Here is a 276,256-nt window from a genome sequence, read left to right on the forward strand (position 1 = left end):
CTGTCACCCATATCGACCATATCTACTACAGGCAACATACATTTGTCCTCACGTTAGAAGCTTGGTGCACTGTTATAAGAGCAACTGTAGAGCCATTTAGACCCCCTAATTGAGGACACGAAGACCATCGTTTGTGTACAGTCAAAACACATGTTGTAAACGTACAAAGTCAGTAAAAAAACATTTTCACTGTAAAATAGATATTTTGTCCATCATCTTCTGAAATTAAGTTGTCAAACCAGGCAATTTACTGATTCATCTCTAAGTTTAATATTTGTTTGGATTCGATCACAGTGTATAATGTATAAACTTAGAGATGAGAACACTTCGAAAAGAGTTGTGAACATTCGAAACCCAGTTGATATAACACTAGATGTGTTCGACTTCATGCAGCGCTGCGCAGACAGATCAGCGCTGGACTTGAAGCAGTACATGTCGGTTAGAAATTTTGTCTGACTTGAACCGTAGTAATGAGTTGTGAGAGTTTGTCATAGAAATATTATGTTTATTCATAATTTTTAAAAAAAATTATTACAAATACTTACTCCTTTATTGCTATTAAAATACAAAATATTCTTAAACAAACAACAGGCACTGTATTAAGCAGCACATAACCTTTTCAAATGAACAATGTTTCTGGTTATTTTATATAAAATTCAAACATCTGTCTATCTGAATTCCACTTCGTCTGCAATAAAGAAAGCAAACATCGCGCGATCTCCTGTGACTGGTGTGGGTTCAGCAGACGACGAGAGTTTCCGGCTTGACAGCTCTATTTTCAACTGCTCCCCCGACTGCAACCGGCAAATCTCGCCGATCGGCAAATCAAGCTGCAGTTCAAGTCGAAAACACCTACTGAGTCTGGTAGGAGGTGCTTATTTTTCGCCCCTCATGTTGTCCCGCGCAACACATGTCTCCTCCCCCTGTTGTTGTGCTGCTGGATAGAGGAAGAGAGCGCAAATCCCCAAGCGAACTACACTGTTGAAGTGCAGTCAGCCGCGCTCTCATTGTAGCCTACAGTCAGTCACCTTGTGCTGCCGTTTGTATGACTGTATCTGATTCCGTTGGGTGCTGACAATAAAGCCGTTGCCAATAGAACCCGCGACTGCTGATGCGCCGAGTTTAAAGGCATATTATAACAAGATATCCCCGTGATAACGAATTTTTTGGAGATACCGGCTGTTACGCGCATCGGACTGACCAAAACAATAGGTGAGTCTTCCGACTTTCTGCAAAACTAAATGTCGGTACCAATATTCCCGAGAACTTTTAAAATTCAGCGTTTCAAACGTATTTTATTTTCCTATACCTTGATTTGTTAAACTTGGACTACATTTCACATCTACAGTGTGTTTGATTTTAACAATCACTCAATTCAACTTAAATCAGATGAATTCGCCCCGGTTGTTTTTCTTGCAATACACGTGTATGCAGATTTCTTTGGATTTATTTATGTGACCGATTAAACTTATTTCAAATATCTTAGAATGATTTGTAAGTTTTATTTCCAAAAGAGACAACTGCAATGTTGTTTTTTTTTTTAACACATTAGACTAAGCTTTTAGGTAGTTGATAACAATTTTGCAAATAGTTGTCCAAAACATACACTGAACATACAGGCTAGTTTTTTCTCTCTCTTTTAAACACCTTATATCAGTCTAGCATAAAGTTAGTCTGATCCTGCCTAATTAAATATGGTTATGTGTCAACATAACTGCCCTCTTGCAGATTCACTTTGTCGCATTGTGTAAATGAATGGATGTATTTAAAAAAAAAAAAAAATGTTTAAGCTGAAGTGTGTAATTTCTGCGCCACTAGTGTTACCAAACGGAACTGCAAAATTATTGTTTTCAAACAGGTTTCCCCAATCACTCCCCTGCTGGTCAGATAAACAGAATGGCTGTGTCTCGTTTAGAAGGCTGTGTGCTAGGTAGGATGCATCCTTTGAAGGCTGCAGTATACCGAGCGTCCTCCTTTAAACAAATCTTGTTTAAAGGAGACGGCCTTCGTAGGACAAACGGAAACGGAACGTAACATGGTTGCTATGACAGCACGCCACTCTTTAATAAGTACGAGCGCTTCCAGTGAGAAGGTAACAAAGTCCCTTTAGAAGGGAATGTATGAGATACATTTTAGGAGAGTTATAAAGATGTAAAGAAAATAGAAAATAGATTTTACAGGTGTACTTTTAGTCTAATACTTTATTTTAATTGTATATTAATATAATAATACATATTATATACTCTGCACCCATCTACTGAGGTACTTCAACTTGGGAATTAACATTACTTGCGTTTGAACATCATATTTACGGGTAAATTGGTGTTATTTTTTTTTAGACATTTCCGTTGAAGCAAAGCATTGTGGGTTGTGAGTGCCCATGAAGGATACACCTCATGCATCCTCCGAATTCCTGCGAAAGAAGGTCGCATTCAGAGGCCGCATTCGAAGTGTCCTACTTGCTTTTATGAAACGAGACAGCCTCGATGATGTTTGCAGCTGAGAAATGCGACCTCCGGAGGACGCAGCCTTCGAAATGCGACCTCCGGAGGATGCAGCCTTCGAAATGAGACACAGTCAATGTTTATTATTTTTTATATTGTGTATCTTCGTTTCCTTTCCTTGCTTCCTTTCCTCACTTCCTAGCTCCTCCCTCTTAGGAAACGAGGAAAGGATGCAAGAAAATGAAACAAGGACGGAGGAATCAAAGCAAAATGTATTAGTAAAAATAAATGTCCTACAAACTTGCACGTCACTTCAAAGCATAGTTTCTGTGCAGCTTGATTACCTCAGCGCACTTGCCGTTATGTTGTTGAAACTTTATTAATTGATATTTTCATAATAAAACCTAATAATTTAAGATGCACTGTTAATGTTTGTGATAATTATGGTTTATTTAAACCGCAAAGGTGAAACATGAATTAAAACTGTAGTGTCAGCTGTGAAGTGGGAGGAGAATTAATGTGTGTGTCAGGTGCTTAGACCAAAATTTTCCACATAGGATGCTCCTGCGCTTCCTTGCTCAAGCGTACACAGGAAGCTTCCTCTGTTCTCCGTCCTCGCCTCCTCGCGGTGCATTTAGAGAATTGAGATATCCTTCATGATCGCGGACTTTGATCGGTTTCCAGGTCATGGGCTCAAGGACGAAGGAGGGAGGAATCGAGGATGCACAATTTAAGAAATGAAAAGCACCCAGATAGGCCTTCCCCGGACTCATTTCATTGGTTGAGACAGTGTTGCTATGTTGAACTGGTTGGGATGCTCAAACAAAGCAATGTTTGATAGCGCCACAGAACACAGTGCCTTGTGGGTTTGGAACAACAAAAAATGATGACTACATTTTCATTTTTGGGTGGATTATCTCTTTAATGAAAAAACACGTGTGGCACACGAAGAGTGTGATGAGAAACGCGAAGAGTTGGCTGCCGCCATGAGTATACAAACTTGTAGCTGCTAGCCTGCTCCTCAGAGGATTGTGCTAATTTTTCAATACCCTTAAAAGAAATAACATAAAACCAACAAAGATTGCAAAAAAAAAAAAAAAAACCTAACCAACAAAGTGTGCAAGGGGTATGCAGTGCTGCTGCGTAAGTTCAATGGGAGACGCAGTTTGAGTTTTCATCGCATCTGTACTTTGTGACAGTTGCAGAACTAATATAAATAAAGTTATTTCTACATTACGGTATTGAGTTTTTCCTGTGATATTGGACCTAAATAATAAGATGTTGAGAACTATTATAAACTAAACCATCATTAAATCTAATTTACATGAGGAAAGTGTTGCGTGCCTGTTACTTAAGGTTTTTTGTTTTTTTTCCCAATTTGGAATGCCCAATTCCCAATGTGCTTTTCAGTCCTCGTTGTCGCGTAGTGATTCGCCTCAGTCCGGGTGGCGGAATTCCAGTTGCCTCTGCGTATGAGACCATCAACCCGCGCATCTTATCACGTGGCTTGTTGAGGGTGTTGCCACGGAGACATAGCGTGTGTGGAGGCTTCATGCCATCCACTGCGGCAACCACGCTCAACTCACCACGCGCCCCACCAAGAACGAACCACATTATAGCAACCACGAGGAAGTTACCCCATGTGACTCTACACTCCCTAGCAACCGGGCCAATTTGGTTGCTTAGGAGACCTGGCTGGAGTCACTCAGCACACCCGGGATTCAAACTAATGAGCTCCAGGGGTGATAGCCAGCGCCTTTACCACTGAGCTACCCAGGACCCCCCGTTACTTAATGTTAATTTACATCAAGGAATCTTTTTTCAGTCAAAGTGTGAGTAGTTCAGTGCAGTATTTTATGTTGAGTCAAAAAGTCTTTAATGTAAAAGAATAAATTGGATTGCAGTGCAGTTTCAACATGTTTTTTTTTTTTAGTTTAGCATGTTCTATGTGGTTAAAATAGGCTGAGCGCCTCATCTTTCCACTCACTGCGGCTTCAGGGACGCAGCACCGGGCGGCTCACACGGCCAGTGTAAAGACTGTAACCTGCAGACACAGTTTATGTAAAACAACCCATACAAAAGCATAGCTCTGATCCTGGCATCCTCCATCGCTGTTGTTGATTTTGTTGTTTTTGCTATTGTATCGCGCATGCAAACAACATCAGAAGAAAAAATATTACCACTACATTATGCCATCATAGGGTATTCCCTTTGTAGATGCAGATGCAAGAGGGAAAAGTCTCTTCTGGAATCTAGGCTAGTTAGTTCCTCTAAAAAAAAATCCTACCTGAAAGTCCCTCTTGGGGAGTACCAGAACTCTGTTTGAACTCTTTTTTTTTCGTGCTACTGTTCCATATGTTGCATGCAAGTTCCATATATGAATTTGAAAGCCAGATAACATGCTGAAGGCACTTGTGGCATGTGCATCTACTCTCACTTAGCACTTTATTAGGAGCACTATGATCCTAGTAAAGTTCCCGACATGGTCTTCTGCTGTTGTAGCCCACCCGTCTCAAGGTTCAACGTGTTGTGCATTCTGAGATGCTATTATACACTACAGTTGTACAGAGTGGTTATCTGAGTTACCGTAGCCTTTCTGTCAGCTTGAACCAGTCTGGCCATTCTCTGTTGACCTCTCTCATCAACAAGGCGTTTCCATCTGCAGAATTGCCGCTCACTGGATGTTTTCGTTTTTGGCACCATTCTCTAGAGACTGTTGTGAGTGAAAATCCCAGGAGACAAGCAGTTACAGAAATACTCAAACCAGCCCATCTGGCACCAACAATCATGCCATGGTTGAGATCAAATTTTTTCCCCATTCTGATGGTTGATGTGAATATTAATTGAAGCTCCTGACCTGTATATGCATGATTTTATGCATTGCACTGCTGCCACATGATTGGCAGATTAGATAATTGCATGAATAAGTAGGTGTTCAGTGCAAAGTGAACGTATATAATGCATTGTTCAAGTTGAACATGTTGCACCATTGTCATAAATCTGCTTGAGGTTGTTGTGTCCCTTTGGGAACAGCTACATCACTGGGCTGAGCTGCTCTGTGGACAAGAGAACATCGATATTGAACACCAGATGTTTGAAGAAAAGTAGAATGGTCTGATGAGTCCTGGTTCTAGTGATTGAAGTTGACAGAAGTGGATGTGGGAAGTTTATGTGGCAAACTCAACAAAGCATTGGATCTATGGCCTTGTTCCAAATGTCATCCTAAGCCCTTGTGGTCATCTTCCTAGTCCACACTTTGGCAGTGTATTGCCCCATAGACTGTCGGGTAGAAGTCTGCAGTGGAGCTCGCATCAGTGTCTGCTCTGTCATAGTGCATATCAAGGGTCCATAGCAGCTGAAAAGGGATGCTTGGGAGCACCCTTCTGAAACATAAAATGACAAGTGAGACGATCACGTGAACTTAACAGACACATGTATACGGTGGCCATCGCAAGTCCTCAAGACTGCAAGTCCACATCAAGTGCCTGTCTTGGCCTATCTTGTCAGATTTTAACAGATCAGACCAGTGTAAGCACTGTGCTGATTTGAAGATGTGTCCATTTAGGAAACATTAGGACAATCTTTTTTAAACATCTGAAACCTTTGGTGTCCATCTATTACCTGAATGGGCTGTTTCAAATGAACAAGTGTTAGGCTTAGGTACTCTTGCCCAGAACTCCAGGCCTGGTTGAAGGTGCATTCATCTGAGTTCAGAGTCCTGAAATTGCCCCCTTGTTTGGCAAACATGAGCCCTGTGGAGCAACTTTGGAGCAGTCAAGTTGAGCTGTTAATTCACCACCAGAGAATAGGATAGAGTTAGACAGCTATTCACAACTCTTTGCAAGCAATCTTCTGACCTCTTGTGGACAGTGATTAACTTCTGGACAGTCAGAAACTGTCACTGGCTGGTACAATAACGTCACATGCACATAAGTCGAGTGAAAAGGTTGATTAGAAGATGGAGTTCATTGTTAGTCGTTAAATGAAAAATTTTCTTTGCAATATAACCAATTTGAGATCTCGCAAAGTTTCACTTGTTTACTCTCCACTATTTTGTCAATGCCAGTGTAAGTGGGTAATGGTGGATCGGTTTGAGCCACAGAATCTGATGACCATACAAAGAACGACTGGTACAACACAGTGACTCTGTTTACATGCACTTGAAGGTGCTGTAAGTGATTTTTTTTATTAAATGACATGCATGGCCCTATTACCTGTCAGAAATCGTTCTGGGTCGGAGGGCAAAACACATTGGGGGAAACTCTCCTCTCCCTGTGCTCTAATACAATGGTGTACAAGTGTGTCCGTGTGTGTGCGCACATCTTTGGACTGTGGAATTTTTGAAAGAGGAGACATGGCTAATTCAATGGCTAAGGCTGGTGGAAGTTCCAGAATGGCTAAAAGCACTTACGACACCTTTAAGAAAATGTCTTATTCCAGGATATTTGCTGAGCGGCGGTCTTAAACGTCATGTAAATGAGAACTCCTTTCCTTAACTAGTTCAAGGGATTAAGAGAAAGGTTTAACACACCTAGGTCTTTGCCGGAGAACGGTGTTATGTAAACAGGGAAATTCACAGGGAAATGATGTTGCTGTGGAGAAAGCTGCTTACTGACCAAGCCCCATGTATATGGGAGTAAAGAGTTCGGCCATCAAACAATGAATTTAAAAGCAAAGACTTTCATGTCTTAAGCAGCTTTCTCACAATAAATGGCTTTCTGGTGTCCATGTGAACAAGATCATTGTTTAAGTGAACTGATGTGACTGCATTATAGACACACCATGAGTGAGACTTACAACAGCATTAATAACATATTGTTTCATAAGCGTACTTGACTAGCCTCGTTCTAAGCAGGTTCAACCCTTGTTGCACAAAGCACCGATGAATATGAATGAGAAAAAATAAGTAAAAGATCACAATAAATCCCAGTTTTAAGTAAGGTTAGGGTTTAGATTAGGGTTTAAGGTTGGGGTAGGGTTAGGTTTAGGATTAGGAATAAGGTTAACAGTGTAACTACAGATGTAATTAAATGCAGGTACTTTAAATGCAAGTACAGTACAACAACACATATGTACATAAAAAGTACATTGTATCAAATGCTTAAGTACATAGTTATTAAAGACAGCTAATATAAAGTGAGTCCAGTGCACTCTGCTGGTATTTATAGATTTCACGCACATACACACACACACTGGTTTTATAAGCTTCCGAGGTTCTCGTACCGCTTCGCATTTTCTTTCCACCATGCATTCCCAACCATTGGTATGCATGACTCTAACAAAAAACAAATACCAATAGAGTACAGTTCAATAAGAATCTAAATATTGCAAGTGTTGCCACACCTGGCTGCTTGAAAGCACACACCAGCAACGCCATAATCTCTCAACTGAGCTCCTTGCTCAACCAACACCTCAACAAAATAGATCCACAGCGCCCCCACCCCCAGTGGACTCAATTGTAACTGCAAGTTTCTGTGAGAGATTCCGAGGGAAAATACAGTATAATTCAGCTTATTAATTTCTGTAAAATGTGCAAAGGACAGTCAATTTGCGATATTTGAGTAGTGCCTTTAATAGTCGACTAGCTAGTACAGAATGAGTCCTCAATTAATCGATTACTCATGCACATCCCTAGTTTTAAAATGCAATACACTTAAACATAAAGGATCACAATGTTACTATGACCCAGATATCAATATTGTATCGCCAGGTCCCTGATAATTTCCACTCCTACTGTCTACTTGTTCCACAGCTTTAATAATTGCTTCATTTATATTTAATTTTTCTTTCACTTGTTTGGAACGTAGGTCTGCTCATAGTCTGTTTTTAGGATACATAATCTTATATGTTATCTTATACGCTCCACCCCTTAAGATCTCTTAAATGGTATAGCCTGTTCTGTCAGTAATTTTCCACTTGCTCATTGACATTCACTGTGCTCATAAGGGGGGAGGGGAAAGACTGTGCTTGTCAGTGAATCGCAGGGTAGCTGTGCTGCCGTGCAATGCATTTTCTAGGTATGTTTTCACCTTTATGTTGTGTGTGACAATTGTTGACAAATAGTTTCTTAACAGACATCTGGTCTGAGTGTACTTTAAAAGGCAAGAACAGATGCAGGCTGTGCTTTGGCACTACATTTAACTCTGAGTACACGGTTCAGTTCGCCCTTTGCTTTTAAGCTATTTTAATGAATGATGGTATAGTACAATTTCTGGATGTGCTTTACTTTTCATTAAAAAAAACAACAACAACAGGGAAATATATCGAAATAGAGTAATTTCTTCCTGTTTGTCCAGAGGTGGATATCAAATAAATAGTGCAATTATTTGAAAACATAGACTTTCCAAGGAAAATGTACCGCTTTTGAAATGCTTTGAAATATTCCCATCAAAAGAAACGCTTGATAAAAAAATGGAAAAAGGAATGGAAGGGGAAAGAGAGATTCTCATATCCTGAGTGAAAAAAATAGAGCAGAACTGGCTGAAACCGGTTGTGGCAGCACAGCTTTACTTCCTGATTGAATTGCGGCACTGTGAACAACAACAACTAAGATTTAGGTCGCTAGTTATTAGTGCTGCATGGATAATGCATTATAATTTACTTGGAATATTCATTGATTATACACATTTTTTAGAAGTGTCTAATACTCTGCCTTATTAACATAAATTATGAAGGTTAGTTTGAGAGGTTTTAGTTGGCAGAATATATTCCATAACATTTAATGAGAAAATGAACTCACAGCTGCATCCCCAATAAAATAAATGATTTTTGAATTACTGAATGTAAAATGGTAAAAAACAAGTTGCAATTATTCAGTCTGATTACCGTCTATAACAGTCTCTAGGTAATGGACGGAAGTTAATTTTATATGTATAATTTTTGGTCAGCATTCAGTAGCCTTTATTGAATACTTCGATTCATGTAGAGATTTAAAATAGCCATGGATGACTCCAGTATACCACGAGTCTCTGAAAACCTTCTAGCTGTCTGTGCTCTTGGTATTCTCCGTCAGGGCTGTAATATGAAGAAGGCACCATCTACTTAGTATTCTAAATATACTATATTTTGTATTGTCATTTCAAATAAATATTTATAAGGTAAAAAATGTACATGATTATTGTGGTATATTTGATCCAGAATGTCATGAACATAAAGCTCATCCAACAATAATTTACTCTCCGCCATGATGTTCCAACCCTTTATTTTCATTCTCCCATGAAACACGTAAGTAGATGTTAAGGAGAATGTCCATGCTTCTCCTCTCCGTACAATGAAAGTGGATGGTGATTTTTACTGCAAGCTCCAAAAAGGACCAAAAAAACAAAACAAAAAAAAACAAAACATAAAAGTATCATAAAAGTCCATAAGATTTGGGCCTTTCTTGTATTTTCCTTTCCGAAGCTTGGAAGAAAAAACAATCATTCACTTGTTGTATGTAAAGACATTCTGCCCAACATCTTTTTCTTTAATACTACATGAAAAATACATAAAGCATTGTCTGTTATTTCGATAGGGCAATGGAATTCGCCTTTTTGTTACCCTTACAATAATGGCTTCGTGAACAAATGTGGTTAGACGACACCTTCCAGTGGTTAGACAACGCCTAAAATCCCCCACACAGCATATGGTATGGTCCCATTGTTGCCACCCCTCCCCCATGCTCATTTTCTATATAGTGTGTTGCTTCATGATTGGCTCATCTGGTAGCTCAGAAACTAGTAAAAAGACTTATGAACTTAAAGGACTTATATGAAAACAGCACTGTTAGTAGTCGTGTATTGGTCGCATTGAATAAAAATCAGATTATCAACAGCATTTAGTTTAAATTTAAGAAGATACAGCTTTTCATTGTTATAATGATCAACATAATTTTGGCAAAATGGTTTTACAATACTGTACCGTTTCACTGTTTGCATTAAAAATATTTTACATAGGCCTATTTTTTATTTACTTCAGAGTCTTTTTCTGGGGCTCTCCTTTGTCAGTGGTGTGGACACCCCCTATGTGTAATCACACAGTGGTGCAGTCCTTCCTAGTCAGTAATTTTCCACTTCATCTCTTTTTCCTGAGGGGGTGCTGATTACTATTCCAGTACTAAACCAACTAGCACAGGGTTTCAACATGAAACAAGATATGTTGTTTAAAATGGGAATACTGTATATTATTACATTCTTTTGTGGGTATTCTGACTGTTTGTTTACTGTTGTTGGCCTGATTAAGCTTTGGATTGCTATACATTTTCCATTGTGCATTTGAACAGGAAAAATCCTAACATATTGTATTTGTCGCTTGGTAAAGTCCAAGCATTGTAACCTCAACCTGTGTATTTTCCTTCCATGCCTGTTAATTAACAATATTCTTTTGCTTTGCATAGTAATTTTTATAATATTCTTTACACATTTCACATTTCGTCATGTTTCACGTCACATTTTTAAAATATGTATTTTCTCATAAAATCTCAGTGAGAATCACAACTGTCATTTTATCATTTGCTCATTTGGTGTTACTCAAAATAGACAAGGATTCCATCAGCCCTCACAAATTTCAACGAATTATGAAATGCCAAGTTTGCATCAATACCTTTTGGTCTTCTACAGTGTTGATTTTTAACTAAATTCAGGACTCAGTGACAAGGATTCTTTTAGCTGGTGTGGTGTGGCATATTTTATTAGCAACATATTTTTTTAAATATATGTTAGAAGCAAAATATAGTTAACATTATTATCATCTTACGGAGTTGGAAGTGTTTTGTGGACCAAATGATGGTTTTTTTGCCACTCGTTTAGCCATAGCTTAGAGGCTATATGATGTTATGAGCTTCAAGGGCCTCATTACAGTAATTGTTGGTACCTGACTGACTTGGCGTCTTTTGCTGAAAACCCACAGCGTTCAGTGCAACATATCTTTGAAGCTCCAATTGGAACTAAGTGAGGAAATGATGCTTGCTCATCTGTGCTTTTGCTCGCTAACCTGTAAAGCCCTGTTCAAACTGCCAGCGACATTGTCGTTTGATGTCGCTAGTCCTTGCACTGTATGTCACTAGTGGGCATTCCTACTGCTGTCGCTCTAACATTATTGGTGGTCGGCACAACTGGCAGTAACTTCTGAAATTCTGATCATAGATGGCATGTACTGCTGGTAAAAATATACCATTCTAATTTGACAAGAATCAGTTCTCTTACCTCTAAAAATTTACATTCTGCACGGTAGAGTGTTTTAATATAACCTGCAGCAGTGCTCAGTACATCGTATCATCTACAGGATTACCGATCTATCAAAGTATGAATCATGCTGGCGGTGTGAATGGTGCTTAAGGGGGTGCGCACTTGATATTCTCTGCTCTACATGCACAAATTGTGGTGCCAAATTGACAGCATGATCTTTGGCACGATAGGGTAAGTTCCAGATCCATCAACTGTCCAAAATCGATCTCAAACTGGCTTAGGGCCATTGGGCCATCCTTATGATACTTACCTGAAATTTCATGTGACAACAATACAATGTTGTGGTGACTTAGAAGTTTTCTTGTTTTTACTGCATAGTTACCTGTTGCATACAAAAAACAATGAGGAGTCCTTCCTGATATCTGATGGTTCATATTGTTCCATTATTCAAGTTTTATTTTCATTTTAATGCATGGAGGCAAAAAATGGTATTTAGAAAAGCAGCATACACATAACAGTCCATAAGTTCACTGAAGTGAAGTATGTCCTTCCTGCGCCAGTTGTGGCACCAAATGGAATTGCAAAAATAATATAACAAAACTGGTAACCAAACACTCTTATCACCTCTTCTGCCCTGACACCTACATACCTGTTTGAACGAACAGGTAGTCCCGACCCAAATCCACGCCATTGGTTCATTCAATGCTGACATGTCGGGACTCAAACAAACAGTAATGTTTCGATTGCACTATATAGCCACCTGCGATTTGCTTGCAGTGGTTTCTGCATATTAAGATGGGATATGAGAAGGTACTTTAAAATAAAAAAATACCCTTTGCCGAAACAAGGCCAATTTTAAGCTGCAAATTACATCCAGAGAAACACTTGATGTATACTCCAGTCAAATTTGTGATCGAGCATACTGTATGTGCTTGTGCATTCAGAGGAGGCAATGAGATTTTGTGTTCTCCCTTTTGCAGTTTTGGTCTTGTGTAAACGTGTGCTGTTGCCAATTCATCTGGTGGTCGTTGTGACTCCAAGAGGGAGATGGAATGTCAATATCAGGATTGGACTCATCAATTGGTGCCAAATTTCTTAATCCAGAAAAACCTACCCAGTTAATTAATGAGAAACTCTAGTTGGCAGACCTGAGGTGGTACCCTTTGTTCAGAAATAATATTCCTATGTCTGTAGAAAGTCGTAGACTCAAGTACCCATCAAATCACTGATGACATAGGCTATGTGACAAGGTTCATGATCTATATCATGAGAATGATGTTTAACATCTACACCTTTTCTTTTGAGTGCAGTTTTTAGTATGCAGTTTAATCGCATGCATTTTATTTTTGAAATTTGGGGATTCTGTGCTGCCATTTTGGCTTTAGACCTGGAAACCATAATTTAAAGTTTTTTTCATTTAAAGTTTATTTTCTCTTTGTTGTTGCTTGTTGCATACTTGCCTAGCTAGGCAATTTCTTGCTAGCGGAGAGGTTCTTTTCTTGCGCATTCTGTCCTTTGAGAGCTAAGATATCAGATTTAGTTTTTCTTTGCACACTTGCTGTTTGCATGCTTGGTCCTACCACCGATTTTCAAAATCTCTTTACTACTGCAGTCTGGGGCACAGGTGTTGGTTGAAGCGAAGAATGTAGCACCATGCATTTTACAAAAGTATTTGTTGCTAGTACAGTGACATTACCACTTAGTATTTGTTTCTTAAAATCTAGAAACTGTATGTTTCATATGTAGCTTAACCTTTCTCACATGGCCCACTTTATATGTTGTACTGTTCAGTGAGCCTTATGAACTATATCCAACATTAAAAATAAGCAGAACTAATCTACAAAAATAAATTAATTAGAAAATTTCTTGAAGCGATCAGTCACCATATTTAGTAGGGGTGTAATGGTTCAAATTTCTCACGGTTCGGTTTGTATCACAGATTTAGGGTCACAGTTTCAGTACGGTTCGGTATTTGTTATGTTCAGGCAAAAAAAAAAATATTACTGCCAAATCCAAAGGAAAAATATTCTATTTGGTAACACACACTTCAAGAAATTTGTCATCACTACAAATCACCATGGTTTTTTACAACAAAAAAAATGTGTTTCTCTTATTACTAACTCAACATTTTAACTTAATACCTGCATTATTACACTACATGCATCAACATAAAGTGCATTTCATAACTCAACTCAACGTATATTTAACATTCAGAATCTGTACATCACTAAAGAAGAAATAAACTTGGTATTAAAATGAATCCGAGAATGGATGTCGTTAAGTGATTCGAGTATTTTAATTACATGCGGAAATCCCACATCTTCATCAACGGAGTAAGGGCAACATAACTTTAGCTATGAACACCCCAAGTGCTTTAGTTATTGTTTCATGTCTGTCTAGCACTGAGTGCCTGCTTAAAGACGGAAGGAAGTGTGTCTGTGTGCAGTTTCGGGCTCACCTGCGGCTCTGTGCGCACTGCGCGTTATATATCCTCAGGTGATGTCAGTGTAAATAGCTAATCAAATATCGATGTATTACCAGTATACGACACTCGCATCGAGGAATGTCTGCAAACAGTGCCTGTTTTGTAAAAGTATTTTGGAGTGTGTCCATCTACAGAGCCATAAAGGTGCATTAGCTGAGGTTACAACTGCGCAAGTCTATTTAACGCTTTATTCTTTTCGCCAAACTGTTTGATCCAAATGCGTTATTAAACTTGAGATGAACCTCGGAACAAATGCTTACCGAACTGTGGTTGGCGAACCGTAAGGTTCATTTTTATTTATTTTTTTTTTATCAAAAACCGTTAGACCCCTAATATTTAGTTTTTCCACATAATTTTAGTATGGCATGCTAATATGACATTTGATTGTTGTTGAAGCCCTAGAAAAAGTATCTTACTATAATGGAAGGCAATTTGACATAAAACTTGAGAAAAGGATTTTCCCCATATTAAAAGGAGCACTTTCCACAACAACAGCATATTTTCCTCTCATGTTTCCTCATCATACCACATTGACTTTACGCATTAAACACATGATCTGTTACACACAAACTGACTTTTTATGTCATATCATTAATTTCTGTTGGCTGAAACTACAAGAGAAGGTAAGGAAATTGAAAGCTCTTCTCTACTATCCTCGATCAATGAAAACTGGCTGGATTTTTATGCTGTTTTTTGTGCCTGACTTCCTCTACCGATACAAGTTGGAGTGTCTCCACCTCACAGTTCTTATAATGGTATGAACTGTACTCTCCAGTCATTTTCCATCATCTGCTCTGCTGTGTTGCTTGGTAGCAAGAGGGTGGAGCTACACTGCAGTGTGACTGTGCACCAGCACTAATTTCAGCTAATTTATATTGTGAGACTAACTATGCTATTTTAAAATAGTTATCAGTTTCAGTTATGTTTCAGAGGATGCCTACTTTAAAGTTAACGCTTTAAAGAGAAAAATAATACATTAATAATTTAATTTGAATTGAAAGAAAACAATCTTGCCTATCTCTTGCTGTTATATGTAATTATTAACGTAGTACTGCTCATTTTTATTGCCAAGAATATATACATGTTTGTTGAAATATCTTGGCAGCACCCCTGAAAGATCCATGGTACAATCCTAGCCCTGCCCCTCCCCCACCATCTCACTCAGTAAGCAGTGCTGCCATATAGTATGGTAACATGACATTTGATTGTAGTTGGATGTTTGGCAGGAGAGTAAGAACATTTGTATTTGTAAAGTTGCTGCAAAAACCCTATGAAGCACTTTTCACAATAACAGCATATTTCCTCTCATGCATCAACATACATCTTGAGTTACACATTAAATACGCACTAAACACAAACTGTTACATACCAACTGGCTTCTTAGTCAACATTAATTTCTGTTGGCTGGAACTACAGGAGAAGGTAAGAGAACTGTTTTCTACCATTCGCAAATTATGAAAACTGTAGAATTGCTTCCTCTGCCGATACAAGTAAGAGTGTCTCCCCCTCTCAGTTCTTGTAATGGTATGATCCATACTCCCCAGTAATTTTCCATTCTCTGCTAGCTGAGTGCTGCTTAGTAGCAAGAGGACAACACTAGTTTCAGCTAATTTGATGTTTTGAGACCAACTAAGCTATTTTTTACAATTTCTCTCTTTCAGTTCATGATTTCAGAGCCTATCTGCTTTAAAGTTAACGCTTTAAGAAAAATAATTATATAAAAAATAAATGAATTAATTCAAATTAATAGAGAACAGTCATGTTTATCACTTGCATTTATGTGTAGTATCGCTCCTTTTTCATTGCTAAGTGTATTTGTTTAAATAATTGTAGCACCCCTGAAAAATCTATGGTACTGTCTTAGTCCTGCTCCTCCCCCACTCCTCTGCCTTGTGACTCATGTGTTTGCTCTTGATTGTACATAGGCTAGTCTCGCTTGCAACTTTCTCTTCCAAGCTAAAGGTGGCCTGCATTTGAGGATAGCAGTGTAAGGTCACAGCTCTTTGTCTCTGTGTCAATTAACTTTGTACTGCTTTTTCATTGGAATCCTTCAGTGAAATGTAGTTTACTTCTAGATTATACTACTATACTATTTTGTGGCGTGCTTGCGATTTGTTAATATTAGCATAAATGTGCTTGTGTTTTTTAAATGAATTCACATTCAGCGATGTAATGTGTAAAATGTAATGTACAGAATGCAAAAACAGTGCATTGTTTTTTAGCCAGTTGATTTTTAGGGGCATAATGTGGTTCAGGGGTACTCAATCCTTTTCCCGCCAGCAGAGTTTTGTTCCAACCCTCCTTTAACACACCTTGTCGTAATTTATGACTTAAAAGGGTAATGAAATAGAGAATTAACTTTTCCTTGCTATTTAAACATATAAGAGGTATTATAAACTGTAAGTTTCAGAACTTAAAACTTCCTCCCCAATCTAAAAAGAGCATTTATAGTTGCCACCCTGCATAAACATCTAGTTTTGAAATCTCTGTGTTTGTGATGTCATGAGACATTGCTCATTTGCATTTACACACCCCACAGCATGCATCATCGTTGAAGGTGTACTAATAAGGAGAGAACGGCTCAAGTTACTCCAACACAGAGTAACACTACTGCTGCGAGGTTAGGATGTCGAGTAAGGTCATCAGACGTTGTTGTGTGCCTGGATGTAGAAACACTGCACCTCCACAATCACTGCATCGCCTTCCGAGGGATCCCAGCGTTAGGAAAAAATGGCTTAAGTTTATTTTTAACAATGTGCCTGAACGCTTCAGTGACCGATTACTTGTTTGTTCTGCACACTTTACCGTGGACTCTTTTGTGAATCACTCACAATTTGCTGCAGGCTTTTCAAAGTTTCTTTTATTGAAAGATGCAGAAGTGCCAACTATGTTGCACCCTGCAGTAATGCTGGTAAGTAAACCCTTTATTTCTTTCATTTATCAGTTTGTTTGTAATAAACAGTAAGCCGTCGTTCATTGCTAAGTAACCTCTATGTCAGCATTGGATAAACCTCTTGCTAAGTAACACCAACACTAAGCGTATCATTATTACACTGCTGCTTATCAAATCAATACATAAACGGCTAAGGAATATTTGTTTGAGTTGAATAATGCTGTTTAGATGCCACTGTACGCAATACATCATCTGACAATAGCCATGTTTCCACTATCGGGCCAAATGAGTGCATGCTAGTGCATTCCAGGTCCAGGTACATTCCCGCTGTCACTTACGATGCTTCATTGTACTACCTCGGGGCCATTACCCTTGGGCCAAACAAGGCCAACTGGGGATTGAGGCAGGGTCAGTGTCAAAGGCGGTGTTTTGCCAAGTTAGGTCAGAGGTTTCAGCACCAAGATTGCCAAACATGCTGGTTGTGTATCCAGCGCACAACGGTACAGGTTCAGGAAAATTAAAAAATTGCAGACACCGTACAGATCTGTTAAAACACACAATGGACGGGGGCCTGGGTAGCTCAGCGAGTAAAGACGCTGACTACCACCCCTGGAGTCGTGAGTTCCAATCCAGGGTGTGCTGAGTGACTCCAGCCTAGTCTCCTAAGCAACCAGATTGGCCCGGTTGCTAGGGAGGGTAGAGTCACATGGGGTTACCTCCTTGTGGTCGCTATAATGTGGTTCGCTCTCGGAGGGGCACGTGGTGAGTTGTGTGTGGATGCCGCGGAGAATAGCCTCCACATGCACTAGGTCTCCGCGTAACACACTCAACAAGCCAGGTGATAAGATGCACGGATTGACTGTCTCAGACACAGAGTCAACTGAGATTCGTCCTCCGCCACCCTGATTGAGGCAAGTCACTACGCCACCACGAGGACTTAGAGCGCGTTGGGAATTGGGCATTCCAAATTGGGGAGAAAAAGGGAAGAAAATCAACAAAAAAAAAACAAAAAAACACTATGGACAAAGCGGTGCCCAAAGATCATGGACGGTGTGCTGGGACATTGTCCCGCTGTTATTGGAGAAACCACTCTTGACATCTGGGTACAGTCGGTGAGTTGTCAACACTAACTTATCTTGCTAGCTAGGTAATGTTTACATATGATATAAACTCGATATTTTAGATAATGTGATACCTCAGCTTGAGCTTCCTTCTTGCTTGTGAAATGGGCAGGGTGTATGACGTTGGTACCAGGCGGTGTGTTAAGGCCGGATTTTAGGGCAACGTTGCGGGACTGATGGCCCGATGGTATGAATGCAGATCGATTTTGTCTTGCAGCTTTAGGTCCGAGGCTATTGGCCCCGGCTGGCCAGTTCATAGCCCTGGCGTGCACTGGCCTGATAGTGGAAAAGCGGCTAATGATAAAGTGTTGACACTAAGCTTTGAATTTGCCACAAAAGAACGCTCAATTATGTTTAACCATTGGCAAATAACACATTTTGTAACTACAAACGTGTTTATGCAGCATCTTTGGTAACACAAGTACAAATATTAATACGGTAATACTTGTACAACTAATTACAAATATAAATTTAACAAGGGGAGCAATTACCACACTGAAACAGACTGCTGTAATCTTTGTGGTTGTGCTGGTTAATTTCCTTCTGCTTCAGGATCTGACTCTGGCTCAAACATAAATGGCTGTATTTCAGCACTTGCCATCTTGAGCATCAAAACACATAACGCGTGTTATGGCGGGAGAATGGATACTTTTTTTTTTTTCAGTGCAGTGACGTTTGCCAATCATTACAAAGTCTTAATGGAGGAATATAATTTAAAAAAATTAAAATGCATTTCATGACCCCTTTAAATTAACGGGATCCTGAGGACTTTGATTAGCTGTCTCATGTGTGTTTATTAAATATGGAACAAAACATTGAATGAAGGTAGATCTCCAGTAGGATTAAGCTAACACGCTTTGGCTTTTTCTTTTAACATTGTCAATGTTTTCATTATATGACACTGACAGAAAATGAACTGTAGGCCTAATATAAAAAAAATTGCAGGGAGGTTGTCCCCATTGCACATGCTTACCTTGCATTCTTGTGTTGCTGTGGTGCCAGCAAACCTTCTTTTACTAAAGGTGGCGATAGAGTTAACTTCTATTGTTTGTGCCACTAAAAAGGGATGTGTTATTTTTCAGGTAGAACACATGACCGTAGTCAACCTCAGATGGAAAACTATCCATAAAAGAGAACAGTTTATATCAATGTTCACTATTGCGCCCCTTGTGGCAACGTGGGGAAAGCAACGCACAGTTGCTTGGTGAATTATAGTCTTGACACATTCATGTTCTTGTGTAGTATTTCTGGCCACAAGTTGATGATTTTTCCACTTTTTTTTCTTTTTTTTCCCTTTTTTTTTGTAGGCTTCAGTTACGTAATTGTTTGAAAATCAGAGGGAGTGGGTGCACGTTCCAACATTTCTCAGCGGGTGGGTGTTAATAGTCCCAGAAACTCATCTTTCTGCTGAGTTAATGGCGCTGCCAACTCTCCAACAATATCCAACATGTTTGTTATTATCTGTGGTAGTCTGTGGGATGGGGCCTTGCTTGGCCGTGACCAATGAGTTGCTTCTCACCCTGAAGAACTGACAAGTCATTGAGTGCTTTTACATGCACGTTCTTACACCGATTGTGCTTAATAAGCCGACAAAGTGTTTGTGGTCATGTAAACAGCCTAAACAGTGTTCTTTCATCAGGGTTAGGTCATAAAATGGTGTAAGCAAAAAAACGATTGACACATATAGCCTAGATTGACACAAATAGCCTAGATTTTTATACATTGCCCTGATTTCTTGTTGCACGTATACACCTTTACTGGCATTCTTACCAGTTTATCCAGTGTGTCATGTCAGTTCACATTTTGACGTCAAAGGCAGGATAACCCAATGATTTCAAGTCTCCTGTAAACACGGTTTTCTTGCGTTGTCATATTTTTTGAATAAGCTGATTTTTTATTTATCGGCGTACTGGTGTGCATGTAAATGCACTCAGTGTACTGCTGAGGTCTGCTTAAAACTTTTTTCTCTGCAAACTCAAAGCACATATCACAAAACATTACAGCAAGACCTCATTTGTAATCCATGGTGACTTTATATCCATGTGTTTTTGTGGGGTTTGTCTAAACTTACCAATAAAGTAAGAATGCAGTCTGTGTTCTGCCTTCGCTTTTCACTGAAGCCGTGCATGAACGTATAATTTACGGCGAGCCTTGGAGGGACAAACACACATCACACACTTTCACAGGACAAAGTCACTCTATGAGTTGCATCTTAATTCAGTATTTTACAATAGTTTACATTTGCGCAGTACTCCTGTTCTTATTTTGGCAAGCTTCACGTTGATTCGCTGCCAAAATGGGGTGTTGCAATGCATGACAGGGAAAGGAGAGAAATGTCAGTGGCAGTCATTTAATCTATCACCCCTGTTCCATTTCTTAATGGGTGAGATTTCAGAAACAGTAGTCTGTAGGTGTGACATCCCAATTTTGAGTGCAATACTGAGATGCCAGCTTTAAACGCACTTCATAAACTCAGCTCATATACTCAAGTGCATTACCAAGATAAAACAAAGCCAGACAACTAGAGCCGGAACAGAACTACAGGAGCAGCACGGACCTGACGTGTCATTTGAAAATCTTGTTATCCAGATGATATCGAAGCAATAAGGACACCTCTGTGTCATATCACAGATTAGGTTGAGGGATATGAAGGCTTGAATGTTTTAACACAATGTGCCCTCTGAAGTTGTGCAACCCTGAAAATGGTAAAAAAGCCCACAGATGGCATTACTGCTGGACGGAAACTTGACCTAAGGTAGACAATATTTGAATTTTTTATTCACCGCTTAATTCACATGAATGATGCAACTCCAGTTGCCTTGCTTACCAGCAGCTGAGCTGGTGGACATTTTGTGTTATTGCAGTGAAGAGCTTCAAGTATGAAATGGCAGAGTGGGGGAGGGGATCTAAAAGAGACCTTGTGTAAATCTGGCTCTCAGTTGAAGCTGCAGTGTGCACAGTTTACTTCTGTTGTGCCGTCTTTTGGTTCCAGTGAATCTAGAAAGTATTTTCAGCACCAGTGCCTGAAATGTTTTCCATTTCATGCACCTTAATGGCAATTTTGTGAGTTTTGAAAGTAACAATATTTAATTACTCTGATAAGCAAAGAAAATTATTTTTAGCATAAAATGTATCTGTTACTTTGATCCGTAGGTTATTTTTTGAATGCTTTACAAGAAACTTCCCAGTTCCAACCAAAACATGGGAGAGATCTATGATATGAAGCAAAACTAGTCTCAACTGGTTTCAACCAGTTTCTGCCAGTCGTGTCTGTGAGTTCCTGGCTGTATTCCTTTTCCAATACAGTAGCAATGGAAAATGAAAGCTGTGAAAGGAGGTTTTTAAGTTGGATTCAGATTGTACTTATTTCACCAACAACCCCATCTGTTTTTAATACTTTTCTTTTTTACTTTTGGTTGTTTTCATGGCATGGATTAGCTCCTTCTAATGTTTGTCCTCCCCTAGGAATTCAGAGAATGGTATATTCCATTGCAGAGCATTTATGTTTCTACTTTGTCCTCTTCGATGTGTCAGGATTGGGGAGGAGCTTGGCAAACCTTTGTTTCTCATGTCAGCAGTCATGTTATTTTTTACAGTTTAAGCCATCGTTGTGTTATGCAGATTTAAAAATGATTAATTAAAAATATTAATTTAATATACGCATTTGTCGAACACAACTTACAACTAGGAATGATACCATCACAAGCAGCTAATTATAAGAAGCCAACAATATTAGCAAATCCACAATATCGAATTTCCAAAGTAGACCACAATATTATGAAGATAGAGCAGAAGTATCTTTACTAGAGAGCAATGTTTAATGTACTGCTATTCTCCATAAAGTGGCTTATTCCTGGCACCAGGCCACTCCCTTTTTTTTCTTGAGGCACTTTTTTTTTTTTTTAGCAAAAGCTGTAATCCTCTAAAACTTGTCCACCCTATTTTTCCGCAGATTGTATATAACTTTGTACTGTTGGTCATTATAGCTGCAAGATTATGTACAGGTTTTTATTTTTAAAAAGGAGGCTTAAAACTCTATATGAAAAAGCAACTTAAAATGTCAAATTAGTAGTGTACATGCGTAACTGTCTGAACTGCCCGAAACATTACATCGTAAGTAGTAGCCTAATATCAAATATACAAGTAAATGGATTAGCTGACATTGACACTCGCTTCTATATGTCATGTACAATTTTATTTGAACTGTTCCATATGATCTTAGGGGATGTGAAATTTGAAGACTATCTTTGCTACTTGTTTATATAGGATAAAATATGCATGTGGGCTTTCATCCAAAGAGAGACAACCGAAGTTGTTGGATGTATGGAGAATAAAATATTTGCTTGAATAGGCTAAATTAGGCTTTTTGGAAAAGCCTGATAAAGATTTTATATTAGTCCCTCTTGACATTTTTGCATAGTCTGACCTTCTGCTATAGTTACGTCTGTGTTCACAGTATAATTAGAATTAATTTTAAATAAATAATCATGCAATTTTGTCACGCTCCTTTTATTCAAAGGAAGCTGTGCATCATCACACCCCTCTTTTTTGTAATAGTATGATCCCTACCTCTCTAATTTTTTTGCCGTTTTGACTGTGCACATTATATAGGAGTGTGGGGGAAGGGTGATTGTTCTCACTTCCATGAGTTTTACCCCCACTAAAATGTAAGGACTTCTTTCCCTTTCGCATTTTATACCAAACCCCCCCCCACTGTATAATTAAATGGAATAGCTTTGCAGTGGTCTAGACTCTAGAGTTTGCTTTGGTTTGTTTCATTGTGGAAAGGCTGTTCTGGTCACTGAGGGTCAGATGTGATTTGGTGTATTTTTCAGAATAGTTAGGACCCAGTAAAGTTACATTTTCAGTTGAAGGAGTCATCATGTGATTTAAAGGCATCCCTGCAAACATGGTAAGGTCCAAGAAACACTCCCCTCCCCCTACCATTTACTGTTTTTGTGCTCCTTGAGGTAAGGTGCCCTTACAAAAACTTTTTAACTTTCCACAAGTTTGCAGTAAATTGGTCACTTATTATTTTCACATGCAAATGAGCTTTTGATTTTCCGCAGATGTTTGCCAAAGTTTGCAGCTCTTTGCCCGTAGAGGTGAACCTCCAGCAAACCTTTGGAAACTATGGACAATTTACAAGTTTGCGGCAAATTTGCCATGAACTCTCGATTTTCGTAAGGGAGGCTAGACGTGCTTGGATTCCTTACGACTAATCGTGGGCCAAGCTTGAGAACTGCTTTATTAAAGGTTCTACATACTTTTTGTATTATTAGACCAAGAAATCTGTGTGTGTATATTTGCATTTATCGAAGGTAGCGAGCACTGACTGGAGATGTTTACAAGCTTAATGGTACTTTGCATACATGTCAGACCTGTGACTAATGGACCTCAGTACACTGACCAGTTGTTAACTTCTGTTGAGAACTGGGGCAGTTGTGACGTGAAAGATGTATTGTTCCCCTTGCAGTTCTTAGAATGTTATGGCCCAAGTTGCCAGTAATTTTCCCATTGTCTGCTCTGCTGTTACTTGGAGGGTGGAGCTGCACTGCAGTGTAACTGTGCTTCAGAACAACATTTTTGCTAGTTTGATATTTTGAGAGCAATTATTCTATTTTAGAACGGGTCTAAGTTTAAAGACCATGTAAACTTTAAAGTTAACAATTTAAGAAAAAACATATAAATTAATTACATTTTAAAGAGAGCAATCATATTTATCTCTTGCAGTTATGTGAATACACATTTTTCATTGTCAATTTATATATGCTTAGGTGTTATGTTAAAATAAATAATGATAGTGTCACCCCTACAAAAACTATGGTACAATCCTAGCTCCGCCTTTCCCCCCACCCCTCCCCCATGTGGCTCAGTTTTAGTGCTAGGCTGCTGATTGCAATTCACGCTTGCAAATTTCTCCTACAAGCAGAAGGTGGCCTGCATTTGAGGATTGCAGTGTAAGGTCACAGCTCTCTGTCTTCTGTAACTGTCTCCTTTTTAACCTTGTTTATGTCTTTTCATTAGAATCCTTCTGTAAAAGTGTGGTTTATGTGCATTGTACTACTTTAACTTTATACTGCATTTGACTAAATGTAATATTATCGATGTCGGTTGTGTGCTTGCGATTTGTTTTAGTAATTGTATGAAAGTGCTTGCGATTTTTTTATTTTTTTAATTATTTTTTTTAGCAAATTAACATGTAATATTGACTAGTTACTTAAATGTGTGCTAAAAACAGCATTTTTCAACCAGTGGAACATAATGTGGTTCGGGGATACCTCAGTACCTCATCCTCTTGGAGATTTCCCTTCCAGCTCAGTTTAGGTCCAACCCTCTTACTCACCTGCTGATAATTTACTAGTGATTGTAAAGGACTTGGTTAGCTGGCTATTGTGTTTTTCAGAGGTAGAACTTATCTGCAGATGGGAATTGGTAGGACTGAGCACTTTTTGTTACACCAAAGACGTGTCTACGCTGGAAGCGTTGTAGGTGCACGTCACCATGAATCAATCAGCTGTAGGCTGATTTTGATTGATTTGACTTCGATTTTGATCTGATTTGAGTAGATTTAGATGTTTAGATTAATTTTTGGTATTTTTTTTTTTAGTTACAATGTGCATTTGGCTTATGTATGAAAGAAAATCTCTCTGCTAATGCTGTAAATTATACAGGAAACCTTCTAGCTTAAATTACGAAAATATTTACATTACGAAAATATTCACTTTTAAAAATGATCAGCAGGGCCCAAACTATGCAGTTAAATTGCTATTTATTTAACAGAATAATCAACACTTAAACTGGAGCAAACTTTATTAGTAAAAGATTGATCTTAGGAATTTAAGAATCGATATTGAGATCGTTACAAAAAAGATTGGGATTTGAAGTCGGTATTTTTACCCAGCCCTACTAGAGACTAGAAACATCTCTAGGTTGCTTTTATGTAGTGGTCAGAATTTATTTAAATAAATAAAAAATAAAAATCTAGTTTTTTTTTTGTTTTATCGACGATACTTAAGTGCCTGACTGAAGGCATCAGGCACTTCCAGTGTAGACAGCTTTGTGTATTATAATGGGAGCAGTTGCGTATTTGTGATGCGTCACAACGTGTCACTCGTGCCCTAAAAGCTAACATGCTTTTGGCTTTTTCTGTGAACAATAACAAAGTTTTCATGTTCTGACCCTACCGGAGAATATGACTTATGTTAACATTTAGAGACATTGCCAGCATTTCATTACAGTTGCTTGAGGTTAATTGCGAGGACTGCTTGCATGGTATAAAGAGAGTACTCTTAAAAGCACTCCATTAATACTCCAGTACCAAGATGAAGTGCAACCAGAGGACCAAAGTAGGATCAGATAGCTCAGAGGAACCACAGGAGCAGCATTTACCTGACACGTAAATTGAAACCAACTTTGCATTATCCAGAAGATCGAAAACAAAAGGCCGCCTCTGTCATATCATAACAGGTTATGTTGTGCGATGAAAGGCTTGACTGATTGAAGAGAGTTTGCTTAAGTTGCACAACCTTCAGGGTTAAAGGTTGTTTATTTTAAAAGAAAAGCTAGCAACCCACAAGTAATATTACTGCTGGACAGAACATTGTCATAAGGAACCAGAGGAAGTTGGGTGTGGAGAAACATGTTACTTGCAAGTTGGAGACTAAATTAGACAACCCTGGAAACTGAGCCAGTTAGATTTATCTTTGTCTTTTCCCATTTAAATCACATTAAAGATGCAACTGTAATTGTTTGGATTGTCAGCATCCCAGCTGGTGGCCATTTTGTGTTATTGCAGTGCAGAGCTGAAAGTAGGTCTATAAAATGGCAGAGTGGAGGAGGGGCTCAAAGAGACCTTGCTGTAAAGCTCCAAGTTGTAGCTGCAGTGCGCACCATTTACTTTTGTTATGCCATGTTTGCTTCCAGTCATTGTAGGCTTTATGGTCCATTGCCTGAAATATGTTTAATATCATATACCTGCAGAGCAATTTTTGTGGATTTTGAAAATAATGTTTTATTACTCAGACAATGAGGAAGGAAACAAAAGATCAAAATTAACTTGGTAGCTTAACCTGCTAGTTAGTTTCTGATTGCTTAATAGGAGTTGCCAAGTGTGTCAAACATGAAAGATCTTTAACCCATAGCTAAACCGGTCTCAACTGGTTCCAGCCAGTTTTTGCCAGTCATGACTGCAATTAGCTGGCTGTGCAAATAATAGGATTGCAAAAAAACATTTGGTTAAGATGCATCAGAGTTTTGTTTGATATATATATTTCACCTCTTTGTTCTAATACTACTTTGGGTTTTATTTTCATTATGGATTAGCTCCTCCTAAAGAAACTTTTAAATAGGAATAATTCAAACAGCTATACAGTGCCATAATAGAGAATTTCAAAAATTGACCAGAATAGTATTAAGCTAGAGCAATGTTGTAATTGCAAAACAGTGGAGAGCAACGAGTAATAAACTATTATATTTTTCTCCCCTTTTCCCCCCAATTTGGAATGCCCAATTCCCAATGTGCTCTAAGTCCTTGTGGTGGTGTAGTGAATCGCCTCAATCCGGGTGGCAGAGGATGAATCTCAGTTGCCTCCGCATCTGAGACCGTCAATCCGCGCATCTTATCACATGGCTTGTTGAGCCTGTTACCATGGAGACGCGCGTGTGGATGCCAACGCTATTCTCTGCGGCATCCACGCACAACTCGCCACGCGTCCCACCGAGAGCGAGAACCACACATTATAGTGACCACAAGGAGGTTACCCCATGACTCTACCCTCCCTAGCAACCGGGCCAATTTGGTTGCTTAGGAGACCTGGCTGGAGACACTCCGCATGCCCTGGATTCGAACTCACGACTCCAGGGGTGGTAGTCAGCATCAATACTCGCTGGGCTACCCAGGCCATGATCTCCATAACCTTAATAACATGGCTTAGTTCTGGCACCAGGCCTCTCCATTTTTCCTGAGATCCTTTAGCAACCAATCTAATCTTATGAAACTTGTCCACCTTATGCAGTTTACACACTGATACTATGCCACTTTTTTAGAGGCAGTGTACATTTTATTTTATTCCCATGGGACCATACTTTGAAAAAAGAAGGTGCAACTCTTCTATATGAAAAATAGAACTACAACGTAGCTTCTAAGTGTTATAATTAATCATGGGTACTTTGTCATCTGTCCACCTTGTGCGATAAGCACATACATTACATGGTAGTTTCTCAGGACAAAATTAAACCTTGTAGAGGAATACAACATCAATAATGGATCTCCATTAAAGAGAACTTCTGCTCCACGTTTTTCATTTTCACATACCCAGATCTTGATTTATATGTTTGTGAGGTACAACATTGTAAGTGGGAATCACCTGGCTAATGCATCATTTTAGTGAGTGATTTAGTTGACATCTGCTCTAATAAGAACCAAGTTCACTAGTACTGAGTGAATCAAAAGTGAGTCAGATGTTAATTCAGCAACCATTCCAGCCAATTCATTGAGAGAGTCATTATAAAGATTCGACCTGAGACCAATTTATGAGTCTTTTTGACCAATGAGTTAAAAAGAACTGGCACATAGGAGCTTTTGTTCGTGAATTGGACTACACTGGTCGTTTTGCATTTTTTTGTTGTGTGGAACCAGTGAGGACAATGCAATAGAATGTGTTGTCTATTTCGGTACAGGAAACACTGCGGCTAATTGATTATGCAGGGAAAAACATGGACCTTGATCCAGAGAAAAAACACCAGCAAGCACTGTAATACTTTATGCTGTAAACTACATGGAGGATGTACTTTTTGCTATTAAATTAGTATTTGGGAAAAGCTTGAATAATATTAGTCCATCTTGCAATTTTGCAGATCCCTGTGTGGCAAAGATTGCTGTAGGACCTCACCTTACAGAACCTTTTGAATATAATAAAGCATTTTCCACCACTGAAAAGCTCTGCTTGTGGTTGATGTAGTTGATGAATTAATTCATACTACTGAAATTTTTGTTTAGAATTTGATTTAGAGCTACTCTACTAAAAATTCACACCTGGAGCTAGCATTTAGATGATTGAACCGTTGTGATTCACAAAATTCGACACTTCCCCTGTTTAAATACATTTCACATATTTCCCCCCAAAATCAACACTTGTGAAAAAAGTCTGTAGTTTCTGTCTGCTGATTACTGATCGACTGGGCGTACTGACTGGTAACGACAGAAATGAATATATGGACTTTAATTCCGTGCTGCTCTACTCCGAACTCCCTCTTGGAGCTGGCATTAAGATGATTGCAATACTGCCGTGACAAGCAAATTGAGTCCTCTGCATCGAAAACTAGTGCTGCACAGGAGTATCTGTTTTGCTTATGGTTGTCAAAGTCCAATGTGCAGAGATATATTGAATCTGTGAACACAGCAACGCACTATAAATTTAGAATTTAGGCAGCTTTTTTTATGCACCCCCCCCTGGTATTCAAAAGAAGTTGTGCATCTGTTTCACACCCCTCTTTTCATAGTAGTACGATCCTGCCTGTCTGTTTCTACTATATGAACTGAGCACATTATGCAGTAGTGGGGGAGTGTTCTCACTTCCATGAGTTTTATTTTAAGGACTTCTTTCCTTTTCTCATTTTATACTTACCGGTAATTTTTTGTGTGCGGCCTTTTTTACCCACTGCATAATTTAATGTTGTCGTTTTACAGTGATGTTTTGGAGTCTGGCATGGTATGTTTAGGCTAATTGTGGCAAGGTTCTTATTGGCTGTTCTGGTCACTGAGGACAGTTTTTACTTAAGTTTCACTCTGCTTTTGAAACATACAATAGAGAGGACGATGTGAATGTTACAACACTGTTTTCTGGTGTAGGAGTTAACATGTTTTAAAAACACCTCCGCAAACATGGTAGAGTCCAAGCCAAGTTCCCCTCCCACTTCCATTTAGGCTACTCATGTGATTCTTGCTATCAGTGCTTGCATTCTCTCACGTCTAATCATGGGCAAAGTTTGAAGCCGCTCTTAAAGATTTATCTCCTGAATTGGTAATGTGTGAACAACAAATCTTTGTGTGTATATTTGAAAATTTTCTTGGAGGAGATCTTAACAAGCTCAATGCTGTTTGGCAGACACGTTAAACTTCTGACCAGGTAGACCTTAGATGAAAACTGACCAGTAGTTCATGTCTTTTGGGAACTCGGAAAATAGACCTTTTTCACAGACTGTGATGACGTGTTTTCGCCTTATTTAGCTGCGTAAATCTAACAATCTTCTTTATATGGTCTTTTTTTTTTTTTTTTTATGTTTTTTTATTTTTTTTATTGAGTGTAAGTTTTTTTTTTTTTTTTACCCAATTTGGAATGCCAAATTCCCAGTGCGCTTTTAAGTCCTCGTGGTGGCGTAGTGATTCGCCTCAATCCGAGTGGTGGAGGATGAATCCCAGTTGCCTCCGCATCTGAGATCATCAACCCGCGCATCTTATCACGTGGCTTGTTGAGCGCGTTGCCACGGAGACATAGCGCGTGTGAAGGCTTCACGCCATCCACCGCGGCATCTGCGCTCAACTCGCCATGCGCCCCACCGAGAACGAACCACATTATAGCGACCACGAGGAGGTTACCCCATATGACTCTACCCACCCTAGCAACCGGGCCAATTTGGTTGCTTAGGAGACCTGGCTGGAGTCACTCAGCACACCCTGGGATTCAAACTAGCGAACTCCAGGGGTGGTAGCCAACGTCTTTTACCACTGAGCTACCCAGGCCCCCCGAGTGTATGTTTTTAACATTATGCTTTGTGTTATGTTACCCTAGAATTAGTTTTAAAAAATGAATTACCACAGCTGCGAGGGGGATTCTATTACAGCTGCTGAGAGAGTGACAGTAATTTGGCATCTTCTCCCAATTGACTGTCTTAATCCACCGCTCTCTTATTTTTATTTTTCGTCTGGAAAGTCATTCGTATGTAATATTGGACTTTTCTTTTGCTCTCGGAGCAAATGGGTAAGTGAAAATAATATTTGCTGTGGTCTCCCATTCACTCCCATTCACCGCTGTCCAAGTTTACCCTGCAAATGTTTACTTTCACATTCCGAAACCTGGAGTGTTAAAAAGGTCTATTGTGACATGCAAGTAGAGCTGCAACTAATGATTATTTTGATAATCGATTAATCTAACGATTATTTGAACGGTTATTCGACTATTCAGCGATTGTTGCAACGATTAATCATTAGCTCTTAACCGACTATTCAGCTTGTGCCCTGACTTAAAAGATTGTATTAAACGTGCTTACTAACAATAAAGAGAACAAAATCATCTTTTATAAATACCTTTAATTGACATTCACTGAATTAAAGGGAAAAAACTATTTTTATTAAGTTTAATTCAGTAAAGAAATTCACAGCAAAAAATACTTTTATCAAGTGTTTTTGTCTTGTTTTCCATTTAAAATAGTTTAAAAATCCTTAAAACAAGATACATTTACTTGAGAAGCAACGTATAAGATATTTAGACTTGCTTTAAGAGAATGTATATTAAATATAAGTGTATTTTGTATATAAGTGTATTTTTTTTACTTGGTTATACTTCTGCGAGTGCAGTAAAGACTAAATATACTTATATTCAAGATCTATTCTCTAAAAGCAAGTCTAAATATCTTATATGCTGCTTCTCAGGTGAATGCATCTTTATATATATATATATATATATATATATATATATATATATATATATAATATATATTTTATTGATATTTTATAATATATTCAACATTCTCAGATAACAATTTTTTTTCTGCAGTATACAGTTGAAGTCCTAATACACCTTAGCCTAATACACTTTAGCCAAATATATTTAATATATAAAGGAACCACGCTCAGTTTTTCACAATTCCTGACATTTAATCATAGCATTCCCTGTCTTAGGTCAGTTAGGATCACTATTTTAAGAATGTGAAATGTCAGAAAAATGTCAGTAGAGAGAGTTATATATTTCAGCTTTTATTTCTTTCATCACATTTCAAGTGGGTCAGAAGTTTACATATACTTTGTTGGTATTTCGTAGCATTGCCTTTAAGTTGTTTAAATTGGGTCAAATGTTTTGGGTAGCCTTCCACAAGCTTTTCACAATAAGTTGCTGGAATTTTGGCCCATTCCTCCAGACAGAACTGGTGTAACTGAGTCAGGTTTGTAGGCCTCCTTGCCCGCACACACTTTTTCAGTTCTGCCCACAAATTTTCTATCAGATTGAGGTCAGGGCTTTGTGATGGCCACTCCAATACCTTGACTTTGTTGTCCTTAAGCCATTTTGCCACAACTTTGGTGGTATGCTTGGGGTCATTGTCCATTTGGAAGACCCATTTGTGACTGAGCTTTAACTTCCTGACTGATGTCTTGAGATGTTGCTTCAATATTTCCACAATTTTCCTTCCTCATGATGCCATCTATTTTGTGAAGTGCACCTGTCCCTCCTGCAGCAAAGCACCCCCACAACATGATGCTGCCACCCCCATGCTTCACGGTTGGGATGGTGTTCTTCGGCTTGCAAGCCTCACCCTTTTTCCTCCAAACATAACGATGGTCATTATAGCCAAACAGTTCCATTTTTGTTTCATCAGACCAGAGGACATTTCTCCAAATAGTAAGATCTTTGTGCCCATGTGCACTTGAAAAATGTAGTCTGGCTTTTTTATGGCGGTTTTGGAGCAGTGGCATCTTCCTTGCTGAGCAGCCTTTCATGCTGTGTCGATATAGGACTCGTTTTACTGTGGATATAGATACTTGTCTACCTGTTTCCTCCAGCATCTTCACAAGGTCCTTTGCTGTTGTTCTGGGATTGATTCACACTTTTCGCACCAAACTACATTCATCTCTAGGGGATAGAACGCGTCTCCTTCCTGAGCGGTATGATGGCTGCGTGGTCCCATGGTGTTTATACTTGCATACTGTTGGTTGTACAGATGAACGTGGTTCCTTTCAGGCGTTTGGAAATTGCTCCCAATGATGAACCAGTTTTTTTTCTGAGCTCTTGGCTGATTTCTTTTGATTTTTCCATGATGTCAAGTAAAGAGGCACTGAGTTTGAAGGTAGGCCTTAAAATACATCCACAGGTACACCTCCAATTGACTCCAATTAGAAGCTAAATTAGGCTTGACATAATTTTCTGGAATTTTTCAAGCTGCTTAAAGGCACAGTTAACTTAGTGTATGTAAACTTGTGACCCACTGGAATAGTGATAGTCAATTAAAAGTGAAACAATCTATCTGTAAACAATTGTTGGAAAAATTACTTGTGTCATGCACAAAGTAGATATCCTAAACGACTTGCCAAAACTATAGTTTGCTAATATGAAATCTGTGGAGTGGTTAAAAAATTAGTTTTAATGACTTCAACCTAAGTGTATGTAAACTTCTGATTTCATCTGTAGTTCCTAAAGTAAATGTACATTGTTATAAAGGAGGTTTAGATATTTATATAGGAAAACAAGCCAAAACAAATCTCAAATGTATTTTGTTGCAGTGTATAATGGGGCGAAGACTACTCTCTCTCTCACCTTTTTGTTCACTTTGATCCATCTTTAACTCACAAAAAAACAAACTCTCTATTATTAATAAAGCTGCGTATTGCCAATTTTCTTCACAATAAGAAATGCACAGTGACATATATTATGATTCAATAAGTCGTGAGCCATCACATTATAATCTAGCTGCATTAAGCGTGCTCGCTCGAGGGATGAGTGTCCGCACGACAGAGTGTCTCAGCCGGGTGCAGTTTCAATCTCTCCCCCTTAGATCGGGACATTCACACAACTCATAGAAGAGGCACTGGCCACACAGAGAAATGCCAGTTTCGGAGTTTGTAGTTATTTACATGACCTAGTTCTGTATTATTTGAACATTAATAAAGCTATAACATATTAAATATAACTGCATTAAAGATGTAATGCCAGGGTGTTTCCTTTAAAGAGCTCCGGCTCCGCTTATTCCACAATGAGAGTGCTTCTGTTTTTACTTATTTTGTATTTTTGAATTATAATTCCCTCATACTTTGCGATCTACATCACCTGAAGCTTTTTGGAAAGTTTAGAGTGCATCTGGAATGTGAGCTGTGTAATTCTTCCTCTCCTCTGTCAGGCGTGAACAATTTTGTCGACAATTTTTTTTAACGTTGACTAATCGTTTCAGCCCTACATGCAAGTTAGTATCCCCCTCTCAGTTCTTACAATGGTATGGCCCGTACTCTCCAGTAATTTTCCATTGTCTGCCCTGCTGTTACTTGGTAGCAAGAGGGTGGAGCTACACTGCTGTGTGATTGTGCAACACAACTAATTTCAGCTAGTTTAATAGGTAATTTCAGCTAGTTTAATATGTTGAGGGATCTCAACATATTAATCTATTTTTGAACAGATCTCTATTTCAATTCTGTTTCAGAGCTTGGTCACTTTAAAGGTAATCCTATAAGAAAAAATGAAATCTGAAGAAATGTAATGAATCAAAATTAAAAGAGAATCATGGTTTTTCCCTTGCAGTTATGTACAGTACGGCTTATTTTTTCAATGTCAAACATATTAGTGAATTTTTTGGAATGAATTAATCGTAGCACCCCTGCAAAATCCATGGTACAGGCTTAGCTCTGCCCCTCCCCCATCTTTACTGGTTTTTACTGCTAGTCTGTTGATCACACGGAGGCTAGACACGCTTGCATATTTCTCCTCCAAGCAGAAGGTGGCCTGCATTTCAGGATAGCGGTGTAAGGTCACAGTTCTGTTTTCTCTGTTGCTGTCTCATATTTAACCTTGTTTATGTCTTTTCATTAGAATCTTTCTGTGAAAGTGTGGTTGATTTTACAAGATATACCAAATGTAATTAACTGTGATATTTTCGCAGTGGGAAAGGTTATTGCGATTTGTTTCTAGCATTAGCAGGATATTGATAGCTAAATGTATTAAATAATAAAAATAAAAAAAACACTGTGTAATGTGTTTTATTGAGAAATGCCTAGTATATGTGCTAAAACGTAATTTTTTTAAACCAACATAATGTGGTACCACGGTACTCTGGAGATTTTCCTTTTAGCCGAGTTGAAGTTCAACCCTCTAACTCACCTGCTTGTAATGTACAAGCGAGGACCTTGATTAGCTGTTTCAGGTGTGTTTGATTTAAACTTGGAACAGAGTAAAGCGCAAAGGAAAATTGTGTACCTTTGTGTTAGCGTTAATGAGCTTTAGCTTTTTTTGGTTAACAACAGGGACTAAAAATGTTTCAAGGAACGAAAATGAAAACCGAAAATGAACAAATTTTTTTGCAGAACGTAACTGAATATCAGAACAAAGTGATTTTCAATTGTTCCAAAGTGAAAACTTTATTTTGAAATGCTGGTAACTGGTTATAACCGGTTAATTTTGTTCCAATTATTTATTTCATGAAACTAAAGGCCAAAGGGTTTATCACAGTAAATCTTTGGAATTACACCACTTCATGTTGCCCCCAAAAAATGTGCTTTGATCCTGAAGGAAACTGCTGCATCACACATTTCTTTGCCTAATTGCCCATTGTGGATGTTGCATTCTCTGAATGAAGACTTGTAGTTATAAATACTACATACAGATACAAGGAAAACATTATTAGAGGTAAAAATTACACTTCTCAGTTGTTTCCAAGTCTTCACTGAATTATTGTTAGATACGGTGCATTAATACAGATTTGATGCTGCCGGGTTTAGACTCAGAAGCAGATCTGTACTACTATACTTAACCAGGGCCTGAAATTCAATTTTTTGTATATCAGAAATTGTACAAACTCGCCAAAATCTCATGGGGGGCTACTTTTCTCAATTCCTGTATAGGTCAGATGGAACCAGGGTCAGCAATCAACTTTTTCATTAAGGGGCAATATTTGATTTCCAGGGGTATTTTTTACCTTTACTAGGGCAAACATTTTTCTATTCTAACCTTATAAAATGATCCTGTCATCCTTTTATGTTAGAATTTAAACAATTAATTCAATTTGATAAATGGCATGTTTCAATAATTACAAAATTGCATGATCTGTACATTACATAATGTGTATTTTTACTGAAACAAAACTTTTGAACCGCGGTGCCAATTCTTACCGAACCGTGGGTGGCGAACCGTACAGTTTTTTTTTTTTTTTTACCGAGAACCGTTACACCCCTAATTTATACAAAATAATGGATTTTTACTAATTTCTAAAATAAATGAATATAAAATAGTTAACTGAACTGTATTCAATTATTGTCAAAATATATAGCTGCATTTACATGATTGTACCTTGTCGAATGTCAAGACTGCCTGCAAAAACCCTCCATAAACTCACCGATGCATTAACAGGATGACGTGAAGCCAGAAGCAAGATCAGATAGCTCAGTGGAATCACAGGGACAGCACGCACCTGATGTGAAGATTGAAACCATCTTTCCATTATCCAGGAGATGCCTCTGTCATATCATGTCAGGTTATGTTGTGAGAAAACAAAGCTAGAACGATTGAAAACACTTTAAATTTGTGTTGAAGTTGCACAACATTGACCACGTTTACATGCCCTTTAGAAAATGGTTTATTCCAAGGTTTTTGCAGAAAGCGGCATTCTGAAACGTCATGTAAACGAGAACACCGATTTCATCACCCCGTTTAAGGGTTTAAGAGAAAGCGGTTTACCACACCTATATATCTCTCCGAGAACGTGGCTTAGTGTGGCCATGTAAACACATAAGTGCCGTTCTAACAGGTTTTTAAGGAGAACTAGCATCATAGAATGGAGCCCGACAACAGGTCAACACAGCAGAAATAATAAAACATTTCTTGGAGTACAATGGGAAAAACACATACACTATAAACTATACTTTTACACACACTACTGTAAAATATCGATGGTCCCTCACGTTCGCTTATGCGCTAGTATGTATGTTAGAGGGAAACCCCACTATTGCAGCACAATGCACTGCATATCGCGATGGAAAGTTACTAGAATATCTAGTTATCTAGAAATAAAAGCAAAGCAACGGAGAATAAAATATTGAACTCTTCCTCAGATACCATGTTTGTGATTTACACAAGCTTTGCGGGGAAATTACGTTGCTGTGGAGAAAGCTGCTTACGGGAGTAAAGAGAAGGCAGCTTATACAGTACATGTAAACAGGAACGCCGCTTTCTCGCAATAAGCCGCTTTCTGTTGTAAATGTTAACGTAATCATTGATGATAAAGCGTGATTAAAAGCTGCCAACGCACCCTTTTCACATTTTCGGGTTTGGAATGCGGAAGTAAACTATAGTGGAGTAAACTTCTTAAGCGGTGAATGGGGAAACCACAGCAAATATTATTTTGCGCTCCCATTTGCTACTGCAACAGAAAAATTCCAGTATTAGGTTCCCGTGACTTTCAAAACGAGGAGAAAAACCGGAGATTGGATTACGGCAGTCAGCAGAAAGATGCCAAATCTATGGTCACTCCCTCTGTGGCAGTGTTGACTAGTTTTTTTAGTTTTATTTATTTTTATTAATTAATAACAAGAAGAATAGTGTTTATACTAAATAATTAAATTGAAAATATAAAAGGTTTCCATTGATTTACGCTGCGAAATAAGGTGTAATCATGCCATAGTCTGTGAAAAGGGTCCAGTTGGAAAGCAAAAGAATCAGCCTGAGCAGCAGTCGAAACTTTGACTTACTGAACCAGAGAGATTCGGACAAAAGCATGGTTCTCAAGCTGGAGACTAAATTAGACAACCTTTGAAATTGACCCTCTTCAGTTTACTTTTTTGTCTTTTCCTGTTTAATTCACATGAATGGTGCACCTGCAGTTGTTTGACTTGTCAGCAGCAGAGCTGGTGGCCATTTTGTGTTATTGCAGTGCAGCGCTGAGTATGAAATGGCAGAGTGGGGGAGGTCTTAAAGAGACCTTGCTGTAAATCTGGTTCTCTGTTGTAGCTGCTGTGTGCACAGTTTACTGCTGTTGTGCCATGTTTGGTTTCAGTCATTTTAGAAGAATTTTAAGCCCCAGTGCCTGAAAGCAAGTTTGACAATTTTGTAAATATTTTATCACAGACAATGCGCAATGTTTATATAGGACATCAAAGATCAGTTCATTTTAAAATTGGTAGCTTGATCCATTAGTTAGTTCCTGATTGCTTTACTACAAACCTCGAAGTGCTAAACTGACACCTCAGAGAGTTCTATAGGGCATAGCCCATTTTTAAACCAGCCTCAGCTGGTTCCAGCCAGTTTCTGCCAGTCATGGCTTTAATTAGTTGCACATACAATTGCATCTGAAGAGTAAAGCTTGTTTTTCCCTACAAACATTTGTTGTGTTGGAGGCTTTTAAGATGGATTTAGGTCATTTTTGGTGTACATATTTCACCAACATTTTTCAGCTTTAGTTGTCTATGGGTTTACTTTAGCTCCCAATGTTTGTTCTCCCTTGGAATTTGGAGAATTGTATATTCTATTGCTTGGCATCTCACGGGGGGCTACTTTTCTCAATTCCTGTATAGGTCATTGGAACCAGGGTCAACAATCAACTTTTTCATTAAGGGGCAATATTTGATTTCCAGGGGTATTTTTTACCTTTACTAGGGCAAACATTTTTCTATTCTAACCTTATAAAATGACACTGTCATCCTTTTATGTTAGAATTTAAACAATTAATTCAATTTGATAAATGGCATGTTTCAGTAATTACAAAATTGCATGATCTGTACATTACATAATGTGTATTTTTACTGAAACAAAACTTTTGAACCGCGGTGCCAATTCTTACCGAACCGTGGGTGGCGAACCGTACAGTTCGTTTTTTTTTTACAGAGAACCGTTACACCCCTAATTTATACAAAATAATGGATTTTTACTTATTTCTAAAATAAATGAATATAAAATAGTTAACTGAACCATACTCAATTATTGTCAAAATATATAGCTGCATTTACATGATTGTACCTTGTCGAATGTCAAGACTGCCTGCAAAAGCCCTTCATAAACTCACCGATGCATTAACAGGATGATGTGAAGCCAGAAGCAAGATCAGATAGCTCAGTGGAATCAAAGGGACAGCACGCACCTGACGTGAAGATTGAAACCATCTTTCCATTATCCAGGAGATGCCTCTGTCATACTCTGTCATGTCAGGTTATGTTGTGAGAAAACAAAGCTAGAACGATTGAAAACACTTTAAATTTGTGTTGAAGTTGCACAACATTGACCACGTTTACATGCCCTTTAGAAAATGGTTTATTCCAGGGTTTTTGCAGAAAGCAGCATTCTGAAACATCTTGTAAACGAGAACACCGATTTCATCACGCCGTTTAAGGGTTTAAGAGAAAGCGGTTTACCACACCTATATATCTCCCAGAGAACGTGGCTTAATGTGGCCATGTAAACACATAAGTGCCGTTCTAACAGGTTAAGGAGAACTAGTGTCATAGAATGGAGCCCGACAACAGGTCAACACAGCGGAAATAATTAAACATTTCTGGGAGTACAGTGGGAAAAGCACATACACTATACTTTTACATTTACACACACACTACTGTAAAATATCGATGGTCCCTCACGTTCGCTTAGGCGCTAGTATGTATGTTAGAGGGAAACCCCACTATTGCAGCACAATGCACTGCATATCGCAATGGAAAGTTACTAGAATATCTAGTTATCTAGAAATAAAAGCGAAGCAACGGAGAATAAATTATTGAAGTCTTCCTTGGATACCATGTTTGTGATTTACACAAGCTTTGCGGGGAAATTACGTTGCTGTGGAGAAAGCTGCTTACTGACCGAGACGCATGTATATGGGAGTAAAGAGAAGGCAGCTTATACAGTGCATGTAAATGGGAACGGCGCTTTCTTGCAATAAGCCGCTTTCTTGCAATACGCAATATGCCACTTTCTCGCAATATGCCGTTTTCTTGCAATAAGCCGCTTTCTGGTGTCCATGTAAACATAATCATTGATGATAAAGCATGATTAAAAGCTGCCAATGCACCCTTTTCACATTATTGGGTTTGGAATGCGGAAGTAAACTATAGTGGGGTAAACTTCTTTAGCGGTGAATGGGGAAACCACAGCAAATATTATTTTGTGCTCCCATTTGCTACCGCAACAGAAAAATTCTGTTCGGAGATTGGATTACGGCAGTCAGCAGAAAGATGCCAAATCTATGGTCAGTCCCTCTGTGGCAGTGTTGACTAGTTGTTGTTTTTTTATTAATTAATAATAAAAAGAATAGTGTTTATACTAAACAATTAAATTGAAAATATAAAAAGGTTTCTATTGATTTACGCTGCGAAATAAGGTGGAATCATGCCATAGTCTGTAAAAAGGGTCCAGTTGGAAAGCAAAAGAATCAGCCTGAGCAGCAGTCGAAACTTTGACTTACTGAACCAGAGAGATTTGGACAAAAGCATGCTACATACAAGCTGGAGACTAAATTAGACAACCTTTGAAATTGACCCTCTTCAGTTTACTATTTTTGTCTTTTCCTGTTTAATTCACATGAATGGTGCACCTGCAGTTGTTTGACTTGTCAGCAGCAGAGCTGGTGGCCATTTTGTGTTATTGCAGTGCAGCCCTGAATATGAAATGGCAGAGTGGGGGAGGTCTTAAAGAGACCTCGCTGTAAATCTGGTTCCCTTACGACTCAGTACACTTGACGTTGCGTAGTTACGCATATGGGGAGTGCCTTCATACACGACCTAGTTGAAACCTCTCTACAATAACACCAATATTCTAATATTAGCTATGGTGTTTGAGCCCCGCCTGTTTTGCCGCTATAAAAACAGGTCCACAGACACCATTTCTTCAGAATTTCTTCCTTCAAGAAAGCGATCATCTCTTGTCTAGAAGCCTTCTACCTTCGCCGTCGATATACACAAGTCAGCGGGCGGAATCTTCACGGGAAAACTTTCCGCTCCCCTGCAGTGTTCAGGCGAACATCACACCGCCTCGCCAACTGACGCTTCGCTGGTGAACGGGCCTTAGCATCCTGATTCCCCGCAGCGCATCGGCAGGGTTTGTGTATCCTTACAAAGCAATTGTATAATGTGTATTGTATACTGTGTGATATAAATATAAATATATATAAATTTATATATTTATATATCTAAAAGTGTCACATATGTGTTTGCGTCTTTTTAAAGATGTCGTTCCGTAAGTGTTCCTTGTGCGAGAGGCACATCCTGCCGTCAGATCAGCATGAGAGCTGCGTTTACTGTCTGGGCCGCACCCATGCAGAGTCTGCTTTCATGGAGACAGACTGCCCTCACTGTGAGGGCATGAATCTCAAGACGCTTCGCTCGTGAATCACCCTCATTCTGAGGGATGATTCAGCCTCAGTTGCCCTCCCACCCGCCTCTTCTGTGATACCCGAGTATTCACACGAGGAGGCACGGCGGGGCCGCGAGGTCGAGCAGGATGACTTTGAGGTGATCCTTGTGGCGGCACGCCCCGTGAGCCCCTCAGTCTCTCTGAAGCGCATGTTTTCCGATATGCTATGTGCGAGATGAGCTCCGGCCTTCTGAAAGAGCGCGCGGCCACGTCTCGTGCGGCGGTTCTGACACTGGGCATAATAATGACGATGTCATTATGTTTCTCACTGCATCAGGCGAGTGGTCAGTGGATGAGGCTGCCGCCCCTCCCCCCAGCAAGGGTAAGGAACGTGCATGCGCCACTGACAGGGAGATGCTCCGCGTCCTTACAAGGGCGGTCGAAGAGCTTCACCTTGAGTGGTCTCCCCCAGAGGAACCTGAACAGTCTCGCCTTGAATGGTTCCAGCAGTCCGAACGCCGTCAAACGGCAGCATCCCGCAAATCTGCCCCATTCTTCCTCGAAGTTCATAACGAACTATCCAAATCCTGGCGTGCAACCTTATACGGCGCACTCGTGTAGTGACGCCATCCTCTTTAATGTGGATCACGGGGAAGAAAACTGTTATTAAAGTGGCACACCTCTGCCCAGCGAGTAACAGGGCGTGGAAATCGCACTGCATACATCCTTCCAAACCGTGTCGACAAACGTCCGCACTGGCGGGAAAAGCTTACTCAGCAGCAGAACAAGCTGGTTCAGCACTCCACACAATGGCGGTGCGCCAGGTATTTCAAGCCAAGCTCCTCAGGCAAATGGACGAGCACGGCTTCGATCCAGAGATATTCAAAGAGCTCCGCACCACTACAGATTTAGCACTGCATACCACGAAATTCACTGCGCAGGCCATCGGCAAGTCCATGGTCAACCTGGCTGTTCTGGATCGACGTATATGGCTGACCCTCACAGAAATGAGTGATAAGGAAAAAGCCACTCTTTTGGATGCTCCAGTGTCTCCAGCCGGTCTCTTTGGCGGCTCTGTGAATAAGTTTGCTGAGCGTTATGTCACGATTCAGCAGCAGTCACAGACTATGAGACACTTTATGCCCAAACGGAGTATATCACAGCCGGTTCGCCCTCGCTCTGTTTCAAGCCAGCGCCCGACTAAAAGCCCCATACCTGCTGCCTCACCGGCACCTGCGTTTCAGCACGCGCAGCAAAAGCGCTCCTGACGGGAACAACCCTTTGAAGCGGAAAGCAGAGCCCGCGGTTCCCTCTGGGTCTGCTCCAAAAAAAGGCTCGATTGGAGACACAAAACACTGTTTCCCATCTCCCCACTATTGTTTGTCGGGAAAGGAGTATTGTTGTTCACAATATTGTTCAAAATGTTGTTTCTGTGTCTTGCACTCAAATAAATGCAATAAAAAATGCAATAAGTGCAAAAAAGAATACAGCATTCGTTGCAAATGCACGAGATGCTCACACATTCTCAATAAAGAGCCCCTTTTTCCTCTTCAAAGCACACACATGAGCGTCGCATCATATCATACAGTGAGCAAGCCAAATTTCCCTCTGTCCCATTACGCGGATGCGTGGCGAGCCCTAACGGGTATTTCAGAATGGGTGCAAAAACGATCGAACGTGGTTATACAATCCAATTTTGCACACCGGCCACCCTGTTTCAATGGCGTTCTGTCTTCCACAGTTTCGTCCGAAGACGCACCAGTGTTACGAGCCGAAATACAGTCTCATCGTGAAAAATGCGATAGAGATTGTGCCAAATTGTCAAGCACAAAAAGGGATTTACCGCTGTTATTTTCTTGTTCCAAAGAAAGACGGAGGGCTTCGGCCAGTCCTGGATCTGAGACATTTAAATCGCGCACTCATAAAGTGCCCATTCAAAGTGATTACTCAGAAACGGATCTTATCGCATGTACGCCGACACGATTGGTTTGCGTCGATAGATCTGAAGGATGCATACTTTCATGTCTAAATTGTACGACATCACAGGATGTTTTTGAGATTCGCGTTCGAGGGAACAGCGTATCAATTCAAAGTCCTGCCCTTTGGACTGTCTCTGGCTCCTCGCACATTCACAAAGCGCATTGATGCAGTTCTCGCCCCTCAGAGACTGAGCGGCGTACGCATCTTGAACTACCTTGACGATTGGCTATTACTGGCGCAATCAGAGGCATTGTTATGCCAGCACAGAGACTTACTGCTTCAGCCATTCTACATTGTCCATCTCAGTTCAAACAGGGGAGAACACTTCCACTGAAGCTGTTTCAGAAAGCATTGGGATTTATGGCGGTGGCAATCCATTAGGTCTCTTACACATGAGACCTCTTCAGTGCTGGCTGAAACGCCGTGTGCCACAACGTGCTTTGCGCCAAGGGCACATGCGCATCACTATATCCCGCCGCTGTATAGTTTATTATTTTGCGCTCCCATTTGCTACTGCAACAGAAAAATTCCAGTATTAGGTTCCCGTGACTTTCAAAACTAGTAAAAAAATGGAGATTGGATTACGGCAGTCAGCAGAAAGATGCCAAATCTATGGTCACTCCCTCTGTGGCAGTGTTGACTAGTGTTTATTTATTTATTTATTTATTTTGTATTAATAACAAGAAGAATAGTGTTTATGCTAAATAATTAAATTGAAAATATAAAAGGTTTCTATTGATTAACGCTGCAAAATAAGGGGGAATCATGCCATAGTCTGTGAAAAGGGTCCAGTTGGAAAGCAAAAGAATCAGCCTGAGCAGCAGTCGAAACTTTGACTTACTGAACCAGAGAGATTCGGACAAAAGCATGGTTCTCAAGCTGGAGACTATATTAGACAACCTTTGAAATTGACCCTCTTCAGTTTACTTTTTTGTCTTTTCCTGTTTAGTTAACATGAATGGTGCACCTGCAGTTGTTTGACTTGTCAGCAGCAGAGCTGGTGGCCATTTTGTGTTATTGCAGTGCAGCCCTGAATATGAAATGGCAGAGTGGGGGAGGTCTTAAAGAGACCTTGCTGTAAATCCGGTTCTCTGTTGTAGCTGCTGTGTGCACAGTTTACTGCTGTTGTGCCATGTTTGGTTTCAGTCATTTTAGAAGAATTTTAAGCCCCAGTGCCTGAAAGCAAGTTTGACAATTTTGTAAATATTTTATCACAGACAATGCGCAATGTTTATATAGGACATCAAAGATCAGTTAATTTTAAAATTGGTAGCTTGATCCACTAGTTAGTTCCTGATTGCTTTACTACAAACCTTGAAGTGCTAAACTGACACCTCAGAGATCTATAGGGCATAGCCCATTTTTAAACCAGCCTCAGCTGGTTCCAGCCAGTTTCTGCCAGTCTTGGCTTTAATTAGTTGACATACAATTGCATCTGAAGAGTAAAGCTTGTTTTTCCCTACAAACATGTGTTGTGTTGGAGGCTTTTAAGATGGATTTAGGTCATTTTTGGTGTACATATTTCACCAACAACTTTCAGCTTTAGTTGTCTATGGGTTTACTTTAGCTCCCAATGTTTGTTCTCCCTTGGAATTTGGATAATTGTATATTCTATTGCTTGGCATCTAAGTTTTTATTAGTCTTTTTCATTGTGTGTCAGGATTGGGGAGGATCTTATTTATATATTTATTGCAATTTTTTATTTTATTATAATAAAATTTACATTACACTTACATGTATTTGTTTAGCAGATGCTTTTATCAGGAAAAAAGCCCCAAAACAAAACATACAAGCAGGAATGGTACAGACACAAGCCATTAATCGTAAGGAGCCAAACATGTTAGCAGTGACTATAATGAATGGTATAGCCAAAAGCTAGAGCAGTGGAAATATAGTATAAATTTGTCCACCTCATTTTACACTTAGATGGTATGCAATTTTTTGTTTGTTTTTTTTTTTTTACCGTTTCCTTAATCCCTGCAATATTACGTGTTTGTTCCATTTTATTCTCAAGTGACCGTGCTTTGAAAATAAGGTGCGGCACATCTTCTGCGTCCAAATTTTTTTTTTCAGATTTAAACCATGGTGTTTCGGCCACTTAAGGCCAAAGTATTCTTCAGTTTTCTGCGTTCCGGATAAGATTGCGCAAAGTATGTGTGCCGCAAATTTCTTCAGCACAGTCTGCGCGGACTGTCCACGTGCGGCCAAGATTTTCTCGACATTCAGACAGTCCTCATCTGTGCTTATCATCGGCAAATTCGCCTGCCATTGACTGTACTAAGAGTATCACAAAGCAGTCAAAGTGCGCATCCAACAAATGCGTTCATATTCGCTTGTGTTCAGAAGAGTATACTTTGAAAAGCTAAGCGCTTGACCATGTGTGAGACGAGAGCATGTGAAAAAATTAAGTATACCCGAGACATCAGTGTTTAATGTAATCCAATGTTTCTGAACAGGGACTAAAAACGGTTCAAGGAACGAAAATGAAAACCGAAAACGAATGAAATTTTTAGCAGAATGTAACCGAATACCGAAACAAAGTGATTTTCAATTTTTCCGGAGTGAAAACTTTATTTTTAAATGCTGGAAACTGGTTATAACCGGATAATTTTGTTCCAATTATTTTTCATGAAACTAAAGGCCAAAGAGTTTATCACAGTACATTTTTGGAATTACACCTTGTTGCCCAAATAAATTAAACAGGCACTTTGATCCTGAAGGAAACTGCTGCATCACACTTTTCTTTCCCTTATTTCCCGTTGTGCATGTTGCATTCTCTGAATGAAGACCTGTAGAACTATGTATAAATACTACATATACACTGATCAGCCACAACATTAAAACCTAAATTGTGTAGGTCCTCCTCGTGCCACCAAAATTCTTCTCACCACAATTGTACAGAGCGGTTATCTGAGTTACCGTAGACATTGTCAGTTCGAACCAATCTGGCTATTCTCTGTTGACCTCTCTCATCAACATGGCGTTTGATCTGCCCCTCACTGGATGTTTTTTGTTTTTGGCACCATTCAGAGTAAATTCTAGAGACTGTTGTGTGTGAAAATCCTAGGAGATCAGCAGTTACAGAAATACTCAAACCAGCCCATCTGGCACCAACAATCATCCATGTGATTAGCTAATCAGCCAATCGTTTGGTAGCAGTGCATAAAATCATGCAGATATGGGTCAGGAGCTTCAGTTAATGTTCACATCAACCATCAGAATGGGGAAAAATGTGATCTCAGTGATTTGGACCTTGGCATGATTGTTTGTGCCAGATGGGCTGGTTTGAGTATTTCTGTAACTGCTGATCTCCTGGATTTTCACTCGCGGGTTGGCCGTTTTGGCGGCACGAGGGGGACCTACACAATATTAGGCAGGTGGTTTTAATGTTGTGGCTGATCCGTGTACATGCACAGTTAATCCAGATATAAGGAAAACATTATTATAGGTAAAAATTACATTGTTGTTTCCATGCCTTCACTGAATTATTGTTAGATATGATGCATTAATACAGATTTGATGCTGCCGGGTTTTGACTCAGAAGCAGATCTGTAAATAAAACTATACATAACTGTTAATGAACTGCTTGTTATGATTTCGATGCCGATAAATCCACCACACTGGAAAAAAAATTATTACTTATTTTGGTGAGGCAAGTTACTTTTTTTTGGGCTTGGTTTTGCAGACCATGTTGCTTGATTCTCTTGAGAGATCTGGCAACACTGCAATTGGTATTTCACTCACCCCTTTGTGCAGAGTACTGTCATTTTAAAAAGAACATTATTAACCGTTCTTTTATTTTGTTCTAACCAGTAACCTTTTGGAAAGGAGGCTCCGGAACTTCTTAACCGGAGCGAAAAATACAGTTTTTACTCAGAATGAACCATAATGAAAAAAATTTTGTTTTTAGAGAAATTAGAGATTATTAACAGTATAAATGACAAAGTATTACCTAAGTTTGCTTTGCTGTGGTTGCACTTTTTCTTATATATCAGTCAGCAATATTTAGTTCATGTAAACTTCTTCAGGCATGTTCCGCCCCTGCCTATAACCACCCAGATGTGTGAGGTGTTTATTAGTTAGGTTAATTTGATTTTGTTTTGTACACCATAAGAAGTGTAGATCAGCAGTTTCACAGTGTTTGTAAGTACCAAATCATGGGTACATATTGTTCTGCCTGTGCGCATGTATTTTTTCCATGTGTGGCAAAGATCGCAGGGGGATCTTTCCTTGCAAAATTCAGTATTTAGCAGGGATACATTGCTTTGCTTGTGGTTGAAGGAGCTGATTAACTGGCCCACATTGAATTCTGTAGAATTGGACAGTAACGTCTTCATAAAATTGTACACATTCCCCCAGCCTTAGTGTTTGCATTTTACTAAATATTTTGGCTTATTTGATTTTGCTTTTGGGTAAAAATGAATGCGGAAATCTCAGCTCAGTTTAAACCATTATTTCAATCCATTTTGTATATGTTCCCCCAAAAGCAATGCAGAACATGCAGAAGTGCTGATTACTGATATACTGGGCTAACTGACAAGTAACGACTGAAAATATGGACTATGATTCCGAGCTGCTACTCTGAACTTACTTTTGGAGCTTGCATTTAGATTATTGAAATTACTGTCATGACAAGCTAGTGCTACGTTGGAATTGGCGATCCTAGTCCAGCTGGTTGGCATAGCCCTTTGTTTAGATTTATACAAATTTACAGCAACACACTATAATTGGATTTTTACTATTTAGAAAGTTTTGTCACACTTCTCCATGTATTTAAAAAGAAGTTGTGCATCTTTATCTTCTCTTTTGCTCATTTTATACTTGATTTTATGTGCATTTTTTTTTATTTTTTTTTTTTTGCACTGTATAATTTAATGGAATGACTGTGCAGTGATCTTGAAGAGTTTGGCTTGGTTTGTTTTATTGGGGCATGGTCTTCCAATGGTCAGCTCAATACATTTTTTTTTTTAAATTCTGAATCTGTTGTGTTAAGAAATTAACTAGTTTTGATTTTTGGAAAAAAGGGAAGGGCTTTAACTTCATTCTCAAGAGAATGTTTTGTTTTTTTCTGCTCTTTTGTGAGTTTTATTTATAGGCACTGTAGAAAGATGACAGGAAAGGGTGATGACGAGGGGGGAAAGGAATCATGAAATTCACTAGCTTTATTCAAAGTTCCGTTGACCACATGAGCACAACGGCAAAGTAAATGTGGTCTACTAAATATTAGGCCAGACATATGTTGGAAGCCATGTAGACCATTTACACTTAAGCCCTATTCACACTGCCAGTGATGCGCAGCAACAAATAGACACGATCTCATTAATTTTGAATGAAAACAGAACGACTTCTGGCAACACGAGCGACAGCGACCGCTGGCGACAAGATGTAGTTGTGGCAAGTGACTTGAAAAAGTTGAGAAGTTTAACTTTATGCAAATGACCAGTGACATTCTGAAGCGACTGCCAATGGGAGTAAAGTCAGTGGAGCTTACACCATTGTTAATTTTATTCATGATGTGATGCTCTGAGCGCTGTTGCAGGTAATATAAAAACACTCTCCCTTGCTTCATTTTTAGAGGCAAGAGAACTGATTACTTTTCAAATTAAAATATTTTAGTTTTACCAGCAGTAGGCTACATCTCATCTGTGATCAGATTTTCAAAGATATGGCCAGTTGTGCAGACCACCAATAATGGCAGAGTGACAGCAGTAGGAACGCCTACTAGCAATATACAGTACAAGGACTTGCGACAATATCGCTGGAGGTGTGAAGATACATTTTGGGTGGTCCGATCACAAGTGGACAGTGCTAAATACAGATGTAAACTGGGTCCAATATGTTTTATGATCGGATCACAAAAATCACTTACAAAGGTAGTCAAAAATGCACGTGACCAGATTACTGATGTCTCGCCTGACTACTTTTGATGAGATACATCTTATGATGCATTCCAGACAACTCAGAACTCTGAATTTCCCCACCTCTTACTTGAAAATACTGATTGGGAATGCCTTTTGAAGTTAGACATCCAATTTGTGAAGTTGGGGTAGATCGGTCAAACCCCGACCTCAGCGTGAAGTGTCATTTGATGTAATTTTCAAGATGGCAATGAGCATAATGCGGAGCTGGGTTTTGTGAAATGTAAAAACAAAGTGTTTTTACTGGGTGGTCTGCACGAAATGTTTGAACATGCAGTATACAAGAACTGGGGCTGCATTTGCCAAAAGCAGCGCAAGCTTAAGTTGATCGTAGAGACCACTGGCGGCAAGATCTACTTAGGCTTATGATGCTTTTGGGAGAGCTGCCCTGAGCATTTTGCATTCATGGCTTTTATGTCAAGAACACATGTTCTTGAGTCATGGTGCCATCTTGTGGTGTGTACATGTGACCATGAAATGTGAGTGACTGTGAGCTACAACTGCCTTATTGGTTGTAGGTTTCTATCAGGTGTTGGTCATGCTCATCCAAGGGAACATTTGATTGAACAGAAATCTGTGTAGTGCAAGATGAGTCATCAATGTTTTTGGTCTATTTTCCCTGAAGTATATCTGGAAAAGGTTATTGTTGTCAAGTGTTAGTTACTAACATAATGATGGTTTCAAAGCAAATGGACTGACTAAAAGCCACAAAAAACTATTTCATATGGTCTTTTAAATTTGTCGTGTTTTCTCTTGTGAGCAATTTGGATTTATTTCATTTAGTAGCGGAAGACTACAGTTTTGGAAAAGGGTTTGAAAGATTCTAATGGGGATTGATGTCAGAATGTGGTGTGTGACTCATGTTGGTGAGTATGAAGGAATAGTCCAGGGAAAACAAATGTGCAATTTTTTTTACTTGTTTCATTGTTGGATTGTGCCCAAGTGTCTGGCATCATGAAAATGATGTCCATGGTTCATTTTATTCCATAGGATTGTTCAGTCTACATTGGTATATGGCTGTAGACACCCCCCCCCCCTGTTTGTTGAAATGGTACGATCTGTATCGCAGTAATTTTCCACCCTGTTTTCTCTGTGCCTGTAATGCAGCAGTGGGGGAGGGTCAGTTTGCTTATTAAGCACATGCCAGTTTATTTCTCTTTCATGCCTACCATCAATTTTCTCTTTACATTGTTTTCCACTCTTATCTAGAGGCTCATTGATGAATGTTTTGCTTTGCAACACCTTTTACAATCGCAGGTATTAGAATATTGCTGGTCTGTCAATGAGTCTGTGTAAGGTGATGTAAGATTTTAAAGTCTAATCATGAGTGAAAAGTGCCCATTTTGTTTCCGCTAACACTGTTCTGTTTGTAACGCAACAATTGTGTGGTAGCTACACCATTTTCTCTAGTTACAGCCAACACCTAACAAAGAATGTGCTCCACCTCTTCACACGAGATCCCCCCCTCCCCCTGCCGTTCTCGCTGCCTCTCTGTTTTCTCTTCAGTATGTAGTGTTTGCTTTAAGGTAGTTGGAAACCAGTCATGCTCCTGTTTTTGCGCTCGCTACAAATCAAGGCCTACTCCTGAGGACTACAACTCAAGGTTGTTTTCGAACTGAAGTCTTTACATTTACGGTTTCAGATTTAGTGCGGTTTACACTTAAGGTGGATTAGCTTCTTTTTTTTGTGGACAGGGCGATTTGAAAAATTTTATTTAATTTTTATTCTTTTTATTTTTTTCTTTTTTTTCTTTTTTCTTTTTTTTTTTTTTTTTTTTATAAATGCGTTTACAAGTTTTTTCCTGTGGTATTTGCAGACCTATTAAATTATTTTTAAACTTGCATTTAACCTCGCAGCTGATATCCAGAAGTTTGCATTTCTAGTGCGGCTGGGATCGTCTATCTTGCATTCACGACTTGAGACTGTGGAATTATCGGTTAGCGGTGTGGCCGTTCATACCAGGAAGAACCGATTACTTGTAATGTGTAAATGAGGAAGACGCATTGTCATCTTTCAGTAGTCATGACTTTTTGCTTGGAGGAACGTATAAAAATGTTATTGGTCGGCAATTACCATTTGAAATAGTTGCATATATCAACCTTCTGGCATTTCTTTTCAAGACAAAATGGGCTATTTTTAATGTTTTGCAAACAATTTTTTATTTATTTTTTGCCAAAATGTAAGACAAATGGCAAACAGTCTTGGTTTACGATATGTAGTGATAAGGGGAACTGATTGAAAAATGGGTTACCTCTGAATGTCCAAGCCTCAGGAGGAGAAGCAATGTACAGCTGGTTGTACACCAGAGCTCTGGCGACCATTTTGACTCTGTGCAACGAGCAGCAACCTCAGTGTCTATGTTTACACTCAGGGTGGGGGAGGTGCACAGTGAGGCTATGTGCGGTGATCAGCATTAGAAGCAGCAGCTTCCTAGAGACTAGCAGCCATGTTTGTAAAATGAACGTCCTTTTTGTAGACATAAAACAGCTGACGTGGAGGAATATATAGACACATTTTTTAATTTAGTTTTACGCCACATTTGTCTCTTACCTTTCGTTTATGTAAATGTAATTTATTCGGTTACGTTCCTTATGGGTTACTAATGGAATTTCAGATTGCTTACTGAGAGAAACCGTTTATGGATGCATGCAGAAAATGCATCACTGCATTCTTTTTGTGTGTGTGTGTTGTGCACCTTAGTTACCTGTCATGCATCTGACTTGACAGCACTTAAATGTTTGGGAGGGAAAATACTTAATTGAGACTGGAGACTTTACAACCCAAATAAGTAAAAACAATCTTGCCATGGTTATCATGGATACCAGGCCTTGGGGGAACGGTGGCTGTTGACTGGAAATTGAAGGTGTTGTCCAGATGGACCAAAGTTTATTTTATATATAGCATAGGAGCCACGTCATTTGCACCGGAGAACAAGAATAAAGTTGATGTGAAGCATTAGAATGAAGTTGCACGAAGGTTCAGATGCTAATTGGAAGTAAATTGCTCCACTAACTGGCTCAACTCTGACATATTGGAATACAAAATAAATAAATAAAAAAAAAATACAGAAAATACTTGTCACTTATTCTGGTTGTGTGAGAGAAAATCATGCCATTTTCTCAAATATTGAACAGTTGGCATTTGATGTGCAGGCTACAAGCTCATTCTTGCCCTGTTGTTAGGACAAATACTCTAGTAACAAGATTGATGCATTTTCAGAATTGAGCCTAATTATTGTCCTGCATTAGGCGCATGCCTTGTGTAATGAGTTTTCAATTGTGGACAAATATAAATTACAGGGTCAGGTAACTATTCTTTAAATATTAGGCATACAACAGGAAGTTCTTGAGTCTCTTAACTAGTGCTGACAATGCTGATGTTTTTGAACACCTGTCCTCTCTATTTATTTTTTTAAATGCAAATAGTTTATTATTAGTAGTATGCCTTAAGTTGTCGGAATTACAGTTTTCACAATTACATTTAAATTTAGATATATAATTGTTGTAATAGGTAAATATTTTTATCTGCTCGTATTTCTTGTCAAATCAACAAGGTGTTATCTTATTTCTTAAATACATTTTATCAGTAGTTGTCTCTCTTTGTAGACTGTAAAATTTTATTTTTGAACAGCTGGGACTTTTCACTGTTTGTGGTCATAACATCTGGCTAGAGAAATACATGGATTGTGGTCCATATACATAGAACTAGGGAAGTATGTCAGCATTACTAGATGGATTAACTCATAAATAGACAACACTTCAGAAGTTACAGCCTATTAATTAGACTGCTGTACTAAATTTAAATTAAAGAATGGTTTTAGAATTAACAATGAGGCTAATAGATAATCTAAAGCCAGATATTTAATTAATCTGAAATTTGCTTGTATTCATGTGCGAAACAGAACTGTAAATTATTTTTAAGACTGATTTTTCTATATTTCCTTTCTTAGGATCCTCAAATAGTTTCACAACAAATCCATGAACAGAAAAGTACGAGACATCGTAGAAGCCTGGTAAGACAAACTAATTTATTTATGCTTTGTGGTGATCCCCCCCCCCCAACTTAACACTGAGACAGAAATACGGGTATGCGAGCTTTTAAGCACAATAGTAGCTTGAAAATCTGCATTATATAATGCACTCTTCTTGTCGCTAGCAGATTCTGTTGTGTGCTGCTGTTATTGGCTAACAATTGCACCAATCATGTTAAATGGGGTGGACACAAAGTCTGGTCTCCCTCTTGGTATTCTGGAATCAGATGCACTGCTGACTGTTGTGGCCTTACCAACTAGCTAGTTATGGCAGTTGAACTGAAGAAGGTTACTGGTTTTTGTCAGGTTCAACTACTTTCTCAATAGGTGGTTTACGGACTTGTTATTTACAGAGGTACTTCAACTCAGGCTGATATTGTGGGTAAACAGCTCTTAAAATAGTTAAACCGTTTAGTATATTTGCTTTGGCTGAACCACCATTAAAAAAAAAATATGGCAAAATCTTAAGATGTCCACATATAATCAGCACTACGGTTATGGTTGCGTTACAGTTAAAGGAAGGTAATGTAATCGAGGTCAGGAGAAAATTCTAGAGGAGCAGGAAATGGTTGAGATGATAGAGTGACACCTTGTGGCTGTTCTTCAGTAATGACACCTTTACATGAATTTGAATAGTTTATTCAGATGTGTAGAGTACTGGACTTTCTAACTAACCAGCCTGTTTAAAGGTTGAAGAATTTAACTGTAATATTCTGAATCCGTTTGACCAACTAATACTACTGGCATTTTTCGCAGGTGAAAATGGAAGTAGCTGTACCAGACGAACCTCAGAAGAAAATCTTCCGTGCGAGGAAAACAATGAAGATGAGTGATCGTCAGCAGCTCGAAACTCTCCACAACACCTTGACAACCACTTCTTCCAGCTCCACCTCTTACTCCTCACGACCCCAGACCCCACTGGTGAACGGCACCCACACCGAGAAGGACAAAGAGAAAGTAAAGGAGAACGACTTGAATCATAAAGAGACAGACTTGATGCCACCTGCCAATGATTCATCTCAATGTTCCCCTTCTCCATCTTTGTCTTTCTCTGTCTCCCGTTCTCCCTCTCCACCCAATACACAGACTACCTCACCCTCTCCTTCACTTAAGAAGAGTCCAGAAAAGACGAGAGATGAGAAAACCAAGGATATGAAAGGAAAAAATGAGAGCAAAGATGGCGGAAAGAATGAGGACCTTATAATGGACAAGAAAGAAGTGAGTTTCTCTTCCAAGCAAGGAATTCAGGGTTTTTGGCTTCCATATAACTCTTTGAGTGAATAGTTCAAATTATTCACTTTCAGGTTGTAACCAATTAGTGTACCAATTGATGTGAAGAATGGTATTTTTGCACCAACTTGTAATAAAGCGCAGGTGAGGCAGGCATTGAGATTGAGATTGTTTTAGGAGTCTGTATTTCCTGTAGTTCAGTTGGTAGAGCATGGCACTAGCAATGCAGAGGTCATGAGTTGGATTCCCAGGGAACATACAAACTAATAAAATGTTTTCCTTGAATGCACCAAGTTTCTTTGGATAAAAGCAACTGCCATATGTATAAAATGGAGTCCAGTTGTGTTCTTTTTAATGGTTTTGTATCCAGCACATATTACAGACAGCTTCAGTCAATGCATGTCTTTAGAAATGTGTAATTTCTACACTAACAGCTAGAATATTTATTGTTTTGAGCCCAACGTGAACTAGAGAAATCTGGTGGTAAGGGTCCCATCTTTTTAAGCTAATCAAATCATTTAATCTTTTTTCCCTCATCAGACTTCAGAGCATTCCAGTTCTCCAACAACACCCTTTGAAAAAGGAGACCTTAAAAATGCAGAGATTGAGAAAGTGCCCAGTGAGGAGATGGCTGCTATGGATATGGATGACGCTCTCATGGTTACAGCCTCCATTGGTGACAGTTCAGAAGAGAAAAAGGAGAAAAGCAATAAAAGTTACTCCTCTCCTCTGTCTGCCTCTCCTTCTTCTGGGATAGAATGTGATCCCGAAGTTAAAGAGGGCTTTCTGTGCCTCAGTGAAGAGGATGAGATCCAGGCAGAGAAAGATGAAAAAGCAAGAAGTGAGGAGGAAAAGATGAATAAAAATATTACGAAAGAGGTCCAAAAAGATGACAAAGGCACTTCGGAGAACATAGGAGGTGAGAACCACAAGAGACCCAACTGTTCAATATCTAATTGCTTGACAGTCAACTGCACTATGGAATGAGAATTTACAGAGAGGCCAAATCTTGTTCACACTGGACTATTTTGTGTCACATAGTTGTAAAATGTGAGGATGCAAACACAGTATTGCTGGAGAAGAAAGTATTGATTTACAAGAAATTAAAGAGATAGACTGGCAGCTTGCGATTGACTGACTGGTTGTGCACGTTTCATTTTGAGAGAATATTGAGTTACTTTACAATCTGATTGGTTAAGCTAATTCAAATGGTGTCTCAAAATGATTGCTTGATCAATTGACAATAGTAGCAGGGTTTCAATAGTTGCAGGCGATGCCTTTAAGCCTAAACCCTTGTCCTGCCTCTGCTTAGGAGCAGACAACAGCACCCCTGCTGGTACAAAGAGATCTTTGTCAGAAGAGAAAGATGACGATGACAAAGATATCGAGGAGGAGAGAGAAGGAAAACGAGCAAGGTTGGATGGTGATGAGCTGGAGGCTCAGTTGGAGCTGAAAATTACAGCCAATGCTGGGAGCCGACATAAACTGGAGAAGGTTTGTTATCTTTCTACCTAAACCTGAATATCTACATACAGTATATATGGCATGCCTCTGGCATGAGTTTCACTGATAATGGCATGTTCCTCAATGTGTTTAAGCAAGTAGGATATGTGTTTACAGTAAATATACTACTAAATCTATCTTTTCAAAATCCAGAATGCACATCCCTACTGCATAGGACCTACCAGACACTAATTAACTTTCTTTTCCTGAACGTTTGTTTGCCATGTGAATAGCCTAGTTGCTGACATGGCGTTAAAACTAAATAAACAACAACAATACTTTCTTTTCCTATTAGATGGTGCAGCAGTTAGTAGAGGAACGGTTACGGGTGCTGCAGTTGACTGTATTTGACCGTAGCATAAAAGAACTGAAGGAGAGAGTGGAGAAGATTGACAATGCAACCAAACAACAGAATGCTATGCAGCATATTAACACACTACAGGTGAGTTTAAGCTTAAACCTTAAAAAGAGAATCGGTGTTAGTTAGAATAGTACAATAGTTAATGCTTTTGTACACAGGGTAGTCTTCTATGCAGGGTAGTCTTGGAACCCTTCCGGAATTGCCTTTTCACTGTTGTGGTAATTATGCATTTGCTGCTTGAAACTATTGAAGGGCGCTAACAATATTATTTCAGTAGATGGGAGTTGAACACAAAGCTCATTCTCGCAAGTAGCACTTTAGGTAAAAGGGGTTGTTACACGTAAACAACTGCAAAACATGCCTGGCGTAAGCTAGAGTGACTTGATGGTCAAATGTTGTGAAATGGGAGACACTTTTGCGATTTCAATGCAATTAGGGCTTAATTACACGCAAAATAACACATTAAAAAATAGACGTAATTAATCATGCCCTGGACACAACACTCTGAAAAAAACTTTAATAGGGGAGGGTGCGTCTTCACGCTACTTTTGAACTTTTGACACCTTGTCCGAAAAACACAGTTTATGACGTGAAACTGAAAACCAGTGAGACACTACAACTAGGGTGAGACACTTCATATAGACCAAGAGTTACAAACTAGAGCAGATTGAATACAGAAATGCATTATGTGCAAACGACACCCAAGTCCACATTAGACAGATTGAAAAACTCAAATGGATGACTGTGCCCTTTAGGCCAATGATCAGCTTATGTTAAATCACATGAAAATTGAATATTGACTTCTAAAGCCACTTTTTGAAATGTCTATTCAATGATTTACTCATCTACCACAATAATGTAATGCCTTTGAATTCTTTATTTCAGGTCTTTTCTCAGCAAATGTTGATATGTGATTAATTAATCATAATTGATGTTAAAATTGATTGATCGCCCTGAAACTTTTTAGAATTTCATTTCAATTTATCACCCTTTAAACACATTAAGGCCTACTCTGAGTTTAAATGCATCCAAATAGCCTAACACTCGTGTGTTAAAGTAAAATGTTCCTTGCAACCATTGTGTATTTTTTATTTTTTCAATTACATAAAATTCATTGTTTATATTCACTATTAAATGACTGGCCCTCAGCTCGGTAACACTGGAAATGTTTTTGCATTCTTTATGATGCTTATAGATTTGAGAGAGTCAAGCAGTTGATTTAATGAGCAATTCAGAGATGATTCTTGGTGAAAGATTTTTCTTGTGTAAATCCATTAGAACAGATATTGGTCAATAAATAATAAGTAATGTTGTAGCCCATGAAATAGATTTAGGTAAATGTGTCTATAAAATATATAATAAAAAAATAAATAAAGTACAGAACACAATTAATTGGAGTTCATATTACCCAATTTTTAAACTTGACTTGTAAGTTAAATTTACCATTAAAGCATATGCAAAGAAATATTAGGTGGTCTTTATCTAATATACATAACATGCTAAAATTGGGTAAACTTGGGTACTCAATAAAACAGAGTAAACTTTACTTAATAAAAGGACACAAGGCCTGAGTTGGCGAGGCGGGATGCTGAGATTGAAGAACTGAGGAGGGAGCTACATGTCAGCCAGGAGGCATATGCTGGCACAAAGGTAGCCCTGGCAGATTTAAAAGCGGCACACAAGGAACTTGTCCAGGCCCACGCAGCTCTTCTGATGCAGCTGAGAGAGGCACAGATGACAACAGATCTTTTGAAGAATCTACTCGACTCTTTACACATCCCAATGTCACAGACTGTGAGACTGGGGTCACTGTTACCCTAAGTGGGGATGAAGACAAGAACCCTGAAAACAAGAACCAAACACTGCCTTCTGTCATTTCCATGGGTCCAGCTCTGGCAACATCAATTGGAAGTTGCCAGCCCGATCTGGAGTTCTCTTCTCCCTCAGCAGAGCAGTTGGAGTTCCTAAAGCTGCTGAGTCGGGGGCGGCCAGATCGTTATGGTTGCTTGCTGTTCCATGCCATTTTACCCGGGGAGCCGAATACAGAGTGGGCATCGACCACCAACTGGAATGGTTCATGGGGCAAATTTGCATTGCCCATAAACCTAAGACGCTTCATCACAATGACCAGTGCCCAGAGGTTCCCCCAGATGACCATCAGTGACCGAAAATGGATAAGGGACAGTGTCAATGAATTCTTGTGCTCCCCAAGGAGCGCTGTTGGCAGCCGTTTGAATCATAGAATAGTATTCAGCAAGTACATTTTTTTCCATTTAATGTTCCCATTTCCCTTGTCCTTGACTCAAATACTAAAGCCAATTTTTGTTTTTGTCTTTGTTTTACCAATATCCAAGGTATAGAAAGCTAAGATGTAAAAGCTTTTGAAAGCTACTTAGAATTACGCAAACTGTTAATAATACAGTGATATATAAACACGTTAAGCATTCAAAATTCAAGTATATTTTCTCAATGTATAAAGTGTACAGTATATAGCTTTGACAAATGAGCCTAGAAACTCAATGGAGCTGAAGTCTTATGTCCCAAACTGCCCCATTCATGTTTGCCTCTACCCTGTAAATGTCACCCTTCTGCCTTTAGTGAGACTCGAGGATCTGCCTCTATTATAATTATTTTGCCTTAATTCTCCATTTTGACACTATATGTCCTTTGAATGCATATTTTAGATTGCATATATTAGTGTTAAGTGAAACATGATATATTGAATGATAAAAGATACTTCTCTCTAAAGAAACGTTAAGTAAACATGAAAATCCATCAATATCTAAATGTGCACAGTTTTTGACTAAAAGCACAAAATGGATGTTGTTTACTGAAGCCTGGTCTTGACCAATAAATGGGTGCTTACACAACTGAATGGGTATGTGGCTCATTATTACTTTCTAAACGTCAGAAACTGTTGATTTCATTTTGATTTCATGTTTGATGTGTACTCCTTACACAAAGTAAGAAAATACCACTAACACTTAAAACAGTGGTCAAACATTGAAACTGTTTGAGTCTCATACCTTTCTATGATAAATACTTTTATAAGATTAAATAAGAATGTTATGGTAATGGCGTCCAGTGAATTTAAACCAAGTTTATAGCCGGTTAAACACCAGAATCCTAACTTTGAACGATGCCACAAAAAACAAAAAAAGTATTTTCATCAATTTCATAAATGTATTTAAGTAGGGATATTTTCATTTTGTTGTTCAGGACAGCGATTTGTTTAACCAATTATGGTTCCTATTTATTGAAAAAGCCTGGCATTATCTAGCAGTTATATAATTCAAGGTTTTACTATGCCAATGGTGAATTTATGTGCTATAATTTTAATGCAACAGTTAATTAATTGCATTGATCTCCATTTACAAATCGAAATATTACTTTTAATGTGAATGGTATTAGTACTAGCCTACCTCACAACATGCTTGGTTCTAACTTAATGAAGGTGCAAAAAACAAAAACATCATTTTGTGCCCGCTGGCAGTGATTTCGCAAATGAGTCTCTTGTGACCGGTGTGTGCCAGCTTACCGTGGCAGTAAAGGCCACTCTGGTTGACTACCTGCTGTACAAGTGCCCTGCTCATAATCAAGTGCATCATACCGAAATTGGATCGTACCAGACACTTGACCTTAAAAAACTGAATGAAACTTCTGATTTATTTTTTAGGCTAAGGTTGCACGGCTAGCCAAAAAGTTTGGTGCTGCTAATCAGGCCTCGGAGAACTCAAAGAGAGCTCAACAGGTAAGAGTGTGAACCAATTCTGAAAATTTGGGAATAAAGATGGAAACCGGTCATTGGAATGGTCCTTAACCATGCATACAGTCAAATCTTTCAGTTTTTGATTGCAGACAAAATGTGTTTTTAATTTTAAATGTAAAGTTGGTTCACTTCTAAGATAAATTTGGTTTTTCTCACCTTTTTATCAGGCTCAGTCTGCCACTGCTGCTCAGGCCACCAATGCAACCAACATGACCCAGGCTTCACAGCAACGGTAAACAACAAAGGCTACCATTTTAATTAGCTATCAATGAATACTCTTGCCTCTATATTTGAATTGGCAACCCGCATCTACTTTTAATGTGAGGCACCTCTCTGCAAATTTATAAAGTGAGAGTAAATATTTGAAATGGTTTAAATATTATTTGCGCTAATTTTATTTTTATTATTTATATGAAATATTGTGAAATACTCTTTAATTTATAATGTCTAATTTGTCACACCATTCTGTTATTATCATTTCTAATGCTCCCCCACCATTCCTGTTCTTTCATAGCACTGTTAAAACTACAATGGATCCCAAACTGTCTAGTCAACCCACAGGTTCTGCTAATTCCACTGGTGAGCTTTCAAAAAGTGGTTGATAAATCTCATTGTTGATTCTAGTACTTATTCAGCTTAAAGCATTTGTGAGTTAATGGAGTAAAGTAATTTTTATTTTTATTTCCCCAGCAATCCCAGCCCAGCCTAAACCTCTGTCCACTCCGACTACACCAACCTCCTCTGCACTAGCTTCCCCCGCCCCTATTTTACAGATCATCTCCACAACAACAAGCTCTACTCCCTCATCCACTTCTCTGCCTGGCCAGTCTCAGACAGGCACTCTACTGATAAAGACTGGTCCCAATACAGGGGTCATGACTAGTACCCCAGTAACATCAGGGGGCCAGTCAGTGTCTATTCAGCCTCTTTTAATTCAGCTGCCTTTAGCAATGGCAAATGGGCAAAATGGGGCATTAGTCAATGCTGCTGGTGGTGTTGGTTTAATACCAGTGTCGTCCTTATCTACGGTTAGTAGCATCAATAAGGCAAAGACGACTACACCTGCTACCACTTTCATTATTCAAAAACCAGCAGGCACTCTTACTCCGTCTTCCTCTACACTGGTGACATCGTCAGGACCAGCAATGTCATTAGCAAGAGCAGTGTATCCAGGTGGCACAGGTACTGTTAGTTCACCCAGTACAGGGATATCTGTGACAACAGCCCGAACACCTATACAGTGTGCTGCTGTTGTGGGAGTGTCTACAGCCGCATCTTCTCCAGGAACCACAGGGCCTGCAGCAACGGGATCAGCAGCAGCTGCAGCAGGTCCACCGTCAGCCTCTGCACTGGCCTCAAAGACAGGTATGACAGTATGACTTTACCTAAATGCAAAATCAAATTTAGATTTAGTGAAAAGTGCAAGATTTAATTTCATGATGTAGTATTTTGTCGGTTCTCCTGTTCAAAGGATACATGAAAATAAATACACAAATTGTAATACCTTGTGTAGCATATTTTAATTCTCACATTGTTTTTATTTGAGGTTACATTTCATAATACATTTTATTTTATATTTTTATTATGTATTTAATAAAGTGTTTCTTTAAATTATTTGTGTAGAAATATATAAACATGTGTAATTATGATTTTCTCACAATTCTATTTTTTAACGTTACATTTCTAAATATAATTGTTTTAATAATTTACATATTTTAAGTATTTCTTAAAATAATTTGTATTTTTTATGTATATTTATAAACTGTTATCCAATTATAATTTATTTACTTCATTTTTTTAAATAGATAATCAGGCTTCAACAAGCAAAACACCTCAGGTAAGCGTATCTTGTTGTAAACAATGAGAAGTTAAATTGCTATATTATTACATTGTAAATACCTCAAATTCGATGTATTTTTGTATTTTTTATGAAAGCAGTTTATACAAAATTTTTCATTTAATCAACACATTGTCTCTCTATACAGCCTGGGCGTCCCAAAGGTTCTGTGATAGATCTAACTGAAGATGATGATGATGTTCAAGGTACAACACCACTGATTTTCATCCTTCAGTCTTCCTCTGCTTGAGCCAACATTGTGGTCAATCCAATTCTAGTTTCTCTGAATAAACCGACTTTAAATTTACCTCCAAAATGAACTTGCCTTCCTGGATAGGATTGTCTCAATCTTGTCCTGAGCTTTTCCCTTTCTTTGTCACTATTGATGTCCGTGGTTTGTTTCCTCATACCTTCTCTCTTTGTGGGTGCTGTGCAGTGACAGGAGTCCAGAAGGCCACTGTTTCCCCTCTCGGTACCCAGCGTGCACCAGGGCCACCTCCTTTAGTCAGCTCCACCCCTAATGCTGGTGAGTGACCCACTCAAGTAGTCTTTTTCTTATTTTCTTGTGTTTTCCTTTTTTGTTTATTTTTGTTCTTCCCTCTCTCTCCTCTCATTTTGTTACTTTGCTATATACCAATATTTTTTGTTTTATTTTTATCTGTTGCTGCTTAAAGGAATAGTGCACCCGCAAAAAATTGTCTCATCATTTTCTTGCCCTTACGCCACCTCAAATTTGTACGACTTTTCTTTCTTCTGTGTAACATAAATAAAGATATAACGGGTGCTGATCACGAAAAAAAAAACATTCTTGTATTACTCACCACTTTCTTGATCTGCACAAAAGAGGTCTTGTTTTAAAGCTTAGACTCTTATTTTTACAATGAATATTGCTGATCTGACCAATTCTCAAATACTGTTTTTAAATTTGCTGATAAATTAGAACTGTTCCATTAATATAAAATATAAAAAAAAAAAAAAAAAAAAAAAAAAAAATTGCGATCACAACAATCATATTTAGAACCAGTAAAAAAGATCAAATAGATCACACAGCCATATGTTATATATCTTTGGAAAGGTCTTGATTAGTAGAATACAACAAGCAAATTTGTTTCACTCAGAGACCAAACTACAACAAGTATTAACTTGTGAAATCCACATGTATGGGGGCGGGGGGGAAACGTAATTTCCATCACATTGTGGTTTATTACTTCTTGAAAAATAAACATGATGTAGAAAATGGCATATCACAACTTACAGTAGGCAATCCTGAATCAAACAAGCCAACGTTCAATGTAATATGATAAGTAGATGCTGAAATATTTCTCAAAGAGTGTCATCATGACAGCTATGGTGGCTATTGCTAATGGTGTCTCTATAACGACAGTTTTTCTGGGATCGATTCACTGAAACACGATCCTTCACATCTTAGATGCGTAAGATCATCCTCACTGGCTGACTAAAGAGTGTTAGATTCCATATTTGGAAACATCTACGTGTCCCACGTGGGTCAGTACACCCAGAGCGCACAAACATAGACTGCGCACAAGAGGGCGCTCAGTGCACATTCTTTGGAGTGATGGAATAAGGTGCCAAAGTGAGCTGAATTCTATCTTTAGGGACTTATATTTTTTTCAGATTTTTACATTCATAGTTTTCAGTTATAATGTGCAGTAAAAAAACATGAATTATTGGTTGGAGAGATCTTTGGATACTTTGATAAATAAAAGGACACAATAGCCTGCACGGTTCCATATGCTATACCTTTGGACTGTCCTATCAACAATTTTTTTTCCCTGGTAAATTTGACATGTTAGAGAACAACACCAAAATTAATTAAATGATCTTCTGTGCTTACTGTCTAAAAGGTATCATGTCAAACATGAATAATAACTGAAAAGTTTATTTCTAGTGCTCAATTTTTGTGTTTTGTCTCTAAGAGTCTCCAAGTGAGATCCTAATATATTTTCTACACATTTTGAAAGATTTTCTATACACCGATACCATGCAGTTGACCCTTTTTGATATATTTTTGGAGTTCTAAGATCTTACTTTTGGGAATGCTATTTAAGCATGGATTATCCTTTTTGGTTTAACTATTTTTTGTTGATATAATAATACACATTCAGAGCTGTACATTGAGATCTCATTAATTTCCCCTCTTGTTTCCATGTACAGGAGTTCGAACAGCACAACGCTCCTCTGTGGTGAGTGTTTTGCCATAAAAAAAAATATTACAGAGACTAGTCAAATGCCTGAACTTGACTGCTCTCTCTATGGTTTATTTTTAAAGTTAAAAGTTAAATATGGACTGTGTGCTGGTGCCATAATTCCTATTTTCTCCCTTTTTTTAGACAATACTTAAGGCATTAATTGATGTTTACTGGTGTATTATTCCTACATTCCACTTATATATTAGCCCTTAAATATGTCAGGCTATTATACTCTTTAAACTGAGATGATCCCAAGTGGCTCTTATAATAATCTTTCTTTCCTCTTTGTTCTTTCTCAGGACTCTCCCTCGCTATCCCGTCCAAATTCTTCTTCCACCTCTCTTCCTCCATTACCGCTAGCACCATCGCCACCTGCACGTCTCCCACCAGAGGCCTCCCACACCTCCCCTCCACAGCAGCCTCAACTCAAACTGGCCCGTGTTCAGAGCCAAAATGGAATTGTCCTCTCTTGGTGTGTTGCGGAAACGGACCGCAACTGTGCTGCTGTAGATACCTATCACCTGTACGCCTACCACCAGGACCACCAGGGGACAGTAGCAAGCACCGGTGCCACGTCACTGTGGAAGAAGATTGGGGAAGTGAAAGCACTACCATTACCCATGGCGTGCACTTTGACCCAGTTTGTGTCAGGGTCAACATATTATTTTGCAGTGAGGGCAAAAGATGTATACGGCCGCTTCGGGCCGTTCTGTGAACCACAGTGCACTGATGTCATTAATCCAGCATCATCCTAAACTAATTCCAAATGATGGTGGAATGGTAGAAGAGGCTGTGGCATCCTGTCAGAAAGGAAGTCTGACAGAAGATATGTAATTGTTACAAAATTGTTAACTATGCGCAGACCACTGGTTTAGTTTGTCCCTTCGTGTTGTTAGGAATTGTAGGGAATTCAAATAGGTTGTCTAATGCAAATGGAAATACAAATACTCAACAATGCAGACAGACACACATACACTATTTGTTTCAACTTTATTTTACAGTGAGGAGAGAGCTCAAACTTCAATTGTGCTTGAAATTGTATTTTCCTTGTACATAGTTAAGTATTGAACTGAACGCTCAGTTTTGTATTTCTTTTCTTTCTTTTTTTAAAGGTGACGTTTTTTGTTTTTTTTTAAATAAAACAATATTCAATACATTGCACAGGTAGGTTCCGGTCAATAGCAACAGGACGAGCAAGCAAAGGTGTTAATGGTTTTGTAATTTTTTGTCTGGTACCCAGACACTCCAAAAATGACACTCAATAAAAGTATTGATATATTTAAAAAGGTCTTTTTTTTTTTTTTTTTTATTTGACAGAACTACAGTGTGAATTCTTAAATGAAACATTTGAGCCTCTGTTATTACTGTTAATGTTTGTATGTGCAACTGTACGTACAGATTCAGGTCAGTTTAATCTCAGATGCCACATGGATACACGTTTTGTCTAAGTACGTACATTTTTGCCTATAATGTATGCCTTTATTATGTACATCCTTACCCTTACAAATAAAAATCTGTTAAGCCATAGACTATGATCAGATTTATCACTGCCTGATAAATCTAAATTGTGTTTAATTGTACAATTTCAGTCTAATGACTCAAGGATGTTAATGACCTCAGCCAGTCACAGGATTCCACCTCTTAGGTTTTCAGAAGCTGAATTTTATTAGTTAATCAGATCTTAAAGAAACTAAAAGAGAATTTCATAAAGCCTCCAATTTGACAGGTTACCTCGATATTTTGCATTTGGAATCTTCAAATTTAGTTAAGATCAGTAGGGGCTCCTGACCCCCAGATATAGATGGGGCAAATCCTTGCTATGAGCGGTATAGGTTATGCATCACTGCATTGAAGTTTTACATTATTCAACTTGTTAAACATACAAACACCTACAGAACATGTGGTGTCCTTGCATAATTTGCCTCAAAGTAGCACTTTAATGTTGATGTGGATGAGAGCTGTAAACAGAAAAATCAATGCTTTTTCATTTGAAAACATATTAGTGTGGACTGATTAGTGTGAATGTTTACTTAGAATGTTGCATTATACAATGCTGACCTGTTGTAAATTAAAATCTAAATGAAATGTTGTATTAGAATGTTACGCGTTGTAGAAGAACCATCTGTCCATTCGCAATCTATCACACTGCTGGTGCGTAATAAGACTACGTGTTACCTAGCGTTTGACACTACGTTTAGCGGCAGTGGCTGTCAGTTAGGACTTGTTGCATTTCCATATTTGACCACAGATTTCAAGTGGAAAATGGAGGGGGTGCTGTTGGGTGCTGTTGAAAATGGAGGGGGTGCTGTTGGGTTCTGGTGGTCAGAAGATTTATCTGCCCCACATGCTAGTACAAAGTGTAACGGATGTTTCGGCAACTATTATGACTAATAATTAAAAACAAAAGTATAATAAGCCTGCTTTAAATAAGTGTTAGCATTTCAACATGTTTACAGGTTAATAAATGACATTATTGACAGTTTATAGCATGGATCTACATATATAGCAGGAACTAAAAACAGTTCAAGGAACGAAAATGAAAACCAAAAAATAATGTGTTTTTTTTTTTTTTTTTTTTGCAGAACGTAACCAAAAACGGGAACAAAATCCCTTTCAGTTGTTCCGGAATGAAAATGTTTTTAAACGCTGGTTACCGGTTAATTTCATTCTGATCATTCTTTTCAAGAAACCACAGAATAAGGGGTTTATCACAGTAGATTTTTGGAATGACACTGTGACGAGGAGGAAGGCATGGCCATGAGGGTGCACGCCTGATGCTGAGTTGCCCCAATCAGTGGGAGAGAGAGATAAGGAGCAGCCGGGATGCCAGAGAGAGAGAGGCACGCAGCAGTGTTTGTGTGTGCGCGCGTTTATGTTTTGGTTATGCTGAAAAGCGCTTTTATGCTGTGTTTTGTTGAATTAAGTCTGGTTGGATTTTGCCTCACCCTTCTGAGATCATCAACCCGTGCATCTTATCACATGGCTTGTTGAGCGCGTTACCGCGGAGACATAGTGCATGTGGAGGTTTCACGCTGTTCTCCGTGGCATCCATGCAGAACTCACCATGTGCACCACCGAGAGTGAACCACATTTATAGCGACCATGTGGAGGTTACCCCATGTGACTCTACCCTCCCTAGCAACTGGGCCAATTTGGTTGCTTAGGAGACCTGGCTGGAGTCCCTTAGCATGCCCTGGATTCGAACTCGCGACTCCAGGGGTGGTAGTCAGCATCTTTACTCGCTGAGCTACCCAGGCCCCCATGTTTTTTTTTTGTTTTTTTTTTTTGTTTTGTTTTTGATGAAACATAAAAAGCAAACCTATATACACCGAATCAACTTTTAACCCCCATTATTCCCTTTCCCCCTCCCAATCCCCAACCCCCACCCTGACCCTCAACAAATATCCCTGTGTTTGAGAATACACACAATTATAATTTATATAAAAAATAATATATATATATATATATATATATATATATATATATATATATATATATATATATATATATATATATATATATATATAATCACACATATTTAAAACTACACATCTCTCTCTCTCACTTCACCTCCCCAAAAGCCTTCCAAAAATGCCAAATAGCTGCCCCATTTTTAATTAAATAAATCCAAGTTTCCCTGCCTTCTATATGACATTTCTTCAAATGCCGCCACCCTGCCCATCGCTGGATGGCACTCCAGCCAACTTCCATCCCCTAAGGATGACCTGCCTGCCGATTATAACACTGGCAAGGACCCAATTTGTTATGTATTTATCACCTATATTAATGACCACCCCATCACCTAAATAAGAGTCTAGGGCAAAAGGAAATTTGAGTGTCCAATACGTCACACGTAAAACTCGGAACCCTCAACCAAAAATCTTGGATTTAATACACCACCAAAAAACATGGGTTGTGTCCCCATCTTCTGATTGGCATCGTCAGAAGGTGGGTGTGTCTTTAAGACCAAGCCTATACAATCTAGAGGGGGTCCAATAAAATCGATGTAAAATCTTAAATTGCATAAGGCGCACCCTTGCATCTCTAGATGTAGACTTGACGTTTTTTAGAATCCTAGCCCACACTCCCTCCTCCAATACCAAGTTTAAATCTTTCTCCCATAATCTCTTGAGAGAAGTTAAAACTCTGTCCCCCAGACTCTGAATTAGCAGGGAGTAATACACTGATGCCTCATGACCTTTTCCAAAAGCAGTAATCACAACTCCCAGAGTATCTGGCGCTTTAGGGGGTGTATGCTACTCCCAAAAATAGTACAAAGCAGGTGGTGCAGCTGTAAATACCTAAAGAATTGAGACCTGGGAATCCCAAAATGTTGAACCATATTTCAAAAGGATTTCAATACTCCACTATCATATAGGTCCCCGAGCGTATTAACCTCCCTCACAATCCACTCTGTCCAGCAGAAAGGGGACTTATTAATACATAACTTTGGGTTCAGCCATATGCTTGAAGCAACATTTAAACAAATGTCAGAATTAAACACTCTGGACACTTTTGTCCATACCGCGTGCAAATGTGAGATAACAGGGTGTAACTTAACTTCTCCAATTAATTTGATAGAAAGGCTTTGCAATGGCAAAATAGGGGCAAGAACTTCCTGTTCAATACAAAACCAGGGAGGGGCTCTCTCAAGTGGAAGCGACCAATAAGCCAAATGTCTGAGACCGAATGCATAATTATAAAACAAAATCTTGGGTAGGCCTAGCCCACCATTGTCAATCGGCCTATGCAACTTACTGAAATTTAATCTGGGACGTTTACCATTCCATATGAAGGACTTCGCTATGCTATCAAATTGCTTGAAATAAGAGAGGGGGACATCTATAGGGAGAGATTGTAGCAGGTAGTTGAATTTTGGAATACAGTTCATTTTAATAACATTAACCTTCCCAATCATAGATAAATGTAATGAAGCCCACCTGCCCACATTGCTCAAAAAACCTTTTTATTAAACAGTCAAAATTAACCCTAACTAAATCACACAAATTTGATGGGAATAAAATACCCAAATACTTAATGCCCTGTTTGGGCCACTGGAAGGTGCCCAGCTGAAAAGCTGTTACCAGGCAGTATGCTGTCAGAGCCAAAGCTTCGGATTAACTCTGTATCCTGAGAATTTAGAAAAGGAATGAATAATTCTGTGGAGGCAAGGCATAGATCTAGTAGGGTCGAAGACGAATAATAAAATGTCGTCTGCGTAAAGCAAAAGCTTATGCACCACCCCTGGAAAATCATCCTCCTTTCTTATCACGGCTGCTAACGGTTCCAGGGCAAGACAGAACAATAATGGGGAAAGAGGGCAACCCTGCTGGGTGCCCCTATCCAGAGTAAAATAATCTGAAGTTAATCCATTTGTTTGTACCGCCACTAACGGGTGTCTATAAAGTAACTTAATCCATCCAATAAAAGTATTCCCGAACCCGTACATTTCCAAAATCTTAAAAAGATAATCCCATTCTACCATATCAAATGCGTTTTCGGCATCAAGTGAGATGGCAGCGACTGGAGTCTGATCATTCGCCACTGACCACATGATATTGATGAAACGCCTAATGTTATCAGAAGAGCTACGGCCCTGAATAAACCCCACCTGATCAATATGCATAAGAGATGTCATAACTTTACTTATTCGGTTAGCCAAAATTTTTGACAATATTTTAACATCTAGCTGGATCAGGGAAATTGGACAGTAACTATTACACTCGCTTGGATCTTTGTAACAACCACACCGTCTTTTTCCAGAGCAGCCTGTATTTCTCCTGAGGTTACCTGTGGGATTTTCTTTGCATCCCGAACAATTCTTCTGGCAGTTGTGGCTGAAAACTTTCTTGGTCTACCTGACCTTGGCTTGGTATCAAGAGATCCCTGAATTTTCCACTTCTTAATAAGTGATTGAACAGTACTGACTGGCATTTTCAAGGCTTTGGATATATTTTTATATCCTTTTCCATCTTTATAAAGTTCCATTACCTTGTTACGCAAGTCTTTTGACAGTTCTTTTCTGCTCCCCATGGCTCAGTATCTAGCCTACTCAGTGCATCCACGTGAGAGCTAACAAACTCATTTATTATTTATACACAGCCACTAATTGCAATTTAAAAAGCCACAGGCGTGGGAAATTAACGTTTAATTACCATTTAAACCTGTGTGTGTCACCTTGAGTGTCTGTAACAAGGCCAAACATTCAAGGGTATGTAAACTTTTGATCAGAAACATTTGGGTAATTTCTGTTCCCATTATGATTTAAAAAGGAGCCAGACAACTATGTGATAATAAATGGCTTCATATGATCACTATCCTTAAATAAAAATTTCTGCCAGGGTATGCAAACATTTGAGCACAACTGTATATATATATATATATATATACACACACACACACACACAGTGCATCCGGAAAGTATTCACAACGCTTCACTTTTTCCAGATTTTATGTTACAGCCTTATTCCAAAATGGATTAAATTCATTATTTTCCTCAAAATTCTACAAACAATACCCCATAATGACAACATGAAAGAAGTTTGTTTGAAATCTTTGCAAATTTATTAAAAATAAAAAACGAAAAAAATCACATGTACATAAGTATTCACAGCCTTTGCTCAATACTTTGTTGAAGCACCGTTGGCACCAATTACAGCCTCAAGTCTTTTTGAATATGATGCTACAAGCTTGGCACACCTATTTTTGGGCAGTTTCTCCCATTCTTCTTTGCAGGACCTCTCACGCTCCATCAGGTTGGATGGGGAGTGTCGGTGCACAGCCATTTTCAGATCTCTCCAGAGATGTTCAATCGGGCTGGGCCACTCAAGGATATTCACAGAGTTGTCCCAGAGCCACTCCTTTGTTATCTTGGCTGTGTGCTTAGGGTCGTTGTCCTGTTGGAAGATAAACCTTCGCCCCAGTCTAAGGTCCAGAGCGCTCTGGAGCAGGTTTTCATCAAGGATGTCTCTGTACATTGCTGCATTCATCTTTCCCTCGATCCTGACTAGTCTCCGAGTTCCTGCTGCTGAAAAACATCCCCACAGCATGATGCTGCCACCACCATGCTTCACTGTAGGGATGGTATTGGCCAGGTGATGAGTGGTGCCTGGTTTCCTCCAGACATGACACTTGCCATTCAGGCCAAAGAGTTCAATCTTTGTTCCATCAGACCAGAGAATTTTGTTTCTCATGGTCTGAGAGTCCTCCAGGCGGGATGTCATGTGCTTTTACTGAGGAGTGGCTTCCGTCTGGCCACTCTACCATGCAGGCCTGATTGGTGGAGTGCTGCAGAGATGGTTGTTCTTCTGGAAGGTTCTCCTCTCTCCAAAGTGAAATGCTGGAGCTCTGTCAGTGTGACCATAGGGTTCTTGGTCACCTCCCAGACTAAGGCCCTTCTCCCCCAATCACTCAGTTTGGCCGGGCGGCCAGCTCTAGGAAGAGTCCTGGTGGTTCCAAACTTCTTCAATTTACGGATGATGGAGGCCACTGTGCTCATTGGGACCTTCAATGCTGCAGACATTTTTCTGTACCTTCCCCAGATCCGTGCCTCGATACAATCCTGTCTCGGAGGTCTACAGACAATTCCTTGGACTTCATGGCTTGGTTTGTGCTCTGACATGCACTGTTAACTGTGGAACCTTATATAGACAGGTGTGTGCCTTTCCAAATCATGTCCAGTCAACTGAACTTATCACAGGTGGACTCCAATCAAGTTGTAGAAACATCTCAAGGATGATCTGTGGAAACAGGATGCACCTGAGCTCAATTTTGAGTGTCATGGCAAAGGCTGTGAATACTTATGTACATGTGATTTTTTTTTTCATTTTTCATTTTTAATAAATTTGCAAAGATTTCAAACAAACTTCTTTCACGTTGTCATTATGGGGTATTGTTTGTAGAATTTTGAGGAAAATAATGAATATAATCCATTTTGGAATAAGGCTGTAACATAACAAAATGTGGAAAAAGTGAAGAGCTGTGAATACTTTCCGGATGCACTGTGTATATATATATATATATATATATATATGTATATATATAAAAATCTATTTTAGAGTAAATCTTATGGACTGATGAAAAAAATGTTTAGTACCTACCAGATGGGTTCAAAAGTCTCCAAATATCTGTAAGACAAAGATTTTTACACATCCTGTGAAGCGTCACTGTTGCTCTAGGGGGCTTGCACACTTTTGCTTCACTATGATCAAGGAATGAGTCCATCAAAAGATTAGTCTCCTCACAATAATATATCACGAGGGGTGCCAGCGGCTTGCAACATCCCTTCAATATCTATAAAAAACCCTGATCATCAATGTTAGGTGCATAAATATTAGCCAAAATAAGACTTTGTCCCTGAATTTCAGCTAAAACAATAATGACTCTTCCTAATTTATCTTTACTCTGTTTGAGACATTTGAATTGTAGGTGTTTACTTATCAGTGTAATGACTCCCCTGCTCTTACTCGAGCCAGCACTATAAAAAAAAATGCCCACCCCATATCTTTCCAAATTTATCAGCTTCCTGCGGAGAAATGTGCATTTCTTGAAGAAACACTATATAATATTTCTTCCACTTAAGAATATAAATAATCTTCCTTCTTTTTATGGGGTGACCCAACCCATTCACATTCCACGTGGAGAGAGACAATCCACTCATATTAACATCTGACATTTTGACATATAAGAAAAAATAGATTGTGTGCCAAAGACAATATTATAAAGACCACATTCCAACATTAGTGCAACAATCAAACCCAGAACATCCCCTAGAACAAAAAAACATAAAAAAGAAAAATGTGCGCATTAACCCCGTGCACGACAGCACCAACTGGCGTCCATCACTCCAAACTCAAACAGTCCATGCACGCCTACGAAAGCCCCCGCGACAACATTGCCTTTGGATTGCTCAAGTCCGGTGTTTCTATAAACATTTTGTGATACAGAATTACACAGCAAAAGATAATCTATAAAACAAACTCCAGCCAATAAGCAGAATAAACACAAAGAGCGTGTAGCTTCATCCATATAACTGTCCTGAAGATGTGTTATTCTACAGATTCTTCAAATAGTCAAGCAAATGTTCAGTGAGCCGGTCCACTCGGCTGCAACGAGTGCAAGCAAATGACTCACTCACTCCAATGACTTTGCAAGAAATACTCCACAAAATAAACTCCAGCCGATAGGCGGCACCAGCACAAAAACATTCTTGGGTAACATAATTTAGTTGATGTGACCCTACTGTGTCCACTGATGTCCACTGCTGATAATTAACTATTATCCATAGATCAGTTTTTGTCATAATTTAAGCCTGTATGTGTCAGAGGACACTGAGGGTGTGTGTGCCGTCGTGTATATGTGTCCGTGCATGCGTGTATAGAATGATTATTAGGGATTAAGGGACATTTAATTGATTTTACAAAATTAACTAGATATTGTTCCTTTACAAGTTAAAACAGAGATCTTCTTATGTAAATGGTGTCATTGTATTTTGTGAAAAAAGCAGGATATTGCTTTTTCAACAATTTTACTGTCATGGTCAACTATGTTACACCTGATTTAAAATTATTATTATTATTATTATTTTTTATAAATAACAAGAATGCTGCTTCTGATATCCTTCAAGGTATATTTTACATCCACAAAGGTTAGAGTTTTGCATAACATCTCTTAAAAGTACCAAAATTATAAGGCAGATTTATGATACAAATGTTACTGTCAACTAGTGACCGTGTGGAAAATATCACATGAATATCTGCAAAACATATAATTCTTGAAATTATTTTTAAAAAATGACTGCACATATGGCAGAATAGACAAAAGAACCCTTAATAATGTGTGTTACTTGAAGTGTAGCATTTAATCTGTATCTGTAATGGCATGCAGTTTGTCGGTAATATAGATGACAAACTCCCTAGGGAAAACATCGTTTCCCTTATAATATCAAAAAGGTGTTTAATGCTTAAGTTTTGCAACTAGTAGATATGTTACACTGAAGAAATGTATTAACTTAAACCAATAGTTGTTTAATTGAGAAAGCCCTTTGTTTTTGTACTTTTTTGTTGACATTAAATGTACCCCCAGTTATAGAATGAGGCGATTAAACCAGGCTGGCCTGACACTGGTCTTCAATGTTACACAGCAATATATTATACATATATTTTGTACAATAATTTTTGAAATATTAGTAAAAACGAAGGAAGCTACTTTCATGTTTCTCGTATTGCTCCACGGTCTCTCTCTTTTCAAACCAAAGCAAGTTAGAATAGCTCATTGGCGCCATCTTGCGACTAAAACACGGCAACTGACTGTATAAAATTGACCTTGGAGGAATAGAGCGCAACAATTTGGTTCCAGGAGGTAAAAATCCCATTCATTTATTTTCCATACATTATTTTATTTTCAACAGTAACTGTTAAACCTTTAAAGACAGACATACCGTGAGGTTGTTTATGATGGTATATGCCTTTGTTGAAGCCATCAGTCCACGTTATTTTAACTTCATAGTTTAAAAATCATGTTTAAAAGCGGAATTCCTGGTGAACAATAAAACTTTCCATGGCCGTGCAAAAAAGAACGACTGGTCAACAAAGCACACCAAACATGTCCAGCAGCGACCGCCCACTTCCATGACGAACTGTGAATGACGCAATCGAGTCGGTCTCCCAGACATCCCCGTTTTCCAGGGACAGTCCCGGTTTTTGGTGGACTGTCCCCGACTGGAGCTGTCCCCGGAAATGTCCCCATTTTTCCCGAGTGTTCAAAACAGCCTGCATAGTGAATTATATTACATGGCAAGAAACTTAGCCCGAGTAGCAAAGCCTACTGTGTGCTGTTCATTTTGACCAACAGAGGGGGCTGCTCGCTATAGCAACTTCAATACATTCGTCTTCCTTCACTGATTACTTGGTCGGGCCAGTTTTGCCATTAAGAACTGGACCAGGCAATTGAAGATAATTATCATCATTGTTATAAACTTAAAGGTAAGGCACATACCAGCTATTTATGTTATAAAGTTATATTATGTATTTTATAACAGGTTCTGAATTCGGCGTGAGATTGTATTGAACGTTTGGCCTTCATAATGTGGGAATTCCTGCACAGAACGCACAAACTATAACATACTGGTGAAAATTAGTCAAATTAATCCCTGCAGATGAACAAATAAAATCAATAATTGTATCTTTAATCAGTGTGTGTTGTGTATATCAGCGCTATCTGCCCACCACCCCCTCTCCCTCCCTCCCGCACTAGTAATATCACACACTGACTAAAGAAAGCGCCATCTCACATATTTGCTCATTTGTTGTTTTAACATATACCCAAAATAAATTTTAAAGAAGAACATGACATTAATAACTTGGAAAAATAAATAAAAATGTATAATAAAATATCTGCAAAGAAATGTACAGTATGTCATCACAGCATAGATTACATTGTGCTTTGCAGGGAAACAAGTGACTGAAATGGAGCACCATAATGCATAAGACTTGATCAAAATAAAAGATGAGATATGCAAACAGTTAGGTAAAATAGTATAATAATAATAATTATTATTATTATTAGACCACTAAAATGATCAACTTTACCTCTGTGTTTGAATTTCATTGAGACAACGGCTACAGTATTCAACAGAGCATTATACACCACACCGTAAAAATTATTTCCATGATTTGTTAACTTTATATTATTTGCCGAATCAACATAGATTCACTAATGTGTTCAGATAAGAATTTGTGTTTTCACTGAGTAAACTAATGGCACAATGGCAATGCATTGATATAATGTAAAAAGTAAAAAAAAAAAAAAAAAAAAAAAATATATATATATATATATATATATATATATATATATATATATATATATATATATTCCACTAACTGCTATTTACTATACCTTTTTATTCAAATGATTATTTATTTTGTTTTATTATCAAATTTAATTTTAAATGAACTCCAAATTTTAAGGCAACCTGGTTACTTACTTTTAAGTTAAACCAAATTAATTTCTTACAGTGCATAGTTCAGCACATTACCATATTCACCATGGTCAAAATACATCAAATCCGATTTGTCCCCTTCTTTATAAGTAACATGAGATTTCAATGATCTATTGACCACTGAACTTGAAATGTCCCCGTTTTTCATTTCAGAAATCTGGTCACCTTATCAAACAAAATATTTGTATACACAGTATATCAGAATATTTGGCAGTAGACTTAAAATATATTGTTTATTTACTTTTAATCAACAACCTAAAATCAATAGTATTGCCATAATTTTTTATTCGATTACGTCATTCGCAATGCTTCATGGGATTATAGTTTGTGCCCCTGTGAAAGACGGTAAGTACACAGTATTGTACCTTTGTCATTTTGTATGATTTTTAAATACTTTTGTTTGTAATGCTGTGATCACCTTTGGTTCGTGGCTTAGAAACTCTTTTATGAAGGATTTTACGAAAAGCCTGCGGAAAAAATTAATGTGAAAAAATACTTGATGGGAAAAATAACCCAGACGCTGAAAAAGTGGGCGGGCACTGTTGCGCTCTATTCATACTACATATGCAGAACATAAAACCTTTGATAGGACCTTAGTTAACAAGAAGATGAAATTTGGAAGAGCATGGAACAGGTAAAAGACACAAATAGCGGAACGAGAGACAACTTAAAATAATGGAAGACATGTTTAGCTAAATATGTAAGTTACCTGGTCAATAAAACAACTCGGAGACAATACAAATACCTGACAGTTATTATGTTACCACAGTGTGTGCAGAAGTACTAAACCCATTATTAGATAATAGGCTTAGAATATTATGAAATAAATAGCCTATAGCAATAGTTAGATAAATCAACCAACAACGTGCCTCCACGTTTTAAATATCTGGGGCATTTTTTGATACTTTCTGTCAAATTTGTACCTCGACCTCTTTCTAAACAAGACCTGAAGAGCTCTAGTGATAGCGAAGAGCGAACATGCTGCTTCCACTGTTGTTAAGGACCTACATGTACTTGCAATACTGGTCACAAGGGGGCAGTAAAAGATTACCCTTTTTTTCTGTGGAAAACGCCGCGCACGTGAAAGCAAAATTCTAGCATTTTCAATATCTCTCAACAAAATTTGCATTCTCACTTTGATAATTGACAAGGGTTTCAGAGACCATGTTAAAAGGGAATTCCAAATGAAATAAGCCCCTTATAACAGTTTCTAAGTTATTTCGTATATGGATAAGAGGCAATTGCGTTATTTAGGAACACTCATATCATATATGCCCATTCAACATTAAAAAACATGTCCACATCCTATAACTACAGTAATTTGGTTACTGTGGCTGAAGTAGTTGTTACAATAAAAACCACTTGATAAGAGGTTCTAATGAACACATATATTTGTGTCTTATACACCTTCTTGATCATCATATTAACCATGGACATGTTCTACCAAGTTTGAAAACTAAGTGCCCAAATACTTTTTGTCTTAATTTTGAACAATAAATCTGTTGTTATATCATTAAAACCATTACACAGTTCAAACACAATGCTTGAAAATTGTGCTTGTGCTATATTTCTTTAAAGTAAATGTCTGTTGGTTTGATACTGTTATCTAATGCAATAACATTTATAGATTTTTAAGTGTCCAAATACAGTTTTTGGGCCACTGTATCTTTTGGGATTATCTACAAAACAACAACTGTGTGATATGGTAGCCTAAAATAATTATTTTATGAAGCAACAATTTAATGTTTTGACAGGAGAATTTGTTAGTTCAGCCAAGCTAGCACCTTCATTATGTATGAGGCTGACTGCAAAAATTGCACGTAGTCGCCAGACAGAAGGAGAATAGAAAGAGATGTCATTAATTGAATGAGCTATTTGCCTGAATGTTTACCAAAGGGACCTGTTCTCTCAAGGGGAGTGCCCATGACAGTATCGTTGCTAGTTTAAAATCGTGTAGCTTTTTAATATTAAAGCTATTTTATTGATAAATGTTAGCATTGACAAACGAAACAACATTACATTTTCCCTTACAATTTTGAGACGCCAAACACCTCACCTTGAAAGTAAATGAGACAAGGCATCTGCTGTCTGAGCCGGACAGTTCCCTTTTGACTCAATACACATGACATTGCGTCACTAACGCATATAGGGAGTGTCTTTCTACACGATCTAGTTGAAAACTTTCTACAATAATGCCAGGATTGGCTATGGTGTTTAAGCCCCGCACTTTCAGGCACGAAACTCTCTGGTATAAAAGCAGGCACGCAAACACCATTCCTCAGAATTTTCATCCTTCAAGACAGCGATTAATCTCTCATCTAGAAGCCTTCTACTACTTGCCGTCGACATACCCGAGTCAGCAGGCAGGATCTTCATAGCAACGAGAAGACTCTCCGCTCCCCTGCAGTGTTCCGGCGAACATTTACTCCGCATTGACACTTCGATGGTGAACGGGCCACTTCAGCGTTCTGATTCCCCGCAGTGCTTCAGCAAGAGTTTAGTATCATTATAAGCTATTGTGATATTGTGTTCATGTCTTTTTAAAGATGTCGTTCCATAAGTATTTCTTATGTGAGGTACACATCCTGCCATCAGATCAGCATGAGAGCTGCATTCCCTGTCTAGGAGGGCATGAGTCTCAAGACACTTTGCTCACGAATCGCCCTCGTTCTGAGGGACGATTCAGCCTCCTGCACCCTCCCACCCGCCTCTTCTGTGATTCCCGAGGGATCACACGAGGAGGCATGACGGGGCCGCGAGGTCAAGGAGGATGAATTTGAGGTAGACCTTGTGCCAGCACATGCCCCGCGAGCCCCTCAATCTCCATATACTGCATCTATGCTGATACAGTATGTGTATGACGAGCTTCAGCCCTCTGGAGGAGCGCATGGCCTCATCACATTCGGCGGTTCTGATGCTGGAGATGATGTTACATCTCGCTGCATCTGGCGAGTGGACAGTGGATGATGCTGCCGCCCCTTCCCCCAGCGAGGGCGAGGAGCGTGCACGCGCCACTGACAAGGAGATGCTTCATGTCCTTTTAAGTGTAGTCGAAGAGCTCCATCTCGAGTGGTCTCCTCCAGAGGATCCTAAGAAATCTTGCCTTGATGAATGGTTCTAGCAGTCCGGACGCCATCAAGCGACCACGTTCCACAGATCTAAGCCCTATTCAGCTTGCTCACACAGCGATTCCACTCTCCTCAATAAAGTGGACCACAGGGAAGACAAAGGTTATGCCAAACTAACACCCGGTGGAAGAGGCGGAAGCGGCACATCTCTGCCCGCCGAGTAGCAGGGCATGGAAATCACGCCCCGTTCATCCTTCCAAGCCGCGTCGACTGACGTCTGCATTGGCTGGAAAAACATACTCAGCAGCGGGCCAAATTGGTTCAGCACTCCACGCGATGGCGGTGCTCCAAGTTTTCCAAGCTAAGCTCCTCAAACAAATGGATGAGCAAGACTATGATCCAGAGACGTTCAAAGAGCTACGCACCACTACGGACTTAATGCTGCGAGCCATGAAAGTCAAGGGGAACAGCATTGTGTGCTCCTGACACACAATGCTGTTCCCCTCTTCCCCACTACTGTTTATCAGGAAAGGAATATTGTTGTTCAAAATGTTGTTCAATATGTTGTTTCTCTGTCTCACATTTAATCATGCAATAAAGATTGCAAAAAATAGTACAGCGCTAGTTGCACATGCACGAGAAGCTCACACTTTTTCAATAAAGAGCTTTCCCACTTCAAAGCCCACACATTATGCACAACTGCTTCCCAGTGGTGAGCAGCGCATTATACCATATAATGAACATACAAAGATTGCAAAAAGAGTACAGCACTCATTTAACATGCAACGGCGGACCCGTTTTCTTTGTGTTACATGGATTATTGCATTGACCTCAAAGCACCGCTTATCAAGAACAACCATAACAACAAACAATTGCGTGAGGGATTCACATCGATCTCAAACCCTCGTCACTCAGGAACAACCAACAATAACAAACAATTGCATTGAGTCATGGCATCCGCTCATATTATTGCTTCCTGCATTACATGCCACATGTTTACTATAGCTTCTTCCGTCAGCAGTGAGGTATTCACATGTGATAAATGTAAGGAATTTGTCAGGCTGACGGAGAAGTTTTCCAATCGATTGTCTCCACTCAGTGATGCACCCACTGAGAATCATTTTGAAAGAGCCTTGGTCATAGGTGATTCTATTGTAAGGAACATGGAAATAGAGACTCCAGCCACCATCGTTAAATGCATTTCGGGTGCCAGAGCATCTGACATCAGATCAAATTTACAAGTTCTGGCTAATGCTAAATGTAGATTTTCTAAAATTGTTATTCATGTCGGCACTAACGATGTCTGGCTTCGCCAGTCGGAGATCACTAGAGATAATGTTAAAGAGGTGTGTGAACTTGCAAAAACGATGTCAGACACTGTAATATGCTCTGGCCCTCTCCCTGCTCATTGTGGTGATGAGGTTTATAGTAGATTAGTGTCACTGGATGGCTGGATGTCTGAGTGGTGTCTGGAGAATATCATAGGATTTATAGACAATTGGAAGAGTTTTTGGGGTAGACCTGACCTGCTAAAGAGAGACGGACTCCATCCCTTCAGGTAAGGTGCCGCTCTCCTCTCTAGTAATTTGGCTCATAGTCTTAATAATGATAGTATCTGACTAACTGGGGCCCAGGAAGCAGACAAACTGGCTAATCCAAATGTCTGTTGGTGACAGACACTAAAAAATGCCAGATCAGTATATTTGAGCAAACTCATAGAAAATAACCACATCGATCCTAGGTGTTTATTCAGTACTGTGGCTAAATTGGTTAGAAATAAAGCCTCAACTGAACCAGATATTCCGTCGCAGCACAACAGTAATGACTTCGTGAATTTCTTTACTGATAAAACTGAAATAATCAAATTGGAAATCTGCAATCATCTGTCACAGTACCTCAGACTGTTTCACACGTGAAACTTCAGTCCTATGCTGTCATAGGTCATGAAGAGCCAAAAAAACTTATCGAAACCTCACAAGCCACAACATGTATGATAGATCCAATTCCAACTAAGCTCTTAAAAGAGGTATTCCCTGTAATCTCAGAAACTTCTTTTTTCTGATTAACACTTTTTATTGATTCTAACACATGAAACAGAAAAGCAAAACATATATGCTTTTAACCCCAATTATTATATATATATATATATATATATATATATAATAATAATCAAACTCTATTTAAACTATAAATCCCTCTCCACTGCCCCTCCACGAGAGCCTTCCTAAAAGGTAAGATATCTGCCCCACTTCATATTAATCACCCCCAGGTTGCCTAGCCTTCTATCTGACATCTCCTCAAATGCTGCCACCCTGCCCATCTCCGTGCACCACTCCCGAAATGAGGGCGCACCAGCCAACTTCCATCCCCTCAGAATGATCTGTCTACCGATCATGACACTGGCTAGGATGCAATTTCTTGTATTTATCCCCTATACTAATGACCGCCCCATCGCCTAAAATACAGAGTCTGGGGCAAAATGAAATTTGAGTGCCCAATACGATCTTAACACACCACCAAAAAACATGAGTTGTGTCCCCATCTTCTGAGTGGCATCGCCAGCAGGTGGGTGTGTCTTTAAGACCAAGCCTATACAATCTAGAAGGGGTCCAATAGAATCAGTGGAAAATCTTAAATGCATAAGGCGCACCCTTGCATCTCTAGATGCAGACATGACATTTTTTAGAATCCTAGCCCACACTCCTTCCTCCAATACCAAGTTTAAATCTTTCTCCCATAATCTCTTGAGAGAAGATAAAGCTCCATTCCCCAGACTCTGAATTAGCAGGGAGTAATATACTGATGCCTCATGGCCTTTTCCAAAATCAGTAATCACCACTTCCAGAGTATCTGCTGCTTTAGGTGGGGGGTGTATGCTACTCCCAAAAATAGAACAAAGCAGGTGGTGCAGCTGAAAATACCTAAAGAATTGAGACCTGGGAATCCCAAAATGTTGAACCAAATTTTCAAAGGATCTCAACACTCCACTATCATATAGGCCACCGAGCATATATACCTACCTCACAATCCACTCTGTCCAGCAGAAAGGGGACTTGTTAATACATAACTTTAGGTTCAGCCATATGCTCGAAGCAACATTTAAATTAATGTCAGTCTTAAACACTCTGGACACTTTTGCCCATACCGTGTTCAAATACGAGATAACGGGGTGTAATTTAACTTCTCTGGTTAGTTTGATAGAAAGGCTTTGCAATGGCGAAATAGGAGCAAGAACTTTCATGTTCAATACAAAACCAGGGAGGGGCTCTCTCAGGTGGAAGCGACCAATGAGCCAAATGTCTGAGACCGAATGCATAATAATAAAACAAAACCTTGGGTAGGCCTAGCCCACCTTTGTCAATCGGCCTATGCAATTTACTGAAATTTAATCTGGGACGTTTACCATTCCAAATGAAGGACTTCGCTATGCTATCAAATTGCTTGAAATAAAAAAGGGGGACATCTATAGGGAGAGATTGTCGCAGGTAGTTGAATTTTGGAATACAGTTCATTTCTAATAATATTAACCTTCCCAATCGTAGATAAATGTAATGAAGCCCACCTGCCCACATCACTCAAAAACCTTTTTATTAAAGGGTAAAAATGAACTCTAACTAAATCACACAAATTTGATGGGAATAAAATACCCAAATACTTAATGCCCTGTTTGGGCACTGGAAGGCGCCCGGCTGAAAAGCTGTTACCAGGCAGTACGCTGTCAGAGCCAAAGCTTCGGATTTAGACCAGTTAACTCTGTATCCTGAGAACTTAGAAAAGGAATAAAATTCCCTTCCAATTCCACGAGTTCTTATGCTTTGGATTTTTTGGTGAATGAGGCATACTGTATGATCCAGCCCCAAAGTACCACCTTAAGTGCCTCCCAAGCCACGCCCACAGAGGATACTGTGGACCAGTTGGTCTCCATAGAAATATTGATTTCAGCCTTTAACATTTGTTGGAATTCAGGATTTTGCAAAAGGGATACATTAAAGCGCCAGCTATATGATTTCCTTTTCTCCGTATGTGGCAACACCTCGAAACACACCAGGGTATGATCTGAGACTAAAATGTTTCCAATTGAGCAATCAACAACAGATGAAATGAGGGACTAAGTTATCAAAAAAAAAAAAAAAAAAAAAAAAAAAATCTATTCTAGAGTAAATCTTATGGACTGATGAAAATAATGTATAGTCCCTACCAGATGGGTTCAGAAGTCTCTAAATATCTGTAATACCAAGATTTTTACACATCCTGTGAAGCATCAATGTTGCCCCAGGGGGCTTGCACACTTTTACTTCACTATGATCAAGGACTGAGTCCATCTGTAACGTGTGAAAGGAAGTCACGAGAGCTGGATCTAGGTGCGGCGAAACAGTTCTTTAATAAAATAAACAAAGTAATGGTGAAAACACAGGAACAAAGTAAACAACCACGATGGGAGAGCACAGGAACAAAGGAAACATCCACGATGGGAACAGGTATACACAGGAGGTCAAAACACATAACAACTGACAAGGAATGAGCAAAAAACAGGGCATTAAATACACAAAGATTAATGAGTTAATGAAACACAGGTGAGGACAATTAAGGACAGCTGGCAGTGATGAGGGCTGGGAATTATGGGAAATGTAGTCCAGGAGGAACAGATGACAGGGGAGAAACACAAGACAAACAACAGTGAATGACACCATCAAAAGTCTCCTCCCAATATTATATAACGAGGGGTGCCAGCAGCTTGCAACAACCCTTCAAGATCTATAAAAAAGCCCTGATCATCAACGTTAGGTGTGTAAATATTAGCCAAAATAAGACTTTGCCCCTGAATTTCTGCTAAAACAATAATGAGTCTTCCTAATTTATCTTTAATCTGTTTGAGACATTTGAATTGTAGATGTTTACTTATCAGTGTAATGACTCCCCTGCTCTTACATGAGACAGCACTAAAGGAAACATGTCCACCCCATATCTTCCCAAAATTTTCAGCTTCCTGCAGGGAAAGATGTGTTTCTTGAAGAAACACTATATCATATTTCTTACGCTTAAGAAGAGAAATAACCTTCTTTCTTTTAATGGGGTGCCCCAACCCATTCACATTCCACATGGAGAGAGACAATCCACTCATAATAACATTTGACATTTTGACATATAAGAAAAAATAGATTGTGTGTCAAAAACTAAATTATAAAGACCACATTCCAACATTAGTGCTACAATAAAACCTCGAACTTCCCCCAGAACCAAACAAACAGAAAAAAGAAAAACATGCGCATTAACCCCGTGCACGACAGCGCCAACTGGTGTCCATCCCTCTAAACTCAAACAGTCCATGTACGTCTACGAGAGCCCCCGCGACAACTTTGCCATCAGATTGCTGAGTTTGAGTGAGGTGCAATGGGATAAAATTTGAAATTGCACAATGTGGCATCAGATTATCGCTGAAGTTGAAGCTACTTGATAGAATTCAGTGCATTCGGTCTTGCGGATATGAGTCATATAGAAGGACCTTTAAAGGGATACTTCAGAACTGCGAAAAAGAAGAGCACTGGATGAAGTGGATATTTACCTACAATCAACTGAAGATCCAACATGTGAATACATCCTGTTGTTCACAGAAATAAAGGTCTTTATTAAGTCAACACCTGCATATGCTGTTTGTGAACAACCATGAACTGCAGGTAAGACGTTTAACATTTCCAACCAAAACAGTATCAGAACACTAAAGTACCCAAACTACTTGAATTACAAAAGAATTGTGCTATTACTGTTTACTTACCAGGCAACCATGGTAACATACCATATAAGTACCATGGTACATACACACAAACATTTGTTAATCTATCACCTAATCCTACCCCAGAACAAATTTGTGTGTGAATTCTTAATGAATCTATTCTTACATAAATATTACCATTAAATTCAGTGAGACAATTTATGTTAAAATGGTTTTACTAGTGATTTACTCAATGTGGGGACAGAATGGGATCATGACCCAGGCTGACTCAAACCTGGATCTCCCATGGGTCAGTATGTCGGAGCACATGCATTGACCACAAGGCCACCACTCCAAAATGTATGGTAACTCATTCTCATTTGATGGCAGTGGTGGTGTAATGGTGGTGGAAAGTGGTGGAATGGATCAAGTATGTCACACTGACCTGAAAATACAGGTCAGGTGCTTGTTGGGGTGTGATACTAGTGCAGTTTTATAAGGCAAGGTAGTCTCAGAGTCTTGCATGCATCACTGCTCAGCTTACTGGGATGACTCCTTTTATCCTCTCTCCTGATGAGCTTTGAATGTGGATAGTTGTTGTCAATATTTCAGCCAGTTTATCCATTTGACAAGTTCACATAAGGCTCTCCCTCACACTTCCTCTTTCCTCCTCTCTCTTTTATTTCTCCGTCTCACCTCCTGTCCTGTCTGGCTCATTCAAACTGTGCCATTTCTTTCCCCATGATTTACTACTGATATAATTTACAGGGATAATCACATACACTGAATGTAGTCACATTATTTGATAGATTTATCTCCAATTAATATGTAATAATTAAGAAATATATTGTGGTGGTGGCAGTGGTGGGCCGTGCATTTAAATTCTAGGCCTTCAGTGTGATTCATGCCGTAAAGAAAACACAGTTTCACAATTAATAAGACAGCCTGTGCCTTTGGGCATTATACATTATGTCGCAGCTAACTAATAATACCAAATGACATTTTAAAAACACATCCACGCACGAAAGCCAGAACTTGAAACGACACTTAATGCTCAAGCAAGCCTAATTTTAACTGCAGTATGACTGTTTGTGAAATAAACGTCTTCCGAACAGACATTCAAAAATCATAATTTTTCATATGAATCTACCAAGGAGGTCTATAATACCTGGAAAAATCTATCTAATAATATTTGTGATTTAAATGTTGCTTGCAATAAATTTCGTTTCGTCAGGGTATACGGTTATGCTGCGTTCCATTCAAGTTGGATGTGGGATATTCATACTTGATATCTCCGACCATAAATGCATTCCATTCCCCGATATTCGGAAGATGACGTATAAGGAAACAAAACTGCAACGCTCCCGTTAGCTTAGCAGAGGTTTGACTATCATTAGAGATGTCTCCTAGCAACCCAACTGATAAACAATGCTGCAGCGCTAGCATTTGTGCTACAGGTGTACGATTATCAAAAGAGATTATAATGTTTTATACAAATAAATCAATCTGACATTAGATGCGCATTCATTTGCACTGTTGAGGGATTCTGTGGAAATTCTGAAGGCCTGAGGGGGTGGAGCTCAGACTCATGCGCTTCTTCGGGCATGTGATTTGTGAAACAGTTGTCACACTTTGCTTGTAAGCATCAAGGAATAAATTCTGACTGGATAAACTTTTCGTTTTTCTCTATTTGTTTGTAGATTAATTAAGAGTGGAAAGCGGTTAAAAATACATAGGCAAAAAGGTTATTGAAAATGAAAGGATGAAAAATATTTATTTATTTGGCATTTTAGGCCAGCAGAAAAGGCTTTACTGGCCCTGAGAATTCACAACTGGGTGGTGGGGGCATGGTCGAGCACCGGCTTGTGAATGGAGAGTGAGATCGGGAGATGAGAACGGTAAGGATCATCACCTTTCAATGATTGTCTCTAACAGCTGTTTATCATTGCAGTGAGAGTTGGAGATGGATTTAAGAGCGAGCCGGATGCCAGTGAAAAGCAAGTTTTTTTAATATAAAATATAATATATATTTTGAGTTAGATTTCGCCATCTCCTGCTTCCTCCTTACACCCTCAACTAACTTGTTACATATATATATATATATATATATAAAGTATTTCACTTTTAAATGTTTTTTGTCATCAAAATACCAGTCAATTTGTATGCCCCATTTCATCACCATTACATTTTAATAGGCTATAAAGAATAAATTAAGTAAAATTGATAGAAAATGGTTCTGAGATCATTTGTGAAATCATCAAAGTAATTTTGCCAACATGGTTCAAACTTTAGTTTGCATTGGCACCAATGTAAAGGGGTTATAAGGGAAAGGAGGAGGCGAAAACCAGCTTGACAATATAAATACAGTTTAATGATAAACTTAAACAAAAACACACAAACATAAACACATACAGGGCAGCTGCCCATAGTTCTCTCTCTCTCTCTCGAACTGCCTTCTCTGGTCACCTTTATCCCTTGCTCGCCTCATCAGGCTGATTGGGGTCCGGGCGTGCGTCATTCCGGCCTGGCCCTGCCCTTCTCCGTGCTACAGCTGACTTTATCTGCTTTTTGGAGCTTCAAATTTCTGGCCACCATCACTTGCATTGTATGGACCTACAGAGCTGAGATATTCTTCTAAAAATCTTTGTGTGTGTTCAGCAGAAGAAAGTCATACACATCTGGGATGGCATGAGAGTGAGTAAATGATGAGACAATTTCCATTTTTGGCTGAACTATTCCTTTAAGAATAGGCTATAATAATAATAATAAAAAAAAAACATTTGTTGACCACTAATTTGTATATTATAGGATGCAGTCATTCAATATTTATGGTGGGAAAATATGATTTCTTGAAAGATCAGCAGTAGATTTTTTAACAAATTAAGGCCTTCTCTATCTATTCTTTCAAAATGAACCACAGAGAGAAAGGAGTGCAACAGGCAGACAGTTTTAAGAGAGGAGTGGAAGACAGGTGCCAAGAAATGTTGGATCAAAGGAACAAGTGATAAGCAGCTCAAGCCAAGAATCTCGAGAAAGAGAGAACGAGGCCTTGAGAGGGGGATTGAGAGAGCAGATATCAGAGAAAATAAAGATTCACAGCCAGGTCAGGAACACAGAAAACTCAGACCGATGACAGATAGAGTGATAGCATGCCAATACAGAACCAGTGTCAGAGACCAGTGTTATTGGGTACTTCACTATTCCTGTAGAGGGACCCCTCTCATTCTGCTTTCTCTGCCTCACTCCTGCTCCACTGATTTCAGTCCATAAGGGAGGGGTGAGCGAGAGAGAGAGAGAGAGAGAGAGAGAGAGTGTGAGAGAGAGAGAGAGAGAGAGAGAGAGAGAGAGACAGAGAGAGAGAACAGCCTCAATGTGTGGAATTCTTGGGCAGACATCACAACGATTACACCTCTCCCTACTGTTCTGCCTCAGTCACTGTCTGTGGAAAAGGGCTATTACTTACTGCAAACAGAGGACTCCTTCAGAAGCCAAAAGAAAGGGAAAGACAGTAGGAAAAAGTGTGTGTGTGAGAGAGAGAGAGAGAGAGAAAGAACGAAAAAGAGAGGAACTGAAGCAACAACTGGACAGAAGGAACAAACTGACTCCCCTGTTAAAAAGAAAGAAAGGAAAACGGAAGGCACTGGAGTATTTGTTTTTTTCTTTCGTTTTGTTTTTTTCTTCTTTCTCATCGTGGTGCTGGGAGGCACATCATCTTTTCAGTTGTTTGCTCTCTCCATCATTTGCCTCCTGATCTATTTCTCCATCTACATGGTGTATAATTTTGTATATTTATGACAAGAGAGGAGAGAGGAGAAAGAAGGGGCAATTTTTTTTTCTCTTTCTCTCATTTGGCTATTTATGACCCCCTTCATTCCTTCACCTGTTCCTCCTTTCCATCTCTCCTCTGATCATGCCTCCCACTCCCTCCATCTCCAAAGCGTGATGCACCCTGAATGAAAGTTGAAGAGAATTCTGAAAATCACCTCCACACTTCCTTTTCTTTTCTTTTTTTTTTTTATTATTCTTTTTCTTTCTCTTTTTAAACAGTTCTTTTTGTCCTCCACCATCTACCCTTACGTATCACTCTTTTTCTTCCCTGGATGCTTTAATATTCCTCTAGGTAGGTTTAATGACTTGTTTAGTGTCTGTCCAGTCTGTGTGTGTGTATGTGTGTGTGTGTGTGTGTGTGTGTGTGTGTGTGTGTGTACTTGGGTGTTCCTTTTTTACATATACATTAAACACAATGCACACATACACACACATGCATTAAACTAATGGACAACCAGACGACTAGAATTTTAACAATTATTTCATACCACTACTCCATGCCTCTTTTTACCCATCTCAAACTCTATCCATCTTTAACTCTCGTTTATGAAGAGAAAGATATTTGTTTCCTGCCATTCTTTCTTTTCTAAGATACACAACACTCACATCTGGTCTCGGGCTGCCAGTCTGATTTAATTTCCCCACCTCATACATCTCCAATGTCCAGTGAAGGTGTCAGTGTGTTTTATTTCGTGTTGCAGACAAATTACTGTTTTGTTACAATTCTGTTCTTTTACTGAAACTGGTGAGGCTGGCGTGACTGCTTAATATTCGGATCTTGCACTGATTTTAACTTGTGGTTTGTGGTGTCATCCTACCTGCTCTGGAGCTTTGAAACACGAAAACTGAGTTGTAATCAAAAATTCAGTTTTTGCTGAAAATATTGATCAAGCTTTAAATCAGTGTACTGATTTTGTTTTAGTGTATCCACCTGCTCTCTAGCTGGAGTCCATTTGCGCTGTTATGGATCCCCCATTCGTTTCATTGAGTGTTCAATTTTCTCTCGTCGCTCTCCAGTGTTTCTCACTTTCTCCCTCATTTTGTCTGTTTTTCTAACACCTTTCAGACAGGCCATCGCCTCTTCTGCTTTCTTATCATCACTTTTATCTTTCTCTTGACTCTTGTCTTGATTTTTGGGGGTTTCCATGTTTAGATGACACACATGACCACTGTATGTGGTACCTTAAATTATTCTCCTTGAATCAAACCTTTTTTTCCATGATGTTTTAAAATATAAAACTGTATTGTTTCATAATTTGATTGTCTAGTTATTTAGTAGTGAATTCTGGATAGGTAATCTGTGGATTTCAAATATTTAATATTTTAATACATTTCTCTGAATGCAAATGTATTTGTAAATAAAGGTATGTAAATGTATTCTCTGAATGTCAAGAGTCAAACATTTGTTTTTTTTTTTTTTGTCTTAATTTACTTTGGTAAAATGCTAACATAATTTCTAAGAAAGGGATGGCTATCCATAAAGTGATGTTGTCACACAACTTAAGATGGAAGGAAATCTCAACCTCACCCTATTCCATTCATATTAATGTTTTATTTTCTATGCATCATATTCTCTTAATTTTGGTATCTCAAATTAATTTTCAGCTGTTCATTTTTGTATTTATTTTTTACTAATCCCTTTTTTACGTGTGATTTAAATGTATTTTAGACATCCCAAATTCATCCTCCTCACTTTTTCTTATAAATGGACTATGAAAAACAAACCCTTTATATGGTGAAATGGACATTTCAAAGGAAGGTGACCATCTTGTCTTATGTTTTTTAATGCTTGCACACTCCCTCTGTCTTGTGTATCACATTTTTTTAAACATTACCCAAATAATAATGATGAAATACCACAAGACGGTTACACTGGTAAGTAACACATTAACACAGTAAAAATATAACGCATAATTGTATTTGTGTACTTTTGTAAGTGTGTTACTGTATGTGTTTGTGAAACATATATCTGTCCCTTTCTTTGTTCGAAGAAGTCTATTGCACATATTATTATCAAGCAACATATCAGTCCAGCAACCCCCACTAACAAATGCTGATATTGAACACTGTGTATTAGATCAATAGAAAGTGTATTTGATCAATAGAATGGAAAATAATCCAAAAATCAGATTTCAGTCTTTGCTTACCTTTATTCAGCATTCATTTGCCAGAACCCTCACCTGTATTTGAGACACTGTTCTTTGCCTTTCCCTTTCTGTAGTGTCACGAGAAGAACCCAGCAAAGAATGTACATGGATACCTGAACCAATGAAAATTTGAGACCAGAAAATATTCAGTGCTCCATCTATCCTTGATTTTCACCTCTGGACTCTATTGTACATCAAGAAACTCTAGAGTTTGGGAACTATTAACAGAAAAAAAAATCAACATTTAGTCTAAGCAAGTAAAACGTTATCTACTTTTTGCCACCTTCTTTCGATTAGTCTGTGTTTTATAGATCACATTTTGTAGCCAATGAAGGCCTGATGTTGTCCTGGGTTGTTATAAATTTTACGTATATTTCTTTGATTTGATTTAAGAAATGAACTCTTTCTTGAGTGACTGAACACCAATCAAAAAGCTCAAGCATTTTAAAATCGTATTTGTTTTTGCTTTGCCGTGATATATTTCTGCGGTTGCTAGCCAGGCATCTTTTTTTACATTTCTTCATAGTTTTGATTATATATAAAATGGCCTGTGCTCAATAACCCAGCCTGGATTTACAGTAGAGACCAACACTTTCAACCAGAGCCTCTATCTGACAGTCATTTGTCACACCATTCTTTTTTACCCCTACCAAGTCCTCAAACTACTTCAACGGTCTGTCACTCCTCCATCCAGGGCTATGAGAGGAAGAGACAAGAACCAGCTCACATCATCATGCAGGAGTTGAGGAGAGAAAATGGGAGTTGGGCTGGCAATGTTCAAGGTAAGGGAAGAACTTTGCTTTCTTTGTTGCTTTCATTTGTATTTTTATAAATTTTTCTCATACTCTTTTATATGCACACTTAGTCAATGTGAAACCCCATTTGCAACCCATTTTACTTTGTTAATGTAACATATTTCAGAGTGATTTTTAACGTGAAAAAAAAAAAAGGATGGTGGAATTTTATCCATTGGGAATTTATTGGATCATGAAAACTGTGAGTTTTATACAAGAATGGAGACAGACATGTAAGCAGGTGTGAGAAAACAATGTCTTAATAGCTGTTTAGCAGTTGGTTAAAATGACCCAATAGCCTGCACAGCCTTGGTGATGCCAACAGAAAAGAAATGTAATTTCAGAGGAAAAGAAAGAGTATTTTGAACAATAATGAAGACAAAAAGAATAATGTGCACAGATGAATCAATCACAATAGGACCAGCAACATGCATTCAAGGAATATTTTTGGTTAAATACAAGTTAAGCTTAATCAACAGCATTTGTGGCATAATGTTGACAAAAATAACTTGACAAAAATAACAAGACTTGTCCCTCCTTTTCTTTAATAAAAGCAGAAATCGAGATTAAAGTGAGGCACTTACAATGGAAGTGAACGGTGGCAATTTTATTTTTGTGTTTAAAGGCAGAAATGTGAATCTTATAAGTTTATAAAAGCACATTCATTTCTCTGTTAAAACTTGTGTGTTATTTGAGCAGTAAAGTTGTTTAGCTCATTATTTTAAAAGCATGTTAACACGCGTACTGTTTATGCCTTGTGGCAATACTTTTAAAACAGTGAGTATTTTAACCTTTACAGATTGGCCCCATTTACTTTTATTGTAAGTGCCTCACTGTATCACTTTTTTTCCCCTTTCTTGTTAAGTAAAGGAGGGGCAAGTTTTGTGGTTATCAACATTATGCCACAAATGCTGTCGATTGACCTTAAATTGTATTGAACCTGGAATATTCCTTTAAGAAAATAGGGCTAATTTTGATTTCATTTTTGCTTTAAACACATACATACACTTCCACAATATACTTTATTTCTCACTTCTTTTATCTCCCATCACTTACTCTATGGCCTTAACAACATGTCTATTTATTTCAGGTATCTAATTTTTTGTTGCCTTAATGAATGTTTGTGAGTGATACTCAGTGCACTGCTGTCTACTTTTTGTGCAGGCATTTGTCCAAGTTGCTTTTGGTCGTGCTGCCTTCTTTCCAGTTTGAGTAATGTACCCGTGGTCTGGGCCAGACATTGTAGCTAAGTGGGTTAATGAAAGAGAGAGTACGAGAGAGAAATACTGTGAGAGAGAAGGGGAAAAAAAAGGTGAGAAAAAGAGAGAGAGGTTGAATAGCCTTTAACTCTCTCTCTTTTCTTAAGTTGGTCTTGAGATGCTCGTCTGCTGATGGATCCATTGCATAGGAAAGTCATTAGTAGTCCTGAAAATGTCCGATAACGTATCGCCCTCTTAAGATACACCGCTGCTGATTAACGTGAGGTGACAGCATTTTTTACCCACGTCATTGGGGTCGTAGCATCAGTCAATCAAACCTGACATTGATTGACGGGGACAAGAAGGATGAGGAGAGTGTGGAATGTCTTTTAGAGTGAAGCATCACTCAGAGATTCCGTTGGTGTGGTAACGGAGGCTCTGTTGGCATGGCAACGGAACATAGTTGACATTCTAGACTTACAATGATATAACTGCTACCCATAAATGGTGCAAATCTGATTTTATATAAGCCATTGTTTCGTAAATAATGACACTTACGCTGTAGACACCATCCTGTAGATGAATTGCCTTTTCGTCTTAGTCTGACAATGTAGCGCTCTACATTATGCTAGTGTGTATACCCACTGAGCAAACAACAAGCCTTTATCATCTTGAAAACTGGGGGAATTGAACTTTATATAAATATAAGTTTCCAAAAAACAAGGATGATAGTCAATAAGGGCCTCTCTGGGATGGGTGATGAAATATGTTAAGGAGATGTGCTATGTTGGTGCTCATTTGATTTGTGAGTTTTGTCATGAATGAGGGGGTGAATACAGAGAGCTATGATGTTGTTTACTTTCCAGTCAGAGAAACAGGACAGTGTGGTGTAAAGCAGAGACAATGGTGTGCACTTTACAAATGTTTCATAAAAATATGGTTATTATAAATCATTAATAAAGGACTTGTCATTCATGTAGAAGATATTAAAGGAATATTCCGGGTTCAACACAAGTTAAGCTCAATTGACAGCATTTGTGCCATAATGTTGATTCCCACAAAAAGTAATTTTATCTCGTCTGCCTTTTTCTATAAAAAAAGCAAAAATGTAAGTTACAGTGAGGCACTTACAGTGGAAATTAATGGGGCCAATTTTTTGGAGGGTTTAAATGCAAAAATGTGAAGCTTATAATTTTATAAACAGCTTACATTAATTCTTCTGTTAAAACTAATGTATTATTTGAGCTATAAAAATGTTTAAATCGTCATTTTTACAGTCGTTTTAGTGTTCGTTGAAATTACTTTGGCATGGCAATGATGTTGTAAAATTGGATATAACTTTACACAGAAAAGGTTAGTAAACAAATTTATCACACTAAAATCATGTTAACATGCATATTGTTTATGTCTTGTGGATAAACTTTTGAAACAGTGAGTATTTTAACGTTAACGGATTGGCCCCATTCACTTCCATTGTAAGTGCCTCACTGGAACCCAGATTTTTGCTTTTTATCGTTTTTTTTTTTTTTTATAAAAGGAGGGGCAAGTCAAAATATTATTTTGTGGTTATCAATATTATGCCACAAATGCTGTTGATTGAGCTTAACTTGAATTGAACCTGGAATATTCAAAATTCCGGGTTCAATACAAGTTAAGCTTAATCGATAGCTTTCGTGGAATACAATGGAAGTGAATGGGACAATTTTTGGAGGGTCAAAAGGCAGAAATGTGAAGCTTATTTTTTTATAACAGCACTTTAATTCATAAATTCTTCTGTTTGAACTCAGTGTTTTATTTAAGCTGTAAAGCTGGTTTAAATCTACTGACTACTGTTCAAGGTGGATCACAGGGTTTACTGTGTTATGTTGTCTCATCAGGGCACCGAATTAAATTATAAAATAAAATAAAAATAAATGAAAGAACAGTAGTGACAGAAATAAAAAGACCTGTCTTCACTAAAAGATACATTTGATATATGTGTTTTCAAATAGGTACAACACTTAACTACAGTAAAATGTGGAGGTAAATTCCAAAGTTCAAACTGTTTTCTGCTTACATGTATAAATATGCATTTGAGTTCTATAAAAGTGTGTGAAAGTGTTTGTGGTGGCAGGAGATATGGATTCTAGGGACACAGAGGTCAATATCCAGCACTGGTCTTTTCTCATCTGCTTTAACAGTATTGACTAACAAATTAAGAGGATTTAGTTCCAGTATGTGTGTATTTGTGTGTATGTACCAATAATGGGGCATTTAACAAGAGTTCACCTCTTTAATCAGTTCAGAAAAAGACCTTATGGCACAGGTCAGTGCAAACAGGTTCATTTTTGCTATATGAGTGCATGTGTGTATGTGTGTGTTTTGATTTCCCCCACAGTGGTGATTTACAAGTTTATCAATGCACACCTGTTGTAATTCACACTTCCATCACTATAGGAGTGATTTTTGCTCTCGTCCCACGTTCACTAAGATGGTTGAAGCTTTGCCTTAATCACAGCGCATGACTTCATTATGGACAGAGTTATAATGACTTAATGAGCTCTTGTCCAGTCATGCACAGCGTCATAAGTCTCTCAAATGAGTGATTCACATGGTTAATGTTGTAATTTCATTATGTCTTTCATTATGTCATTTAATGACATTCTGCTTCTTCGATATGGAGGATATAGCAAGGAAGTTGCAAGTAAGGGGTCTATATTGCAGACAACAGACAAAATATCATTATACCAAACACTGCAGTTCAATACCATATTTTGCTTTGCTGTTATTTTGCGTGATGTGTGAAATACTGGATATATCAGATTAGCTGTCACTTAAAAAACATTTTGTCTGCCTTTTCGAGCTGTCTGCCTTGACTGCAGAGGTGTTGAATCCTATTTCTGGATATCTGCCTTCCTCCAGAGTTTATCTGTAACTCTAATCAAACACACCTGAACCAGCTCATCATGGTCTTTATGCTCACTTGAACATTACAAGCAGGTATGTCGGAGGAGAGTTGGAACTAAACTCTGCAGGAAGGTAGATATCCAGGAGCAGGACTTGTTCTCTTTTTAAAAATGTGCATTGTTATTCTGGCTCTTGTGGTTTGTAATAAAGCAATAAGCCATGAGATTGTGCCTTACCAGTTGTAAAATCACTGTTGCACACAGACTTGAGTGGTTTATAGAGTCCAACAGTCGGGATCCGAAGTAAAAATCTAATTTATTGCATTCCACAGGCGAATTAAAGGAATATTCTGGGTTCAATACAAGTTAAGCTCAATCGACAACATTTGTGGCATAATGTTGATTCCCACAAAAAATTATTTTGACTCCTTTTCTTTAAAAAAAGCAAAAATCGAGGTTACAGTGAGGCACTTACAATGGAAGTGAATGGGGGTTTAAAGGCAGAAATGTGAAGCTTATAATTTTATAAAAGCACTTACATGAATTCTTCTGTTAAAACTCATGTATTATTTGAGCTGTAAAGTTGTTTAAATTGTAATTATTACGGTCATTTGAGGGTTTTAGGGTTTGTTGACATTACATTGTCATGGTAACAAAGTTATATTGGAAATAACTTTACACAGAAAAGGCTAGCAAATGATTTTATAAAACTAAAATCATGTTAACATGCATATTGTTTACGTCTTGTGGCTATACTTTTGAAACAGTGAGTATTTTACCGTTTATGTATTGGCCCCATTCACTTCCATTGTAAGTGCTTCACTGTAACCCAGGTTTTTGTTTTTTTAAAGAAAAGGAGGGGCAAGTAAATCAACATATGCCACAAATGCTGTCGATTGAGCTTAACTTGTATTGAACCCGGAATATTTCTTAATAATTTTTTTCGGTCTTTAAATTGTCAAATTTTCAGCACAAATGTATCACACAAGAAAATAATGGTATAAGCATGGCCGTAACCAGAACATATTGAATGTTGTTTATAAAACACCGTACAAACTAGATAGTCCAGCCTATAGCAATTGGGATAAATTACACCACAACCCCAACAACACAATAAAACAACAATAACCATACAACACTAATATAAACACCAATTACAACATCACTACTATCGTTACCATTCGTGATAGCATTCCCACCTGCTGCTCTGTCGATGATGATGCCTTGTGTCAAGTTTTATCCAAAGATGCCTTGTGCATTCCCACCTCCTACCGCCTCCACTCTGATTCCCACCTCGAAATTGATGATGACTCTTTGAACCACTTTCTTATATCCATGCTGCTCCTATTCAGAACTGTTACACAGCACAGCAAAAATTTGATTTTGAGACTGCAGCGTGCACAGGAACCTGTCGTGTATAAGGTTATGACAGGAAATAAAAATATTGTAAGGCCTGCTTTTGCTGAATATGTTTGGGGCTAGCCATTGGCTGTTGTATTCCAATAATTATGAGGTAGGTCTTTGCAAGGTTTGGGGACTATTGGGGGATGTTATTAATTGTTATTTCTAAGTTATTCTGCTTCAAGTTCTGTTTAGTTTTAAATATGCAGTTTTATGCAGGGATAAAAAATTTATTTTTGCGGAGGGGTATAATTTTTAACAGTAACAGAGACTACGTCCACATTAATCTGGATACATTTGAAAATGCATAATTTTCTCTACGTTTTGGCTTTCTGTCCAAACTGAACTTTTCGAAAATGCTCTCCAAAGTGGATAAATGTAAAAATGCTGTATTTGTGTTGTAATGTGGACTGGAAAAACAGAGATATTAGGGGGAAAAATGACGTTGTTGTTGTAATGTGATGCAGTCATGTGATCCATTCAACCCAAAACAATCAAGATTGCTGCTCATGATGTAGCAACACTGTTGTGCCTGTTATCCACTTTGATAATGTTGTTAACTGTATATGTTACTTTGTACAACCTACACATTGCATTCCTTCAACGGCAACGGGAAAATTGCATTTCAGACCGTTCATGGAATGGCGCAGTAAGGGGATTTAAGCATTTTCAGACGTTTCAGTGTGGATGAGCAACATTTGGAAAAAGTTTTCAAAATTTTTTTAATTAAACATTTTAAAATGTATCCGGATTAATGTACATGTAGTCTTATAAATCTTTGAAAACAGACCATAAGCCCGAGGTAATTAATTAATTGAATATGCATCTGTTAAAGCCACCAGTCCTTGTTATTTCAGCTTCATTTTTTAGAAATAGTGTGTAATAGCGGTATTCCTAGCGAAGATCTACAATACCCATGATCCTGAAGAGAAAAGATCTACGAATCAGAGAATCGTGGCCAAGAAAGTAAGGCAAACAAGCTCTGCAGAGATCGCCCACTTGCATGAAGTACCATGAATGACACATTCAAGTCAGTTTTCCTTCACTGTCAAACTTTTATTTGTAATATACAATATATGTGTGTATATACAATATATGTGTGTATATACAGTATATGTATATATATATATATATAAAATTGCAATACTATTTAAATATATTTTTTCTATACTTTATAATCAACAACTTCCATTGTTTTTAATTCAATTACGTCAGTGCTTCATAGGATTGTAGTTCATGCCCTCATGAAAGACGTTAAGTACACAGTCTTGTCCCTTTTGTCTTTTTGTCCGATTTTGAAATACTTTTTTGCTGTTGATAATTAATAGTATTCACCTTATTCAGCCCAGCCCCTTTTCAGCGCTTCGCTATTCCGAATTTTGTCATCTAACTTCCTGTTTGTATTGAAGCTACTGAGAAGAGTAGATCAAAATGAATTACATGTGGGAGCACTGAAAGTATTTTCACCAAGAGGTGATGGTGTGAGTCTATAGCACCCCTTTACTACGTGAAAATGCTAGCGGGGTGTTTTCTGTCATTGTACAAGTTTGTTTTCTGACACTCACGGAGGTAAATTGGACCTGGCAGATCACATTTAGACAGCTATGATACACTGCACTGTTCCATGATACTAGCGTTTAATTGTTATACCTGTAATTCTGCTGAATTTTTAATATGTTTAGTTGCCATGAAATTTCAGACAGGACAGCTCGTATTATTTTACATTAAAGTTCATGACATTAAAAGGAAAGTATATGTACTTTTTAAAATAAAATTTTCACCCAACATTTTTAAGAGGCTTAAATGTGATTAAAATAGTTGTTCATGCAACATAAAATAAAACATACGCTTTTATGTGTGTGTGTGGATAGCAGCACCCCTTCCACCGTCCGGATATAACATTAAAAAAATCTGCTCACCTGGGTAGGGTTGCACCAGTTGTGCGTACGGTCTAACTTAAGTTGGGACATAAAGTTCACACTAAGGGCTTAGTAACTACTAGTTAGTTTGTAACTAAGTCAGTGCTTAATTTGGTTGCACCATCTGTTAACGCAAGACTTAGGTAGTAGTTCGTAAGCTCTCCGTAAAGTAATGCGTAGTCGCATAATATGACGTTTGTCTGTACCCTAACCCTGATCCAATAAGCAGCCTTCAAATTTTAACACAGAAGTGTTAAAAAGGTGTGCATTTCAGATTTATCTTGTTACGGTTAAAGTTCATACCTTGTTTGCTCACATAACTGTCAGCTGTAATGAATTTGTATGTGTTGAAACGTGACACCGGGTGACGTGCCCCAATGCACCGTTAGATTGGTTTCATGCTGAAGAGCCACTAACTAAGTAGTATGTTTTTTACATAATGTTCTCTCTTATAAATGTAAATGAGTGTAAATATCAACATCATCATATATGTCTAAAGGATTGAAGTCTGTCATGCAAAACATGAGCTCAATGATGTCATTAAATCAATGTGCTTTTTTATTCCAACTGTTACTCCTGGCCGGAGTCTTCCGTAAATATTTAGTTATACATAGGGTTATGTCCTACCTAAGTTTAATGGGGGGTTGCAGTGAAGCATTTACCCATGTTTCCATTGATCATGGTAAAAATAACACGATGAGTGAATGACACAAGAAGATGGTCAGAGGTGTTGTACAGAAATACGTTTAATGACTTTGTACTGTCTCTAGGAGTTTCATGAGCACAGAGGCATATCAGTACGTCCACAGCGTGAAGATAAAATCTTGTGAATTTATGAATGAAACTTATTTTAAAATCTCCCTACTCTGCTTTCCATTGCTATGACATCCTCTGAAAACGTTAAAATGCTCACAATAACTTTTGGCAACTCTACAACCTCTAAATCCATTTCACTAGCTAATTACACTTTGACATCAACACAACAGAAAACGCTAGACCGAAACATCAAAGACAAAAAATTTCAAGATAGCTGCCCGTTAGTTTCTCTGGCACATAAGGTGAATAATGGTAAATAATAATGATAGTATGTGGCAACAGCAATATAATAAAAGACACCAATGTTTAATTAACAGTTAAAATGTGTTATTCATTATCAGAATAAAAATTTCTTCTACCAATTAATATAGCTCATTTTCCTAACTCCAGGCTTTTTGCAGTTACCAAGCAACGTAGCAAATTGCCACATTAATAAAGAATGTGCGGTCACAGGTGTGCATTTATAGTAATTTTACAGTGGCTTAAAACGTGGCTCATACAATCAGAATTTAGAGTCAGAACTATCCGTTTATTAATCTCCAATGAATTTTACTGTGGTATAAGGTGGAAAGTATTCACTTCTGATTAGCCCCTGGAATCTCTTATTGCAGAAAAATGTTTGATTGGCCATCTGTGACCTTAATATCATACCTTTGCAAGTGATATGCTTGATTTGGATTAAGTGGCCTACTCATAACTGAAATACATCTCTTGCTTATGTGGAGAATCCATTTTGTGGAATTACATGGAAATTCAAAATATTTGAAACACGATCAATGCCCTACTGAAGAATATACACTCGCACACAGATCATATATCTCAAACTACTTACAACACCCTTCGCTGTCCATTAGTGAACGCTACAGTACATTGCGTGTTACAAAGCTCTGAGGAGTGGCCGATTGAGTGATTTAGGGTGGGTTCATTGTTTCATGATTACCATGTGCTGATATTCATTTGGCCTAAACAAGGAACAGCTTGGTAATTAATTACCCATGACCAATGGGCAGGGGGGGTGAGCCAATGCTTGCGCCTGATTGGTCAAAACAGAAGCAGGCCATCACCAAGCCCTCAGGGGAGGAAGTGATCCCTCGCCCAAAAACCTGCTCATCACTCAACGTTTGTGTCTGTCAGATTGTGCACTCATTCTCATACAGATGTTGTAGATTCATCACTAAATATTTATGTTATTTTGGCATATATATGTGATGCTGTATTTCCTCTGCATATGTCTCAATTTACTGGTCAAAAAGCATTCCTTTTACAGTTTATCACATTCTTTATATTGCTATAGGTGTGTGCCTACAAATGTTTGGGATGTTGTGGGTGTGCAAGGCGAATATGTGAGCCCATCTGGATTTGCATATGTTTAGGGATTTGTATGTGAATGTATGTTAGTATGCATGTTTCAAATGCATGTGAACATACAGTAGATCTGTTCATTTGGGTGTTTTAGTTTGTAGTACTTTCCTGTATCTCAACATGGTGCTAGCAACACCAATTAGGTCTTGGGTTTGATTCCCTGGAAGGGAGCACAAAAATGGATAAAAATGTATCTTGAAAGTGTAGTATGCTGTAGTATGCATTGTAAGTAGCTTTGGATAAAAGTGTCTGCAAAATATGTTTTCTGCTGAACACAAAGTTTTTTTGGAAGAATATTTCAGCTCTGTAGGTCCATGCAATGCAAGAATTTTGAAGGTCCAAGAAAGCACATAAAGGCAGCATAAAAGTAATCCATAAGACTCCAGTGGTTAAATCCATATCTTCTGAAGTGATATGATAGGGTGAGAAACAGATCAATATTTAAGTACTTTTTACTATAAATTCTCCTCTCTATCCAGTAGGTGGCGATATGCACAAAGAATGCGAATCACCAAGAACAAAAGAAGAAACATGTGAAAGTGTAGATTTATAGTAAAAATGACTTAAATATTTAAAAGAGGCAGTTCTCAGTCAGTGTACTTTTCAAAGAATACCCTAGCCATTAGTCTAAATCTAAACGTAATTAATGCAAATTTAAAATGTGTCTCTATGTTGATCTGCATTGTGTAGGGTATGAGGTTCACAATAAACAAAATGATAATCGTATAAATGATCCCAAAAATCTAATTTTAAACTACTGAGTGTCTTTCTGTCCTCTATGCTGCCTCAGATGTGATCAGTGCAAACTGCTCTTGGCTGTTGTTAAAGCATCATTATAAGGAGAGAGGACTTCAGTAAAGGTTACAGCTCAGAGGCAGTAGTTCATAAACACTGCTTAATGAAACAGCACTCTCAATGCTGTGATAGATATACCTTTAAGGCTGGAGTGTGATATAGTATTTTGTGTTGGGAGTGTGTATTTCAGACCATATGCTTGCACAGAAGCTAAGATAGGAATGCTTGCTAACTTTGTGTGAGAAAATGAGCTGATTTTCTAAAAGAGAAATACTGAGAAATACTGTGTGTTTTAGTATGTGTGTGCTACATCTGCAGTAGAAGGAATTATCTGACGTAAAAAGCCAGGCCGCATACCTCCACTGTGTTGCACTGGATTACTCGACAACCATAATCCTTTAGTAAGCTCAAGTGTGTTCTGTATGTGTGTGTGCGCACACATGCATGGGTGTGTATTCTGTTATACGGAATGCTAGAAATCTCAGTCTTCTCTTAACGCTAAATGAAATAATGTTTTTTGTGTTTCAGAATTAAATTCATTCCGTATAACTGCATCATTGAATGTTAATTCAGTTTCTGGTTGTTATAAAAGCTTTTCCTTACACTCTGAAACAGAGCTTGTTTGAGATGGGAGGAAATCTGTGATGGGCTTTTGTACAAAAATTATTTTTAATACATAATTTATTATTTTGCCAAATAAAAATGAGATGGAGGATTGCGCCTTACATGCGTTTCCAAAAGAAATGAAAGAAGTACAGTGTATGATTAATTAAGAATACCTTCAAATCATCTATCACTCATAAACTGATTTTTTTTGTGTGTGTGTTTGGTGACATAAATATAGCAGAAAAGATTACGTATTTACTACACTGAATAAGTTAAAGCATGTACTTGAAAATATTAAGTAAATTCTACATTTGTACTCAATTTAAACATGTAAAAATGAATGCTCTAGCTTATGTTTGTTAAATCTCAAGTTCATTTTCTATTCAAAATTACCTATTAATGATCAAAAAAGTATCTGTTGATTGTTACCGTCACTGTGTTTTGTGCACCAAGTGTTGAGGTCTGCATGTGCAGCGCTGGATTTGGTTTTTATCGCCATTAAAGCAAGAGGATGTTGTCTAATAGACTACATAGCATGCATTAAGCTTCCCTGTGGAAGGCTTGTGTGTGTCACCTGGTACATGAAGTATGTTAAAAAAGCATTGAAATGCTAGAACACTTTTAAAAGCATGGCTCAATTCAGTGCTACATTGCTGTGTAGAAAGAGTCAAATTTACTTGAGATTTCTATTTAAAGCCACCAACAACTGTGTGTAGCCTTTACTTAAAAATATGGTCTGTTATATTTATTAGCAATTTCTGCATGGAAATTGTTTCCTCAGATTTTTAAGTAAACCCCACTCCAATTTTTTTTTTTTTTTTGTGTGTGCACATCATATACCCTTGCCCATGATAGCTAAGTTTAAAGACATAGTTAAACAAAAAACAAACAAATTTTCTTCCATCATTTACACACACTGTCATCTTTTGTCATCACTTTGTTCCAAACCCATTTTACTTTTTTTCTTCTGTGGTACACAAAAGGAGATGTGTGGCAGAAAGATATCCTCAGTCACCATTCACTTTCATTGTTTGTAAAAAAAGATTCAATAAACGTGAATGAAGACTGAGGCTAACTGAGGCTATTTATTTTTGTGTTCCACTGAAGCAATAAAGTCATACAGATTTGGACAGTGTTGGGTAGATTACTTTCGAAATCCAGAACTGATTACAAATTACATGAATAAAATGGTCATCAGTAACATAATATTCTAGTTGACACTTTTTAGGAAATATGATCTGATTACTTTTGGATTACTTTAATTTGTTATTGCTTTTGGTTGATTGGTAATTTAATAAAAAATGGAACCATGTAATCCATAATAATAATCAACTGTAATCTGGATACACACAATTTAAAATAAAATCTAATTAAAAGTACACAATTTTTGTAATTTGAATACATAATCCAGATAACATGTAATCCTTTACTACCCAGCACTGGATTTGTAACAGCATAAGGGCGGTGATGACGCAATTTAAATTTTTGGGTGAACTATCCCTTTAACTGTCTCAGTATTACTAGTAGGTTTTGTTTGGTTTGGTATGGTATGGATTGCAGTAATCATGTTGGTTTGGTGTTCGTTTTGATCACCAGCTGTTTGTAAGATCAATAACTCTTTCTAAATGGCATTTAAACTGACATTAACAGACTGGACCAGGCCTAGGCATCTGACCACTGTAGCCAAATTTGGGGCCCTTGGAAACCATTCTCTCATCCTAAGCCAATTGTCAATCAGGCCTTAGGCAGCACACAACTTACAGAAAATCAAGGGAGTGCGAACTATTGGAGCAGGTGGATCCATGGATTTAATACAACACCACAGGGGAATGTGCGTGTTCATGTAATGTTTTTTGTGTGGTTTAAGCTGTGGTGGTAGCCATCCACCAAATGTTTAACGACATGGGAATTCTTTATAACAGTGACAACATAGATGTTATGTGTGCATTTTACATGTGCATGAAATCTCTGCTGTAAGTCAGCACAAGCTTTTCAGACAAATATGTAAGAAGTAGTTCTGAAAGAACATTTGTGAAGCTGACACTGAGACTTTAGCTTCTTAGGAGAAAATGTGTGGGAGGTGTGTGTGTGTGTGTGTGTGTATTAAATGAGAGATGGCGGTTTTCTATGTTCACAATCGGTATAAAACAAATTTTTTGGTAGAACTTGCTTGTGAACAGGTGTTACTATGGACTAAGAGCTAAGACCACAGTTAAATGTGTCTGTATATAGCAATCTCTGTTGTGTGTGTGTGTATGTGTGTGTGTGGTGAAAGGTTCATTTGAATTGTTGCTATGGAAACCAAGTGCTGTTAAAATGAGAGGCAGAGCCAAATAGAGCATCTTACTCTCTCCTCCCTATCTTGTTCCTCTATCTCCTGTTCTCCTCAAGTCTTGTATCTCCCTACATCTATCTGGTGCTTATCCCTCCAATCTCTGTGCCTCTCTTTGCTTACCTCCTTTTAATGAACTGATTATTAGAATGCTCTCTGTTTTGCGTCACTGTCTACTTCATCCATTTAGTCCTCTTATTTACTTTCTATCTCTCTGTACACTTCTGAAAAAAGAAAAAAGCTTAAACCAGCCTGGTTTGCTGGTCTATTGGCAGGTTTTAGAGAGGTTGCAGGCACTTATCAGCTGGTCATGCTGTAAGACTAGCTTAGACCAAACAGTCAAGACCAGCTGTTTCTTCAGCAAGGTCTCTTTATGTGGTGTTCGTAGCTGTTTTGCAGTTAATCTCCACACTTTTTCCATTCCCTCCTCAACCGTTCTCTCTTTTCCTCCCACACTTTGTCCTCCTCCGTCTTTTCTCTCGTGTGCAGCAGAAGAGAGCTAATTCACAATTACCATGTGTACCTGCAATTAGCACTGACAAACCTCCAATAATTAGCCTTGTAAAAGCAGTCTTCCTTTTTTCAAGCGTGTTTGGTTTCTTCCGAAGCAGTGCCTCACTTGTGTTGTCCTTTCATCTTTTTGTCCTCCTCTTTACCCACCATGTTCTCCTCTTTCTATTTTTCTTTGTCTATTCTTTAAAGGAATAGTTCACACAAAATTTTAATCATTTACTCACCCCCATTATTTTCCTTCTGTAAAACACCAAAGGAGATCTTAGGCAGAATGTCTGAGCAGGTCTTTTCCAACAAAAAGTAATACAATGAAAGTGAATAGTGATTTTAAATGCCAAGCTCCAAAAAAGACAAAAAGGCACAGTAAAAGCATCATAAAAGCAGGTACTTGATTACTCATGAATTAAAATGCATGTTAAAATAACATGTATGACACCTACATAAATGTTATATTTAGTTTTATTCACAAACTTGGTCAAGAACGATTTCAAAATAAGATAACTTCAAGAAATTATACTTTATTTTGGGAAACAACTGAATAAACAATATGCATGAATAAAAATGGAAAACAAAAAGATTTTAAAAAACGTAAAAAACCTTTGCACTCACCCGAAGTTTACACAGAAACCAATACTGACAGCATGAGGGTAATGCACATATATAAACTCTTAGTCTACATAAAGGCCATCACATTTTTATGATTTCACGTTATTATTCAGAAAAACAAGTGGTGAAAATGCACTCTCGCTGTGTTCAGATATTTAACACACATACACACATACTAGTCTGATCAGTTTCCGAGTTCGCATCGCATTTCTTTCCACCAATAAAAGCTGATCCTCGTCTGTTGATTTACATGACTCCAACATTAACCGAATACAAATAGAGTAGAATTCAATAAAATCAAAATATTACCACAAGCATTGCCACACATTGCTTTCGAAAGCACATAGGCCACCATATCTTCTTCTCTCATCCGACCCCTCAATGACACACATCCACAACGCTCCCCAGTGGACTCAGTTGTAACTGCAAGATTTGGTGAGATATTCAGAGGGAAAACTGTATAATACAGCGCTGCTCACTAAATAATCGAGTAGCTGGTGCATGAACGAGTACTCGACTACTCCTGCACATCCCTACAAAAAAGTAGTCCAAACAACTGGTGTGCTGTATTCCAAGTCTTCTGAAGTCATACGATAGCTTTGTGTGAGGAATAGGCTGAAATGTAAATAATTATTCATTGATAATATTCTTCTCTGCCGTTGCTCTTAAATATTATTTGCAGTCATATTTTTCAACGTCACATCACAATTGGTCATGTGATGCACACGAACCAATGGCGTTTGGTGTCAAACCCGGAGCGGCACGTCCCAACGCACCATTTTTTTAATACACAAGAGCAAAAGACTTTTGAGAGCAAAAGCAAAGAGGAAGATTATCAGTGAATAAATATAAATAAAGAATACATTTGATTCGGATGATCGCACAAAGCTATAGTATGATTTGAAAAGACTTGGAATATAGCGTACCAGTTGGATGGAATATTTCTTTAGCTCTTTCTAATCACTATCCACTTTCATTGGAAAACAGCTGTTTGGACATTCTGCCAAAGTTACATAGAAGAAAATAATGCTGGGCTGGAATGACATTGGGTGAGTAAATGATGAAAAACTGTTCATTTTTGAGTGAACTGTTTCTTTAATGTGTTTCAGAAATGCTGTCATTAAGGAACCAACATACACGCACACACACAGAGACACTCATTTCACTAATGACTAACTTGTTCTACACCTCTGCTAATGAAAATGGCTGTAAATAACCACAAGGGTTCCACAAAATCATCAGAGAGAGAGAGAGAGAGAGAGTGAGAAAAGAGAAGCATGAAATTGTGAGGACTTGTTAAGAAATATTTGACAAAAGTCACAGTGTGTGTGTGTGTGTGTATCTGAGAATATGCTTCTGGCCCATAAATCAGCTTGTATCTTACTCTGTCTAATTGCTTTTAGTATTCAGTTTACACACACAGTTACTCACTCTCACTTACACTGTCACTGTTTCACAATACAGGTTTTTTGAACCCTTTGAACTAAATTTTCATGCATGAAATTTCAAGTATCAAAGTACAATATGATGAATGTGTGTGTGTGTGTGTCTGTATGGGTGGGTTTACTTATATATTTAGGGGACAAAATTGTCCTCAGAAGTTAGATAAAATGACAAGACTATTCTTTGGGACATCTGGGATATCGTTAAAGGTAAAAAGAGATGTCAATCGATTAAAATGTTTAATCAAATTAATTGCATGACATGCCAATTAATTATAAATTAATATACTCTGAGAAAGGCCATTAAATAAAGCTTATTCAAGATAAAAAATACATAATAATTCAAATAAATTTATTATATAATATAGAGGACCTATAATAAATATAACAATTCAGATATTCAAATAGAAAAATATTGCATTATTGTGGTAAAGCATAGATTAGGCTATGCAAAAAGTGGTTTAAGAAGTCAATATACTGTTTTATTCCCATATCATTGAGCAACCCTACATTCGACAGCCAGCCATGTTTTCACAGGATACATTCTTGTTTTCCGTCTGCACTTTTTTAATTATCGTCTATATACATGCGTCGGAGGCTTTAAGAGCATCCCACTGGTTATCAGCATTTTAGGACACTGTGTGAAGTTAAAGTTGTTGAAACTTTGAAAAGCGCATCTCAATGCATTCTGTTGTGTTTTGTCCAGCCGTCAAGAACACATCCTGTGTGAACAGCTCTCATTTTGTGGCTGTGCTGCTTGTGAGGTTTGTTGAGGCACGCTGACTGCCCCCTGCTGATGCGGTTCATAGTTACGTGTACTTCCAGCTTGAATTGTGCCGATCGTAGGGAAATACAAATTTTAATGATGGAATTTGTGTATAGGTCAGGGAGCATAATTTATGAGTACATTTTTTAATGTTATTTTTTTATATCGCCTAATTAATTGCACTAATTTAACATGTTCAACTGACAGCCTTTGTAGAAAGCATAAACACTTTTAAAGCAAAAACATTTCTTTTAGGATGTCTGATTAGGGTAAGTTTGTAGTAAATATACAGTAATTACCTTTATATTAAAACAATAGACGTTTAGCTAAGCGCGCATGCGTGTGTTTGTTGACTGCTGTAAATGACCCCATTTCCCAAGTCTGCCCATGTTTCTGTGATTTCTGTCCAACATATGTCAATAATGAAGAGGACAGACCCTTGAAATGAGGACACACATGCTCTTTTTAAAACTACAGGTCTCTGGTTACTTTCACTCCTGTGGTGCTACTCAACATCCACAAGCCTGATTCATTCACATACTTTCTATGAAGATTTAACGTAATGAAGTGAATTTGCTTCCCAAACTAAACTCTGTTCTCTCCTTCTCTCCCCCTTTCCCTTTCTCTGTCTGCAGGGACTGTATCTTCACTCCTCCGCCATGCTTGTCAGCCTCCACCTCTCCTCCTTCCCCTTTTCCGACCGCCGCGTCCTGTCTTTTGTCTCTGTCTCCAAACAGCCTCTCTTCCTTGCACTCCTTCTCCTGTCTCTCCTATTCTTTCCAACCTGCGAATCTCGCCGTGGAGGAGGGATCGGGACTCCCGTCGGGGGCATGAGTGGCAGCGATCGTGGCCAATCAATAATAAGTCCTCCTCATTATCCTCCACTAGGAGCCAATCCTGTGGCTCCTCCCTTGCCACCAAAGTTTGCTCAAGGCCTTAGCATTGCGGTGATCCTTGTGGGAAACTCCAGTGAGGTGTCTCTTTCTGAAGGCGTGGAGAAAGAGGACTTCCTTCATGTCCCTCTTCCTCCCAAAGTAGAGCTGGTCACAATGAACGAAACGGACCCCAAGAGCATCATAAACCGCATCTGTGCTCTAATGTCACGAAACTGGCTCCAGGGTGTGGTGTTTGGGGATGATACTGATCAGGAGGCCATCGCCCAGATATTGGACTTCATCTCGGCTCAGACACACATCCCCATCCTGGGTATCCGTGGAGGCTCTTCCATGATCATGGCAGCCAAGGTATGAAGTACAAAACACACGGGCTCTGCTCCAAACCATAGAGAGCTGGCTACCAAGAAAATGTTATCATAGGCACAAGTTGCTCCCAAAAGCTGCTCAAACTACTACTTAAACAGTACAATTTCCTAACAGAAGTAATTAACTAAGCTAAACATTTTATGAAATTTTATTGAAAATATCCTATTATGAAAGCTGAAATAAATGTGTTATCTCAGATTGTAAATAACTGCACATGTACAGTAACTCCGAGAACACTCTGCACTCAACAGATGTGCTTCTACATTTCAAGCGCAGGCAGGCTTTTTGTTGCGAAGCCACACCCATTTGAGAGTTTGACCAATCATCTTATAGAGAATCCGGCCTTCCAGGCGGGACAACGATGCATTGATTGAAAGCCCAATGTCCAATAGGCAATCAAATGCAAATCCAATGCAAATGGACCTCATGAAGCTCCAAAAGACTCCCAGAGAAACACAGCATCCAGATGGGACCCAAAAAGATGTGTTTAGAGCCTCTCGTCCAAAGAACATCGATCTTTACTCCACTGAATTCTAATTGTGCAGTCATCGGCCACAGACTCTCAATGAAGCATTACTTTTATAGCACTCTATTGGCCACGTGTCCACTGACCTCTATGCACATATTCATGTAGAAAAAAGCAGATTGAGTTACTTGAATGAACAACGCAAAAGTTGTGTGATATTTTACACTTTTATACGCTAAAATATTGAAATGCACAACGCATTCTTGCGTTCTGTCTGCACTGTTTTTAATTTTCACTGGCGTGTCTCAGATGAACACATTTGGAGATGCTCACTGGTATTCCACATCATAAACGCTGCATTTTTAGGATGATTTGTCAAGTTCAAAGTAGTGTTAACTTTGAAAATCACATCTCAATATGCATGTATTCTGCTTCGTCCACCTATTGTGCTTCCTCAGTGAGCGGTTCTCATTCTGTGGCTGCACTGCTTGTTAGGGTTGGATGAGGCGCACTGCCACCTATTGACACACCTCGTAAAAACAGATATACTTCAAGATTGAATTGCTCATAAGGTAGGAAAATCTGTACTTTCATTACGGAATTTACATACCCGTCAGTGGGCATGATTAATTGCGTTAATTTTTTAAAGCGTTATTTTTTTATGTAATTAATTGCACTAAATTAACACATTAAATTGACAGCCCGAATATATATATATATATATATATATATATATATATATATATATATATATATATATATATATTATTAGATATATAGTGAATCTTATTAGAGAATCATGTTGTAAGCTTCATATGTTGTTAGCTTTGCAATGCTAATACTAAACAAGTGCTAATGCTAAAAATGGAAATTAACCGTAAGAGTTAATCGATTCTATTGTGTGTGTATATATATATATATATATATATATATATATATATATATATATATATATATATATATATATATATATATATATAAGGGCGAATTGTGTGGTGCTCATGGGTGAACATAATCGACAGGGCTGTAATCACTATATAAATTGAGGGGGTACAATTTGGGTATTTATTACATTTTTAAATTTGGTTCCTGCCAATCTTAAATATTTGGTTAAATCATTTGTAAACAAAGTTCCTGCCTATGTAAAGCCTTTCAAATCAGTGACTTATGAGGTCCCACTTCGGATAGGATTCTGCAGTAGAAGCCAGCTGCCTATGTTGACAGTATAGAGTGAAGCAGCTCACTAGGATTTGGAACAGAGCCACTGTCTCTTTTTGTCCCTGAATTTCTTGCATTCTCTCCCTTTTACATACTCAACACACATCCATAAACACATATTGCCACATGTTTCTCTCTCTATCTCTTACTATACCTGTCCTCCAAGGTCAGAATTGTGTAGCAGGTATTAAGTCAGTGGAGGTCTGAACTGCTGGAAACAGCACAGAGCTGGATTAACGTTGTTCATGCTGTCATTAGTTACCTGCAGTGTGCTTCATTAAGATGGGTGTGTTTGAAAGAGGCAAAAGAGAGGGACAGAATATGAAAAAGAGAAAAAGAGAAAAAGAAAAGGCTTAGGAAATGTGAGGGAAAAGAGAAAAAAATAAAGGCTACGCAGATTTGTTTTTCAAAAGACAAATGTTTTTTTCTAGCCAATAAAAAACGAGGAAATAAAAAGATGAGACGGAGGGAGAAAAATGTAGAAAGAGAAGAAAATGTCAGAGGGACTTTTGTAAATGCCACACTGTAAAAAACAGAGAGTCAAGAAAATGTATTTTATCATCTTGAAGAGGAAGAAAAACAGAGAGGGATGATAATGGCAGACACTTGCAGCGTTAAATACACTGTGCAAATAAATATTACCTACACTTTTGCACAATATTCTCAAGCTTTTTGCAGCTACATACATAATAATTGCTGTCCCTAGGAGACCAATTTTTAAACAGTTTTCAAAAACTATCTACACTGTGTATTCTCTGAGTGTTTAAAGGGACAGTCACAACTGCTACATCCTGGTTTTAAATCAGTGACCCCTTCCTGAAAGAACTTTATTTTAATGGAATAGTATAGGTTCCATTATATATTGCAAGTATGACTCAGTACCATTTATGAAGATAGACACCATTCAACCAAACAGACTGATGTGTCTCTTCAAGAATCTGTCCTCTGAACAGTTTGCTGTTTTTTTTTTTTTTGTAAGTTTTTTTATGTTTTTGGTTACAGATGATCTATTGAGAACTGGATTTTCTGGGCTTTTTGGCCTTTATTTATAGGATAGTGTAGTAGAGTAGACAGAAAAGTGGGCTTTCAGCTCATACATTTTACATTTGATTAATTTAGCAGATGCTTTTATCCATAGCGACTTAAAAAACATTTCTCATCTGAAACAAGAAATTTCTCATACAAAAGTCAACAGTATCTGCAGTATCGTGCTGCCAAGTTCTCAGACTAAAGAGACAGACAAGGAAAGTTATTATTTATTTTATTTTTTTATAATTAAATTAAATAGTAAGAGTCATTAGTGTAGACTGGTTAAGTGCTCCTGAAAAAGTGCTCCAGGTGTTTTCAGCTGCTTTTGAATGTTGAGATGGTTTCAGCAGATTGTGTGAAGGTTGGAAGTTCATTCCACCTAAGAGGAACAGAAAAAGTGAACGATTGTGAAATGGACTTTGTGCCTAGTTGTGTTGGGGCCACCATTAGTCGCTCGTGCATTGTTTGCAGAGTGGGGACATTCCAGCTCAGAACTAGATTTTTAATTAATTGTCAACCTTGTTACAAGCAAGAATCATGATTGATATGAACTGAAAATGTACTGAGAACTTTTCACCAGAGACGTGGACTCACTTTCAAGTCATAATTTGAAGGAATAGACTCTTCGGTATTCAAAAATACTTCAGACCCAACTTATTGCAGTTATTTGAACTTGAGCTAATGACTCCAGTCATTTCTTTACAAAGTGTTTTTTTAGACTAGCAGTTATTTCAGAGTAGTAAAGAGACTTTTTAGGACAGCAACAAATGTGTATGGAAAAACAACAATCGTTTCAGTCTGTGGTGGCACTGAGAACAAATCATTTGCTGTCTACTTGTGCAAAGTTTCCAAGCAAATGTGCTAAATGCCAAACAATGGAAAAAGCACATTTCACATCTTTCTTGGTTTAACATTTAACAATTTAAAAACTCAAAGACAAGTTACAATATTTGTAGCCTATTTTGGATATATCATTTGTGCATAGTCATTGCTGTGGCACCATGGATATTCAAAAATGTATAATTATCTGGCATATGCTAATTTATAAATTTCTCTTAATGCATCAAGTACAGTTCAACCATGTTCAGTTGTTGGTCAGCAACAAGCCTATTGGAATTGTTTAAAAACGTCTTCAACCCTGCTGACCTGTCAGCAGGTCCAAAAGGGGTGCTATGTCTTGAAAAAGTTTAAGCTTAAAATGTTCAAGTCTCTAAATACATAAGTCAGGCATATGTGGTATCATTTGAAAGCTTAGAATCAGAAATTTCCATCGATAACCATCACTTCTGCCTTTATGTTACATAAAATAACAAAATAAGGCCTGAATACATTTGCGGTTGCAAATCAGCGCAACCTAGAGGTTCCTGAAAAAATTAGACCAACTTTTGGCAATTAGTCTCCAGTAAATGCTGAGCTTTTAAATTTGAGTGTGAAAAATTTGCAGACAGCAGCCCCAAAATGACCCAGAGCTGAAGAGGTTAATGTAACGTTAAGACAATGTTGTGGGTCCAGAGCTAGATATGCTAAATTTTGAAGTATTTTCACTACGTACTCTTTACAACTGAGAGAGATGATCAAGTGTGATATGAGCCAATCGAAAGAGACATAAGAGGAGCCTGAGAAGAGATTTTGAAGCTCATAATACTAGAACGGATTAGAAATTTCTCAAGACTTGGGCCTCAATCTATCCAAAGTCTGCCAGATATATTTATAAATGGAAGAAATTGTTCATTGTTGCTGCTCTTCATTGGAGTGGACATCCCACAACAATTAGTGTAATTACACATCATGGAATCTTCAAACAGGTTTCAAAGAGGCTTGGGTGTCAGCATAGTATCTGCAGGCCTTTCTTTCAATTGATAAGTGCCCTTGATCTGGGTTTCTGAGGCTACCATAATAGAAGCACTTGACAATAGTTATATTCATGGAAGGTTACTGCAGGGAAAACCATTTCTTTGAAAACACATATTTGCTCAAGATCACTTGAATGTTTCACAGCAACAACATTCTACAAACAAATGACAAAAGTTCAACTTATTGGTGATTGTATACAGTTTTTTTTTTTTTTTTTTTTTTGTGAAAATGAAAAAAAGGCTTTGTGATGGATCTGCCTGAATATCAGCAAATCACAACAAAAAGTCTGTAGCCACAAAAAAAGGGGCAAAGTGAGGGTGTATCATGACTTCAGTGCTTTGGCAAGTAAACATGATCTCAAACATCATCACTGGTGAGAAGCAAAAAAAAAAAAAAACATCAGCAAAATGCAGTTCAGTTCACATCATATCATTTGTGAGGAGAAAAAATATATATATATTTCAAATAACATAAGATTGCTCTGGCCTCTTACTCCCTCAGAGGCCAAATCACAGCAAAATCAGGTCTAGACACTTCAAGTCAATAACAAACTAACTCACTAGACAAGACACACTGAATTTAAAGGAGGTGGCCAGCACCATATACATACAGAAGGGGAAATTAACAAACACAGTATTACACAAACACTGAAAACACATGTCTTGGAAACAACATTATATAAATTAACCAAAATTAGAGCCATGGATATAATGGTTAACGTAAACAACATTCTGCTATACTAAATCACATTTACTCGAGATTCCAACTTCCCCAATGTTCCCTCCAGAAATTCACAGTTGGTCTATTCCATCTACCCTTACAATTTCCTATAAAAACAATTCCATTTCCTGTTTGAAACTCTTAACTGCTGGACCAGTCTATCCAAATATAATGAAATAACCACAGCAGGTAACAAATATTTTAAATCAAGATATAACAGATTTTGAGCCTTTCCTATATTTATTTCAGTAAATATTGTGTTAATCAGGTTTTATAAACCTCTTAGTCTAAAGGAATTTTAACTGGTTTTAATATTGTCTTCCTTTAAGCCAGATAACTAAGCCCATGCACTGACTCAGTATAATGGCAAATAAAGATGGTAAACCAAACCAATGGTGTAGTGTCCTTTCATGCATTGACAAGTCCAGAAGTAAAAGTATAGAACCTATGTGCGGCCTAAATCATGTCCGTCACTGGAGCCCTGGATTATGTACAGGAGTGGTGCGGACATGTACCTCTTGTTGGAGTAGGCTAAACTGATGATGCATGGAATTCCATTGGGCTTCCTTGGCTGTCTCGTGCCTGCTGCATCTCAATGTCTGTCCGGAACATATCCCTGTGCTCCTGGAGAAAAGCATCATTAGGAAGGTTTCCCAATTCTATCTTGGTACCCTCCTCTCCTCCTGTGGCTTCTCCTGTAGCTCTTCCTATAGCTAATTTAGCTTGCCCAGTCTGAACTGCAGTAAGGAACTACAGTAAGGGTGGAAAAAGGTCAAAGAGAGAGAGAGAGGGAGAGAAAAAACTACCACTCATTACTGCCCCCTAGTGGCAATCCCACCGCTGCCACTAGTTGTGATAGGGACCGGAGCGGTCACAAGGAGAATCACACCAGAGAGAAGGAATGGCGTTCCAAAAAGATCTTTAATCCAGGTGTAAATAAATAAGTGTTTAAAAGCTAACATAAAACCAAGGTTACATAAAAAAAAGTCTAAATCTAGACTTTTTATTTAGACTAAAACAGTACCAACTCCCCTCCCTCAACTATAGAGGCCAGAGTATATTGCGCTCAAGCAGCACAAGCAACCTTGTCCATGTGCACAAACACTCATTCATCTTTCATTCTCTCCTCTAGTGGCAGCTGGTCATATCACAATTTTCCTGCCTTTGCTAATTGGACCCAATCAGCCCCAGTATCACTGATGAACTTGTCTCTGAAATCTTTCAACCAGACCATTCGTCTGTGGATGGTTGGGTGTGGTCCTTATGTCCTTTATCCCTAACAGTTGATACACTTGTTTCAATAGTTTAGACATGACGTTGGATCCCTGATCAGTCACTATGTCCAGTTGGAAAAAACAAAGAGCTACAGTCCTCACCCTTACTGTTTTAAGAGGAAAGTTCTCCGGATACCTATTTGCATAATCAGTGATAACCAACATGTACTGGTTCCCTGTCTTGCTATGATTGAGGGGTCCTACCACATCCATTCCCAGCTGTTCAAACTGTATGCCTACAACAGGAAGGTTCTAAAGGAGCTTTAGGGGGACCTCTACTGATTGTACATTGACACTCGCGAGAACTCATACAAAAATCACTCATGTTTGGCCAAAACAAATGACAGCCTGTACGTGCTGTGGTCTTTTATCTCCCTAAGTGACACGCCCAGGGGACTGAATGGCCTAACTGAAACACCAAGTCTCTAGACTTCTGTGGTACAACCACATTTGCCTCTGAACCCTGCTGCCTATACAACACTCCATCTTACTCTCATGTCCCTCTCCACTACTCTGACCTGAGTACTCTTATGCCTGTCTGTACAATGGTCCAATTTCTGGATCATCTTGTTGCAACTGATCTATATCTTTAGGGACATCTATCCATGATTTAAGCTGTTCAGAAGGAGGTTCATCCTCAGTACTGTTTGCAACAAAGTGGATTTTTGTTTCTGTCTCTTTTGCCTCTTAGTTTTTCAGGTTTGCCTGGTTGATTATCTAGATCTGAATCAAAGAAAGGCAATGCACTGAGATAATGGGCAACTTCCCCTGTCTTCCTAGCCATAGATCGTGTTTCAGCCACGCAGCATTTATGACTACCAGGCAACAAATCAAACAACACTGGTAAGTCTTGGCCTAAAAGCATTGAGTAAGAAAGATCATCAACCAGACCAACATTCAGCAAATAAACCTGCCTCTGCACTTCCACATGGACTGCAGCTGTAGGATAACATTTCTCAGCTCCATGAATGCAATGGATAGGCACCTTAATAACAGGATTTCTGAGATTTTCTGGAACTAACTCTTTTCGAATCAATGACTGCATGCTACCCGTATCAAATAAGGCTCTTAATTCCTGACCATTATGGAATACAGTAGTATAATGTAAAGGAACGTCCTTTCTCTGCTCATTGTGAACAGGTTATGGCACACAACACAAATTAGCATTAGTGGAGGGATAGTTGGGACACTATGGTTTAGTGTGACCTTCCTGTCCACACTGATAACACACAACACCCTTCCTACTTTTAAACTTCTGTTTAGGGCTTTGATTGACAGGACCACCCGATCACCCACAGACTTACCCTCACCTGTGGTCTTGGTCCAGGTTGGAGACATCTTGGCTTGACTCTTTGATTCTTTGGACCCCCTCCACTGGCTGTAAGTCCATACTGGGTTCTTTCGTTGAGCTGACATAAAGACATCTGCCAAAGCTGCATCCTCAGCAGCAGTTTTTGGGTCACGTTCTTTGATTCATATCTGTAGGTCAGGGGCTAGCATATGCAAAAATTGTTCCAGAACAATCACTTCCCCAATTTCTTCCTTGGTTCGGTTATGGGGCTGAACCCATTTGTGATACAGTTCTTTTAGTCTCATATATAACTCCTTTGGGATTTAATCCCTCCCTACCTCTGTAGACCTGAACTGCAGGCGATAACTTTCAGAGTTGATGTCATATTTTTTCAAAATGGCCACTTTGGCCTTCTCGTAGTCGAGTGATTCAACAATGTCCATATGTACATAGGCACTCCTAGATTTGCCCGTCAGTAGGGGCACTAATCTAACTGCCTAGTCGGTTGTTGCAGGTGAGGCTCCTTTTGTACTTCCAGCTGTCCTAGCCCAGGATAGTTGTACTGCTGGGGAACTGGTGATGAGCTGTTCTCAAAGAAGGTTTTTGTGTGTTCCATTTGTACATATGCATCAAACGGACACTTTTGGTGCATCTCACTGTGGTTATGTTGTGTTTCAATGGTTTTCAGAATCTCTAGCCATAAACACTGTGGGTTAAGGACACTGTGTCAAGTTTAATGTAGCTTGAAACACGTCTCGAGACCCTAAACTGCTGCTGAACGAATACATTCTACCAAATAAAGCAAAAATTGAAAAGAAAGGAACAGATGAATATGACAGCTGGAGAGGGAGGTAGAGAAGGACTAGTGAGCGAAAGAGAGAGAGGAAGAGGGGGCTGTTTTAAAATGAAATGTGGGTGTGAAACAGAGAAAGAGTAAGGCACTCAACAGGCAGCTACAACATATCTAAATCTAAATGGAGGCATTAGAAAATGCAATTAAAACCATTTAAAAGAAGAAACGTGATTTCTGGAGCAATGTAGAATGATGTGATTTATGATAAAGATGTGATCACAGAAAAATGATGAGGGAAAAACAAGTGTTACTGTACAATGGAAAAGACAGAGAGTACATAAGCGAGTAACTGTGATTCCCAAGCACAGATGGGGGAGTGAATGCATGCATGTGAACGAACAAGATAAAGAGAGAGAGATGTGTGACATGCCACATGAGGTGGTGGCTAAATAGAGGGGATTGAAGAGTGTTTTCAACCCTGTCTTTTTCTTAATAATTACTTTTACACCCTCTCTCTCTTCCACTCTCTATCTCTGTCTTTCTGTACCCCACCCCAAATGCACTCTGTGGGCTGCATTGGTTGGCATGGCAACCACTGCTACATACATTTCTATATATATGTAGTAGCAAGAGAGAAAGACAATTATAGAGTCAGGAAAGGCAGGGGGGAGAGAGAGAGAGAGCACAGGACTCTTAAATGAATTGTTGAAGGGGCAAATGAAGTGTCAGATGTTGAAGTCAGGCTAAGAGACCGTTACACTCACACCAAAGTTCTTGCCTCAGGAGGGGCAAAGTGGAGGAAATTGTACAGTGTGCTACATAATAAAAGTTAAATATTATTTTTAAACCACATCTCACTGTGGTCACAACCACCCTTAAGGCTGAAGTGTGTAATTTATGCGGCACTAGCATCACCAAGCGGAATTGCCAAATGAAGACTCTGACTGTTTGGTTGGACAAACAGTTAGTTCTGAACCAGTCTGATGGCATTGGTTGAGCAGTTGATTGAACCAAAGTGTTTACACTTTTCAAGGAAATCAACTGACAAAGGGCTTATTACCAGGGGTGCACATCACTTTTTTAGTGTACAGTAGTTCTCAGGAGAACACACACCCTAAACATAGTGTGGTCTGACTAAGCGTCATCTTCCTCACTGCCCTCCTCACTAACTCTCTCACTATCGTCAGATTCAGTTATATTACAGAATAATGGACTTGCTGCTTCCCGGATGGTGAAAGAAGGTGCACTCTCCTGGTTGAGTCTGTGATGGGCTGTTTGCATCCATAGGTCTACAGCTGACTTTGGGTCAAATGTTCCTGTGGTCATCTTTGACAAGTGGATGCGCATCAGGGCTAAGAGACGAGTATGTGACAGACAGGATCTGTACTTGTTTTTTATTATATTGAGATGTGAGAAACCCCTCTCACAAGCTGCACTGCTCAAAGGACGAGTACTATGAAGTTATATTTGTGCTGCAATTCTGTGCGAGCAAGATTTAATTTTGAGTGCACAACAATTTTCTAAGTGCGCAAGATTAAAAAAAAGTTATTTTGCACACGCTTAAACTCAGTTTTGTAAAGCAATGTATATTCTTGCAAATATTCATTCATTTTCTACAAGTGAAAATCAAATTTGCGCTCGAATAAAGTCTGAATGTGTGCTGATGTTGACATTTGCACAGAATTCTGACGTTTATGCTACTCCATTTTTATGTGTGTGCAAGATCTTATTTGCTCTCTCTTCTTGTATGCGCTCAGAATTTAGTCTGCTTTTCCACCTGTATTCCTACAAGTCCCGCCTCCTACGTCAGGATTGGCTTTTAGGAGCTGCTTACAAGCTCTCTGTGATTGGACAGCTGAGTGCATGCAGAGTGGGAATCATCTTTGACAGAAGTTACATTGCTTTACAAAACGTAGAGTTCACGCACGTGCAAAATACATTTTTGTGTGTTCAAAATATCATCTTGTGCAAGAAGAATTGTGGCACAAATTTAACTCCAGAAGGATCAAAAACTAAAAAATTATCTCATGACTTCAGAGATTCATATCTGTTTCCAAACTCTTCAATTAAACCTCTAAATATTTTAACTTTGTCCCTTTCAGCATCCACATTGGAAACAGTATGTTTCCTATTCTGGCTTTCACCAACAAGCAACCATCAAGCAAAAGTGTGAACTGTCCAGTGGCTAGCATGAGTTCATCTTTATGCTGAAAATGCTTTGTGCAGATATGCTTCAAGTCACTGTCATCTGTCATAGCCAGTTGAATTTGAATGGCTGGCAACAGTCTCAATATTTTCAACAGTGTCTCGTGCCTCCATGTAGAGGGGTTGCACAACCACTGATTTTTAATAGCGACTAGTCAAACCCATTTGTCGAGTTGAATTTGTATGGTTGTGACATCATTCTCTCCAATCCACCCCTCCTCTACCCCCCTGAGTGGGGTAGACATTCCACTCCCCAACCCACTGAATATTAATTTATATAATAAAAAGATCTACATTCGCTATAATGTAATGGGTTTTAGATAGTTGTATGTAATATAAAAAATAGCAACGTAGCTACGTACATGTCATCAGGCATTAGATGCCTGGGGTCCAATAGGTTGCCATGGAAGCATGAATGAGCAACGGTCTGAGCATTGATTTGTATGTGAATGGCTCGGATGTAATAAACATAAACCTTTATGTTATCTCCTCATAAGCACCTTTTTATTAGAAATGTGCAACAGTAGGTAGACATATGTCAAGCTGTAACGTAGCTAAAAGTCAACATTAGTGTCTTAACACATTTTAGTGTAGCCCAGAGTATCTGTAGCTGCTCCTCTTGCAGCCACTAACAGATGATTAGGGATGGACACGGGATCTATTGTGCAGGATGTGGATGCATTCTGTCATGTTATTGTATTCCAACCTGAAGCACTTTTGTAATTGCTGCTGAATTGTGTTCTTGGAGGAGCGAACAGCAACCAGGTCAGAAGTCTTAACACACAAAGTTGTGCTGATCATGTTGAAAATCACTAACTAGCGCTAACAGGAGCCTTTTTAAATTATTATGCATGCCACCAGTATTTGTGTTTTATTTGAAGGCAACTTTGCATATGTTGGAGGTTACTGTAGCATCTGTGTCCTATTTATCAAAGTACGTTTGAGCCACTTCGCTTTTTCAGTGCAGAGCCATCGGCCTTCACGCCTTTCTTTCTTTCTTTCTTTCTTCTGCTGAACACAAACAAAGATTTTTAGAAGAATATTTCAGCACTGTAGGTCCATACAGTCCAAGTAAGGAACTTTAACAGAAGCATATACCATCAATTAACAGCCTTGGTGCTCACGGTTTGTGTGATTTTAAAGGTTTATAAATTATAGTTAAAAATACATTTGCCTATGAATAAAATAAATGGAATCTTTACTTTCAGAACTCACATATTGCGCCCTATAGCCAATGCCCTTATATTCTCTCATGGTGACAAATTCAATAGCATATTATACTTTTGCATTTCTCCGGGGCTAATAAAAGTCACTGTTCTGCCATTTCTACCCAAATACAGATTCTGCATTGGGGAGATAGAAACGGCACTATTGTTCTCTATGATTAGGCTGTTGATTAGATCCTGTCCATAAGCCCCTGGTATGAAATTGTCATCATTGTTTCCCAGCTGTTGCAGTAGTGAGCAATGAGGCGATTGTCGCTTGCATGAGGTGAACACCAAAATGAGTTATTTACTCATCCCGTCATTTGTACCCCATGGAGTCGGCTGTATTGGGGCAGAGTGTGGATGTGCACGTTCTGATTGTTGCTAGGAAGCTGCTGTCTAATTCTCAGATGGACTACTGGTTTTAGACTTATGCGTGCTGTAAACAAGTGTGCATGTGTACACAGATACACAGACAAACAAACAAGCACACACACTCACACACTTTCATGACTGCTGTAGAACTCCAATTTCTACCATTTCTACCCAAATACAGATTCTGCATTGGGGAGATAGAAACGGCACTATTGTTCTCTATGATTAGGCTGTTGATTAGATCCTGTCCATAAGCCCCTGGTATGAAATTGTCATCATTGTTTCCCAGCTGTTGCAGTAGTGAGCAATGAGGCGATTGTCGCTTGCGTGAGGTGAACACCAAAATGAGTTATTTACTCATCCCGTCATTTGTACCCCATGGAGTCGGCTGTACTGGGGCAGAGTGTGGATGTGCACGTTCTGATTGTTGCTAGGAAGCTGCTGTCTAATTCTCAGATGGACTACTGGTTTTAGACTTGTGCGTGCTGTAAACAAGTGTGCATGTGTACACAGATACACAGACAAACAAACAAGCACACACACTCACACACTTTCATGACTGCTGTAGAACTCCAATCAGCTGGAACACTCAAGAAAACCTGTGCTGCACTGATGATGAGTCTGAATAGATATTAACATCTGTGAACTCTTTCTCTCTCTGTCTCCTACACAATTTTGTATTTCTTGTATTTATCTGTGGCACTTGACAGTCACAGTATTTGTGAATGTGCAGTCCTATGACAGTATGCAGTCCTCTTGAGGAACAAAAACCTTTTTCATACAGTTGATATAAAATATAAAAAAGAGAACAGCATCTGATTTCTGTGTTAAACCAGAACCTGCATACAGTATCCATCAATCTATAAGCATTTTTTCACCTCCCCTTCTTTTACAGTGTCTGTTCTTCTGATCTCATCTCGTATCGTATCGTATCTTCTCTTCTCTTCGTATCATCTCATGTTGTCTCTTCTTGTCTCCTCTCTTCTCATCGTCTTGTGTCTCTTCTCATCTCTTCTCTGTCTCATGTTGTCTCTTGTCTCCTCTCTTCTCATCATCTTGTGTTGTCTCTTTTTATCTTTTCTCTTCGTCTCGTGTCGTCTCTTGTCTCCTCTCTTCTTATCGTCTTATGTGGTCTCTTCTCATCTTATTTTGTCTCTGCTCATCTCGTCACATCTCTGTCTCATGTTGTCTCTTGTCTCCTCTCTCCTCATTGTCTTGTGTTGTCTCTTTTTATCTCTTCTCTTCATCTTGTGTCATCTATTGTCTCCTCTCTTCTCATTGTCTTATGTGGTCTTTTCTCATCTATTTGTCTTAGTATGTCTCTGCTCATCTTGTCACGTCTCTGTCTCATGTCATCTCTTGAAGTCCACTATCATTTCCACTGTTTTGTGCGTATTCAGCTCAAGGTTGGTGTGACTGCACCACATAGCCAGCTGATCAACCTCCCGTCTGTATGCAGACTCGTCAAAACCAGTCTCTCAAACGACTTCATGACCAAAGATGTGAGAGCGACAGGTCTGTAGACATTAAGTCCTGTGATTTTGGGTTTTTTGGGGAACAGAATGATGTTGGAGTGTTTGAAGCAGCAGGGAACTTCACACTGCTCCAGTGATCTATTGAAGATCTGTGTGAAGATGGGAGCCAGTTGGTCAGCGCAGACTTTCAGACAGGTAGGTGAAACACCATCTGGGCCTGAAGCTTTCCTAGTCTTTTGTTTCTGAAAGACCAGGCACACATCCTCCTCACAGATCATAAGTGCAGATTGAGTAGCAGGATGAGGGAGGAGGGGGGTTCCAGGAGGTGTTGGTGTGTGTGTGTGAAGTGAAGATTAGATTGGGCGATGGGTGTGAGGCTGGGCTTTTCAAACCTGCAGTAAAACACATTCAATTCATCAGCCATTAGTTGAATCTCTACAGAGCGAGGAGGAGGTGTCTTGTATTTGGTGATGCTTTTCAGGCCTTTCCAAACAGATGCAGGATCGTTGGCTTAAACTGTTTATTTTTTCAGCTTTTCAGAGTAGCTTCTTTTAGCCACACTGATTTCCTTAGTAAGTATGTTCCTGGCCTGGTTGTATAATATTTTATCCCCACTTCTGTAAGCATCCTCTTTGGCATGATGAAGCTGTCTGAGTTTTCCTGTAAACCATGGTTTATCGTTACTGAATGATAAAAATGCCCTAGTAGGGATGCACATATCCTCACAGAAACTGATATATGATGTCACAGTATCTGTGACCTCGTCCAGGTCTGTGGCTGCAGCCTCAAAAACACTCCAATCCGTGCAGTTAAAGCAGGCTTGTAGTTCCAGCTCTGTTTCATTAGTCCATCTTTTTACAGTCCTAACTACAGGCTTAGCTGATTTTTGTTTCTGCTTGTAGGTCAGGAGAAGATGAACCAGATCTGAGAGCCCTAAAGCTGCACGTGAGACAGAGCGATAAGTATCCTTTATAGTGGTGTTGCAGTGGTCCAGTAGATTTCCAGTGGTCCAGTGGGGCATGTGATGTGTTGTTTGTATTTTGGCAGTTCACGGGTGAGGTTAGCTTTATTAAAATCTCCCAGAATAATGATAAGAGAGTCTGGGTGTTGTTGCTCCATGTCTGTGATGTGATCAGCCAGCTGTTGCAGTGCTACGTTCACGCACGCTTGTTGCAGGATATAAACACTCATCAGAATGAACAAGGAAAACTCTGGTGGTGAGCTGAAAGGCTAACAGTTGAGGAAGAGCGCTTCTAAATTAGGACAGCACATCTTCTCCAACGCTGTTACATCTGTACACCAACTTTCGTTGATGTAAAAGCATGTTCCACCACCTCTCATTTTCCCAGATTATTCCGCATCGCAATCCACTCTGAACAGCTGGAAGCCCAGCAGATGAAACGCGCTGTCCAGGATGGCTTCATTCAGCCAGGTTTCCATGAAACACAGAGCAGCGGAGTTAGAAAAGTCCTTATTTGTTTGAATGTGCAGAAGCAGTTCGTCTGTTTTGTTGGCGAGGGAGCGGACATTCGCCAGATGAATACTCGGCAGCGGAGTCCTAAAGCCGCATTGACAAAGATTCACAAGCGTGCCGGCTCGCTTCCCTCGCATGCATCTTTTGGATTGCTTGTAGAGTACTGCTGCGCCTCCAACTAAGATGTCTAATAAAACGTCTGAATAATCAAACACTGGCAAAAAATGATCAGGTATGGTCTGCAGAATATTCAGCAGTTCATCCCTGGTGAAACTGATCAGGAAAGAGAGACAAAAAACATGACAAAAAACAAAAGTATCAAAAACGCTAGAGAGCACTATACCGAATCAGCCATCTATAGCGCCATCTTGATAATGATGTGTCGTCATGTGTCGTCTCCTCTCTTCTCATTTTCTTATGTCATCTCGTCTCTTCTTAGCTTTTCTCTTTTCGTCTTGTATTTTCTCTTCGTCAAGTGTGTCTCTTCTCCATTTTATGTCATTTTTGTCTCTTCTCTTCTCTTCTGTTCATCTTATGTTGTCTCTTCTTGTCTTATTTCTTCATATTGTCTAATGTGGTTTCTTCTCTTCTCTTCTCATCTCTTCTCTTTGTCTCATTTTGTCTCATTTTGTCTCATCTCATCTCTGTCTCATGTCATCTCTTGTCTCCACTCTTCTTATCGTCTCATCATCTCTTTTTATCTCTTCTCTTCATCTTGTGTCATCTCTTTTTGTCTCCTCTCTACTCATCGTCTTGTGTCGTCTCGTCTCTTCTCTTTGTCTCATATTGTCTCTTCTCATTTATTTTCCATCTAATGATGTCTCTTGTCTCCTCTTGTCGTCTCTTCTCTGTCTCATGTCATCTCTTGTCTCTTCTCTTCTGATTGTCTTTTATCGTCTCGTCTCTTCTTGCCTTTTCTCTTTTCGTCACGTATTGTCTCTTCATTAAGTGTGTCTTTTTTCTGTTTTTTCTGTTCTCTTCTCTTTGTATCATCTTATGTCATCTCTTCTTGTCTCATCTCATTGTCTTGTGTGGTCTCTTCTCATCTCTTCTCTTTCTCACATTTTGTCTTTGTTTGTCTCTGTCTCATGCCGTCTCTTGTCTCCTCTCATCTTATTGTCTTGTGTCTTCTTGTCTTGTCTCATTTCTTCTATTTGTCTCGTGTTGCCTCTTCTCATTTCTTCTCTGTCTCATGTAGTCTTTTGTTCCTCTATGTCATCTCTTCTGCGTCTCATGTGGTCTCTTGTCTCCTCGATTAAATGGTCTTTAATCATCTCGTCACTTCTCGCCTTTTCTCTTTTTGTCACATATTGTCTCTTCTCTTCGTCAAGTGTCTCTTCTCCATTTCATTTAGTGTTTTCTCTTCTCTTTCTCTTCTCTTCTCTTCTCTTCTCTTTGTATCATCTTATGTGGTCTCTTCTTGTCTCCTCTCTTCTCATTGTCTTATGTGGTCTCTTCTCATCTCTTCTCTTTGTCTCATTTTGTCCTTGCTCGTCTCATCTCTGTCTCACATTGTATCTTGTCTCCTCTCATTGTCTTATGTGGTCTCTTCTCATATCTTCTCTTTGTCTCATCTCATCTCTGTCTCATGTCATCTTTTGTCTCCTATCTTCTTATTTTCTTGTGTCGTCTTGTCTCATCTCTTATCTTCATCTTGTGTCATCTCTTCCTCTTCTATTCTATTCATCTCTTCTCTTCTCTTTTCTTTTCTTCTCTTCTCTTTTGTAGTCGACAGGTTCCTGGAATTCCTTATCCACCCTTATTATACAAATGCAGCATGGATGCATAGATAATACAGAAACTCTCCCTCTCTCTTTCACTGATTCTATCGCTTTCTTTTCTTCATCATTTGGTGCTTCTTGATGTCACTTGGAAGTGGTACAGAGCTGTGTGTGTATGTGTGTAAGGCTCTCTTCAGAGATCACAGGAGTCCAAGTGTGAAAATGTCTGAAAGATCAAAGGGGGAAAATATGAAGACACCAGGCATGCCAAAGATCACAAGGTGTGTGTGTGTTACTTTTCTGCAATATAAAGATCTCATGAGGTTGTGAAAGTGACTTTATGTCAATGTGACAATCACCCTAGATATTTTCCACAATTCTAGATGTGTGTGTTTCAGTGACTTGGGTTTCGAAGGGTAATGTCAGTGTTTGACTCTGTTTGTTTTTATTTGTTAGGGCACCACAAGATCAAAGAGATTCTGTCAAACTGTGTGTGTGTGTGTGTGTGTGTGTGTGTGTGTGTGTGTGTATGTTGTGTGTGTCAAAGTTTAGCTCCATGCTATATTTTTCAGGGTGAGAGAGGCAGATGCTTAATTGGACAGACAGATTGCTCATCACACACACACACACACACACACACCGCACAAATAACTTGTTTTTATATCATTGTGGGGACTCTCCATAGACTCCCATGCATTTTATGGATTTTATACAGATCTAACGATAATTTCTATCCCCCAACCCTAACCCTACCCCTAAACCTAACCCTCACAAAAACCTTTTTGCATTTTTACATTTTCAAAAAAACATAATTAAGTATGTTTAATAAGCCATTTCCCTCTTGGGGACCACTGGCTGAGCCCCACAAGGTAGGTGATCTCAGGTTTTACTATCCTTGTGGGGATATTTGGTCCCCACAATGTAGTCTAAACATGTACACACACACACTTGTTGGTGTGGCTATCCTTATGAGGACTCTCCATAGACGTAATGATTTGTATACTGTACGAACTATAGATTCTATCCCCTAACCCTAACCCTACCCCTAAACCTAACCCTCACAAAAAACTTTAAGCATTTTTACATTTTCAAAAAAACAGTTTAGGATGTCCTCAATAATTCTGCAAATAATAGGTAATAGTTAATTAGCCTAACTTTAGGTGATATTGCAGATGTGTAGACTTTAATTAATATAGTATTTTAAAGGTGCATTACAGGATCAGAAATGAACCTTTTTATTAATCTGGCAATATTTGCAGCTGGATCCGATTTTACAGTCATTTTTCTTGTACATTTATGAGGGCATTTAAAAGAAAAACCACTGCGTGTCATCCATTTATGTTAAATACATTAATTTAATCATTTTATTAATTTAAATTCCAAAGTAATTAATTAAGGCTGTTATATATTTCAATTCAAACCAAAAAAAAAAAAAAAAAAGGAATTTATTATGAATTTCTGGGGCATTTTTGTCACTTTAATTTCTAACCCTGGTGCAATATATGTATGATACATAGGCTACATTATATAGGCACCATGTAGAATTCATTTAATATGTTGTCAACGAATTTCAGAGCCAGAACTAGACATTACAGAATACATACAAAGTCTCTTCTACTAGCCATGATCTGCACTAATATACCACTATTTAATGTATTTATCTACAACCTGCGCTGTAAACACACATTAAAATGTGACTGTGTGTGTGTGTGTGTGTGTGTGTGTGTGTGTGTGTTTGTTTGTGTGTGTTGAAGGCTTAGAACTGTGATTGACAGCACAGTTGTAAAGACTCATCCCTAGAGTTCCACCACACGTGCTCACACAGGCACACACTCGCATAGGGGATGTTAGGTTTGGGTTCTTGGCATCCTGTTGGCCGAGGGACAGTAGCATGACACATGACATAAACATATCTCACCTGTTGTTTTGATAGGAGCCCAGTTCTGTCCGCTCTGAATCATAATCATATGCATACAAGTATGCGAAACACATGAATGTATGCAGATGCATACCCTTTTTTAACCTAATACTAAGGCAGAATATGCAGTCATGTCAGCAAAGCATTAATAAACAGCCCATAAATATGCAATATATATGCTGTCTACTCAGCAACACACATGTATGAAAAATATGCATAATATAATCAGCAGTATATAAAGTTTGTGCATATCTGTTATTCCCAAGACAGTGCCTCTAGCAGGCACACTATTAATAAACACACTCTCAAAACTAATAATTAAAATAGACAGGTACAAATTACATGATTTAGGTGTTTTAAATTGATAAATAGTTCTTTATTTTTTGAAAGGTCTATGTTACATGTGTACAGTATTTGTCCGTTAGTGTTTGTATGTGCATATATGTGTTTGAGATTGTGGATTGTGTGTTTGTATCTGTGTGGAGTATTTTTTCACTCTAATGGCATCTTTAGTTAGAACCTATCGATGGAAACCACGTTGCCACGGAAACACTGCATGTCTCTTTGAATGAGAAATCTCTCCATATACACACCCTTCTCTCTCTCTCTCTTCTCTCTCTCTCTCTCTCTCTCTCTCTCTCTCTCTCTTTCTCTGTTACTGAGAGTGTCAGAGCAAAAAAATAAAATTCAAACCAAAATATAGTGTAGAGAGAGGAAGAAAGGAGGGAGAGAGAGGAAGTGAGATGGACTTCCTTAAAGGAAATTTAAAGAAATAATTACCTCCCGTAAAAAAAAAAAAAAGTAGGAAAACTTAAGTGCAGAGATAAGAAAATTATAGGATAACAGCTGAAAGAAGAGGGTAAGTGACAGTGTGAGCAAAAGAGAGAGAGAGAGAGAGAGAGAGAGAGAGAGAGAGAGAGAGATTGGCTGTGCTCTGGTAATTGCTGCTGGTATTAAGTAATACTGTACAGTACATCTCAAACAGTGTTGCCTAAATCTGAATCAACACTGTAATAGGCGATAGATAGATAGATAGATAGATAGATAGATAGATAGATAGATTGATATATCTGGAAGGCTGAGCTGCCCCCTCTCTTGTTGGCTGGGTTGGGAGGGTTACTTTTAAAATGTATTCCACTACAGATTACAGAATGCATGCTGTAAAATGTAATTTGTAACGTATTCCATTAGATTAATCAAGGTCAGTAACGTAATCTAAAAACTTTGGATTCAGCACATATCTTTTCACTTGTTTTGACTATAAACAAGTAAAAAAAAAATATCTGCCAATACAGTAAGACAAAATACATACATGTAGTGTTGCTTCTAAAACAATATAAAGTAAATGTATCTTGTTTTAAAGGTGCACTCAGTAATTTTTTCTTCATTAAAAAAGTTTAACTCCTAAAGATGTGAATTGTAATTTTGCAATATATGTAGGAAATCATGACCACTCACATTAAAATGAAGACTCCAGTCATATCAGTAACCTTATAAAATCTGTTTTATTCTACATGGAGAGGGTCCACACATGGGGGCTACTATTTTAGATTTACATGAACAGCCAAATTGTACTCTCTTAACTACAGTAACAGTCCTGTTATTGGACACTTTCACTCATTGATTGAAGTAATCATGGCTGACTGTGAATACTAAATTTCTACAATGGCATCCGTAACTGAAAACTATTGATTTTAAATGATGCTGCATCCAAGCTGCTAGGTGTCAGTGTAAGTCCAAGATGACACAAAGACAAAAGTTACTGAGTGCACCTTTAAGGATTTTTAGATATTTTTCCAGGAAAACAATACAAACATTCTATACGAGAATAAGATTTGTGCTGTAAATCTTTGCCCTAATATCAAAGGTCTAACTAGAGGGAAAGAAATATAAAGTTGATTTTCTTTATGGATTTTCTTTATTTTAAATCTAAATGTGCCTGGTAACAGGTGCATGTCAAAGAGCTAGAAATATGAATTTCAGCTTAGTATAAAGCTAAATGTTCACATGGCAATTTACACAAGGTTAACTATTTCTGCTGCTCCATACTAGCTTCAAAACCTCACAGTGTACACAACCACATAATTTTCTGATCGTATGTGGATTCTCTCTATAGAGCTGTTCATGTTGTAGTCCAAAAACCCGGAAGAAGTTTTTTATAATAGGGTTTTTGAACTTATGTGTAAAATAAGGTCTGTGGTAAACATTACTTGACGTTACGTGGACGTTTTGTTCTACAACATAAATAACACATAGTCATACCCTAAACGTGAATTTTAATGCCGTATATTGAATCATATACTTAAAAAGATTAAAATAAATACATGATGGCTTCAAAATTCACGTTTAAGGTATGACTGTGTGTAATTTATGTTGTAGAACAAAACATCCACATATCGTCGAGTAATGTTAACCACAGACCTTATTTTACACATAAGTTCAAAAACTCCATAGGAAAATCCAGAGGGAACCCATGGCAAATTGCACTTCCAGGTTTGCCTACAAACTGACGTCACGGCTGAACAGCTCTACTGATTTTTTTTATTGCCTCAACAAAGTATACAACAGTATACAAAATTATACAAGTTTATACACAAAACAGCCAGAGTGTACAAAGCATCCATTCATTATTCAAATATTCTTTATTCGTGAAAAACATTACAGGTCTTCTTCGCTTTATTTTTTATAATATTTTCCAAACAGGTGCAAAAGTCCTTGGTATCCTGGAGGAAGTGAATGAAATTTGGTTTGAAGCCTGACCATTTCTTCTTATGTATGTGAAATTTTCCCAAAATAATTAAAAGTTTTACAAGAAAAACTAAATTATTATTATTATTATTATTATCAATATAAAATGTTCCATATCCACCCCAAAAAATCTTTATGCATGCACAATTACAAAAAAGATGGACAATAGATTATTTTTCTAATGAAAAGAAATCACAGGAATAATCAATATCTAAATGAAATCTCTCTAATACATTTTAGCAGGATATATACCATGTCAAATTTTAAATGTGACCTCTTTTACTTTATTATGTCCTCGTTTATTCTGGTGAGTGTTTATATCACGCATGTATGAATGCAACACTGCAACAGCTGGCTGATCAGATCACAGACATGGAACGACAATACCCGGACTCAGTTATTATACTTCTTGGGGATTTTAACAAAGCAAACCTCACACGTGAACTGCCCAGATACAAACAGCACATTACATGCCCAACCAGAGACAAATATACTGGATCATTGCTACACAACAATAAAGGATGCATATCGCTCTGTCCCTAGAGCAGCTTTGGGACTCTCTGATCACTGTCTGGTTCATCTTCTTCCAACCTACAGACAGAAACTAAAATCTGCTAAGCCTGTATTAAAGACTGTAAAGAATGGACCAATGAAGCAGAGCTGGAACTACAAGCCTGCTTCGATTGCACGGATTGGAGTGTTTTTGAGGTTGCAGCCACTGACCTGGACAAGCTCACAGATACTGTGACATCATATATCAGTTTCTGTGAGGATATATACATTCCTACTAGGACTTATTTAACATTCATCAATGACAAACCATGGTTCACAGCAGAACTCAAGCAGCTTCGTCAGGCCAAAGAGGATGCGTACAGAGGTGGGGATAAAGTCTTGTACAATCAGGCCAGGAACACACTGAATAAGGAAATCAGAATTACAGGACTCCTGCCCCCAACCCTGCGGTGGACCAACAACTGGCTGACGACCTGAATGTGTTCTACTGTAGATATGAAAGGCCCAATCTCACACCCCACACCCGCTTCACACTTCACACAAACACCAACACCTCCTGCAACCCCCCTCCTGCTACTCAACCTGCACTTAAGATCTGTGAAGAGGAAGTGTGCCTTGTCTTCCGAAAACAAAAGACAAGGAAAGCACAGGGCCCAGATGGTGTTTCAACCATGTGTCTTAGATCCTGTACTAACCAGCTGGCCCCCATCTTCACACTGATTTTCAATAGATCACTGGAGCAGTGTGAATCCCATGCTGCTTCAAATGCTCAATCATCATTCCTGTCCCAAAGAAACCAAAAATCACAGGATTTAATGACTACAGACCTGTCGCCCTGACGTCTGTGGTCATGAAATCATTTGAGAGACTGGTGTTGGCCCACCTGGACCCCTCTGTCAAGCTCCTGAAGTTTGCAGATGACACCACTGTCATCGGCCTCATCCGAGATGATGATGAGTCTGCATACAGAAGGGAGGTTAAACAGCTGGCTGTCTGGTGCAGTCAAAACAACCTGGAGCTGAACACGCTCAAAATGGTGGAGATGACTGTGGACTTTAGGAGGAACACCCCAACACTGACCCCTCTCACCATTCTAAACAGCACTGTGGCAGCAGTGGAGTCATTCAGGTTCCTGGGCACTACAATCTCACAGGACCTGAAGTGGGATATCCACATTGACTCCACTGTGAAAAAGGCCCAGCAGAGGTTGTACTTCCTTCACCAGCTGAGAAAGTTCAACCTGCCACAGGCGCTGCTGATACAGTTCTACTCAACAGTCATTGAGTCTGTCCTCTGCACTTCAATAATTGTCTGGTTTGGTTCAGCTATGAAATCGGATATCAGAAGACTACAAAGGACAATTAGGACTGCTTAGAGGATTACTGGATTCCCCCTTCCCTCCCTTCAAGAACTATACACTTCCAGAGTGAGGAAAAAGGCTGAAAAAATCACTCTGGACCCCACTCACCCTGCCCACTATCTTTTTGAACTGTTGCCTTCTGGCCGACGCTTCAGAGCTCTGAGCACCAGAACCATCAGTCACAGGAACAGTTTTTTCCCTCAGGCTATCCATCTCATGAACAGTTAAAATTGCCCCATTGAGCAATAATTATGTGCAATTCACAGTCTAATCTTTTTTATAATTATCCAACACATCCAACCTCTTCTGCCATTACATTTCCTTGCACTGTATATAACAGATTTGTATTTAGATTTGCACTATGTATGTGTATGTGTGTATGTATGTATATGTGTGTCTGTGTGTGTGTATATGTGTGTCTGTGTGTGTATATGTGTATGTATGTGTGTGTGTGTATGTATATATATGTATATGTATGTATATGTGTATGTATATATATATATATATACACACTACCGTTCAAAAGTTTTGAAACACTTGACTGAAATGTTTCTCATGATCTTAAAAATCTTTTGATCTGAAGGCGTATGCTTAAATGTTTGAAATTTGTTTTGTAGACAAAAATATAATTGTGCCACCATATTAATTTATTTCATTATAAAACTAAAGTTTAATAAAATAAAATAAAAAGTTTTTTAAATTGATGACTTGGACCAAATAATAAAGAAAAGCAGCCAATAAGTGCCCAACAAAGATAGGAACTCCTTCAATACTGTTTAAAAAGCATCCCAGGGTGATACCTCAAGAAGTTGGTTGAGAAAATGTCAAGAGTACATTTCTGCAAATTCTAGGCAAAGGGTGACTACTTTGAAGATGCTAAAATATAACACAGTTTTGATTTATTTTGGAATTTGTTTAGTCACAACATAATTCCCATAGTTCCATTTATGTTATTCCATAGTTTTGATGACTTTACTATTATTCTAAAATGTGAAGAAAAAAATTATAATAAAGAATGAGTGTTTCAAAACTTTTGACCGGTAGTGTATATACTGTATATTGTCTTATTGTGTATTCTATATATACTTTATTTTCTATTCCTTTTGGTTTTTTTTTTATTAAATTGTTTATTATTTTTTATTATTATCTATGTCTTGTTGCTGTTTTGTATTGTTATGCACTGGAAGCTCCTGTCACCAAGATAAAATCCATGTAGCATACTTGGCAATAAAGCTGATTCTGATTCTGATTCTAAATTGCCATTTTAATTTAAAAGTTGTCTAACTAAAATAATATCATTTTCATACCAGTTTTTATAGAAGAGAGGTTTATTTTTATATTGAATACAGCTCTATTGATCTCCCAAAGGAAGCATTCCTCAATGCTATCAGATCCACCTTTTCACTCATAACACTGTGAGAGCACCCTCTGTCTGCTCGTATGAATGTAACACATCAAAAGAAAGTGTTTCACCGCTGTTCAAATGCTCCTTGGATCGCATTATTTATATGGATCAATGTTTCACAATTTCACAATTGACTAAATATGAAATGAAATGAAATGAAATGACAATCAAATTCAAATTAATATAAATAAATTTTAATTCTAAATTTATTCTGATTACCAACTATTTAAAGGGGTCATGAAATGCTTTTTATAGTTTTATTATCTTCCCTGAGGTTCACTGATAATGTTAGTATTTATTTATTTATTTTGTATTATTAAAACAGTCATAATTTAGTAATATATAATCATTTTGCACCATGTCTCTGGCCCTCTGTCTGAAACACTCGGTTTTGGCCTAAGCACCCCCTTTAAACTTCAACATAAACGCCCACCATTATGATTGGCTAACATAATGCAGCCCCTCGAATAGAGCCATTTTTGAAACTAAATCGGAAGAAAATGAATAAGCACCTAAACATTATAAAACTAAATGTCAGGGTTTACACAACACACATCCAACACATTGCATCCGATTATATTGAACTTTTCATCTCAAGCACAACTGTTAACACTCATACCCTGTCTACACTGGACGTGAGAGTCACGTCAAAAGCAACAGAACCCATTATAATCAATGATGCTGTCTACCATGGAAGCGTCTGTTGCAGTATGTTGTGTTGCACCGACAGTAAACAGATGTCCCATTCCATTTTGCACTGCACATGGTAGCACTACTACCGCCAACAACACAAAACAGTTTAGAAAGTTTGTGTTGACGTGCCCAGCGTAAATAGCCTCAAGCTCAATGTTTTCATACACCAACAACTTAAAATAGCGCAGATGGGTGAAAGAAAGCGTCCATGATGCGTTTGTGCACAAAACAGCAGGGCAGCAGCTGAATGACAGAGAGCTTCTCCACTTCAGAGTTGTAACTTGACACTGCGTCTTTTAAAAGCAACCCGAGATATGTATCAAGCGGTCAAAGACGTCTGTCTGTGCGTGTTTATGTAGAAAAACATTTATCCAGACAGGCACATGAAGGTGTCCTGTGTAAGTCCACTTTGGATGAATCTTTTATGACAGGCCCCATCTCTCTCCTCTTCACCTGTGTGACTGACTGAGCACCAGTGGGCGGGCCAAGGGTGCAATGATGGAAAAATAGGCATTGCATATGCAGATGTATTTGGTGACATTCGATGAATTCCAAATGAGCCGTTTTTGCAGCTTAATTTAAATAAATGCTCTTTTTCTGTTGAGGAAGTTTTCAGCTTTGAAACTTACAGTATGTTTATATAGTACAATGACCTCTTACATGTCAAAAGATCAAGGACATTTTGATTCTCATTGTCATGACCTCTTTAAAATGTAACTGCATTGGAATATAGTTACTTATATTTTGTATTTTAAATATGTAATTGTGGCAGAATTCACTGCCTTCCTTATGGAGGAAGCGGGTGCTGGGTGCACAATACACGTAGACTTTAATTACAAACAGTTCACTTTGACAAAACATACAAACTGCTATCTTGTACACATGTGCCGGCAGACACACACACAGCTCCGTGTGACACTCACACTGTTGACCTTCCCAGCCCAATGCAGAATGCACATGTTTGCAAGCTATGTGCAACTCTCTCTCTCTTGAACTGGTGTCTCCGGCTCCTCTTTATCCCTCTCCTGGCTGATTGGGGTAATTCAGCGCCAGGTGTCCATCCTCATGGCCCGGCCATGCTCTCCTCCTCATCACAGTAATCCTGTTACATGTATTCCATTACTGCCCAACCCTGCTTTTTCGTTTGACGAGACATGTCGCTTGTACAGCTTTAGTTGCGCTGACTGCCCACTGCTGCCACAGATTACCAGTAGCATCATGGTGGAACATCAAGCCTCATTTGCTCGATTAATTGTAAATATTTTAACACCCTATTTTTCATATAATTATTCACACTAAATTAGAAAGTTAAATTGACAATAATCATGAATATATAGGCTAATGCAACAAATGCTTTGGCAATGTAAAATTGTGTAATGTGGCGATACAGCTATTTGAATCTGAGAGAGAGAGAGAGAGAGATAGACAGAGAGAGAGAGAGAGCGGGAGAGAGGGGGGGGGAGAGAGTGTGAGAGAGAGAGATTGGTTATGCTGTAGTAAATGCTGCTGGCATTAAGTAACACTGTACATCTCAAAAAGTTGCCTAAATCTGAATTAATAAAGAGAGAGAGAGAGAGGTTTGGAGAGGAAGCTTGGACAAAAGTGGATGAAGTGAAAAAAGGTGGAGAATGAGGGGGAGGAATAAGGAGTAAGTGACAGGGAAGGGAACAATGGAAGCAAGATGAATCAAAGAGGAGAACTTGGGTGGTGGTGGAAGATTTGTGTGAAATACTAAGCACAGGGCTGCCAGAGATGGAGAGACAGAACGCGACAGACAGAGAAAGCGAGTTGTCATGAAAGAGGGTATGGAGTATATGGAGAAGAAGGGCTGGGCTGGCAGATGAATAAACGGGAAGAGGAAGAAGTGATGAGGATACTTGAGATGAAAGAAAAGGGAGAGATCGGAGAAGCAGAACAGTGCTGAAATACAGGAAAAGGGAGAGATCGGAGAAGCAGAACTGTGCTCAAATACAATGGTAGGGTTTTGAACTGAGTGGCGTTTATTTTGCACCCTACGTGACTCTCAGTGAGGACACACACACACACACACACACACACACACACACACACACACACACACACACACATGTACACACATACACATACTCCCTCATGTAACACACTAATTACAGAAAAAACATTCTGACTCACACTCTCTCCTCACAAACTGGAGCCATTTTTTTCATATTCAGGCTCAGTGCTCTATACAAAGCTTGTGTTCATTACTCTGATTAAACTTAATGAAAGCGTCCCCTTCAGTAGCAAACACACAAGATCACAACAGAACAACCTGTTCTTCAGAGCTTCCTTAGAAACACCTTAGCAAATAAAATATTGTCTTTTCAAAAAAGGTTAAAATGTAAAAGGAAAAAAGGTTCAAATGTAAAAAATTTATGAGTGGTTATTACCTTAGTGGGGTCTTATCATGAGTAGTCAAATTTTCATTGATCTTTTGAGATGAAAGAGCTTTACTCCACTGATAGTCAGTGTTGTAGTCAAGACCACCTAAACCGAGACCAAGTCGAGACCAAGACCAAGGCAGGGCGAGACCGAGTCAAGACCAAGACCAGACCAGTGCGAGTCCCACACTGCATGGCACACTTACAATAAAATGTGGAACATGCAAACCATAGGCACTCCTCAAATTGATCTGAAAGATCCACATTCCCATAAAAACACCCACAGAAAATAAATGAAGATTCCTCTTCATTTACCTCTTTTATTGCCATATATGTGTGTGTGTGTGTGTGTGTGTGTGTGTGTGTGTGTGTGTATGTATCAGTGTACCATGAGAGATGTCTTGATAAAATAATCAAAAGGCATTGCAGAGGTGAAATCCTTTGTTTTCTAGAGCAAACAAATACAAACAAACAGTAAGGAGCTGAAATCAACTTAACCATCTTTATTCAACACTCTTTTTCCAAGTTTTACAAGCATCGCATCAGGTTTTCTGGATGACTCTTCCCCTAGAAACCATCATTAAGTACAGAATATATCAAACAATTATTCAATACTTAAGTCTTTTCTTAAACAATATAGTAACTTTCCAAGTTGAATGGAATGCAGGAAGAGGCAGATGGCTAACATTAGTTAGCTAGCTTTGCTAACATCACTTACACTTAGCTTATCTTTCTTTATGCTTCCTTTCTAAGTGCTGATAAAGGTTTGACCTGGTCCCAGCCGTCTTGGTAAGCACTGCATTGCAGAATTTACATACCGCTGTGTGTTTTCTTTTGGATGCTTTTTTGCAGATGAACTCTTGTGGTTTAGGTTCCACTTTTTACAATTAAAAAATCCCATGGCACACCACTATCACACATAACCATTGTCGATAGTTTTCCTTTTCAAGGACTTGTCCATTACTAGAAATGTCCTCATAAACCACATTTATAGCATAATACACTTGCAATTACCAATTTATAACCTAAAAAAAAGTCCTCGTAAACCGTTTAAACCTGCCCACACACACACGCACACACACACACACACACACACACACACATTTATGGCAATAAAAGAGGTGAATGAAGAGGAATCTTCATTTGTTTTCTGTGGGTGTTTTTATGGGAATGTGGATCTTTCAGATCAATTTGAGGAGTGCCTATGGTTTGCATGTTCCACATTTTATCCTAAGTGTGTCATGCAGTGTGCGACTCGCACTGGTCTGGTCTTGGTCTTGACTCGGTCTCGCCCTGCCTTGGTCTTGGTCTCGACTTGGTCTCAACCCCTCAAAGTCTTGGTCTTGTCTCAGTCTCGATACACTCTGGTCTTGGTCTTGACTTGGTCTCGGTTTAGGTGGTCTTGACTAGAAAACTGCCACATACACTGCTTCAGTGCGTCAAGTGTGCGATACTTTCCCCTTGTCCTTCTCGTCTGGTGTGTGACCGGCTTTAGACTCTGATAATCATTAGAGAGATTAGAGACATGTCTCTAACGTGAATGTGTGAATGGCTTTTTGCTGCAGACGGCACATGTTTGAAGTAGCAGATCAAACAAAAGTGTGAATGGGCACTTAAGAGTATTTTAGTACTGTTGGTTCCTTTTGTAGACTATAAAAAATAAAAAAATAAAATCAAACGACATGCTCTTACAAAATGCCTCTACACGAACGATCGTACAGTTGCAGATACGTTGCACCGGCTTGGTAACTCTGCATGCTAGTGTGTTCTTGTTGACTGATATTAAATGGCTGAAGAACGTAACCGTAATTAGTTGTTGGCCTCAAAAAAGGTGGAGCACCAGGTCACACCCACCGATGAGTGGACCAATGGTAGTATGAAGGTGTTAAGCAGCTGTTACGAGAGAGTTTGCACTGGAGAGCTATTTAGAACCAATGAAACAAACTAAAAACACCTGTTCATTCTTCAGTTTCGCTTGAAGTATATCAGGGACTTTATCATTCTTAGAACACACACGCACACACACACACACACTTTCTCCCACTCTGTTTCCCCACACACTTGCTCATCTTCTCACAGTTTTCCTATTTTTTTCTTTTTAGTCTTCTAAAACCTTAGCACATATGCACACACCACACCCCAGTGCTTTTGATAAAGATCAAGAGCTGAGTTTTTCAGAAGAGCTATGTGTGTGTGTGTGTATGTGTGTATGTATTTTGGCTATTCCACAAGGCTTACATGTGTCAATAAGTGACTAATTGCCTTTATACTCTGTGTTGCTAATGAGCTCTATTAACTGAAAAGAGCTGAGGATTTAATTACCATACAGGGTCAAAGGCTAGGAAAAATATCAACTTTGCTTCCATACTGTTCTTCTTTCCTCTCCATTTTCACTCCCTTTTTTATACATTTCTCTTTCTCTCATTCTATCAATCCTTTTCCTGCTGCCTCTGCCACTTTTGGCCTATGTCACCCCCATTCAGCTGCACTGTGAGCTAGTGTAATACGTCAAGCATATGCTTGATGTATTGACAGAGACGAACACCATGTGATTCAATGAGACAATCCCCTATCTTTCCCCGTCTTTTTCTCTAACTGTATCAATCTGCTTTTTAAATATTTAATAAATGAATAAGAACATGGATAAGGCAAAGAAGAGAGGTTGATTTGAACATTTTGAGTAATCTGGGGATGTGTAAAGAGCTCTTTGTAATTAGAATTAAGTGTTAAACTTAATTTTAGAGAGCGTGGATTGATCTATTTTGATTACTCATTGGACAAAAAGTAAAAAAGAGAATATAAAAGAAAAGAGAAAACAGATATGTCAACGGAAGAAAAGGTATAAAAGGAATGTGAAATTGTAAAATCTTTTATTTTCTTTAGAATTAATGTGATTTGCAATTCACAACACATTTAACTTCCGTTCTGGGACGTTTATTTTAATTTTTTTAATTTTTTTATAATGATACAGGATATTAAGTAAGAAAAAAATTAGGTTATCCATCGAGAATTGATTGGATTGTTAAAAGTGGGGGTTACACACCAAAATGTAGCCAGAACTAATGTGAGTTTGCTAAAACAATGCCTAAATAGCTGTTTAGATAGGTAACGGGATAGTTCACCCAAAAATGAAGAACTGGGCAAGAATGAGGACATTGGGGCCCAAAGACAACCAAAGTAGTGGACTATGGGGGATCTTCTACTGTTTATATATATACATAGGAAAGAAACTGTATGGGGGTTCAGGGGTAACCCCTCAATAAATATGGGTGTAAAAGTCTTAATGAACCATTTTTATATTTTCCTTAAAATGAAAATCTACCAAAAACAAACAAACAATGTGCATCGAAATAGTGCAGTTTAAAAATACTGTTTGCTATAGTTAAGTATAAATGGGCTGACTATCAAATAATGGAAATATTTTTCATCATAAGCAGAGAACTCATAATTTCACAGTTTTGGTTGTCGTTCTAGTCATCCATGCTAGAGATGATGTAATCTCTGATTGATTTTCAGAAAATTTAAACAAAAATATCTGTTTATTATCAATAGGCTTGAAACATGTTGATTAATAAAGCTAATTTTAGATGGGAAAAAAAATCTTTTCTAGTCTAAAGGAGCTCTGGAACCACGATAAATTGTCCTGTCACAAACCTTGCTTAGCTGAACCGTCGGAATCTTATCAAACACATGAAGATTGTTTCTGCTTCATTTTCATTTTCTGCAGTGTATTTTAGTGAAAGATGCCAGTATTCATCTATATTGCTGCTCACTGTATTTCTCCGCTACAGTCCACTATAGTTAAAATAACCACATCTGCAGCTCTACTATGTGATGCCTCATATCGCGGGCCGGTGGAGAGAGGCAACGTGTGCGGAGCGCGAAAAGGCATTAATGAAGCGTGTTTGGTGATAGAGAAAAATATTCAAGGATATAATGCTGAAAGATTAGTGCTATCTATGCCCCAGTGCACTTGCGGTGTACACAGCTCCGTTGTTTTGTCGCGCTGCTAACCTAAAGTTTAGAAATGTGAAATGGGGCAACTGTTGTCATGATGTCTTGTGGTCCGCTAATTGGTGACCGCTGACATAGAGTATTGTGATGTTTATTGCAACTTCATTACCTGCATCCTTACCTTTGAAAACAGCTTGTCCTCTCAGTGATGCGTCTTTCTTTTCTTTCTCCCCCACGAATACAGAGTACAGTGTTGATTGTCCATACTCGTGACATATAACCAATCCGATAATACTGTGGGCGGGACATTGAGCCAGACTACAAGCAGTAACCTTCAAGAGAGAGGCGGTGGCATCAGAGCCAACGGAGTGCATTTTAAAATTTATCGGCAATCAGATCAGACAAAATAACATTTCTGATAATTAGAAAAATTATGAATATCAGATCCCATTATCAGCTTGGCCATGTCGACCCCTACTTCTGAAGACATGGATTAAACCACTGGATTCGTATGGATTACCTTTATGATGCCTTTATATGCTTTTTGGACCTTCAAATTTCTGGCCACCACTGACAGAGCCAAGTCAAGTCAAGTCAACCTTTATTTATAGAGTACAACAGATTTAAAAACAACAGAAGTTGACCTAAAGTGCTTTACAAATCAATCAAATAAATATACAATGACAGAATTATATACATGCAAAAAAAAAGAAATAATAATAATAAATAAATAGATACAATTAAAAACTACATCGAATATTTACCTAATTTAACCTGTTAAACAGTCCTATTCAAATGTTAATGAATATAAATATGTTTTCAAAGAGGATTTAAAAATGGCCATTGAAGAAGCTGACCTCACATGGTAAGGGAGACTATTCTAGAGTTTAAGACCTTCAACAGAGAAAGCACGATCACCCTTGGATCTATAGTGACAATGAGGAACCCTCAAAAGAAGTTGATGATAAGACCTGAGTGCTCTGGTGGGGGAGTAAGGGATGAGAAGATCACTGATGTATTTGGGCATGAGACCAGATGGTGTCTTATAAACATAAATCAGAATTTTAAAATCGACCCTGAATTTAACGGGAAGCCAGTGTAGAGACGCAAATACAGGGGTAATGTGATCCCTCTTCTTGACCCCGTCAAAAGTCTAGTTGCTGCATTTTGAACCAGCTTTAGGCGGGATAACGCAGTTTGAGGGAGGCCAATGTACAATGAGTTACAATAGTCTAACCTTGATGAAATAGTGAGTAGATCACAATTTCCAGGTCTTTGCTGGAAAGAAAATGTTTGACTTTAGCGATAAATCTCAGGTGGAAAAAGCTACTCTTGATAACGGCACTAATTTGCTTATTAAAAAGTATCTAAAATCACTCCAAGACTTCTTACATGATCTTGTACATTCGACAACAGAGGACCTAACTGGGGGGCCAGGCCAGGTAAAAAGGACATGGGGGGACCTAAAATCAGAACTTCAGTTTTGCTTTTGTTTAATTGTAAAAAAAAATAAAAATAAATGATTGCCATCCAATGCTTAATATCTTTGAAGCAATTTAGGATGTTATCAAATGAACACTTCTTGTTTAAGCTCACTGGTAAGTAACATTGGGAATCATCAGCATAACAGTGATAGGATATGTTGTACTGCTGGAAAATAGAGTTCAGAGGAAGCATATACAAGGAAAATAATATGGGTCCTAAAATTGACCCTTGAGGGACGCCACATGATAAATGAGCCGATGTAGAAAAGAAATTCCCTACATTTTTAGAAAACATCCTATCTTTTAGATAGGAGGCAAACCACTGGAGGGCCATACCCTGCATGCCAACCCTACACTCGAGACGATTGAGAAGAATATTATGGTCGATAGTGTCGAACGCTAATCTAATAAGACTAAGACAACATGTAAGCCTGAATCCATGGAGAGAAAAATATGATTAGTAACCTTGAACAATGCAGATTCAGTGCTGTGCAGGGGTCTGAAGCCAGACTGAAATGTGTCTAAAATGTCAAATGTATTTAGATAGGAGTAAAGCTGCGAATAGACAACTCTCTCCAAGACCTTGGAAATAAAAGGCAATTTAGAGATTGGCCTATAATTATTGTGTACTGCTGGATCCAAAGAAGGATTTTTAACAAAGGATGTAGAATTGCATGCTTAAAACTGCTTGGAACAACTCCATTAGCAAAGGAGCTGTTAACTATTGTTGTCACACTGGAACTAATAGTTGTAAAAATGTCTTTAAAAAGGCGCTGAGATAGAATATCCAGCTTGTAACTGGAACACTTCATTTTGGAGACTACATCTGCTAACTGTTCTGACGAAACTGGTTTAAAGTCAGAGTCAGTGAGCTGGAAGGGGTGTGAAGAAAGAAAGAAAGTCATTATCCAATAACCTGCATGGCCTAAGAGATGTCAGCAGAAAAGGAAAGTTGTTTCAGAGAAAGAGCTTTTTATTGTGCTTTGATTAAATATTATGAAGACAAATCTTTTTTTTTTTTTTTTGAATAATGTGCACTGATAAATAACTGATAAATTGTTCATGACCAGAAATTTTAGAAAGTAAATAGGATCAATTTAAATTTCATGTTGACTTGGTTTGACAGTTGAAAACTGGCACATAAGTTGATAATGGTGTTTAAAGCTCAGACTGTGTATGCACTTGTGGCGTTCATTATCCATAGTGATATCAGATGTTAAGTGTTGTTGGCCACTGCTTAAGAAGATAAAGTGTTTTTTGCTGCCATTGTGTGAGTTTGTGTATTTCCGCAGGTCTTTTTAATATGTAGTGCTTACAGCATGTGGTGTGTGTCTTAGGATGATGAAGTGTTTAGAGTCAGAGTGTGTGTTTGCGTGTGTCTTTGGAAGATGAAGTGTTTTCAGTCCCCCCTGTTATTACAGTCTATTTCAGTCTGACTGAGCCTCATACATCTATGTCAGAGCAAGAGAGCACAACTCTTTCTGTGTGTGTGTTTGTGTGTGTGTGTGTGTGTGTGTGTGTGTGTGTGTGTTCATGATTGGGTGGTTTACGAGGACATTTTTTTAGGTTACAAACTGGTAATTACAAGGGTATTATGCTATAAATGTGGTTTATGAGGACATTTCTAGTGTCCCCATAATTCAAATCGCTTAAAAAATGTACTAAACTATGTTTTTTGAAAATGTAAAAATGCAGAAAGTTTTTTGTGAGGGTTAGGTTTAGGGGTAGGGTAAGGGGATAGAATCTATAGTTCGTACAGTATAAAAATCATTATGTCTATGGAATGTCCACATAAGGATAGCGCACCAACATGTGTGTGTGTGTGTGTGTGTGTGTTTGTGTGTGTGTGTATGGGGTGAGTGTTTCTCCGATGAGGTGAGTCATGTCTGTTTTAGTTTTTATTGTGTGTGTGAGTTTGTTCCTTCCGGTTATGAATGTCTTTGTGTTAGGGTGTCTGTTAGTGGCTGTATGGTTGTGTGTGTTATGCAATTAGTGTATCTAATATGACACTTTGTATTTATATCTATGAAAAGATTAAAGTGGTAGTTCACCAAAAATGAAAATTCTGTCATTTTGTACTCACCCTCATGTTGTTCCAAACCTGTATAACGTTCCTTCTTCAGTGGAACAAGAGATGTTAGAAAGACTGTTAGCCTCAGTCACCACTGACATTCATTGCACAAATTCACACATGTTTGGAACATGAGGGTGAGCAAATGACAGAATTTGAATTTTTAAGTGAACTATCGCTTCATAAATGTGTGTTTATGTGAGAGTGTGTGATGTTTTTAAGATTTTTAGCTGCTTTATGCAAATGTGTCCTGCATCTAGTGTGAGGACGTGGCACAGAATGAGGCTGCGACATGCTTCGCTTATGGAGAGGCTGGAATAACTGTGGTGATTTGCATAACTACACTCACATGTGTTCAAAGGCAGAGGTCAGCAATACTAGCCTAAGGGGTGGTTTAGCATGGCTAGCAGTCACACTGGAAATGTGCGCTTAGACTCGGTGTAAGCTGGTGATCACAGATCCTCATGGTCATTGTGCATATTTTGTTGGATTTATTCTGTTTTCACAAATCTCGTAGCAAAGCAATTAAATGCTTTGATTAAATCAGTCATCACCTGAGGATAAAAATGGAATGGGAACTGAAGAGTGTTATCACTTTATACAAACTGTCAAATTATTCTGGGTTGCAACCAATCTTTTGATTTATGGTCAGCTGTGGTTACCAGAAATTCACTGTAAAAAATACAATGATGATGTTTCCTGCTTTACGGGATGTCATTTTGGTGCCTCTATGTTTTACGCTTCACAACTGGTACATATCATTAAATGGTTTAGTGTTAATATACCAACCTACTGGAACTACAAAACACCCACATGAACATAAAACACCATCATGGTAACACACATGACAGTAAAATAATGCAATAAACATTAAATGTAACAAACAGTGTTGGGTGTATCCGATTACAAAGTAATTAGTTACTGTATTCTAATGACTTTTTATTAAAAAAAAAGTAGTGTAACAAATTACATTTTAAATATTTATAATCAGATTACAGTTACTGACTTTCAATTAAAGTACTTTTAAGTACATTGCTTGCGCTAAAGTAACGTATACAATACATTTAAAATATGAATTTATATGTACGTCTGTTAGTGTCTGTGTGACAGGCTGCATCGGGCACAGGCTCACCAAAACTGGACAGTTAAAGACTGGAAAAACCAACATGATCACACGGGAAGTCGGCATGCTGTTTCAGAAAGTTCCATTACCCTAGGATCGGCAACAGTATGCCGACTCACTGAGATACCCTATCGCCCATCGGACATATTTGGAACGGCTCAACAACAATTACTTTCCCTCGTGGCTCGACTGAATCAGTTGCATGGGAGACCACAGTTCAATCCCCAATCAAACGAGGAAGTAATCACATTTGTATAAACAATCACGAGCATGATGAGGAGGTTGCATTTTTGTCCCTAACATTTCATTTTTTCTCTATTAATGGTTATGGTTAGATTTGGGTTTTGGTTGGGGGGTAGATTAAATAAAATAAGCATTTGTCTTCACTGTTTTACACCCTGTTCAGCTGAAAACAATTCTTTTTACAACTGGCTTCTGATGACCTCTCCTGGATAGAAATGGAGTGTTTTCAAATTCGGTCAACGTATACCGATTTCGGCTAAAGAAAAATCAGCAAACACGTGCCGATTTTTATGTGAGATCAGGCTGTGAAAAACATAGCCTGACAGAAGTGGAATCCAACGTGGTCTTCTGCTGTTGTAGCCCATCCGCCTCAAAGTTCAATATGTTGTGCATTCTGAGATGCTATTCTGCTCACTACAATTATACAGAGTGGTTATCTGAGTTACCGTAGACTTTCAGTCAACACGAACCAGTCTGGCCATTCTCCGTTGACCTCTCTCATCAACAAGGCATTTCTGTCCGCAGAACTGCCGCTCACTGGATGTTTTTTGTTTTTGGCACCATTCTGAGTAAACTCTAGAGACTGTTGTGAGTGAAAATCCCAGGAGATCAGCAGTTCCAGAAATACTCAAACCAGCCTGTCTGGCACCAACAATCATGCCACAGTCTAAATCACTGAGATCACATTTTTCCCCCATTCTGATGGCTTATGTGAACATTAACTGAAGCTCCTGACCTGTATCTGCATGATTTTATGCATTGCACTGCTACCACGCGATTGGCTGATTAGATAATTGCATTAATAAGTAGGTGTACAGGTGTACCTAATAAAGTGGTCGTGAGTGTAGTAACCATGTTTAATTTTGTGGTTACTATGATTTTACTACAAAATACCATTAATTTCTGTAAGGAATTTTAGGGTAAGGTTAAAGGGTAGGGGTTGATAGAGGGTCTCTCTGGGACTGAAAATAAACATAATAAACATGCTGCAGTGATGCCCCTATACTGTTAGTATTTAAATAGGTGCAAATATCATCTGTCTGTTGTATTTGCACATACTGTATTTGGTAACCAGTTAACCAATTAACATTTTTTTTACTGTAGCATTTTAACATTGAGTTATTAGTGCGGCTTGAAATTACAGACATTTTACAGTGAAGTAATATTTTTTTTTTTTTTTTTTTTATCCTTTATTTGAACAGGGCAGTGTGGGATTTGTCTGTATATTAGTTTTACTGACACGAATGAAGAGATTTAGGTTTCAATTATTCATACTTCATTTCCTGCTCCCCACATTAATAGTGAAACTCTTGGCCAGAAAAGACCTTGGCATATTGGAATTGTTAGTTGCGCAAATATTGAGAGTTCATTATCATGCTTGAGTTATTAGTGCGACTAATAATTGTATTGCACAACAAAGTCTTGGGTTTCAATACAGAAATAAATGGTTGGTAATTTAGAAATGTTACATATTTAGAGTAAAAGATTAAGTAGTTGAAATGTGGCCATGGGGAGAGGGAATTAGAGAGAGTTTTTTTAATGAAGGAAAGGCAATGTATTCACTTTCCTCTCCATGCCAAGCCTACTTATCGAGCCAAGAGAAGCATAACTGCACCCTCTTTATGAGATGCAGCAAGTCTCATTAAATTCAGCAGGAGTAACTCCTCTTAGTCCGCTGCAGATGCTCGCAGCAAACGGAGCCATGACCTTACTTCTTCACCTACACATGGAGAGCAACCGGCTTTTAAACTATAAACATTATACATTATACATGTCATTTTGAGACATACAATTTAAAGTGTTCAAAACCAGTCCGATCTCGCAAGAATTTGTCATAATAGTACATGGTGGTGAATTTGTACCAATTCAAGTTCATTCGTAGGAAATCATATGAGTTATACACCCACCAATGAGAGGCGCTTCTCTCGTGTCCTTGTAGTTCCTGATGTGTCGTTTGTTCTGTGTTAATCCAAAACTTTAACCCCTAACCGAAACCCCATACCTAAACCTAACCATAAAGTGTAACAACTTACCCTACCCAAAACGTAAACATAACCATGATATTAATGTTAAAAGCCCTGATGTGTAATACGGAAGAAAGTTACACTTCCGGGTTCCGATCACATGTTCGTGAAGCGTATGTGATTGGTTGATGTATAAGTTGTACATTTTCCTACAAATTAAGTTGTACGAATTCATAGGAATTCACCACCTAGTAGTATTGTGATGAATTCTCATGAGATTATGTTGGTCCAACTCATCTATTTAATTGCAATTGTTAGTTTTGCCAAGAAATTCAAACATAGGCATAATTTACATTTTGCTACTAAATTAATTTCAAGTATTTAAGCACAAGCCTTTAGATCAAAAGAAACATAAATTCTGTCAAGTGTGTCCAAACTTTTTAGTGGTAGTATACAGTCACTATAGTGTACACTGTAGGCAGTGCTCTTGTAATCTTTTAGGGGTATTTGATTATGTCTATAATAACAAATACGAGATGAAAAAGACGCATCATGACTGTAATCGCACAGTTTTCATTCAAATATACTGTTGACAGACATAACAAAAAATAATACCGAACAAATAATAGTGCAAGATATTAACAATGCACTAACACTGTTAGTGAAGAAAGTTACTTCTAGAATGCTTAACTTGCGTTGATTAACTTCTAAAAAGTAGGATATATTATGGGATATTCATTATATGCTATTATTAATCTTACTTATTAAACATATTAATCTTTAATCCTTTAATACATGTGTAAATTGTTGTAAGTAGTTTATACATTTTTCAAAATATTAGAGTATTTGGTTAAAGTTTGGTCTGTTACAGTTTGATATGTTTTTGTAATTTTGCACATTATCGTCAACTGAAATGTTATTTTTGTAGACTAAAATTATGAGCCAGATTATGATAATATGACAATGAAATATTGGCTAAATATAAAGGAAACATATATAAAAATGTATGATTCATGTTTCACTTTAAGCAGAAATCACATTAAAAAAATGCATGCCATAATAAATAATTGCATGTGTGTCAGTGTGGTACAATTACATTTGTTGTAGTACACATATAGCTGGGGAAAATGGCAAATAGTATTTACATCAGACAGAGAGAGGAGGTAAATCACTTTATACTTATACTTTTATAAATATACTTACTTATGAATATGCTTCTTCTAGTTCACCTAAAAATTTGGAATAATTCCCTGATGTTTTTATTCTGCTAAGGTGGTCATTTGGCAATATTTCTCCTGTTCGCGCTCATCCCAGAAATTCTTGACCTAAGAGAACTTGGATGGTCAAATAGCATTTATACATGGTTAAAACTAATCTTAGGTGTGGTTTGGATGAGACATTTTTTACTTACAATCATGTGAAATAGCTGAGGAGAGTGTAGCTAGCTAGGTTACTATCTTAACGTTTAAATCGATAAATTTGAAACCTGTATCTCCGAGACTGTTCAAAAGTTAAATGATCAAAAATAAATAAAAATAATGCTCATTTCAAGTGGCCAAAAAATGCATAATGGTTGTGGAATCAGATCTGGTAACTTTTCACCAAATGTGGAAAGGGCTCTGTGACGAGTTCAATATGAAGCTCATTTTAAAACTATGCCATGTGTAGTATAAACACAGTTTTCGTCTGCCTAAGGTACTTTGTTTTTTCAAGAGAAATAGTCTTCTGTTTTATAAATTAGGCTGTAGTGTTTTTCACAGAACAGTTGGTTTTGTTGCATGAGAGAGACAGAGAGCAAGAGAAATTATAAGAAATTAGGTAAAGACTCTTCCATGGAAGAGATGGAAGGGAAGAACATGTGTTACTGGCGTTTTCCAAAAGAGAGAGGTATAAAGGAAAGAAAAGAGCAGATAAATCCAGGTTTAAAGGACAAAGAGACAAGGTACTAGACAACAGAGAGAAAGACTGACAGAAGAGACCGTGCTGGTGATAAGAAGAATAAGACACGATACAGTGAAAAAGACTGATAATGGAGGAGAAAGTTTCAACAATTAATGAGCCTGATAGCATGTCTCATTTTCTCTGGGAGAAAAACAGCATGAATGAGGGATCAGAGGAGTGAGGAGGGGGTGAAAGGCTTTGCTCTCATTTCCCTCAGAGGGGCCTGGAGGCAGGAAAAACTTGAATAAGAGAGAAAAGGAAAAGAAGTAAAAAATAAAAAAAACAAAAAAAAATGAGGTCATTGTGTTTCTGACATAGAAACTTAGGCCATTGCCTACGGCGAATACATGTGCATTATCTCATTAAGTTATTAACTAGACAACAGTTTGCATCTATGAGTGTGGTTTATTATTCACTCAAAAAATATATTCTTTGGTTGAACTTAATTCAGTTGTGGATAGTGGTTCTACACAGTGTAAATGTGTTGTCTTAACATTGCTGGTACATTCAATGAACTCTACTCAAACTCTTTTTGTTGTGGAAACCTAAATTAATTTATTTCCATAAGCACAATAAAATTAAACATGTCAAACGAACCCAATTAAATCTCTTGCCGTTAAATACTACAGAGCAATAGCATATGTTACCATGCTAAATGTCTCTTATTTACCATATTTGTATTGTGCTAGTGGAGGGCTTGAAAAAGAACAGACTGGTCACTTCAGTGGCATTTGCACATTAATTGCTTTTTGGGTAAAGCAATACATCACATACAGTATTCATGTTGCACCAGCATAAGCTCCACTCTTCACCATATTGAAAACCCCCAAAACTCCAACATAACTGAAACTACTCTAAATCGCAACTTAACAGAACATTAAACACTAACATTAAACACTAATTTCCCCTGTTCCTCATATAGCTTAAAAACACATAAAAACCCCTTTAATTTCTACATTTACTTTCCCTATCCAATCCCATTCAAAGCATACTGGAAGCTAGAAATCCCCTGGCTAGTTTCATCTAGGTCACGATTGTCAACTAGTCATCCAACTACTGACTAGTTTGGTTTTTTGCTTATATATTTGATTAGCTGTGATATTTTTAGTGGCAGGGATTTAATTAGCAGGCTAACCAACATTGCCAGACTTGTACGAAAATGTACGACTTGGTCCCACTTTATATGTCTTTAACTGCTATGTACTAACATTAAAATACATACAATACAATGTATTTACTGTGTAACTACATGTTGTTCTGCAAAATTCTCATAAGATTCACATTTGCTGCTACTGAAGTTGAGGTACGGTAGGTTTAGGAGTAGAGCTAGGTTCGGGTTAGGGGTTTCAGAGTAAGGGTTAGGTTTAGAGGTAAGGTTAACAGTGTAACTACAAATGTAATTAAATGCAGGTTCTTTAAATGCAAGTACAATGCAACAAAGCGTATGTACATAATAAGTACATTGGATCAGTTTTTAAAGACACCTAATATAAAGTGGGACCAATGGAATTTCAAATCAATACTATACAGGTATCAAGTTTTAGCTAGCCTCTTTACGGAGAACACATTGTACGTTTTTGTATTAGCCTCAAAAACTCAATTTCGTAATGTTTTATTTTTTTTTATTTTTTTAAATTCATCCCATTTGAAGCACAGCCATACACGTCAACAGACATCTCAGGCTGTCGCATTTTATGCTGTTTTTATAGCATTGCAATTTTAAGATGATGTGTATTGTTAAAAATAGTCCAACTTTTAAAAATGCATCTTGAGACACTTTGCACTACATCTAGCTGTTTTTGAATGCAAGAATGCTACCTACACTGGGCGCCGCAATAGTTTGTGGCTGTCAACACTGGATGCATCGAAGTGAACATTCTAAATTATATGCAAAGATAGCACAGGCCAATCAGCTCAAGTAGACTTCAGCAACAGTTAAATGGGGAAATACTCTGTATTCTGCTTTATTTTCAACCGAAATCCACTGGTAAAAATATTTACTTGTTAAATAATTATTATTATAATGTTATTGTTGCTAAAACTATGTATAAATGTGGTTAGAAACAAAAGATTATTTAAAGTACAAGACCAGAGGCTAGAAACATCATGAGCCGGCTTAAATGTAGCAGTCAGAAGTTTTATCTAAATATGTAACAAATAAAATTCATGGCAAAAAGATTCAAACAGATGATATTTGGTAAGTAAAATAATTTTATTTCAGACGGATGGGATAATAAAGTGACTTGAGCTCTGCAGCGCGTCAGCAATAGAATGGGCCATCTTAATGTCTGCGCTACGTGACGCAAGGACGTTTCCAGTGTAGACAGCTTTATTGGTTAAAAATGAGATCTATTTGCTTTTGACATGACACAATAGTATTAGACGTTAGTAATTCAGGAAACCCACGACAAGGCAATTTGGAAAATATGTAGTCCCTAGTTTTACATTGATGCCAACAGAAATTTCCATGTAGTTCCAATACAAAGGAATTAGGTACATTTCTATTTTACAAATGTAAATGGTTTGCACGCATTGAAATTACATTGTGACAAAATGTTCAAGAATTGTTGCATCAGCTTTTTTTTAAGTAAAATGAGCAAGCAGCAAAAATCTTTGTGTAAGTGTTCTGATGCAAAGACCTGTGTTAAAGAATAAAAAGCGTATGTATGTTCTTTCCATATCAGTCCATCAGGGTTGCGTTTCCAGAACAACTACGTGACTCACTGCTTTACCAATATAGTACGATGCATCGTTGGAGATATTTACTAGCTAGTGACTACTGCTTCCCGAAACAGTAGTAACTATGTTGCACATATGGTTTAACATATAAAGCTGTCATTATTGATGCTGGGCAGGGGGTGGTGTAATAACGTAGCTGTTAAATGTGTGAAAAGGTGCTGAAGACACGAAATGTAATGCGATAGATGATTGTGCTGCAATAGTGGGGTTTCCCTTTACATCAGACTTTGGGGTTCCCCCAACGCACATGCACACTCTTCCAAAACAAATAAGAACTTCACTTATGTATTGACATGGACACATAAGCTGTGTTCCTGACAGAAATCATATGTTTTTAAGCACCTTCTCTTAACAGCCTTTAATCACTTTAATGGCTACATTCACATCTACGTGACGTTTTAGAGTGCCGCTTTCTGCAAAACCTTGGAATAAGCTGTTTTCTTAAGTGCATGTTAACGTGATCAGAGTGTTAACAGAATGAAATATATATATGGAATAAAAGATATAGAAGCCTCAGTGAAGTCAAATGATGCTCACACAGCAATCTAACAAGGAACTAACAACAGGTTGAGAACTGTAGTTCCAAACACACAACTTTGCCATGTTGTTTGTGAATGTTCGTTGGAACTACGGTTTCGGGAAACACCAAATCGTTGAACTATGTTGGTAACGATGGAACTTGCGACCATAGTTGGATAACGATGCTTTTGGGAAACGCACCCCAGTGCCGGCCCTTTCTATTAAGCGACTAACGCGGCTGCATGGGGCCCCATGACCATCAGGGGGCCCCCTACCACGGGATTAGTATAGACGAATAATCATTTGCAAGTATAAATAGCACTGGCCATACAGCCTGGTTATATACACGCCAATAGTCTGATGGTCTAAAATAAGTAATATATAAGACATATGTAAATTTGACATACATACACTATATTGCCAAAAGTATTCGCTCATCTGCCTTTAGACGCATATGAACTTAAGTGACATCCCATTCTTAATCCATAGGGTTTAATATGACGTCGGCCCACCCTTTGCAGCTATAACAGCTTCAACTCTTCTGGGAAGGCTTTCCACAAGGTTTAGGAGTGTGTTTATGGGAATTTTTGACCATTCTTCCAGAAGCGCATTTGTGAGGTCAGACACTGATGTTGGACGAGAAGGCCTGGCTCACAGTCTTCGCTCTAATTCATCCCAAAGGTGCTCTATCGGGTTGAGGTCAGGACTCTGTGCAGGCCAGTCAAGTTCTTCCACACCAAACTCGCTCATCCATGTCTTTATGGATCTTGCTTTGTGCACTGGTGCGCAGTCATGTTGGAACAGGAAGGGGCCATCCCCAAACTGTTCCCACAAATTTGGGAGCATGGAATTGTCCAAAATCTCTTGGTATGCTGAAGCATTCAGAGTTCCTTTAACTGGAACTAAGGGGCCAAGCCCAGCTCCTGAAAAACAACCCCACACCATAATCCCCCTCCACCAAACTTCACAGTTGGCACAATGCAGTCAGACAAGTACCGTTCTCCTGGCAACCGCCAAACCCAGACTCGTCCATCAGATTGCCAGATGGAGAAGCGTGATTCGTCACTCCAGAGAACGCGTCTCCACTGCTCTAGAGTCCAGTGGCAGCGTGCTTTACACCACTGCATCCGCCGCTTTGCATTGCACTTGGTGATGTATGGCTTGGATACAGCTGCTCGGCCATGGAAACCCATTCCATGAAGCTCTCTATGCACTGTTCTTGAGCTAATCTGAAGGCCACATGAACTTTGGAGGTCTGTAGCGATTGACTCTGCAGAAAGTTGGCGACCTCTGTGCACTATGCGCCTCAGCATCCGCTGACCCCGCTCTGTCATTTTACTTCGTGGCTGAGTTGCTGTCATTCCCAATCACTTCCACTTTGTTATAATACCACTGACAGTTGACTGTGGAATATTTAGTAGCGAGGAAATTTCACGACTGGACTTGTTGCACAGGTGGCATCCTATCACAGTACCACGCTGGAATTCACTGAGCTCCTGAGAGCAGCCCATTCTTTCACAAAAGTTTGTAGAAGCAGTCTGCATGCCTAGGTGCTTCATTTTATACACCTGTGGCCATGGAAGTGATTGGAACACCTGAATTCAATTATTTGGATGGGTGAGCGAATACTTTTGGCAATATAGTGTATCTTAAGGAACTGTGTAGCAATATTAGTTTGGCAGTTGACTTGCAGTTGGGGCGACCCGAGTTCGAGTCCCGCTTTTGCCAGTTTCACTCTTCTCCCCATATCTATCCCATGTAAGTAAAGACAGACCATTGAAGAGTCTTTTTTTTTTTAACATAAAAAATGAACACAAAAGGTGTAAATAAAGTGTCTAAGGGGAGTGTGATATAACTGAAAATATACACGTATCCTCGCTGTGATCGGAGGGCTCTTTGAAGGTTGGGCAGTTCAAAGAAAGGGGGCATTCCTGGTCTGGGGCATGTGGGGTGGCAGCTTTCTCCAGCGGCTCGGTATACCCGGCAGAGAGTGAGGGTCATGACGAGGACATGTTTACCCATTTTGAAAATCTGCTTAGGGCCCCCAAAATGCAAGGGCTGGCCCTGCAGTCCATACATGACTAACATTTTAAACCATTATATACCATGAACCTTTGATGGAGTATAAGCTCCATCTAAAAAGTTTTACATTTAACAGCTTACACAATGATTTGCCTTCTATGTAGGCTACAGTACTCAGCTCAGGAGAGAGAAGTGGTGGCGTCCTGCCACATGCATTAGTGTATAAACAATATCCACTCTGTGTGTAATAGAACTGAAAGAGTGGTGAGTTCAGAGTTGTTTCTACGCTTTTTACGGTACTGTTTACCTCCATAATGTTGATTAACGCAGGCAGGCAGGCAGATGCACTGTGGGCTCACGGCACTATTGAGAGAGACAAGGTGTCTAGACGTCACTCGCACCTATGGCTGAATTCGTTCTTGCTTTATCCTCAAATTCGAGGCCACAGGAAGATAGACGAGAGAGGGAAAAAGGAAGAGGAGATGCACAGGGAGAAAAATAGGAATTATCTCAGCTGGACAGAAATAGCCCCCAGTTTCAATCAAAGACAGGCTTTTTTTTTTAAATTGAATTAAGAGCTCAGAGAGAAGTGGGGCTGTATAATGGGAAATAAGGTTGTTTCGTGTTAATTATGCATCATATGTGACGTAATTAATTCAGTATGTGTTTGATTAGAGACTGAGGGAGGGATGCCATTAAAAAAGATATGATGATTAAGCATGATATGCTGACGGTCCAGAGTAAAGGAAAATAATTATTTCTGTAAAGATCAGAGGAGAGACAAAGTGGCATAATAAAGCGATGAAACAAATTAGAAGGTAGGAAAAGTGGATAGAGTGATGTCATTGGTTATGGGTGAGAATGTGAGAAAAAAAGAAATGTAAGAAGATAAATCTCTATAAGGGAAAAAGAGGATTTTGGCAGAAAGGGAGGAAAATAAATGTGATGAACTTCAAGAGAAAATACATTACAACCCAGCACAACCCAAAGAATATAGTACAGTATAGTGTTTCTTACTGTATGTGTATTAGGTGTCGGCTATACCCAACCCTTCTCACTTCAGAGGCATCAAATACTGCCGTTTGTGCAAAAGCCCCGCACATTATCGGCAGACGGCAAAAGCACAATCTAGCGTCTGTTTCCTGACGCACGCAGCATGTAAGCCCAGTCTCATGAGGGAGGGGTCATTGTCAATCTTCAGATATTAAAGCGTGCATTTAAATAACCGCAACATGTTTTATTATACTTACAAATATATTAGTGTACTTACATTATGCAATCAAATCAATATTTTAGATCCTCTAACCCATCCCTATTCCAAAACCTAACCAATTATCAACAATATAAAACATATGACGGACAGATAAATTTGGTCACAATAATTCGATTTACATTAAACTATTATATACTGTAGATATTTTTGAGCACCCAACCCCACCCCTACAACTAAACCTGACCAATTCTCAACAATATAAAAGACGAAACAGGCAGATACCAGCATGGTCTAATGAAATTAATGTGACAATGGCAATATTTTTGCAAACCAAAATGATGTGCTTCATTACACGTTTGGCTGCAGTTTCCCAGCGAAATGTCCAATGGGGGGGCGGCAAAAGTGAGTGAAATTATGTTGTAATCAAGGTTTTTAAGGTGAAAATTAGATGGATGTTTTAATGAATAAAACGTACCTCCCTAACCTATAACTTTAACCTAAACCTAACCAATAGTGTTCAAAAAGACATATGAGAGGTGAACAAAACAGACATCCTTACCCTTAATGCCTGTACCTAACCAATAGTGTTTTAAAAGCAATTTCGACATTTAAAGCACATTTACTGAATCAACCTCGTCATTTCGTATCACTTCTATGGCATTTGACATTGCTGACATTCAACCCGTGTCATAATGCTTCTTGAAGCGGCACTGTGTAAACAGCAAACAAAAATGTGGACACATTTTTTGATCAGCCAATCAGAAGACTTTGATGTGCTTTCTGCCTGTCAATAACTTTGCATGTTCTCATAGTGTAGTAGTTGAAGCAGATCCTTCAGGTTTAATGTCATACTCAGATTCATAATAGTTGTCAGCTGAGGGCACTATACTGCTACTGTTGTGGTTTGTTTCCCAAAAGCATTGTTAGCCAACTATCGTTGCAAGTTCCATCATTTCCAACATAGTTAAACGATTTGGGGCTCTATTTTTGTGAGTGTGCAAAGTGCAGCGGTATGCGCTACAACCGTGCGCAACGTCTTATCCAATTTTCATAGGATCACTAATTCTAAGTGCAATTTTCGTGCCAGCGCAAAAAGCAAATGGCATGGGTGGGAGTGTTTGTGCTACTATGGGTTTAGGCACACAAACTGTGGGTGTATTGTATGCAAATGAAGTGGCGCAAAGCGCAATAGTCTATCTTCCGAAGAATTTGGTCATTGTGCTAAGATGTTTCAATACCACCTCTTAACTCAGCGCAAAGTCCAAATTCAGTTCCTGCATTTGAAGTTTGGAGATTCCACCAGCAGGTGGTAATAAAGTTCATGTCCAAATTCTGAAAGTACAGAACGTAAAATAATGTCCTTGACAAGCGCTATTATTTTTAGTGTTATGTTTAAGTCACTGCAAATGGGGCCAGTGGAGGACGGAGAGAGTAAAATGTTTGGATTTGGTATGATTTTTTTTTTTTACCACTTTGTCATTTTGGTTATATTTTCATTTTGTTTGAAGCGTAATTTGAATTTATAAAATATTTTTGGTTTAATTTTTTTTGTGTGTTTCAATAAATGAATTAAATCTTTCAAAATTATTGTTGACCGGTAGAAGTGAAGATGCATGCCGATACAATCACTGTTAATACTAGCCATGATTTGTGTGTCAGTAGATGATTAATAATACTTGCATTCTGTGTAATTTAACGGAGCCTGCATCTATTTTCTGCACCACATTTTCCCTGCGTATAAAAGGAACATGTCCCATTTAACAAGGATGCACAAAATAATGTAAATCCATATTTTTATTCTTCCAATTCATTGCATACAGTCCATTTACACTACCAACTTCTTATGAATGTGCTGTCTTTGTTTATATCGCTGGTGCAGGGTTGGGGAGTAACGGAATACATGTAACGAGATTACGTATTTAAAATACAAAATATAAGTAACTGTATTCCACTATAGTTACAATTTAAATAATTGGTATTTAGAATACAGTTACATTCAAAAAATATTTTGATTACTGAAGAGATTACTTTGCATTTTATTGTAATTTGTTTCATTTAATATTTAGTCCTTTCAGATGGAAAAAATTACACATATAAATGATGCGATCCAAAGTGCATTTGAACAGCGATGAAACACTTTCTTATGATGTGTTACAGTCATACGAGCAGACAGAGAAGTAAGTTTGAAGTAAGTTTGTAGCACAAGAAATAGAAATAAACCTTGTGTAAATTGTCAGCTTTACGCTAAGCTAAAATGCTATTTGTAGCCATTTTATATGCTCATGTTACCAGGCACGATCATATTTTTTTATGAAGAAAATTCACATTGGATCATAATTTCTTTTTTTCTAGTAAGACCTCTGATATTAGGGCAAAAATCGTATTCTTGATAATAATTTTTGTATTGTTTTCCTGTAAAAATATAAAAAAATCCTTAAAACAAGACAAATTTGATTGATCTTGTTTTAGAAACAACACTGCATAAGATATTTAGGTTTTTCAGAGAATGTATTTTTAACATGTGTAATTTGTCTTACTGTACTGGCAGAGTTTTTATAGTCAAAACAAGTGAAAAAAATCTAAAAGTAATCCAAAGTATTTAGAATACGTTACTGACCTTGAGTAATCTAAAGGAATAATTTACAAATTACATTTTACAGCATGTATTCTGTAATCTATAGTGGAATACATTTCAAAAGTAACCCTCCCAACCCTGCTGGTGCTTGACAGGGAATGGACTGTAAAATAGGACGGAGACGTGCCGGAGATGAACCTCCATTAACCCGATTAGAGCCTTGCACGCGCAATTTCGCCAAACCCACTTGTGCCTAGACTTAGAGCACACTTACTCGAATATACCAACACTTCATGGCCATGCCCATTGACTTTGCGCTTATGAGTTAAGGCATTGAACTGTGCTTAGCGCTTGCGCGCTTAAAATAGCGTCCTTGGTGTTTCCCGAAGCCGAAGTTCCAATGAACATTTGCAAACAGCATCACAAAGTTGTGTGGTTGGAACTACAGCTCTTTATCTGTGGTTAGAAACATAGTTCCTTGTTACTTTGCTGTATGTACATCATTTGACTTCACTGAGGCATCTACAGTATATCTTTTATTCCATTTATATCTTTCAATCTGTCAACACTTTGATCATGTTTACATGCATTCAAGAAAACTGTTTATTCTGGGGTTTTGCAGAAAGTGGCGTTCTAAAACATCATGCAAATGCTAATGCAGCTGTTTAAGGGATTAAAGGCTATTAAGAGAAAGCCCTTTAACATGCACGGTTTCTGTTGGAGAATACGGCTTCTGTGTCCATGTTAACGCACAAGTGGCATTTTTGCCAGTGTTCCAAATGGGATAAATTAGCCTCCGAATAAAGAACAATCATAACTGGTATGCCATAAGATAGCTTCAAACTAAATGTTCAATAAAAATGGCTTAAAAAGTCAGTTCCAAATGAATGTTATTTTGGAGCCCCACATCTTTCAGCCCTCTGCTGCTCTCACAGTGGATAGTGAAGACTTGAATTGAAGGGAATAGGGCATAGGGAAATCACTTCTGAATGGAACGCACCCATCAGAAGAGTGCGCATGTGCTCAAGAAGGTCAGGGGAACCCCGATGGTTGATGTTGAGTTAAACCCCACTATGCATCTGTCTCATTACATGGTGCACGCTGCTTTCGTATCTTCAGCAGCTTTTTCGCATTAAACGTCTTTCTGGCGTAAGTATAAATGGGCTATTTGGATTTAATTTTCCCGGAACTTATTACATTACATTACGGCATAATATGATGCCTTGGGAGAGAGAACAGGTTGGAATAGCAGCTTGGGAACTCATGTACTAAATGAACATTTGGACATACAGTGGGCCCTGTTGATTGTTTATAGTTTTTTTTTTTTGATAGGAAATAAAACAAAGAGTGAGAAGGGAGTATTTGAGTGACCAGACAGATATTAAAGAAAGAGTGAATTGATATTACAGATCTACCATAATTCTCCAACACCATCAAAACATCAGCCTAATTACATAAAACACGCCACAAAATGAGAAGACTGAAAGGGCTCAAGTGTGACTGCCCACCAGCCCTTTAATCCTTTGATGGCTCAGTAGTTATATGCAAGACTCTCTCTTTTTTGCTCTCTTCCTCTGTGTCTCGTGCTTCCCTTTCTCTCTCCATCTCCTCTCTTCCGTTCTTTCTTTTAAACCCCTTGCGTGACTTATGAGTCATCACATCCCATTCTACAGTATGCTTTCCAGTACTGTATTACAGTGCTGCCATCTGTCTGTCTGTCTGTCTGTCTGTCTAGATTATGTAACAATAAGTGTCTGTCTATTGTATATTCTCTCTTAGTCTACAAAAACTCTAATGTTGTATTGTCAGTCGGTTTGTACATTGTAATTAATCTGTGGTTTTTTTCCTTTACTACCAGATTGTCTTGAGTGCATCTGCTTAAATTTTGATACATTTTTATTTTCCACGATCAAGGTTGCACTCTCTTTTCTCTGTACTTTATAAGTCATACAGCTCCGTGATTGCTGCCAAGCTTAAAAAGCCAGCAGCAGTAGATGCTGTTAATGCTGTGAGTGACCTTCTGGAGAGTGAATCTCTGTCTCCCTCTCTGCGGCTCAGCACAAGCTTCATTTGGCTCTGCTAAAGCCACTGGTGCTCTGAGGGGTTCAATCTAAACTGTCTTGTCAAGGCTGTCTTAGAGGAGAAGAGTTGTCTTTTAGCTACTGAGGTAATGGTAGATCAGCTTTGGCCAAAAGTTGCGGTGAAGTCAGAATCCAGAATTCTGGACTTATGATTCTCCTTTTATCTGTCTCTCCTTTCTCTTTCTTCGTCGACTTCTCTCTCTCTCTCTCTCTCTCTCTCTCTCTCTCTCTCTCTCTCTCTCTCTTTGTTCTCATCAAATTTTCATTATTCAAACCTATTTATGAGCCTGTTTTAAACATAATAGAACACAGAACTCTCTTTCTGCCTTTTTGGTGGGTAAGTGCTTTTTATTTGCAATCATTCTAAAACTTGATCCATCATGGTGGATCAGCTGATGAATCATATGAATTTAGATGCATGCTCTCCTAAACGGATATGTTTTCTAAATCTCTTCCCTTTTCTCTCTTAATGACACGCTGTTCTGGCGCAGTAGCGTCGATGGCAGCAGCTCAGCTGTTACACCCTCCCAGCAGTCAAGAGTTAGTGAGAAACTTATTTGTGCCACTGCCTCTCTATCTAATATTAAAAAAATGTCTCTTATAAACTGCCTCTGCAGGACACAAGACTCCATTATTGGAGGGAAAGCGAAAGTGAGGGAGGGAAGTGGAGAGAGGAGAGTAATGTGAGGTCTGGATTAGTTTCCCACTGCTTGTGTGGGGCTGTATTGTATTGAGTACAGTGGATGACTAGGATGGCCACTCCATTGTGCTAAACAGGCTGGAGAGAAACAAGGGTCTGATAATTCACTTCCATGTGGAGTGCATATGTCTGTGATAGCTCATTTTGAGATGAATAGACTCAGGATGGATGAAGAAGAGGAGTGGAGAGAGGGAGATTGATGATAGGGAGGGGATGAGGAGCCGAAGGGTGGAAAGACGGATTAGAGAGGTATATTAGTTTTGATCTGAAGAACAAATCTGACATATGGTATATAAACTGTATATCAGAATCAGCTTTATTGGCAAGTATGCTTACACATACAAGGAGTTTGTCTTGGTGACAGGAGCTTCCAGTGTACAACAATACAAAAACAATACAAAAACAGCAGCAAGACATAGATAATAATAAAATAAAATAGTTATACACATACACACACACAGACACACACATACATACACACATTCACATACGTAGTGCAATCTAATACAGATCTGTTATCTGTTATGTACAGTGCAAATACAAATCTGTTATGTACAGTGCAAATGTTTTTGGGGGGTTTTTTCCCCAGAGGAATGAAATGGCAGAAGAGGTTGGATGTGTTGGATAAATATAAAAAAAGACTAAACTGTGTATTGCACATATTTATTTCTCAATGGGGCAATTTAAATGTTCATGAGATGGATAGCCTGAGAGAAAAAACTGTTCCTGTGCCTGACGGTTCTGGTGCTCAGAGCTCTGAAGTGTCGGCCAGAAGGCAACAGTTCAAAAAGGTAATGGGCAGGGTGAGTGGGGTCCAGAGTGATTTTTCCAGCCTATTTCCTCACTCTGGAAGTGTATAGTTCTTGAAGGGAGGGAAGGGGGCAACCAATAATCCACTCAGCAGTCCGAATTGTCCTTTGTAGTCTTCTGATGTCTGATTTCGTAGCTGAACCAAATCAGACAGTTATTGAAGTGCAGAGGACAGAATCAATAACTGCTGAGTAGAACTGTATCAGCAGCACCTGTGGCAGGTTGAACTTCCTCAGCTGGCGAAGGAAGTACAACCTCTGCTGGGCCTTTTTCACAGTGGAGTCAATGTGTGTCTCCCACTTCAGGTCCTGTGAGATGGTAGTGCCCAGGAACCTGAATGACTCCACTGTTGCCACAGTGCTGTTTAGAATGGTGAGGGGGGAAAGTGTTGGGGTGTTCCTCCTAAAGTCCACAATCATCTTCACAGACCTTAAGTGCAGGTTGAGTAGCATGAGGGGGGAGGAGGGGGGTTGCAGGAGGTGTTGGTGTTTGTGTGAAGTGAAGTTCAGAGTGGGTGTGGGGTGTGAGATTGGGCCTTTCAAATCTGAAGTAGAACATATTCAGGTCGTCAGCCAGTTGTTGGTCCACCACAGGGTTGGGGGCAGGAGTCCTGTAATTTGTGAGTTGTTTCATGCCACTCCACACTGATGCAGGGTCGTTAGCTGAAAACTTGTTTTTCTGCTTCCCAGAGTATCTTTTTTTGCCACTCTGATTTCCTTGTTTAGTGTGTTCCTGTCCTGATTGTACAAGACTTTATCCCCACCCCTTTAAGCATCCTCTTTGGCCTGTTGAAGCTGCCTGAGCTCTGCTGTAAACCACAGTTTGTTGTTGTTGAACTTTAAATAAGTCCTAGTAGGAATGCACATATCCTCACAGAAACTGATATATGATGTAACAGTATCTGTGAGCTCGTCCAGGTCTGTGCCAATCAAAGCAGGCTTGTAGTTCCTGCTCTGCTTCATTAGTCCATCTCTTTATAGTCCTTACTGCTGGCTTGGTTGATTTTAATTTCTGCCTGTAGGTTGGAAGAAGATGAACCAAACAGTGATCAGAGAGTCCCAAAGCTGCTCTAGGGACAGAGCGATATGCATCCTTTATTGTTGTGTAGCAGTGATCCAGTATGTTCCTGTCTCTGGTGGGGCATGTGATGTGCTGTTTGTATTTGTGAAGTTCACGTGTGAGATTTGCTTTGTTAAAATCCCCAAGAATAATGATAACTGAGTCCGGGTATTGTTGTTCTGTGTCTGTGATTTGATCAGCCAGCTGTTGCAGCGGCGCATTCAAACACGCATTTGGCGTGATATACACACTCACCAGAATAAACAAGGAAAACTCCCGCGGCGAGTAGAAAAGCATACAGTTAATAAAGAGCGCTTCCAAATTAGGACAGCACATCCTGTTTAACGTTGCTGCATCTGTACACCAACTGTCACTTGATGTAAAAGCATGTTCCACTGCCTCTCGTTTTCCCTGTTAACTCCACGATGCGATCTGCTCTGAACAGCTGGAAGCCCGGCAGATGTAACGCGCTGTCCGGAATGGCTTCACTCAGCCAGGTTTCTGTGAAGCACAAGGCACCAGAGTTTGAAAAGTCCTTGTTTGTGCGGGTGAGGAGATGTAGTTCGTCCGGTTTGTTAGGAAGAGAGTGGAGATTCACGGGATGAATGCTCGGCAGCGTTGTTCAAAAGCCCCGCCGACAGAGTTTGACCAGCGCACCAGCTCGTCTTCCTCGCCTGTGTCTCCTGAACATCACAGCGCTCTTTATTAACTGTAAGCCTTTCTACTCACCGCAGGAGTTTTCCTCATTTATTCTGGTGAGTGTGTATATCGCGCCAAACGCATGTTTGAATGCGGCGCTGCAACAGCTGGCTGATCAAATCACAGACACAGAACAAAATACCCGGACTCAGTTATCATTATTCTTGGGGATTTTAACAAAGCAAATCTCACACGTGAACTGCCCAAATACAAACAGCACATCACATGCCCCACCAAAGACAGGAACATACTGGATCACTGTTACACAACAATAAAGGATGCATATCGCTCTGTCCCTAGAGCAGCTTTGGGACTCTCTGATCACTGTCTGGTTCATCTTCTTCCGCGCCTCCAACTAAAATGTCTAGCAAAACGTCTGAATATTCAAAAACTGGGAAAAGACTGTCTGGTATAAGCTGTCGAATGTTCAGCAGTTCATCTCTGGTAAAACTGACTGGAAAAAGATTACTAAACACAGGACAAACAAACAAAAACAACAAAACAATAGAAGCGCCCCCCACACCGAGCCAGCCATCTGCGGTGCCATCATGATGTATCACATACAAGTCTGAGATTTGACATCAAAATGGAGTATATATACAGTATTTATACAGTATATACAGTCACAGAGTACTTTATTAGGAGCACTGTGGTCCTAGTAAAGTGCCTGACATGGTCTTCTGCTGTTGTAGCCCATCCGCCTCAAGGTTCGATGTGTTGTGCATTCTGAGATGCTATTCTGCTCACTACAATTATACAGAGTGGTTACCTGAGTTACCATAACCTTTCAGTCAGCTCGAACCAGTCTGGCCATTCTCCATTGATCTCTCTAACCAACAAGGTGTTTCCGTCCTCAGAACTGCCGCTCTCTGGATGTTTTTTGTTTTTGGCACAATTCTGAGTAAACTCTAGAGACTGTTGTGCGTGAAAATCCCAGGAGATCAGCAGTTACAGAAATACTCAAACCAGCCCATCTGGCACCAGCAATCATGCCACGGTCGAAATCACAGAGATCAAATTTTTCCCTGTTCTGATGGTTGATGTGAACATTAACTGAAGCTCCTGACCCGTATCTGCGTGATTTTATGCGTTGCACTTCTGCCACATGATTGGCTAATTAGATGATCGCATGATGTAGATGTACAGGTGTACCTAATAAAGTTCTCAGTGAGTGTGTGTATAAACTGAATGTATGTCTGTGGTCTTATTGTGCATGATTCATTGGTGCACTTTATTCCAAAGATATTAAAATTGAAATGTATCAAAATGTAATAATTAGTTCTACCTCTGAAATGACGTCCCTTTTCGTCTGACATCACAAATCCCTATTCTTGTTCACTGAAGACAAATGGGTGTTGAACTGTGTTTCATGCACTGTAAAAAGTGAAAACTTAAATATTTTTTTGTCATTTATTCTCCCTCATGTTGTTCCAAATCTGTATTACTTTCTTTCCTCTGTGGAACACAAAATGAGATGAAACTAAATGGTGACTGAGGCTGACATTCTGTCTAACATCTCCTTTTGTGTTCCACAGAGGAAAGAAGTCAAATTGACTTGGAACAACGTAAGGATGAGTAAATGATTCCAGAATTAAAACATTTTCCCTTTAATGAGCTATTAATTTTTTTTTTTTTTTTTTTTTTACCTCATCTGATCTTTAAAAATTACTTTTGTTAGTGTAACCTTCTATTGTTGGGTTTAATCAGTCATAGAGATAGTTCACCCAAAAATGAAAATTCTCTCATCATTTACTCACCCTCGTGCCATCCCAGATCTGTATGACTTTCTTTCTTCTGCTGAACACAAATGAAGATTTTTTTAAGAATATTTCAGCTCTGTAGGTCCATACAGTGCAAGTGAATGGTGGCCAGAAATTTGAAGCTCAAAAAAGCATATAAAGGCTGCATAAAAATAATCCATATGACTTCAGTGGATACATTCAAACCTTCCTGCCCAGAAGGTGGAGATTTGCATGGAGAATGCAAATTGCCAAAAACAAAAGAAGAAGAATGTGGAGGTGAAAGTGAAAATGGAGATTTATGGTTAAAAAAAAAAAAAAGGACTTAAATAGTCTTCTGTTTCTAACCCACACCTATCATATTTCTTCGGAAGACATGGATTTAACCACTCACACTCATCATATTGCTTCTGAAGATATGGATTTAACCACTGGAGCCATTTTGATTACTTCTATTCTGCCATTATGTGCTTTTTGAACCTTCAAAGTTCTGGCCACCATTCACTTGCATTGTATAGACATACAGAGCTGAGATATTCTTATTAAAATCATAAAATCATAAGAAAGTCATACACATCTGGGATGGCATGAGGTGAGTGAATGATGAGAGAATGTTAATTTTTGGGTGAACTATGCCTTTAAATAATATATATATATACTGTATATATATTTTATTTTAATAAAGCTTGTTTATTGTGTCACCACATGAAGCAAATTTTTTAGGTGAATTGACAAGAATTGTTTTACAGTCTGGGGACAAGAGAGTGTATTTGGGTTAAATGTACAGTTGAAGATGAGAGGCAATGTGTATAATTTCACATGTGCACCACATTGACAGTCTTTCTCATGTGTGCTTTGGTCAGCGTTAACATCCCCTCTCCCACCTCTTGTCAGTGTTGTTACCTCATTAAAGCTGAATAAAGGTAACGGATCAGTCCATCTCGGACTCCAGGAGAGTGGCTTTGATGTTGAGTGGAGCACAGAAACCTGAAAGAGAAAGAGACAGAGAGATTTGGCCATGCAGCATGACTAACATGGCAAACGCCTACGATCAACTTCACACATGAATACACACACAGAACAATCATTTACAGGCCCGTTTAGACCTATACATCAATGTACGTACATTCATGTGTACACTCATACATGTGTGCATTACATAAAACTTATTGGCTTACTTACCGGCAGCTCACACACACACACATCGGTGTATGCATTTTAGATGCAATTCATTACTATGCTTATTACAGGCATTTGGTATATATTTATACAAATCATTTATCATTTATTATCGCCAATGTTCTGTAGATGTTTCAGTTTGACATTTAAACGGCATGAAATTTAACTTTTGGTTTAGAAGTGAAGTGGTCATTTAGTCCATGTAAAGGGATTGATCTGTGTCTAGTTCAGGTGCTTTGATCTGATCTTCAGTGGTGCTGGTGGGGTCAGATCTATGAGTTCATGTTTCTCTACCCTCTGTCTCACATCCTTCGATCTGATCCCTGCTTCCTTCATCCAAATGTCCACAGGTTACAATAGTGTAAGGAATAAAAATAAATAAACCTCACCTTTTGGCTTGATGCTTTGTCCTTGGTATAGGTTGGAAGCAGAGAAGAAAATATTCAGAATTGAGTTTGGTTAAAAAAATGTATGATTTAACAGGCAAATTCAAATTTTTCTCTTTCAAATGTGCAATTCCAGGGACAAAAATGCCACCAAAATTCAGACATGAAAAAAAAAAAAAAAACTCTATAATAAAGGATTAAATAAATATTTATATAATATATAATTACAAATTTTTTTTTTAAGTTTGTAGCATTTTATGTATTTCTTAAAATTCTATTCTAGGCCTTGTTAATTAAAGAGATAGTTCACCAGAATTTTGAAGGTCCAAAAAGCACAAAAAGGCAACAAAAAAGAAATCTATATGACTCAAGTGGTTAAATCCATGTATTCAGAAGTTATATGATAAGTGTGAGTGAGAAACAGATAAATATTTAAGTCCTTTTTTTACTATAAATTCTCCTGCCTGCCCAGTAGGTGGCGATATTCACAAAGAATGCAAATCACCAAAAATAAATAAATACATTTTAAAAAAAAAGAAGAAGAGGAATGTGGAAGTGAAAGTGGAGATTTATAGTAAAAAAGGACTTAAATATTGATCTGTTTCACACCCACACTTATCATCTCGCTTCTGAAGATGATGCTTAAAAAAATGCTGAAATCTAATGATAAAATGCAACTAACCATCTAATCATGCATAGTTTGGATAGCAAAATAAACAGGCTTATCTATCTTGTGTTGTTGACAAGGCTATGCATTCAATCAAGCTCTATGGTATTTTAGTCACTTGGTAAAAGCCAAATTATGTAGATTCCAACACCATGGCAGGTGGCATGACCTCATCCTCAAAAACCTTGAAAATCTAAGCAAGATGAAAGAAAATATGATTCTGACTACATTACACATAAGTTATTTTGTAATAAGGATAAACAGAGTCTGTGTTGACCACAGTGTGTTTTCTGCTTTTAATTATTGGCTGCTGAGAGCATGAAACCATTGAAATTCAAGATTGAAACCAAAGACTGAATTATTTAGCATATTACTGGGCCTATCCATTTCATATTTTAATACATTTCAGTGTTTGATTGATTTTTTTGTTTACTTTTGTAAAATAAGCCATTTTAGTGTGTTTGGGGGCCACTTAATTTCCAGTGTAAAAGCTGCTTCCTTAAGCAATATCAGATGATTCTAAGGCATCTGTTCTAAGGCATCTACAGTACTAATGTCCTGCTATAATATATTTCCCCTTGATTCTGTTGTCTTCTCAAACATGTTTGTCTTTGTTTCTTTCAGGATGACCATTCCATGTTCTTCCAGTTTGGTCCCTCTATAGAGCAGCAAGCCTCTGTCATGCTAAATATAATGGAGGAATATGACTGGTACATATTCTCCATCGTCACCACCTACTACCCTGGATACCAGGACTTTGTTAACCGGGTGAGAAACTTTTTCTTCTTTTTTTGTTTATTTGGTTCTTCAGTCTGGTTCTTTCCCGTTTGGTTCCACTTCAGTTTCAGTCTAGTTGCAAGATTTTAGGAAACCTAAAATCTCAAAAAGTATATTCTTAGACTTCATTTAAATGTTTTGACAGTGATATTCTTGAGTGTTCATACAGGCTGTTTGATATTAAAGTCTGTGTCTTCATAAGTCTCAGTTCTAAATTTTAGTCAAAGTCAAATCTATTTATAAAGCACTTTAAAAACTACAAAGTAGACCAAGGTGTTGTACATTAAAATCAGCTAAATGAAGATTTTTAGATTAATGTTTCAGCTCTTTTGGATCATAAAATGCAAGTGAATGGTGGCCAAAACTTTGAAGGTCTAAAAAGCACATAAAGGCACCATAAAATTAATCTATTTGACTCCAGTGGTTAAATCCATGTCTTCAGAAGCGATATGATAGGTGTGGGTGAGAAACAGATCATTATAAGGTCCTTTTTACTATTAATTCTCCTCCCTGCCCAGTAGGTGGCGATATTCACAAAGAATGTGAATCACCAAAAACAAAAGAAGAAGAATGTGAAAGTGGAGATTTATTGTAGGACTTAAATATTGATCTGTTTCTCACCCACTCCTATCATATTGCTTCTGAAGATATGGATTTAACCACTGGAGTCATATGGATTACTTTAATGCTGCTTTTATATGCTTTCTGGACCTTTATATGCTTTTATATATATATTTTTTTATTCTCCAAGTAGGAATTTGCTTAGGGCCCCTATATGCTCAGAAACGACCCTGTTATCTATGGACATGTTCCACTAAAATTTGGCAACCAGAAAATGACCTGTTTGTTTTCACTTTGAACAGTATACTTTATCTATTTTGATTCTTCTTCATTTTTATTTATTTATTTTTTGCTTGAAACGTATCTTCTTATCAATTTTTCTTTAAAATAAATGCCACATGGTTTGATATTTTGTTATCTAATGCAACAACATTCATTTATTTTAAGTGTGGCTTAAGCGGACAAATACTTTTTGGAGCCACTTTATAGATATGTTTAATCTCACTGAACAAACTGAAATTTTTACCCTGATAAGAGCATCTGTTTTCTCTTTTTAAATGGAGTTAAGCCATCTTTACACTGCAAATGTGGCAGAGAAGCTGCATCTGAAGTGAAATACATAAAAAGTGTTTTATATAAATGTATTAACACAGCAATTACAATTGCAAAAATAATGTAATTATGAAATACAGAAATATAAAATAAATGAAAATGTGAAATTATACTTTAAAATATTAAACTTTAAATTGTGAAATATTTGTTCTATCATGACAAAAACAAAGTTTAAAGGGATAGTTCAGACAAAAATTTAAATGATCTCATCATTTACTCACCCTCATGCCATCCCAGATGTGTATGACTTTCTTTCTTCTGCTGAACACCAAGGAAGATTTTTAAAAGAATATTTCAGCTCTGTTGGTCTTTTCAATGCAAGTGAATGGTAACTAGAATTTTCAAGCTCCAAAAAGCACATAAAGGCAGCATAAAAGTAATCCATACAACTCCAGTAGTTAAATCCATGTCTTCAGAAGCAATATGATAGGTGTGGGTGAGAAAGAGATAAATGTTTAGTCCTTTTACTATAAATCTCCACTTTCACGTCTGAAAGTCAAATGTTGCACCTGTTTAGTTTTATAGTAGATTTATAGTACAAATGGACTTAAATACTGATCTGTTTCTTACCCACAACTATCATATCGCTTTTGAAGATATGGATTTAACCACTGGAATACTTTTATACTGCTTTTATCATCTTTTTGGACCTTCAGATTTCTGGCCTCCATTCACTTGGATTGAAAGGACCAACAAAGCTGAGATTTTCTTCTAAAAATCTTCATTTGTGTTTTGCAGAAGAAAAAAGTCATGGTTTGGGATGAGATGGGATGGCATGGGGGTGAGTAAATGATAAGAGAATTTTCTTTTTTGTGTGAACAAAAAAGTATTTGACTATATTGTATCCCTTTAATACTGTTTTAATGCTGCATTTTATTTACAAAGAATCAAAGCAGCTTCAGAACTGCCTTTACTAGGGGCTGAGGTGGGTCAGAGCAATTGCTGCATTGCATGTTACACAAAAATGTAAGAAGGTGCAGAGCGGCCTTAACTTGGCTGTGTAAAGTCGCCTTAGAGACAGTTAATCAGCTTCATTTAATCCCACATCACAATGTTACTAATATCAGTTAGTAAAAATTAATTCAGTAGACTGGCCTCATCAGGGTGCATAAACACTTCCCTGTTCAAAACTGCACCAATTTAGCCAAATTGAGATTGGAGACCGAACTGCTGTCCGCTTCACTGCCGATAACTAATGCAACTCTAGCTGGTGCGGTTCTCACCCTAATGCTGCTGCTGGGGAGCAAGGCGCTGCAGTGCTTGCTTCTTTCATCATCAGGAGTTTGCCAATGCTCCTGTCTCAGCTAATGCTCTCTTCCTCTCCTCTATCTTATGGATGTTGGGGCAGCTGTCAAAATTAATGCTCACATCCTCTCCCCATCTTCACTATGCTTCACTCCTATTGTAAAAAATGCTCCTTTCCTCTCCAATTTGATCTCTTATCATTTCGGATTTAACCATCTTGCTGGTCATTCACCACTCATTTCTCACAATTTGTGCTTTTAGCCCTGTACAAAACTCAATAATAGTGGCGTCTACCCTTTTAATTTATGCTAGACACAACAGCCCCTTTATAAATGATGGTTAAGTTAAACAACTATAAAAGCAAAGCTTGTTTGCAAGCTTAGGGCGATGCAAATAGAGGCCGGTAGAAGTCCAGAGGAGGCTTTCCTTCCTGAGTAGTTTCATGCAGCCAGCTCTTGATGTTTTTCTAGTGTAGCCAGATTCTTTATCATCTATTAGTGAGGCCAGTGTGCAACATTGGTTCAGGCGATTCCAATCACTCTTTACCAACATTGACCGGTGCGGTTTGTGCCCCTTCATCTTCTGCAGTGTCCTGGGCTGCCACAGATCCTGCACTGTTATCTTCTCTTCAGTATTTTGTGATCCTGTTGGCCTCAAAGTGCATGCCATGTCTTTTCACTTGGTATCATGGTAATACCATGGTATTTTTGAAGAACCTTGTAAAAGACCATGCATATAACATGGTCAGTGTTGGGTAAGTTAAGTAATTAACTGTATAATCTAATAACAAGAATTGAAACTTTAATGTGTAACACTACTAAAAAGTAATTAGATTACAGTAACTAGGTATGTGCCAGAAGCCAAATACCTTTTTCGGAAAGGCACGAATATTGGCTTCAAAACGAATAACGAATTCATCCAAATAATGGAAAAAATGTGAACTGTGAACTGAAGCCAATTTTACTAAAGTGTTAACCTTATGAATGAAAATACGGTATGATTTCAAATCGGATGGCTGCGTTCTCGACTCCATTTGCAGTCTCCGTTTATTTTACAAGTCACAGAAATCTGAGCTCGTCAAGAGTAACATTAACTCAGATACTATATCATATACATTTTCCACTTCTTGAAATGTCTATATTAATGTTTCACAAGTAAGGATTCCCATGTATTCTTAAACCAACCTGAGCGCAGTGTTATAAAGTTTTTAGACATGCACGGATGACAAACGAAATCGGACATATACGAAAATTCAGCAGATATTAATGTCAGAAAAACAAGGAGAAACCACAATTAACAAAATTTTCAGTTAATGTAGCCTACATACTCAGCTTCATCTGGTAAGAAAAAAAAAAACAAAATTAAATAATAATAAAATTAAATACTAATAGCCTAATAATTTAATAATAATAATAATAATAGTATTCTTTTTCTTATTCTTAATATTTTATCACTAGGCATATAAAAGGCATATTTTATTCATAAACTATAAATGTAATACAGCTAAATTTAAAATTGGCATTTTATTTAGTTTTGATGAACTTCCGATTTAAGCCCCGCCCACATCTGGTTCTATCTGGATGTACAGATACAGATACTTTTGCCATAGCAATTAGCAACAGGTACAGATACAGACATGGCTTCGCTGCACACCCATAACAGTAACTATGTATGTGAGAATATCTGTACAGTATCGTTTAATCAAAGTATTATTACTGGCACTGGCCACTCATAAATACACTTAATACTGTCAATGCAGTTTGCAAGGTTGTCAAAATGGTTGGAAATATTAGGCAATACAGAGATGTACAGTCATGCATAACAAGAATCATTTATTATTATAATAATTTCATATTCTTCTAGTTCTCTCTTCTACAGACTATAATGGAAAGCATATCGTGGGCTTGTGTTTTAACAATTGTATTGAATGAGGAAATGTAGTTAAATTTCTCTGTTCTCTACAGGCATAAAACAGCACAAGGAATGGTTTTGTAGGCTGGAGAGAGACATTTTGAATTGTAGGTTAGGTTTGTCTCTATCAATAGCCTACAGATGAAGGAATGTTTTGTGCACTGGTATTTGGAAGAGGTGCATGATGGGAAAATTCACTTTTTAATTGTATTCCTCTATATCAAATGTTCCTCACTCTCTCTTTGTCTCTCTCTCTTGTTTTCTTTGTCATTCTCCATGTCTTTCAACTTTTGTCTTCTCTTTCTATCTAGAGAACAAAAGAGAATAGTTGTAAGGGAGAGCTGGGAACAGCAGGACGTGTGTTGCAGGACATTACATTTTGTAATTTTTCTCTCTCTGTTTTTCTGTCTATTAGATCCGGAGTACTGTCGAGAACAGTTTTGTTGGCTGGGAGCTGGAAGAGGTGCTGCTGTTGGACATGTCAGTAGATGATGGCGACTCAAAGATCCAGAACCAATTGAAGAAGCTCCAAAGTCCTGTAATACTACTCTACTGTACTAAAGAAGAAGCCACAACCATTTTTGAGGTGGCACATTCAGTGGGCCTCACTGGTTACGGGTACACCTGGATTGTACCTTCTCTGGTGGCTGGGGACGCAGATAATGTACCCAACGTCTTTCCAACAGGTATGATCAAAACGATGGATAGAAAGGTCTAACAGTAGGTGGAAAACATTGAAGTTAGGCAGGGTATTCAGAGACAAAGTTATAAGAGCGAAGAATATTTATTCATGTAGGAATTACACTGTGCTCTAATCAGACGTGACGCGATAAAGCAACAAGCAATAAAAGCTATCTCTTCCATAGAAATCTGAGTTTTTGCCTAACAAGTCTTGACCACAAAACGTAGCCCCTCTCACATTTAAATCTGACTGGTCCAAAATCCTGATCCACATTGTTGTATATTAAATATAATTTACATTTATTCATTTATTCATTTAGCAGATGCTTTTATCCAAAGAGACTAACAAAATGAGGAAGGTTACAATATAAGCGATTCATCTTAAAGGGGTCTTGAAATGCTCTTTTTTTAAATTTTTTTACTAATTTTCTTATCTTCCCTGAGGACCACTGATAATGTTAGTAAAGTTTTTTTTGCACCAAAACAGTCATAATTCACATCCCTGTCTCTGGCCCTCTGTCTGAAACGCTCAGTTTTGGCCTAAGCTCCTCCTTAAAACTTCAATATAAAGCATTAAAACTTCCACTGTTATGATTGGCTAACACCATGCAGCCCCTCAAATACAGCCATATTTGAAACTCAAATGGAAAAGAAAGAACAAGCTCCACAATATTATAAAACAACATTTCAGGGTTTACACATAATGCACATCCAACATATTCCATCCGAATATATTTAACCAGGGGTGTCAAACTCAGTTCCTGGAGGGCCGCAGCCCTTCAGAGTTTAGTTCCAGCCCTACTCCAAAATGCCTCCTTGTAATCTTCAAGCACTCCTGAAGACCTTGATTAGCTGCTTCAGGCGTGTTTAATTAGGGTTGGAGCTAAACTCTGCTGGACTGTGGCCCTCCAGGAACCGAGTTTGAAACCCCTGCATTAAACTGTTCATCTCGAGCACAAATGTTCTCAAGCACTATAAACTTTCAAACAGTCATGACATTTGAAATATTCATGAATGAAATGGTTTACTTAAGTTTTTGATCATGTCCAAGTGTTTTTAACTGTCCCATCCTTCAATAACAGTTCCTTTGCAAAGCTTGAATCGCATTATGACTGGTTTACAAGCAATCCACGCTGATATGAGCCAAAATAAATTCACATACATAGTCCAAAGCATGGTGAATAGATGCACACACATACAGTATCACATTGCTGGAAACACATAAAAACGGTCAAAGACGTCCATCTAGTGCATGTTTCCAGGACACGTTTGTGCTTAAAACAACAAGAGGCACAGCAGCTTAATAAAACTGAATGACTTCAACTTTTCAGTGTTGTAACTTGACAACGCATCTTTTAAAAGCATTGCCAGATACATGACAGCGGTCAAAGATGTCTGTCTAGTGCATGTTTATATACAAAAATAATTCAAAATAGTCCAGATGGGTCACCTTTGGTGCTCAGTATTTTTTATTATGAGTGTATGGTCAAATGCTCATGAAAAAGTTGTGTCTTTAGCCATTTTCTGAAGACAGAGAAGGAGTCAGCTTCAAGGATGGTGTTGGAAAGTCATTCCACCATCGAGGTACAGTGAAGCAGAAAGTCCAGGAAAGTGATTTGGTGCCTCCTTGTGTTGGTACCTCAAGGTGCTGCTCATTTGCAGCCTTCTGGTGGGAACGTAGCTCTTCAGAATGATTGTAGGTAAGCTGGTGCAGACCCAGTGACTGTTCTGTGTGCCAGCATCAGAGCCTTGAACTTGATAAGTGCAGCAACTGGCAGCCAGTGGAGAGAGACTAGGAGGGGTGTAACATGCGGTCTCTTGGGTTCATTGGAGACTAGCCATGCTGCTGCATTCTGGATCATTTGCCGAGGCCTGATCGCACATGCAGGAATGCAGGCTAAAAGAGGATTACAGTAGTCCAGTCTAGATGTGACAAGAGACTGAACAAGGACTTGTGTAGCATGTTCAGAGAGGAAGGGTCTTATCTTCCTAATGTTGCAGAGTGCAAATTTACATGAAATTGAGCTGGTCTTCCATGTTTACCCTCAAATTTCTGACAGTTTTGGATGGTGTTATTGTAGGTGAATTCATAAATGTTTTGATTAGCTGTTATTGTGTTGCATAGCACAGCATTTTCCCTTTCATTGTGGACTGACAAATTACTTGACGCTGGAAATCCATAGCATTTAAAATAATGTGAAGCGATGGAAGAGATACCATTTATTGCTTTTCGCTATATCGCAGTGCTTTATCGCAACCCAGTAGATTTCCATTTTCCATTTCCCTATAGATTTCTATTTCTATGGTGTCGCTTGAAGTAGCCCTGCTCACCGTGAAATCCTATTGGTCCAAAATCCCACTCTTCATAATTGTACCTGATATGGTGTGAAGGTATTGCATTCCATGGGGATGGTACGTCAGAAGGATGGAGAGGGAAGAAGATTTAACATTTCTACATTTGCCGCAACACACTTTGACATTGACATTCCTTGATTGGATCCTGCTGAAATCCAATTCACTGTATGCCCTCTTGATTTAAAACTTTCCACAACCTCCACATAGAGTTGATGCATTCTTATCCATCAAATGCTTCGTCTGAGCTTTCCCTAATATGTAGGCACCCTTAAACATAAAATATATTTGATTGGCTCATTGTGCTGCTTTGCACAGCATTTTCGCTTTCAGTGTGGACAGAAGAATTACTTGACAATGGAAATGTATGAAGTTGCACCTGATTAGGACATGGTGTTAGAGTGTAATTAGTTTGAAGATAAATATTAAAAAGCTAGCAAAATACTGTATATTGTGTTCCTTGTACTAAATATACTCTTTCTTTCTCTCAGGTTTGATTTCGGTTTCCTACGATGAGTGGGACTATGGTCTGGAGGCTCGAGTGCGTGATGCTGTAGCCATTATTGCCATGGCAACCTCTACAATGATGCTGGATCGGGGTCCTCACACGCTGCTTAAGTCTGGATGTCACGGCACACCTGACAAGAAAGGCAGCAAGTCAGGAAACCCCAACGAGGTGCTGAGGTGAGTCAGGCCTAGCGGGGTGCCAGGGTTCAAACTCTGACACCTATGATCGGCAATTATACACACATGCAGGCACTCTTGCAGACATCCACACTTTTACAACACCTGCTTTAGAAGGGTTTCCAGACAAATGGAGTGTTTTTAAAGGGTGAACAACCCTATACAGGTGTACAAACAAGCAGACACACAAACACGCCACTACTACTCAGAGACAGTATAAAAATGAAATTATTGAAGAAATTGCAAAGCTCAACATTGCAGCTATTGGAAAAGAAGCTTTCATTGGCAAAGGCATTGCCTGGGCTATATGACAGCCCTTACTCTAAAACATTATGATGCATTTTTTTGTCCAATTTTATTGGTGATTTGACATGTTATGGATATTTTAAGAGATATTATAAGAGACTGTCTTTTCCCATTCAAGTAGATTAGAGCTGTACTTACATGCCCAGGGGAGTTACCAAAATGGTCACCAATAAGACTGGCTTGCTTTAAAACTGAATTTTGATATACTCAAATTTTGTCAACCAATATGTAAGGGATAATCTACAATCTGCTGGTCATTATCACAAATTAAGGACACATATGACCCTGAAGGGGTTTATTTTGCGATAATGACTCTACATTATTGTACTAAATGTATGCTTATTACATAACCACTTTCCAAATATGTAAAAAATACATACTTCAAGAGTTGAAGAAAGAGACAGCAGAATGATATGAAAGATATAAAGGTAGCACAGCTACAGTATATACTTTAGGAAATGAGTTGCCTGTTACAATGGACACTTACGTATACAGCTTAACGGTCATTATACAAAAATATTTGACTGCAGAATGTCACGGTTGACCACTCAGAATCAAGTGTTCCAGAGAGCCATGTAACAAAACATCTTATTGCCAAATTTGTAGCATCATTTTATATTTAACAACAGACTATTATACAGTAGCTTTACACTCCTTTACACAATAAAGGGATGGTTCACACAAAAATGAAAATTCTGTTATCATTTACTCTCTCATGTTGTTCCAAACCCATAGACTTTCTTTTTCTTGATGGAACAAAAAAGGAGATTTTAGACAGAATGTTCGTCTCAGTCACCATTCACTTTCATTGTATGAAAAATGATGCAATGAAAGTAAATGGTGACTGATACTAGTATTCTGTCTTACATAATCTTTTGTTGTTCCACAGATGGAAGGAAGTCATATGGGTTTGGAACAAAATGAAGGTAAGTAAATTATGAAATAATTTTAATTTTTCGATGAACCATCCCGTCAACATCTTAAAGGGATAGTTCACCCAAAAATGAAAACTCTCTTATCATTTACTCACCCTCATGCCATACCAGATGCTGAACAGAAACAAAGATTTTCTGAAAAATATCTTAGCTCTGTAGGTCCATACAATGCAAGTGAATAGTGACCAGAACTTTGAAGGTCCAAAAATCACATAAAGGCAGCATAAAATTAATCCAAATGGCTCCAGTGGTTAAATCCATATCTTCAGAAGCTATATGATAATTGTGGGTGAGAAACATATCAATAGTTAAGTCCTTTTATAAATTCTCCTCTCTGCCCTGTAGGTGGCGATATGCACAAAGAATATGAATCGCCAAAAACAAATGAAGAAGAATGTGATGGTGAAAGTGAATGTAGAGATTTATAGTAAAAGGGACTTTAATATTGATCTGTGTCTCACCCACACCTATCATATCACCAATGGAGTTTTATGGATTTCTTTTCTGCTTCCTTTATGTGCTTTTTGGACCTTCAAAGTTCTGGCCACCATTCACTTGCATAGTATGGAGACATTTTTCTAGAAATCTTCATTTGTGTTCAGCAGAAGAAAGAAAGTCATACACATCTGGGATGGCATGAAGGTGAGTAAATGATAAGAGAATTTAAATTTTTGGGTGAATTTTCCCTAAGAGAAAGAAAGAGTGAGAGTAGCAAATGGACAGACAGTGAAAAGAAAGTATATTACTGGCAATGTGGGTCTGCTGTAGTTGCTTGCTGAAGTGTTTGTCACTGAGCACCTTTCACTTTTCGTTCCCCATTACGTCTCCTCTGACATTCAGCCCACGCCCACATGTCTGTACCGGCCCCGGCTTTTATTTTCATATTAGAAACATAAATATCCATTGTAATACCAAAGTGAGATTTTCATCTGAACAGCTCTGTTCTCTTTCGTACTGTTAATTGACATTTAGTATTGAGGGGCATTGATTCCTAAGTATTAATTAGCGTTTAGGCGCAGTCACACTCTCTTTTAGCCAGTCATTTGATCTGCTGGTGAGGAGTTAATTGAATGTTCGAGGCAGAGCAGGATTAGGAAGCCAAATGGAACAACAGTGGGAGCCTGGCCTCTCTCTCTCTCTCTCTCTCTCTTCTTTTTGAAACCCTATTTGAAAAAATGTTACAGCCAAGGTCATAGTTCAGTTACCATGGAACGCATATACTGATAAAATGTTTACCTTGAATGCACTTCAAGATGCTTTGCATAAATGTCAAATGCATAATTGTAAATCTAAAGTGTTGCAGTGGAGGACTTTGGTTTGATGTGAGACACAACAATCCTTCGATCACTTCTTTTGCTATTTCTGAAAGCACACTCTTTAAAATATTCAATGCAAAATTTTTAATCTGTTTTCTAAAGCATCTAATGTAAAGGAACATTTAATTCTATTGCTTAGCTTAGAAGAAGACCAGTCGATGATACTTCCTGAATTTAATCGAATTCTACATCAATGCATCATTAATCATTAATAAAACACAAGATATGGTTTCATTTAAATGTTCAATTAAACATTTATAATGTTTCCAGAACCATACGTAGCCTGCGGACCATGCTATGAAGATGTATAGCTGTGTTGTCATGGAACGCTTTGTTTGTTTAGATGAGGAAAACAAGTAATTAAGTGGCAAAAGCACTTTTTTGTGAGTGGTCTATTTACAGCAGTTACACAGCGGACACTGATTCTGGGAGAACATGATAGTGTATTTGTGTAATTAGGCAGATGTGTTAGGGTTGCCTTTAGAGCTGCTGAAGTGGGTTTTTTGAAGTGGCTGATGAGAAGATGAGAGCACACTCTAATGTCTTATGAACATTCAGGAACACAAGAATAGACAGACTAGGAGGAGGAAAAGTAGCCGTAAGTACAAAACAGAGAAAATTGTTTTGTTTATAGCAGTCCTGTGGGAGTGTGGGTTTCTCGATCATCCTACAGCACACACCTGGGACACTTTACACCTAACACACACATATGCGTGCACACGCACACACAAGAGGCCTTTGAATGGCAGCATTATGAGGTGGGCTGAAAGAGAACCATTGGACCCTGTGACCCCTGGAGGACTCTAATGATCCATTTCCACAATGATGGAGACAATTTAAATGGCATTCCAAAATTCTATATTATCATTCTGGAACACCCACCATGCTCCGCAGTGGATCTGTCAGTGTTGATGGAGGGCTTTTCAGCTGGATGGGTCATGTTCTGTGCTGGTTAAGGGCCCAAGACAGCCTCAAGGGGTTCCTGTGAAGGTCAGCTGAAGGTTTCGGGCATGGTAGTAGAAGGTTAGATTAGATACACATGCCCTATAAAGGGTGAGAGTGGGGTTAAATGCGGTCAGGCGTACTTATGTTGAATACATTTTTTGCACGGACACGTGCCGGTTTTTTCTGGCAGAAAATTGTTTACACTAGAATGTTTAAAGTAAATGATTTTCCTGTTTTTTTTTTTTTGAAATATGAAAAGACAGCTATGGAATTATCGTAAACATTATTATCAAGACATATTTGAACATTTTCAAAAAAAAAAAACAATTACGGATATTTGGAAAAAAAATCTTGGAATTAAATTGCATTGCCTCATTGTTAACTTTTCATAGAGGCTCACCTTGTTTTCTACCAATTTCACTTCCTTTTTTGTGTTTTTAGATTTCAACCCAAATAGTTAAAAAAGAAGTATATGGTTCAATGACGTGATGCTTATTTCTTTTCTTTTTTTTTCCGGATGTATTAAGTTATTCAAAAATTAATGAAACATGCAATTCACACAAGATAATTACCTAAATATACTATGATGAAGAGTGATTTCAATTTCTGAGTTCAGAGTAATTTTTAGATTTTTTCTGGGGCTTAATTTCAAAAATATCTTAGTGGTGAAACCATCCAGATATAGTAAAAAAAATAAAAGTCTCTGATATTCTTCATAATAGACATAATGGCATAAGTACTTTGGAATAATCTTTTATTATTATTTCTTAAAAAAATAAAAAAAAAAAAGCAGTGAAACAATTTTGCTTTCAAATATTATCAATATATCAATATCAAAAAACAGAGAGGACCCTCATGATTATGTGTGAATTTTTTTTTTTTATGGGGGGGGGATTTTCCCCCTTTTTCACCCAATTTGGAATGCCCAATTCCCAGTGTGCTTTTAAGTCATTGTGGTCACGTAGTGATTCGCCTCAATCCAGGAGGTGGAGGACGAATCTCAGTTGCCTCCACATCTGAGACCATCAATCTGCACATCTTATCACATGGCTTGTTGAGCGCGTTGCCACGGAGACATAGTGTGTGTGGAGGCTTCACACCATCCACCACAGCATCCGCACCCAACTCACCACACTCCCCACCGAGAACGAACCACATTATAGCGACCACGAGGAGGTTACCCCATGTGACTCTATCCCCTCTAGCTACCGGGCCAATTTGGTTGCTTAGGAGACCTGGCTGGAGTCACTCAGCATGCCCTGGGATTTGAACTAGCAAACTAGCGAACTCCAGGGGTGGTAGCCAGCGTCTTTTACCACTGAGCTACCCAGGCCCCTGATTATGTGTGAACTTTTAAAAAATATCAGATGAAAAGGTACATTTTGGTTATTTAAAATGGAGTAACCCCTAAAAAACTTCTTGATATTTGTGACTCAAAAATTCTTGATATTTGTAAAAAAAATATTTTTTACATTTTATAATAGTTGTGTACATTTGTATGCATTTGGGATGCAAGGAAAGTTATGTAATATCTTTTATTTAATGTCTACACCCCTTCATTTTTTTTTTTTTTTTTTACTTTTTGTAGAAATTGCTTAAAATGTTTTTCAAAAATGTATGAAGCCATCATAGACACGAAGATTACATTTCTACAAACTTGACACTTGTGTTTCAGACTAGATTTCTCAATCTTATTCCTTCGGACAAACTTATTTGTCAATGACCCATACTGTATGTCTGCTGGTTAATCTATGGATAAATTGTCAAAACTGGCATTTGATAGTTGTTTAAGTTTTTTGCTTGTCTACATTTTTGAGATCTTGGTACACGGTCCATAAGCGATAAGCTAGTTGCAGTAACTAGTTGCTTTTACTCATGTGTATTTTAACCCTTATATTGTGTTCCAGTAAAAACTGACCGATTCACTTTTTTCTCTCTCTCTCTCTCTCTCTCTCTCTCTCTCTTTCTCTCTTTTTACTGAAAACTGTAGTTTATTTCATCCAGTTGGAATAAAATTCCATGACTTTGTTCACACAGGGCATCTGAACATACACATTTTTTTTTTCGATCATTTTTATAAAATGTTATTGCTTTTATTTCACTTTGTTACACCTGTGGTGTTTCTGGTCTAAAGTGACCAGCCATTGGAAAGGAATGGATTAGACACACATATTATATATATATATTTAAATATGTTTAAAAAAAAGTTGACAAAAAGATCTAATACAATATTTTGGGATAATGTATGCAATATAATATTTATTAATAATCTTAGTGGGTCGGTCAATTTTGACCAGGAACACAAGAGGTGTTAGCACAAACGAACAAAACTTATTGGTTAAAGTGACTTTTGTTTTGTGTTAGGATATGTTGTACGTGTGTCAGTGTGTACATATGTTGTGTCTTCCCTTCCATGTGGGAATGTGTGGCTTGTCTCTGTGATGGTTTGACTCCGCTGTGGCGCTTAAGACCTGTGAAGCCGGCGTGCTTTTATTCTCTACTTCAGTTAATTGTAGCCCCTCAGGCAACGGGGCTCTGGTTCATTGCATGGCCAGAAGACCCGATGGCCAGAAAGCTTAATAAGGTGGTTGTGGAAATTTTTTTGTTGTTGCTGTGCTTTTGGCCACTGCTGAAAGTAGCTGACAATAACTCTACGGAAGTAGATCAGGATATCAGTCATACACTCCTGCTGCTGAATCCATTCTTTATCTTCCTCTGTTTCTTTCTCTCCATTTTCTGTTCTCTGTCACACTTTGTTTCTGTCTCCATTTATTTTTTGCCATCTCAGTTACACCTATAGAATACAAAATACAAATAAACAGTCTCGCTTTTTCGAAATGCTTGTCTTTAAGCTTACATCCAGTTCATTTCCCATAGGTGTGTTTGTGTTAATTTAAAGGGAGGAGTGAAAGTGTGTTTCTATGTATCTGCATGTGTTTCTAGGTTTATTTATTAAAGTGCATGAGTGTTGGGGATGTATTTCTGTGTTATAAGGCCCAATGGCTTTCCTAGGGAAGGGGTTTGATCATTACATAGTGTCCTCTGTGAGTAAAGGTAATTAATCTATGGTTCACCCCGCAGTTTATAACCTGCTTAAATTAAAAATGCATACATAAGCACACAGACTTTCAGAGAAGTCTGTACGCACTTCCACTGGCCCACACACGCATAAATTTGCACATACACCAGTTGTCAGTTGTGATTTTTACTGTGGGTGGGTGTGAGTGCAGGATATGAAACCAAAGTATGATTTGATTGGTGTTCAGTTAATCCTAAATCATGTTTAGTTATTGTGATGTCATAATGCCTTCTCACATTATTAATCCTTTGCAGATTATTGTCGCCCTCATGTTGATGATACATAAAAAAAAAAAAATCCAATTCTGCTGGCCAAACTGTGTAATTACTACACTCAACCCCCAAGACACTAATGAAATAATAATATAAAGTATTCATACACACCCACAAGTTTTCAATGTCTTTTAAAACTGTTCCCTGTTGACCTGTATGGCAAACATATTCTTTTCAACTGTTCTGCTTTTAAAGTTATTAGGCAGTAGTTTGTTTCAGAAAGTACTTTTGGTAAGGTAGTCATCCGAATTTTGATAACTTTTAAGTATCAAAAGTACATTTGAAAAATGTTTTTTGTTTGTTTATCTTTTTATTCATCTAAACTATATTTCTTTCTTTCTCTGTTTATATTTTACGCCGTAAAGTTTAATGCTAAAAGATTAAATGTTAAATCAGGACACAAATTACATATAAGAGGAAACCCTTGAATGCATAGGTGAATTATGGACTGGGCCAATGGGGCCAGTGCCCAGGGGCCCTTGACTACCAGGGGCCTGGGTGGGCCCTGGGCTGCAAGGTCTAGCGGTCCATCTACTTTGAAAACAAATATTTAATAAAAGCTTGAATATGTGGGCCCCACAGCTTATACAAGGCCCCCTCAACAGGCCCCTGTGATTATGAGGGCCCCCAGTTCTCTTATAGAACCCTTTTGCCTTTCTGTTTCTAATTAAATTTTCTGAGCCACTCTTTAACCCTATAACACTGTTTACTGTCTCCTGGTGAAAGTTTCCACGCTCTTCTGGAAGTAGAAGACCTAGTAAAATATTTTCCAAAATGGCTAAATCACTTTGTGATTCACTTGTCTTTCTGATTCGAAATCTTTGCTGATTTTGATAAAGAAAAAAGTACAATAACAATTATATTTTACTGATATTTCAAAATGAGTATTTATTGAATTCAACCAACATGTGCTCACTTAAAATTTCATTATTTTATAGACAAATTGTGTTGAAAATGTGTGTATCAGATATGATACAACAGGCTTTTGAGGTATATCTCTCAATCATCATTCCATTCTATTCATGTCCACCACAATAAAAAAGCTTTTAAAATACTGACATATAATTTTTAAAGATATATTTGAAGTGTGATTTATTTTACATATGCAGCTTGCTTATATAGATCTCATCATTATATAGATCTCGTGATTTTTATACATATCTTATGGTTTGTTATTATAATGTGATCTTACTATAAAAAAATGTGTTGGCCCTAAATGAAAATTGGCCCCGGGGCATTTGCTAGTCATAATCCGCCCCTGCTTGAATGTGACATCAAGTAAATCATAGATCCTTGGATGGTTGCACAGTAAATCTGAAGACGAGTTTTCCAATTTCAGATCAATACCAGAAAAACGTTGGATACGATAAATCTGTTTGGCTGTCATGTCAAATACCGATCTGTTTGTATTTATAGAGACAGATAAATGGCTCTCCACTGCATCATGTGTCTAGCTGTAAGTGCACAAGATGCTCCCTCTCTCTCCATATCTCCTCCTCTCTTTCTCCCTTGCTCTCTCCTGGGTGAGATTACTGTTCCCATGGCAACACAGCAGATTGCTTGGAGATTGCTATGGTTGTGGGCACCATGGTAACGCATTTTATATGCTGGTGGGTCTCTCTCTCTCTCTTATACACATACTCTCACTTTCTTTCTGTCTGATGGCAGTTTGGGGTTGTACTTTCTTGAGTCAGGAATCAAAACAAACTGGCCTTGTGGGAATTGATGGTGTTGAGTATTTGTGATTGTGGGTGTAAGTTAAACAGATCAGGTGTGAATTTAACCACTGTGGTATGCAGTAACTACTGCAGCAAGTTGATATGTGTGTGTCTAATTTTGTTACTATATGAACTGTGTAGCCATTACTAAAAAGTACTGTGGCAGTACCATGGTTCAGTACAGTGATGGTATAAGATGGTAATACCATGGTATTTTGATGTATACTATGGCACAATTTGATAACTACACTCACCGATCACTTTATTAGGAACATCTGTACACCTACTTATTCATTCAGTTATCTAATCAGCCAATCGTGTGGCAGCAGTGCAATGCATAAAATCAAGCAGATGCGGGTCAGGAGCTTCAGTTAATGTTCACATCAACCATCAGAATGGGGAAATGTATTTTATCTCAGTGATATCCACCGTGGCATGATTGTTGGTACCAGACGGGCTGGTTTGAGTATTTCTGTAACTGCTGATCTCCTGGGATTTTCACGCAAAACAGTCTCTAGAGCAGTGGTTCCCAACCCTGTTCCTGGAAGCCACCCAACACTGCACATTTTGTATATCTCCCTTTTCTGACACACCCAATTCAGGTCTTGGAGACTCCACTAACGAGCTGACGAGTTGAATCTGGTGTGTTTAATTAGGGAGATTTCCAAAATGTGTTGGGGGGCCTCCAGGAACAGGGATGGGAACCACTGCTCTAGAGTTTATTCAGAATGGTGCCAAAAACAAAAAAACATCCAGTGAGAGGCAGTTCTGCAAACGGAAACGCCTTGTTGATGAGAGAGGTCAACAGAGAATGGCCAGACTGGTTCAAGCTGACAGAAAGGCTATGGTAACTCAGATAACCACTCTGTACAATTTTAGTGAGCAGAATAGCATCTCAGAATGCACAACACTTCAAACCTTGAGGCGGATGGGCTACAACGGCATGGGACCACGTTGGGTTCCACTTCTGTCAGCCAAGAACAGAAAGCTGAGGCTGCAGTGGGCACAGGCTTACTAAAACTGGAGAGTTAAAGACTGGAAAAACTTAGTCTGGTCTGATGAATCTCGATTTCTGCTGAGGTACACAGATGGTAGGCCCACTGCAGCCTCAGCTTTCTACTTTTGGCTGGCAGAAGTGGAATCCTAACGTGGTCTTCTGCTGTTGTAGCCCATCCGCCTCAAGGTTCGACAAGGCGTTTCCATCCGCAAAACTGCCACTCACTGGATGTTTTTTGTTTTTGGCACCATTCTGAGTAAACTCTAGAGACTGCTGTGTGTGAAAATCCCAGGGGATCAGCAGTTACAGAAATACTCAAACAAGCCCGTCTGGCACCAACAATCATGCCATGGTCGAAATAACTGAGATCACATTTTTTCCCCATTCTGATGGTTGATGTGAACATTAACTGAAGCGCCTGACCTGTATCTGCTTGATTTTATGCAGTGCACGACTGCCACACGATTGGCTGATTAGATAATCGTATGAATAAGTAGGTGTACAGGTGTTCTTAATAAAGTGGTCGTGAGTGTAAATTAGTATACAAATGGTATTTACCAAGGTATTTCAAAGGTGTAAACCATGGGGAATTTTTGTAAGTGAGGGGTGTGTGTCTGAGCTATGTTCAGTCAGATTTTTTATGTAGCCCTTACAAAAAGTACTATGCTGGTACCATGGTACAGTGATGGTATCAAATGGTAATACTATGGTACATTGATATATGCAATTTCTTGATTACTATGATTATATTCTATGGTATTTACATTGTCCTCTAAGGTATTTCAAACAATACCATGGCATTACAATAATGTACAGTTGAAGTCAGAAGTTTACATACACTTAGGTTGAAGTCATTAAAACTAATTTTTTAACCACTCCACAGATTTAATATTAGCAAACTATAGTTTTGTCTTTGTGCATGACATGAGTAATTTTTCCAACAATTGTTTACAGACAGATTGTTTCACTTTTAATTGACTATATCACAATTCAAGTTGGTCAGAAGTTTACATACACTAAGTTAACTGTGCCTTTAAGCAGATTGGAACATTCCAGAAAATTATGTCAAGCCTTTAGACAATTAGCCAATTAGCTACTGATAGGAGGTGTACCTGTGGATGTATTTTAATGCCTACCTTCAAACTCAGTGCCTCTTTGCTTGACATCATAGGAAAATCAAAAGAAATCAGCCAAGACTTAAGAAAAAACATTGTGGACCTCTACAAGTCTGGTTCATCCTTGGGAGCAATTTCCAAACACCTGAAGGTACCATGTTCATCTGTACAAACAATAGTACACAAGTATAAACACCATAGTACCATGCAGCCATCATACTGCTCAGGAAGGAGATGCATTTGGTCTCCTAGAGATGAACGTAGTTTGGTGCGAAAAGTGCAAATCAATCCCAGAACAACAGCAAAGGACCTAGTGAAGATGCTGGAGGAAACAAGTAGACAAGTGTCTATATCCACAGTAAAACAATTCCTATATCGACATAACCTGAAAGGCTGCTCAGCAAGGAAGAAGCCACTGCTCCAAAACCGCCATAAAAAAAGCCAGACTACAGTTTGCAAGTGCACATGGGGACAAAGATCTTACTTTTTGGAGAAATGTCCTCTGGTCTAATAAATAAAAAATTGAACTGTTTGGCCATAATGACCATTGTTATGTTTGGAGGAAAAAGTGTGAGGCTTGCAAGCCAAAGAACACCATCCCAACCGTAAAGCATGGGGGTGGCAGCATCATGTTGTGGGGGTGCTTTGCTGCAGGAGGGACCGGTGCACTTCACAAAATAGATGGCATTATGAGGAAGGAAAATTATGTGGATATATTGAAGCAAAATCTCAAGACATCAGTCAGGAAGTTAAAGCTTGGTTGCAAATGGGTCTTCCAAACAGACAATGACCCCAAGCATACCTCCAAAGTTGTGGCAAAATGGCTTAAGGACAACAAAGTCAAGGTTTTAGAGTGGCCATAACAAAGCCCTGACCACAATCCGAATTTGTGGGCAGAACTGAAAAAGCATGTTCGAACAATGAGGCCTACAAACCTGACTCAGTTACACCAGTTCTGTCTGGAGGAATGGGCCAAAATTCCAGCAACTTATTGTAAGAACCTTGTGGAAGGCTACCCAAAACGTTTGACCCAAGTTAAACAATTTAAAGGCAATGCTACCAAATACTAACAAAGTGTATGTTAACTTCTGACCCACTGGGAATGTAATGAAAGAAATAAAAGCTGAAATAAATAATTCTCTCTACTATTATTCTGACATTTCACATTCTTAAAATAAAGTAGTGATCCTAACTGACCTAAGACAGGGAATGTTTTTTACCATTAAATGTCAGGAATTGTGAAAAACTGAGTTTAAATGTCTTTGGCTAAGGTGTATGTAAACTGACTTAGTACTGTAGTACTGTAGTACTTTCTTGTAAGTGAGATATGTGTGTGTATGTGTTATGTTCGTTTTGGAGTCCTATTTTACTCCAAAATCAAAAGAAACAAACAAAAATATATATATTTTGTATATGGAAAATAAGACTTTATTAAAAAATTTTATTTGGTATTTAGATCTTTACATTTTTACAATGTAACATTATTTTCATGACATTTACACACATTTTATCCCTCAATTCTCATGGCCGCAATGCAGAAAAAAATAAATTTAAATTGTAAACTATTTAAACAACATCATAGTAGTCTTTTGATACTTCCTTTTATTTTGGTGGATTTTCATTTAAAAATGACTTGTACAGCAGCATCTTTATTACTGTAATACAGTAAAAAAAAATAACTGTGGACTCAAAAGTGGACTCAAGATGGTGCCGAGTATGGCTGCTGCGTTGCTAGCTCCAACACAACATTGTAGTTTTTGTTTGTTTTGTTTACAATTCTTATGTTTTTTTCTTGGATGTTGTCTGCCTTGTTGTCTATGACAGACAAGCACTTTTGGACACTGGTTCTGCAATTACACACCGTAAACCGGACTTCAAATTCCTTGATGCCGACCCGCTGTTTACAAACACGCCGGAGCCCTTTGTCTGGGCAGCCCTGCCGTGGAAAAGCAAAAGGAAAAGGGGAAACAGAGCCGGCGTTCTCATCAGAGTAAGACGTCGTGCAAATCGACCCCCACTACCCAGTATTCTACTGGCAAATGTTCAGTCTCTGGACAACAAGCTCTGCGAGCTGAGAGCGTGGATCTCTTTTCAACGAGAGACGAGGGACTGCTGCATTATCTGCCTTACGGAAACTTGGATGTCTGCGGAGATTCCAGACTCAGCCATTGAACCCGCGGGGTTCTCTGTGCACCGAGTGGACAAAGCGAAAGACCTCTCAGGTAAAAGCAGAGGTGGTGGTGTATGTTTTATTATCAACAAATCATGGTGTGATCAGAGGAATTCTATCAAGTCTTTCTGCTCTCCTGATCTGGAATTTCTCATGCTTCTGTGTCGACCATTCTGGCTACCGAGGGAATTCACAGTGGTCATTATCACTGCTGTGTACATCCCGCCACAAGCCGACACAGACCGGGCACTCAAGGAACTGTATGGGATTATAAGCAAGCAGGAAAAACCTGAGGCCGCGTTCATTGTGACCGGGGACTTTAACAAAGCCAATCTCAAATCAGTCGCACCAAAATACCACCAACACATTAGTTTTAACACACGAGGGAACCGGGTTTTGGACCATTGCTACTCTCCCTTCCGGGATGGCTACAAATCCCTCCCCCGCCCACCATTTGGCAAATCGGACCACTCTTCCGTTCTGCTTCTGCCCGCTTACAGGCAGAAACTGAAACAGGGAGCACCCACCCTCAGAACGATCCAGTGCTGGTCGGACCAATCAGACTCTACGCTACAAGACTGTTTTGATCACGCGGACTGGGAGATGTTCCGGTCCGCCTCTGATGACGACATCGAGCTTTATGCTGATAGCGTAACACGTTTCATCAGAAAGTGCGTAGAGGACGTTGTTCCGACCAAAACAATACAGATCTACCCGAACCAGAAACCTTGGATTAATAGCGTTGTTCGCGCGGCACTTGATGCGCGGACCTCCGCTTTTAATTCCGGGAATGCGGAGGAGCATAAACAAGCCAGTTATGCCCTCCGGATTCGAACAGCAAAACATCAGTACAGGAACAAGATTGAAGGACAGTTCAACACCACCAACTCTAGAAGCATGTGGCAGGGAATTAACATCATCACGGACTTTAAAGGGAATAAAAACTCCGCCGTGAACACCGCTGCCTCTCTCCTGGATGAGCTAAATACTTTTTATGCACGTTTCGAGGGAAATAACAACACCCTCGCGGAGAGAGCTCTCGCGGCTGAAGCTACAGAGGTTAGTTCACTCTCAGTCTCTGTAGCGGATGTAACCCGATCCTTCCAACAGGTGAATATCGTCAAAGCCGCGGGTCCAGACGCATCATCAGAGCGTGTGCGAACCAACTGGCTGGTGTTTTTACGGACATTTTCAGCCTTTCCCTCTCCTTGTCTGTGGTCCCCACATGCTTTAAAACGTCCACCATTGTGCCTGTTCCAAAGCAATCCAAAATCACTTGCTTAAATGACTGATGTCCTGTTGCTCTGACCCCCATCATCAGCAAATGCTTTGAGAGACTAATCAGAGATTACATCTGGTCTGTGCTGCCTCCATCACTGAACCCATTGCAGTTTGCTTACCACAACAACCGCTCCACTGATGATGCCATTGCATCCACAATGCACACTGCTCTCTCCCACCTGGAAAAAAGAACACTTATGTGAGAAAGTTGTTTGTAGACTACAGCTCAGCATTCAACACCATAGTGCCCTCCAAGCTTTATGTGAAACTCCAGGCTCTGGGCTTAAAAAGCTCGCTGTGCAGCTGGATCCTGGACGTCCTGTCAAGCAGACGCCAGGTGATTAGAATGGGCAGCAACATCTCCTCATCACTGACCCTCAACACTGGAGCCCCGCATGGATGTGTTCTCAGCCAACTCCTGTATTCTCTGTACACACATGACTGTGTGGCGACACACAGCTCTAATGCCGTCATTAAGTTTGCTGATGATACGACGGTGGTAGGTCTGATCACTGACAATGATGAAACAGCCTACAGAGAGGAGGTGCACACTCTGACACACTGGTGTCAGGAGCACAACCTCACCCTCAACGTCAGTAAGACAAAGGAGCTTGTGGTGGACTTCAGGAGAAGAGAAAGAGAACACAGCCCCATCACCATCAATGGAGCACCAGTGGAGAGAGTCAGCAGCTTCAAGTTCCTGGGTGTCCACATCACTGAGGAACTCACATGGTCGGTCCACACTGAGGCCGTTGTGAAGAAGGCTCATCAGCGCCTCTTCTTCCTGAGACGGCTGAGGAAGTTTGGAATGAATCGTCACATCCTCACACGGTTCTACACCTGCACTGAAGAGAGCATCCTGACTGGCTGCATCTCCGCCTGGTACGGCAATAGCACCGCCCACAACCGCAAAGCCCTGCAAAGGGTGGTGCGAACTGCCAGACACATCATCGGAGGTGAGCTTCCCTCCCTCCAGGACATATATAACAGGCGGTGTGTGAAAAAAGCTCAGAGGATCATCAGAGACTCCAGCCACCCAAGCCATGGGCTGTTCTCACTGCTACCATCAGGCAGGCGGTATTGCAGCATCAGGACCCGCACCAGCCGACTACATGACAGCTTCTTCCCCCAAGCAATCAGACTTTTGAACTCTTGATCTCTCACGATCAATACATCAGCACTGCACTTTATTACTCTTATTATCTCACACCGGACTGTCAAAATTATATTCTCTCTTAACAACACACTGGCAACTTACTATCAACCGACAGCCTGAATGTCAATACAGTACAATACAACCTACTGTATAATTTATATAAACTATATATACTATTTTTATTGTATAATGTGTATTCTATATTGTGTGTATTGTATACTGTACATTGTATGTTATTATTTGTATATTGTGTTGTGTGTAATTATGTGTATATTAGATTTTAAATTGTGTTGTGTAAATCTGATGTTATTGTAAATTGGTATATGTCTCATCACTGTCACGACTACTATGTTGCTCGGAACTGCACCCAAGAATTTCACACACTATTGCACTTGTGTATATGGTTGTGTGACAATAAAAGTGATTTGATTTGATGTAATAAGAATTAGAAAAACAATTAGAATAGTAAAAGTAAAACGTTCTGACGCATTACAGTAATGAGAATTGGGTGGTGAAATGTGCTTAAGTGTTGTGAAAACTATGCAAAAAATCTTAATAATCCAAGATGTAGCTTCATTTTCAAAACATAATTTCACATTTTTTTTGTATTGACTCACCAGGACATTTTCTCAACAGGATTCATGAGAATCACCCATGTATGTTATTGTGTAGCCCTTTAAAAAATGTAACAGTACAGTGATGGTATAATATGGTAATACCATGGTCTTTTGATATATTCTGAGCTACTGTAGAATTACCATATTCATATTCTATGGCAAGGGCGATTTTAGAATTTCAGCCTTAGGGGTGCTCAGCCCCCAATGACACTCTAAGATGTACACATTTAATGTATTCCACTCTGATGCATAGATATTAGATGTTTTGTTTGTTAAACTTTAAAGCTACACTATGTAACTTTTGGCCCTGTAGAGGTTGAAGCATAAAACTACAGGTTACTTGCGGAGAAACAATGTTTTGGAAAGTATGTGAGTGGGCTTCGACTCTGCTCTTCTGCATGGATGAATCTGATGGTTTGAGGAGTAACCATGGTTACAGGTGATCATCTAATCAGAGCGAATGTCACTAACGACAACAAAACTCGCCCCCTCCCCTCAAAAAATAAATAAATAAATAAAAAATATGTCTTATGAGCAGGTAAGTAGCATATCTGCCACTGATGTTTTGACTTATTGAAAACAGTTGTTTTAAAATAAATAGCTTCGCAAAAGTCAACGATGACATTAGACATAACGATTGCTTGTCATATAAGATCAGATCAAACGGTCGAAACTGTTATAACTTAGCTAGCATGCAAATAGACCAAGGTAGTAACTGGTTTAGAGATTGGCATTGTTAAAAGTTACATTTTTCCTTCCTCGAAAATGAAATTGAAAGCACTGCAGTATCACAGTCCATAATAAAATGCCCCATTAGAGTGTCTAACGCTATCTAACGAACTACCGCGCTAAGAGAGATACTATCTTTCCTGACCAGCAAGAAAAACTCCATCTCTGGGTCGGTTTTAAATCCTTTAAGATCTCTAAGTTGTCACCACCTCTGAAAAGTCAATCCAATGTTGTTTTGTGTTTTATTACTGTCGCTTTCCCTTTTTGATTGCACTCTTCTCGGTTCAAGGTTTCTTTATTTTGAAAATGGTTGATTCCCCAGAGGGTTCCCTTTTTGTATGATCCATGGTCAATGTTGCTCATTTGTTGTGGCTACAAGCTTTCAGCGTCAAACTACTACCACGTAGTAGTAATGCACATGACGTAAACATGCACGGACGAATGACGAAAGTATGCAATTTCGTACCAAATCCGTCCCGATAGCTCTAAAATATAAATAATTATTGTAGGCCTACCATAGTGAATTGGGGTATTGCAAAAACATTGTTTGGAAGATGGATTGTTGGTGTACCTGCTCATTAAGGAAATTTTGTTCATTTCTAACAAACAAATCTTACATAATGTAGCTTTAATTATTATAACTAAGGTTATACAAACCGAAACCACTTGAAGATTATCAAAGGAAAACCATAAAGGCCTATTATCATAACTAGCGATTTATTGGTAACATGTTTCTCTGTCCTAATCATTCCTTTTTTTGTTCTTCATTTATTAACCAAAATAAGTCAATATTTTCGCAACTTCTACGGTTTTAAGTTACAGTATATCTAACACCACAAAAACCTATTACTACAATAAATTTTACATTATGCTTGGTCGTTATTTAGTAGACTGAATTTACTTCAGATGATGTTCCTCTGTCTGTCATTAACTCATGACTCAAATCTTAAATCTTGAATACGTTCACCAAAAAGATTTGTTCAGATTCATTCACTCGTTCAGTGACCAAAGCTGCATCCGAATATCCATACTTCCCTACTATATAGTATGCCAAAACAGAATGCCAATTGAGTAGTATGACCAAGTCCTCAGTATTCATAAAACAGTAGAAATGACCTACATTTTCTGGTGTGATTCTGAAGTGTGAATCGACTGGACACTTTACAATCCCATAATCCCCCGAGAACTGAGGAGAAGTCGGTGAACCGCTAGTCAGATGGCTCTTTTTAACTGTAAGTGATATATATATATAAATAACAAAAAAATAGTTTCTTGTCCTTAAATGGTGCTTGTTTAACAAAACCAGAGGTTCTGTGGTTGTTGTTATTACTTCATCTATTTGCGTCATGGGTCAATACTAACTTCACCGGAAAAAGTATGTCCAGGAATTTATTCGTACTACTTGCATGCATAACTAAAGAATGTATCGTTTTACCGGCAAAGAAGTGTGTTCTATATCAAATACAGTACATAGTGTGACAGTACGCAATTTCGGACGCAGGGCATGTCTGTAAATTACACCTTTGCGTCAATAGGTGGCAATAAATTAACGTCTTTTATGCGTTTTAAGTGAGTTATTAAACTATTTATTAAGCACTGAGTCTTTCACGACCAAAACAAGTCTTAATACTTTATTCAAATTTGTGTGTTTACAAATCTACTAATAGCATTCAGCTGAGAGTTTAACCATCATAAGCGCACAAATGACAACAAAGTATACCTATCATTTTGTGAACTGCTGTGCTAACTATTCAAACTATCCAAAAAAAGACAACAGTATTGGCCTAAAAATAATTATGCTTCAGTTACATCCAGTCATTGTAATGTTATCAGTCACTTTTACTCATAATTCATTCGGCCTATTTCTCTCCTTGTTGAACAAGATTATGCCTCCTCTTTTCGTTCTGTCGGTCAACAGATCCTGATCTTTGCTTGTTCACGGACAAGATGATTGATGCTCAGACAAATGACCAAGCAGTTCTGTGAAGGGGCGTATTTCTTCAGTGGGTTAAACCAATGATGTGCTCCTTCACAGCCCACATGGTGACACGGTCATACAGTGATGTCACATGAAATGAAACAGGTCAAAAGACTCTAACAACGCATATGTTCTATAGTATTTACGTTAAACTCCAAGGTATTTCTAAGAATACTTGGTTTACTATAACCATGGTACATGTCCTAAAACATGGTGTCACCATTTTGCAAATGAGGTGTGTGTAGTTGCCTTTCATTGTGTCTTTGGCTACTGTGTGTGTGAATTAATGGACGTATGACATTGCTTCAAAAACGTACTGCACTGTAATGGCAACTTACTGTACATGTATGAGACAAATTTGATCTGTCATCCTCTGTCTCTCATTTTTGTTATTACTCTTTCATTCTCTTTCAGTCTCTCTTGTTTAGAGCAGATATTTATTTACTGTGTGGAGAGTCGTTTTCGTGAGGCTGATTGTTGTCATGGCGACGACAGCCCACAGATGGAGGGAAGAGTGCGGGGAGAGCAGCAGAGAGTTTTCACTGGCTCTGACACAAAACTTGTTGACACACATACATGATACTCACGCCATGATGAAAATCTGTGCGTGTATCAGTGCTCAAGGGCACAAACGCACACACACACACACACACCTGGCTACAGACTTATTTTCAGTGACTGTCTAAAATGGGTCAGATATTCTACGTCATACATTTTACACCCAGATGGAACAAAAGGAAATGACTTTCACTGTTGCTGTCTTTTACTTTTGTCAGGATATTTACAGTACTGTATGTTGTGTGCTTGGCACATTAGTGCACAATAATGCAGAAGTATATGTATTTAATGCTACTGATTTTTAACTCTGTCTAAGTGCTAGATGAGGTCACTAAAGACAAGTCACAAGACTCAGACAGTCCATTATGTGCTGCACAAATTTGATTGTAGAGGAGGTTAGTGACATGAAAGACGTTAATTACAACAGAGGTTAATTACAACTCGACCGACAACATTGTGTATGAACTTGAATTAAGTATTTGAATATTTCCATTCCACAGCAGTTCATACCGATTACATCCGTTAAGCTCCAAAAAGAGACAAAAGTATAATCTTAAAAGTTGTCCATGACATGTAGACAATGACTTATGTGCTATAGCTCTTTTAAAAGCCATGTGATTACTTTGTGTGAGAAACAGATGGAAATTTAAGAAGTTATTCACTTCTGTGAATAAAATCTTCAGGTCTCTTTGCCAGCTTTGTGATCACCAGTTTGTGGTTAACCATGTCGACTGCAGCAGACAGACCAATGCAGTATAGTTAAGACACCAGATGACCTAGGGCTTCAGTTACAGCTAGTACACTCACTGAGCACTTTTTTAGGTACACCTGTACACTACTTATTCATGTGATTATCTAATCAGCCCATTATGTGGCAGCAGTGCAATGCATAAAATCATGCAGATACGGGTCAGGAGCTTCAGTTAATATTCACATCAACCATCAGAATAGGGAAAAAATTTGATCTCAGTTATTTTGACCGTGGCATGATTGTTGGTGCCAGATTGGCTGGTTTGAGTATTTCTGTAACTGCTGATCTCTTGGGATTTTCACACAAAACAGTCTCTAGAGTTTACCCAGATCTCAGAATGCACAACACGTCGAACCTTGAGGCGGATGGGCTACAACAGCAGAAGACCAAGTTGGGAACTTTATTAGGACCATAGTGTTCCTCATAAAGTTCTCAGTGAGCATAAAACTCCTTTAGTTGAGTGACCAGGTTTAAAAGTTACAGGGGTCAAGCAGGTACTGGTAAAAGAACTGGTAAAAAGGGCCGAATTCACGAAACGTTCAAAATAAATTTCTTCTTAATTACCATTTTCTTCTTAATTTCTAATTTAAGAAAAAAGTTAAGAATATTTTGTATTCCTGAAAAAACTTCTTAAGAAAGTTCTTATCTTTTCTTTTTAAGATTGTTCTTAAGAAAAAACTTAAGAAGCATTAAAATTCTCATTTTTTTTTTTTTTTTTTTTTTTTTAGTAAAAATCATCATAAATAACATCTTAAAGTTAGAATAACCTCACAGTTGTCTTAAATTATAAAGGTAAGATGCTTAATGAATTTACTGGATTTTTCATGTTGAGTCACAAGTCATAATGGGCTGTTTATGACTGTTTTTGACTGTTTTGTGTTTAATTATATTTTTATTTTCAGCTTGTAAACCATGTAAATGTTATTACCAAATTCAAACAATAAATGTTGTTTTGAAGCTTCTTAATGTGGTGACCAATCATGCTAATGGATGTGCTGCATATAGCGCTCTCTTTCCGCGACCTTTAGAGTTCATACAGTTTTTTTTTTCCTCCCAATTTGGAATACCCAATTCCCAATGTGCTTTTAAGTCCTCGTGTTCGCGTAGTGATTTGCCTCAGTCCGGGTGGCCGAGGATGAATCCCAGTTGCCTCCGCGTCTGAGATCATCAACCCGCGCATCTTATCATGTGGCTTGTTGAGCGTGTTGCCACGGAGACATAGCGCATGTGGAGGCTTCACGCCATCCACCGTGGCAACAACGCTCAACTCACCATGTGCCCCACCGAGAACGAACCACATTATAGTGACCTCGAGGAGTTTTACTCCATGTGATTCTACCTTCCCTAGCAACCAGGCCAATTTGGTTGCTTAGGAGACCTGGCTGGAGTCACTCAGCACACCCTGGGATTCGAACTAGCGAGCTAGCGAACTCCAGGGGTGGTAGCCAGTGTATTTAAAAAAAAAAAAATAGATGGTCAATGGGAGCCTACTGACATAGGTTATATAGTGCATTCAAGATATACATTTTATCTAGTCACTTTGGATTAAAAAATGTCTGTCAAATGCGGAAATGTAAGTTTTTGATCGCATTACAGAGTGTCACTTTTGCAAACCCTTCAAGTTTTTCGTCTTCATCCCTGCGACGCGCAATGCCATTGAAATCATTGGATTCGTAGCGTTTATTGATAACCACCAAATGTGTTTGGTCTGATGTCCCTTCTTTTTTTCTTTTCAGGTACCTCATGAATGTGACATTTGAAGGGCGTAACCTCTCCTTCAGTGAAGACGGTTTTCAGATGCACCCAAAGTTGGTTATTATTCTGTTAGATAAGGAGAGGCAATGGGACAGGGTGAGTATCTCTCCTAGTTTCTATCTGATTCTTTTTCCTTCTTGATTTCTCTTAACCCATGACTGCACAGTCCCCCCCTCCCTGATGTAATTATCTACCTTCATTTACTCTTTATCTCTCTTTATCTTAATTCAAGATGTCACTCATCCTCAAATTTAGCTTGCACTAATCCAATCTCAGCCACTTCAACCTCAAGACCTCTCATTATCTCACTTGTTATACTTCTCTCATCTTTGCGCTTTAACAGGTAGGTAAATGGGAGAATGGGTCTCTGGCAATGAAGTACCATGTTTGGCCTCGGTTCGAGCTGTACTCAGGTGCTGAGGAGCGGGAAGATGACCACCTGTCCATTGTAACGCTGGAGGAGGCTCCATTTGTCATTGTGGAGGATGTTGACCCCCTCAGTGGCACTTGCATGAGGAATACAGTACCGTGCAGAAAGCAGCTCAAAATCCAGTGAGAATACTAAAGACTGATCCTAACAATAAAGTTATTCAAGAAATGCACTGTAGTTCAGTTCAAAATCCAGATTTGTCTTAAATTTCAGTGAAGAATTTTAACAACAAGCCACAACTTTGACTGAAATTACAGATAAATATGGATAATGCTACATAATTTAGGCATAGGTTATGCCCTTTTATGGCTACAAAAACATCTTTACCATAATCATTGTGGAATATGAGAGTGATAATGTTGTCAGTCATTAACCCTTACTGACAAAATGCAGCCTATAAGAGTACATAGCCTCCATTTTCAAATTCATGGTTCTATGTCACTGCCTGGACTATATTAAGTCACATAGTAAGAATGTGTTGTGTATATGGTATTGCACATTTAAAGGGATAGTTCACCCAAAAATGAAATTTCTCTCATAATTTACTCACCCTCATGCCATCCCAGATGTGTATGACTTTCTGTCTTCAGCAGAACACAAATATATATTTTTAGAAAAATACCTCAGCTTTGTTGGTCCTTACAATGCAAGTGAATGGTGATCAGACTTTGTACCTCCAAAAATCATATAAAGGAAACACAAAAGTAATCCATATGACTCCAGGGGTTAAATCCATATCTTCAGAAGCGATATAATAGGTGTGGGTGAGAAACAGAACAATATTTAAGTCATCTTTTACTCTAAATTTTTACTTTAACATGTTGAAGTGAAACTAAACAGGCACCACATGATGTAAAAATGAAAGTGTAGATTTAGAGTAAATAAAGAACTTATATTTTCATCTGTTTCCCCTCCACACCTATTACATCACTTCTGAAGATATGGATTTAACCACTGGAGTCGTGTGGATCACTTCTGTGTTTCCTTTATGTGATTTTTGGAGGTACAAAGGTCTGATCACCATTCACTTGAACTGTATGGATCAACAGAGCTGAGATATTCTTCTAAAAATCTTTGTTTGTATTCTGCTGAAGAAAGAAAGTCATATACATATTGGATGGCATGAGGATGATAAATAATGAGATAATTTTCATTTTGGGGTGAACTATCCCTTTAATGAAAAACACTGATTTAGTCATTAATTAAAACTAGCGTCCCATATCTCTTTTTAATATTGACTTTAAATTTGTCTGGCAAATAACTACAGTATTTCAAACCCCAAAATACTATATTTTATATTATCACATGACAATCTTTTCTCTCTAAAATTCAGAATTTATGCTAAATTCAGTTAGTTATTTTGTAATGATTGTTAAAAAACCAATGATTGTTAAAAAAATAAAATAAAAATAAAAAGACAATTGACAATGTGAATTAAAAATTAAAAATTTGCACTGTAGCTGTTGTGTCAGTGTAGTGGTCAGTGCAGTGGTCATTAGTCATTTTGTTGTTATCTTGACTCACAGATTGATTCTTCACACACAGATTTATGACATGATATTTTGATCAAGGATTGATGAACATCCCAGGCAAAATTTAATAGTCTTCACTATTTTGAAAAAGAGCTTCATGCTGGACCATTAATCATCTCACCTCTTTCTTCTTGAATTTACCACCTCTAGAAACCAGACAGGAGATTCAGGGATCTATATTAAACGCTGCTGCAAGGGCTTTTGTATTGACATCCTCAAAAAGATCGCAAAGTCTGTAAAATTCACTTATGATCTCTACCTGGTGACTAATGGAAAGCATGGAAAAAAGATCAACGGCACATGGAACGGCTTGGTTGGTGAGGTGAGTTTTAAAAATGATTTTAGTCCTCATAAAACAAAAAAACCTCATAGTGTGATCCACAGTTTGGGTTTGAATAGGTTGTTTATCATTCAATGAGCTGGAGAGACTAGCCATATTATTGATGTGTTACACATTGCAACTGTTGCCCATGGAACATTTTCACTCTTTCTGATATTTGAGGACTGTTAAGTTTATTTTGTTACCCTAACACCACAGTTTGAAAGATTTTCAAAAGAATCACAAAGTGAAATATGATATCTTTAAGACATAAAATACAAACATCTCTTTTACTAACTAAAAACTTTATATCTGCTCTTATCTTTGAGACATTTTTACTTGTCTGTGAGCTTGCTTGTGTGAATAATCCAATGTTATAACTTAGATGTTCAGAACAAAATATGTGGTCAAGCAGGAAAAGCATGCTAAACAAATCATCGGAAAAATATGTTATCGACTATTGATGATAAAATGTTCTACATCATCGCAAAGGGGAGGATCTCAGATTTCTAATGACACCTAGATTGAGGTGTCTTCTAGTCCACTCAGAGACCGAGATATCTGATGAAACAATGGGGGTGGTGCATGAACTGAAAATTAGACTGAGGAGCAGATTCACTAAGAATGAATTGCACCCGCTAAAAGCTTAATGACTTAATTTAAATATTGAAGACACGGCGCAATTTCAGCGCTTATTGCGCCTGCTAAACGTGATTGCGGGTGGTAAGTGAATAAGACGCAGGTATTTGAGCTGAAATAGCACACGCATAAATGGCACAACAGTTTAGTGAATCTGCCCCTGAATGTCTATGGACGAGCACATCTGTGAGGGCTAAAATGCGTTAGAGTGCCACCTACATTTCAGGAAGGTGGAAGGTGACAAAGGAAAAAAAAATTCTAGAACATACTGCCATTTAGTGGAATAAAATCAAACTTTTTGGAGGGAGATACAGTGAACAGAACCAGAATTACATGTTTAAAAGTAAAAAAAAAAAAACTATGTTCATCCTAAGATTAAACATATACATTATTATTTATTAATAATTGGAGTCTTTTTTATTTTTATTTAGGGGGTTTTAACTTTTCGGCAGTTAGTCCACAGTATGTGTAAATGGTGAGCTTTTAAATTTAAGTGTGAAAATCGTAGGCTTCAGAGTTGAAGAGGTTAATTTATATTGGATTTTATATATTTATACATATTTTATATATTTTTACTTGGTTCTGCACTAATTTGAAATATGGATGCTGTGTATATATTTTAAATGTTTAAAATTTTTAATGTTTTATTTCTTGCCTTAATGTCATTTTTATTTATATCATCATAGAACAATCACAGGAAATAATAGGTTTTAAAGGGGGGAACGTGATCACAAGATTTTGCAAGCTCGTACATGTGCCCTAACCACTAGGCCCCGACACATATAGATTTTCTGATTTTATATTATATTCAAAAAGGAAAATCTGAACAGTTTCTCTAATAAGAACAGATGAAAGAGAAAGAAAGTGAGCATATGATTTTGCCCAAGCCCAAGGGAAAATACAGCTGGTGCATTAATTCAGATGAGAAATAATATTAGTTGCCGAATCATATGTAATTCCACAGTTGAAATGAATGTGACACATTCAGTTCCCTTTCAGTCCCATTCATATCAATACTCTCCGACTGCACCACATTAGAAGTTGCAGACTCTTGGTATTTTGCTTTATTTTTGCCTAATGTCTTGATCAGATCTGATGCTTTTAGACATATTCACACTGAGTGATGCAACATACATACTTAAGTGCAAACAAATTATAATCTCATATTTAGAAGGGTGAAGAGAAAGAAGTAGAGAGGGAAAGCGAGAGAGAAAGAAGCCGTTCTGTAGTATACACTCACCTTATTAACTCTGTTTTGTCCTATTTTTCTGTATCACCAGAGGCTCCTTATATGTAATTCTAAATATACCTGGACATGTAATGTGATTAGGGAAAGGTTTAAAGGAAGGAGAAATAGCATTTTAAAGCTTCGGCAACTTACTGTAGAAAAGTAACCCTATTTCTGCCTTCCTTGGTCTTAAAATCTTCCTTTTGTAGTCTTCTCATTCACTGACTTTTATTTGATCTGTCTTTCACCTTTTTCTTAGATTGTGCTTTCTTGCCTCTTTGTCAAGATTTGGCATGCTTAGACTAGTCTTTGTTCAGAAAAGCTATATGTATAAATTTTAGGAATTGGTATTATATCACTTATTTTGTTTTCGAACCAATACCTATCTGGGCCAATATAGCCAATAATTCCAATACCAATACCTCTTTCATTTTTAATGATTTCTGAGAATAATATTTGAAAGCCATCATTTAAAGATTTAATAGGCCTAAAGTAAAAATGTTTTGTTTATAATTTATTAACAATATTTAACCTTTAACCATTTTTATTCAAGAAACTTCACAAAAATCACCTAAACCAATTGTAATACATGCCATGTTTAGCCTCATTGTTATTTATTGTGAAATGTTTATGTCAGGATCGATCCTCTCAATACAACATCAGTTTGGAATGTATTGACACTTCAAGTTAGATCTTCCCATCCCTTATAAATTTTCTGTCCCTCTTCTTTGTCTCTAGGTGGTGTTTAAGAATGCCCACATGGCAGTGGGGTCCCTGACCATTAATGAAGAGAGGTCAGAGGTCATTGACTTCTCCGTGCCCTTCATAGAGACAGGGATCAGTGTCATGGTCTCTCGTAGCAATGGCACGGTGTCCCCCTCTGCCTTTTTAGGTAAGGAATAAACACATTCACACAAGTGTTATGGCATTCAAGATGAAACCCAAAGTGCACTCTTCATTAATACCCCCACCCCATTTCCCTTCTCTTCTCTCTTTTTTTCCCTGCTCTTAGAGCCCTTCAGCGCTGATGTCTGGGTAATGATGTTCGTTATGCTGTTGATAGTTTCAGCCGTGGCTGTCTTCGTTTTTGAGTACTTCAGTCCTGTTGGCTATAATCGCTGCTTGGCAGATGGACGAGGTGTGTACACACGCTTGTACAAACATGCACACACAAATACAGACTGATCAAAACACCCAAACACCATTTGGTATGTCTAGCCATAAACCTCTCCATAGAAGGAACACAGTACAGTGTTTTATCTTTTAATTTTAGCTATTATGTCTGTCTTACTAATTTTTTATCAGATGGCCTAATACTCAGCAATGTACTTTATTAGCATAGTCTATACTGTAGGTAGTATTGATGTAAGTGTTGGTGAATAACTAACTAAAAGTGGAAATGCTACTAACTTGAAGGGATAGTTTACCTAAAAATGACAATTTTGTCATTATTTATTTTCCCTCATGTAGTTTCAAACACATAGGCCTTTATTTCTTCTGTAGAATACAAAAGGAGATGTTAGGCAGGATGTTTGCCTCAGTCACTGTTTACTTTCATTGAATCTTTTTTTCAATACAGTGAAAGTGAAAAGTGATTGGGAAGTAAACAATGACATAATTTTCATTTTTGGTTGGACTATGCCTCTAACTTTTTAGTGTGACAGTGACTACGTTTACATGGATACGTTTACATGACGGCCCCTCAGCACACTAGAGCATAAGAAAAAAAAAAAAAAAAAAACAACATTGCCGTTTATTAAGCGCTGAAACTTTGCTTGGTGCAGAATAACCTGCAATAATGTAAAAAATTGTAACAGTCACCTCTTTGCAGCCTGAACTTGTTCAGAACGTTAAATCTTTGTGACACCTGCGCTAAAAACAGTCTAGACGCAGCGCAACGAATGAAACAGAACGCAGGTGTCTCGACATGTGTTTTTGTAATCTGAAGTTATAATTTTTTTTTTTTTTTTTTTTTTTTAAATGAGCTGGTCCTACGTGAGACACTGAAGAAACAGCAAGATGCGGTACAGCAGTCAAGAATGTTTGTCCAACACGTTTAAATAGAAAAACAATGGAAAAACAGAGTAGAAGCATGCAAAAACACGTTCAGTGTGAACAGCCCCTCATCCGTTTGCGCGTATCTGTGTGAGTGAGCACGCATGGGTGAAACAAGTTCGAAGGCCTGTATAGTTTTTTAATAAATTACAAACCCGAACCCAAAGTCCTACTGACCTGAACCTGGCGGCTTCGTGAACTGCTCTGAGACCGCAGACAACAGCGTATTTGCGTGTGTACCCAGAACAACATGTCACCCCTCAAGCGGTTTTTGCAGAGCTTTCCTACATGGGCCGGGGGGCTCCCGGCCCCCGGGGACCCACGCAATTGCGTGGTTTGCGTGGTGGTTAAAACCGCTACTGTGTATAAGTGGCATACTCTTTACTCCCGACTTTACAATTTTATTCTCCGTTGCTTCGCTTTATTTTCAGATATTCCAGAGTTGTTGTTGTGTTTGTTCACTAAATTTTCCATTGCGATATACCCTGCAATATTGGGGTTTCCCTCTTACATAAAACTCTGGTATTTCCTCAATGTAGGAGCGCATATATGCAAACGTGAGGGACCGTCAATATTTTACATTGGTGTGTGTAAATGCGTATAGTTATATATAGTGTATGTGCTTTTCACACTGTATTCCCAGAAATGTTGAATTCTTTCCGTTTTATGACGTTTGTTATTCGGTCTGTTCACGCACATGTGCACTCTTCAAACACCCATCAGAACGCCACTTATGTGTTTACATAGCCACATTAAGCCACGTTCTCTGGGAGAAACCTTGGTGTGTTAAACCACTTTCTCTTAATCCCTTAAACAGCGTAAGGAAATATGTGTTCTCATTTACATGATGTTTCAGAATGCTGTTTACTGCAAAACCCTGGAATAAACCATTTTCTTAAGTGCATATAAAAATAGTATCCAAGCCTGTGGGGGCACTTTGAATCTTTTTTGTAGGGAAAAACTTTGGACACCACTGTTGTTCAAGACTATGTGATCTGTTCAAGTTTAATGCTGTCAACCATATCAAAATATAGCTTTTTTCACAAACGTATATATTTTATATGTATGCATTTAAAAAATATATATATTTTAAATATACAGTAGGGCTTAGCGATATGCAAGAAATATGTTCACTATATTTTTATTTTAAAAATATCGCAATATCCGATTGTGTCATCCACCCCCCGGCTGAGGGATCAGTGAAGATACTTGCTTTATTGATTTTGCTTTAAAAATTAAATTAATTTATTGAAACACCAAAAACTTAAACCAAAGATATTTCTAAATTTAAATCGCACTTTAAATGAAACAAAAAAGCAGTTATAAAATAATAATATAAAATAATGAAGTGGTCAAAAAATCATTTGTAATTGTATATAAAGAGACGCGCATTGATGGCTTTTCATTCATCTGTTCTTCAAAATATAATAAAGTATGTTTCTTGAAATGCGTGTAGTTGTGTCTAACATTCTTGTCGTGTCATTACAAGACGTCTTACAGTTAGCCGGTCACAATGGCGGGTAGATTAGCAAAATTTCCTGGCATCTGCCATTGGCAGGTGCTAATTTCATACCCTGGTCTATTATTTTATATATTTGCCAACTTCTTAGCTCCATGGTTTTGTAATTTCCCAATATTGTCATTCATCGCCTGTCAATGAGTGTTGGGATATTTGTCAGATATCATCGATATCTGATTACATCGTCCTATCGCCCAACCCTAATATACAGCTATATATTTTATAAGAAATTGGCCCCTTTAAATAGCTTCAATGTAGTTTAGCTTGTAATGTAGTGAACTACTTTTTCAAAAGAGTAGTTTGACTGAAGTTTAACTACTTTAAATGATACGTATCTTGTAGCTTGGCAAGCTTCAGTTGTAAAGTATCTCCTCCAACACTACTGATTCTTTTTATTCAAATCAAATTGGAATAGTAAAATGTATGACTCTTCATAATGGATCGTCATCCTTTGCCCTTCTACTCTTGTAATTCATATTAAATTACACTGCCTGGCCCCAAAAAACTTGCATACTCTAATATTTCATTGGACTGCCTTTAGCTTTGATTACGGCACGCATTCGTCGTGGCATTGTTTATGCAACGTCACAACATTTGTTTCCATCCAGAGTTGCATACATTTTTGGCAAGATATTGTATTGATGACGGGAGAGTCAAACCACTCCGTAAAGTCTTCTCCAACACATCCCAAAGATTTTCAATGGGGTTAAGGACAGGACTCATGCTCTCTGAACCACTCTTTCACAATTTGATCCTGATGAATCTTGGCATTATCGTCCTGGAATATGCCCGTGCCGTCAGGGAAGAAAAAATCCATTGATGTGATAACCTGGTCATTCAGTACATTCAGGTAGTCAGCTGACTTCATTTTATTGCCACATAAAGTTGCTGAGCCTAGACCTGACCAATTGAAACAACCCCAGATCATAACACTGCCTTCAGAGGCTTGTATAGTGGGCACTATGCATGGTGGGTGCATCACTTCATGCGCTTACCTTCTTACCCTGATGTGCCCATTGTTTGGAATAGGGTAAATCTGGACTCATCAGACCACATTACCTTTTTCCATTGCTCCACAGTCCAATCTTTATGCTCCCTTGCAAATTGAAGTAGTTTTTTCTGATTAGCCTCACTAACAAATGGCTTTCTTGTGGCCACAGCTGTTTAGTCCCAATCCTGTAAGTTCACATTGCATTGTGCATGTGGAAATGCTCTTAATTTCACTATTAAACATAGCCATGAGTTCTACTGTGGATTTTTTACAATGTGACTTCACCAAGCATTCATTCAATTCTTCTGTGAAGCTGATGGTTCACCACTATCCTTCCAGGTTTTAACAATACGTTGGACAGTTTTTAACCCAATTCCAGTGATTTCAGCAATCTCCGTAGTTGTTTTCTTTGCTTGATGCAGGCCAGTAATTTGCCCCTTCTGAAACACAGTAACATCTTTTCCACGACCACGGGACATGTCTTCTGACATGGTTGTTTTAGAAATGAGAAGCTACACACTGCATCAGTTAAGGTTAAAAGAATTGTTGCCAGCTGAAACATATTAATCACCGCAATAGTGATCCAATCATAGGCTCTTAAGTATCTGCTTATTTAAATCCAAATGGCGCCTTTTTTGGCCAGGCAGTGTATATCATAATATTTATTTATTTCTCTCTCTCTCTACCTCTCTACAAACCATCAGAGCCTGGCGGTCCCTCCTTCACCATTGGAAAAGCTATTTGGCTACTGTGGGGTTTGGTCTTCAATAACTCTGTGCCAGTTCAGAACCCCAAAGGCACCACTAGCAAGATCATGGTATCGGTCTGGGCCTTCTTTGCTGTGATATTCCTGGCTAGCTACACTGCCAACCTGGCAGCATTTATGATCCAAGAGGAGTATGTGGACCAGGTGTCCGGCCTGAGTGATAAAAAGGTAACAAGGGTCTATTGTTCTGAAATTTAACAGCATGTCCCACAGCTAAAGTTGGACCATGGGCATCTGAAAGCTGTTATTAAAAATACAGTTCTTATTGATTTCATTTATCCTATGCTTCAAAAAAATAGATATATTTCAACAAAAGGGCATAAAAAGAGCCATTTGTTCCGAAGACTGCCTTGAACTGTACGTGACTTGAATTGATACACCAGACTGTTTTACAAATAAGGTTAATTCACATAGCCTTAAATGATGCAATATTTAAAGTTAAAGTGTGTAACTGTTTCAGTGTTAAAATACATTCGCCTATATTCCAGTTATAAGACGTTCACAGGTTGACTTTCTGAAAAGTGTAAACAATGTGGCTCTGTGGTTCTTACAAAATGTTGCTCTGTTGTTTAAATGGTCTGACATGTCAAGACAGTGGAAGGTGGGATGGAAGGAGTGTTTGAGAAACCTGTTTAAAAACAGTCATTACTTTTGCAATTCATTTGTAAATGCAGATGAGTGGCATAGAAATTACACACTTCAGCCTTAAAGTCAGTTTAAAGAAAAAATACCCATTTCATGGTCATAGTAATTACAGTCTTTAGTTAATTATAAATGTGAATCATTTCAGTTTTAGGAATATCATAATTGGTTGGTTTGTGAAAATACTAAATCCATGCGCTCTTACTCTGTAGCAGTGCACAGATTTGCATATAATAAATCCTAATATTAGCGTTTATTATGCTGGCTGGCTTTGTAGTAATACTGCTATTGCGTTGTCCTCTTTGGTGTGTAAATAAATGGGCTAATGCGAATTAGGCAACCAATATGAAACAAAAGAAGATTGGACTCCTAAGTGGGTGCTGTAGTCTTTTTAATAATTGATGTGGTGAGATTTTGTTCTTTACTTTAATCACTCTTTATTTTTTTATGCCTGAAAAAGGAGTGTCCAGAGAACATTTACAAAAAACACTGGACACAGTTATATTATGAATGGGGAAAAAACAAGATCTAATGCATCTAAAGGTTTTGAAATGACACCTCTCCTACACACTTTCCCTTGAGAGTTTATTGACACTGTGTACCAGTTGTTATATTTCTCTCTGTCTGTCTCTCTCTCTCTCTCTTGCTTGCTCTTATTCAGTTTCAACATCCAAATGACTTCTCACCTCCGTTTCGTTTTGGCACTGTGCCGAATGGCAGCACAGAAAGAAACATAAGGAACAACTACAAGGAGATGCACAGCTACATGACCAGCTTCCACCAGAAAAATGTAGACGAGGCCCTCCAGAGCCTGAAAACTGGGTGAGAGAGAGAGAGAAAAAAGGGAGCATATCTGTACTGTAAATAAAGGGTGGGAAGAGAGTGCTAGAAAATGAGAGGAATACAAGGAGATTAAGAGCTTGTATGACAGGAGTAAGTACAGTATGTGAGTGGGTGGGTGGGTGAGCTCTGGGCTTATAATAGCATCAAATGAGGCAGCCTTGAGGGGGTTTGTTTGGAGATGTTGATAGGCTAGAAGATATACACTGATCTGACATGGGCCCTGGATCCTGCTATCTATTATTTAATTAAAATAATTTTAATAATGTATTTAATTATAATAGCGTATATTCAAAGATTATAAACTGTTTACCACATTTTGTGGATGTGAAAATTAAAAACACTAACACAAAGTTTAGTATACTTTCTTTCCCAATAATGTATCTCTGGATAGTTATAGATAGTCAACTGATTCTTGTCAAAAAGTTCTCTAATCTGTCACTTTGGTTTTATTTTTTATATATTAGTTATATTATCAGCACAATAATCCTTTAGTACAAAGGAGTCAACATGACCAGTGATGCAAATTTGCTTACATTTGATTAGAGCCCTTGAAACAGTGCAGGAATTTTAATATATAAAAAAACATTTGGAAGATTTACGCATTTCAATTTCATCAAAATTCTATCAAATTTAATTGAGTAATCTTTAATAAAATTAAATGAATAAACGAAATATTTTAAATTGTATTAATTCAATTTTGTTAGGCTAAAATATTTTTTTAGTGTAATTTGTTTTTGCGTCATAACTTTTACTTGTTTTAAAATGATTAAATGATTAAAATTAAAATGATCGCAACATTTTTGCAAACCAAAATTGTGCTTTATACACGTTTGGCTGCAGTTTCCCAGTGAAATGTCCAGTGATGGGCGCCAAAAGCGAGTGAAGTGATGTTGTAATCAGACGAGGTTTTTAAGGTGAACATTAGATGGATTTTTTAATTAGTAAAAAGTACTTCCCTAACCTAAAACTTTAAAATAAACCTAACCAATAGTGTTCAAAAAGATAAATGAGAGGTGAATAAAACATCCTTTCCCTTAACCAAAACCGAACCGATAGTGTTTTCAAAATGCAAATTCAAATTCAAAATGAAAAGCACAATAACTGAAGCAACCACATAATTTCACTTCTATGGCACTTTCGCTTCACTTTTACATTAGTTTCGAGCATCCTTGGCTGGGTTCGAGGGTCAGTCTCCGAGTCCAATGTCAGGTGAGCTACTGCGGACGTTAATCACATTGGAATAAGCACGTAAATGTAGGTGGGTCTGTATTACAAACCTTAAAATGTTTAATTTTTCAAATGATGCGTTAGAGTAAAAGTGTTTTAATATAATAACATAGCAGGGTGTGAGTAATAGAGCAAAAAATATGTGTTTATAAAGTCATAAACCTGTACCTGTGATTTGTGTGAAAGTGAATAAAAGCTGTTGTAGCGCCTCTAGAGTTTATTTTATCAGGAAACTGCAGCAAATGTAGAAAGCAGCATGTAAAACTTGGTTTGCAAAAATGTCGTTATAGTAAAGTTCATTCTATGAGACTAGGTTGTTATTTCCAGATTTTAAAGAAAAATAAACTGTTCCCCCCCATGATCTCAGAATTTATATAGTTTATCTATCACTAGGGTTCCCACTCTTTTTAACCAAATTTTAACAATTGAATGACTTTTCCATGACCTTTCCAGTCATTTAGGATTGCTGGACTCAGATATTTGAAAATTATTTTGATTCAGACTGATTCGCTAATAAATCATTCAGACTGATTTGTGAAACATTTTGACCAATTAACTGAAAAGAACATAAATTATTCAAAAGAAGGATTTGCTCACAAATGGAACTTCACTATGGCTTGCAAACAAGTTTTATTCAACACAAGAACAACATCTAGCTGATTTTTATGCAGAGGAAAGCTAAAAAAAAAAAACTAAAAAAAACAATTCACTATAGAAATTTCCATAACTTTCCAATGACCCAAATGTTTTTATCATCTTGTAAATGTCAAAAGTATCAGTGCTTCAGTATAAAGTTGATAATACTAATATAGGCTAAATGTATTTTTGTATTAAGTAGGGCTGTCGGTGCGATTAATTATTCAATAAATAACACGCTTAAAAAATGCAATTAATCATGTCCCTGGACCGTAATAAAGTATATTCCTTATATGAGTAATTCAAGCTTGGAATACCACCTGTTTTCTCCAGGGGGCAGTAAGCGAAACTCGCTGTGTAGGCAACGCGCAGCTCATACAGACAGAGAACAAACCACACTTACAGAGAGCAGACAACACAAGATGAGAACATGTTCTTGCATACAAACTAGGGCTGCCCCTGACCAAAGATTTTCCTAGTCGACTAGTAGCCATTAGTTTCAGCCATTAGTCGACTAGTTGTTGCACATTTACAATGTTAATTTAATTACTTACATATATATATATATATATATATATATATATATATATATATATATATATATATATTTGGGGGGCATCAGAAAATGGTTTGAGTTCCAGGGCTGAGAAACAATGTTATAAGTAACTTTGCTAACAATGTTCTACATTACAGAGAAATACTAAACCGTAATAATGAGCCTTTAAAATATCAATTTTTACAAGCGCACGCACGAAGCAAGCCGCAGTGACACCGGCAAAAGCAGTAATGATTCTGAATGTGTCAGAAAAATCTGCAAGGAGACAGTCTGAACATTTTGTTAATTCATAGAGAGAAATGCACAGTAAGCGAGGTACTAATTTAGCTTCCCCACGAACACTTGGATAAGCCTATTCAAGCGCATATTTATCTAGGTTATCTAACGTTAGAGTGAGCGGCCATGCTAAGTGGCTAACATTAGGCTACTAACATGTTTCAAATGATAAGCCATGTTTGAGGTCGACGAATGATAGGCGAACGTTTGCCTGCAGAGTTTGCATGTCACCTTCTTGGGATCATCCTTTTTACCCTCTCGAAATGATCCCCCACTTTGGATTTCCTTCCCGACATAATTAATTACCGCATGGACCAGCCGTGTAAACTATCATGTCTGTCCGTCACTGACTACGTGACTTCGCACAGCTTGATGGAGCTCAGACAGGGATCTCAAGACGTGTTTTACTAAGTTTCAAACTTCATTTAACTTGACACATCGACCTACAAACGGTACATTTATGACACAACGCAACCAAGATGGTCTTAATGCGTCCATCTGATGCAGGTGTACACTGATGTGTCCTTAGACAAACCCCTATAATAAATCTCGGACTGACTGATGTATTCAGTTGCAAAATGGATTGCTATGGACTGTAGACCAATGATAGGCTTATGTTCAATTATATGGTAATATACAATATATTGTATTCTAAAGCCACTTTTTGTATTGTCTTTTTTGTAATGCTTGTGTGCCAAAATAATGCAATGCATTTTGATAAGCTGTATTATTTTTAAATAATATATATATTTTATAATTTAAATATAACTGTTTATAATCATTTAATCATTAAATATTTAATTATTGTTATTTGAGGGGCTTTCTAAGCAAATATGTATGTGTATGGAATTAATTAGATTAATAAATTGGCATACTCTATAATTAACTAGATTAAAAAAATTTAATTGGCTGACAGCCCTAGTATTAAGTGTATATATATATATATATATATATATATATATATATATATATATATATATATATATATATATGATACCAGTCTTTCTACACAGTATCCATTATACCAAATACCTACTCAATTCAATACCCACACACTGTCTTGTTGGGCGTCTGCTTTTAAGCACCTGTGCATATGTACGCACATACAAAAGATCGCCCTTGATTGCGGCTGTCAATAAAGTGTCAATAAAGTCTGAACAGTCAAAATGCTTGGTGAGATATTAGAAACTGTTTAGAGTTGGTCCATCCAAATGCAGTAAGTACCAAATATTTCGATATATAACACTGAAAACCATGTGTAATGTACAGATGTTTTCAAGGAATTTCAAGTCATGAGCCGGGACATTTGCGTTTTTTGTACTCTTTTATTAAGACATGATGATATTAAAATACAGTAGCAAACATTGGAAAACGTAGCAATTATTTTGATAAGCACCTTTTTTACAACCCCCGACAAATTAATAATAGGCTACTGACAATTAAACACAATGTGAATCGAACTACGGAAAGACAAAAGGGACAAAAATAGTGTCCTTTAAATCACATTTTAAAATACATAGTGTTAAAAGCAGGCAGCTTCTGAACTTTGAGCATATCTGAGGCAGAGACCAAAGTTAGTGGGACATTTTGGTTTTATTTTAAGATTTACTTTATAAATGACAACTAAAAGATTGTTTTATAAAGTGTATTATATTCTGATATTTCATCAAAGACCCTATACCTTTCTACAGAGGTCTGGGCTAAGCCCCGATTATCCACTGATCCTAGAACCAGCCCTGGTGTAGAACAGGGAACAACCTAGGGCTGCACGATTATAGCAAAAATCATAATTGTCGATTATTGCCCTTGATATTGTAATCGCGATTATTAATGTCGTTTAAAATATAAAAATACTGTGATGTCACAAAATAAGCAACCGTGCGGTTCTTCAGAGTAGCAGATTTCAGTGGTGGATATGAACTGCGCTCCAGTTTCATTTAAGCATCTTTTTAGCATTAAATATTGTAATAATGTTTGTTAATGTTAGGCCAAATAAAAATTATTTTAAAAGGATATCTATGGTATAGAATAAATTAAATTATTGCTAAATTACTGCTTAAATGATTAGTAGACGTACAGTAAATATTATGACATATTCAATATTCAAACTTATTAAAAGCCGATTTAAATTGACCAAGTTACTTATCGCGTTCAGTAAGCCCTTTAGTGGCGAGACAGGGGACCATTCATCCCCATTAGATCTTCAATGTGATCTTGTTTATGTACGATCATCGTTAGATGGGGATCAATAGACGGAGGACTATTTTAAGCGGCTCTGATTGGCCAATGCTGTTTCATTGCTCAACGGACGTTAGTGATTGGTTAGAATACTCAACCGCTGCAAAAACACGTTGTAAATAGAAACCATTGATGCAACAGGAGCAGATTTAAATTGAGCGCTGTAATTGTCGGTTTTCACGATTACATAATCGTGGCAGCCATAATCGTAATCACGATTAGTTTTTCGATGAATTGTGCAGCCCTAGAACAACCTGAATGTCAACACAAACAGGTCTGGCAAGAACTTCGATGTATGACAAGAGCTTGCATACAAACATTCTAACACATTACTCCTCTCCTTTCTCCTATGTAGTAAATTGGATGCATTTATCTACGATGCAGCAGTCTTGAACTACATGGCCGGCCGTGATGAGGGCTGTAAACTGGTGACCATTGGCAGTGGCTACATCTTTGCTACTACAGGGTATGGCATTGCCATTCAGAAAGACTCAGGCTGGAAGAGGGCAGTTGACCTTGCCATTCTGCAGCTCTTTGGAGATGGTAAAGATTGTTTGATTTGTTTTGATCAAATGTTTTCCCCATTCTGATGGTTGATGTCAACATTAACTGAAGCTCCTGACCCATATCTGTATGATTTTATGCATTGCACTGCTGCCACATGATTGGCTGATTAGATAATCACATGAATAAGTAGGTGTACAGGTGTAACTAATGAAGCGGTCAGTGAATGTACATTTATATAATGAACATATTGTCTGCTATAAAAAAGATGATAGTGACAGGGCTAACTATCACTGATAGAGATGGCCTGTGCAAAAAACTGTTCGTGTGCCTGGATATTTTATTTACTGATTATTTGCTAACAGGAGGTCTCTTAAGTTTCCTTTCGTATTTGTCTATACAGTAGGTATTGCTTTGTGTCTGTAATTCTTACGAAAACAGAACAAGTAGCAAATTGTCTTATTTTTTTATGTATTAAATATTGAAAAGAATGAGAAAGGATGCACATTTTTGCCTGTTAAACTCAGGAAAATTAGATATTATATGTATTTTTTTTTTTAATATAATAGGCCGTATTGGATTGTCCTTGTACTTACAAAGCAAAAACGGCTATAGATTGAAAGCACCAAAAAGTGTTTATCTTCACATCTCTTAATTCAGTTTGATTTGAGAACTTTCTTTTTATAACCTACTAGTGATACAGGTCCAGAGGCCATTTCTGGAAATCATCCCTTCTTCCCAAAACAGCATCTAAATAAGATGACAGGCTGTTTGGAACACATCTAAAGACACATGTAGAACATGCCCTCTGCACCCCATACAAGCATAAACAGTGTTAATAATTTGAGACATTCTGGATTATATATTGCAAGGGCAGCTTATAGATGTATAGGCAGAGACATACAACATCCTGGCAGACTGGCATCTAAATTTATTCAGATAATATACAGTATATCCACTGATGAGTGCTTCCTCATGTATGTATGGCTATGTCATGCGAGTGCCATGTGTTTGATAAGTGACACAGTTAGCATTCATACATGCATATCGACAAGCGGACCGTGCACCTAGGCTTTATAGCACCTACAGTAGGATAGGTGTATCACATGTTGTTATGTAAGCCTGCATAGGATTCCAGGAATAGAGTCCTATTTGCAAGTGTCAAGAGGGTGCTTGTGTTATCTCAAAAGTACATTGAAAAAGCATCAGCGGTGTCTGTACATGTAGGTACACATGAACACACAGGCTGAGGCATGCAAGCGCACACATTCACACTCGTATAGGTGTATAAATGGATCCACTGGATGGATGGATCAGTTCCCGTCCTTTTGGATATGTGTTGTATGTGTGAGTCTTTTTGTTTACATATTATATACAAATGTGTGTATTGTATGTATTGAGCAAGAGAATAAATTATGTGTGTGTATCTGCATTTGTCTCTAAAGACAGACCTGGAGGACACTGAGTGGGGTTTCTGAGTTTGATCATGTCCCTCCTATGAGGACTGTGATGCCCCTGAGGGCCCATATTAGTGCTGGGAACCAAATCTCAAGTGACTCCCATAAGCAGTCATTAATGAGAGAGAGCTCCACTGGGTATGGCTTTGGACTAATCCGTCATGACAAATGTAACAGGTCGCAGGGGCAGTAATTTGTTTACTGTGCACAGTTTTTTTGGGGCTCAAGATAAATGCAATGCTGAAACGCACACTGAGATTGAGATCACGAATAGGCAAACATGAAAACACACATATGCTAACAAAGTTGCTTGAGCACCCAAATCCCACAGACACACAAAACACATAGCTGGAAAAGCAAAACTTAAAAATTGCAATATATACACACAACTCACTGACTTTCTCATATCAACCCACATACAGTATAAACATGCATCAAATAAAGCAATAAGCCAAGACAGGCCATGTGTTACAGTGATTTTACAATGTGTAAGGGACGTTCTTATGTAGTGTTGTGGAGTAGTTAACTAAAAAGTGTGACACTACTAACTTAACTACATTTTTCAGTATCGTGACAACTTTAGTTCAACTTATTTTTTTTGCAATAGTGCAGCTTTTCCAGTAACGAGCTACATTTTCCAAAGAGTTGCACTGTAGCGTCACAAAAAGCTGCATTTGTGACATTGTATTCTGAACGCAGCAATAAAGCAGAGGGAGTAATCAAATGCGCTTACCTCTCTCATATGTAGCACTGGGAAAACCAAAGGATTTAGGTGAATCAGTTCTTTTGTACAGTTCTTGTTAAAGGTGCAGTAAGCAATTTTAACTGTTCTGAAACTTTCACTAGACTGATCCATTGAATTGGACATCCCCCACTCTTTCCAAAAACACTGCCCTCTAAAGAGCATTGAGACCATCACTGAACAGTAGAGCAGCATTGTGTCTTCTCACAGTTGTCAAGCACAACCAGGGCTCCAGACTAAAAAAAAATGACTAAGGAGCCTGTAACAGGGTTCAATGGAAAGGATGAGGCCCCGCCCTCCTCTTTGTCACACTCCTCCCTCCTTTGCCTCAGGCCGGAGGACCCTCGGCATGACGTACATCCCCCCCCTCCACCGCTCCAGGTGGTCGGCCTACTCCCCTCGTGGACTGTGGCCGTTTTTCCGACCCCACCGCGTTTTGGCGGCCGGTAGGGAACTCCTCTGTCACTGGCAGCGGCCCCACTGCTCCAGGCGGCTGGCAGTGAGCCCCTCGCGGACGGCGGCCTTTCCTCCACGTCCAGGCGGCCTGTAGCAACTCCTCCGTCCCCCGGCGGATGGCCGTGGCTACTCCTGTGGGTGGATGGTAGTGGCGAGGGCTATACGATGGCTCATCCCTCCTCCTTCCCGGGCTTCAGCACCAATGTAACATGGTTCAATGGAAAGGAGGGGGTGGGAACCGGACGAAGCATCAAAGTAATGTTTTCAATAAACTTAAACACAAAGACACACAAACATAAACGCATACAGGGCAGCTGCCTGTAGCTCTCTCTCACTCTCGAACTGCCACATCTCATTGCATTTATCCCTCTCCTCAGCTGATTAGCCCTCCTCCTTGTCACAGAGCCATTGGTTCCTAAACTGAAACATTTAGGAGCCAAAGGGCTGTTTAAGGGTGCTTTTACACTGGCAGTTTAGTTCGAAACACAGCACGGCAATTAGTAATGTGAAAGCTGTCATGTGGACCGGGGAGTGCACCATGGTACCGAACCCAAGACTACCTGTAGGAGGTGGTCCGATTTCGGTTGCAATGGAACTGTAGCGCGATTCGCGTGAATGTGAAAGCAACTCGGACTCGGGTGCGCACTGCGCATGCGTTTTAGCCGATGACTACAGCTATCTATGTATCTATAATATATCTGTCTATACACCTTATAAATACTATATATAAATATTATTATAGGTTATAAATATAGGGTATAATAGGAGATGACAGTGGCAATAACTTCACCTTGGACACGAGCGTGAGTAAGCGTGCAGTGTAAACAAAGATGCAAATGAATTCCTTGCAATCAGCTGTTTTCTCAAAAAACGCTGTTTGCAAGCAGCAGCAAGCCGCCTTCCCCTGGACATCTGATGAGTTACACCATGAAGCGCACATATACGCAGTTGTCGTCTGCTGTGCATAATGGCACCAAAATAACAAAAAAACATGTGTGTCAAGTATGATGAGTCGTGTTGTGTTCTCCATGCGTGTTTGTGATGACGTAAGATGAACGCAAATGGACCGGGGTTCGATAGAATCAAGTGAGTGTGAAACTGCGGGGGGGACCGGTAACAATCGCACTCGGAATCAGACCGCAGCAAACGTGCCCAGTGTGAAAGCCCCCTTTGTTGCCACATTACAGAAATGCTCGATTTAGATTGTTGTTCAAAAACAAGATAGAAAGCCAAAGAAAAGACAGCTGAAAGCTCATTAATCAGGTATTTAATATACTACTAATAATTAACTTTTCCACGACATTCTAATTTATTGAGATGCACCTGTATATACTGTATAGTTGAGTGCACAAATTTGAATTCCCCTTTTGGCTCACAAGTTTTCACACCCCTTTCAGAATGTATACAAATACGTATATATATATATATATATATATATATATATATATATATATATATATATATATATATATATATATATATATATATATAAAATTAAATTCTTTAGTACTGCCCTTCCTAATCTACATAACAGGTATTTATATAAAGTATAATATGTATATAGTAGTGTGTTGCCTTCTTGAGCATCAGTTAATCTTTGAACCTTGTGTAATAGTTGTATATGAGTCCTCAATGGTCTTAAGTATCAAAAGCTGGATCTCATATCACAAATAAATAACTTATATATATATATATATATATATATATATATATATATATATATACACACACACACACACACACACACTGGTGGCCAAAAGTTTGGAATAATGTACAGAATTTGCTGTTTCGGAAAGAAATTGGTACTTTACTTCACCAACATGGCATTCAACTGATCACAAAGTATAGTCAGGACATTACTGATGTAAAAAACAGCACCATCACTATTTGAAAAAAGTCACTTTGTCAAGGGCCAAATTGTGATGGCTAGACGACTGGGTCAGAGCATCTCCAAAACAGCAGGTCTTGTGGGGTGTTCCCGGTATGCAGTGATTAGTGCCTACCAAAAGTGGTCCAAGGAAGGACAACCGGTGAATCGGCGACAGGGTCATGGGTACCCAAGGATCACTGATTCACGTGAGGAGCGAAGGCTAGCCCATCTGGTCCGATTCCACAGAAGAGCTACTGTAGCTCAAATTGCTGAAAAACTTAATGCTGGCATAATAGAAAGGTATCAGAACACACAGTGCATTGCAGCTTGATGCATATGGGGCTGCATAGCCGAGTGCCTATGCTGACACGTGTCCAGCCCTGAAGTGCCTACAATGGGCACGTGAGCAGCAGAACTGGACCATGGAGCAATGGAAGAAGGTGGCCTGGTCTGATGAATCATGTTTTCTTTTAGATCATGTGGACGGCCGGGTGCGTGTGCGTCATTTACCTGGGATAGAAGATGGCAGCAGGATGCACCATGGGAAGAAGGCAGGCCGGTGGAGGCACTGTGATTCTCTGGGCAATGTTCTGCTGGGAAACTTTGGGTCCTGGCATTCATGTGGATGTTACTTTGACATGTGCCACCTACCTAAAGATTGTTGTAGACCATGTACACCCCTTCATGGCAACGGTATTCCCTGATGACAGTGGCCTTTTTCAGCAGGATAATGCACCCTGCCACACTGCAAAAATTGTTCAGGAATGGTTTGAGGAACATGACAAAGAGTTCAAGGTTTTGACTTGGCCTCCAAATTCCCCAGATCTCAGTCCGACTGAGCATCTATGGGATGTGTTGGACCAACAAGTCCGATCCATGGAGGCCCCACCTCGCAACTTACAGGACTTAAAGGATCTGCTGCTAACGTCTTGGTGCCAGATACCACAGGACACCTTTATATAATAAAAAAAAAATCTTAGTCTTTCTTTACTGTGACTAGATGGCCCAGACACAAAGACGACAAGAGTGCAAATTGAAAGAAATCCCAGATGCAGTTTATTGTGCTACTCCAATCCCAATCAATAATAACCAGGAAAAAAAATATTTTTTGGTACATAACACAGGACTTTTAATGATAAACAAGCCTGAAATACACATGGGACTACTATTTTGAAATGTCTGCGCTCCCAGTTGTGAACTCATTGACGGATGATTTGCTGAGAAAGTGACTCGAATTCAAACTGGTAAACTGAGCCCCTGAGTTCAAACGAGCACTTGTTGGGTGATTCATTATAAAGACCCGGTTCAAAAGAGTCATTTGTTCATGAATCGGACATCACACTGTGTTTGTTGCTGCACAACACAAAGACATTTTTGCTCAAACATCATAGCAGAGACCAAAGAACAGAGTATAAATTCATCAATAAATTATTATTGTGATTAAGCATGCAGGAAAAAAGGACTTCAGGGTGACCCCTGGCCCAAAATAACAAACAAAATAGTCTAGAAAATAAAATCATTAACCTAAGAATAAGAAAGAAAGAAAAAAGATACAAAGAGACTTACCTACCTACTCTAAATTCAACTAAACAGGCAGGTCACCCAAACGAGCCTGACTGCTTGCTTCAAAGGTAGAGACACATATTGCATTTAAAGTGCTACTCTCAGAAATAACATATACAGAGAAAAACACACTGGGTTTGGTCTGCCGATTGGCATAGAGTCCGTAAAAGCACGACCGGCCCAGAGTTGTGACAGCTTGCATCTGACAGGCAGCAGTTGGTTTTTTTATTAAGCGCAGCATTAGAAAACACCATTGGCTGTAGCAAGGTGGAGCAACCTATTTGCGAATCGGCGAAGTCTGGAAAAGAACAGAGCACAAACAGGACACGCACACATAAAGAGAGAGAGAGAGAAGAGCACAAAGCCAAAAATGTTCACATTAGCACATGACATAACATAAACGATTCCCTTAAATTTAGCGTTGGAAATCCAATCCAATCATTTTCCAATCCAATTTAAGTCAATTCTTTTGAACGGACATGTAGATGAACTAGTTCACATAAATGATTAACTGATTCACTTGAGTCCCACACGGCCTTAAAAGGACTTTAAGTGAAATATTTAGTGTTTTTCTACTGTTGATCACTATTTCAATTTAGAATAGGGTGTTTTCTAGTTTATTAGTGTATATGAAGTTTAAATTTGTTCAATTTAATGTCGTCAGCCTATTTGTTGAACCCTAAAAATATTTCCTTAAAGCGACTTTTTGGTAGCTTGTAGTGTAGCTGTACTTTTTTAAAAGAGTAGCTTGACTATAGTTTAACTACTTTTTTAACTACTTACTTTTTTTTTTTGTTCACCCAATTTGGAATGCCCAATTCCCAATGTGCTTTTAAGTCCTTGTGGTTGCGTAGTGATTTGCCTCAATCTGGGTGGCGGAGGATGAATCCCAGTTGCCTCTGCATCTGAGACCGCCAATCCGCGCATCTTATCGTGTGGCTTGTTGAAGGTATTGCCACGGAGATATAGCACATGTGGAGGCTTCACGCCATCCACCGTGGCATCCATGCTCAGCACGTGCCCCACCGAGAACGAACCACATTATAGTGACCACAAGGAGGTTACCCCATGTGACTCTATCCTCCCTAGCAACTGGGCCAATTTGGTTGCTTAGGAGATCTGGCTGGAGTCACTTAGCACGCCCTGGGATTTGAGCTAACGAACTCCAGGGGTGGTAGCCAGCGTCTTTTACCACTGAGCTACCCAGGCCCCCAGTTTAACTACTTTAAGTTATGAGTAGCTTGTAGCTTGAGAAGCTACAATTTCAAAGTAGCTTCCCCAACACTGTTTTTAGGCACAACCCGAAATGGCGGCAACAGCAATATGACTAAAGACTCCAATGTTCAATAAACAGTGGAATTTATTATTAATAATTATCGGAATAAACAATTCTTATAAAGTAATATAGGTCATTATCCTAACTGTAGGCTTTTTGTGGTTGCCAAATATCATTGTGAGTTGGTGCATTAACATAGAATGTGCTATCACAGGTAATTTTACAATGGCTTCAAAAGCTGCTCATCCAATCAGAAATTAGAGTCTGAACTATCCGTTTTATAATACACTTTTGGTCAAAGCTAGCAATTGCATTAATATAATTGTATTTCTCCCTTACAACATCCAATCTACTCTCTTTGCATTCTGCCATTGCTCCAATCCACATCATTTCATCTTTTGATGTTTAGATACTAATCAATCTTTTTCCTCTCCCCTCTATTCTTCCTTCTCTCTTTCCTTAATTCTGTAGGTGAGATGGAGGAACTGGAGGCCCTGTGGCTGACTGGCATCTGCCACAACGAAAAAAATGAGGTTATGAGCAGTCAACTGGATGTAGACAACATGGCAGGTGTGTTCTACATGCTGGGAGCTGCAATGGCCCTGTCCCTTATCACATTCATCGCAGAGCACCTGTTTTACTGGCAACTTCGATTCTGCTTCATGGGTGTGTGCTCGGGCAAGCCCGGCATCACCTTCTCCATCAGCAGGGTGAGTGGAAGATTTACTTTTGAACTTGTGCTCCGCAGGAAAACCAAACCAGCAAGTGTTACCTGTTGCACTTTCTTTGTTCTAAAATATTTTGCAAGAGCATATAGTGGTGCTAATGTAGTGGTTTTGTCAACAAATCAGCCACACAAGTATTTTGCTATCATCAACATCAAAGCCAAAGATGGATCCATTTTAGTGTTATGACTGTTGCCATAGGAACAAATAAGTCTGGGGACGTGGAAAGCTCAGAGAGAATCTTCAAGTTCTCATCTTGTAATTATGATAATTCCAACAAGACCTGAATGTATTATTAATCCTTTATGGATCTGGTTTATCACAGTAAGTGCCCTGATGTCCTCGGTCTAGATTTTAGCAAAATAAAATCTTAATGTATGTATTGTCAAGGATGCTTATGAATTGCTGTGAATCTAGCTTTGCTGTGAAGCTATATTGTTATGTTTATTTGTCAATCACTGGGTGTTTGAAAACCAGATCTTTAGTCTACAGACCAAAGCACCAGACTCCCATTTCAAAGATTCCAAAGATTCCAAAATCAAATATTGCCTTAAGCAACACCATTTGGAGTGGTGCCATGACCCACAAAATGGCAGGATTGAACACAGAGAGAGTATATATTAGTTAACCTCACCAAATTGGCAAGTGACTCAAACATAGACCTGCTTACTATACCTGTGTTTGCAATTATTTGAGGCAAACAGGAAAAAAGATTGCTTCATTTACCAACAGGGTCATTTGTATGACGAGGTTTCCTCAGCTACAATTACAAGACTTGCATGTATGTGGAGTTCTTCGAAAATATCAATCTGATGAAAAAACTGATTTTCTTAATAGATATACTTCCCTTTGAGATGTAGATGTATGTTTGTTCACTAGCTAAAGCAGTGTTGCTGTGGTGGGGGTAAGAGAAAAAAGGCAATGGACAAAAAGGAAGAGAAAGGCACCTTTCAAGAGAAAGAACAAGAAAGAAAGAGAAATGAGATAACACTGAATGGAGAATATGTTCCAACCCAATCGTATAGAAGGGTCAGGAGATGAATGAATATAAGAGTCACACTGGGAAGGATGACCTGCGCTAAAGAAAGACAGAAGGTAGAGGAGATAAGGGGAACATAATAAAAAGAGGAAAAAACCTCACGAGAGTGGATAGACATGCTAAGTGTGACTAAGAGCGAGACAGGAAACACTTCTGACATGTTGCCTCACTGGAGGGATGGACTGCCAGTAGAAGAGTAACCTTAGCCTTTGGAATGTTTTGTTCTGTGTTTTATGTAATGGCTTATATCTTTCAAGACTAATTTTAAAAGATATTCTATTATAGTCATCACCCCCCCACCCCCTCACATCCCCACACCCCCATTTGTTGTTCTGGATATAAATAAAAATACCCAACAATTTAAAAAGGATAATGAATTATTTTACTCCCAGCCAGTCTCACAATAACAAATTTGCCATTATGAAATTACTTTGATAAAATAAACCTAATCTACACAGATAAATTCATTAAAATGCAGTAAATCTACATTACTGGTGAATGCGCTAGAGACGTTTATTAGAATATTGTATAGTTAATTTCTCATGTCAGTGATGAAGGAGAGACTGAGTAGACACAGCAGTGTCATCTGAATTGTAATCACATTGATTGAAAACATTGATGGGCAGTCAAAACTACAGATTTACTGCAGCCCTGTCACCCTGTCATCATCAATCACTGCCCCTTTGGCCCCTGCCCTTTCTCTTTATTTAATCATTCAGTTCCTTTTAAAGGAAAATAAAAATAATATTTGTTAGTATTAGGCTCTGCTATTTGAGTGGAATATATGTGCACAAACATAAAGACACTGGGCAGATGTAGATTTATGCAAAAGCTTTCCTAGTCTCACTTGCACAAAAATACAGATCATATTTTTAATTCCATCAAAGCGCTCAGTAAACACATTTTTAATAATTAAAATTAAAATAACAACTTTCCAACATTTTATGACTGTAACCTTAAATGTGTAGATATGTGCAGATAATGCAAAAAAAAAAACAAAAAAAAAACATTACTACTCATTTGATTTTGAACAAGAAACAGATTGATAAATGGGAGCTCTGCCGTGGGATTGCTGCCTTTGTGTGTATGTGTGAGTGTGTGTTTATTGATCACAGACACCTGTGCTGGTTCTCTTGTAAAGATTCTGAACAAAAATAAGCAATATACTAATTCCACATTTTTGTCACTTCTCCTTTCTTTTGTTTTTTTTTTTTTTGTTTGTTTTTCGTTCCTCATTTTATCTGCCCAACAGGGTATCTACAGTTGCATCCATGGTGTCCAGATTGAAGAGAACAAATCAGGACTTAACTCACCATCAGCCACTATGAACATGAACATGAATAACACCCACTCCAACATTCTCCGCCTCTTGCGTACTGCCAAGAACATGACCTCTGTGCCTGGGGTCAATGGTTCACCTCACAGCCAATTGGACTACAGTCATCGTGAGTCAGCCGTTTATGACATAAGTGAACACCGGCGCAGCCTAACAGGCCATAATGACTGCAAACCACCACCATACCTGCTAGAGGACAACATGTTCAGCGACTATGTCAGTGAGGTGGAGAGGACTTTTGGGAACTTGCACCTGAAGGACAGCAACCTGTACCAGGATCATTACCTACACCACCATGGGGGATCTGAACTGGCTCTTGGTATGTCGGGTCCCCTGCCTAACCGACCTCGTAGCTTAGGGAGTGCCAGTTCTTTGGAGGGTGGGTACGATTGTGACAGCTTAGGGGGAGGGGTTGCGCCCATCTTCACCACCCAGCCACGGCAGTCGCTGACACACCGGAACAGGGAAAAGTTTGACCTGATTGCAGGTCATCCGACCCAGTCAAGCTTCAAGTCTGGCCTGCCTGATCTGTACGGGAAGTTCTCCTTCAAAGGTGGGGCATCCAGTTCAGGGTTTATTGCGGGACATGACAGGTACTGCGGGGGAGGTGGGGTGGGATCGGGAGGGGACGATGGAAACATACGATCCGATGTGTCAGATATTTCCACTCACACTGTGACCTACGGAAACCTTGAAGGGCACGGCAAACGGCGCAAACAGTACAGGGACAGCCTAAAAAAGAGACCTGCTTCTGCCAAGTCTCGCCGTGAGCAAGATGAGATTGAGCTTGGCTTCAGGAGACGCCCCCACCACACTATCCATCATCATCATCACCACCATCATCCAGCAACACAAGCACACCGCTCAGCCACCCCACCTGTGGAGCGCAAGAGCCAGAGAAGTGGTAACTGCACACCTTATCTATTCAGAGACAAAGATAATTTGAGAGACTTCTATGTGGACCAGTTTCAAACCAAGGAAGGGGCATCCCCCTGGGATCATTTGGATTTAAGTGATGCTACAGGAATGGGTGGGGGTGGTTATGGCGGCGTAGTTAGTAGTGGTGGAGGTGGGGGAGCGTGCACTAGTTTGGTTCCCACTGAAGATTTCCTGAAAGGTAAATCCAAGAAGACAGAGAGTAAGGGTGGAATGGGAGGAGGATCACCTGGGCAACAGAGCCATGCATGCTGGGAAAAGGGCATCGGAGGGGTGGGGGGGTTGGCCGGAGGGGATTGGGAATGTCGCAATTGCCGCAATGGAGGAGTTGGTAATGGAGTTTGCATGCATGGGGGAGGTGGGGGTGGGGGCTATCCAGCTGCTGGGGGAGTTGGGGGATCCACTGGAGGAGGTGGAGTTAGTGGACAAATCTCAAGCCGCCCTAGTTCAGCAACCTGCAAGCGATGTGATTCGTGCAAGAAACCGGGCAACTTGTATGACATCAGTGAGGACAACCACCTCCTCATGGATCAAATTCGGGGCAAACACCTCCTGGAGAGTGGAAAGGGAGGGGGAAGCACAGGGGCCCAAACCCAGTTACAGAGGCGGAAATTTGGCCCAGGTGGTAAGGTTTTGCGCAGGCAGCATTCTTATGACACATTTGTAGAGCTGCAGAAGGAAGGGGCAGGAAGGATGGGTGGGTTTGGAGGTGGTGGTGGAGCGTCAATGCTTCCTCCACCCCGAAGCGTGAGCCTAAAAGACAAAGACCGCTACATGGAGGGCGTGAGCCCCTACGCCCAGATGTTTGAGCAGTATGCGGGAGGGGATCGGGAGACAACATATTTTTGTGGAGGGGACAGAGGGAAGGGTGGGGGTTCATCTTTTAGCTTATTCCGTGGGGGTGAAGGTGGGTTGCACCGTCGCTCCGTGGGAGAGAGAGATATGAGGGACAGGGATAGAGGCATTATGGGAGGAGGTGTGGGCGGTACCCGAGGGGTCGGGACTTACTCCTTGTCTAAATCTCTCTACCCAGATAAGGTGAACCAGAACCCATTCATCCCAACCTTCGGCGACGACCAGTGTCTATTACACGGCGCCAAATCATACTACATCAAAAAGCAGCAGCCACAGCCGCAGCAGCAACAGATGCCACAACAACAGCAGCAGCAACAGCTCCTCAACAACAGTCGGGCTGACTTCCTGGGCTCCATGGGGGTGACTTCCTATTTGCCTGCCTCTGCTACTTCTGGGGTGTTATCCAACGTGGCCCCTCGGTTCCCCAAAGAGCTATGTCTGGGCGGGCCCCTTGGCAACCACCACGGTGGAGGACCTAGCAACAACAAGCTGCTGTCAGCAAGGGATGGGTTAGGAATGGGGCAAGGACAGAGACCATTTAATGGCTCGAGCAACGGACATGTTTATGAGAAGCTTTCCAGCATTGAGTCTGATGTCTGAAGAGGGGAGTCAGAAGCAGATAGACATATGAGAAAGAAGCCAACGAACATGCGGAATGACAAGAGAGAAAACTAAAAAGGCTGTGTGTAATTAGTACCTTCATTCTCAAAGAAAGAAGAGGAAACCCTGTGTGAGAAACTGACTCTTGATGCTTTCATTAAGTTACATGGGTGATGAGCTATCAAGCATAGGTATGTAAACAGAGAGAGGGGACCTGCCCACTGTTGAAAAGGTGAGATTAGGGGGAAAACAGTTAATTACTCTCTTTTATTCACATGTTTTTCTATATCCCACTATTTTCTGGCTCCTAACTAATCAAAACAGAGGCCAATCCAGTTTACAGATGGAGACAACCGTGTACAATCCTTTGTACAATCGTGGATGGAAATCAGTTACTGTTTTTAAACAACAGGGTAAAACTTACAATAATTGTATTTATAATGTTCTTGATAATAATATTATTCTATATTATTACAATGTTTATGATGTTCCATTTGGGCTTGGTTTCTGGATGTTTTATGCTGTTACATATTTGTACTGTAGTTTCCGTTCTTAACAAACCACTTTGCAGGAGGCTTTTTTGATTTGTCAATTGATCTTATTTGATTGTCAATTTAATTGTAGACAAACTTGGATTCCATAAAAGTTCTTTATTATTGATTAATCATGTTTATTTTTCTAGTATGGAGTGCTGTAAAACGTGTGTAAAAGGCATGATTTGCAAAGTACTTCAGCTGTACTTGAGAAATAATTTTGAAGGAAATGTATTATTATCTCCTTATTTTATAGTGTTCCATTTTCAGAACAATATTGGTTTAATACACAGCACATTATGTGCCTTAACAAGACTTACAGAATTCCAGATTTACAGGTCATATTGCCATGGTGACTTTTCGGTCACTGCACACAGATTTGTCATTGGATGATTCATATTATTCTGGAACCTTCCTTTTAATGATATAAGAACTGATATTTAAACCCAGCATTTAGGAGACGCTAGCCTGAATGCATTCATAGTATTAATGCTGAGGACAAGATTCTAAAGAAAACTAATGGAATTATCATTGTAACAAGGTTTAATAATAGGAACAAAGATTTTTTTTTAGAAAGGTTTTGCACAACATTGTACAGTGCACAGTATCATCGCAAAGTTGAGCTGTAGGGCATTACATGTGTATGGTGTTTTCTGTAACATGAAAAAATTAATTAATTATTTTTCTCCTCTGTCCCCCATCTCTGGAGCATGAGGAGGTTTTTGACCAAGCAGCAAAATAAAAAGTTTGTCATGGATTTGTTTCCCCTTAGAATGTGGTTAGTATTGGACATGCTTATCTGTACTTTCCTTAAGGAGATGCCCGCCAGTCCTCAGTAGGGTGTTGAAAGTTATAATGAAATAATTTATTTTTTTCAGCAAATGCTGTTATGTAAATATAAATTATTTTCCACTCTGTACAGTGAATAGACAGAAAGGATGTAACTCTACAGGTTTGTTTGACCACATTCATTAGTTGATATTTTAAGTTTTAGATTTTTAGAACTGAAGTAAACTGTTAAAAGATTAACATTCCAATTCTACTGCAAAAAATTATCCATAAAATATTAACGGTATGGACAAACATGAATATTCATTTGATTTTATGCAGTAAGGGATCATGTTTGTTCAAGCAAACATGATCCCTTACTGCAGCTGTGCAGAAGGCAGTAAATTCTATTCAAGTCCAAGTACTTTTTAACTTGAATCAAGACATAATAGCGATAGGGATAACTCAGAAAAGCTGTTTTTTTCCTATCCTTTTCATATTAATTTGCTTGTAGATAGTAGAGGTATTTCTCAGGAAGGTTGGATGGGCACAGGCAAAAACAAACATATCGTTGAACTAAATTGCCTAATTACCTAAATCAATAAACCAATGATCCCATTATTTGGACAACCATGAGCCATGAGAAGTGCATTGCAAATATTTAACTCTCTATTTCAGAACCACCATTGAACTTGCATTGCAGGGCAGTATGAAGAAATCATTTCTCTTTAAACCTTTGGCCCAAAGCTTAGACAAAATCCTTTACTTGAAGTTTGTGTTAATTGCAAATTTTGTTTACAGTTTTTTTGTGAATGAACTGTTAACCAAACAGATCTCCACTTTAAGCACAATATTTATAATATTTGGTTTATAATTGATGTTTCACTATTTTTATCTTAACTTTTTGCCACATTCTTTTTTGACTCAGTTGTCTTTGTATGAAAGTTTGTGTTTAAGAAGAGCATGCATTTCTTTTACTTATTAATTGCCATATCTTTAGCATTTCATACATTTATGTCTATTTAGATATCACGCCTGCTCTTTGTTGGTGCAATATGTCGTTAAACTGCGCATCATACAGGTTCAGAGTGATACCATGATTCTAATGAACTGATAAGATGTTTGAATATGGACATGTGTGGAATATTAACTCATCGTTCACATTTAAGTACTGCTTGATTATATCAAGCAAACCCAAACTATGGGTGATAATGATAGAATTTGTCAGGAATATTGCTATTATTTAAGAATATTTTTGAAAGACCATTCCTGTGTCCATGTAGAGCTAATTTTGTCACAATTTATTTTCATTTTTATCACACATGAATTTTTTAAATTGGTCTCACAATACCTTTCTTTGCATGGTACCGTGTTTTTAAAAGTATCCTTAAGATTCTTTATGCTTAGTCTACTTTTCTCTTTTTTGTTTTCTTTAGTAAATCCTTTAAAGATATATCATAACATTTATGTTGTGTGACAGTTTTTTTTTTTAAAGAGCTAGAGCTGTGGTGACAGACTTAGACCATAGCATTTCCTACAGGACAGTCAAGCCTATAGTTTTTAGTTGTACTATGTAGAGAAAGTATTGTGTGATTGCGTGTGCAAATATCAGAGACATTGCCTTTGCTCTTCCTGAAAAGCTTTCCAGTTTTCTATTACATTTCATTTGGATTCACACTTTAAAGATGTGGCCTTGTAATTCCACGCTGATATCATTCGATAAAAATAGTGTGTGATGACTTTTGCAGCAGAGGATACAAGAGAGGTAGGCAGATAAAAATGGGAGGCAGAGAAAGAGAGAGTGACAGTAGCTAATGTTCTATGTGTTATTTTAATATTTTATTTCTCTTCTCATTCATTCTCATTTTAACTTATCATGACTGGTAGGATAGGACTGCAGTATTTTCACTATATTTTATTTGCTTGTCATTTTAGTCCTCATGCACCCTCCCTAGTATGGTACGTCACACTTGATTGTACGTCTGCATTCATATGGTTGATTACCTCTGTGTGTGCACGCAGGTGTATGCACATTTGTCCATGCACAAGTGTGTGTGTGTGATTGTGTGTGTGAGAGAGAGCGAGCGAGAGAGGGAAGGATACAGAGCACAGTGCAATGGTTATCTATTATTATGTCTGCTGTAAATAATTATGTCCCCTTCCCATTACCTTTTAATATATGGAGACAAATATTTAAAATATTGAAATTTGAGATACATTTTGTCTGGAAGATTTTTTATAGCCAAGTTATTAGACCACTGCACCAGGGGAACAGTGCCATTCTAATAGCATCAGAGAACCAGAATTTAAGACAAAAATGACATCTTTGTTGTCATTAATTCTGTCTTTCTTGTATTCTGTGGTTTTAACCACTTATTTTAAATGTTACATAAGGATCACAACTGTACAGATTCTGTAAATATGACAAAATTGTTTCTTTTTTCTGTTTTTGTATGGAGAGAGATTACATGTGTTAAGACTACAATAATAATTTAATGAGACATTTCACAATACATAAGCTATTGAGAATACAGACACAATGTGAAAATAAGTGCTAAGATATATTCTTCTGTCTCTTTGTACAAAACAGTGTTGACTAAAAACAAAATAAAAGGGAGAGATCTCAAGCGTTATAGTCTTTCTGTCTTTTTCATACAGCCGAGAGAATTTGAGAGGATACAATGACAGTCCTTTTTTTCTGTCATTAAACGCATCTTGTGCCAGATTTCCCCAGATAGATACTTTGGTTTTGATAAGGTTAATGCTTTTGGGGGACAGAGTATTTGTCTAATAGTTGTGCTTCTTTGCACAGATTTCAAATTACAATGTACACTGACAATTTTATACATGCTTAGTTTGTATTCGTGACATTGCACAGTGGAGGAAACGTGAGTGAGAGCTTCTTTAGCCACTTGTGTTGCCGTGGATACATGTGGTTCACTGCATCATGTACAAAGTGCCAGCAAAGTACTGATGTCATTGCACTGAATATACTGCTGTTTTTTTTTTTTGTTTGTTTGTTTGTTTGTTTGTTTTTTACCTATTGATTAATGTCAAATGTGTAATCATTCTGATTATTGATTCCTGTTGATCATGTAAAATCTGTATAGGCTGTTTATTTTTAAAGTAATAGCTGTTTATTTTAAAATCATTTGCAATTCAATATTTCACAAACCTACTCTTTCTATTCCTGTCTCAATCCCCCACTCTCTCACTCCCTCTCTTTTTCCTTCCCGCTCTCTTTTCTCACACGCTTCCTTCAAGCAGTCAATCACAGAATACATTGCAACACATGTAACTATTTCTTGACAATTAACTGTTACCTAGCAACTGGATCTTTAGAGAGAGGGAAGAGAAAGAGAGAGACAGAGGGAGAAAGAAAAGAATACTGGTGTAGTGTACTGTGTCTTGGTTTGGGTTCTACAATAAATCAACATATAATACAGAAATGGCAAGTACAGATGATGTGCAACACCCACACGTGTCCGTGGAAACAGACAAACAGAAATCAGAAATAAAGACATGTAAACGCAATGTTGAGGAACACAGAGAAGAAGAAGATGGTGAAGGAAGAGTGACAGTCAGATAGAGAGAAAGAACTGTAAATGAGGGAAGAATGGAGAGATTACAAGTATTTAATAAGGTCCTGTAAGTCAAACGCTACACAATCATTCTGAGAGGGAAAAAAGGTTGAGTCTTGTTTTCTGTAGACAGGGTTGCTGCTGAGTTTTTAAGACCTTTTTCAAGACCTGAACAAATAAAATTAATACCCTAGCCCCATACTAAAACAAACCAACACAATCTTAAAATAAATAATGTATCACAGTCTCTTACTTAAACAGGCAGGGGCGCACATTCAACATGGCCTTAACATTGCTTATCAGTAAAACAGTATTATAATGTTCCATTATATAAATAAATAAAAATTAGAGGTCAACAGATATTGGATTTTGCTGATACAATAATGTGTTGAAAGAAAGGCAATTAATCTGCCAATAGTTTTTTTAATTGTTAGCCTATATTAAATGTTCTTAGTCTTTCATTCCTGTGATGGGGAGGGTCAGACAGAGGCTACAAGTGTCCAAATTGAATTAAATTCCAGATGCAGATTATGGTGCAACCAAAAATACAACAAAGCAGAATTTTTTGGAGGCTAAAATACACAGGGGACTCTTATTTTGAAATGTATGAGCTTCACTGCTTCCCTCTGCTCATTCAAACAGATAAGGGAAATAAAATGTGCACTCCTACAGTAATCTACAACGTAATACAATATAAACAATTAAATGTAAACACTGTCATATTTCCTTAACACTATATCATCATCATCATCAACAGTTGATCATTAGTGATAGTTTGTCATAAATTTCCGATATGGCCTAATGATTGTGAACTGCTCTGCAACAGCTGAAAACACTCACATATTCAAAGACATAGCCTGGTTTGATGAATCTCGATTTCTGCTCAGGTACACAGATGGTAGGCCCACTGCAGCCTCAGCTTTCTATTCTTGGCTGTCAGAAGTGGAACCCGACTTGGTCTTCTGCTGTTGTAGCCCATGTTATTCTGCTCACTACAATTGTACAGAGTGGTTATCTGAGTTACCATAGCCTTTCTGTCAGCTCAAAACAGTCTGGCCATTCTCCGTTGACCTCTCTCATCAACAAGGTGTTTCTGCCCGCAGAACTGCCGCTCACTGGATGTTTCTGGCGCCACAAACTATAGCTAAGTACCAAACTACAATTTTATATTCCATATACATACCAATATCAACCAAGTCTCATATAATCAACGTTACTATAAATACATTTTTGCAAACTGAGTTTTAGATGCCACTTTCTAAGTTTTGCTGCAGTTTCCTGGTGAAATTAACTCTACAGGCGCTTCAACAACTGTGGGCTTTATTCACTTTCACACAAATAACGAGTACTATGGCTGATTATGACTTTATAAACACTTATTTTTCGCTCTATTACTCACACCCTGCTATGTTATGATATCAATACACTTTTACTCTAACGCAACATTTGTAAAATGATCATTTTTAACACTTGTATTAAAAACCCACCTACATTAACACAAGTATTCCAACATGATTATCTTTTGTTCTAGCTCACCTGATAGAGTGTTGGACTTTGGACTCGAAAGACCAGGGCTCGAGTCCAGCCAAAGACGTGTAGAATGAAAGAACAGCAAAAGTGCCATTGAAGCGACACGATATGATGTGGTTGCTTCAGTAAATTTGCTTTTCATGTCGAATTTGCTTTTAAAACACTAACGGTTAGGTTTAGGTGTTGGTTTAGAGTAAGGATGTCTATTTTATCTTTTTTTAAAACCTCATCTGATTCCGACATAATTTCACTCACTTTTGGCGCCCCCCGCTGGACATTACACAGGGAACGTGTAATGAAGCACATAATTTTGGTTTGTAAAATTGTTGTCATTGATATATGAAAGCTCCGACTTGACAGTCATGACATCATATAAAAAAAAAACTATTGCAGCGGCCTCAAAAGTTAAAAATAGTGAACACATAATTCTGTCTGATTTATTATGCCATTGTTACCTGGAGTGCTTTCTTTGTTTTTAAAACATTTTGCAAGAGCACATAGAGGTGGTTTGATGGATTAATGTAGTGATTAAATATTCTGCTGTTATCAACAACAAAGATCCGTTTAAACCTTGTATTAAGATGCATTTCCTGTGATCCGATCACAAGTGGTCAGCATTAAATACAGATGTAAACAGGGTGCAAAACGTATCGGATCACAAAACCATATACGGAACGCATGTGCACATCACATTTTAGGTGTAAACTAATCCATCCTGGATATGCGTCCTGGAGAGCAGCAAAGCACCACCCCTCACCTGTCAATCAACCGCTCCGCTAAAACAAAAGTTTAAACTTTACCAGTTTCGAGTGGCTTTAAATTTGAATACGAATACGTATAGCGAATACATATACCAGCATTAGAATTTCACAGATCTTCTTCAGTGTGACTGATATTAACATGTAGTGACAAAGATGAGAAGCACACACATCTGAATCCCAGCAATACAGGTACTCTAGTAAAATAATGGATAATTCTGCTTGAAATGTTGCATTTGTGCTTAGATCAAATTTCAACTGCATCTGTTTGTTTTGTTTTTTTTTTGTTTTTTTGTGCTTTCTTTGTGTTTTATTACTTTTTTGTGGTTTATTATCATGCAGTAACACAACAACACAGTATGTGACGTATGTTGTCATGAAATCAGAGACCCTCCCCTTGTAATCCGAACACAAGTAGTCACAGGAGATGCATTTGAGCGACCAGGTGTAAACAACCATGCGTCTCGCCTGACATAATGTGATCGGATCACCCAAGACGCATTTAATACCAGGTGTAAATGAGGTCAGAGTCGCACATGGATCCGTTTTGGCATTATGAGTGTTGCCATATAAAACAAATTTTGTAATGTTGTGATTAACCTCGGAGTTGTTTGGTTTGGTTCACGGCTTACAATTCTTTTATGGAGGATTTTATGATAAGCCTGTGGAAAAAATGAATGGAAAAATACTTCTGGAACCCAGAAGCCTCAAAAGGTTTGCGGGCACTGTTGCACTCTATTGGGGCCAACAAAGCACGCAAAATAAATGCTGTAGCGACTGCCCCCTCGCATGACATACTGTGAATGCTGCAATCAAGTTGGTCTCTCTATACTCCAAAACTATTTATATATTGTAAATACTGGAATATTTTGCAACAAAATTAAAATATATTGTTTTATAGTTTTCCAATGTTTTTAATGATTCAATCATTTGCAATGCTTTCTGGGATTGTAGTTAATGCCCTCATGAAAGAAGGAAAATACAGTCTTGTACCTTTTTTCAGTTTTCAATTGTTTTTTTGTTTTTTTTGTTGCTTTAAATCAAAGTTTGTAATGTTGTGATTACATTTGGAGCTGGTTGGTGTGTTTCATATTTTAGAATTAATTTATGAATGATTTTATTAAATACCTATGAAAGAAATACATGGGGAAAATACTTAAGGAACAAAGATGGTTAAAGTGGACGGGCACTATTACAGACGTAAACGCAGCATTGTAAAACAGCAGCACACAGAAATAAACGCACACCAATTGTTTGCAGAAATATATAAACTGACATCATTGTCAGAAAGAGCTGCAGAGAAACACGCACAAACCTGCCCACATGCTACACACTTGAAGTCTGTTAGTGATCTTTATATACACTCATAAGTCATAAGATGATGAAAAACAGTGACCGCGAGTCTCAGACTTAAGTCTCTCTCGTGCCAAACTGGCACGCACTCAGTGCACTAACTTGGCACAAGGTTGCCACCATGTGGCCAAAGTTACATAACACCTCAGCTTCATCCAGCTCACATCTGATGGGATAGTGCTTTGGTTTTTCTCATCAGCTCTTAAAATTACACTACTGTGATCCTGTCTGTTACATAACAAAACAAACAAGTCCGCAGTCTGTTTAAGAAAGCATGTGTAATTGTTTATGTTTAAAAGAAGTGACATTTTAAGCCATTTAAAAAGTAAAACGTGTGTTCCTCAATTCAGAAGTTTTTAGAGTTATGTCCAGAGACTGGATATGATTGGTGATTTATTTCAAGTAACACTGCATACGGCTGATCTCTTATTTCAAAGTATAAATGGGTGTTTTTGAATGTGCATGTGTGAGTGATATAGTTATCACTAGTTTTGCAGTGGCATTATTAAAATGTTATATACAATCATTTGTATGCTATAAATATATGATTTTATTTGATTACCATTAAAACACAAGCGTAATCATCAAAAAGCACAGAATTACCTTTAAAAGTAAAAAAAAAAAAAAGAAAAAGAAAAAGTTTATTAATCCGATTCTCTTTCTGCCTAAGACATGGATCAGTTCCTGATACAAAGAGTTCAACTAAACATTCAAAAATCTCTCCAAAGAAAATGCTAACTGAATATTTATTTAGTTTGATCCTTGTTTAGCCATGTTTGTAAAGAGAGCTAAGTGAGCTGAAGTCTCTGTTTTTTCTCTCAAGAAAGTTTTCCACCAGGCACACAATTTCTTCAGTCCTGGTTTTCTGCCAGGGAACTTTAATTGCACCTTTGAGATCTGAGCTTGAAGGAGTACACACAAAAGAAGATGAATCCACATTTGATTAGATGCAGTGTTGGATAAGTTACTTAAAAATTGTAATCCACTATAAATTACTAGTTATTTCTCAAAAATTGTAATCAGATTACTTTACTAATTACTTCATTGAAAAGTAATCAAATTACTAATTTAATACTTTAATTTTAAGTTATTTTCTAAAACACTTTTCCAATCAACAAATTCAAAATAATGTCTATATTTCTTGTTTATTGTTACACACAAGTCATACACTCAGCACCTCACATTTCTCTTTCACAATGACTCGTTAAGGGGCCATAATTCATTCTGCATAAATAATATATTAGAAATAAGCATAACCCTATAATGTACTTAAAAGTATTTAAATTAATTGAAAGTCAGTAACTGTAATCTGATTACAAAAATGTAAAATGTAATGCATTACACTACTTTTTGAATAAAAAGTAATTTGACCACAGTAACTAATTACTTTGTAATTGGATTATACCCAACACTGGTCATGTGTTAATGTAGTTACTGTAACCTAATTACTTTTACATTCAAAAAGTAGTGTAAAGCATTACATTTTAAATTATTGTAATCAGATTACAGTTATTGACTTTCAATTGATTTAAATGTTATGTAGAATACTTTTATAACCTGAACTGTCTTCATATGAAAAAGGTGAAAGTTTTGCACCCTCTAACGAGTCATTGTAAGGACGAAACATGAGGTTCTGAGGTTCTGTTATGTACGATAATAAAAATGGAGGACATATTGACTTTTTTTATTATTTGTTGATTGGAAAAACCTTTTTTCAGTGAAAAGTGTTTTAGAAAATAACTGAAAAGTAAAGTAACTATTCATTTGATTACTTTTCCCATGAAGTAATCAGTAATCTAATTAATCTTAATTTTACTGAAATATGGTAATTAGTAATCTGTGGTAGATTACTTTTTTGAGCAATTTAAACAACACATTACACGAGGCATATCACCTGCCATGTGAAAATTTAGTTGTGAACCTTTTTACTATGAAATTTATCAGAGAACATCATTAGAATATTCTTAACAAAAATGTATTATATCATTGTATTTATTCACATTAATTATCTATAACACCCCCAAAACCATGTGTCCCCACATCATAACACAATACCAGGGTTGGGAAGTAACGGAGTACATGTAATGGGAATACGTATTTAAAATAAAAAATATAAGTAACTGTATTCCACTACAGTTACAATTTAAATAATTGGTAATTAGAATACAGTTACATTCTAAAAGTATTTTGATTACTGAAGAGATTACTTTGCATTTTATTTTCATTTGTTTCATTTAATATTTAGTCCTTTCAGATGGAAAACATTTATACATATAAATGATGTGATCCAAAGTGCATTTGAACAGCAGTGAAACACTTTCTTATGATGTGTTACATTCATACGAGCAGACAGAGAAGTACGTTTGAAGTAAGTTTGGAGCAGAAGAAATAGAAATAAACCTTGTGTAAATTGCTATTTCTAGCCATTTTACATGCACATGTTACCAGGCATAATCATATTTTTTTTATCAAGAAAATTCACGTTAGATCATAATTTCTTTTTTTCTAGTAAGACCTTTGATATTAGGGCAAAAATCGTATTCTTGATGATAATTTTTGTATTGTTTTCCTGTAAAAATATCTAAAAATCCTTAAAACAAGATCAATTTGATTTTTCTTGTTTTAGAAACAACACTGCATAAATATTTAGGTTTTCTAGAGAATGTATTTGTAACGTGTATTTTGTCTTACTGTACTGGCAGAGTTTTTATAGTCAAAACAAGTGAAAAAATCTCTCAGTGCTGAAGAAGTAATCCAAAGTATTTAGAATACGTTACTGACCTTAAGTAATCTAATGAAATACATTACAAATGACATTTTACAGCATGTATTCTGTAATCTGTAGTGGAATACATTTCAAAAGTAACCCTCCCAACCCAGCTCAATACTTCAGATAATGTAAATTAAAATATAGGTCAAACTCAAGAAAACCCTAAATATAAATATGTATTTTAAATGAAACATTATTATATATGCAGACAGAAGGAAGCGGTTAGGTCATTAAGTCTTTTAGTCATATTCTCTGGCTATTAAATTTCTTTTTTTTTTTTAGATAATTGTTCTAATATTTTCTGTCACAACCATGATATATCACCCACACTGTAAAGAAATTGATTGCTATTTTTGAATGATAATAATAATTTCCCTCATACAAGGTAGGTTAAATTAGTAGCTAGCAACACCAGAAAAACAAAATGACTTCTGTATGTCAGCACAACTGTGATATTGAGAAAGTCACTTTTAAACAATCCTGTATTCTCAATGAATTCTTAACTTTATCTGAATGTAAGATTTGTCATTATTTATAATAAATATTTGACATTATAATATGATACATTCCATTACATTAAATTACTTTACAGTATGGAAAACACACATTTTGTGAGAAAATGTAAGAAGCAGGAGGTTGTGCCAAATTGCAATTGAATACCCCTGAATATGTTTAACAGATTCATCCAAAATAATTCCTTGGTGGTACATAAACTTTTCAGTTCCATAGCTTGTTTTGTCCAAGTACTCAATAATTAATGCTAATATGTCTGATATGTATATTACATTCCATCCTTAGTATAAAAGTTATATCCATAATAGCATCCATAATATAAACAACATATTTGGTTATGGTATTCGCAGATATTTCTCTCTCTCTCCTTTCTATTTATATAAATGTTTTATGCTCTCCTCACTTTCTCTCTCTGTCTCTCTACCTCTCACTCTCACTCGCTTTGACCCTTCCATTCTCATTATTTAACACTCTCACTCGCCTAGTGCGTACCACCCTGTTCACAGGACGGACCACTCGAACCCTGTATCTCCGTGGATACTTGGCTTGGCTCGGTCCCACCCCTCTCATACTCTGTGGAGGCAGCTCCTTGCTCTCCCCTCCATCCTCCCCCTCCTCACGGTAACCATGATGACGGAGGAAGGGTTCTAGGGTTGCTAGGCGATTGTTAAGGTCTGTGATGCGCTTCTGCAAATGAGAGACTTCTCTGAAGAGATCATTTAGGGACTCCGAGAGAGGACGAACCCTGTGGAGAACAAGTGTGTGAGACAGAGTGTGAGAGAGGAGATTGAATGTGAGAGAGTGTGTGTGCGAATACATCTGTATTGGAGAGAAAAAGAGTGTATGATCTTTTTTTTTCCATTTCATCTATAAGGGTTTGGCATAATTGAACAGCAATAAAGAAAAGAAAATCAATACATACCTCCAAGCTGAAAATATGATTTAATATAAAGCCACACAGCCTACGCACTCAACATTAAAAAAAAACAAAAATCAATGTACCAAGTGAGGCCTCCAAAAGAGAGAATGCTAATATTAGACCATTAAAACATAAATGTTCTTCAATGGTTCTTTGCAGCAACTTAGGTTCGTGAAAGATCCCTCTTCTTCTAACAATTTCTGCTGTATTGGGTTCATGATCTGGCAGTAAAGTTTATACAATATTATAGATAAGAATATTGGTTTCTGGATTCTTACAAGTACAGTAATGTTTAAAAACAAAACTATAGAATCATCTAACTATACCTTTATGTTTGCTAAATGATTTTTACGTGCCTCATTGCACATATTACGTCAGTTACCTGGTGAAATAAACACTAGAGGCAATACAACAACAATAACTTTTATTAATTTTCACACAAATCACAAGTAAAACAGCAGATTAAAAGTTCATAAGCACTTGCTTTTTTGTCCTGTTCCTCACACTATGCTATCTTATGATATCAAAACACTTTAACTATAGTACATGACTTTCATTTTAATGTCTGCACTTCATATGCTTGATCAAATTGTGTGGTTGTTCAACTGATAAAAGCGATTCACTTGCAATGCAAAGGACATGCATGCGAGTCGACACATAGATGCACCACAAAATGACGTGGTTGCTTCAGCAATTGCTTTTTCATGTCACATTGGCTTTTTATGACACTATCGGTTAGGTTTAGTTTCAAGGTTTAGGGTAGGGAGAAAGGTTTTAATGATTTAAAACTCGATTAAGCATTAACCTTAAAAACTTCATCTGTTTTTCATCTCACATTTGCTTTTAATGATACTATTGGTTAGGTTTAGGTTCAAGGTTTAAGGTAGGGAGGTAGGTTTTGATGATTTAAAACTCGATAGAGCATTAAACTTAAAAACCTCATCTGTTTTTCATTTTATATTTGCTTTTTTATGACACTATCAGTTTGGTTTAGGTTCAAGGTTTGAGTAGGGAAGTAGGTTTTGATGATTTAAAACTCGACAGAGCATTAAACCTAAAAACCTCATCTGTTTTTGATGTCACATTTACTTTTTATGACACTATCAGTTAGGTTTAGGTTCAAAGTTTAGGGTAAAGAGATATGTTCTGATTATTTAAAACTCGATAGAGCATTAACCTTAAAAACATCATCTGTTTTTCATGTCACCTTTACTTTTATGAAACTATCGGTTAGGTTTAGGCTCAAGGTTTAAGGTAGGGAAGTCGTTTTTGATGATTTGAAACTCGACAGAGCATTAAACTTAAAAAACCTCATCTGTTTTTCATTTCACATTTGCTTTTTATGACACTATCGGTTAGGTTTAGGTTTAAGGCTTAGGGTAGGGAGGTAGGTTTTGATGATTTAAAACTTGATAGAGCATAAACCTAAAGAACCTCATCTGTTTTTAATTTCATATTTGCTTTTTATGACACTATTGGTTAGGTTTATGTTCAAGGTTTAAGGTAGGGAGTTAGGTTTTGATGATTTACAACTCAATAGAGCATTTACCATAAAAACCTTAACTATTTTTAATTTAATATTTGCTTTTTATGACCCTATCGGTTAGGTTTAGGTTTAAAGTTTAGGGTAAAGAGATAGGTTCTGATTATTTAAAACTCGATAGAGCATTAACCTTAAAAACCTCATCTGTGTTTCATGTCACCTTTACTTTTATGACACTATCGGTTAGGTTTAGGTTCAAGGTTTAGTGTTGGGAGGTAGCTTTTGATGATTTAAAACTCGATAGAGAATTAACCATAAAAACCTCATCTGTTTTTCATTTCACATTTGCTTTCATGACACTAACGGTTAGGTTAAGGTTCAAGGTTTAGGGTAGGGAGGTAGGTTTTGATTATTTAAAACTCGATAGACCATTAACCATAAAAACCTCATCTGTTTTTCATGTCAAATTTGCTTTTTATGACACTATCGGTTAGGTTTAGGCTCAAGATTTAGGGTAGGGAAGTAGATTCTGATGATTTAAAACTTGACAGAGCATTAACCATTAAAACCTCATGTGTTTTTCATTTCACATTTGCTTTATACAACACTTTCGGTTAGGTTTAGGTTCAAGGTTTAGGGTAAGGATGTAGATTTTGATGATTTAAAACTTGATAGAGCATTAACCTTAAAAACCTAATCTGTTTTTATTTTCACATTTGCTTTTTATGACATTGTCGGTTAGGTTTAGGTTCAAGGTTTAGGGTAGGTAGGTTGTCATAGGCAGAGGGTGAAGGGTAAGGCCCTTCACCCCCCAATAAAAAAATAAATAAATTATGAATTATAATAATGGGCTTACAGGCTTATAATAATAATCATAAAATTAATAATAATACATTTAGATACAGTTATTGCCATCTGGAGCCATACATTCAGTCAGGGCTCAAATTGGCCTGCAAAGGTTGTCACCTTTGCTTATTTGTCAGTTTTTTCTATTTCTTTTATGCTCCAATACTGTATTTGTTTGACACATTTCACACATTCCGACTCCATTTTACAAGTATACTTGCTCAGAAACTTTTCAAGTTCATTATGCTTCTCTCTAGTCAGTTCCGCATGCAGGTAGAGGCAGCTATTCAAGAACGGCGCGAGACCGCACGTCCCCTATACAGAAGCCTGCGTTGCACTTTTATTTTATTGTTCTGTGGTTACAATATGATCACACGGGAAGTCGGCATGCTGTTTCCAAACATTCCGGTACCCTAGGATTGGCAACAGTATGCTGACTCACTGACATGCCCTATCTCACATAAGACATATTTGTAACAGTTCACCATGGGACCACGCAGCCGTCATACCGCTCAGGAAGGAGGCGCATTCTGTCTCCTAGAGATGAACATACTTTAGTGCGAAAAGTGCAAATCAATCCCAGAACAACAGCAAAGGACCTTGTGAAGATGCTGGAGGAAACAGGTAGACAAGTATCTATATCCACAGTAAAACGTGTCCTATATTGACATTATGGAAGAAGCCACTGCTCCAAAACTGCCATAAAAAAGCCAGACTACAGTTTGCAAGTGCACATGGGGACAAAGATCTTACTTTTTGGAGAAATGTCCTAGGGTCTGATTAAACAAAAATGGAACTGTTTGGCCATAATGACCAACGTTATGTTTGGAGGAAAAAGGGTAAGGCTTGCAAGCCAAAGAACACCATCCCAACCGTGAAGCATGGGGGTGGCAGCATCATGTTGTGGGGGTGCTTTGCTACAGGAGGGACTGGTGCACTTCACAAAATAGATGGCATCATGAGGAAGGAAAATGATGTGGAAATATTGAAGCAACATCTCAAGACATCAGCCAGGAAGTTAAAGCTCGGCCACAACTGGGTCCTCCAAATGGACAATGACCCCAAGCATACCTCCAAAGTTGTGGCAAAATGCCTTAAGGACAACAAATTCAAGGTATTGGAGTGGCCATCACAAAGCCCTGACCTCAATCCGATAGAAAATTTGTGGGCAGAACTGAAACAGCAAGCAGGCCTACAACCCTGACTCCGTTACACCAGTTCTGTCTGGAGGAATGGGCCAAAATTCCAGCAACTTATTGTGAGAAGCTTGTGGAAGGCTACTCAAACCATCTGACCCAAGTAAAACAATTTAAAGGCAAATCTACCAAATACTAACAAAGTGTATTTAAACTTCTTACCCACTTGAAATGTGATGAAAGAAATAAAAGCTGAAATAAATCATTCTCTCTACTATTATTCTGATATTTCACATTCTTAAAATAAAGTAGTGATCCTAACTGACCTAAGACAGGGAATGTTTTATACCATTAAATGTCAGGAATTGTGAAAAACTGAGTTTAAATGTATTTGGCTAAGGTGTATGTAAACTTCTGACTTCAACTGTATATATATTCTGTGAAATACCATACAGGCCTATGAATGTACATATTTAGACACCCATATTTTTAATTGAATGGATTTTGTAACAGCAATCACATTATTTTAATGTTCCCACCTCCAAAATCTCAATTTAACCCCTGCATTCAAGACAAAATGTTTTATTAAATTGCATCTACTACCAACTGTAAATGTTCACACTCCAAACAAAACCTTCCAGATGAATAAATGGTTATTATTGTTGTTTACACAGATGCCAGTAGGCTACTCATGTTAATAATTATTTTAGTGACTCAATATTAGGCTACAGCAAGCAAATATGCCAATTTATTTTATCGGCATAACAGCAAATTAAATCATATGTAGTAAGCACTCTTTGTTAATGCAGCAAAATAAATAACCTGCTATTAAAATGATCCCGCACCTATAGGCTTATGTCATGCAGTTGATTTAAAGTTTTGGAAATTAAAATAAAATCCAGTGGAGAGAGCCTTCTTCACAAGCTCAAGGAACGATGATGAACATATTTTCAGTCATCTCCATGCTGGATTGTTTTGAGTTTGATTGGATGCTTAAGCTATTGATTTAAATGTGAATGGATTCAAGGAATGGAATGTTACAAATGCGGATACACTCGTTTCAATGCAACTATAATCGAATAAATATGTATTAATGTAAGAATTGCACTATGTTATTTTATATTTGTTTTAAGATGTTAAATTCTTTCAGAAATAAAGACAACCCATGCAGTGACTCAAGCAAGTTACGTTTTAAGATGAATTTGGCCACGACCACTGATCTAGAGTCAGCTTTCCCTTCCTGCTAGTAATTAAAGTTTGTAGGCTAAATGAGGTGGGGGGAACTGAGACTGAGTTTACTGGCCAGGGGAAGGCTAAGCCTCGCCCAGCCTTACACATGCTTCGCCTATGTAGGTTTTGAGGATTCAGAACTCGATAGAGTATTAATCTTAAAAAAAACCTCATCAGTTTGGGAGAAAATTTAACTTGCTTTTAGCTCCACGCGGTGGACATTTCATCTATGAACTGCTGCAATACGTGTAATGTGTCACGTCTAGATGTGTTCATGTTCATGTTTTGTTTTTGACTTTTATTTTGAAAAGTAGTTCCATGTCATGTTATTTCCTGTTTCCCTGCCATGTCATGTGATTCCCTGTTTCAATGTCAAGTCATGTGATTATCCTGTTTTCCCTCCGTGTGTCCTGTTCCCATTGGTTATAGTCTTTTTATTAGTTCTGTTATGTCATTGGTTCATGGTCATTGTCTTGTTATCTTGTTCATAGTTCTGTCTGTTCATTGGTTGATGTTACCATTGTCTATGTATTTAAGTCTCATATTTCCATTGCATCTGGGTCAGGTAATGTTTGTAGGTTTGTTTGTGTTGGTCCAAGTCCAAGTCCAAGTCCAAGTCCAAGTCCAAGTCCAAGTCCAAGTCCAAGTCCAAGTCCAAGTCCAAGTCCAAGTCCAATGTTATGTCATTCAAGTCAAGTCTGTTTGTTTGGATTCATGTTTCTGGATTCACCATGCTTCAAGTAAAAAACTGCACTTGGGTTCTACACTTCATCATCTGTTCCTGCCTGTCATTGCTTGCCAGCCTATGTTAAATAATGTAATGAACCTCGTAATATAATTTAATTTTTTTTTGCCACAGTCATGTAATTATAAAAAGCTAATTGTGTTCAAATGTCACCATTCTCCTATATGGGATTAGGCTGTATTTTAGTTCCAGTTGGGACCTTTATTTTTAAGAGTCTATCTGTGTGTTGTGTAGATGTATAACATTTATGAGAATAAGGTTTCATCTGCATTTTAGTGTACTAGAATTTGGTTGCAACAAGTCAAAAAATATAAACAAACAGAACATAGTTTAATATGACATTCTCATAAAATCTCAAAAGGTCACACAGTCATTGCCTCCAAGTGTGTGCCACAACTGCCCAACCCTGATGCTTCATGATCAACAACAATAACAGGAAAATAAAGCCTTTTTTTGACAACTTACACCACTCGGCTGCTCATCTTTTCACCACTTGACTACTGCAACTCTTTCCTTTCCAGCATCTGCCATAAATTCCTTCAAGCTACTCAACATATTTTACATCAGAAAATTCGAATATTTTTCATTTTCTGAAAGGACTTCAGGCATTATGCATACTGTGCTTAGTATGCAAATATTCTGTATTTATGAAAACACTGGATGATATTCAACATATTTTTCAACATACAACAAGAATTTGCTTGCTCAGGCATTATTCTACACAATGCTATAACTATAATTTCAGCTTAAAAAGAATGGCGGGTATATGGCAATGTCTAATAAACCTTTTTCAAGAGCATCAGTATTTTTCATTTTTTGAAAAAGTGTGGCCACTCATCCAAGTTACTTCATCAGTTGACTGTGGGTGGAAATTAGCATTTTAAACTATTCACACATCATGTGACAAGATTTGTAGTGCTGTGGGAACTGCCTCATTGTACAGTATGTGTGAACTGAGATAAAACTGCTGGGGTAATGATATGTCTTTCTGTAGCTAACTAAGTATGTGCTTGCACAATAGAATCTTCAATAAACTGTATATTTTAAGAGTTTAATGCATTGCCATTTACATGACTTTTGCACTTTATTTAGAAAGATTTATTAAGAAAGTATCTGCAAGAAACATAAATGTAATTTGATGCCATGACATGGTATTCATATTGTGTTATTCGATGATAGATGATTCTGTAAACTAATATTCAGTCTGTTACTGGATGCCTTCTCAACATGATATATACCTTTATGATAAATGCACTTGAAGTACAAAACTAGGCAGTTGATACATTTTCTATCCCTACATCAGACTGAATATATTATACGTTAGTTCCTGATTTCATTTTTCCATTTAATAGGCCATGCTCTCTTTAGTTAGTGCACTTTCCTGGGCAGTGGTGTCTCTACATTAGGCACTGTTGTGCAAATGCGTGGCATAATCATATATTTATTTTAAGAAATAACATACTTTTTGCATCTTAAACTTGTTTTATGTCCATTATACAAACAACAGAAAATATTCTTTTGAGAAATTCTATAATTATTAAGGTCTGTTGTGTTAAAGCCATTTAATCATTCTTAGTTGCTATGCGTGCGGCTAGCCTGTCATTCTCAGTGTTAATCAAGGGAGATCCGGAGAATGTCATGCGCATGTGCAACGAGACTGAGGGGCACCTTGCCCAGAGGTGGACTGGCCATCAGGAGAACCGGAACTTTTCCAGGTGAGCCGGCTTCGAAAGGGGCCGTGATATGCCAAAGAGAGCCGCGATATGAAGGGGGCCACGAAATGGTGTTTGCGATATGCCAAAGGGGGCCGCGATATGCTGAAGGGGACAGCAAAACACATTGCCATAATTTGACTTCGTTGAGACTTCTAAATCTTTTATTCCATATATATCGTTCATTCTGTCAAGACTTTGGCCATGTTTACATGCATTTAAGGAAACTATTTATTCTGTGGTTTTGCAAAAAGCGGTGTTCTGAAACGTCACGTAAACGCAAATACAGCTGTTTAAGGGATTAAAGAGAAAGCGCTTTATCACACAAGGTTTCTGTCGGAGACCACGGCTTTTAAGTGATAATGTTAAAGCATAAGTGGTGTTAATATGTTTTTGAAGAGTGTGCATTTGCATATTCTGAAGTGGGTCGGGGAACACTGATGTCTGATGTAAAGGGAAATCCCACTATTGCAACACAATGCATTTGTTGCATTACAAAGTGCATGCAACTTCGTGCCTTCAGCAGCTTTCTCGCATTAAACAGCTTTCTGGTGTATGTGTAAATGAGCTATTATAATGTAATATTTGCGGAAGATAGTACTCCACCCCCTGAGTAACATCATTAAAGAAAGTTCAACCAACTTCGTTCGAAAGATGGATGTGCGACATAGTTACTATGGTTTCGGGAAACAGTCGTGACTAACTAGTTAATTTCTACAACGATGCATCCTACTGTGGTGGTTATGCAGTGAGTTATGTCATTGTACACCTGTGTAGTGAACTTTAATAGTAAGTTATAAAAGCTGATTTATATTCTAATGTGTTGCTGATTGGATTAGTTCAAGGGCACTGCTCATCATTTTAATGAATTGTATGTCATTGCCTTGAGGTGTTGTTGATGCATCGGTTTGTTTTAGATTATAATAACTGCAAAATATTGAGAGTCTTTCATTTTCATTAGTTTTGATTAGTTATGCTGTTTATGCGAGTTATTGAGATAATATGCACCAGGGACTAAAAACAAAATGTTTTTCATTTCAGTTCTTTCTGAGCAGAAACAATATTTTTTCATTCTGGTTCCAGCATACTGATGCATCCTTTCCAATTTGTAACTGGTTAAATCATAATTAGTGAATTTTAATTATTAATTTTATATATATATATATATATATATATATATATATATATATATATATATATATATATATATAAATGACAGTACTCTGTGCTAAGGGTGGGTGATAAGTGATAATAAGCAATTAATTTTTTCCCCATGTGGGGAAATGATCAGCATAAAATCACAACAAGCAAAGTATACTGTAGCCTATATAAAATAACATCTTTTCAGTAAAAGTATTCTTAATATTAAATATATCCCAAAGGATATTTCAAAAATACATCTGGCCATTTAAAATCAATCAGAAGCTAAAATCTCTCTCTTCTGAAAAAAAATTCATTCATTTTTGGTTTTAGTTTTTGTTCCTTGAAATGTTTTCAGTCCCTGATATGCACAGCCTTTGATGATTTGCCTATATTAAATTTGCTTTCAAGGTCACTTGATCTTTTTGACAAGGATGTGCACGTTTTAGTGTTTGTTTTGTTTTTTGCTAAGATGAAATTATTTGGGATGTTTGTGTGTAAAATCTTGTTCAGAGGTTGCGCAATAATTTTTTTATCCGTTGCTCTTACGTACTGAGTTGTAAAAATTTCAATCATACTTGTTTTCATTTTACCACTGTGCTAAAACAAGTTTTTTTAAACTTTGCCAGTTAAAACGTATACATACATGCACAAGTTCAGAGAACGTATTCAGTGTGCCTGATATCAACACAAAGTGTCACAGGTGAGAAAACACACATCTGTAAAGCTCAGTTATACAGATACTAAAAGAAATAACTGAAAATTCTGCTCTAAACGTAATATTTAGGCTTATAAATGTTGTGCAGATTGCTTGATGCTTTCCTTGTTACTTTTTTGTGCTATATTATCACGCATTAACACACTGACATAATAATTTATGTTTGCAGTCATGAAATCAGAGGCGCTCTTCTTGAAATCCAAACACAGTTGTTCAAAAGAGATGCATGTTACCAGGTGTAAATGGTGATGGTGCCTGTTAATACGCATCTTATAGGGATCATGACATGAGGAATCAAATTTTCCTTGATCTTTTGACATATAAGAGGTCATTGTACTATAAAAACATACTGTAAGTTTCAGAACTGAAAAAATCCTCCTTTATAGAAAAAGAGCATTTAATTAAACTAAGCTGCAAAAATGGCTCGTTTGGAATTTGTGGAACTTGTGACTTCACAAGACCAAATACATCTGTATATGCAATGCCTATTTTTCTGTCAATGCACCCTTGGCCTGCCCACTGGTGCTCAGTCAGCCACACAGGTGAAGAGGAGAGAGATTCATCCTAAGTGGACTTACACAGGACATCTTCATGTGCCTGTCTGGATTTAAATGTTTTTCTATATAAACATGCACTGACAGACATCTTTGACCACTTGATACATACTGTATATCGGCCACTTTTAAAGGACGCGGTGTCAAGTTACAACTCTGAAGAGGAAAAGCTCTCATTCAGCTGCTGCCTCGCGTTCTTTTGCCCATCTGCACTATTTTAGGTTGTTGGTGTATGAAAACATGATAAAATGATACTGAAAACTGGATGTGGATGTGTCTTCAGTGTATTTTAGAGTGGATTATATGTTCGGCTCATATCATACCAGTCATAATACGATTCAAGCTTTGCAAAGGAACTGTTATTGAAGGATGGGGCAGTTCAAACACTTGGACACGATCGCAAAAACTGTGAGTAAACAGTTTCATTCATGAATATTTCATATGTCATGACTGTGTTGTAGTTTATGGTGCCGACACCTTGTTTACACCGTGTGACAAGGTCTCTGACTTTCTTGTGAAGGAGGAAGCGGGAGCCGGATAACAATTCACGTAAGCTTTTATTTTCACACTGTGGAGGTGAGGGCGTGGCCGAGCACCCGTCTGGGGAGAGAGAAAGCGGTAAGGACATCCACCTGAGATACATTTTTACTAATTACTGTTTCTATGTGCACAGTGAGACTGCGGCCCAGTCCACATACGGGGGAGAGAGAGAGCCGCACGGAGCAGTGTGTTCCAGAGTGCGATTTGTGTTGCTGAAAAGTGTAAAAGACCTTCATATCAGGAGGACACAGGAGAGCGGATTCCTCACAAGTAAGGCTTTAATTAATATACTCCAGCGCTTTACAGCTTCACAATGACTCAGCAGCTTCACAATAATAACTCTTCAGCTTCACAATAATAATTCATCAGTTTCACAACAATAGCTCATCAGCTCCACAATAAGGTTTCTTGCCCCTGACTCACTCCCCATCTGCTGGTGGCATGGCCACTTATATCCCGCTCTCCCTATGCTCACTGGAATTAGAGACAGGTGTTAGACATAATTTAGCTCAGGTGTCAGTGCCCTTACCGCTTTCTCTCTCTCCCCAGATGGACGCTCGACCACGCCCCCACTGCCAGAAAAAGCATTAATTTGAGTGTGCTCACTGAAAGTGGAATATATATACACTACCGGTCAAAAGTTTTGAAACAATTACTCATTCTTTATTATAATTTTTTTCACATTTTAGAATAATAGTATAGTCATCAAAACTATGGAATAACATAAATGGAACTATGGGAATTATGTTGACTAAACAAAATCCAAAATAAATCAAAACTGTATTATATTTTAGCATCTTCAAAGTAGTCACCCTTTACCTAGAATTTGCAGACATGTACTCTTGACATTTTCTCAACCAACTTCTTGAGGTATCACCCTGGGATGCTTTTTAAACAGTATTGAAGGAGTTCCCATCTATGTTGGGCACTTATTGGCTGCTTTTCTTTATTATTTGCTCCAAGTCATCAATTTAAAAAACTTTTTATTTTTATAATGAAATAAATTAATATGGTGGCACAATTATATTTTTGTCTACAAAACTAATTTCAAACATTTAAGCATATGCCTTCAGACCAAAAGATTTTTAAGATCATGAGAAACATTTCAGTTTCAAAACTTTTGACCGGTAGTGTATATATTTACTGTGAAGCTGTGGGAAATAAAGCCCTTTTGAGTTGGATCTCTCTGTCTCCAACCTCCTCCCTTGTCACAAAAACTAAGAACTTTGTTACAGGCACTTTCCAGATTTGCACCTCAGTTTGCTTTTCAGCACAACATGAATGTATGCACACACAATCACTCTGCTGCGTGCGTCTCTCTCCCTCTCCGGTGGTCTGGACACCATTTTTATCCTTCTCCAGCTCTCACTGTAGTACAGAACAGCTGTTAGAGATAATTTCCCACAGGTGTCAATCCTTACCGTTCTTCCTCTCCCGGTCTCGCTCTCCACAGACATCGCCGGCCATGCCCACATCACCACACACTGGTGCAACGGCTTGAGGCTGTCAAAATTGGGCGCGTCGACACAGACTTTCTGAACCGTTTATTTGTGTTGTTGGCAGTAGTAGCACCACCGCGTGCAGTGCAAAATGGAACGGGACATCTGTTTACTGTCAGTGCAACGCGATGCCCTGTAGCACAGGGTTTCTCAACCACTGGGTCGTGACACAAAAGTGGGTCGCAGATCATTGTCTGCTGGGTCGCAAGATCTTTTCTGTCATGAGTACAAATTACAAATTAGAAAGATAGAGCTGTACATTTGCAATGTTTGGGGTAACATTCGAATCATGTTAATATCTCCAGGTTTACGTAAATGACTATAAGTAAGAGGCTGCATTTATCTGATGCTAATTATTAGCTGTCCAATCACAATAATCCATCAATGCTACAAATATTTCATTATGGACAAGGTCTCTTTTTGTAGCATTGCATGCACCAACTCCATGCATTACCATGCTAGTCTGAATGCAATCCAGGCGGCAGTCCCAAGTAGGGTTGCCACCGGTCCCATAAAATACGGGATCGTCCCGTATTTTAAGATGAAATGATGCATCTCGTATTGATTAGATTTGTCCAGTATTTAAGCTAATTCGTTATAGATAATTAATTTGACCTTGATATTTGTTAAAAATTGTGCTACGAGTTGGTAAGGGACCTTCTGAAAAGTCCTCACACTGTGCTAAAACAGTGGATAGTGTGGTAAGGGACCATCTGAAAACTTCAACCAACAGCACCAAAGCTACAAATATTGGACTATAGATATTAGGCCACTATATTATAAGCATATAAACATAACTAGATTAATTAAGTACCTATTCATTTATTTGCCAAACCCCCCTCTGGTGGGTCATGGATGACTGGCATTCATAAAAAGTGGGTTGCAGTGGGCAAAAGGTTGAGAAACCCTGTCGTAACGGACACTTCCATGGTAGACAACATCATTGATTATAATGGGTTCTATTGCTTTTGATAAGACACGACTCTCGCGTCCGGTGTAGACAGGTCACATGGGGTAACCTCCTCGTGGTCGCTATAATGTGTGGTTCTCGCTCTCGGTGGAGTGTGTGGTGAATTGTACGTGGATGCCACGGAGAATATTGTGGGCCCCCACATGCGTTACATCTCCACGGTAACGCTCTCAACAAGCCACGTGATAAGATGCGTGGATTGACGGTCTCAGACGCAGAGGCAACTGAGATTCATCCTCTGCCACCTGGATTGAGGCGAGTCACTACACCATCACGAGGACTTAGAGCCCATTGGGAATTGGGCATTCCAAATTGGGAAGAAAAGGGGAGAAAAAAAGAGCATTTCACGACCCATTTAACGCATTAAACAGGTAATAAACAAAACAAACAAACAAACAAAGTGGGAGTGTGTGTGTGTGTGTGAGAGAGAGTGAAGTCAAAACTGATGCCCTAGGACAGGGGTATTCAATAGATGGACTCCGGTCCGAATCCGAACTGAAGGACACTTCAGTACGGACCGAGATCTAAACCTTTGTGCTAGTTCTCTGACATCTATATAAATATATAATATATTATAGATATATATTTCTCTTTAGAGCGGGAATAGAGATGTTCCAGCGCTATACACGCTTATTCCTGCTCTCCGCGCGTTGCCTCTCTCCCAGTTATAAACATGAGGCGCCGCATAAAGCCTGATTTCCTGTACGTAGTTGCAGGCACGGTTATTTTAAAAATTTTAACACTACCCCGCTACAGATACTGCCATCTTTTGCTTAAACACACTGTAAAAATCTAAAATGAAGCAAAGTGAAGCTATCATCTGTCTGATATATCATTCTGACGGTTCAGTTAAGCCAGGCTTGTGTCAGGATGTTTTTTCTATCTAAATTTAGCTTCATTAATAAGCATGTTAGGAGCCTTTTTTATAATAAACAAACAGATTTTTGTTCTAATTTTGTGAAAATTAATCAGAGATGTCATCATGGCATGGTTGGCAAGGAATGCCTATTTATATTTAAATTAAGCAAACAGTATTTTAATGCTTCACTGTTGTTATGTAAATTATTTGTTTGTTTGTTTGTTTGTTTGTTTGTAGATTCTCACTTTAAGGAAAATCTAAAAATGGTCAATTCAGACTTTTTTTGTTATTTATATTTTTACATTTTCTCTCGGGAGACAACCCTGAACCCCCATACAGTATTGTTATCCATCAAAAGGCCTCCTATGTCCCATAGACCTACTATATATTCTGAATGTAAAAAGTATTTAAACACAAAAACTGGACTGCTGTCATTCAGTTTCAAAATGAACTGTTGATCTTATCTTTTAATATTCATAACCAAGTGCCCTTAGCTGATGAAGTCTTGATGATTTTAATCCTTTGGTAGAAGATCTCTCAGACCCCACTACCTTGGCTGTCTCTGGGCCCCCACTGTCCTCATCTCTGCCCAGTTTTGAAGAGACTATTTTGACTGTTTAGGATTTCTTTTTTATTTCTTTACAAAGTACTATTGTTGCCAACATGGCAAGTTATTAAAACTATTCAAAATATATATAATTTCATAGCCATATGACTACTGACACCATGTAAGCTATGTATTATTATCCGGACCTGTGCTGGGAAGGAAATGTAGAGACTGGACCTCTTGGAACTTTAATTGAATACCCCTGCCCTAGGTTAAAATTATTTTCTTGTTCCTTTTTTATCTGTCAAAATGACGGACAGCATTTGGAATTTTTAGACAATGTTTCAAAAATCAATAAATAACGCACAATTTTCAGTAAACGCAATCCCTGGTTGTTTGTGCCCCACCAGAAATAATAAGTCTGAGACACCACTGTTCCTGAGTGCTGTGTCAATGCTTGTAGTTAAGAATTCGTTTTATGAGAACAATCCCACCAGAGCTAAGAGCGTAAGTCTGGTTAACTGTAGACTTCAGGAGAACAAAACTCCCAAAGGGGTTTGAGATTAGTTTCTCATAAAAAATAATGCAAGAAAATTGTGGAGAGACCAACTTTCAGATGCAAGAAACCCTGTAAAGGCCTGAGAGAAAATAAAGATTTAGTGCAAAGAGAACAGACAAAAATATTGCTGCTCAACCAGATAAATCTTATATGTACTCTACATTACAAATATCTTGGCCTTAGTGGTCAGTTAACACAAATCATTTATAGCACTGTAGATGAAAGCCTTTGTGAGTATTAGGAAATACATTGTGTTACCTGGAGTAGTCTGGTAGAAGGGCATTGGGCTCTGAGTGTAAGAGAGTCTTGATATCTTTGAATATGCGTTTGCCCCAGGCGTCCAGTACTCGAGTCACGCTGCGTATGTTTGCCACATTCACATTCTCCGCTGCCATGAGTGCAAAGAGAATGAGGTTAGTCATTAATAAGGTAGATGAGGAATTGTGTGACCACATGACAAGAGGGTGTCTAATAATTTCAGAAAGATGTCCTCATCAATTAGTTTACTAAACTTCAGGCTTTAAATTTAGAATGTTGAATTAGGAGACATGATTTTTTTTTAGGCTGGCTAGATTAACAAATTAGCATATAAAAAAGGTCAAGATTAATTATAAGGTGTATTGGTCAATGTGATTTCAATTTTAATGATAGCTCCGTGAAATTGTAAATCTGAACAAAAAGCGTCACTTTGCAGTTGATCCAACATATACTAACCTCTTTTTCCTCAACAGGCCCCGACAATCTGATGTTTTTGAAATTATCAAAAAAGAAACTCACATGCTTAATGAGCTGTATTGAAATATGTTCAACTTTTATAACAAGCATTAACAAGATATCCCTGCATGGGATCTGCGCCCACAGAATTGCACAGAAAGCTCAGCAGATTTCCACAGAACTCGAATGAATAAAATTCTGCATCTCCCAGCCCTGTTCATCTGTGAAATATTTTGGCTAATTTTATATTGCTTTCAGCAGCAAGAGTGCATTACTCTGAGCTCGTTTTAACATTTTTTTATTTATTTTTTACCATTTTTAAACCCATTCCTCAGATTTCACCACAATCAGAGCAGAAAATATTCAGATTCTGGGTGGGCAAAGGTATGACACAAACCAAATGTCTGCAGCTGTTCAGATGTTCACACTGTGAGTAACACAAGTGCCCTTACTGATCTGAGAATATTTCAGCAGTCATGATGTGTGTCTGGGATTTCTGTCGCCTGTTTAGAATCAGATCTAGCGATGCCCGATTTGCTAATGACTCATTCTTTTGAGACTGTTCTTTTAGGTGAATTGGCCAAGCTGGTAAGCCTAACAGTCTGATTTGATTTGCGATTTAGTCCAATTCATTCGGACAGCTCAATCACACACTGAGTCATTTGGAGCAGTTTCTCATTCCGAAAAACAGTATCAGGATACTTTAGAACAAAGAGAACAAACAATGCGCTGGACGAAGTGGATATTTACCTACGATGAACAAAAGGCTTCTTTTTGAGAGGGAACTTTGAGAAGCTCCGACTATAGTGCTGTGTCATGTGAATAAGTCTTTTAGAAATGTGTTGTTGCCAATAATTACATGAACGCTACACATACACATTCTCCCGGGGGAGCATCCCATGCAGAAATCTGATGCATGGCCATATATGAATATAAAATTCATACTTTTTGCACCAGGTGTAAATAGCACCTGCCACACGGCGTGGCTATTTGCACTCACATAGTCTGGTGAAAACAGAAATTGAAGAAAAACTGCATTCCAAAGTGTTGCTGAAATGTTGTTGTGTGTTAAGATGGTGTGGATGTGCTTTTTTTCATGCGGATGACCCGAGTTCGATTCCCCCTTTTGTCCTGCTTTTTCCCATTCTATTCCCTGTTTCCACTCTTAATATTTCCTTTAATACTACTTAATGAATAAAAATGAATATAAAGGTTGATTTCCTTGCAGTGATTTGGTTTAGGTAAAGTTTGGGTTGAGAGAAAGGGTTGATCTGGTTAAAATTAACCATGGTTTTACTGTAGTAATATTGTGGTAACCATGTTTTTTGGTGGAAGCCATAGTTTTAAATCAATTAACCACAGTGCTACTACAGTAATATGATGTTAATATACTAACCATGTTTAATTTTGTGGTTACTATGATTTTACTAAAAAATACCATGGTAATACTGATGGTTACTGTAGTAAAACCATGGTACATTTTTGTAAGGTAAGGTTAGGGTTAGATTTAGGGGTAGCAGTTGGTGAAGGGTGTCTGTGGGTCTCTCAATAAACACAATAAACACACTGCAGTGATACTGTATGTTAGTATTTAATTAGGAGTGCAAAGAGCAACTGCCTATAAAAATATAGTTCATATATTTGAGCATATATAGTTTGTAGGCTATATTCAAATTCCACTAGTGGGCCATTTTGGGAAAATACAGTATGTGTTACACATTGTATATGTACAAGTATGACTTTTTTGTATCTGTGAAACAATTTATGAACATATATCAGATTTCTGTATGGGATGCCCCCTGGCCAGGACTTCCCCAGACAATAACGGTAAACTTCCTAACTTTTTTGTTTCTGTGCATACTGCAGGCACCCCAAACAATAACCCAAATTGAAATATTGTGGGAAATTAATATATAATATATTGCAATTGTTTTTTATTGGTTTTGCATTACGCCACTATTTTACCATCAATATATTTTGTTTCATATTTCTTTAGTTACATTGTTTATTGTTTTACCTCCCTCTCTGTAGTTCCAGTTCCCGTAATCCACTTCATTGCTGATCCCAAGACATGGAGACAATAATGCTACAACCACCAGTGGTAGGCCTGCCATCGGTATCTTCATTGCTGTGGGGACAGAATTGGCTGTCTGAGGTGTACATAAAGAGGCAGAGAGGTATATCAAAAAGTTGAACAATCTGAGAACACTCCCAATGTGAGGAAAGAGTTTTAAACCTTTACCCTGCCAATACATTTGGCACAAGGGAGCACACTTTGTTTTTATTTCCAGGACAAACAGCCAAAAGTGTTCTAGAAGCTGAGGAAAGTGCACACAAATCCACAACTTCATATGACTATATTTTGTACGTTTCATCTACACTCATCTCTACAGTATATTCCTTCTCAAATTCACCTCATACTCTTAATTTCCCTGGAACAATTGTTGGGTATTTTCAGTCCCTTATGCTGTCATTCAGGAACACAGAGGACCACGGGTTGATCGTGTTGTGACTAGCCTAACTGAGAGCAAACTCAGTTATTTTATTTGAAAGAAAATCTCCTTTGTGCCAGAGCCACATGGGCCAATTTCTGAGACATAGAGTGTTATCTGGGGTTAGACTAATGTGAAAAGGAAACAGCTAGAACATGACCATTGGACTAAAACAAAATTCAGATTACAGAGAATTCTGCAGGAAAGCAGCACAGAGAAACTGAAAAAGAGCGAGACAGTGAGAGGGAGCGGGTTGGGGGAGAGAGAGTTTTATATAATATTGAACTTGGAGATCACGGTAATTGACTTTGTAGAGTCAGTCAGTGAAGAAGTATTTCTCAAAATGGCTCCATATTGAGGTTTAAAGGAGATCTATAGTCTACATGCTGAAGAACCCAAATGTAAGAGGGTTACTGTTTGATCAGGGCTTCTGTCTTGTAGTTAATTTCCAAGCTACATTGACCCACACTATAATGTTTGTAATTGGAAAAGTAATGTGAAAAGGACATAGATAGTTACAATTCTGCAATGTAATTTAAGATAAAATATAGTAAAAAAAAAAAAAATACGCTACCGGTCAAAAGTTTTGAAACACTTGACTGAAATGTTTCTCATGATCTTAAAAATCTTTTGATCTGAAGGCGTATGCTTAAATGTTTGAAATTAGTTTTGTAGACAAAAATATAATTGCACCACCATATTAATTTATTTCATTATAAAACTAAAAAGTTTTTGAAATTGATGACTTGGACCAAATAATAAAGAAAAGCAGCCAATAAGTGCCCAACATAGATGGGAACTCCTTCAATACTGTTTAAAAAGCATCCCAGGGTGATACCTCAAGAAGTTGTTTGAGAAAATGTCAAGAGTACATTTCTGCAAATTCTAGGCAAAGGGTGACTACTTTGAAGATGCTAAAATATAACACAGTTTTGATTTATTTTGGATTTTGTTTAGTCACAACATAATTCCCATAGTTCCATTTATGTTATTCCATAGTTTTGATGACTTTACTATTATTCTAAAATGTGAATACATATATATATATATATATATATATATATATAAAATAAAGAATGAGTAAGTGTTTTAAAATTTGACCGGTAGTGTATATAGTTTTTTTATAAGTAAAAAGTTAACATCTTATAGTTAACAGTGAACACAGAATATTTAACAAGACAAAACATGAACTTTTACAGTAAACTATTATTAAAATTACGGTGAAATACAATAATTGGATGTTCCCAGAAGTACCTGCGTGACCAATGACGTTTCATTATATTTTACTGAAATATTTATGTATCTTCTTATTTTCTTATCATTGAGGTGTTTTATGTTACATTTTATGTTATTTAGTTAGTTTACTACATTATTTTAGTATTTTAGTGCATTAGTTTATTGTTACCCTTATGGTGTTTTGTGTCAAGTGTGAGTACTTTGCAGTGTCTATACATATTTATTGACCATTGGTCCTGGAAGGATTGTTCTTGATCAAATCAAAGTCATAATGTGGCCTTTTGCTTTACCACCTGTGTTACTATGGTGGTTAACAGTATATTTAGTGCAAAGCAGATTTTTGGTAGGTTGGTAGACTAACACTACGCAGGGTAGGGTGGATTACTTTTAAAGTGTATTCCACTACAGATTACAGAATACATGCTGTAAAATGTAATTTGTAATGTATTCCGTCAGATTACTCAAGGTCAGTAACGTATTCTAAATACTTTGGATTCAGCTCTGTTTTTTTTACTTGTTTTGACTATAATAAATCTGCCAATACAGTAAGAAAAAATACACATGTTAAAAATACATTTTCTGAAAAAAGCCTGAATATCTTATGCAGTGATGTTTCTAAAACAAGATCAATCAAACTGATTCTTGTTTCAAGGATTTTTAGATATTTTTCCAGAAGAACAATACAAAAATTATTATCAAGAATAAGATTTTTGCCCTATCAAAGGTCTTACTAGAGAATTTTTTTATCTAACTTAGATTTTCTTGATAAAAAAATATGATCCTGCGTTGTAACAGATGCATGTAAAATGGCTAGACATAGCATTTTAGCTTAGCATAAAGCTAAACGTTCACATGACAATTTACACCAGGTTTATTTCTATTTCTTCTACTCTAAACTTACTTCAAACTTACTTTTCTGTCCGCTTGTATGAATGTAACACATCTTAAGAAAGTGTTTCACTGGACCTTAGAAAATTCAGGAGTTCTTGGCAAATTCGCCACTGATTATTTTCACATGCAAAAGGGCTTTGCGCAAACTTGTGGCAAATTGTCCATTGTCACCAAAGGTTTATTGCAAGTTCACCACTACTGGTGACGAGCTGCAAACTTCTGGCAAACATTTTCGGCATATCACAAGCTAATTTGCATATGAAAATAAGATAGTTTATCTGAAATCTAAGGGTGTTCAAACATTCTTTGGATCGCATCATTTATGTGTATAAATGTTTTCCATCTGAAAGGACTAAATATTAAATGAAACAAATGACAATAAAATGCAAAGTAATCTCTTCAGTAATCAAAATACATTTTGAATGTAACTGTATTCTGATTACCAATGATTTAAATTGTAACTGTAGTGGAATACAGTTATTTATATTTTGTATTTTAAATACGTAATCCTGTTACATGTATTCTGTTACTCCCCAACACTGTATATACTGTAGTGAACTGTAAAAACATCCTGTTATGTCAGAAACATGGTCACTTAATTTTTGAAGGCACATTTTTGTCAACCACAGCCGCAGATTTTTACCAAATATTTAACAGATTGTTTTTTTGTTTTTTACAGTGAAGACTTTAACAAATACCATGTTAAGTTACTCAAAAAAGTAATCTACTACAAATTATTATTCATTTTTAAAATTGTAATCAGATTACTTTAATGATTTCTTTAAGGACATAGTGACCACATTACAAATTATTTTACTTTAAAGTTATTTTCTAAAACATCTTTCGCAGAAAAGATTTTGCTTTTCCATTCAACAAATTCAGAATAATGTTTATATTTCCACACACCCTTTAGCTGTCACAGAACTGCAAACAGTTGTAAAAATGCACATATGTTTTCATAATTTAAATGTATTACACATAAATAATATTGTTTTAGAAATGACCCAAGGAATGTACATACTGTTAAAGATTTATGTTAATTGAAAGTCAGTAACTTTAATCTTATTATAAGAATTTAAAATGTAATGTGTTACACTACTTTTCCTTAAATTAGATTACAGTAACTAATTGCTTTGTAATCAGATTACACCCAACACTGCTAATATACAACATATAATGTTAGAAGTTTGCTTTAACTTTTTTGGATAGTTTGGACATTCTACATCAAAATCAATCGAGGAAAATATCCTTAAATCTTACAACAGACATAAAAAGATCTACTAACGTAACATTTGGGTTTATTGCCATATCTTAGGCTTGTTTTAAATTGATTTTTTTTTATGCTTTATTAGTTCTCGACTCATAAAATAACGTAAAGGATGGATCCAACAGAGAGTGGGGAAATAGCAGGGTTGAAAAAATCTGCAGGATACACACACCACTTGAGCAAAACATCTGTGTGTTTTAAATCAGGACACCATCAGTGAAGTATTATAAAAATTAAAATAATTGGCTAACTTTTAATGTAAAATTACACTGAAGACTTACTTTTTCAATAAGATGTAGCTGTTCCAGGACACAGCAGCTTTCTTCTCAGATTACTTTTTGAAAGTATGCTTCCTTTCTCTTTTCTTGTCCTCCTGTCCAGTGCTTTAATGTCTCTGTCCTGTCCGCTCGTCTTCCTGTCCTTTTTCTGAACAGAATGAAGAATGCAATGAGAAGACTGTGCACTTAAACTTGTCTTGTGACTGCCCTCAAAAATACTTACGATGCTGCTCTCTACATGCCTCTCTCTCTCTCTTTCTCTCTCTCTCTCCTTTATCTTACTCGTACCCCTCCCTATTCTGTTCCTTTTTTATTTTCACTAACTCTTCTCTCTCTCCCTCTTTATTTTTCTCCTGCGTCTCCTTCTGTTTCCCTTCTTCTCCTTCTTGCTCCCTCTCCCCAATGTTTACTTGTCCATCTAAATGAGGAATAACATAGCCTTCAAGTTTTTATATAAAATTCATTATAATATGCTATAGATTAACTCTAAAACTTTTTTTAGAATGATATATAATTGTATGTATATGTTAATATTTTAAATTAATGTATGTACAGGTATGTAATAATTAAGGTTGTTGATTTAACATGTTAATTCAGTGTGATTATAGTAAAAAGGAATATTCTTTTCATCTGAGAAATTCAAGCTTGAAGTATCACCTCCATGTTTTTGCGAGTCCCAATCAGCAGGGGGCAGTTACCGCAACTCCAGCTGTATAGGCAACAAACCACACTTGCCGACAGCAGAAAGCACAAGATGATGACGTGCTCTTGTGTTTAAACACAGCTGGACAGTGCGCAATTTCAAATGCAGGCATCTCGAGATGTGTTTTTCTAAGTTTCAAAATACATTTAACTGATACATCTTCCAAAAAACTCACCAAAGTGAGACGCTCCAAAAGCGTTTGTCTGGTGCATGTGTACATAGACAAATATAATTATATTAAAGTAATTATATATGAAATATACTGTATATATACAGTAAGTATTTAATTATTAAAGGTTTAATTATTGTTACTTGGGACCCTTTTCTGCAAATATTTAAATATGTAGTTATAATTGCAATAAATGTTATTAATTAATCAGCATATCATGTACTAACTAATTTGATTAATATTTTTTAGTGATTGACAGCCCTATTGTATGAATCATTTGTCCCTAAAGGACGGTTTTGTCAGATTTAAAGGAATATTACGCGTTCAATACAAGTTAAGCTCAGTCAGTCCAGGACAAGTCAAAATATATTTTCGTTGTAATCAACATTATGACACAAATGCTGTCAATTGAGTTTGTATTTGAACTTGTATTGAACCCGGAATATTCATTTAACTTTCTTCTGTGGAAAATTGTATCTCCAAACTATAGTTTATAACATATCTCTCTCTCTCTCTCTCTCTCTCTCTCTCTCTCTCTCTCTCTCTCTCTCTCTCTAACAGTTTAGCAGAGCAGTCAAGTAAGACTCATAAATCAGGCAGTCTCACATGATTTCTGTTATTCAGTCAAAAGGCTCTTAACATAGCTGAGCGACAACGTGCGTGTGCATTTCAGTTCAGATTCCTCTTTCAGCTCAAAGCGTTGTATTCATAATTCATCATCCCTGGTCTTCACTCATCACCATATAATTTCCATGGTTACAGTGGGTCAATCTCATATGTGGGTCGCCAGTTTAAATGTGTGAATTAAAGTGGCAACCTGAATAAAAATGCCCAGAGGATATCAATAAGAGAAACAAAATGTTCTCCCTGTACTAGAGCTATGCAAGTTTTTGAATGCTTTGGCAATATTGTAGTCCCTTACAGTCGTGCCTAGAAATCTGCATCGATTCTGACTTTGAGAATGACTAAAGAGCGAAAAGAAGGAGATTATAGTACAGGAAATATCTTTTATTCCCTGGTATCCAGATGTTATTTTTGTTGTGCTTTTCTCTCTGTTTTTGTGGTATGTGAGGTCAGTTTTGCCTGGCTGTGTGCTTGTTCCTTTTTTTAAGCTCTGAGGCAGCAGTCACAAGGCACACATGCACCTGTTTTTCATTAAACCAGGCAATTTGTCACCTCTAAGTGAATTTCTTTCTCTTCTCTTCTTCTCTCCTCTCCTCTCCTCTCCTCTCCTCTCCTCTCCTCTCCTCTCGCGTCATACTAAATGGAAGAACATGTATTTGAGGAGATTCTCTACTGCTGTTTTAAATTCACTGGTCCTGCAGCTAATTATGTGCATGCCAGTGACAGTTCTGTGATGCAATCATTATGTAATACATTTTTGATTGTTTTGGCATTTTTTGTTTTGGAACTCATTGTTATTTGCCCCTGAGATGAGAAAGATTTAATTCTCCTGTCCCTGTAAACCATACTCTCTCACACAAATACACTCTTATGCTTCCACCTGGTGGTCAAAGTGCTGTATTTAGACTCTATAAACATCTGGCAATACACTGTAAAAAAAAAAATCTGTAATTTTAACGGTAAAAGACTGTAAAAATGCTACAGGAAAAAAAAGGTAATTGATTAATGAGTATTACTGTAAAATATACAGTAAACAATTGACAATACAAAAAAGACAATACAGTAGTTTTTACAATAAAATGATGTAAAAATTACATAATTTAGATGTAAAAAGTATGATTTTCCTCTATAATTAATGGTAAAAATTTACATTATGTTTAACAAGAGAGTACATGTACTTTTTACAGTAAATTATTGTTAAAATTACAGTAAAAAACAATAATCGGGCTTTCCCACAATTCCCTGCATGACCCATCATATTTAATTATATTTTATGGGAATAGTTAAGTTTCGTCTTATTTTTAATATCAGTTACGTACATTGGGGTGTTCTGTTTTATATTTAATATAGTGACACTGAGCACTGTCTCTACATGTTTATTGGTCTTTGCTCCTGAAAGAGCCACTATTGGTGAACTTCATGTCATTATGTGCTCTTCTGTAATTTTTACAGTGATTAACAATACCTTATAAATAAAAATCAGATTTGTACAGTTTCAGAAGGTTAATATCAAGTTAAAAAAATTTTTTTTTACTGTAAATTTAACAGAATTGTTTTGTTGTTGTTTTGTTTTGTTTTTTTGGTCATGGAAATTACAACCATTTCAATCTGTAAAATTACATTTGTACTGAATTTTTTACATAATTATTCTGGCAACCACAGCTGCCAGTTGTCACCAGGAAAGTGACAACAGTAAATCATGACATTACAGTAATTAATATAAATGCAAAGTGGACTATAGCAAAATGATATAATCGCTCCTTTTAATCTCACTATAATAGTCTATTTTTGATGCATTGTGACATAAATCATGAATTAGGGCATTTTATGTTTTTGATTAATATAAGTATGAGAGTGTATTTATTAAGCATTTATAACATGTACGTTTTTATTTGGCAAGTATTACATAAAAGTTGCTATTTTTATTAATGTTGTTATAACAGCATATCAATGATTTATAATGCATTTGTAAATGACTTATTGGTTACAAATAAACCCCTTTATAAACCCTCAACAAAGAGGACATTCATTTAAAGTGTCATGCCTGGAATTATGCTGTCATGTGGTTATAGCTATTTATCCTGTTCCACAGTGCAGAGGCTCTAGTAATGACAATATTTTCAATATACCAAGCTGTTAAAGAACATCAGTGTATTCGTTCCATTAAGGACAGAATTAATTAAGTGAGATTGTGGAGTGAGAGAGGTTTTTTGGGAGGATTGCAAGACATACTGAGAAGATTATAGGGCATGAGCTGAGGGTCCTGCAAACACCCACTGTTTTGTAATATGGCTTAACTTACTGTCTTCTTTGGAGAGGCAACTGTTCTTTATGATTAATGCTCTACTGTTAACGGTGTGCTGGATAATGTTATCTGTCAGTGAAACAACAAAGAGAGAAAGGTATATCATTTCTTTTCAAATGAAAGGAAATTGGAGATTTACAACTAAGGATGTATGTGGTGAAACCTGTCCTGTGTTGGATCTTTATCTTGAAACTGAAGGTATTACAGATCTTTATTTATATACCATTACAGTGGTTTGTATGTCCTCAGTAACTTGGTATCAGTTTTATTTCATTTTAATATTCATGTATGCCTGAATTGTTCACTTACACCCTTTCAGTCATAATTAGAAACCATATTAGTCATGCAGATATCTGGAGACCACATATGGTTCCATAACACCAGTTCTCTCTTCCAGGTAAAGGAGTCCTTCCTACCAAAGCTAAAATCTCTATGCTGAACAGAACCAGAGTGGCATTAGCCAGAGAAATTCTTGAATTCGACCTGTCAGTAACTATCCCAGAAAACTACACCTATGGCAAACTTGAATGCTACAAGACTCAGAACAAGGAGACTGTTTGGAGAATAGATCTTAATGGTACAGTTTTGGTTACTAAGTTGGTGAAGGCACAAATCAAAATGTATAACAGCTCGTCTTCTGGCGATTACTACTTTCATTATGCAAATCAGGAAGTACACTGGGTGGTTCTTGTGAGAGGTGAGTCTTCAGATTATTGATTCATTTTTCTTTTCTTTTTTCTTTTTCTTTTTCTTTTTTCTTTTTTTTTTCTTTTTTTTTTTTGGATTTTCTCCCCTTTTCTCCCCAATTTGGCATGCCCAATTCCCAATGCGCTCTAAGTCCTCGTGGTGGCGTAGTGACTCGCCTCAATCTGGGTGGTGGAGGACGAATCTCAGTTGCCTCCGCGTCTGAGACCGTCAATCCACGCATTTTATCACGTGGCTTGTTGAGCGCGTTACTGCGGAGACATAGTATGGCAAGCCAAAAGTGTCACAAATACGCATAGTTTTAACGTGTTTACATACAAAACGCCATAAAATACGCTGCAGAAATTGCAATTAAAAATGCCGTATTTGACAGTGTTTCTTTGTTTGTGAAAAGCGCCACATTTAACGCTGTTTGGCTTTCCATGTGATGCCATAAAAAAAGATGTTTTGATTGCACAAAAGCAGCACTTTTTACAGAACTTTATCTGTAGTAGAATGAGCCTCGCCTGCTGATTTCCATAGCCAGTAAAGTTTGGACTGTTCTCACCCAATCAATGATGAACTGACTCAGACAGACAGACAGACCAGGTCGATCCATCCATCCATCCATCCATCCATCCATCCTGTAAGTAAGTTAATTAGTTCTAGATAATGAGTTCTAGAATTAATTAGTTCTAGATAATGCAAGAAGTACAGTGCTTCTGCCCTAAAACAGCTGGGGCTGTATGCAACAGGATATATCAGCATGACTGAGTAAAAAAATTAAAGTGGGTTACTGTGTGTCCTCATTAGGCCTCCTTTCATTTATAGGTTGACTTTGCGTGCAATTTTGATGTTTTTATTTATTTATTTTTTAAAGGCACGAGAATCAACTAAAATTTGCATTTTATATTGTAATAAGGGGTACATTTACTCAATCAGAGAGTTCTTGAACAAAGTGTTCTGCATAGTTTAACCCAAATCATAACTGAAGGTCTTCTTAGCCAACCTAGCATTTTAAATGTTTGGTTTGTTGAGGTGATTTGATACAAAATTGCTAGATTGCATTTGGTTATATGCTTTAATGATTTTAATTTTAAGTGTGCATTTGTTCTGTCTAGTAAACCATCTAGACAGTAGATCATGCATATACATTTCTTTAATAAAGGTTTGAAATGTCCCGAAATTCAAATGGTGGTGGACCAATCCGTCAACGTAGGTGCAACAGAGTAACAGCACCAACACAAATTTCTTTTAAAGTCTCTGTGCTAAAGAACGCCAACATTCAGCATTACAGATCACATTGAGTTGAGTTAACAGATGTTTTTACATGTATTAAATAATTTTGCTTTCTGGTAAGTTTTTGGCTGTGAAATTATGTTTTTTTCTATAACGTTTTATCAGATGCCACTCCATCCCACCGTGTCATTGAGCGACGTGATTTAGATCAGCAGGAATTCTTCCAGCCACTAATGGATAGTTTTCCTGATCTTTTTTCTTTGATCCCTTTCCTGAGGAATTTTACTTACGTAAAGTGAATAGCCAAAGACAGATCATCCCTTTGAACTTGGGAAGTCTGAGTCCTGAACAAATTCACTGTAACAATGCATTGGGCAGGTCTGCCCTTTACATTCGTCCCAAGGTAAGCAGAGTAAATATTCACTTGTTCACTCAGTATAATCATACTCTATGCATAGTCCTACTACCCCAGGCCTTTGCTTGTTAAATCTTCATAGTACAAGATAACATAACATAAAGGTCTTAATATGTAAATAATCTTTATACATATAGTGCATACAGTATTCAGACTGCTCACATTTTGTTATGTTGCAGCCTTATGATAAAGTGCTTTAAATTATTTTTTTTTTCACATCAATCTACACTCCATATCCCATAATAAAAATCAAAAAATCAGATTTGTGATAATTGCAAATTTATTAAAAAGAAAAAACTGAAATATCAAATTGACATAAGTATTCAGACCCTTAAATCAGTACTTAGATGAAGCACCTTTGGCAGTGATTACAGCCTCAAGTCTTTTTGGGTATGTTGTGACAAGCTTTGCGCACCTGGATTTGGGGATTTTCTGCCATTCTTCCCTGCAGATCCTCTCAAGCTCTGTCAAGTTGGATGGGGACCATCGGTGGACAGCCATTTTCAGATCTCTCCAGAGATGTTCGATTGGGTTCAAGTCCGGGCTCTGGCCGGGCCACTCAATAACATTCACAGAGTTGTTCCCAAACCGCTCTTGTGTTGTCTTGGCTGTGTGCTTAAGGTCATTGTCCTGTTGGAAGGTGAATTTTCGGCCCAGTCTGAGGTCCTGAGCGCTCTAGACCAGGTTTTCATTTCGAAAATCTCTGTATTTCAGTCTTCATTTCATCAGACCTGAGAATCTCGTTTCTCACAGTCTGAAAGTCCTTTAGGTGCTTTTTCAAATTCTGAGCAGGCTTTCATGTGTCTTGCGCTGAAGAAGAGGCTTCCTCTCCATCATTAAACAGTTATGGAGGCCACTGTGGTCTTGTAAACCTTCAATGCAGCCAAATATTTTTTGTAGCCTTCCCCAGATCTTTGCCTCTACATAATCCTGTCTCTGAGCTCTGCAGGCAGTTCCGTTGACCTCATGGCTTGGTTTTTGCTCTGATATGCATTTTCAGCTGTTAGACCTTATATAAGCAGGCGTGTGCCTGTCATCCTGTCATCCCTCCATTATGTTGACTCTTTGATATTTCCCCATAAACTACATTACCCATCAAGCACCTTCCTTATCTCATATACCGGCGGGCCATACTATTCACGATCACCTGCACTCAATCACACCATCATCAAGGACTCTATACTCACACACACATTGTTAGTCTTGTATCAGGAATATTGTGACCACGCTGCTTTCATGCAGTATCTAGTATATCTTCTTCAGTTGTTTGTGATTATCTTGTGGAAGAGTTACCTATGGATTATATACCAGTGGATAATATTTATGGATTATTGACCTGTGGAACACTTACCTGTGGATTATATACCAGTGGATTATACCTATGGATTATTGACCTGTGGAACACTTAACTGTGGATTATTTACCCTTTGACTGTATGCTTGTTTATTTCTCTTTGTGACTGTTACCCCTTGGATTGTTTCCCCTGTACACTGGTTTCCTGTTTTGTTTTGTAGATTTCCTTGTTTTCTAATTAAAGTTTCCCGCACTTGGGTTCATCACATTTGTGTTTGAGAGACTCCTGACAATGCCTTTCCAAATCATGTCCACTCAATTTAATTAGCCACACCTGGAATCCAATCTCAAAGATGATCCAGATAAATGGGATGCACCAGTGCTAAATTTCAAGTGTCATAGCAAAGGGTCTGAATACTTAGGATATTTCAGTTTTTTTATTTTTTATAAATTTGCAAAAATTATCACAAATCTGTTTTTTGCTTTGTCATTATGGGGTATGGAGTGTAGATTGATGTGATTTTTTTATTTTATTTAAAGCATTTTAGCGTAAGGCTGCACCATAAAAAAAATGTGAAAAAAATGTGGAATACTTCTGAACTGTATTTACCCATTGGTTAAATAAAGGAAACCTTGCACTTGGATGACATCACATCACATACTGTTTTTTTATGATATTGCTTTGTATAATCTGAATTTCTGCAGTAAGTTTCTTTTCCTTGTAGAGACCCATAGGCCAGGTGGACAGTACCAATGCCATGCAACCCACGGGACCTATAACCCAGGGTGATTCCACTAGCGTAATGCAGCCCACAGAAAATACAAGCCAGGATGGCTGCACAACTGCCATCCAGCCCATGGAAACTGCGAGGCAGGTTTTGCAAAATAATGCCATCCAGTCCACTGGACCTACAACCCAAACTGACTGAACCAATGTCATCCACCCCACAAGAACTACACAGCAAGATGATCACACTAATGTCATTCAGCTCACAACAACAAGTCAGAATGATCGTACCGATGCCATCCATTAGTTCCATCCAGTGCAATCCAGCAAAGAGAATTTTCAGGCCAGGTTGATCATTATGTTTTATGTCTTGTTGAATTTTTAAAGATGCATTTTATATGTATATTTTAATTCTAATTTAAAATTCTTAATTCTTAACAAATATTTTTGTTGTTGGTGTCATATATTTTGTGGAACTTAGGGAGGACTTCTATATGGACTCCTCGGGCTCGGACCTTAAACTAGTCCTGGGATCTCCGGTCAGGAGTAACAGCCCAGATGTATGTACCCGAATTATAAACTGTATAATATAATTTATATGAAAGCACAGCACCACTATGACATTTTCTATTTATGCATAGCTTTTATATATATATATATATATATATATATATATATATATATATATATATATATATCTTCAGCTTCACAGAGAGTTGGCAGAGTTTCTAAAGGACTTCCGTGAGGACAATCTAAATGACTTCAGCAATATTACTGTCATCGCAATGCATAAACACATACTCAACAGTGCATGTATTGCCTTGTCAAGAGGTTACTTTGGCATAAAAAACCCAACATTGAATTTGTGGGTGAAATGGCGGCGAACTATGGAGCTCAAAGGAGAGAATTTGTCAGGTAAATTCTAAATTAAATGCCTACTAAAAGTTTGCACACATCATAGGCAAAGTGGTGTTTTGGACAATATCAGCATAAAACTTTATGCATAAATGCATTATGTATAATGCATAATCAGATTCAGTCCCTCCACTGGGGTTTCAAAAGGAATGCAAAATCGATTTTTATGACCAAGATGTTCTCTTGTGCCACCAAGTGGATTAAATTGTGCAACCAGTTGCTCCATGGAAGCATTGTCCAATGTGTAGTGTGTCTGAGGCACAAATACTCTCTGGCCAGTCAACCACTGGTGCTCCAACTGGGTCATGAGCTTCCATTCTAGATGCATTCGCTTGTGCTTGTTGTTGTGGTTGAGCCTGAAAACCAGTTTAATTTGCTTCAGCAGCTGTAGGCCCAAAGATGTCTTGCATTGCAGTAGTACTTTGTCCTTGTTGTTCCAAGCAGCCTGCAAGGGTGTCTGTCTTTCAGTCTTCAACCCATGGTTATTCCATTGTTGGGTGAAGGCAGTCAAATCCCTGTTGATCCTTGGCAAGTAGACATAATGAAGGGCCCAAAGGTGCATTGGTGAATGTATAGTGGTGAATGTCCACTATACCTTCACTCTCCAAGAAACTAAAGAGGTTATAATAGACATTGGTCAGTCCCTGCCACATGTCACCCCAGAGCCTCTTAATACGTTGCCATTGGTTGTAAGTGCTCCTGCCTCTGATAGCACTGCCTCTCTCTGAGCCTCTGAAAATGTTCATCAATAAACAGACAGCATTGTTTTCTCCTCCACGATCCGTCCTGACCCTAGAAGGCACTCCATTCTTGGCCACAGCATTTAAAAAGCACTCCACTACAGTGCTGCTGTGGTTGTTGTTGGAGGCATGGAGAAAGACTATAAGATGACTGTAGCCATCTATGCCTCCATGAATAACAATTCTCCACCTAAAACATAATAGAGACCATTGTTAATATTGACAGTAAAATAGAGAAATTAATAACGCGTGCAAAGACCTTGCCCATAAGACTGAGAAGAGAGATTCCCCTGTAGTTGTTGCAGTCACTTTTATTGCCCTTGTTTTTGACAGGGTTACGATGTTGCCGTCTCTCCTGTCCTGAGGTACTGCTCCTTCTGTCCTTCTTCCCAGCACTGACAGAGGAGGTCATGCAGATGTTCCAGTAAGACGCTGCTGCCACATTTCATGACTTCTGGAGAGATGCCATCCTTTCCTGGAGCCTTTCCTATGGGCAAGCACTCAATGGCCTCCTTCAGTTCCACCAGGGTGGGTTTTTCGTCCAGTTCCACCATGAGAGGGAGACTTTTGATGGCGTCGAGGGCATCTTCACTGACATGGTTCAGCCTGGAGTAAAGTTTGGAATAATATTCCACCCATCGCTCCATCTGCTTGCTCTTGTTCTGGATGGTCTCACCTGTGGCAGACTTCAGTGGCGCTGTGACCTTCTTTGTGGGGCCCATGGCTTTCTTGATGCCATCATACATGTCCCTGATGTTTCCAGTATCGGCCGATAACTGGATGCTCTGACAGAGCTGGAGCCAGTAGTCATTTGTGCACTGCCTTGCTAGCCTTCATACTTTATTCCTGGCAGATCTGTGCACCTGCAAAGTCCTCTGGTTGGGGGAACACTTGTATTCCAGATGGGCACTGTGGTGTTCTTCTATGGCTGGAGTGAGTGTGGCAGAGTTGGCCTCAAATCAGTCATTGTTCTTGGTCTGCTTCTTTCCAAAGACCTGCATTGCCGTGCTGTGTACTGTCTCTCTGATGTGGTCCCATCTGTCTTTGGCACTACCAAAGCCACACTACTCTGCTGCCTTGTCTGGGTATGATGTCTTGCTTACATCGATGCGGGGTCTGCCCTCTGGCTAAGAGCAGTGGATCTTCTTTGGCTGTAGCCTCGTCTTACAGCACACCAGCGAGTGATCAGTGTCGCAATCAGTGCTGTGGAGGGTACGAGTAAGGAGGATGCACTTCAAGGTGGTCCGCCTGGTGATGACCAGGTCCAGCTAGTGCCAGTGTCTGGAGCAGGGGTGTCTCCAAGACACTCTGTGCTGAGTCTTTGTCTGGAAGTATGAGTTTGTGATGCAGAGATCATGTTACGAGCACACTTCCAGGAGTCGCTACTCTTTCTCGTTCATCTTCCCAACAACAAACTTTCCAAGACAGGAGGGCCAGGAATCATAGTCAGCTTCCACTCTAGCGTTGAAGTCACCCAGTAGTATCAGGTGCTCTTCTTTGGGGATCCTGCCGATGAGTGAGTCTAACTGTCCGTAAAACTTGTTCTTGATATCCTTGGTGGCGCTGAGGGTCAGTGCGTACACAATGATCAGTTTGGTGGGCCCAGTGGAGTTGTGGAGGCTGAGTGTTAGCGGTCTTTCAGTTCCTTGTTGGCAGGGTTCTGTCATCCCCAGCAGTGAGTTCCGGACGGTAAATCCAACACCGTACTCTCTGACTTCCTCAGCACTCTTCTCTTGCCAGAAGAATGTGAAGTCTTTTTCCCTGAGGGATCCAGAGTCTGGCAGCCATGTCTCCTGTAGTGTGGCGATGTCAATCTGGAGCCTTGCAAGTTCATCACTGATGACTGAAGTCTTTCGAACATCGCTGATAGCCTGAAGATCATCTGACAATCCAGGTGTCATTGTTCATACATTCCAGCTGCCTAGCTTGAGGGCTGGAATTTTCCTTGTTGATGTCCTTTTGTTGTTGTCTGGAGTTTTTCTTGTCGATTTCCTTTTGTCGTTGTCTGGTGCGAAAGTCGCAGTCTGCTTGTCAGGTACTTAATTACCCTAAGCCCTACGCACCCAGTAAGGCAGGCGAACTGTAGCGAGACAGCACCTAATTGGCTGAGGGCTGCCCAGCTTGAGGCGGGTGGTAGCTGTCCATTGTTGTGTCGATGCTGTGATGCGAAGCTGGAGTGACCTCTCCAGGGCGCAAGCCTGGGCAGGGTGGTTTAGAGAATCAGCTGTTGTCCATGCAGCAGATTCCCTCACTCCATGCAGCCGATGAATCCAAGGGAAAGGCAAGGCCGATACAGCTTGGCACCAGTGGTGTCACAGGAGTTGCTAGAATGATGTTGTAGACAACGTCAGACCGCCTTAGGGACTCCGGTTCTGGATTTGACGTCGAGGTTTACTCCCTTAGCTGCCGCAAGGCTGCAGAGGTTTGAAATCAGAGTTTTCCTTCTAGATGAGCAGCCATCCATGGCTGACGAGCCCCATCTGCCTGAAGCAACTGGCTTTAAGGCGCCAGTGGTCCCCCTTCTCCTATTAGTTTGAAACGGGTTCCGCCGGACTTAGTAACTAAGTCACTCATGAAGGCCAGGAGCTGGATTTAGCTGTCAGAGTCACTCAGAGATGCAAGCCATTGGAGCATTTCTTGAGAAGTGGGAGCTTGTCCCCACTTCCACCCCGGCTATGACAGCCCTTAGAACCCACATATATATATATATATATATATATATATATATATATATACACACACTGGCAGCCAAAACTTTGGATTAATGTACAGATTTTTTAGTTTCGGAAGGAAATTGGTACTTTAATTCACCAAAGTTGCATTCAACTGATCACAAAGTATAGTCAGGACATTACTGATGTAAAAAAAACAGCACCATCACTATTTGAAAAAAGTCATTTTTGATTAAAGCTAGACAGGCCCCATTTCCAGCAGCCATAACTCCAACACCTTATCCTTGAGTAATCATACTAAATTGCTAATTTGGTACTAGAAAATCACTTGCCATTATATCAAACACTGCTAAAAAGCTATTTGGTTTGTTAAATGAAGCTTAACATTGTCTTATTGGTAAATATTAGGTCAAAAATAGCAAAATAGAAACAGCTTTCTCTAGAAACTCGTCAGTCAATCATTGTTTTGAGGAATGAAGGCTATACAATGCTTGAAATTGCCAAAAAACTGAAGATTTCATACAAAGGTGTAAACTACAGTCTTCAAAGACAAAGAACAACTGGTTCTAACAAGGACAGAAAGAGATGTGGAAGGCCCAGATACAACTAAACAAGAGGATAAGTACATCAGAGTGTCTAGTTTGAGAAATTGACGCCTCACATGTCCTCAGCTGACAGCTTCATTGAATTCTACCCACTCAACACTAGTTCCATGTACAACAGTAAAGAGAAGACTCAGGGGTGCAGGCCTTATGGAAATAATTGCAAAGAAAAGGCCACTTTTGAAACAGAAAAACAAAAAGAAAAGGTTAGAGTGGGCAAAGTAGATGCTCAATAGTTCGGTTCGCTTATAATATGCATTTAGAACGGCACCGGAGGTGCATTTTACCAGAATCTGAATAAGAAGTGAATTAAACTACTGTGAACTTGCCTACAAACAGACACATACAGGACTTCCTGGAGAGTTTAGAATGTCAAAATAAAAGCGTGAGGGTTTAAAAAGTGCACGATTTAAATGTTACTGTTGTATTTAAAATGTAAATTAAAAGTCAATAATAATAATATTAATAACAATTTATTATTATTATTATTATTATTATTATTATTATTATTATTATTATTGTTGTCATCATTAGTATTTGTTTACAATTTATAACAATATTTAAGTTGAATGGGTTCCAAAAAATAACCGTGTGAATGAAAAGTGGACTGATGTCTTACAACTAAATTGAACAAAAAAGAGATCTGAATCCTTTAAAGTCCAGATGCAAGTTGAAACATTAAAAAAATAAATAAATAAATTTAAAAAAAGGCAAAAATAAAACACTGGTTTCTTTTCTACTGAAGACTTGAAGACTGGAATTACTGTTAATTTTGCTGCTATATTATCCAGTATACTAGTTAATGATAAAGTGTTTCTTAATAAGCTATACATTTATATTGAAATAATGTGTAGTTAGAGGTTTGTGTTTCTTTACATATTAAAGAGTACTCCCAATTAGTTCCACGCGATAATGCAAAGATATTCTAAACTGATTATGCAAAAAAAAACAAAAAACAACAACAACACTGGTATCGGCTTGGGATCAGTATCGTCCGATACTGAGATTTCCAATATCAGAATCGGATCAGAAGAGGAAAAGTGGTATCGGTGCATCCCTAGCAAGAATGCCAAAGATCTGCAAAGCTGTCATTGCTGCACGTGGAGGATTTTTTTGATGAGAACTCTTTGAAGTAGTTTACATTTACATTTTTTTCAAATTGTAATAGTAATTTCTCATGTTATTAATGTCCTGACTATACATTGTGATCAGTTGAATGGCACTTTGGAGAATAAAAGTACCAATTTCTTTCCACAAGAGCAAAATCTGTACATTATTCCAAATTGTTGGCCGTCAGTGTGTGTATGTGTGTGTGTGTATATATA

The 276,256-nt window shown here is 38.1% G+C and overlaps 2 protein-coding genes across 8 annotated transcripts; both read left to right on the forward strand.

Moving 5' to 3' along the window:
• Positions 1–949: 949 nt before the first annotated feature.
• Positions 950–64,727, forward strand: atf7ip (activating transcription factor 7 interacting protein). 6 transcript variants are annotated; one of them, XM_051702429.1, is made up of 16 exons: positions 16,729–17,004; positions 52,202–52,264; positions 53,039–53,239; positions 53,369–53,500; positions 54,053–54,431; positions 54,825–55,006; positions 55,311–55,457; positions 59,053–59,127; positions 59,313–59,377; positions 59,660–59,724; positions 59,836–60,510; positions 60,951–60,982; positions 61,131–61,188; positions 61,419–61,508; positions 63,158–63,186; positions 63,492–64,727. In XM_051702429.1, exons 1-16 carry the CDS (start codon positions 16,981–16,983, stop codon positions 63,945–63,947), a joined length of 2,673 nt encoding a protein of 890 aa, XP_051558389.1. In that variant the 5' UTR covers positions 16,729–16,980; the 3' UTR covers positions 63,948–64,727. The 6 variants fall into 6 exon arrangements, with proteins under 6 accessions (XP_051558390.1, XP_051558392.1, XP_051558388.1 ...); XM_051702430.1 differs by lacking the exon at positions 16,729–17,004 and adding an exon at positions 950–1,212 and having other exon boundaries at positions 53,039–53,500; XM_051702432.1 differs by lacking the exon at positions 16,729–17,004 and adding an exon at positions 15,385–15,515 and having other exon boundaries at positions 53,039–53,500.
• A 22,647-nt stretch (positions 64,728–87,374) lies between these two features.
• On the forward strand, positions 87,375–231,625 carry LOC127443674 (glutamate receptor ionotropic, NMDA 2B-like). 2 transcript variants are annotated; one of them, XM_051702426.1, is made up of 16 exons: positions 87,375–88,088; positions 90,018–90,725; positions 108,015–108,623; positions 168,570–168,713; positions 173,467–173,737; positions 176,576–176,768; positions 198,428–198,542; positions 198,790–198,998; positions 200,559–200,730; positions 203,333–203,486; positions 203,607–203,732; positions 207,864–208,093; positions 209,229–209,389; positions 214,699–214,886; positions 222,683–222,921; positions 225,228–231,625. In XM_051702426.1, exons 2-16 carry the CDS (start codon positions 90,699–90,701, stop codon positions 227,700–227,702), a joined length of 5,313 nt encoding a protein of 1,770 aa, XP_051558386.1. In that variant the 5' UTR covers positions 87,375–88,088; positions 90,018–90,698; the 3' UTR covers positions 227,703–231,625. The 2 variants fall into 2 exon arrangements, with proteins under 2 accessions (XP_051558386.1, XP_051558387.1); XM_051702427.1 differs by lacking the exons at positions 87,375–88,088; positions 90,018–90,725 and having other exon boundaries at positions 108,429–108,623; positions 225,228–225,630; positions 227,281–231,625.
• The last annotated feature ends 44,631 nt before the right edge of the window (positions 231,626–276,256 follow it).

This window comes from Myxocyprinus asiaticus, chromosome 7 (genome assembly GCF_019703515.2).
Source record: "Myxocyprinus asiaticus isolate MX2 ecotype Aquarium Trade chromosome 7, UBuf_Myxa_2, whole genome shotgun sequence".
NCBI lineage: Eukaryota > Metazoa > Chordata > Actinopteri > Cypriniformes > Catostomidae > Myxocyprinus > Myxocyprinus asiaticus.

Bases quoted from the DNA above. Each gene is read 5' to 3' on its own strand.
- atf7ip (XM_051702428.1), top strand. From the start codon at position 16,981: ATGTTGCACCCTGCAGTAATGCTG. The intron at 17,005-52,201 runs GTAAGTAAACCC...TTCCTTTCTTAG, and splicing joins TGCACCCTGCAGTAATGCTG to GATCCTCAAATAGTTTCACA. The intron at 54,432-54,824 runs GTGAGAACCACA...GCCTCTGCTTAG, and splicing joins CACTTCGGAGAACATAGGAG to GAGCAGACAACAGCACCCCT.
- LOC127443674 (XM_051702426.1), top strand. From the start codon at position 90,699: ATGGGAGTTGGGCTGGCAATGTTCAAG. The intron at 198,999-200,558 runs GTGAGAATACTA...TACCACCTCTAG, and splicing joins AGAAAGCAGCTCAAAATCCA to AAACCAGACAGGAGATTCAG. The intron at 203,487-203,606 runs GTAAGGAATAAA...CCCTGCTCTTAG, and splicing joins GTCCCCCTCTGCCTTTTTAG to AGCCCTTCAGCGCTGATGTC.